Source organism: Rhamphochromis longiceps, linkage group LG6 (assembly GCF_057381845.1).
Source record: "Rhamphochromis longiceps isolate RC_006_pf linkage group LG6, R_longiceps_female_GT1.1, whole genome shotgun sequence".
Taxonomy (NCBI): Eukaryota; Metazoa; Chordata; class Actinopteri; order Cichliformes; family Cichlidae; genus Rhamphochromis; species Rhamphochromis longiceps.
In genome coordinates this window covers 8728952-9010102 of record NC_140562.1, presented here as the reverse complement: position 1 = coordinate 9010102, position 281151 = coordinate 8728952, and the positions used below count along the sequence as shown (strand labels likewise).

Here is a 281151-nt window from a genome sequence, read left to right as displayed (position 1 = left end):
TGCTTGTGTATTTAAGTCTTCAGTCTTCGTCTGTTTGTTCTTTTGTTTGTTTCTTCTTATGTTTGTGTACTTCGTTGTTAGTTTGTTTTTCCAAAAAAAGCTGCTGCTTTCAGTCAAGTTTTTGTCTTGGAGTCCTGTGTTTGGATCCAACCCCTGCCTGCCACACAGCTCAACATGACACCAAAAGCTAAGGCCCAGTCTACAACAGGACAATGATCTCAAGCACAGCAGCAAATCAACAGAACAGGCAAAAAAAGGAACGAATAAAGCTGTTGCAATGGACGAGTCAAAGTCCAAACCTCGAGGGGCCTTAATTCCCCCACAGTAATGTGACAGACTGATAAAGTCTGATTACTTTTGGTATTTTTTGTCATCCATTGTTGTTTTTATTTCCATGTAGAAACTACAATTAATAAAATAATAAGCAATAATAGCAGTGTTTCAAAATCGGCCCACGCTGAAAGCTGTTGAACCAACTTTTGTTAGCACCTTTTAGCCCGTGAGGTCTGTCATCATCACTGCTGATCATTACTCTAACGCTCACCCAAAACAAACAAACTAAAAAGGTTGTTTGTTTTGTAATAGACTAAACACTGAAACTTGGGTGTGTTGTTGTTCTTTTGCTGTGATGTTCTGTTTTGCTGTTTGATCCCATTATTTTCACTGAAAAGCACATAGTGATAGTGCAGACAATGGGCTTGTTTTAAGGCAGCAGTTTAGGGAGTAATCGTTATTATTTCAGGAATCAGGGAACTAGCTAACACAGAGTCAAGGTGCATGATATGGGCTTCTGCTTGCTCAACAGTCCTGAGTATTCTTTATATTTTTCATTTCATTACAGAAGGTTCAATATTGTCTTGCTGAAATATGTAAGGCCTCACCTGCAAATGACATCATCCGGATTGGAGAAAATCTTGCTCTACAACTTGTTTAAGTCTTTTAGCATTCATCTCCAGGTGTGTATGCTGTGAATTCCAGTCATTTCCAGACATGAATGCATTCCCATAGTATCAGAGATGGTCCCTCTCTGCTTGCAGAGTATCCATGTTTTCCAAACAAAAGGAATTTTAAATTTCAATGTGTCAGACCACAGAACAGTTTTACAATTTAGCTCAGTCTTTTTGGAATCACTGGGTTTCTGGCTTCTTGGAGCTTTGGGTGGCATTTGTGAATAGCACAACGAACTGTGTCCACAGAGAGTCATTTCTGGATATTTTCCTGACTTCCATGACAGAACCATGTCCATTTTTAAAGCAGTGCTGTCTTATGACCTGGAGATCACAGCCAATTAATACTGATTTTCAGTCTTTTCCTTTGCACAGAGATCTCTTGAGATTTCTCTGAATCTTCTGGTAATATGAGATATTCAAAGTGTTTGCAGTTTTACACATTTTTACATGAATATTGTTTTTGAATTGTTCCTCGATTTGTTAATGTGTTTTTTCCTTCTTCTTTTTTGTTGTTCTTTTACTTATTGGTGAATCTCGACCCATTTTGACTTCTGAGAAACTCTTCCTGTCTGAGATGCTCGTTTTATACCCAGTGATGTTGCTGAGGATAAAGTCATTATTTAAACCTCGATGAAGGTTGAAAAGGATGCTTGGACTTGCTGAGCGCAACATATGTAATGTAAACTCCACAGTGAAATCAACGAGGCTATTATTAGAAAGTTGCGTCAGGGCAAGGTGGCGAGCCCCCCCCCCCCCCCCCCCCCCGCCCCTCTGTATGTGTGTGTGTGCTGGCGAACATCATTGTCAGCACCGCAGTCAGCGGAGCGCTGGTGGTCCCTCCTTCTTCCACATGGACCGGAACCGCGCGGCACGTGACCCGGAGACCGTGGACTGAGAGAGCTTCTCACACCGCATCATGGCTGCATCCAATGCGGCCGCGCGATACCGAGCCGTCTCCCTGCTCTGCTACGGGGCTCCGCTCTCCCTGAGCCGGCTGCTTCTGCTCCTCTGCGCCTGCTCGCTGCTGCCAGCCCCGGCGCTCGGGTTGCTCGGCTTTCGACCAGAGGAGACCGGGGCGGAGCTGTCCGTGGAGGACGGGGTGCTGAAAGCCACCGAGGGGACTCGCTTCATACTTCGGGTCTACTATTCCACCTCCTCGCAGAAGCTCAATCGTGCTCGTGCCAACAATGCCGCGCCCTGGATCGCCTTCATCGAAGAGCCAACTCCCGGTAGAGAGGGGCAAGTTCACCCGAAGCGAAACATGTGCATGGACAAGAACGCCAGCACCTCCGACATCGAGGTTTTGGGCTCTTTCAAGTCTGCTTCCAGTCAGAACTCGGTGCTGGTGGAGCTGCTGGCCAAAGACCTGCGGAGAGGGGAGAAGATTAAATATTATTCCATGTGCGCCTTTGACGGATCCAAATGGGAACACTACCGGACTAAAGATTTTTGGGTGGCCGTGAAGGAGCGCTCAGCAGTGCCGGAGCTCTGGCTGCAAGTGCTGGTCTCCGTCCTCCTGCTCGGGCTGTCAGCTCTGTTCAGCGGGCTGAACTTGAGCCTCCTGGCGCTCGATCCAGTGGAGCTACAGGTCCTCCAGAACAGCGGCACCGACACGGAACAGAACTACGCGCGGAAAATCGAGTCTGTGCGTCGGCATGGTAACTACGTCCTGTGCACTCTACTGCTGGGGAACGCGATCATCAACGCCTCGCTCGCCGTGTGGATGTGCCAGATCCTGGGCATGACCTGGCTCTCCACGGTCATTTGCGCCTTCGGGATCTTCTTCATCGGGGAGATTCTTCCACACTCGGTCGCATCGCGCCACGGCCTGGCCATCGCATCCAAAACCATCTGGGTGACACGGCTGCTCATGGTTCTCTCCTTCCCCATCTCATACCCCATCAGCAAGCTGCTGGACCTCATCTTAAACCAGGAGATCTCCAACTTCTACACCAGAGAGAAACTCTTGGAAATGTTGCGAGTCACCGACCCGTACCACGACTTGGTAAAAGAAGAGCTCAACATCATACAGGGAGCACTAGAACTGCGCACCAAAACTGTTGAGGACGTCCTGACTCCGCTGACCGACTGCTACATGCTGGCCTCGGACGCGGTGCTGGACTTCAATACCATGTCCGAGATCATGCAGAGCGGATACACGAGGATTCCGGTATTTGAGAACGAGAGATCCAATATCGTGGACATTCTGTTTGTGAAGGACCTGGCGTTTGTGGACCCGGACGACTGCACCCCCCTGAAGACCATCACCCAGTTCTACAAACACCCGTTGCACTGCGTCTTTAACGACACTAAACTGGACGCCATGCTGGAGGAGTTCAAGAAAGGTGAGAAGGGTGTTAGAAGGGAGTGGGTGTGGCATGTTAGCAGGTTGCTGGTGCTTCAAGTTTATAACTTAAGCTGTAACAGACTCTGTAAGTAACCTGGGTGAGAAAAGCAGGTGAGAGGTGGCAAAAACAAACAAACAAACAAACAAACAAACAAACAAACAAACAAACAAACAAACAAACAAACAAACAAACAAACAAACAACAAAAAAACCCCAACAACCCCGAAACATTCCTGTTGTGTACTTGAACTTGATTTATCTTTGCACTCATGAGTCCTGTTTTTAACAAGAAAGTTTTTTCTGCAGTTCATCATACTTGTGATGCTTTGCAGATGTTTTCCGGCGCTTTGAAGTGCTACAGTTGAGAAAGGGAGCAGGAAGGACTCAATGTCTCACTGCGGCACTTGTGGCATTCACACAGGGAAATCAAACCCTCTAATAAACTGGTATTTAATGTATGAACTTGAGACGGCAACTTGTGTACTGACACATAATTTGTTTTCTGCCACCTTTAAATTCGAGAATGATATGGGCCCTGGAAGTTGCAGCTGAGACAGCTGACCTATCTTTTAGCAGCAGTGCTTAACCCTCTTTCATCTCCAGATGGAATGCAAATATGCACTGTTGCAATCTGAAGCTGAAAAGGAGCTGTTCTTTTCCCCCTTTTTGTGTTTTTGCAGTGTGCACAGCTTCCCCTGCAGATTCGAAGCAGTCTTCCACCCTGCATGCAGGCAGCAGGCTGTTCCATCTTACTCTAGTTTTAAATGGGTGGGGTTCGAATTGGCCAATCACAGACCTTGCTGCTTATCACCGCCTTCCTGCATTCTCAGGGACCCTGCAAAGTCAGCACTTTTTTCTGCTGTGTTTGTGGTGAGGAGAGGAAGATAAATAGAGGACACCTTGGCCCAGGCAGACTCTGTTTGCGGGAGACGTTTGTATTTCTGTCTGTTTTGGCACAAAACAGCGAAAAGCTTTCACTGCCAAATGTCACAGAGGGGTTTCTATTTATTCTGAACATCTTTTTAAGCGTGTTGTAGTGAAATGCTTTTGGAAACATTTTATAAGCTTGGTAATGGTAGAATTTTCCAGAAATGTAAGCTGTTTGACTCTTTAGCTTTAAGCACAAAAAGTTTGTCTTGTCTTACACATCCTGTAACAGACAAGCAAGACCTGTGTGTGGATTTAAAATGAGCTGCATATATTTGGATTATGTAGTAGCTTGTACTGTATGAAGCCAGATGCCATCAGAGCTGCAGGATGAACACAAATATAGTTCTTGTGTCGCTCTGCAACAAAGGGATCTGGATGAGATAATCTACACAGTCAGAGGATTATAAACAAGGTCTGTCCTTGGTGTGTGTGTGTGTGTGTCTCCCTGTGCCTCCTTGTCTCTGTGTAGGCACTGCAGCAGAAAAACTCAGGCCCTTTTATTCATTTCAGTGAGACTCCTGCAGTAGCTGGTGCTCACAAAGAGAGCTGCAGGAAACACACAGCTGCAGGGTGATCTATGGCACCGTGTAAAAGTCTTAAGGCACCCTTCATTTCTTTAAAACTTTCTAGGAAATGGGAACAAATAATAGTAATAAAAGCAATAGTCAATGATCACCTTTATTCTTTAACACAGCCTGAACTCTCTTAGGCAGATGTTCTTCTCATTTCTTTAAGTAGTCTTCAGGGTCTGCCTTTTGCTCTGTCCTCTGTTAAAATGATCCCAAACTGCTTCAATAATATTGAGGTTTTACTATCCAGGCATGCTTATACTGCATTGGCGGTGTGTTTGGGATCATTTTTGTGCTGAAATACGAAGCTGTTGGGATTCAGACACTTTCCAGATGGTATTTCACAGCGGGTCAAAATCATCATGTGCTTTGTCTTTATTCATAATTCCATCAGTTGTGAATTGCAAACACCACTGGCTGAAAAGCAACTGCAAAACATGTTTTACCGATGGCTGTAGACACGCATTGTTGCACCTCTCTCCTGTCTTCCTTCTTGCATATTGATGATGGTTCACATTTGGATTCATCACTCCAGAAGACCAGATTTCTGCTCATTTTCAGTTCTCGTGTGATTTGTTAGATCTCTCCTGTTAAATCTTTCCAAAAAAAAATTCTTATAGACATGACTCTCATATACTGTTCATCAACTGTCGATAGATTTCTAGGCCTTCTTCTTCTTTTGTAGGTTTCCTCGGATTCTTTAAGGACACACTGCACAATATGTGAGGAGATGAGATATGACGTGTTTGGCTAATAACTCTTTGGGAATCAACTTGTTGATTTAAATATACTATTTTATGCCTGTTAAACTGTGCTATTTTTGGCATTTTTATTGATCCCATTAAAACATGAAAATGATGTGTTTTTGTGGCAGGTTGGTAGTAACAAAGTGTCTAAAGGTACAACTCAAAACTGGTTCTTTATTAATTGATTTGTTCTGTGTAGACACCACCCTGGTTCATCCTTGGAAAAAACAAAAACATCCCTCTGAAAACGGTTAGGTACAAAGACTGAACTGGAAATGAGTGGAAAAAATCCCAAATAAAAACTTTAAAAGATCTTTTAGAAAGCCTGAAGAATTATCGCTTTAAAAATGACAAGAAAGTCTGACTGCTTGGAAGCAAAATACTAAGAAATAAGCAGTGCCTCAAGTCTTTTTGCACAGTACTGTATAATGCATCAGTGGTTGCTCGACATATGCCTGCTGGCTTTGTGGGCTGATTTGAGCCAGAGCTCTTTCAATCATCAAGAAAAAGGAACATAAAACTAAAGAAATGAAATTCTGAGGAATAACTACAAATAAAGGGCTGATTATCTTTTATGCAAACACAGTTTTGCACTTTAGCCTTAAAGCATGATCATACCATATTTATTTGCATAGCATTTAGATGATTAAACAGAGCAGTCTGCAGGCCACAGGCATATTTGTTCAGCAATAAGCACAAAGCAATAAGGACAGTGTTGAAATCTGGTGTAGAAAACCTTTTGTACAATTTTCTTGCTTATGTGCCGCCTTGTCGTCATGCAGATGGTATCATATGTAGAGCAGGATTTCATAAGAGCCAGATTTATGTTGGCTTTTTTGAGTATTATGTATTCTTTTAAAAAAGAAGTAAAAGGCACAGTTTTAGTAGTTTTAGTACCAAAATATACTTAAAGTATCTAATATGCTTGCAGTGACCATTTTCAGAGGTATATACATTATATCATTGGGTAATTCTAATGTTTTAGCAGGAGATGCCATCCCTCGTAAAGCTCTAGATACACACTCACGGTTACTTTTGTGTTTTCAGTTGTGAGGAGTAGTAGAAGTACTGAAGTTACCAAAGATGAATATGAGCGGAGCTAGAGCCTGGTCGCAAAAGATGTTGACATTAAACCTCAGCTCTGGCTGAAAGGTCAGTTTACATCCAACCTTTTCTTTCGAGTGCATTTAAAACATTGTAATTATTGCTAAAATTACACTTCAGACCTAAATTCTGACTATAACAGGGAAAATAGTTAACCAGTGTTTAATGAGAGAGAGCGCATTAGCTGCAGTGCAGAACTGCAGCACATTAGCTGCAGTGCAGAACAGAGTAACAGGAGGGCTGGTTAGCAGAGGTGATAATTGATTGAAAGTAAGTAAAACATTGATGTGACTGCATCTGAAGGCAGGTCAGAGCTGCAGCAGAGAGTCTGCTGGTCTGGTGAGACTGCACAGGGATTCTTTGGCCGGAATGCTAAGCAGTGTGTCTGGCACAAATGAAAGCAGCCAAGTAACACATTTCCTGTTGTGTACAACGGCAGCACCAGTACAGGGGACCTTTAGTTTGCCAGGCATAGGGTTCTTTAAACAGGTGGGAAGCTGAATAAGAGCCCTGCACAGAAAGCTTGATCAAAGTGGGTTTAACAGAGAACTGAAACTAGGAAAGGAGTTTTGTCAGTGAAAGTCAGATTTCATTACTACCACCAAAAACACTACAGTATGAGTTTTCACTGATGGACATGCAGTGAAAAAAAAGAAGAAGTGAATGTTAGTTTAGGTCAGCTTTATCTAATGACAGGCATCAAGTTATGCTGTCCTTCTAGTGTAAATTCTTCATCCCTTTACACTATTTTTTCTTTTTCTGAATCCTCTCCCTTCTCTCAGTTCCCCTCAGTATGCAGTCTCCAAGGAGGGAGAGTATAAAATATTCAGTGTGCTGTATTTCTAGTTTGTCTCTCCGCCATCTGTTCTTTCTCATGTCCACTTCTTACATTTCAGTCCATAATCTGTTTAAGAGACATTTTAGAATGACGCATTTTCAAATAGGAACTATTTTCTTTATATGATTTCTTAGTTTTGCATATTTGTCATACTTGCCTGTTTTCAGATCATCAAACAAATTGTAATATTTTAGTAAATACAAAATGTCATTTTTAAATTATCATTTCATATATCAAGGGAAGAAGTTATTCAAAGCTACCTGGCCCTATGTGAAAAGTAATTGCCAACTGTATCTGGAAAGGGTTACAGAGAAGTTTCTAAAGCTGTGGGACTACAGTGAACTATGCATAAATGGAGAAAATCTGGAACAGTGGCTGGCCTACCAACACTACTCTAAGAGCACATCGAGAACTCAGAGAACTCAAAAGAACACTCGCCTCAGTTAAGATCAGTGCTTACGATTCAACAGTGAGAACGTGAGTGAACAAAAATGGCATCCGTGGGAGAGAAAACCACTGTCGACCAAGAGAAAACAGAGGCTCATCTTAGATTGGCTAAAAAAACATCTTGACGCCCTCCAAGTCTTTTGGGAGAATATTTTATGGACTGACGAGACAAAAGCAGAACTTGGTGAAAGGCTTACATCCTGTTACATCGATTATAAAACTAGTTCAGTGCTTCATAAAAAGAACTTCATACCAAAGGTCAAGCATGGCGGTGGTAGGTAGCCTGGGACTTTGTTGCTGGATGACTTGCTGTAATTGATGGAATCATGAATTCTGCTGTCCTAATGGAAAATGTCCGGACATCAGTTAGTGAGTTGAAGCTCAAGAGGTCTTGAGTTATGTGGCAGGACGATCATGTGAAACACAATAGCAAGGTCCAGCTATATAATTCTTTCCTTTCTCTGCTTTTTGCTTTGTTTTTTTAAAGTAAGCTATATTTAAAAACAGCATAATAAAACTGGACATTTCTTTGGTGATTTGAAAGATTTGATGGTGACAAAGATCCAAAAACAGCTACAAAATCAGGAAGAGGATAAATATTTATTCACAGCGCTGTAATGCTCCAACCATAAACTGTGCAGAGAGACGAGTACATCTTTCTGTGAAGAGAGGCTCATGTTATTGATATGGCTGAACTGTAACATTAGCTAGCAGCACAGGGTTTCTGTTTTGTTTTTTTGGATTGAAAATGTAGTTAAACAGAAAGAAAATAGTGCCTACATAAATCTGTTCAGCCACATCTGTGGATTTAAAAAAAATAACAGAGTAATGGTTTCAGGAAAGCGCCTTAGATGTTTAATAAATGCATATTTTTGGCAATTTGATCCTCTCAAGGGGAGTGCCTTTTTGTTAGGCAGACATCTCTACAGCCAATATCTCCAAACGGGGGAAATCTAACATAAATAACGCTAGGAGCCAGATGTAAAACTTGTAATTTTGACCTTATGTTGAACTTCCCCATAAGTGGCTTGGGAAGAAAGGCAAGTTACATGAGGACATTTCACCTGTCATCCATGAGGCTTCTTCAGATCTGAAGAATTGAACCTTATGAATGCTATGCATCGTTTCTTGTGTCTTGGTTTTGCTGTAGTCAGTCCCTCTTTACAGGAATGAAACCTGTAGGATGAGCTCAGTTCAGACATGTCAGCTGCCATAAGAAGACATAGTTTAAAACAGCTGGTGCAAGGAGACATTGTTTCCAGGAGTTGAAGGTTTAAAGGAATCCTAAACTTTTGATAAGATTAGTTTGTCTAAAAAAAGTTGCAAGGCTATAGACAATAAATAAATAAATAATAAATAAATTAGTAAAGTATGTTTAAAAAATGTTTTGTTTAAAATGTACTTAATTATCACATACACTTCTACCACTACTATTACAACTAAAACCCAACAACTAATAATAATAATAACAATAACAATAATAATAGGAGGAAGAAAAGGAAAGACAAAAGAAGAACACAATAATCGCAGGTCAACTGTGTTTCTGTTCTATTGTCAATAAATTATTGTTTTATCTTTTATGATGCTTTATATGGTATAAAGATGCTTTATATGTCTATATTTTGACTTATGTAGACCAGTTAAAGCTACTTTAGTTTGCCCTGAGACCTTACGGAGGAAGCTAACCCAACGCCATCTCCCCAAGTGAAATGAAGGCAGCCATTTTCTTTCGTTCTTTTTTTTATTCACCAGGATGGCAGTTGAGCTTTGTTTTGAGGCTGGCCTGAAATAACACTTTGCTCGTTTTTAATGATATGATTGATGCCTTTACAATATAGCTGTTAAAAGTCAAGAATAAAAATGTTAAATTCCAAAACACTTGCTTTGAATAAATGAAAGATGTAATTGTGCAAGGAAAGACACTGAGACATAGTTGCCGTCTTTAAAAAACAGAATACTGTGAGAGAACGCACTGCACATGAGCCTCTCTCAGTCCACTTTGGATGTACGCCTGACCTATTTATCTACAAGAAACACTGCCAGAATCCAGAATCGTGTGCATTTGTGTTAGTCTGTGTTTGTGCATCAGTGTGTGCGAGGTAGTATTTGGCAGGCAAAGAGTGTAAGAGCAGAGAGCGAGGAAGTTCATTTGAAGCCAGGCTGCTGAGAATAGGAGGGGCTACAAACAAGGGCTCACTCTTTACTCTGTGAACTCGCTCTTCCATTATGTTTCCTACACATCTCAAACAAAATAAGATCAAAAGACAATCCTGTCAGCCTGACTAAGCACTTCATCATTTTGTTTTGTTTTTCTCCTTTGTAAAATATGCTCCCAAACAAGATTTTCATCCAGCAGTGCATGGATTATTAATTATGCCATTTATCTTTGGGAACGCCACAAGATGCTACCTCCAAAAGCGCACACTCATCAACCTGGAAGTAAACACAGCAGGAGCATGCAGACTTTCATATGATGGATTGTGTTTTTGCATCCAGAGCGCCCTTTGTATTAAATCCCATCTGCTGTTACACCCACTCCATTCAGCTCCCGCTGGCGCTCCACTTACTGAACATCAGACAGCACAGCTCCACTCAGTCATTATGCCTCATACTGTGCAGTGGAAAGGGAAGGAGCATTACTTAAATCTAATCCAGAGGCTAAATATGAAATCTAATCATCTTATTTGACACACCAACACTTTACAGGATAACTGTATTCCAAGTCTCACATCTCAAGAATCAAAAGGTCTACTGTTAGTAAGTCAAGTTAAACAAATTCAATCATCATTTTATAAAATTGTTTCCAGCAATCGATTGCCTCAATTTTAAGGGTCTGTACTAGGGTAGCTTTGCATGACTTATACTTCAAAATAATCCTTGTTTATCTTATACTGAGTCTTTGTGCAGCCCATAATTCCCTTCACTGTGGGTTTTTAGGAGCTTCCCCTCTCCTTCTGACTTTACTTTGTTCTGATTGCCTGTTCCTCGTAAACATTACAGAGTTAATCGGCAGGTGGGCGAGGCTTCTGTGCTTAGAGCCAGAGAAGTGTGAATGAGATGACCATATTACGAAGTTGTGTTTGTTTGTTTGTGACATCATCGTATCGTAATTTTTTAAAAAGACTGACGTCAGCATGTTGCAATAAAAAGAAAATGTAATAAAAACAAAGCAAAGTTGTAAGTTGTTGCCCTTGAGGGGGAAGTGCTCTTTAATGTTCTGTTGGTTCTCTGTTTGTTCATTATTGTGTATTCTTGTTTGTCACATTTGACTTCACTGACTTCTAGTTCTGTGTTTCCCTTTTTTTCTAGTTATTTTCATGAACTTTCTGCCTTAGGTTTATTTTGTTATATTCTATTGTTATTTTCTTTCCCTTGTGCCCTGCTGTGTAAAGTTTATATGTTTGAGTCTGTTGTCAACTGATTGTGTATTTCCTCTTTTACTTTGGTAGTCTTTTGTCACCGGTGCTTTACATTGAGTTCTACTTCCCTTGTCTTGTTGTTCATGATTTGTTTCTGCTGTGTTTCCCACCTGCTTTTTCAAGCCTCAGTACCTTTGGTATTTATTGTCTCAGTCTCCCCTTGCCTTTGTCGAGTTGTCCCACATTGCTGTGTGTACCCCAGTGTAGTAATTCCTCATAACTCTTGGATTTTATTTTTTGTTTTTAGACTGTGCTTTTTTTGACTGCTCCAGCATTAAATGCATATGTTAAATTCCACCTGTGTTCTGCATGTGGGTCCACTAACAATCATCACACTCCACACAGTTTACTGTGACAACCAGTCATGGATCTTACTGGAGAACATCCATATAAAAAATGAAACACTGGGGATAGAAGCTACTATCACTCTGATACTCATCTTCATACAAGGTTGTTAAATAATAGTTCAGTCAAAGGTAATGACTTTGCACGCTGCTGTTGAAATTTCTTTTCCATTAGTGATATTTGTGAAGCTGTGTAAAAGTTAAACAGGACCATATTGCATATTGTTTTAAATATTAAAAAAGGTTATATTTACAGCTGGGTAATCTGAATGGATTTCCTTGTATTTATACATACTGCAAATGGCTTTGAGTGAAAAGTGACACTGATTCGAGACTCACTGTGCATGCAGGGAAGTCCCACCTCGCCATCGTGCAGCGTGTTAACAACGAGGGTGAGGGTGACCCTTTCTACGAGGTGATGGGCATCGTGACCCTGGAGGATGTCATTGAGGAAATCATCAAGTCAGAGATCTTGGATGAGACAGATCTCTACAGTATGTGTGCAAACACACGTGCATAAGCTCAAATGTACGTACGTGGTCAAAATACATGGAAATGTAAGAGTTAATCAGGCTGTTTTTATGTGTCTAAGCTGATAATCGCACAAAGCGTCGTGTTTCTCATCATGAGCGAAAGCAGCAGGACTTCTCCATCTTCAAACTGTCAGAAAATGAGATGAAAGTGAAGATTTCCCCCCAGCTTCTCCTGGCAACACATCGTTTCCTCTCCACAGGTAGCAGCCAATCAAATCGCCTCTCTGTCTGTCAGAGCGCTTACATTTCTGCATAATATGCAACAAGAACATCAGTGTTTTAGCAACTGTAACAAGAATATTTGCAGCGTTTGTCTTCACCCAATCCTGTATCTTTTTGCTTTTTTTCAGAAGTGGAGCCCTTCAAACCAACACACATCTCAGAGAAGATCTTATTGAGGCTCATCAAACACCCCAGTGTGGTTCAAGAACTCAAGTTTGATGAGAAGAACAAACGAGCCTCTCAGCATTTCCTGTTCCAGCGCAACAAACCAGTGGACTATTTCATCCTAGTGCTACAGGTACCTGTAAGAATTTGACCTTCCGCCATGGCAGTAATTAGCTATGGCTATGATATCCTGTGTGCCAGTCAGTCAGATCACGTTATATTTCTCCAATATTATTTTGCAGGGTCGAGTTGAAGTAGAGTTTGGTAAGGAGGCACTGAAGTTCGAGAATGGAGCGTTCTCTTATTTCGGGGTCCCGGCCATCATGCCAGCAGGTACAAAAGACTTTCCCAAACATCATTGAACTTACAAATATATTAGACCACCACCGAATGTAAGGTTTATACCACAGCAGTCTTAGATTAACATTATTGTTAATTTGCAACATCGTTTTTTTATGTTTCTATAATGGTTAATACGCTAGTATGCCCACGCTCTTTAATGCTAAAACATAGTTATTGTCTATTAAACTTACTATTTTAGAAAAAGCAGAAATAAAATAGTAAAGCACTTTTTTATTATCATGCCAAATTGGACTTACTTACCCTCATAATAACATAAAATCGTGGGTATAAAATATGAATTCAGTCAAATCAATTTAATCATTTTTCATTTTTAAGTTTCTAAAACATTTGTCTTGTTTGGTTTGTTTTTTGTATCACAGGTGATTTAATAAACTTGTTAAGCACTGTGTGTGGCCTGATTATTAACCTTTAGTATCTGCTGTCAAAATGATAGAAGCAAAAATCAACACAAATTCACAGAAAAACTAAAAATGAGTTTATAAACCAACGAGCATGAAGCCAGAACTCCACATACTCTGAAACAGCTTCACCATTTATAAATATAAATACTGCAAATTCATCATGACACACCAAAAAAAGAGTATACAGAAGATGTAAAACCTCCACCCTAGACTGTAACGCACTTTCTATCAGATATAAACAAATGAGTCGCCAGATATCAAACCTTTCCTTGATCAGTGAGAGGATTTTAAAATCAAAGCAAATTTGAAAGATTTAGTTCTAGTTGAAACTCTAAAAATCTCGGCATGTTTTTAAGTAGTTTGCTGATGAATGTTTTTTTAAAGCAACAAGAAGACTGATAATAAGAAAATTTGTATTTTATTGTATTTGTCTGCTTTGAAGAGTATAGTGATAATTCACAGTTTATTCATTAAAGATTATGATAGAATGCTTTCAGTTGTGCAGTTATATATGCTTGTTAGGCACATAAAGTTAAAGGCACAGATTTTTGTTTCATTGTAATTGAATAAAAACATACACCGTGTTCCAAATTATTATGCAAATTGTGTCATAAAGATTAAATAAGTTGTTTTTCAATTAAACCCATGGATGGAATTGTGTCTCAGGGCTCTTTGGATGACTGAAATCAGTCTCGGACACCTGTGATCATTAGTTTGCCAGGTGAGCCCAATTAAAGGAAAAACTACTAAAGAAGGATGTTCCACATTATTAAGCAGACCATCATTTTCAAGCGATATAGGAAGGAAAAATGATCTCTCTGCTGCTGAAACGTGTGCAATAGTTGAATGCCTTGGACACGTAATGAAAACCTTTGATATTTCACGAAAACTTAAGTGTGATCACCATAATTTTAAGAGATGTATGGCTGACTCACAGCACACACAGGTTCGTGCAGATAAAGGCACAATGATGAAGGTTTCTGCCAGACAAATACATGAGATTAAGTGAGCAGCTGCTAAAAGGCCAAAGCAAAGCAGCCTCTGGAGCCCTGCGAACATCAAGGTGTAGGATCCTCCAGAGACTCGCAGTTGTGCATAAACTTTCTATTCGGCCACCCCTAACCAATTCTGACAAGCAGAAATGCCTGCAGTGGGCCCAGAACTACAAGAAGACTAATTTTCAAATAGTCATGTTCCCTGATGAGTGCATTGCAACCCTGGATGGTCCAGATGGATGCAGTGGTGGATGGTTGGTGGACAGCCACCATGTCTCAACAAGGCTGCAACGTCAGCAAGAAGGTGGTGGAGTCATGTTTTGAGCCGGAATCACGGGGAGAGAGCTGGTTGGCCTCTTTAGAGTCCTTGAAGGTGTGAAAATGATCCCTGCAAAGTATGTGGAGTTTCTGACTGACCACTTCCTTCCATGGTAAAAAGAGAAGAACTGTGCCTTCTGCAACAAAACCATCTTCATGCAAGACAATGAACCATCTCCTGCAAGGAATACCTCGGCATCATTGGCTGCTATCGGCATAAAAGGAGAGAAACTCATGGTGTGACCTCCATCCTCCCCTGACCTCAATCCTATTGAGAACCTTTGAAGCATCCTCAAGCAAAAAAAAATATGAGGGTGGAAGGCAGTTCAGATCCAAACAGCAGCTCTGCGAGGCTATTCTGACATCCTGCAAAGACAAAGTAGAAACTTTCTGAAAATTCACAAGTTCCATGGATGCAAGAATTGTAAAACTGCTATCAAATAAGGGCTCCAATGTTAATATGTAACTTGACCTGATGTTTTTGATTGAAATAGCTTTTGATTTCAGTAAAATTGATCTACTAATGCTGCAAATTCAACAAATGACCATTTTCACTTCTCTACAACCTATAAAATGTTTTGAAACTCTGTGTGCGTAATAATTTGGAACAGTGCATTTTAACTTTTTTATTTTTGAAAAACATACTGTTTTTATTGGCAGTTTTGTTGAGTAACATTTGAATTATACTCTAATGGTTGATGACTCGAAAATTATGCTGACTGTCACTTGACCAACTATTTAGAAAAATTAGAGAAAGATATAATTTGCATAATAATTTGGAACGCGATGTATTTAAATATTAGGTTAAATGTAAAATGTGAGATCTGCCATTTGCATGTGTCCCTTAGTGACTCCACCATGAAGCAAACACTGTGTAGTGAATGAACACTAGTTCCCTAAACATGCATAATATACTGCTTGAGTGAAATTGTGCAAACACATAGTGTATTTGTGAAAATGCTCTGAAACTCTTCAAAAATCTTCAGTTGTAGCATTTAAATGCTCTGAGTGGCAGCATTTAAATATTTAAATATTATTGTAAGATTTGTGTGGTAAGGAGTCTAACAGTATTAAATATTAGATATAACAGGGCGTAATGTGAACACTTCTGAGTTTTTTAACTGCCATGCAGCTGCAGCGACATCCCTGAGATCTTTCGTGATTTGACTGACACTCCTCTACCATTTTTCTGTCCTTGTTAAAAGATACATGTTTGATATCATATCCTCCTTTGCAGTCCACAGATCGCCCTCTCGTAGCAGCGGTTTGGACCGCTCTGAGTCGATGCTCTATGGGGGAAGTATGAGCCAGCTGAATGGAGGGGGGAATGTCTACCTGCCAGACTACTCTGTAAGGCAGCTCACTCACCTTCAGCTCATCAAGGTAAAACCTGAAACTCACATGGTGTCTGAAAGCGTTCTTTTCATTTGGAAAGACGACATGCTTTACAATGCACATGTACTCTGACTTGAATGGAGAGGGAGACGGTATAACCATGACTGAAAAAAGTTCATTACATTTATTAACTTTTTGCTGAGACTAAATATGAGGCTACATGTTGGAATTTTCTTACTTCATTTAATTTGGGGATTTTGTTGAAGGACCATTATCGGCACCAAACCAGAGACTGAACTTCATAACGGGATTATTTTATAAAATTACAGAATTACTGAAATGTCTGAATGCTTATTGTAGATCTACCATAATACATAAGTAAATAAAAACTGTGCTGCCAGCATCTGTGTTCCATCTCATTCATAATATAACATTAGATTAATACATTCTGGTATGATGGGCTCTTACATCACATTGGTCAAGGAACAAATATTTAGTTTTTTGGTTTGTTCTTAGGCTTATGTGACTGCTCTGAGTTTGCTGAAGAACTGTATTAATGAAGAGCATGTTTGGAGGAAGTCTGACATTCCTAAAATCTTTTGCTCATAGATCCTTGGAAGAAATATTTCCCTGACTGAAATTCGGACTGAAAAAACTCTGGTCACTTAGGCGTCAGCTATCAGAACAAAATGAAATCAGATAAAAGACAGACGGGGGAAAGTGTAACACAAGATTGCCCACAATCTTGTGTTATTATTGTAGGGTCTACCTTACAATATAAAGCGCCTTGAGGCGTCTGTTTTTGTGATTTGGCGCTTTATAAATAAAATTGAATTGAATTGAAAAAAAAAACCCAAAATTAAATCCACCCCCACAGTATACAACAAATGTTACTGGGATAGACTCAGATATATTAAAATCCCTGTTATGGTAAACTACAAACTGAGTTCTGATCAATATGAAGAAACTAAGGAAAAATATTAGGATCAGTCCTTCAGAGGACCATGCAAAGTCACAGTGTAACTAATGACGGGAGAATTCTCTTCATTTCCATCTTTTTGTTCTTTACATATCTCAATCATCACAATCATCCAGTCGCCTTCAACCTTGGCAGTACAGTGCTATTACAGTGTACACACACACTCACAGCCATATTTGTTTGGATATCAAATATCAGATGCAGAACATTCACTGACATTATTGTATAACCAAATCACTTACTCCTAAATTTAACATCACCACTGAGTGCTAAAGCGAGCTTGTCCTTAAAGCTTCAGTTTTTTTAAACAGTAACTTAATGATTGCCTTTCCTGGCAGTGGTTAGAGGGCATCGGTGTCTGAGTGGACGAGGTACTAGTGATGAAATTCAGTTTTCTCAGACGACTTCTCGCAGTGTTGAAAGAAAGCTATACTGTGACAATGGTGCAACACAAAAGGCCTGAGGATCATTAACGATGACACAAATGATCTTGAGACAATGAATATTTAATGAGATCTCTCGAACTAAGCAGCACACGTTACCGTCCTCATTAACATTGTCCTTGATTTCATCTCACTTGTAGCAAAAGACAAAAAGAAAGTTGACCATGACAAGTAAAGACAAGTCTGATATGATGGGCGTTACATCACACTGAATAAGGAAAAAACATTTAGTCAAAAATGGACAAAAATAAGAGATTTTTACACTATTAATTATTAGATATAACAGGGTGTAATAAAATCGAATTACACAAAAACTTTTAGAAAAGAATAGGTTCACGTTCAACTCTTAATAATACCCATAATCCTCTGCTTCTATGTATCAGATCACCCGGAGTCACTACCAGAATGCAGTAACAGCTACCCGGATGGACAGCTCCCCTCAGACCCCTGATGCTGACACCCGTCTGACAGAAAGCAACTCCCCGACCCCCGGGCCTCCAGCACCAGAGCCCACCACCACCACACTGATGCCCCCAGACCACACTACTGCCACCCTTATGCCCCCACCCAGGGAGCCAAGTCGGCCCAGTTCAGCCCGAACCCGGGGACAGCAGTCCAGTGTGCCGCACAGCACCTCCCTGCTGAATGAGAAGAACCGCATTGTCCGTAAGTATCCTCGACTCCAGAGACATGGCGTCATACCGTGACAACAGGGATGACTTGAAGCAGGTTTCATGTCACAGTGATGTCAGTAAGAGATTATTTGAGCCATCAGAGGTAGAAAGCCATGCCACTCCTGCAAATGAGTTTTTTCCTAAATCGATAAGGGTGTAATATTCAGTATGACTGGAATTGAATACCCTGAGCTCCCTAAAACAGCATGTTTAAAAACGAGTGAGTGAGAGATAAAACCACAGAGTGAAATGATAGAGACAATATTAATGACATGAGCTGTGTGGGTTTCTTCGTTTTTTCTACTTGAGAAAAAGTTTAAGTGTAGGGTCGGCCCTGAGAGCTGTGTAAGTATTAATTTCCTTAAGTAATTAATTTCTGGTTTTTGGATTAAAATTAAACATTAGATGGCAAATCAAAGTTTAAAGGATTTCTGGTTAGATGAGGTAAAACATTAAGGTAAACATGTACTGACCACATTTACTATTCCATTTCTAATTTTTAATGTCATTATTATTCAAGTAAACGCTTCTTTTGACTTATTATTTAATGTATGTTGACATGTCGCGACAAATGCTTTTGACACAGAGTCTCTACAGTCTTGGTTGAAGACTGCAGCTCGACCAAAATGAACTTTCTGCCTTTGAAATGGTCAGTTTGAAGGCTGGGACCAGATCTGCAGTCACTCACAGTCAGTTGCCATCTTCAAAGTGATTTTAGTGCATCGAGACAGCAATAAAACAACAATAGGACGTCATCAGTCTGCTATCAGTTTGAGATTGAATGGGTTGACAGTTACATGCAAGCTAGTATAGTGATAGTATAACTGAGATAAATTGGTGAAAAGTACCGATGTGCTGCATTCTTCAATCACAGAAATTCATATTAAACGACTTGAACATTAAACTAACTACTTACGTTCAGAGGCTACCCACCTGGTAGGTCAGCAACAGAAATTCTGTTGCTGCAAGACAACAATTTAACTGCAAAATGACACAGGTGCTCTGCAGCGGTTTACAGGAATATAACCACATCACAACCAACTGAGTTGAGTGTCCTACTGCAAACAGATGCCTTGGTGCATGCTGACTTAGACAGATTGAAGCCTGTTGGAAATCTGTCTGCATTTATAAATTAGCCTACCTTTGCCAAATTGCCTGAGGCCGATTGCTGTCAGTGCAGCTCAGACCACAGCAGTTTGTGGCGTTGCACGCTGAACTTCTGGGCACTGAAGTTGTGACTGCATCTACTTTAAATTTGCTCCAAATGTGAAAACATTCAATGCAAACATCAGCCACTGATTTTTTTCCTCTAGTGTGACTGAGCCATTAAGAAGTCATGTTAAAACCAATATTAGGATAGTTAACATAAGCTTTTTTTAGAATTGGTAATATATAGTGCTTTTCTACTTTACCTGAGCACTCAAAGCACTTTATACATCTTGGCTCGTTCACCCATTCATACACGTGCTTTTTCTCTGCCTTTTCTACATAAGTGCTTTCACATACACTCATAGTCCGATGGATGCATCAGAGACATGGTGTTAGTATCTTGCCCAAGGAGTAGATGGTACCTACCTGTAGTGATAGAGCCGCCAATGGACTCTAGTCAATGGAGTCCATTGGAGGGTCAGGACATTGTTCCACATGTAGGACAAAGTTAACCCACTGCAGACCTACTGTCATTGCTGGAAATATTCAGTTTGGCTGAAGTATTTCCCTGGAAACTACTTCAAATACTTCAAAAAGCTTTAGGATCAGTGAATCCTAAAGTCTGTAGGATTCACTCACTTGCTAACTGGTGACCTTTATCAACTCTACTAGCATATAGCAAACAGGAAATTGGAGAGACTTTGTACCAGGAAACTGAAAGGTTAGAGCCATTGTCACCTACTATCTAATCTAGAGTTTCAGTGAGTGGTTGCTATTTTATTTTCATTCATAATTATTATACTAAACAATTATGTTGTATAGTTTATTGTTCAACATTTGGTATATTAAATTATCTACTCTGTAAAGTTATCCAGTTTTTTAAAAATGCGATTTCCTCAGAGTCTAACATGGGATTCAAACATTTCAAAACCCAAAACCAAGAAAAACATGCTATTTCTGCTAAAAACAGTTTTATTCACTAATCAGTAAAAGATTTCACATCTTTTAAATGTCCAGTAAATCCAGTAAAAAATCCAGTAAAACAAACTACATCATGTGTTTTTTGATGTACATGTTTCTGTGGATGTGTCTGCTGCAGGTAGCAAGTCTGATGGCCAGAAGAGTCCGAGTGATTCGGTGTTTCTGAGGATGGATGAGATCCCCTACATCAGAGAGGACAGATGTGAGCCTGGTTAGTCTAACGGTTTATGTTAAAAAATAAACGCTTCCACACAAAATATAGACACGGGTACAGAGAGGAAGTCACGTCCATGTCTTTAACGGTGACAGCAGACATGAAACCTATACAACACTAAAATATTCCAAAAGAACACACTCGTCACACTACACATCATCACGGAAAATCTTTTTCTGCATTAATGCATGTAAGGCAGGTTTACCACCAGCTTATCCTTGAAAAAAGCTTGAAATCTCCAAACACAAACATAATATAACAGATAGTTTTAGCACATGGCTCTCAAACTTAGCACAGAGTCACACAGGACTTTAGTCTGTCCTCTAGCAGAGACCAAAGCTATTTATCACTGACAGGTCATAATCTCTCTCTCTCTCTTTCTCTCTGTCTCTCCCTCTCAGACATGGCCTCTGTTCCCATAGAAACGGACACATCCCCTTTCATCAGCAGCCTGTCGCTGAGTGGTTCAGAGGACACACTGGGCAAGAAACTGCTGCTCAAACTAAGTCAGTCACACACAAGCCACCTATTCACCAACCCTTTCTATTCATTTCACTCACTTCCTACTTGGATTTGATTCACATGCAAACTCAAACACACACACACACACACACACACACACACACACACACACACACACACACACACACGCGCGCGCTCACACACACACACACACACACACACACACACACACACACACACACACACACACACACACACACTTAAACATACATTAGTGTTTTGGACTTGCCTGCTCTGTATTCTCGTGCTGTTTCTGGACGATGATTCCAGCGCTTTGTGTCAGATCGATGTGTAGGAGGCTGCTGCTGCTGCTGCTGCTGCTGAATTTGAAAAACAAATCTTCATGAAAGTAAAACTATACACAAACAACGACATATGACATTTGAGTTTTGTTGATTTGGGTATTTCTATGCAAATCGTTTACTTCTCTTCATTTCAAACTGAAATGAAAACCTCAAAGAAATAAAGCTTTGTGCACGCAGGATTAAAAGCGTTGCAGAAATTAGAGACAATAGAAAGTCAAAGATAATCAACAACTTTAGGTGAATATTTAAAGTGAATACAGGTGAAAAATCACTGTTAATGAGAAGTGAATCAGTCCTGAGATAAACCTTTCTCAACTTCAAGGCAACCGATTGAGGCGATTTCCAATGAGATCACAGGATACGGGTAATTGACATGACACAGGGCAGTAAATACATTAGATTGTTACCTAAGTAACTGGAGCCTGGAACTCACCATTCAAAGCAATACACCATGAGCAGATTGCTGCCTGTGTGGATACAGCTTAACAAATGCTTACAGAAGCCTGTAAAGGACGTTTAAAGTGAAACTGAGTGAAACTGAAAGATTGATTGATTGAGTAAAATAGAACTAAATGTAATGCTCCACATATGTATGCTTAATATGAGTGAAAACTACAATCTCCATCTGGTGTATAAAACAAATTTGACTGATTTTTATTCCAGTTTGCAAAGAATTGATGCTTTTGGTTTCCACTGATTGTTTAGATCAAAGTGTTTCCTTCTTTTTGTTGAGAAAATTACTTTTTGGTTCATAGAAACCTGTTACTTTATGATACTTCATCCTCAAGCGCAATGATGTGTTTTTATCTTTTTACGAGAAACTAAAAACAATTTTAAAAACCCAAAAGAAAAGAAAAGAATTTTATTTTAAACAACAACAACAAAAGCCTCAGCCATGTTGATTTATCAGAAAGTCTGGACATAGACAGGCGATTGATAAACAGAAACATTTCAATGTGTTTCTAGTAAAAATTACACATTAAATTAAGATCCAAAGCCTTACAATGCTAGTAACTGGCAATAATATGTGACCTTAGTTAGAAGCCAAAATAAATGCTGTCTATAAATTTAAATCTAACAACAGTATGGTAGTTTCTAGTAGGTGTATGACAGGTACACCGGTCCTTCTGCATTTAACTGTTAATGTGTTTTGTTTCCTCAGGCCACAAGAAGAGGAAAAAATCTCGTGAAGGGGAAAAAACACCAGAGGACATTTCAGAGCAGCCGCTGGTGAAAACCTAGCAGAGTGTGTGTGAAACAGCCCAGAATACACTCCATCATGTGATGGTTCTTTAAGCTGTTTGTAAAGACAAATGTGGCTGCTGAATTACAGCTCTCAGAGTTTTATCTGAAAACACACTCCAAAAGCCCGCACTGTTGGAGACCGTAAAGTGGGCCAGTTTCCAAGAATGCACAGAACCTGTGGGTGGAAGACACCATCCTAACAAAAAGCGGGGGTGCAGCTTTAGCAACATGCACCAAACCCTTCGCTCTTTGATTCACTGTATCAAAGAACACAAGCTTCAGCTCTATGCCATGGCTTCTCATCTCCAGGTTCTTGTGTGGATGCACATGTGTAAAGAAAAGACTGTGAATGTAAAAGATTTATAGAAAAATAGGGGTTTTTTTTACTCACGTAAGACCACTTCTTCAATGGAGCTAAAGACACTGATGTTGCTCGGGAAACAGAGGGAAGACACCAAAGATGTTGCTGTTTTGTACGTACTGCTCCAAATGCACAAGTGAAATTATAGTAAAGGTTCTTTTAGAGGCAGCCTGATTAGCACCCTTTAAATAATAATTAGAGTTTCAGCCTACAGTGCAGAAATACTATCTATTTGCATTCTATTTGTTAACACCTGCATTTTATATACTGCATATGAAATATGCACGCATTTTCCACCAGTTGCTCACAAAATGTGGTCACACTGAGAAATAGTGAAATAGCATACAGCGATTCCTGATGGTATGGAGGCCTAGAAGTGCCAACAGAAAGAAAGAAAGAAAGAAATGAAAACATCAGTGCCCAGCATTGCTGATGCTTGTGTGGTGTAGGCTATTACAGCAGTGAATTCACATCCATAGGGATGAATGCCATGTACGAATATAATGTAAACCTTTCGATGTGCCCACGTGTTTCTACCCATGCGGTGAATCGATTCAGTAGATGAAGACAAATATATGGTTATGATAATATATTTTTCAACTGCATGTGGGTATTACGATTGGAGCTCTAAACCTCCTGTTCATTTTATTCATCACTGAGTCTGAGAATCATTTAAGTGTCTGTAAAACGTGGGCTGGAGACAAATCTCCTGTTGAATGTCGAACACAAAGTCATTCCCTGTCTTGCTGAAAGCGATTAGCTTAGCTTGGCCTAAATCCTGGAGTCTGGCGCAATTTGCTTTAAGCGGCTAAAATCAGCGTTTTGTTGTGGTAACAATAAAACATCCCATGCAGAGGTGTTAGCAAAGGGCTAGTGAGCATTTAGTTGGTAGACACTACGGCCAAAAAATGGCCACCATGATGTCATCTATTTGTTAGAGAAGTCTCATTGTTGGGGGTTATGCGGGTTTCATGGATGCCATGTTTTAAACTCATGGCTCAGAACATCAGGAAAGTGTTATTTTGGAAATAATCCAGCATTGAAATATTGTTCTGCTCTGATATTTGCTACATGTGCTGCAGGCAGTGCTGAGTGTATGAGAAACTGTGGCTGCTGAGCCACAGAGCCAAAGAGGATGTAATGATTATATAACTCTCCTTAAACGTTGTTAGCGGAGGTGGTGGTGCGGTCTTTAAAAGGCTCTGTTTGTTTTTCTTTTTCCTTCATGTATCCACCTACAGTTCATACGACAGCAGTGCTGAAAACTCCCAGTGCCAGTTTGTGGATGACATCATCGCTTGAAATCATGCTCCTTCTCGGTTTTGATTGTTGAGACATGTCGCTTTTTTGATCACTTTTGTGAAGTATAATATCCTGCCACTCTTATTGTGTAGGAAAAAGATTCAGTAATAATGTCTGAAGGCCCAAATCATTCAGGTTTTTGGTGATCTGTGAAGAGCTGCCTCTGAACCTGCGCTTTCTGTTTGTCTGCATGGTACAGCAGGGATGGGATGGGAGGGTGTGGCACTGTCACTGAGGTTCAGGATCAGATTTGTGCCACTGCAGCATAGACCTGGAGCAGGAGGAGGAGGAGCAGAAGGAGGAGGAAGAAATGTGAAAAGAAGGAAAATGCACTTAAAGGCCTAAAATTTGACTCGCCGATACAGTTTTGTTTCCTGACTGAAGCCACTTTGCTGCATTACTTTGTAAAATGTTATCGTGCTGCGTCATCTGCACTTAAAAACTCTACTTGCATAATTGGTTGGAGGGGAGGATTAAAGACCTTGATTTGTTTAAAGTGAATTTTGAAAGACAGTCAACAAATTAGTGAGAAGCATTAGCATCAAACAGCCTCGCCCAGCAGTACAAACACATATTTAGGAACTAGTGGGAGGGGTGCTTTTCAACTCTGCTCATTGGTTAATGTAACAGGAGGCCAGGCAGAGAGAAACATCCCTCCTGAGTACAATACATGAAACCTGCTGAATCATTTTGCTGCATTGGGGCACCAGCCTCAGCCAATCAGCAGTCAAATCCAGACAATAACAGATTCTGCTGCAGGACGTTGTTGATTTGTTAGGTCGGTTCATGCTTCCTGCTGTACATCTATTTGAGCTTCGGAGATCAGGATGCGCTCATAACATGTCTGAGATCAGTTCTGTATATTCACTATTTCTGCTATGAGACAAGGTAATGTCAGCTGATGAGTGCAAATTTGTTTTCAGCTGTTTTCACTGTACTTTCTAACAGAAGGAGCCGAGCTGCAGACATGTACAGACAGCATTTCCTTGGAAATATGAGAGTTTAGTACTTGTAAAATAGAAAAGCAACTATGTGATGTTTTTTGTATCAGAATATACAAAAATACACAGTTCCACAAAATACTGAATTTTAACAGTCTGATGTGTTTATTTTATATTAAAGACAAATCTGGTGATGATATATTATGGTTTATTTTTCTTTCTTTAAACATTTCCCACAAGACCAAACCAACCAACATGATCTTATTGACAAGTGTCGTTGGTGCATTATTATTATTATTATTATTATTATTATGAAGCTATATTATTATTACAGTTACAATTACATAATGCAATTATATATTGTATTATGAAATACAATGAAACATTAAGTTTTTGTATCGGTATCAGATCAATATCGTTGACACCACCCTTGGTATCGCACATCACTACCGCCAACATCTCCACACTTTCTACACAATGTACGGTGTTAAACTGCTGATTATATCATATCTGGATGTCTGTTTTTGCCTTTAAATATGAAGATATTTTAAATCCACTGTCTCACAAGATGATAGATATGGGAAAAAACAAAACACATACACAGAGTTCATAATTTAATTTAGTGTGAACGCCATTACAAACACCAGTTAACATGTGATTGCGGCATAGAACAGGTTCTGAGGTGTGATCAGTGGCTTCTTACAGCGGCTTTGTGTAACAACATAAGGGCACTGCAGGGTGGAAACAAAGTAACAGAGAGAGGAAAAAGGTGACTTTTGTTCAATGATGGCACAGAAGGCGATTTTGTTGACTTAGTGGCTAAACAAATTATCTTCTGCCGTATGTCTAAAGCAAGGCAACACAGCATCAGGCATGTGCTTTACCTTTGAGATGATGATGACCGTTGAACTTTAACACAACAAAATAAAATCAAGATTACAGTACCAGCTTTTATATTCTAATGGCTAAAAACAGGAAAGTGATTTGTTGTGGTCTCAGTGCTTATAAATGAAATGGCAGGACTAACAGTAATTACATCTATTTACACGACTTTTCCTGTGCTGCAGTTTGTTCAGTACTACTGTTGTGTAGGAAGCATAATTTCATCGCAAATCTTCCCAGTCCACATTCTGGTGTCCAGTTTGAGTGGAATGATTTGGACTGCACAGAAGCTTGCGGCAACAATTCAAACATATGATGGGGTTGTCACGTCTGCGTGTTCGATCATACCTGGCTCTTCCAAAAACCACTGTACCTCCCATAAAATGACGCTGTCATGTGAGAACAAAAACACATCCTTCCTCCCGTTGGTTCAACTGCAAATTGTGAGGACGCAGTTTGACCAATAGGAGGAGAGGATAAGCAAAGAGAGGGGCACAGACTCGATGAAACGTCCTGTGGCGTACAGGAGGCAGGAAGTGGACGAGCACAAATGGCCTTTACTGGACTTTGGTGACGGCCTCGTGGATGGACTGAGCGACGTAGTCGATATTCTTGCTGGTCAGGCCGCACATGTTGATGCGGCCGCTAGCCATCAGGTACACGTGCTTCTCTTTGATCATGTACTCCACCTGTTTGGCTGTAGCACAAATTGCAACAGAGTGAGTGAACTTCATAAATGATGTGAAGATAAAGTGAGCCAAGACCGCTTGTTTCAAACAGAATATGAACTGAGGGGCTGCACAGAAGCCAAGTATAAGACATATAAAGATACTTTAACTGTGAAGAGCAGAGTCCAAGAACAGAAATATCAAGTTTAATACGTCTCCTTTAAGCATGTGTTGGGTATCTTGCAGGTCCCTCCACCACTGTGACACTTATCTCTGATAATCCCAGTATGTTAAAAGCAGGATGTGCTTCTACATTAGTGCGTGTATGTGTGTTTTCACTCACGAGTTAGGCCGGTGAAGCTGAACATGCCAATCTGCTGAGTGATGTGGTCCCAGGTCCCCGGGGTGCCCAGAGCTTGCAGCTTGGCCTTCAGCTGATCCCTCATCAACAGAACTCTGTCTGCCATGGTCTTCACATTACCCTTCCTAAAGTGGGGAGGCGGGATGGAGACAAGTGGGGATATTTAAAAAAGGACATAAGACAGGAAATGAGAGTAAAAGTCAGCTGACAAAGACTATGAACCTCTAAAAGTAATAGCACATGAGAGAAAGGCCAAGTGTTTCCAAAATTTCAAAACCATGCTAGCATGCACATTTGGTAACAAGCATCCATGTGCATGCACCGACGAGGAAGGTAAGTTATTAATATTAATTGAATAATCAGGTAAAAGATGAAGGGTTAGCAGGAGCTAGTATGCTAATATTAAAGCGCTGACTGATGGAGCGTACCATTCTTCAAACAGCTCAGGGCTGTTGAGGGTCTTGCTGACAATGCGTGCTCCCTGAGAAGGTGGGTTGGACCAGGTCGTCCTGACAATCTTCTCCATCTGGGACAGAACGCGGGTTAGGTTCTCGTTGTCCTTGGAAACCACAGTCAGGTTCCCCACTCTCTCATCTGTAAGTAGAGACAGACAAAATATGGCTTCACATAAAACTAATCGAGGGTAAGTAGAGGTATAAACAGTATAAACTTATTTTTGGCTAAAACACACAAGACTGTATGCATGAATGTACGTGGACCATGAGTACTCACTGTACAGGCCAAAGTTTTTGGAGAAGGACTGAGCTATAAAAAGCTCAAAGCCCTCGGAGACAAAGAAGCGGATGGCCCAGGCGTCTTTTTCCAGAGAGCCTGAGGCGAAGCCCTGGTAGGCGGAGTCAAAGAACACATACAGCTTCCTCCTCTGGAGAAGGAAAAGACGAAATACATACATTAAAATTCAGTTCATTTCTTTTTTTAATTACACATTAAAGCAATTTTACAAAAGAAGAAGATATTCATGGTGAGTTAGACACCACCAAGGCCATCAGATGATGGTAAAATAATGTCTTTGTACCTTCATCACTTCTGCAATCTGCTTCCATTCCTCCTGGGTCGGGTCGGTGCCAGTGGGGTTGTGTGCGCAGGCATGGAGGACAAAGATGGAGTACTCTGGAGCTTTCTGCTCAGAGAAGACAAATAATGAGTAAAAATATTCAAAATAAATGAATAAAAATGCTCCCAAAGAGTCTTCTTGTTTTCATATCACTGTCTGTTGGGTTCTTGTAACTAAACAGGAGTCATCGTTCCATCCTCACCTCTAAATCATCCAGGAACCCAGTGAGGTCCAGGCCCCTCTGGGCAGCATCCCAGTAGTGGTAGGGGCGGATATCTTTGAAGCCAGCATCAGCAAATACACCGTTGTGGTTCTCTGGAAGAAGAAACGTTCAGCAGGTATTTACCACTTAAATCTGCTCTGATACCCACTGAGACGTTCACTTCATTATCGAAAAACAGTCAAACTTTCTCAACTACAATTTCCTGCATCCTAAAACTTTTCACTAACCCCAGGTGGGTGCCGAGACGTAGACGGGCGTGGCTGCGTTGTTGACGCCGTTGTACCACCGCCGCAGGAACTCTGCCCCAATCCTCAGTGCACCTGTCCCACCCAGAGCCTGGACTCCTCCAACCTGTGACAGGAAGCGGGCAGTGGGAAACGCAATCAGAGAAATATACGTATGATATTAAATACATGTTGCTTTTCACAGTTCGGCCAGAGAATTTTGTGATAAGGCTGCGGGTCATGCCTGCTTCTGAACACTGCTGTTAATATGCACCAACTTAATACACCAAGACTTGTTGGTCTTTCAGACCTTGCCTTCACAGGTTTTCCTGCCCTTATTGTCTTGTTTTTCACTTTTTTCCCTGTTCTACCTAAACTGTTGCAGTGGTAAATGCTCATATTTAATATAAATAAAGTTTTAAATAATGAGGTTGCAGGGACGTGTGCGCACAAGAATTCCCTGTGAGTCAAAATCTCAGGCTTCAGATTGCTTGTTCAACTCTTCCTTGACCTCATGTAGATGAGAGGCCATCTCCTTCACACAGCTATGGTCGTAAGCACAACAGCTCCACCCACCTACTGTTCAAACTTTGCAAGGGGCAGCCAATCAGAAGAAATCTGCCTTAAAAGGAGGGGAAATAAAGGTGCTTGGGTGTGAAAGACGATAAACTGAGGGGTTCAGTGTATTCAGAACTAATACACCACCACTACTGGAGTCTGAGAAATAAAAACATGGAGCTTTAAATTAGGGTTTCTAAGGATGTTTAAAAGAGATTAAAGACGCAGGCAAACCTGATCAGCTGATACTCATCCAGTTATGTCCATTAATCAATGGAAAGCTGAGGTACAGATTAAAATTGAAAGAACTTTTAATCAATGTAAAATGTGCTTTTATTTCCTTTTTATTTCACTGCAAAAATAAACAACATTTATTACATTTGCTCCAACTGATCAAAAACCTCCATGTGTCAATGTGCATGTCCCACCCTGTTCTCCTTGATGGCAGGGCTATCGTCTCCCAGGGCGACCTTTGAGGCAGCGGAGCGGAACTCTGGCAGACCGAGGATGGGCAGGTACTCGTGGTTCAGGCTCTCGTCCTCCACGATGAGCCGCTCCACCTTTTTCACCACCGGCAGCACCCAGGGCTGGCAGTCATCAGTACGGTAAGCTGGAGGGGACACAAAGCAAAGCAAATGTTAATCCAGAAGGCACAGGTATTGCTTCTTAGGGACAGGTTGTGTAGACTATTACTCGTGCCTGCACTTCACAAAAAAGCTTTTTTATGCTTAGTATGACGTTGATAGATATTTACAGCTGATATACTACATAACTAAATACAAACACTTTGTTTCTGCTGCTTGTGTCACTGTGTATAGCGCCATATCACCGAGTATTACAAAATTCTAGATAATACTTCAAAGATAAAAATGGTAATAACACAGCACTGCAGTCTGCAAATAGTAAAGTGAATAGAAGAAAATGCGCACAGGAAAGAATAAACTGCCATTTAACTTCATATGATGCCATATAAACTTTGAAGGTCACCGGCAAACGTGTGTAGCACATATCTGACTCCTTAGGAACTTGTGCTCCCTCATACTGGTCTGGAGCATGAGCAGAGCAGGATCACATATCAGGGTTTGGCAGCGGCGGTACACAGTCACTCAGGGTCCAAAGGCGAGCACACTTAAAAGGTCAAACATGCTTATGGTGGCTTTGGGGTATGCAAAATAATTCTGTGTGTGGCCAGTACAAAATCTGAATAGAGCCCAATCTGACATCACTTTACCTGAGACGCAGATCAAGTGGCAAACAGGCCTGGAGAAATCTGGAACCCAGAAAACTCTTCCTGTTGCTTTTGTGGACTCGCTTTCAACATAATTTAACATATTAGGGTTCGATCCTGGTCGTTGTGTCCTTGGGCAAGACACTGTACCCTACCGCCTTCTGGTGTTGGCCAGAGGGGCCGATGGCGCGATATGGCAGCCTCGCTTCTGTCAGTCTGCCCCAGGGCAGCTGTAGCTACAACCGTAGCTTGCCTCCACCAGTGTGTGAATGTGAGAGTGAATGAATAGTGGCATTGTAAAGCGCTTTGGGTGCCTTGAAAAGCGCTATATAAATCCAATCCATTATTATTAACTGATCCATTTTCACACAGAGAGAGACACTAAATTATAGAGTTAATATAAAACTACTGGAATGGTTTCTCCAGGCCAAACTGGTTTTATGCGCTCAAGTTTGTTTTGGCAACGACCGGAAAAAGTGCAACTACTGTCTCAGTCCACGATGAATCATCAGAGAAAGTGAATCTTAATAATCCTGTAGGGACCACTTTGATCGTTAAAGCATATTCTGCCCATTAGCTTTTATTCATATTTTGCATTCTGACTCTTGCCATAAAGTGTACATGCAGGTTGTGCACATGAAAAGGTGACAAACTGCTAGCTCTACATTACATCCTAAAGGCAGAATATGTTAATAGATTTAACAGCGGCTACATCAGAGGTTTGCCTTATTCTGGCTGACCTGAAGTAACTAAGTATTAGTTCACTTTAGCCAGAAGCATTGGGCTAGGAGGAGGATAGACTAGGCTCATACGAGATGACACATCTGGCACATTGGGGTTAATGTTGAAACTGTTGGGATACAAGTGTCAACCTGTTAACCTATTACAGATGACTAAAGATTTCCTGCTGGTTTATTACAGTTTAGCATAAATAGTCAGAATGAGGATAAAATAACATTAAAGAGATATTCTACAGTGCACGTTAAGTAAGGGACACAAACCAAACTAGCACAAAACCTTCCAAATGACACACGGCTTTAGCATTCATTCTAAAAACTGAACACATTTTCTTACAAAACTTTCCTAACCAACCAAGCAAACTAATGACAGTTTCAAGGACTTACCAATTATGTATCACATAATGATTGACAACGTCGCAACAAACACGACTCGTAAGATTACATATTAAAAAACAGTAAACTACTTTGATGGTACTACGTAAGAAAACTTCAGCCTGTAAGTTCCTGCTTTGACAGGATGTCAGTGTGTAAGTGGAGATTGATGAGTTCAAGGACAGATGGACAAGTAAAACAAGTCACAGCCATGCTATGCGTTTTAACATCATGATTTTAAAGTCTTTAAATGAGAAGTGTTTTGTGGTACGACATGAAGCCCTACTTCCTGGAATTGTCAATTCTTTCAGTGAGAGGTGTAACATTTGCACTAACAATGAAAAAATCCGAGCAATTTACTTGTCAACATGAGAAGAAGCTAATGCTAGCTTTGCCGCTAGCAGCTTGCAGCGAAGGTCATATATCAAACGCTGCTTACGTGTGCGAACATGATATCACCGCCATAGCCCGAATGTACCAAACAATGTAAGCTACAAAAAGACAGGAAACACAGCTGATGCGATGTGTTTATGCTTTACAGTGCCACTACAAGAGAGAGCAAGCCAACCTAGCTTTAGCATTAGCTGACATCTAGCATCTCTTACCTCCGACGCCCAGATTCACCTTCTGTGGATGGGTGTCCTCTCTGAAGTCAGCGGTCAGTTTGAACACGGCTACCGGGGGAGCCTGGGGGACGTCGCTAAACAGGGACATGGCTCGGGATGAAATAGACGATGATCCCGGTGTTGTGCAAGAGGAGCAAATGAGGAATGGGTGTTTCTAGAGACTAACCGGGTTCACAGGTTCACCTTCACTCAAACTGGACCAGGACGCAAGAAATAGGCATCAGATCAGCTACCAATAGGAAGGGGCAGAAAACTGACGCAGCCTGTCAAGTAGCCAATGAGAGCGGAGAAATATCTTGTAGAAAAAACTACAATTATACCATAAGAAAGAAGATAATAAACCTGTGACGAGTGATAATAAGTCTATAGTCTTTGTAGTCTAAATAAGACCATCTCACTGGACATATTCGTGCCACAGGGATTTGTCCCATTTTAAAAGTAATCTATAAATAGATAAATGATGTGACATAATTCATACGCATAGTTACCGACAACTGGACGCTGTGCAGTCTTGCTGCATTAATTCAGACCACCAGAATGAACTTAGCTTATCTTTAGGGTCAATGCTGTGTGCCTTATATGCACATTTTTAGCTGTCGTGAATGACATTATTGAGAATATTATAACTATTCTTCTTCCGTAGTTACATCCAACCTATATAAACTCATGTATGTTTTTCATAAACAATTCGTGATAAGAGTAAGTGCTTCAGATAATCAGACTTTCTTATCAAACCATCTTCGAAATTGAAGTCTGATAGTGCGTTGATGTAGGATCTGCAATCTACCACAAGGGGTCAGTGTTGCTCTGCAGAGAAATATGCAGAGTTAGTGGCGTCTCATTGTTGTTGTAGTTTAAGTTAAACTTGGGCTAAACATCAGTTTGGACCTGTGATTTCACAGCAGTAAAAACTATACCAACACACAACACTGGAATGGTTTGGCCAAAGCATGTTTCCTTCTTCTTCTTTTTTACCCCTTTTTTGAGTCTGTAGCTTTTTTTGATTATTAAGGGAACCTCCAGTCATTTGTCAAGAGTAAATGAGTACAAATTAAAATGTAAAATCTGTCAAATTACAACAGTTAGGATTTTAATTAATGGTAGCAAATAAAATCCTTTATTGCATTTATTTTTCCACTTTACTTGTCTTACGTCATAGAGCATTAAGTATCTTTTTGGCAGTTTTCTTAAAGTAAATAAATAATTTGTCCATCTCACTTTTAAGGAGTTTGTACTGGACTATTTAGCAGTACAAGTAGTCCTGCAAAAATATACAGAATATTTTTAAGTTTTTGTTACACTCTTATCAATATAGAATAACTTAACTGATAAGTGTTTGAATTTATTTTTCACTCTTTAAATTTGTTTAGATAAATAATTAGAATGATGAATTCATATCCTTTTTAATTAACTGATAACATAATTGTTAGTCTCTTATACAGTGATAGAGATGGTCTAGTGGGAGCAACTTTTACCACCTTTATATACTGTTGTGTAGTTTAATCTATATCACTGTTTCAAATATCATACACTGATGTGTCTTCAGGTATAGGAAGTCTCAAGTTACTTTAGCTGTCATTAAAAAGTGTAACATCTGCTTGTAAATTATAATAAAAAGTATTAGGTTAAAAAAAAATCATGCATTGAAAATGTTCAAGTCTCACTTCAAAATTTTTACTTCCGACTTGCGTAGTAAGTGTCCATCACAACACACTTAAAGCATAGATCATTACACACAGAGACACGGCCTCTCCTCATAAACTTTTTGTAAACATCCAGGTGTGTTTTTCTTTTCTCTTCTTCCTACCTCTTCCCTTCACTCTCTCGTGTTTCTTCTCTCAGTCTCTCCTGTTAGGTCTGAAGTGTCTGATGAATAGCCTCGGTTTCACTCCTGTATAGCCTCCACTTGCAGGCCTCCTGCAGCTAAAGTAGCATGTTTTTGTGTCAGTCAAGTGTGTGACTTGCTGATGAATTTACACACACACACACACACACACACACACACACACACACACACACACACACACACACACACACACACACACACACACACACAAATAATGATAAGAATTGAACTCTAATTTAAAGTTTTAGCAAAATCTAAACTAAGAAACAAACTCTCTTTTTCAGGTCAAAAACTTAAAATCGATTTTTCTTTTTTTTTTTCTTTTTCTTTTAGATGGACATCGGGTCACATCACATGTTTGCACACACATGCACACACACACAGACACTGCTGCTCCTCTCTCGTCCTGTCATTACCAGACATGATGAGGCCTCCTCCTCTCCTCCATTTTTTTCTTTTTCTCTCTGCTTCTCCATAAAGCACTCCACTGAACCATCAACGGGGTAAAATTTCAAAGGGCCGAGGGGCTAATGCTCCTGGATGAAGCTGACTGAGTCAATTTGTCGACATGATGGACGTTTTGTGGCCTCAGCTCCTGCTTTCCTGCTTGGCTGCAGGGCCCACAGAGGCTTTTTAGGTAGGTTTAAAAAGGAAGGAAAAAAAGAAAGAGTAAGATGTCTTACTGAGAGGCAGAGGGGACAACCCACTGGATGAAACCTTAATTTGACAAGTCAGAATGTGAAGCAGGTTCACAATAGCTAAATGTACACACACACTTGGTTGTTAGAGTCAATCTAAAACCATTTTGCACATTGATTAACAACCCATAGCTATTTATAATTTACAACTTTGATGTATCTTTCCCTTTCAATCTTCAACAACTGGTCAGCAAAATAAAAATAAAAAATGCTATTTCAGTAAAAGAAAAAGTGCAAAAGTTTAGCATTTTAAATTCCACTGAAATCAAACAGGCTACAGAAACATTAGCAGCATGCTAACACCCTCACAACTCAGCATTTGGTCTTTGTTGTTTGCTTGCAATTTTTATTTATTAGTCATTTTCACCCGATGAGGACCCTGTGTGGAAAGTTGAGCGTCAAGTAATTACTATTGAATCTGATGGGAAGGGGAATGCCAAGCAGTACTAGAGTAGTTTTTTTATACTTAGTGAATTGTGGTCATGAAAATGAAAACTATATATTTCAGATATGTCATGAAAATAAACAATCAACTCTGAATAAGGGTTGAAATGGCAAAAAAACCCTCTGTAAGATCAGCTTGATCGTCTTTACTGGAACTAAGTCAAACTGCGCGATCCTTCTATCTATCATCAATTAAACAATGAATACAAATTTCTCTAACTATCAAGTACTACTTTTACACGAGAGGAAAGAAACAGTTAGAGGGTGGAGGCCTGGTGTCTCAGAAATGACAAGAAAAATCACTTTTAAATCATTTTAAATCATTGATTTAACATTGAACTGATTTTAATTGTGGGCAGAGCACTCGCATCCATAAACATGCATTAGGAGAACAACATGGCAGCTGCACTGAACATTATCATTATATTTACAAGGACATCCTGGGAAAGACAAAAGAAAAACTCACAAGAACTCACTTATCAAGGTAGCTTGGACACACACACACACACACACACACACACACACACACACACACACACACACACACACACACACACACACACACACACACACACACACACACACACACACATTACAGTTTTTTCTGATTGCTTAAGCACATTTTTTGTAACTATTGGCTAATTTTGCAAAACTCTTCACACAAATAAGAAAACCTGTCACCCAATAATCAAAACATTGTAGTTCTCTTGTAAAAGCAAACACAGCTAGATTAACTCTTCACACCTTCGTAAAAATGGTGTTTCCGTATCAAACAGTACACACAAGCCATCATCTACTAAGCACACAATGCGCCAACTGCACACTGATGGTATGAATACAAAACACATCTGGCCTTTGCTTTCTCTGTGCACAAGGTAGGCTATGTCAGTTTGAGCTCATACTTCTGTCATAGATCCATAAGCATAGAGGGATCCAAACTTCAAGTACTGGTGTTTATTCAAACACATCAAAACAAACACAAGTGTTTATTTCCAAGTATAGGATTATTTGCAATCACCATAATGACTATATGGGTTACTTGGTCTGCAGTGAACATGCTTCCTCTGCCCCCAGCATCTGGTCATCTAGCAATTCTGTAAAGTAACAATTTCAGCATTTTTACATCAATGGTATTGGTGTGTTTCTCATTGGCATATGGCAGTGCTACAAATCTTTGTGCGAAGTGACTGTACTAACCGATTCTCATTTCAAGATGTCCTTATGGTACTTGCTACAGTGTAGCGGCTCGAGTTAGGCTGGACCCGTTGGCCAGCTACCCTCAGGGTCATTCCACGGTTGATTACATGGTCCACTATTGTAGCTCTGATGTCATCAGCAATTCTATTTCTTACTCTTCCTACCCTTCCTCTCCCCCCTCCTCATCTTCCTCTCCCCCCTCCTCGTCTTCCTCTTGCTCCTCCTTGTCCTTGTCGTCCTCTTCATCCTACTTCTTCACCTCCACGTCCTCTTCCTCGGCCTCCTCTACTTCTCACTCTTTCTGCTCCCTCCATTGTACTCCGCACACACAGCTTACCTGTATTATAGTGCTTAGGCTGATTGCAAAGTGAACTAATTATCTAAAGAAGTTTTCACATGTGAAAGTGTGCCAGACAGTTGGCAAATTAGTGTTAATGATAGCCATACATGTGTATGCTTTTGCTAGGAGTGTGTTGGAAATTTGGTAATTGAGTGTTGTGCAGTGAATTGTGCCTACAGTTTTGCAAAGTGTGTGTTACAAAATTGCAAACTGAGTGCAAAGCAGTTTTTGTGCTTTTAGTTTTGCAAACTCAGTGAGTGGTTTTGCTATAAGTCTGAATAGTTTTAGAGATTGTGCTACAGGAATCACAGTTAGGGTTTAAGCATTCAGAAAAAACTGTAATATGATGAGCCCACAGCTTCAGCTTTTCTGGGAAAGCTTTGCACGAGGTTTAGGGTTAGTGTTGGAGCGTTTATGGGAATTTTGGATCACATATGTGAGGTCAGACGCTGGTGGACAGGAAGACCTGGCTCACAGTCTGAATTCTGTCAGGTTGAGGTCTGGACTCTGTGTAGGCTAATCAAATTCTTCCACACCAAACTCATTCATCCATGTCTTTATGGACCTTGCTTGGTGCACCGGTTCCCCACCATGTTGGAACAAAAAGGGGCCATCTCCAAACTGTTCCCAAAAAGCTGAGAGCCTGAAATCATCCAAAATGGTTTTGGTATGTTGAAGCCTTAAACGTTCCTTCCAGTGGATCTGGAGCCCAACTCCTGAGTAACAACCTCACATAATTCCTGCTGCACCAAACTTTACACTTGGCACAGTGCAGTCAGACCAGTACCATTCTCCTGGCAACCACCAAACCCAGACTCATCCATCAGATTGCCAGATATTTGTCAGAGAGCAGGCTTCCTGTGTCCAGTGTGTTCTGGAGTCCAGTTACAGCATGCTTTACATCACTGCATCCGACACTATGTATCGTGCTTGGTGATATAAGGCGTGGATACTGCTTGGCCACCGAAACTCATCCTGTGAATTCTCATTGTACACATGTAAGATTATCTGAAGGCTACATGAAGTTTGGAGCTCTGTAGCTATTGGCTCTGCACACTGCTCTGCATCCGCTGACCCTACACTGTGATTTTCTGTGGCCTACCACTTCACGGTTGAGTTTCTGTCATTCCCAATTGCTTCCACTTTATTATAATACCACTAACAGCTGACTGTGGAATATTTAGTAGCGGGGAAATTTCATGTTTGGAATGGTTGCACAGCTGGCATCACAGTAAGACGCCGGAATTCTCTGATCTCCTGAGTTCAACTAATTCTTTCATAAATGCTTGCTGACCTTGGCGCTTTATTTTATACACCTGTCGCCATGGAAGTGATTGGAACACCTGAATGATTTGGGATGCTGACTGAATACTTTTGGAAATACTGTGTATGTGTGAATAGCAGTTTTTATAGCTACTTTGGTGGGAGCTCGGATATTTGTTACAGTGGATATGTGATGATGATGAATCATGTTTTAAAACTACATTCTAAAACTGCAAACAGCTTAAAACCTAGATCCATACTAACCAGGAAAAGGTAATAATAAAATTCAGCCAAACGAGACCTGTTAGATTATGTGATTTTCCCAGCCAGAAAAGCTGCTACATTTGGATTTTCTCACTCAGTACCTGTTACAGTTTTTTACAGACGCTAGGACACATTTCTCAATACTTAGGTCACGTTTGCAAAACTCTTCACACAGTGAGCACAACAGAAGTCTATGTGGGCTAAACTGAGGACCAGTTATCATTGTTTTGGCACAAAATGCATTCAATGACTACATCTCTCAAATTTCATGAATTATCTTCTCACTCAGACACAACAACTGCCAAAAATCTTTGTACGGACAGGACATTTTGCATGTGCTTACATACTGTTTTCAAAACTGTTAAACTTATGGCCAAAACAATAACACAATGCAAAACTTGAAAAGACAGCAAAATCCAACAGCAATATTTTATTGAAACATATTTTAAATCTAAAAATGCAGTTTAACCAGCCACAGCTTATTCTCATTGTAGATGAACATCTACACAGGTGTTACTCCTCCAATTTTTCAACTCCTTCAATTCTGGCAGCCAGAAGATTCTTTCCTAGGTGTGTTGCCCTAGATGACATAAGATGTGATGTGGATGAGAACCTGTGGCCAAATGGAGAAGACCGAGTAGAATAGCATTACTATTGTATGTGTATCAGTGGATGGTGTGTATACAAATTCTTGTATTTTGGGATTACTTAGTGCAAAAAAATAAAAATACATAAACAAATATTAACAAATTCTGCATGATGTCTGATTCATTCCAGTAACATATATTGAAATTATAAACAGAGATGTGTCCTTGTTTTACACAAGAAAACACTGTGTAATGCTACATGTTGTTAGTGTTTTTTAGGTCATTGTTTTGTGGGTGACAAAGTGTGTTTGTCGGCTGTCAACCTTTGCTAGTGTTCTGGAAGAATGAGGTTATTTGAGACCTGAATGAAGTGTTTTGGTAGTTGTAGTGCATTTTGAATGTGAAATGAACTGCTTTGCCAAGCTGACGGTCAGTTAGGAGGATTGTGTGAAGAGTTTTGCAAAAGTAACCTAAGTATTGGGAAATGTGTCCTAGCGGCTGTAAAAAACTGTAAATCGTATCAAGGCCAACATAACAGCACTGGACTGTGCTGTGTGTGTATTTAACAGCCTGGGCAAAGCACCTGTACAGTCACTGTCAGGCTGTAGCTCTCCAACACACACCATCAGCCTCAGATGTTCTCATTCATGTGTGTTTCATGTGGGGAATGGGGAAAATCCCCCCACTCTCTTTCTCTCTCTCTCTCTCTCTCTCTCTCTCTGTGTGTGTGTGTGTGTGTGTGTGTGTGTGTGTGTGTGTGTGTGTGTGTGTGTGTGTGTGTGTGTGTGTGTGTGTGTGTGTGTGATAATGTTAAAGAGATTTCTAATGTAACCTTTCATGTGTTCAACCACTGTACAACTTTTTTAGAGTTGTTCATCAGGGAGGTCTGGGAGAAGGGAGACAGTGGGTGGGAGGTAGATCATTGTCAGGTTAGTAATTATCAGATTTGCTGAGGCCCCAGCAGAAGCAGGACTTGCACACACACACACCTACACCACCCCCGGGCCAGCCCAGGCGAGGCTGAGAGAGGAGAGCCATCAGTGGGAGAAGCTGATAGGTCGACCCCCCGGGGAAGACGATAGCCAGCGCTTCTCTGACAGCTGCTTAGTGTTAAGTTCTGCCTGCTCATGTTCGGAAACACACACTCAACCCAACTCTGACACAAAGACGCACACACACGCATCACACACACACACACACACACACACACACACACACACACACACACACACACACACAATGCACAGGAAAGCATTTACACATGTGGGTATATGATTAACTAATGAACTTTACGTGAGCAGAATCCATAGGTAACGATGCACAAAGGATTCAGAGCACACTGTGTTTGCTAGCACTCTGTCGTCTTTCCCTCATGTCGTTTGCCAGATTGTGCCGCGGGTACTTGAAGGCCATCAGAAGCAACAGGGAGCAAAGCAAATAGCTGGCCTGGTTTTAAAGACAAAATCCACCCTTTGCTATAGCCCTTGCCTGGAGTTTCCAGGACTTTCCATGCATTGTTAAAGAAATCACTCTGAAGATGAGCCTACTGATATTTACAGTTTTTTACAGACGCTAGGACACATTTCTCAATACTTAGGTTACTTTTGCAAAACTCTTCACACAATCCTCCTAACTGACCGTCAGCTTGGCAAAGCAGTTCATTTCACATTCAAAATGCACTACAACTACCAAAACACTTCATTCAGGTCTCAAATAACCTCATTCTTCCAGAACACTAGCAAAGGTTGACAGCTGACAAACACACTTTGTCACCCACAAAACAATGACCTAAAAAACACTAACAACATGTAGCATTACACAGTGTTTTCTTGTGTAAAACAAGGACACATCTCTGTTTATAATTTCAATATATGTTACTGGAATGAATCAGACATCATGCAGAATTCGTTAATATTTGTTTATGTATTTTTATTTTTTTGCACTAAGTAATCCCAAAATACAAGAATTTGTATACACACCATCCACTGATACACATACAATAGTAGGGCTGAACGATTATGGAAAATAATCTAATTGCGATTTTTTTGCCCCAATATTGCGATTGCGATGCGATATGCGATTATTTTTTAAGGTCTTTGTCTTCTGTATTATTAAACAAAGACAAGCAATACATCATATAGTATGGCCAATACTATATTACATTAATTTTAAACTGTTCTTTCCTGGAAGACAGACCTCTGTTATGATGACATGAGGTGATGCATGAATTGATGACTGACATTTTTATTTAACTTCTTCAATCACAACAGTATATTTGAACATACACAATAGTTTATTTTTAGCTTACAAACATCTGAGCATAAAGTGCTGACAAGGAACCCTGGTGTAAACATTAAAATGAAAGTCAGTACAATGTGCAGATTGCAGAAATATACATAAAAAAAAATCAGTGGCTTTACCACACTCAGTTTTTCGACATCTGTGAACTACTAGACAGTCATTCAATTAAAAAATAATATTAAATAAATAAAACTAATAAATAAAAAATACACACATCTTACTGATCTCTGCAGTCAGTAACATTACACATAAAGTGCAAACATAATAGCAATTGTATAAACACACACACAAACACGCCTTTAAAGTTTAAAGGCGTGAAATTGGACGGTCTAGCCTTCTGATTAGCTAATCAGAAGGCTAGTTCTGATTAGCGTCACCGCTGTCTCGGTGGAGTTTAATAAACTCGGCCGTCTGCTTCTTGCTATCTAAAATATAACCAGACACTGGTGTAAATTCTCGACTGTCTCATACTTCTGTTTAATAAGTTTTCTGTTTGACGTTTAGTCAGCTGTGTGAAAACCAAGGAGGAACCCACCCGGGGGATTAATAAAGTTTTATTTTATCTAATCTAATAACTTTAATCTCAGCCAAACCGATTTACTCACGAACAAACAAAACACTGAAAAAAGCCCAACAATAACATTTTTAGGTTGTCTAAGTGACTTATATATTACGTTTAACCCGAGCAGCGAAACTCCGCGGTGATCTGAAAATGATGTGCCGGGAGTTGTGCCGTTCTCGGCCGCATCAGTAACCCTCGAGCTCCCGGCTAGCTGTCGAGCTGGTGGGTAGCAGACGCCTCTGAAAACGTCGAAGCACTTTTGCAAATATGGGATATCTTGATAAACCGAGCAGATATTTGATGTTTACACAACTACTTTCTCGCCTGAAAATATGTTAAAAGTTTATTTTGTGACCCAGAAAGATTAGTATGAGTAATTTTAAAACTTAGTAGCGGCCGCCATTGCTGGAAACTGGAGTTTGGCTGGGCCGCGCTATGAATTCTGGGATATGGTAGTAATTTGGACAGCCTTATAATCGCAGTATAATCGCAGCCTTTGCGGTTAGAAAATTGCACTTGATCATGTCGCGATATTATCGCAAATGCGATATATCGTTCAGCCCTATACAATAGTAATGCTAATCTACTCGGTCTTCTCCATTTGGCCACAGGTTCTCATCCACATCACATCTTATGTCATCTAGGGCAACACACCTAGGAAAGAATCTTCTGGCTGCCAGAATTGAAGGAGTTGAACAATTGGAGGAGTAACACCTGTGTAGATGTTCATCTACAATGAGAATAAGCTGTGGCTGGTTAAACTGCATTTTTAGATTTAAAATATGTTTCAATAAAATATTGCTGTTGGATTTTGCTGTCTTTTCAAGTTTTGCATTGTGTTATTGTTTTGGCCATAAGTTTAACAGTTTTGAAAACAGTATGTAAGCACATGCAAAATGTCCTGTCCGTACAAAGATTTTTGGCAGTTGTTGTGTCTGAGTGAGAAGATAATTCATGAAATTTGAGAGATGTAGTCATTGAATGCATTTTGTGCCAAAACAATGATAACTGGTCCTCAGTTTAGCCCACATAGACTTCTGTTGTGCTCACTGTGTGAGGAGTTTTGCAAACGTGACCTAAGTATTGAGAAATGTGTCCTAGCGTCTGTAAAAAACTGTAACAAGTGAATCTGCAACTGGCATTTTTTTTGTTTTTGTTTATTGCTTTAGTGCAAGAGCTATAAGAACCCTCGGTCCACTTTGTCTGCTTTGCAGAAAAAACATCAATCAAAGTTCAAGCTCATAAGTACTGCGCAGCACTTTTCTGTGACTTATGTTAACAGAGTTTCAAAAAAGTTGCCATAATAAACCTAATAATATGTAAAATATATAAAAATAATATATAAAGCTAATTTAATGTTGTTATAATATTTCTTTATGAGACAAAAACAAATGTTTGCAATCGAGTGCACTGCATTAAATTAAAAGGTAATGATTCACTCGACTTCATATTTGCAGTTAAGTTTACTTTAGTTCAGTTCAGTAAACAGAAATAAACCCATGTGAGCTCACTTTTACCTCAGTTTAACTCAAGTTATAATCAGAAGTTTCACTTTGTCCAGCTGAGACTCTTTATTACACATCCCTTTTCTCTCAGTCTTAATTTCATGCAAGCTTTTTCATTTCTTCACTGCACTAAGAGCACAAACCAGAAGCATCAGCAACGTGTCGAAAATTCTACAACAAGTCCTGCTGAAGGTGCACAACAAACAGCACCTTTCTGACACGTGTAGGAAACATTGCCGCTCCTGTTTCTGAGGATACCCTGTCAGCCTCTCCGGGGGCCTCGTGTGTTGCTGGAAGCGTCTTTGGTCGTCACCTCCTGTACTGTTTCTGTGTGTCTGTGGTTTGCCATTGACTGTTAATGGAGTGCGGTTTGTCGGTGAACTATAGGTCTCATTTCCTCCTCTGTCAAACTTGTGCGCACAACAACTTGTCAACACAGTAATTTACACTGTGTGTGTGTGTGTGTGTGTGTGTGTGTACTGTATGTCTGAGTACAAGAACACCAAGGCCAGTACTCACTCCCTGCTTTCGTGTCTGTGTTGAGTCTGGCTGATCTCTGACAGGAAGTGATCCGTGTCTGTGTACACATCAACAAACAGGACCTGGGTCTGCAAGGAGAAGAAGGAGGAGAAGGTGGTGTTGGAGGTGGTGGACAAAGTCAGGGGTCAAAGTGGGAGGAGACTGTTGACTGACGGCCTTTACTTGGAGCATGTCTGCTGTTTGTTTGACTAGAGGCCGGTCCTGTCATCAGGCTTCAGGCTGATAGTGAAGAGGAGACAAGACAGAGATGGGTTTTTGGGTGGATGGAGGAGGGGGTGATCCTGCTTAAGTTTTTTTTTTAAAGGGGGTGGGGGGTCTTGTTCAGTGATTGGCTGACAGCTTGAAACTTCAGTCAGGCAAGGACACTTTGGTCAGAGAAATGTCTTCTTTGTAGGTTTTTCCTTTCTTTTTAGTTTTTATCAGAGAGGAACCTTCTCCTATTCTCATTTCCTAAAATGATGACCTGCTGCTTTTTCCCTGAGTCTCTCTCTACGTCTCCATTTTTCTAGCACTGCAACTTTAAAGTTACAAACAAATGGAAAAATACAGTAATTTAACAAGAAGTGCTCCAAACCTCTGTCAAGGCAGTGCACTCCCACTTTATTAATTTTAACGCAATAGCGTTGTATTTTTTCCTCTGTAGTCATTTTGTTTTCTTATTTTTAAACATACTTTAATCAATTTGTAGTGCAGTTAAACTAAGTGCAAAGGCCACATGTGTAGTATCCAGTAAAAAAACAATCTGTTTAAATGTTTTGTAAGAAATATGAAGGTTTTTGGATCATTTGTTCAAATTGTTTTGTATTTAAACATTTAGAACCTGTTTCTGTAATGCATGTAACAAAGTCATACTACAATTATGTGATATTTAGAATCATTGCCTTTATCCCTATATAATGTCAGTACAAAGAATAGCAATAAGAAACACAGTTTCAATATCTCTGTATACCATTATTATCACTTTGACCTTTAGATCAGTCTGTTGATGTTGAAGGAGAGGTCAGAGGTCAGATGTGACCTCTGACATAATTTAACATTTATATTCTGCATTTTTATACAGTACTTTTATATGTTGATAATATACACACCACACTTGTAAGTACCGCAGTTTTTAAGTTATAAAACTTTTTGTCCGTTTCTGACCAATAAATCATGAAGCTGACCTTGGATGTCAGCCAGATTTTAATGGATAATTACTCCAATGACTGCACTCTACACCCCTACAAAGTTTTATCAGGAAAAAAAAAATCCAGCTATCATGTTTACAGACTCAAACATCACCGAATGGAACAAATGAGGAAAAAGACATTGCGAGTTTAACAGCTTCACCACATCAGTTCCTCATTTGGCTTCATGGTTAAGACTCCTCTTACTCAGACTTTTTCTGGCAGCAGGTTTCAGTGGTTTTAGCTTTACATCAACAGCAAAGTGCTGACGGTTCAGTCATCTTATCTGTGTGTGTGCGACCAAACAAAATGCCAGTTGTTCGCTGAACATAAAGTCCTGGTATGCAGATGCAGGCGCGTATCCCTGAACTGTCCGGCGGTCGGTGTCGGGCCTCGGCTGACTGACGGCCTCATTGTTGCTTTGCCGGCCGGCTGCTGTCAAGGTTACTGAGCTGCAAGATGGCTGAAGTCTGGGAACAGTCAGCTCCTATTTTGGGGTCTTCAGGGCCACTTTCTTAGAGGCAAGGCCTTGCATAGCAGCTGATGGGAAATGGATAAAGTGTGTGTGTGTGTGTGTGTGTGTGTGTGTGTGTGTGTGTGTGTGTGTGTGTGTGTGTGTGTGTGTGTGTGTGTGTGTGTGTGTGTGTGTGCTTTTAAACTTCAGTAAAAGCACCAGTCATCTCCACCTCTTTGTAGTGCAGCAGGATTCTGCAGCAAAAAAAGTATGAAAATGAGGATGTTTATAGACATGAACTATTACATTATTTCCACTAGTCGTTATCTTTATTAGCACAGCTTAGGAAAACCATCTTACTTCTCATGTTAGTGTTATAGGTCCTCTTCTCCTCCACTCCAACACTTCAAAAATACAATTCAACAAGTCTTTAGAAATAAAAATATATTATTATACTTTCTAATGGGAAAAGAAAGAAACAACAAAAATAAAATGTGATGAAATTTAGCCACTAAATAAATTACAAAAAGCACCAAGATTAAAAAACAAAATGCAAATGTGTCAAATCGAGTTTTGTGTCTTTTCTTTCAGGTCTTGTTTCAAGATCTTCAGTCTCCTTTTTTGCATGAGCTGATTCTTTGGATGACATATCACATTTTGGTCATTTTGAATGTGAATTTGTCACAGTGCAAGCTTTTTTGTTTCTGTGTTTTTCTGGTTTTAAAATTTAGTGGCAAGTTTTTGGATTGGTTGTATTTTTAGTCTACTTTAACATAACTTGTCCAGTTCTTTTTGCTTTTTTTTTCATTTTAAAAGGATCAAATGTGATTGAATATTTGAGAATATAAAAGTGTATGAACACCGTGAATGTGAATATGAATGACGTGCTGTAAGAAACTGAAGAACCGTGTATGATCTGTGATGCTGTTAGACTTGGTGAGATCAACGGAAATCTTCAAACTTGAAAAACAAGTTGTGAGGATGAAAGAGGAAGACTGCACTGATATCTAGTATTTTCTTGAAAATGCCCTGCTGGTGTCAGCTTACCACAGGAATCGTGAATATCCTCTGTGCAGCGCTCGCTGATATGTCCGCTATGTTTGTGTTTTTGTGTTTATGGCCCAGAATTCCTTTACGCATTTTAATGCGTAGCTCAGTGTTCCTAAACAATATTGGGAAAAGCATTTCTTTACCAAAACCCCGGCGCTCAGGTCCAAAAGCTTGACTCTGGAAACATTTTATTTACAGCGTTGGCGTGTGATGGAGGAGCCACGCCGTCTATCCCAATAACAGATTGTCATTTTGATGGCGACGCCACACGGACAGAACGCAACAGCCTGAATTCATCCCACTGAAATACTGTTTACTTCCTGGAAGGTCACAAGGCCACATCAGAGCGCTAGGACATGTGCACACTTATGAAGACGGTCATGGGAAATCGTTACATTTTCTATATGAATATTCATCACAGTGTTTGAGTCAAATGCTCATTTATCTCTTTAAATAATAAAGAGCCAAAGCTCCTAATGTTATTAAGCAGGTTTGTAAAATAGCCTGAAAAGGAAATGTCAGTTATCTATCATCACTGGGTGTCTCAGCTCATTATTCTGTGTATTTCAGCGTTCAGCAGTGAGGATACATGGAACTTTTTAAAGTGCCACTGCAGGATGATGAATCATAAACCTCGTGGGGTCTAAAGATAGATTTGTGTAAACGTGCAGTCATTAGAACATGCAGATGTACACTTATACACAACAAGACAACTTCCTCTCACATGAATTATAGTCACTCCACAATAGCTCCAATAATAGTTTCCCATCTCTGCACTGGTGACAACGGTGACCCCTCACTGACCTTTCAGTTCTGGTTGGGGGGCGGCGGCGGGGGGATGCACCACAAACTTCTGGTTTCATTCATACCATTGAGGCAGTGAATAGACAGCTCTAAGAAGGTTTAAAACCGGAGCAGACGGTGTTTGTCCAGGGCTGATGTTGCAGGGCGCCACCTGTTTGAGAAGCTGAGGAGAGAGAGTGATTTATGTCTGACCAATCCGGAGAAACATGTTAACACTGGAAAGATGCTGGTGCAATGGATATACAAGTACGGCCTTATACTGACATGATATAATTCTTTTCTCTTTTTTGTTTTTTCAATGTGCGCAAAAAAGTTTCCACGTAGACAGAGTCCGACACGGGAGGGAAACACGTGTTTAACACATTATTATTAACACCAATAACTGGTTTTATACTCTGAAGATACTGGTCACAGAAGGAGCTTATGGCTCTGTAAATCAACACCAGAAGAATTCTTTTGTTCTAAAATGGTCCACTCATGCCTCGTTTGCAGCGATGTGATTCAATTCAATTCAGTTTTATTTATACAGCGCCAAATCACAACAACAGTCGCCTCAAGGCGCTCTCTATTGTAAGGTAGACCCTACAACAATACATACAGAGAAAAGCCCAACAATCAGATGACCCCCTATGAGCAAGCACTTGGTGACAGTGGGAAGGAAAAACTCCCTTTTAACAGGAACAACCAGGCTCAGGGAGGGGCGGGGCCATCTGCTGTGACCAGTTGGAGTGAGAGAAGGAAGACAGGATAAAGACATGCTGTGGAAGAGAGACAGAGATTAATAACAGGTATGATTCAATGCAGAGAGGTCTGTTAATACACAGTGAGTGAGAAAGGTGACTGAAAAGGAAAAACTGGGAGTCTTTTCCCTTTCCTGGGAATCCCCCAGCAGCCTATGCCTATTGAAGCATAACTAAGGGAGGATTCAGGGTCACCTGGTCCAGCCCTAACTATATGCTTTAGCAAAAAGGAAAGTTTTAAGACTAATCTTAAAAGTAGAGATAATGTCTGTCTCCCAAATCCAAACTGGAAACTGGTTCCACCGAAGAGGGGCCTGAAAACTCTAGTCTCTCTAATGAAGACACTAAAGCAGAACTGGCTCCACACCAGTAACACTGGCAGCACAGCTTAAAAAAGAGTACTATGCAAATCATTTGGTGCCACCATAAGCCATTCCTTGCTTTCTGATTTGTGTGTTTTTATTGTTAAAAGTATTAAAAGGTTGTTGCCACTGATAAGTTGTACCAAATTTAGCTCAAAGCCATTTCTTGTGTTAAATAAACACGCTCCATATATGCTCAGAGGCATATTATTTCATGCGCCCAATTCATATTAATGGGTGAATGCAATAAAGTCCAAGTTACCGCAAACTACATCCTCCAAAAATCAGACAGTTTGACCTTTGTGATGGCTGGGATCGTTGCATGAATGCTGTGTTAGGCTGTGTTAGCTTTAGATAGTGTTACCTCATAATCAAATGAATGTCTAAATACTTTCATACTGTCAGCACATTGTAGGCTTACATTCATCACGATGAGAAAAGGAAGCACGCACATAGCTCAATTATGAAATCATACATGAGTGTCAAGCTAAATGGCTCCAGGACACCAAATAATAACAGACATTCTGGAGCATGCCACAAATCACTGGTGTTTATGGTTTCATGTCCCAAAACAGCCGAGAGAAGGCCCAGATTTTGTAGCTGCTTTGCTGCTTATGAGAATAAGTCGGTAAGTAGAATGTGGAGCTCGGTTTGTTTCTGTATATCTAATGTGGATTCTCCATTCAAATCTCCTCTGACAGAAGAGGGTGAATCCGGGATTAAAGACTAAAGTAACACAGATAAATGCCTGTGTGGAATAATTAGTATATCCAAAGCTTGGTACAACTTGGGAAGGGAAGCTGGATTCACCACAAACAGCCTAATCTGAAACCACAAGTGGAAATCACCCCGTCTGCACTTTAATTATATCAGTGAATCTCCTTCATCCAGGGTTCTCCTCTTCTTCCCCTGCTTCAGTACGGCTCGCATGACTTGTGTGTGCATAAACAAATTCATCATTTCAAATTCATAATGTGCACAAAATACACTCTGAGTCACCTTTCTATGACACATACTGTAATTAACCCTAATTTGCCACTATCACTATGAAATTAAACCATTTGTGCATCTCGTAGCAAAAGGCTATAATCATATATGCTGTTATATTTTGAGCCTTTTCAAACAGGTTAATTAGCCGCATGTTTACTCAACAAATAATGATGCTCATGGGGAGTATTCAAATAACATCAATCCCTTAATTAGGTTGTATTTGTCGGAGAGCCAACGTGAAGTCTGAATAATTCATGCATTTATTGCATATTTGCCTAGTGTACTCTTTAGCTGTGATGCCTCATATTAGAAGGCATTATTGTTGTTTAATTAAATCATTGTTAGTCAGATTTCATTCACAGTGAGTGTAATCGTGAGGAAGAGAGCCAATGACAGGTCTTAATTTTTCAGAAGCTTTGGAAAAGGATCAGAGGAAGAGGAAAAATGAGCACTTTTGTAAAATTATTTTAAGAGGTAAGCCCCTGTTCTTTATGATATTAATCATTACCATTCATATACTAAATGGTAGTCAAAACCCTAAAACATAGCAAACATGATTCTTTTAAATGCTGGCTCCAAGGCTACAGTCTTGTCAAAGGAGTTAAAACAGCTTCACATGACAGACCGATTTTTTTTTTAACCAAAATGCAATATGCTTTATGTATAATTCTGTACAAAGACAATAACCTTTTTTAATTAAAATTTCTGGGGAAAAAAAGAAAAGTTACCTATTTCCATCACTGTTACCCACAACAAAGGTACAGAAACTGGTGCAAGGCCACATTAAGATACAACAAACTGGCAAAAATTCCAAATGCAGCTTAAACATATCAGAATTATGAATGATCATATTATTTATACACGTCTTAATAATAACGAAACTCACACTGCAGCATGAACGTTGAATAAAAATAAAACATTTATTAAAGCTATTAATACTTTGATGCCTTTGTAAAATTTCTCAATGAAAATTGAACAAAAGCAAATTGAAAAAAATGAAGAAAACATGTGCTGCTTGCAGTTTTGATGGTCGTGACCTTGCACCTCATAAAGTGTGTGAAACTCAACGTGGAGGAAGAAATAAAATTCCGTTCTTGATCTCAAGAGCAGCAGAGCAAACATAGCGACTACCATCAACACTACAGCCTTCCTGCTTCAAAACACCTGCTGGCTGTGGGTGTCTGGTTGGTCCTGTGGGAGACTTGCGGTTTCCCACATCCTGCGACAGCTGAGCTCTCAGGTACTTAAGCTCTGTCCAGGAGAGCACTTAAGTGTCGCTGTGTTTTTCTCAGTGATTTCTTTTTTTTTTTCTGCAGACTCAGTAAAGAAATGATCAGAAGGAATCCCCGAGAGTGTCTGACTCATTTCATTTTGCGCTGTAGGATTCCCTGATAGAGGTGAGTTCATATATAATGTTGTTTGGTATTTACTCGCTCAGAGAGTCGGCAGCAGCAGGGTGTAGGAACTGTGAGGGGTTCGGTATTTTGGTCAAGGACACTACAGCAGGGTGGAGGCCTCAAGCAGCTGAAGGACAGTCTCCGGCTGCGCAGTGTCAGACAGGAAGCTGGGGATTCTGACTTATAGGTGGATGGTTTTCCTTTAATTAATTAATTAAATACACACAAAAAAAGTTGTTTCAGCAATTTTGCTGTAATTGCTGTGCTTTGCATTGCATCTGCCGTGAATGCATGATTGCAGGCAGTCTAAGCAGACAAACAATGCATGGGGGGAAATATACACAGCCTCACTGAAAAGATGCACAGAACCAAAAACATCCTCATTCACTGGAAGCAAGATATTATCCCGATACAATGGGTCCATTGTTTCTTAAAAGTTTCTGCAGGAATGACTAAATATTTCTTGGCTTGCTTTAAAATTATTTGAATTTAAGGTGTTTTTTTCTAAAATTTCTTACAATATACCTTAAAAAAAAACATTGATGTTTTATATGTCTTCACAGAAACGTTTAAATTTGCTGTTTACCTGCAAACAGTTTGGACCAGCTGAGGCAACAGAACAAGTTAAAAGGCAGTAAATCCTGTGGAGGAGGTCGGGGTGGATGGATAGGCACACAAATGCTCTTACACCCTAATGATTGGTGTTGGGTTCTTTTTTAAAGGTGATAAGGATGATCTAACCCCGATTGTTTAATTTCCCGAATTACAAAAGAAAAGGAAGCTGCACTGACATTGTGTCTCTATGCAATACGGTCCATTCAGGAAACTACAGTACAGCCAGGTGTGTGTGTCTGTGTAATACACCCATACAAATAAAACAAGCAAATAACACAAGGCTTAAAAAGAGTAAATCATGACAAATGGTTGATGTCATGGCGACCATGCAAGTCCATAATTACTTTTGGAAATGCCAATAAAATATAATTAATGGGTAAGTGACTGATTCTTTTGAGCAGTCAAAATGTTACTTGAGTAGACTTGGTGCACAGACTCAGTACTCACTAATTCAGTTGCTATGCTGACCGAAGGCTTTTCTGCACATAAACAAATGTTTGACATTTGTGCAATTTTAAGTAATTAAACTAGTTTTGTTGTTATTGCTACAAGATCAGCAGGGAATCCTCTCTGTGCCAGCAGTGTAGTTTAAAAAGACATCAGAAAGTGCTTCAGCCGATCTCAAGCAGGGATATCAGTCTGTTACATATTTGACTGCTTTCACACTGCAGGTCTATGACACAGACCAGGACTGCTGCTGTTGTGCATGGTGAAGTGGCAGAGAGAAAGAAATGTAACTCCGGGCACTACATACCGTCAGATCAGAGCATCTGAACATGGCCGACACTTCCTGACATTCCTGCCGCAGCTCAGATGCAGCGAGAAAGAACCCTGTCATGTTTCTAGCGTCTGTTGTCCAACACACACGAGCAGAGAGGACAGGTCTGTACATGATGCAAGCACCGCTGCATTGCTGAGGTGTGTGTGAGTGTGTCATTCTTTCTCTGTCTGGCCAAGGACTATTTCAGGGTGTGGACAAAGAACTTGAATTGGAAAATGGGTTCTTGTATTTCACACATTGTGCGATGTAGGTGTTCACACAGTGACATTATGGGGACCGCCTTCCTTTTGGGCGGCAAAAAGCAGGTTTTCCTCATGTAGATCACTCAGTACAGATATATGACAAAGACCTGACTTGAGCTAATTTCAGGAAATTAATGTAAATCAGTGTGATAACCTCAGAAGTGATAAAAACACAACTTCAACACAACACAACCTGAAGGGCCTCACAAAGGCAGAAACACGGGAAGTGTGTGTACAGTAGCAGACACTTTATCTCTGCTATGATTAGACCTGCACAATCATTCCACAGATATATTAGCCGCTTAATCCAGCGCAGGTCAACGAGGTCAGACACAACCCGGTGCTAGATGAAGGCGTGTGCACACATATACAACACAGTGTGTAAATACTTGCACACACGAAGCACAGCATAGAGATGTGAGACGAAGTAAAAAACATGATGAGGTGTTGTATTAAGATGCTGGGGAAGCCATGTGCAACCAGGATGCTCCAGTGCTCCTTGGCAAAAACTCTCTGAGCACTAACACAGGATTGAACACCACTTTTTCCTCATTTGGTGGTCTGATCGTGGTGATGGAGGACTGCTGTTGGGCTAAAATCACCTGTAAGAGCTCAACTTGGTTCAGATCTGGTGGCTGTGAATGTAAATAAACATGAAATACATTTGAGTTGTTTGTAGCATAACTGGAATTCATGTGGGTAGATCAGATATTATAGTTATATTTGAACAGCTAAACATCACCATTTGAAATTTTATTTAATAAAATTATCTCTAAATCTATATGCAAACTGTACTTTCAGGTGTAATATAATCACTTAACAATAACAGTCAATAAATATGCAAATTTAAACTTGATCTATGTTGTGCTAAGTGTTATTATATTAAAAATAATACCACTATCAGTACCATGCTACGAATCAGTGTGTAACGAAGCTTCTATATTACATACTGAACCAATGTTCAAAATATTTATTACGGCTCTTTATGTGCACAGAATGTCATGCGTGCCAATTTGGGGATCTGTATGTGTGTATTTGTATGCAGTGCAATGGAGTCCTCTGTCTTTAACACATAAATAAAAGAAGATATGTGAGTAACCCTTTATAATAATTAATATTAATAAACTGTAAATTCATAGTTATCTTATCATTAACAAGCAATTCCATAATAGGTCAAGATGTCATTGTTATTAATGTTATAATTTATTACTTTATTCTGACTTCCTTTGTAAATGATATACGCCCATGACTATGTGGACAATTACACTTTTTTGCCATTTTAAATTTGTACACCAACACTGGATTTTAAATGTGATCATGGTGTGACTGAAGTTTTCAGCTTTGATTCAGGGGGTTTAACAAGTATTACAATAAGCATTTAGGAATTACAGTCATTTGTATCCTCAGTATCTCATTTTCAGAGGCTCAAAAGTGGAATATTATCATAATTTTAATTCTAATGATTGTATGTGGAGTTAATGCTATTCCATTATCTTATATTATGTTATTGTTAAGAGTTATTGCATGAATGAGCTACATGGAAAGTCTTTAAGTGGAGGCTGAACTGTAACCTTTAACTCGCTTAAGAATACTTAGGTGACACGTAACCGATAATTGGACCCAGTTGTTTAAAAGAAACTATAGTGTTAATCGCTCACAGTCAACCTGAAACACACACACACACACACACACACACACACACACACACACACACACACACACACACACACACACACACACACACACACACACACACACACACTGATGAAGTGTCACATGAATGACATCATTACACATCTATACAGCTAATGACATGTCCAGCAAACTCATTAGCTGATTCACTGGACTGGGTTACAGCATCAAGTTCACTTCAGGCGAAACACAAGCCCACAACATCTGATACACACACAAGTGACACACATGCAGTTTGAATGCAGATATAATACACACACACACACACATACACGCACACGCATAACTTTCATCGTGAGAGATGCAGGAAAGATGCAGAGTGAAGAGTTCTGGCTGAACCTGTTCATTCACTTCCTATCACCATGGTTACAGGTGTTTTAAGGGGGAAAGAGCTCATTTTCGTTCTTGTTTGATTATTTAGACATGTTCGGATATTTTCCAAAGGTTCTGACATGCACTCATAATCTCAGTATAACTGCGCTGAACGACAGCTGTTTCTGTTTTAGACAATATGGGAAAATTTGCAGCGGCAAACCTGAGGATGAAGGAAGCCACAGATCAAAAAACAAAAACGGAAGTGAAACTGGGAAAATTGACCACAGCAGAGAAACCCAATGAGAATATCGGGATCAAATATTGCACTCCTTCAAAATATTAACTCACTTTCTGGTGAATTATTTTTTAATAATTCTTTGTTCTTAATTCATTGTTTAGTAAGGTTAAACAAGTATCCTTAAACCTTGCGCTGAGCTTAATCAGCAGCACATTTTCAAATATATTTTAAAAATTCAGCTTTATATATGAAACATCACTCTTGATCAATCAATTCCTTTTTAAGACGGTATGTTTCATCATTTTTAGCGGGCCTTTATTTTCTATTTTTTGTGACTTACAGGAGTTTTGTTTGCTAGAAGAGTTGCTGTATATGTGTGTAGATGAATGTAAATAAAGACCCTGCTGATGTTTCTGCAGTCCTGTGGAAGTGAAAGTGAAAGTCAGGCAGGAAGCTTCGCTGGGAAACAGCGGTAAACATCCTCCTCCCCTCCACCCTGCTGTCATGCTGGGGGAGTAAGGATGACAAACTTCCTAGCAGTAGCGGTACAGGAGGCCCTTGACCCCCCCTATTTGGTTCGGACCCTTCCCAGCTGTTCGCCTGGCCCCGGAGCCCACGGTGATCGAAGTGATCTATTGCCGGTGTCCGTCCGGCCAGAAGCGGGTAGTCCTGTCGGAGTGCAACGCTCCGGAGGCCCGTGTTTAGCCTGGTCCAGGAAACAGGCCCTTCCTCCGCCTAAACAGGGAGGGACGCTTGGGGACCATCAACGGGACGCTGTGGGGAACGAGGCTCCCCGTCTTCCAGCGGAGGTGGGGTAACTGGCAGGTCAACGAGGACGCGCGAGACATGCGCACGCTCTGCTCTGCCCTGAGCGCGCGTAATCCAAACCCGTGCGTAAAAACGAAATAATTTTTTTAAATCAGACTCATGACAGATGTTATTTGTATTCTAGATATTTAACAAAAAGGGTCAAAGAACAATGATTTTTTTTAACACTTTTACTTTAGACTTCATGTCACAAAGACAACATTTGAGAACCGGGTCTCGTGTTTATCTTAAATGTACAAATCAAACGTCCTCCACAGACGCTTCACTTCAGCCTAGTTGAGAAGTTGCAGGGAATCTTTCTGTCTTCGTTCAGAGTTAATTCATCAGGGATGACAGAGGTCGTGTGAGTGGGAACTTTCTCTGCGTGGTCGGAAGAAGTGAGTCCCTGCAGGGCAGCCGAGCAGTTTTGGAGGGGCCCTGAAACCGGTGCAGGCCCCCTCTCAATACCACAGAAAACACTCCTTCTACTTCTTTTGGATGGCAAATCGTCGGCATAATATTAAAAGCTTGAGCAGGGAGAAGACTCCTGTCCATGTCTTTGAAGCTGGAAAAGGGGAAAGCAGAACAGCTGATGCCACTTTGATAAGTTTAAAGGGTTTCGTTCCAGTGCGTCACAGTTAAGCTTCAGCAGCACGTGTTTAGATTTTTTTTTTTTACAGGAGAAACAAAGAAAGAACCTTTTAGTGTCTAACATCCCCGTTGGACTTTTAAAAACAAAATCTCTTCTCTTGAGACGAGCTCATGTTTCATAAAAATGCTCCCAGATAAAATTATGCTGATTCAAACATTTTCAGAAAACATAGTAAGTCTCGGTCAAAACAAGAAAAAAAAATCATGTTTCAAAGGAGCTTCAATTCACTGAATGCGGCCAATTTGGTGAATCGGGAAATACTTGAAACACTTAATTTGTTTGTGCTTAAAAAGTGACATTTTAAAAGTATCCTTTGCCTCCTTCTTTATGTTTTGCCTATTTGAAATTTACTTCTGTTTTATTTCGCTAAAAAGAATGCAAATACCGATTTTTACATCCAGAAAAAAGCCATATAAGTCTCAATGTTTCGGTTTCTGGTGTCCATAGAAGCATCACTCTGACACTTGGATACAGGGGCTCGGATCGGCCTGACAGAGCTCAGCCGGGCGGTGATTGATGGCCGAGACCCTCGGCAGGTTGTAAAGCAGCCAGGTTGGATGCTGTTTAGGAGATAGAGAGCAGATAAAGAAGACGCTCAGCGAGAGAAAAAGGGTGAAGGGCTCTAATGGGGGAATCCGGACTGTCTGCGCCGTGATGGAGTGGTCTGTCTCTCTCCTGGAGGCACTAATGCCCTCCAGTTTATACACAGACACACAGACTTCTCACGGGAGACGGGAAGACTCATCACATTGCCCGCGTTTATCTGGACAAATTATTCATCATAAAAATGCTTCTCTCCTCGAAAGCTCAGACAAAATGAATCCCCGCTGTGTGATAACACTAAAGAGGCTCTAAACGCTCGTTCGTTCTTCGGCAGGCGTACCTCTGCGTGGTTTTCTCATTAAATTAGACCAACAAGCCCCGCTGGAAATTTCTACTTAAGCAACGAAACAACACGGCAATAAATCAGAGCACCGTGGCTGTAACGACTTGTTTCCTCTGCAGTAATAACAATGGAAGTGGAGGCTTAGGAGTCGATATACTGGGCGGCGGGTCTCCCTCCCTGCATCCAGCTCAAGTTTATTCCTCCTCCATCGCGCCACAATATGAGAAACAAAATAACAAAACATACATCTATCACTATGGAAGACATCGCCTCCTCTCTGCTGTCGCGTTTATATACAAATCCCCCGCTATTAATGTTTGCAGGGTGGAGATAATTTACTTTATTTGCATGGTTAAAGACGAGAGAAAAAACGCTTTGCTGTTGTTTTATTTCCCACATAAATCAGGAATTCCTCTGCCGGTAAAAGTCGGTCGTTTGTCAGCCGGGTCTGGCGTGCTGGGTGACAGAAAACGAGAAACAGAAGTCCCATTAGGTAAACCATTCAACGCCGCAATTTATACAGCAGGCCGGGCGGGTTCATAAACACAGCCGGTTGCGTCATGCTGCGTGTTTGCGGTTGTGTATGAGAGATATAGAGGTCTGTCCCGCACTTTTAACGACTCCGAATCAGGGCCAAACACATCAGCAGAGAGGAGGCCTGACATCTGAAGATACAATCATGTGAGGAAAAAAGTGTGCGCTTTTCTTTATCATTACTTCTGTTTATTATTATTATTTGTTTTTGTTTTATGGGTTACCCGCAAACGTCGGACAGCCCTCAGGAGAAAAAGTCCTGAAAAGCCCGAACTTTTAAGCCGCCATGTTTCTACGTCTTTCTGCTAAATCCCGGCGTTGTTTTGGAAATCAAATTGTGTGTGTGTGTGTGTGTGTGTGTGTGTGTGTGTGTGTGTGTGTGTGTGTGTGTGTGTGTGTGTGTGTGTGTGTGTGTGTGTGTGTGTGTGTGGCCGCTGGTCCTGTCCTGAAGGGCGGAGGTAGACGTTACGGATCACTGAGATAGCGTCTTCCAACTCTGCCTAATGGAGCTATTACTGGCTGCAGGCCTCTGTTATCTAAACACACGCACGCACACGCGAGCACGCGCATGCACTCTCAGCTTTTAAGCTACAGGCTCCAAGACGCGCGAACTTTTACGCACGACGTCCAGTCTGCAAAGATTTACACTTGTTTCTGTCTGTTTACTTTTGATTACTTTTGTACGAGCTTATAACAAAATGAAGATCCTGTTCCTGTTGTTTTAGCCCTTAATCGAGCTGTCTGGATAGGACATCCCCAAAAGTTTAATGACGTTTACAGAGTGATCTTATAATGTAAGAAACAATGTAAAGGTGACATTTTAACAGGTGAGGACAATCGAGATTTATTAAGATCTAATATTCAAATTTCTGTAAGACCATAAAGCATTAAAAAGTATCACAATTATGATTTTTCTGTTTTTACACATATTTCATTAAGTTTCGTCATTTTCGCTGATTTTGTTGATCCACCCAAATAAAGGACGACTTTTCTTCACGCTGCCAAACTGAACAAAACATGTGATGCGGACGAGAAATGCATTTTTTTAGCTGAATGTATTCTTACTGCGTCATTTCACGAAAAGAAAGAAAACAAAGAAAAAACGGTTTTAAACCAAGACCCATTTCCGAAACTGGAAACGAATAAAACACAGCAAAGCCAAAAGATTCGCTGGTAAATATCTTGTAAACAAAAAAATAACAATAAAATTTTTAAGAACATGTTTATTATTACTCGGTTCGTTTGTCAAGTTATTATTTATTTGAACTGATTGTGCAATTGTGATTTTCGGTTTAAATCTTTTTGCACTTGAAAATTGTAGAAATTTGTACTCTGTTCTATTCAGTTCTATTTCATCTCTGTAAATTTCTACACACTCTCAGTCTGAGGCGCACGTTACCTCCAAAACAAAGGTAACGAGGCTGCCATATCGCGCCCCTCTGGCCAACACCGGTAGGCGGCAGGTGAAGTGTCTTTCCCAAGGACTCAACGACCGAGACTGTCCGAACCGGCAACCTTCCGGTTACAAGACGAGCTGCCAACTCTTTGAGCCACGATCTAGTCCGCATAACACTGAATCGAAGAAATGATACGACTTCAGAGTCGTGTTTATAGTATACAGCTGTCCGTGTGTGTGTGTGTGTGTGTGTGTGTGTGTGTGTGTGTGTGTGTGTGTGTGTGTGTGTGTGTGTGTGTGTGTGTGTGTGTGTGTGTGTGTGTGTGTGTGTGTGTGTGTCAGTTATTGCCCTTTAACTGCCTAATAAAGTTTGTTTCTGGAGCTGACTGACCCTCCTTCATCATCACATTTAACCTTCTGACAACTATCTGAGCTGTCCTTTACATCCAAACACACACATTGCACGCACACACGCGCTCGCTCTCTATCACGCACATACACACAGCACACAAATGCATGGCAATGAAGCGGTGATTATCTCCCTCACTTCTCTCTCTCTCCATCCAACCATCCAGAGCCGCCTGGCGCCTCTGCAGGGCCGCAAACAGACAGAAGACAAGAGGTGTAGCATTTCCTATTGTTACATTCATAATACAGAGGGGTGGGGGTGGGGGGGGGGGGGGGGTGGGGGAAGAAATTTCACTAAATTCACTAACGTCCCAGTTGTAAAGTTATGGCTTCAAACAAAAAAGGAAAGAAAAAAAAACAAACAAACCCAAATTCCCTGAAGTGACTATGAGTTCTGTAACAATATTAAATAAAATAGGCTTATGACTGAAAAATATAAGTTAAACTTTGACCTTGGTGCTAGAATGATAAAAACAATTTAAAAAAAATCATGATCATCATCAGATTTTGTGGATATTCTGCTGTTTGTTTTCCAAAATGTCACCCTGAAAATGTTCAAATTTAAGTATTTAGTTTCTAGTATCTAATCATACTTAGAACATAATTGCAGGAGAACAGGGACGTAACAAGTTACAATTTTCAAGGAAACGCAAAGCAAAATATGTTGTTAGTAGCTTTGTAAGTGGTGGTAGCTGACAGGGTATTTTAAAAGAAAGGAGACACAAATTGCCTTATAAGTATAATTTGTACAAGTAGCGTAAAAGACTGTGACCAAGTGCATGAGCTCTTGGAGCAGAGATCGAGAAGGATCTAGTAACAAAATGACCAAGTAGTCCATCAGTATCTTCAAAGAAAACATGATTTTGTTTTTTTCAGTAAACGGAGGCAAAGTGATACATTCGAGTAATTTAACCCATCAAACTTCTGATAAGCTTCACTCACCCACATTCTAACTGACTTATCTCTGTTTGTGTGAAAGATAAAAGTCCAATCAGAAGCTCCCGGAAAGGTCACAGTCTCCCTTCCACGTCTGTCAGCACCACAAACACAACAGCCTCCTCCCTCCAGATGGACATGATACAGTAAAATGAGTTGCTGCTGTTTGTAGAGCTGAACTCGCGGCGTTCCTCCAGCTTTACTGCAAAACCTCAGAGGACATGTAGGATCCCTAAAATTCACACACACCCACACGCACAGTGAAGAATTCCCAACACTTGCACAGCTTCTGACAAGAACGTTTAACGTGTTTAAGTGGGCAGATGGTGTGCAGCAGCTAGTATCCTAAAAACAGCTACTTGGCAAAACAACAAGCTCAAAGAGTCGAAAAAGCTCATGCCTCTCTGTGATCTCCACGGTGCAGATGTAGATTCATTTGAATAAGAGCAACATTTCAATCAGACTGTTTTTATGCTCAGGGGCATGAAATTGTTTTTAAAAAGTAAAGGATATTCATTTTATGTTGGGTGGGAACTGGTAACAGCCATGAAACTGTGGCACTATACACTGAATGTGATGGATATTTGGATTATGAGCGATTGAATATGTAGCCTGTTTGCTTCATTAGATTCTTCTTTCTTTAGTGTGGTTCCACAGAGTCAGCTTCAAGTTTTAAATCTAAAATGAGATCATGCATAGTTCACGGTTAAAGAATTCCTCACTCTGAAGACCCTTTGAGAACACCAAGAGCACCACATTCTCAAAATGCTTGCCCTCCCAACCAAAACCAAATGTCCCGAGTCGCTTAACTTGAACAAGTTTTATTTTCTTTCCAATAGCTACTTTAGAGCTCTGGCTACACTGAAACCGAGTGCTCAGCCTGGCGTCTTTGGATTTAATGCTTATTTAAAGTAAATGGAGGCGGCCGCGTGCCAGTCTAAACACCATCCTGCTTTGTTTGGCCCTTTTTTATGAGGACGCGCTCGATGATGACATAGAGTGAAATAGAGAAAGTTGCCGATGTGTCTACACGGACATTCACACATACATCTGTCTGTTTCTAGCTCCATAGATAGAGCTGCACCGCAGGATATTTACTATCTGCTGGGTTACACACAGGCAGCACAGGTCTGTGTGTGGCCATAAACAAGATCATTGTTAGTTTAGTTTAGTTTGGTGTTACATTTACCTTATTCACCTTATGAAATTATGACAATGTGCACAGCAGCAGGTATATTTCACATAATAAAATAAACTGCAATACAGCAACGTTTTTCTTTTTTTTACATCTCAGACAAATTTGCAAATTTTGATCCTAATACTTAAATAAATAAATACTTACATTGCTGTAAGAGAGAAATAGTGAAAACATATGTTTGGGGCCCCCGCGGGGACCATAAGGCTCATCGATGGAGTCCTCTCAGATCTTGATTGTGCAGTTTTTGATATGTTACACTTTGTTCTGTAAAGACTCATAGAAAGCTTAATAAAAGTCTACAAATGCATTCTGAATTGTTGTAAAGTACATATGAAAAACAGGATTGTGTTATTCAGTGTCTTTGCAGAAGGAAGACAACAGAAACTGAAGGGAAACTTTGCTCCTGGGACATTTGTTTATGTCCCTTTCTCTCAGTGTGTTTTGCCCACACGGGATAATAAAAAACTGAGAGATAAATGTTAGAGTTTAGAAAAAAGCTTTTCTAATAAATTTGCTCTTGATTGCAACACTTATCGGAAATATCGGAGTGGTTGTGTTGGCATGTGCAACTTCTTTTCATATAGTTTACCAAATTTAAATCCCATTTCACATATAAAGCAAGTTAATACATAGACAAAAATTACTGTATGTCTACAGGAGTGAACCATTCATTTTCCCCAAGAGGGCCACACTAGAGGTAAGGTCAAAAATAAAAGTGAGTTCAACCCTCTGCAGCAGTCCCAGTCACTCATGTGGCCCTTTGGGAAAATTAATTGCCCACTTTTTGTGTACATGGATGATCAGAAGTGTCCACACAACACAAACACACAGACATGTGAGCCCGAAATTATTTTTTTTTATTTTTTTTATTTTTGTGTTTAGTCATCAATTTGTGATGTCTGAGTTTAGACTTTGTCCTTATGATGTATCGTAATAGTCCAGTAAAAGGACATATATTATTGTCTTCACCAAATTAATTTTATTTCCCAGACTGTAAGAACCAACAGTGAAAGCTCCACTTCACCAGGACACAGTGTTCAACTGTGTGATTACATTTTGGACCGACAGATTGTCCCAGGCGTACTCCAAACTTCCACGTTACTGATTCCAAAGAAGAATAAGCTTTCCCATTAGAATGAACTACAAACAACCTTTTTCTGTGGTATTCACTGTGAATACCACAGTGAATACCACTGTGTGTGTGCATGAAACAACACATGCAGCTGAAAACTGTCTTAAAAAGTTACTTGAATAAAATGAGTCACGTAGATATTTTGAATCCTTTGAAACTATAATTTTTGATGCTGCACGTTGGCAGGTTCAATAAAGAAGCATTGCCACTGATTTAGTAATTCTAATATCGCAGCTGTTTGTGAAGAGTCCAGCTACCAGGCGCCGTCCACCTGCCATGTGTCCAGAGAGGAAAAACTCGCAGGAGGACCAGAGGGAGAGGGGTGAATGAGGCGAGGGGTCCCACTGCAAAACGGAAAGGGGAGCTGATAGGAGCAGATTAGGCCGGGCTAAAAACGTCAGTCAGTTTTCTTGGAGGAATTTTAATTGCCCCGGGGAGGCTGCTTATCGGCCCAGAGCGGTTATTAATACAACAGCAGCGATAAAGAGGACAGAGGGACACCGAGCAGAGCTGCTGGAAGACGAGGCTGCAGAGGCGCAGAGAGACCGGGCATCACAACAGTCTGCTGAGAGTTCTGAGAGTGAACAGAAATTATAGCAGCTCCGTGTTGTGCAGTAAACAGCGGGGATCTGCGCCTCAGTGGAGCTGCAGTGAGTGGCAGGTTTAAAGCGCCATCAGACACTTTTATTGCTCTGCTGTTACATGAAACGGGGAAGTTTTCTGGAGTATTTTACGCACGTCCCTGATGTGCAGTCCAGCTTCTCTAAAAAAAAACAGAGTAAAGGTTTGAAAATCTGGAGCTTTGTGAGACGGAAGCGAGCGGCCTTTACTGAACGCAGTCAATGTCTCAAAGAATAAAAACAGTACACGTTTGTACATATTGACCATTATGTGTTCCATCATATATATATTTTATTTCTGGCTGCTGTTTTTGACCACTTTTAAGCCAAAAAAAAGCCAATTTTAAAGCCACCTTTGTTCCACATTTTGGCTGTGAAAATGTCTCCTGGCGCTAAAAATTGTCGTTTATTATTTTGGGTAATGATTTTCAGAGAAACTTCTACTATTAGTCAACTCAGTTACACTTCATCTACAAGGCAGGAACTCTTAACCTGACCTTGACGTATCACCGCCGACACGAACTGTTAGCCTCTGAAAAGAGCACACGGATTGGCACAAAAACCAAGGGCCACACAAAACTACAAGGACCCCGGGGGTATAACCAGTGTAAAATAACAATAATAATTTAAAAATAACTCTGTACATTAGATTCAAATATAATAATAAACGTATAGGGCCAGCTATTTGCAGGGCTGTTTCTGTGCTTCTTGGAGCTAAATGAGTGCGTAAAAAGTGGGGAAACTAATTTAAGTACAATCTAAGGAGCTTGGAAAAACAAAGCGTCTGGACTTCTTTAAGTTTCTTGACTACGTTTCATCTCTCATCCGAGAAGCCTCTTCAGCTCTATAGAGCAATTGGTGGAAAGTACCAGATTTTAAGTCCTGTTGGGACTGTCCCCAAGATGTACAGAAACATGAAGGAACCGGGCAGTGGACGAGTATTGTCAGTACAATTCTTAGTTCACCGCGTTCAAAATACATAACCAGTCCGTGCAAACGCGTCACCTATGCCCCTCCCTCCTCTCTCTCTAATTCCCAAACGTTTCTCTTCCAGCCTTCACGGACTTTCCATTTCACACACACCCCTCCCCCTGATACCAGAAGAGGCAGAGGTGCTCCTTCCCCTCCCCGGTCCAAACTTCACTCACAAAGCCCGATATTATATCTGTCAGGCAAGACATTTGCATGGACAAACCCCGGACTAATACCCGTGTTTTCGTGCGATTTATGGCGATGAGGGATTTCAGAGGCTTAACGCACCTCCGATTGCCAAACAAGGGGCTTTTACGCTCAATTATTTGCTAGAGAAAAAAGTGGGAAAAGGCGAAGGGGAGTGCATGTTACTCGGAGGGCTTCATTTCCTCGATGCTGCAGAGCAGGAGCTGGATGACATGATGCTGCAGAGCCCGCTCACCTCCACGCCGTTTTCTGTCAAGGATATCCTGAAGCTGGAGCAGCAGCAACAACAACAGCAACAGCAGCAGTCCGGAACCCTGGAGCTCACGCACCGAATCCATACCCAGCAGCACTTGTCCCGCTCTCCTCCCCAGCAGCAGCAGCATTTCCAAACCGCGCCGTCCTGCATGCTCGCCGGAGCCCGGGACAGCCCTTCCTTCTCGGACGGAGAAGACAACCTGGCTTACCTCAGCGCGCTTGCAGTGCGGGAGGAAGAACGGGGGGACACCAGCCTATCTCCGGACATGTACGTGCATCCCGGCTTGCAGGGAGCCAAGTTGGAGGCCGCCGAGCTGGAGGAGCAGGAAAGCAGTGAGTACAAACTCGAGCTGCTGTTGTAAAAACTGCACGAAAAGGCAAAAGACGCGCGTAAAAGTATTTTAAAAAATTTCAACAGGCCTTTTAAAAAAAAAAAGAAATATTCACAGTATAAAGGACGAAAGAGCAAAGCGGATTAAACCTTTAATATGTCAAATTTTCAGTGCCCGCAGAATGCTTTACATGTTTACCACAAACTCAGTGACCTGTAACCCAACCAAACAGCAAATAGTAAAAATGCCTCTAATGTTAACATCAACTTTCACACAGCACTTTCTTTGTAACTGATCTGGTCACAGTTGTATGGCTCATTATCAAATTTAATACCAAGAGACTTTAAATTTAGTGTGAGCCACGTGAGAAAACATAACATAGTTTGTGAAATGTTCTAAATAATATACGCGTGACCTTAAAGATGACACCCGGTGGAAAAATCAAAAGATAATACGTGCAAAAAATACTTAATAAAATACGTGGAACATAATTTGGGTTAGGGGCCTCTTGTCTCTGCCCGGCTCTTCCGTCTGCACACACGCCGGGCATTATTCCAATAAAGAGCTTCCAAATGGTGGAAGTCAGAAGCCCTGAGACGAATCCAGTAAAGTCTGGAGATGTCAAACACTTTCTAGTGGTTCAGTCGCTTGCCTGTTATTTGGAGTCTGTTATGCTGTCTGGACCATAAACCGACAATTAGTTTAAAGAGGCTTGTAAAAGAAGTGACACCGACAAGTAGCGCTAATAAACACAGGCGGACACGGCGACTTCGGCTCCTCTCTACAGAGTTCACACAATTATTCATCAGACATAAACTGTTGACAGAATTAGCAGGTAGGTGACTTGCATCCTTCTAAGTTCAGAAGTGTTAAAAATAAATGAATAAATAAACCAACTATAATTAGTCCATTCCGGCGTTGCGTGTTTTATCTTTGAATTGTGCGCCCTGGCTAAAAGCTTGAGCTGCAGTGGAGTGTTGTCTCTGCGGTGACAGGTTCTCGTGAAGCTGACAGGTACTGACGGGCCTGTGGCTTCAGTTCAATACTTTATTGAGTGAGGATTAAAACAAATGCCACAATTGGGAGACATGATTACCGTGTTTTCTTAAAGAGATATTAACTTCATACTTCTGTGAATTTCCCAACCTGCCCAGAAAACTGCGGGCTGGTGTCCCGGGAGGAAGCAGCCGAGGGCGGGCAGGGCGACACGGAGAGGCCGGTGCAGAAGCAGAGGAGCCGGCGGAGACCCAGAGTGCTTTTCTCCCAGGCGCAGGTCTTCGAGCTGGAGAGGCGCTTCAAGCAGCAGCGCTACCTGTCCGCCCCGGAGCGAGAGCACCTGGCGACCACCCTCAAACTCACTTCTAACCAGGTGAAGATCTGGTTTCAGAACCGCCGCTACAAGTGCAAACGGCAGCGGCAAGACAAGTCTCTGGAAGCGACGGGGCAGCATCATCCTCCGCCGCCGAGGCGCGTGGCCGTGCCGGTGCTGGTTCGGGATGGGAAGCCATGTCTGGGAGGAGCGCAGAGCTATGCCGCCGCGGCTACTGCTCCGTACGGATCCAATCCGTACGGCTATAACGGATACCCGGCCTACACGTACAACAGCCCGGCGTATAACACCAACTACAGCTGCACCTACACCAGTATCCCCGCCCTTCCTCCCTCCGGCACCCCCAACGCCTTCATGAACATGAACTTGGGAAACGTGAGCGGCCTCGGCAGCTCCCCACAGGCTCAAACACACCAAGGGACAGCGGTCACATCTTGTCAGGGCTCGCTGCAGGGGATCAGGGCCTGGTAGCCTCACCATAACAGAACCAGTATCTTTTTTTAAAACGGAGTTTTTCAACCCACATTCTTTCCTTTAGAAGTGTGTATTAACCTGGTCAAAATACAGCCAGAATACAGTATTGCTTATAACGGATGCGCGTTTGGATTCACTTTTCCGGATATTTGGAGAATTATAGAAAAAATTAGTTTCCGTAATTTGCTGGTTGTCGAATTTCTGAACAGAACTGGCTTGGGTGAATTTTTTTTCTGTGGTCCAATATTTGTTGGTGCTCTAGTTCGGCACTGAAGCACAGAGGGGAAGTTACGCACAAGTTTGCGCATTTCTCCTTAATTGAACTGAAAAAGACTGTTTTTTAACGATTGTTTTTGTCGTTTATATTTTTAGGTTATGGAGAGACTGAACTGCTTTAAAATGTTTTTTTTGTTCAACAGAGAATTGTTTTAGTCTATTTCACATCTATACAAATAAACCCAAGAGATTAAAGAAAGTGCGTTTTGATTCTGTATCCGCACAGAAGCATAATAATCTTATTGTATGTGCTAAATTTGAGAAAGAACGATTATTATAATACCAAAATACATCACAGAGAAGAAAATGAAATCCTATCTTCCCCTAAATTTGCAAAGAAATATTGTTGATTGTATATATTTGCCTCCATACGGTGTAACAGTGAATCAGATGGTGAATATTAGTGAATCTGATTCGTGGTGGCAGATTTTGCTCATAAACACAGGTCCTGGTAGAAGCTAGGACACAGGAACTCTTTGTCCCGGTGCAAGGCGACGTGAAAGGAGGAAGTTATTCTCCATTTGAGGTCCTTAAAAGGACGCGATTAAGCACCTAAAATACCCGAAGAGCGAGCTGCAGCCGGGCTAGGGAGCGAGAATAATGGCTCTTATTGGATTGTCGGACAAAAGGTGTGTGGTAGGCAGAGCTTGGCACTCAGCAAAGACAAAAGCGCACAGGGGCCGTGAGATTGACGTCCTAATATTCCCATTTGAGCGACAGGCAGCGGGTTATTCTGCGCGGAGAAGGGGACATGGAGGAAAAATGTGGTCACTTTTGTTCCCCTTCAGGAGGCTTTTTTTGTTCGCGGAGAAAGGCTCTCCGAGATCCCCAGCCGTGAGGCTTCGGGGGCAGCCGGGCTCGAGGTGATGGCAGCGGGGAGGCGTTTGTGTGAAAGAAGAGGGTATTATTGCTACAAGTTTCACCATTTATCCCGAGGAGGAAAATGGACTGGAGAATTTTAAGGGGGTGAGCCCGGTGAGGCTGCAGTGCAGCCTATTATTTCAGTATGAGGGTGTTATTTCAGCTCATTCTCACAGGTAACAGTCCAAACTCAGAAAGAAAAATCTTCTGAATACATATATTTATGGATCTATTAACACAAGTAATTATACAATATCACAGAAAGAAATCACATTCAATAGATTTCAGAAGACCTTTGCACATTAGTGAAAGAAAAGTTGACACATGGATATTTTAATATTTTTCGCGCAGGCCAAGGATCCAAGGTTCTTATTTCGAAGGGTACAAAATCAGAATATTTCCCTGGAATGGTCCGTTGTTGATTCAACTATGAAATAAAGCTACAAAAGTATTTTTTATTTTATTTTATTGTTTTATTGTTTTATTTTCGATTGGTCAGAGTTTAGTCCAGTGTCAAAAAAGGTTACTGACTTAAAATGAATGGACAGCAGTTTGGGAATATTTTCCAACCCAAATTTCTCATATTTGATAATCAGTTGTTTCTTCCTACGTAGTAAATGTAAAAATTCTAAAACACAATACAAATAAAGCGGAAAATACTCAAATAGCGAAGATGCCCCCTAAGATTCCGAAAAGTTTTGTAGATTCATTTCAGTTCACCAATTTCTGATATTTTATAAGAACAACTATAAGCTGATATTCAGAGGTGTACCAAAATAACAACATTGACAGTTTGGCTGGTTGGTGATTTGGTGAGAAGAATTCCTTTTCGCTGGCTCTTAATCGAGCGTTACGCACAAGTGAGGACCAAAAACAGGCACTGGGCATAATTTGAGGACCAAGCTCGTCTCAAACCTGTGTTTTGTCGTTTATGGGACGAAAAATCTGTCCAGCTATTTGCTAAAATAATTCTTAAGAAGATAAATGATGAGGGAAGTTGTGAGAAAATTAGGGAGGGAAAGCATCAATTGCTGTTTTTCCCCTGCGAGTAATTGTTCCTCCGGCCTGAGAACAATTGTTTCCCAAACCCATTCTTGTGTAATTACACCCACACACTCGTGTCCTAATGGGAGACCGTAGCCAACATTGAGAGCAAACACCGGGAGCTACGTTTACTAGAGCGTCTCACACCGAAACCTCACTTGTGCGTTACTGTGTGAAATAATAATAATAATAATAATGGATTGGATTTATATAGCGCTTTTCAAGGCACCCAAAGCGCTTTACAATACCACTATTCATTCACTCTCACATTCATACACTGGTGGAGGCAAGCTACAGTTGTAGCCACAGCTGCCCTGGGGCACGGGTTCAGTGAGTCAGTAATATCTAAATTTCGAAATAAGTTGAGCGTACTTTATGTCCGCGCGCGCGCGCGCGCACACACACACACACACACACACACACACACACACACACACACACACACACACACACTGCGTCACTGAATTTAATTAAAATCTGTATAACTGTCCTAAAGTAACTGCTGCGTTAATAAGAACAGACACAGCCAATATCAGTATAATTATCGTTGTTGGTGATCGGTGCGTCTCTCACGCTTCTTCCCTGCTAGACTGTCCGGCTTTGTGCTCAGATTGAGATCTGTCCGTCTAAGCTGTTAACCAGCCCATCTCCTGTTTGGGACAAAACAACATTAGAGGCCACCAGAGCGGCCTTAATGCCTTCTCCCGTACTAATGGGGATTAATTGAGAGGTAAACACAGAAAGCTGATAAGCTCTGCGCCCTGAAGTGCTGCCGGCCCGCAGGACAGAGACTGATGGAGGCAAATAAAAGGGAGACAGAGAGGCGTCTAGCAGGTAAACACAACTATCTGCAAGGTCACGAGGAAGTGAATAAACAACAACAACAACAGTAATAATAATAATAATAATAATAATAATAATAATAATAATAATAATAATAATAATAATAATAATAATAATAATAACTTGGGGAAAAACACAACAGAATAAATAAGAGCACTCAAATGATAAAAATCTTAAAAACATTCATTTATTCAGCTTTAACTATTAATAGAATAAAATAAAACGAAAACATTTCCGTTATTTGTCTATTATAGAAATATTTTTATATGAAAATAGAAAGTAGTATGTCTGGTAGTACAACTGGTTAACTAAGGTTATTTCATACTACTGCGTTAACTAAGTGTTCCAGGTCTTACCCTGGGCCTGACAAACCAATGCGCATTCTGGTTTCTCACTTAAGAGTCGATCTAATGTTACAAACTACAAAATCAAATTTTAAGACTCGATGTTTTTATTATTGAAAGTATTGGTACCGAAACGGTTTGTTTTATTCTTGTTGTTTTGGTTCCACTTCAGCAGAATTTAATTGAACACAGTTATGTATCTGCCAATAGCAGCTATTTGTCACATTTTTTCAGTAAAGCGCTACGCTTTCAATAATGACTTAGACATATCCGTGTCTACATATCTGTAGACATATTTGTAATTGCTAAATAAAAAAAACAAAAAACAAATCTGGCTACATAGTGCCCATTAAATATTGGCGCCTTACCTCAAATTAATATAGTAATATTACGGTAAAAAATACATAAATAAAACCTTTCTGTAACATAAACTAACATAAAACTTCCACATTAATTTTTTTCTTTAGAAAAGTTTTGGCTGTATTACAAATTTAAAAAATATATAAAAGTATAAAAGTAATAGTTTTAGCATCGTTATTACACACAGTGTTGGATTACTAATTAACTTTAGGAGCTGTGTTGTTGTAGCTAAGCTGAACTGCTGTACACTGCTGGACAGTTTAATGTATAAAAATATAAAATGCTTTACATAATAAAAATATGGTTTATAAAATTGTAATCTCCCAGATAAAAAACTACTTATCACTAAAACATTTTAGTGGCTTGTAAATTTAATCAAATTTTACCGCTAATAATGATAATACGCTGCAGTATCCAGGAGCTATTTTTAGCTGTACCAATGTGAACCGATTTTTTCAGCTTCTAATGCATCAGTGGTGGTAACTGACAGTAAAATGAGCCATTTCAACACACACACACACACACACACACACACACACACTTGTGTCACAGTTGTTTTTTAATTTGGCCCATATATTTGCTTACTGATTTGTTTACAGCACACAGTTAGCTGCAGCTGCTCTGACTCTGGCTGAGCAAACACACCAGTCATCAGTGTGTTTGCAACACACCCTGCATGTGTTAATATGTTTGATTTTTCAACTCTGATTTGTAGAGTCTCTCTGAGTTATTTTTTTTCTGCCAAGGTCTGAGTTTGGAGAACTTTCAAACCTAAATAACAACGATACGTCTGCATGACTTGATTTAATGCTTTAATCTAACCTCTCACAGCAGTTACAATAAGGTATAATTGGTTTTACAGCTCTACTAAGGACACTGGCCAAACACGAACTGAAGATTAAACATCTTTTGCGTGCCCTAAAGATATACTCAGACATGCTGACACTCTGTGGGAGTAAATCCACACTCGAGACAGTGGTGAATCATTACCAACAACTTTATGAGTATCAACATTTGGAATCTGCACTCTGAAGAGAAACAAGTCTGCTTCATCATGAACAAAAGGGTTTTTAAAGTATCACTAGAACCTCAAGAAAACTATACCTTCATTTGTCCTCTTTGTTTTGTTGTCTTTTACTGAGTTCTAGAAAAGCAGCTCAAATATGAGGCATTTATTTCACCTGTCCCTTTACTTCATATCTCTCCATCCTGTGGGCATGCAGTGCATCGCAGGAGTGTGCAAAGTGATGTTTGTGTCACATTAACAGGGTTTTGCACTACAAGTAAGCTGACAGTGTGACACAAAGCTGCGGCTTCCTCTAAAGCTGCTCATTTTATACAAGTTTCAGATTTTGGGAGCTGGTCTTAAACGTGTCTAAGCTAGTCTCTGTGGGAATAAAACAAAACATGAGTTCATCTGTCACGCTGATATAAAGAAATCTATGAAAGAGCATGGGATAATTAGAGCCCCCACCCCCAACATTTTTATAACCCCAGTAGATAAACTGCTGTGCAGTAGATGTAGATGTGCCCTATTGTGGAAATGCTTTCACCCTTTTGTTTAATTGCTGTATAAAGTTTAGAGAGAGAGAGAAGGAGAAATTTATGCTCTCCCTTCTAGAAAAAATACATGTTGCTAAAGGCGACACACAATATATGAAAACATTTTCTATGAGATCATTCATGGCTGTGCCATTATCAGTTTGGGGAGTACTTCTTGGCGTGCTCTCTGTTTCTGTCACAACACCCACATGTTGTTGTAGAGGCTGCTGTCCATGCTGGGCTGCTGCTTCCACTCATACAGCTCTTACTATTGGTCATCAAAGAGCAACACTCCTCCCATTAGCAGACCGCTCAGGCTGCAGCGCCGAGCACTGACAGGCCCAGACAGGCCACATGAACATTTAAGCTTATAGGTCTACTCAGGTACTCAGGAGTGCAGCCATAAGCTCGCTGTGTACAGTAATATTATTACAGTTACTGTGCCTGCTACTCCTACTACAGTGTAGTAGTGATGCAGTGAATAAAATTACCACTGCTGCTATTGCTGCATTGTCGCTACTGCTCAAGCTTGTATAACAGCTGCCCCAGGGTCCTGGGGCAAAGATGAGCCCCCCCCGATTTCTCTGGCTCTCTCAAATAATGACTCAGACTTTGTGTCTGCAACAGTAGAAGTGACTCAAGCACCCATCCTTCATTAAGGGATCTCTGCCCAAATTGAGTCTTGTGTTACAAAGCAGGATTGACTGGGGTGGGGGGGGGGGGCGTAAACCTCAAAGTTTATCAGAAAATCAGATTTCATGAGTCAGGAAATTTATCACAGCTGTATGCATTTTTTTAAACACAGAGCCTACAGAGGAAAAATGACTCACTTGCATTTGAAACTATTCTTTCATATTCCAGTTGATGGCTTTATTATTCAAATCTGAGACGTATGGGTTAGAGAGTTGTGTCAGTCTTGTCTAGAACAGATTACACGATGCGCTAAGTTAGTTTAAAGGTAAAGGTAAGGTAAATGAAGTTTAAATAAACTTTATTTTGTTCAAATTGCCCATGTTTACACATCAAAATGGTGCAAAAGAGATGCACAAGTTGTCAGCTTTCCTGAGTGCAGGGGTGCCGAATTCATTTTCCAAAGGGTCACACTGAGAAATAAGAATCATATCAAATGGTTTACTGACATGTTTTCATTTAGTCAAAATTGGATGTTTCATATAGTTTGATCCACATGACGCCTTCTACCAGTCATTTAGCTTTTATAGTATTCAGTAAAATCACATATTTTTATTATAGTTCTATGAGTAGACTTACCTGCAGCTACAGGGAGGGTGTGATACACAGTGATGTCTAAGCAAAGTCGCAATTTTGTTCTTGCTCATATTTCTACAAGTCTTACAGATCCAGAAATGTAATGATAGGTTTACTCCGATATTTGGAAATAACAACTTTCTTCCTGGTAGGGCGGATGCAGGTTTTAAATTTTGGTTCGATCAAGGTATAAGAAAAGTGTCTGATATATTTAGGAATAATACTCTTATGTCTTTCGAACAACTTAGAAGTACTTTTTCTATTCCTGTCAAACATTTTTTTTAATTTCTTCAATTAAGAAATTTTATCTTAACCACACAAGGTAACAGCTTAGAAATCCCCACCTACTCCTCTCTAGAGAACACAGTTATAAAGCATCTAAATGGGAGAGGCCAAGCTTCTGCATTGAACAAATTATTTATGGAAAATTCCAAAGAATCAACACAGTCTATTTTAGAGGCTTGGAGGAATGATTTGCAAATGAACATATCTGATGATGAGTGGTATAAATCATGCTCCTTGGCCCAGAGTCAGACAATTAATGTGCTACTTCAATATAAATGGTTAACAAGACAACATATTACTCCGTCAAAAATGCATCATTTTAACTCAAACATCCCAGACACCTGTATTAAGTGTGGAGTGGACAGGGGCACTTTATTTCACTGTATATGGGAGTGTCCACATGTGAAAATCTTTTGGGAAAAGGTAATAAATCTGTTGAGTCAAATCATTGGTGATGTGATTCCACTTCATCCTAAAATATGTATTTTAAATATATACCCGAATAATTTTGTACCTGCTGCAAACAATAGAGCTCTGTTAACGATTGGACTTTTGGAAGCCAAGCGCTGTATTGCTATGTGTTGGAAAAATCAAAAAATATGTGGATTATCTCAATGGCTTAATGGACTGACATCTATACTATCTATGGAGAAAATAACTTATACATTAAGGAATAAACTGGACAAGTTTTGGGCGCTATGGTCTAAATACTACAACTTTCTGGAGAGCTGCAACGTATACACTGTGGACTTAACAGCCTGAAACTCTAACTTGATTTGTATATCTGTCCTTCCCTTTTGTTATGGTTTGCTTTGTTTTTGTTTCTATTATTATGTTGTTTCTGTTGTTGTTGTGGTTTTGTTTGTATTTATTTATTTTATTTTACTTTTACTTTATTATTTTTCATTTATTATTTTATTTATTTAATTTTAATATATATATATATATATATTTTTTTTTTTTTTTTTTTTTTTTTTTTTTTTGCTCACGGTGCATCATGTAAAACCGGTTAAAACCAATAAATAAATGTTTAAAAAAAAAAGAAGAAATGCAATGAGCTTAATGACCTCTGATTGTGTAGTTTACTTGTACAAAATTGGAACAAAAAAATTCAGCCAGTACATCATCCATTTCTTAAGTAGGTTTCTGTAGATGGTCACATTTAATGTGTGAAATCCTTTAAAATTGAAATGGAAAATCATTTTTTAAAAGCACAATGTAAGTTGTTGTTTTTTTTAACAGATCTTTTTAATGAATTTACTTTTTAATGTGCAGCATCTTCAAATGAGTGCATATTACTTTCAGATGAGTTTATTTTTTGTGAGAATCATGGCGTTACTTTCAGTGAGAGCATGAAAATACTTGCTCACTAATAAGAATATAATGACATATCACAACACGCTGACAGCCCAGAAACATCCTTCTCATTCCTGTTGTAGTGGTTCCTTCACCTGTGGACTCTTCATGGTGCAGATGTAAAGTTGCAGTACGTCAGCGGCTAGCTGTAGAAGAAGAGCAAATATAAACATAATTTTCTTCTTTATTTCCCTTTTTGTTGGTGAGATCTTTTCAAATGCACAGCTTCTTTACAATTTGTCACTAAATGGGTCAGTTAGCTGTAACGCCAAGTCTATCATGTTTTTTGATGCTTGACTTTTGAGATCTCTATTTCAAAAAGGCTGTAGCAAAAATGACACCAATTAAAACTCATATATGCAAATTGATTTAATTTTTTAAAGAAAATCTCCAGTTTGAAAAAAAATTGCATTTTTGGCAATTATTTCATGGTTTGGGGTTAATGTGCAATTGTTCTATAAATAAAAAGGTAAATAAAATAAAAACATTAATGTGCCACATAGATGTATGAATGAAGACAGAAAAAGGAGGACAGGAGAAGATGATGAGTAATTATTTTAAAGTTAAGGACGGCTTAGCAAGTGGCATTTTAAATCCTACTGTCATATAAATCATTTTAAAGTTTTTAAATCTTTTTTTTACCTATACATGACGTGTTCCTGAACAATGTTTTTGTAAAATATCCTGCAAAAAAAAAGTAAAACCCAAAAACATATTCTTATTCAAACTTTGCTTGTAAAGTCAGTCTGTTGCTCAGTCAGTCTGTTGGCCTCATCTCTGTAGTCCGACTCAAGGGGGGATGAGTCGGACTACAGAGATGAGGTCAACAGACTGACTGAGTGGTGTTCAGTTAACAACCTCCAACTGAACACCACGAAAACTAAAGAACTTATCTTGGACTTCAGGAAGGGCAGAGCAGACCCGGCCCCACTTTACATTCACGGGAGCTGTGTGGAGAGGGTACACTCCATGAGGTTTCTGGGCGTGCAGATCTCTGATGACCTCTCCTGGACTGCAAATACCACGGTGGTGGTTAAAAAGGCCCAGCAGCGTCTCCACTTTCTGAGAGTGCTCAGGAGGAACAACCTGGAGGAGAGGCTGCTGGTGACATTTTACAGAGCCACCATAGAGAACATCCTAACGTACGGCATAACAACATGGTATGCAGGGTGCTCAGCTGCAGACAGGAAAGTACTGCAGAGGGTCATCAACACAGCCCAGAAGATCACTGGCTGCTCTCTGCCCAGCCTGGAGGTCACTGCAAACTCTCGGTACCTCAGCAGAGCTGGCAATATCATCAAGGACCACTCTCACCCCAGCAACCAACTGTTTGAACTATTATGGTCAGGCCGATGGTACGGTCACATAAAACCAGGACAAACAGATTCAGGGATAGCTTCTTTCCCAGAGCTATCACCGTAGTAAATAAGCACAAAAACAATTGAACCTATTCCATACCGTCACTGTCATTATATTATGCTGCTATTCATACTGTCATTATATTAATGCTGCTATCCTGTATATATTGTACATAATATTGTTTGAGTACTTACAATTGTTTTTTTGTACTTTTTATATTTTACATTTATATTTATTATTGAAACTTGCACCAAGGGAGTGGCACTCCAATTTCGTTGTACTCTGTACAATGACAATAAAGGCTATTCTATTCTATTCTATTCTATTCTATTCTAAATAGATGATATCAATTTCCATTTAAGATGATGACACTCATTAGATTCACTCAGTATTTTACTTTTTTATACTTTATACTTTGCTTTATACTGTCAAGAAGTTGCAGCAAGTGAAACATCGGCTCATATTTTGTTTAATTCAGTTGGCTCAACCAACAAAGAGCTGTTAATATTGCAGTACCAGGACAGGTCAGCTGATCACAATCTTACAAATCAAATTATTATGTGACTTATTTCTAAATAATTCTTTTGCTACACCCATTTTACACCAGTCCAGTCCTCTGCCATGAAAGTGGCTACTCATAAAAAATAAACTTGCATCTGAAGTAGTTGCTTGTCTCTCTTGCATTCAGTCATTTTCTCAAACCTGTACCTGTCTATGACTTATCTTTACTGATGTGTGGATTAAAGTCTGCTAGCCTGTTTAATCTGTCTCTGTGCTGACGACAGGCAGTCCAAAACTTAATTAAATCATAAAGTTCATGAAGTTGGATTGATTGTCTATAGACCTCCAAGACAGGATTCTATCAAGGCACAGATCCGGGGAAGGGTATAGAACTATTTCACTGAAAGTCCCAACGAGCAAAGTGGGATCCATCCAGGCCAGACAGAAGCCACTCCTCAGTAAAAGGCACATTACATCCTGCATATAATTTCCAAAAGGCATCTGAAGGATTATGAAAAAAAATTCTCTGGTCTGATGAAATAAAGATTGAACTCTTTTGCCTGAATGCCAAGCACCATGTTTGGAGGAAAACCACTGCTTATCAACTGGCCAATACCATCCCTACAGTGAAGCATGGTGGTGGCAGCATCATGCTGTGGGAATGTTTTTCAGCAGCAGGAACTGGGAAACCACTAAGGGCTCGGGTAAAGAGGACTGGACAGACATCCTCAGTGATAACTTGCCCCAGAGTGCCAGGCCCAGCCAGAACCCAGACTTGAAGCTGATTGAATATCTCTGGAGGCATGTGAAAATACTCCTCATCCAATCTGAGGGAGCCTGAGAGGTTCTGCAAAGAGGAATGAGAGAATCTGCCCAAAAATAGGTCTTCAAAGGAGCTTCAACAAAGTACGAGCAAAGGATGTGAAAACCTACATGAGATATTTTTGTTTTTTATTTTTAATAAATTTACAAGAAATTCCAGCAAATGTTTTTCCCTTTGTCATTATGGAATACTCTGTGTAGCCCTTTGAGGTGAAAAATGAATTGAATCCATTTCAGCATAAGCGTGTATCATGACAAAATGGAACCAGTGAAGCACTGTGAATACAGCCTGATTCTGACACGTTACACTGAAGTCTAATCATAAGACTGCAGATAATTTATTGTTTGATGGAAGAGTTGTGAGGTAAGTAGCATCCATCCAGGGTCGCAGGAGACTGAAACCTGTCTCAGCACCTACCTCCTGGAATTTTGCCAATCCGTCGCACAAGGAAAGTCCTGGTTTTGCAGGATAACTTTCCTGGTTCAAGTTTTGGCTCTGCTTTTTTTGGCTCATATTTTTTGGCACTACGGCTGCATCACTGGATTGGCTCTATTAAAGCTCAGAGGGCTGCACTTTTTCACACTAGGCTGTGACATTTCACAGCAAAATTAGTTCATGTTAGTGTGATGAAAATGATCAGTTCACTCGTAGGGGTGAAGTAATTCTGCACTAATCTTTCATGTCAAGTTCAAATTGGGCAAACTTAAACACATGAATTTAAACTGTAGAACAACAGTAAGTTATCTTGACAGCACTGACCTATGAGGTAAAGCTGGAGAGTTCAGAATGGGGAAAGAGGTTATTAGCTTTTTTGCAGTATTTACTTTTATTTTCTATATGTGAAAAACAGTTTACAGAAAGCGCTGAGACAGAAGTCCCGTACAAAAGATAACAATCTACAAGAGCTTTTTCCATTTTGGAGTTCTTTTTCATTAAAGGTCCACACTGTAGGGCTAAAGTTAACCAACGTTCAAGAGAAAAACAAGCAAGAAAAAAATTACATAGATTACATAGAGAATGTACTGAAAACGTATGATGTTGCAGCAAAACTATGCTTTTATTAAAACAACTGCTGAATAGCACAAGAGACTCCTGTGTGCTCATCTTGCAGCCTGTGGGAGTTCATCTTTAAAATGAGCTATCCACCAATTGAATAGATGACACCTACAAGCTCTAGTGAATAAGTGCTCTTGGGAGACTGCACAGTGTCTTCTCAGTCTGTCAGTTCATGTAATGCTTACTGACGTCAGTGTAATAGATTTTGCAATGTGGATGTTTGCAAATGTCTTTTTAACTGGTTTCCCGTGTCCTGGGGTGGGAGACGGGATGAAGGCCAGCCAAGAGAACGGCTTTGGCTCGTCCATCAGCCCGAGATATCTAAATATTTATGCTGTGATCCACATTTATCCATTCACTGGTGCAGCTTTCTGGGTCTAAAACGTTATGTTTCTGGGAAGATACACGAGTATACGGTGTTTATCCAATGCAACCCACTGAGATTTATCCTAAACTGTCAGGGTTTACAATAACACACATAAATTGTGGTGTGTGTGTGTGTGTGTGTGTGTGTGTGTGTGTGTGTGTGTGTGTGTGTGTGTGTGTGTGTGTGTGTGTGTGTGTGTGTGTGTGTGTGTGTGTGTGTGTCACTAAAAATCATTAGAATCATTAATTCCAGTTCTGCACCAGCTGGGAAAATCAGGACAGGAAAAGAGAATGAAGTAATACGTCAACATCAGCTGATGTCCAGGTGTTGCTGATAAAACTCAACCTGATGTCTTTAAAAATTTTAATTACAAGTACATGATGATGCTTAAATGCTGCACAGTAGTTTACCTTTGTACAAAGTGCGTGCAAAATCAAAAAAGATAAGCCAGTGGGGAGATTAAGTGTTAAAATTAAGTAATCCCAGTCAAGGCACTTTTAACATACAAAACCTTTCAGCATGCTGTTGGTTTTTGGTTGTTTTGTGTGTTTGTTTGTTTTTTAATAATTTGAATTTAAATGCAGGTTTAAAGTCTTGGCAAATAAATGCATTCTTTGCACTTACATTTTTTTTGCGCTACCTCCTGAGTTACAGCCACTCTGCATAATTGCATTTTCAACCTAAAATCCCAGTGGGAATAATTACAATGAGCCTACATCATCACACTGTTCAATGATGACAGGTGCCATTCTCATCATGGTTAAGCCATCAAAATCTGCAGATCTCATACTAAGCGGGTCTCTTACGTTGTCCCTCCACCTCTTGCTGCTCCATGGAAGGAGACACGGTGCAGGTTCACACAGCTGAAGTGTGTTTTATTAAGTGTGTGAATGTGTGTGTGAATGGGTGGATGACTGGATATGTAAAGCGCTTTGGGGTCCTTAGGGACTAGTAAAGCGCTATATAAATACAGGCCATTTACCATTTACCATATTAAAAAGAAAAGGAAAATCAAATCCAGTCCTTGATTGGTAAATCAAGAGGTAGAGCAATAAGCTGAGGGTGCTATTACAGCTGGTCAGAGGAGAAAAAAAAAGCCTCAGCTGTTAAAACTAAACAAAACTGTCATGTTCATGTTTGCAAAACGTAAAAATATTATTTCAATTTACTTAAAAGATTTCTGTTTTCATTTGAATCTACACTGTAAACACCAAAGGCTTCTGAACATCTGTTGTTTGTGTTGAATCCGTTTAGTTTTATTATGTCTGGGAAGCTGCAGTTACTTTGTTCATTCATATTGTTTATACTGGTAAACTATCGGTATAGTCTACCAGTCTTACACTCCTCATCGCTGTAATTTCTATCATCATCACTGAGGTTGTAATATTTGCTGCTGAGATCCACACAAAACAGTACATAAAAGAAGTAAAGAAAGAAAGAAATGGAGAAGGTATTTTATCGCATACACACAGGTCACACTTCAGGGTTTCTTTAAAGCTGTGAAAAATCATTCAGTTTGGCTTGACTTTCATTTTGCTTGACGACAGGTTGACAACACAACATGCAATCATAATTGTAAGTCTGGAACACACAGCATAATTGTATTAACGAGCCACTTCATTAAGTACACCTGTTCAACTGCACGTTAATGCAAATGTCAGTAACGTGCGCTAATCCAATGCGGATATGGTCATGTGGATATGGTCAAGACACCCTGCTGACATTCCAGTGTTGAGTCAACAGGACGGCAACAGTAACTCAAATAACAGCTTGTTGCAACCAAGCTATGCAGAAGAGCATCTTTGAATGCACAACACATCCAGCCTTAAAGCAGCAGAAGACCACACTCTGCATATGCCATACCTGTCAGCCAACAGCAGGAAACTGAACCTACAGTTCACACAGGTTTACTAAAACTGGACAGCAGAATATTGGCCTGGTCTGATGAGCCTCAATTTCTGCTGCGACAGTCATATGGCATAATTAACATGAAAGCATTGATCCATTCTGGATCCAGCAGTTCAGGCTGGTGTGGGTAATGTAATGATGTGGGGTTTTATTTTTGCACACTTTCAGCCAATTGAGCATTGTTTAAACACAACAGCCTACCTAAGTATAGATCAAGTCGCCCCTATCTGGTGTGTACCCATCTTCTGATGGCTGCTTCCAGCAGGATAATGCACCATTATCTCAAACTGGTTCATTGAACGCAACAATGAGTTCACTGTACTCATAAGGCCTCCACAGTCACCAGATCTCAATCATGGATGTGCAACTAATAAATCTGCACCAAAATTCCTGACGAGTGTTTCCGAAGCTTTGTTGAATCTGTGCCACAAAGTATCAAGTTGTGAAACCAAAAAGGAGGTCCAACTCAGTGCTAGCAAGGTGTACCTAATAAAGTGGTTGGCGATTGGATTGTGTGTTTTCTTGAACTAACAGAAGTCATGCAAACACACAACCCAGACTGTGAAATCAATCTTGTATAACAGATCTTCTTTGTTTTAATATTTGCGTGTAGCATGATCCAGGCAGGAGGGGGAAGTTGCAATAATGATGAAAAAGAAGTGGGCACTTATACAGCGCTTTCTCCAAATCTGTGTTACAAAGTGCTTCACAGGAACAGCACTATATTAGAAACCAAGGCTAATGAGAAAGAAAAGAAAAAAAATGTTCACTTATCTTTTAAAAATGGACCAAATATGCTAAATTGCCAGTTTTCAGAGTGGATGTTGCATATGAAGGCAAACATATCTGTGAACTTATATTTATCATCCTCAGTGGGTTTTAGGGAGTGTTCTTCTGCACACTTCCAGGTGTAAAACAGGTGCAGAGCAGCCCCCACACTGCCAAAAGAATTATGATTAATACTGTTTATATCAATTGCTACAGTTGTGTGAAGTGTGCCATTGTCTCTGTTTGTATGACCTGCAGGCGGAGCGTCACCGATGGAGAGATTAGAAGCTCATCCCACATTTACACATCACTGTCACATCGTTTATCAAGCGAGAGAAAGAGTGTGTTGTTAGACCAAATCTCTCCTCCGTCTGTCCTTTTTCACCCAAATACACTCACACATGGGTGACTGGTTGAGGGATTTGCAGAATGTGAGCTGGGTTTAAGCCACCTCGTTTGTCTTTTCATCTACGCACACGCCTGATGTTGACCTTGGCTCTGACCAGACCTGCTGCCGTGTGCCCGGAGTGACCTCACTTGCCAAGACCTTCCTGTCCAACTTAACAGATCCCCTTACATCTCACGGCAATGATGCCGAAAAAGAACAATGGAGGGAGAAAAGGGATGGTAGGGGGTAAAGCGAGATGAGAGACATGAAGAGACAACATTTTAGCTTGTAGGCCACAGGGAATGACAACAAACATGGGGGCTGGAGTGAAACGGGATCTGCGCAGGGAAGGTGGAGGAGCTGCTTTCTGTCAGTCAGCTTAATCTGGACCACCTCCTGCAGTAAAAAGGTTCATTACTCAAAGTGAAGAGGACGTCCTATGTGTGTTTCATGTATTCCAGAATGATGATTTATGCCATTTCTTTGTTGGCCCTTCATTATTTCTTATTAACAAAATTTCCTGCAAGCCAAAGATCATGAAGATGGTTTCAGAATGTTCATTTTACTTATTTTTAAGCATTCACAACAAACATTAGCAGAAAACAGGTAAATAAAAGATGCAGACCACATTTTCCATCGATTTTGTTCTAATTTATGTGCACAATAACAAATTAAGTTGGGTTTTTTTCTGTTTTATTGCAAATGTACATCCAGCATACTAACAATATATTGCCACACCTCCTTTGTAGAAGTTGTGCTATAGAAATGATGAGTTGAGATGAGAAACCCTTTATGTATCCCTTATTTGCTCAACGTGAAGTTTTGTTTTCATGAATCACTTCCACTATCATGCTACTCCCCACACTCCCCTCTCCCAAACATCACTTAGTGTAGTTTAATATCCAGATTCTCACAGCTCTGATATCTCTCACAATCCCATTTCAAATGATGTTCAGTCAAATAAAAGTGATTCTGAAAACATCAAATGTTCTCTCACTCTTACTTAAACATTTTTAATCTTATAATTGAGAAGCTAACAGGTCCAAATTAGCATCCAGACTCCTACCATAGAGCCATCTGATGGAAAATGTGAACAGCCCAGTTGGACACACAGACCTCTGTGCTCCAAAATATGTAGATTCTATTCAGATTTAATGATACAATTACAGATGAGCAATGTCATGTGACCTAATGAACCCATCTTAACAACTTCATATAAATGGTAAATGGCCTGTATTTGTATAGCGCTTTACTAGTCCCTAAGGACCCCAAAGCGCTTTACACATTCAGTCATCCACCCATTCACACACACATTCACACACATATTCACACACACATTCACACACTGGTGATGGCAAGCTACATATAGTAGTTTGTTACGTAAGGTTTCATTTTCCATGGGCTGAAGGACTGCTGGCTTCTCTGCTTAGACTCCTGCCCCCATGCCCTGAACCCAGATAAACCACACTAAACAAATGGACGGATGAATGGATGGATGATGTTCCCACAATCTGTTCCACTATTGCATTACTTCTCAAACTTGGAACATGTTTTTTTTTCATTCACCAAACCTCTCCAGTGGTTTAGCGTCATACAAATATTTTTTTTTATCTTTTTAAAACTTTGAATGGGTAATCCATGCTTTTATGCTTTTATTACATCCCAGCTGGACTATTGCAACTCCTTATATGTTGGAGTTAACCAGACCTGCCTTGCAAGACTGCAGTTGGTCGAAAATGCTGCAGCTTCTGAAAAGATGTGAACATATTTCCCCCATGCTTGCCCGTCTTCACTGGCTCCCTGTTCACTTCAAAATTGATTTAAAAAGGTTATTGTTGACTTACAAAGCCCTGAATGGACAGGCTCCTGGGTATTTAGCCTTATGCGCCCTCTAGATCTCTTAGATCAAATTATCTTTTGCTTTTAGCCATACCAAGGTCGAGGCTGGTTCACAGAGGCAATCGAGCGTTTGGGGTCGTAGTGCCTAAACTGTGGGATAATCTACCCTCACATCAGACAGGCTCCTACTGTCAATCTTTTTAAATCTTATCTTAAAACACCTTTTTTTTCTCACTGGCTTTTAATACAGTAGGAGCGTTATTTGGTATTTGATGTTTGTTACTAATATTATAAGTTACTTTACTAGTTATTTTGTATTTTTGTACAGCACTTTGGGCAACTTTGCTGTTATAATTAAATGTGTTATATAAATAAATAATAAATAATAAATGATAAATGATACAACTTTGATTTCAAAGAGGCTGGGACACTGTTAAAAGCATATAGTGCAGTGATTTGACAGACATTTAAATCCTGTGTATAACTAAAAATAGCACAGAGACAACAGATCATATGATAAACACAGAGGAGACCATTGCTTTGAAAGTGCTGTGTCTTCCTTGATGCTATCAGTTGATCAAAAACACGGAGATTCTTTTATCAGTTCGCAGGTCTTTACTACAGAGCCACACTGTTGGATTATGTGCAGAATGCATTTGCCGTTATTTTCCTGTAATAAACAAGAGCTTCTGTGGTGAAGATGTCCTCTGGCTGCCAGCTTGTGTATTTGAGGTGATGACACCATCACACATTACCTATGCCATGCTTATTAACCCACAACTCAAAACAACTTTTACATTTTAAGCTTGTATGTTCAAGAATTCCCACAAATAACATTTCTGTTAAACCAGTCCAAATATGTGCACCTCGTGCCTCCATCTATAAAACACCTAAGCAGCTGAAATGCAAGATTTACTTTCCATGGATTTCGCTTAGCTTTGTGTCCTGATGTCAAGCCAGATGGTCCCACTTCTCTTTAACCCATGGAGACTTGACAATGAAGATTTCCAGAAGAAAAATGAATAAGAATTCTGATTTTGATTTGTGAGACCACAGAAAAGATTTCCACTTTACCACAGTCCATCATAGACGGGCTCTGACGAGCCAAAGCAGCCTCTGGATCTTGTCCATATATGGTTTTTCTTCACATGGTTGCAGGGCCTTAACTTGGCGCACCAAAATGTCAAGCAGCTAAAAATCCTGCATCGAGCAAGACTTGGAAAACAGTTTGCTTTTGAATCTCCAGCTTTTTCTCAAAGAACTCAGAAACCAGCCAAATGAATTTCACATTGTAAAGCACATTTCAGGGAGTTTTGTGGTTTTTGTTTTTCCGTATTATCAACATGAATGTTTTTACACTGTAAGCAAAAGGAGAGAAAAAAAACATACCTCATGTTATAATACAGACTTATGATTACTGAGAGAGATAACAGTGTGTGGAGGTGGAAGAGCCAGTAGGATCACACCTCGAATTACTGAACTTCTGGTACCATTCCCTCGTGAGCATGAGTTGAACAGTATTGTACTGCAGAAAGTAGTGTGCTGCTACAAAACTGGTGAGAAAAAGGCAATTAACAATGGAAGAGAGACAGACCATCACAACACTTAAAAATAGGTGGTAGGTGTTTCCTACAGAGAAATAAGTCTGTTTCCTTTACCATCAAAAGACTCTCAGAAACTGGGCAAACTGACAGGAAGAGGTCTGGCAGGCACAAACCACTATCAAGCACAGCTTAATAGTGGTCGTAGTAAACAAGTCTGTTTCAGCTGTGAAGAGAAGACTTCGAGCTGCATGTTTGGCAGCAAGAAAGCCATTGCTAAGATGTCAGAATAAGACAAAGAGGCTTGCCTGGGCCATGAAACACCGACACTGGACTACTGAAGACTAGAAAAAGGTCATATGGACTGATGAATGTGTGTTGAGTAGGCGAAAGAATGGTTCCACAGTGGGTGGCATCAACTGTCAACCATGGAGGAGGAAGTGTGATGGTCTGTGGCTGTTTTGCTGGATCCAGGGTTGGTGACTTGTACAGAGTGAGAGGGCCCCCTGAACCAAAACAGCTACCAGAGCATTCTGCAGCACCATGGTATACCCTCTAGTATGTGCCACAGTCCTCATACCTAAACCCCATCGAGCTAGTTTAGGATTAACTGGACAAAAGAGTGAAAGCAAAGCAACCTACAGGTGCCGCATGCTTATGGGAACTTCTGCAACAGATATGGGAAGAACTTTATGAACATTTCATTTCTATTGTCGAAAGAATGCCACGGGTGTGTTCAGCCGTTATATTTGCCAAAGGTGGCTACTTTGATGAGTCAAAGGTTTAGAATACATCTTGGTCTAAGAAATTGATTCCATCATTTCTTTTCAACTGCAATTGCTTATTTGTGCAATGAGACATTAAACTGTATAATTTTCAATAGAAAAACTGGAAAAATTGGGGTGTTATAAAAGTTTGGACCAGTAGAGAGTGTGTGCGTGTATCAGTCAATACCAAAAGAGGGTATCTCTATCGATGAATAGTCTCCAGACTGTGCACATACTGAAGCGGAGTGTCGATGTTGTAATGTGAGGGTGAGGAAAAATAAGACCAGCAGACACATTGATAGCCTCAGCGCTTGGCGAGCCAGCACCAAGAGAAGTCCCTGCTTCTGCGAGGAGCTGCCTTAGCGAGTTTATTTACAAGTCACAAAATACAGGCGACTCTTTCAAAGTGCGCACAAGCGTTCCACATTAGTGTTGCTATTTGACAAACCATCAGTTCATCCCCTCTACTGCTCAGTCTTTGGTTTCCCAACTTTGAAACGTGAGGATCAGTCCCACAATCACACTCAAAATACTCTTTACCTATTTATTTTGTTCCACAGATACATAAGGTGTCGCTGCTCTTAAAATAATACAGTTTGGTTTTTCCCCTATCATCCAGGTGAGGATTTTGTGCACTACAAAAACTTGCATTTTTACAGCACAGTTGACAAAACTCACAGTTCAAATTTATATCATTCAGCATAGAAGTCAGCCTCATATTTGGAGCTTTAACAATCTATTTATGCATGTTAGTAAAAAAATTTTTTTTAGATTTATGGCTTCAAAAACATTAAATCTATATCTGTTATACAGTGATCTCTGTAGTAGTTGTGCGTGGCTGTATAGCGGCTAACTGTAGGCGTGTATTTAAATAGTTGCCTCGGTTTCTCTTTATTTTCCAAAGTTGCTTTTCTGCACTAAATATGACAACAACTTTTAAGTTTTTCAAGTGCTGGAAAAACAGAAGAAAAATAAATCATGACTGCAGTGATATAAAAACTGTTACCTTATTTGTACAGCTTCTACTAAAGATATGGTTTTCTGCACATCCACGTGTGATAATGAGGGCAAAAAAAGGTTTAAAAATCCAGAAGCCCGGTCTCATGGCTGCAACAGAAAAAGCACTTTTCTAGAGCAAAGACATGAAGTGACACGATGACCCTGGCAAAGGAAATAAAAAGTCCAATAAATTCATACTTTTTTCCTCCTCAAACTGTTTTTCCAATTAAAGGACAACAGCTGTGCTAAGATCAAATAAACTCAGTCACAACTGACCTCCAAAACAATGTAGTTTACACGCGCGCACACACACACGTTCCACTCAAGCGCTAAATCTTCAATCCAAACCCAATTCTGTTTTCCAAAACAGAAACAACAATCTGTGTGTCACACACGTGACAGAGAGGGTTAGGTAAAATAAAGGTGATCCCACACTAAAGTCACTTATTTTGAGCCAAGCATTACTGTACATTTGACAGTACTGATTCAGTAACCCAACACTGTGCAAAAAGAGGACATCACAACATTGCACAACACTTCCTTCAAAGGAACTCTGTGGACATGAACCAGAACAAAGTTTTGATCCGGAGGAATCAAATGTCTGCATCTGATGAAGAGGCGGCCTGACCTGGCCTCAAAACACTGCTCTGCCGGATGTCCCTCAAAGTTATTCAAGGCTGTGAGCTACGAAGCTCAAGTTCTTGTTTTAAAAGTGTCATCTAATCTCCAATTGTCCTCAAGTTTTTAGGATGGCAATTAAACACTGCACCCCCCTGTGGTCAGAGGGTGCAATGGCAGTAACGCTTTTAACCATCCCCCCCCAACATGTGCAGTCAGGAGATGTGTCTTAACTAAGCCACAGTGCAGCTCTTAAGTAACTTAACCTGCTGAGATTTAAGGCCATTCTAGCATCTTCCCATCAGTGTGGGACTTTTTACCCTTTCTGGGGTATTTATAAAATGTTACAATCAAAACCAAGTTCATTAGGAGTATAAACACCCTCAAACTAAAGCTCAAAGCCATCACTTCAACCTGAGTCTTTTTTTTCCCCCAAACATACATAAGAGTCAGGGGGGTTGGGGGGTCCTTAACGGGTGGGACCAATCCAGACTTAACTTCAGTGTGTTAGCAGTGCTTCCCACACACTGATGGTGACTCGTTCAAGGGTTTATTTATTCATTTATTCTCTGGTCATTTGAGAGAACAGCACCTTAGCCAATTTACCAGTGGTCCCTCTCACTTATTTAGAAAGTTGATTTTCTGATAACTATGCCATTGTGCTGGTTATCAATATCATTAAGCTACTTCTTAAAGGATGAACACAAATTTACAGTTTCTGGAGTTTTGCAGCTGTCGGCTCCAGAGACCCATCGGGATTGAGGCGGAGTCTCATTGGCGATGCAGCTGATTGCACCAAAGTTTATGGTGTCATGAGTTAGTGGGCAAAAAAATATCTGTAGAGGTGTTAATAATTTGTTAAACAAAGGGTACATGGAACTCTCTAGCAGTAGACGCTCTCTGCCACAACTAGAAACAACATCTGTGGGAAACACTGCTCAGCCACAACAAATGATTTCCTTTCTGGATGCCCATGTTGAGAGTTTGTTGGGTCAAACACTAATAAAAGTAAAAAAAACAACAACAAAAAAAAACTCAAAGAAAATTGGAACCAGAACCTGTTATTTCAGGGCAATCTTCTTGCAGATGGACATCTGCCAACCCTCTATAATGAGAGGCTACTTTTGTTGGTTGTAAATGTAGTCACCCGCTTTGAATTAGAACAGATATCATAATTGATATCAGTAAACAAGATGATAACTGACTTTCTGCTCAAAGAATCAGAAAGAATTTTTTAACCTTCAGATGTTCAGAAATCACCACCCATAACAGTGATTGCTACGGTGCAAAAAACCTCTGAAATGCTAATACCCAGTCGTGTTTCCAGGCGTTTATTTGTCTCCATCCCGATCTCCATGCAACCTTCTCTCATGCTGCCGTTTAGTGAGGATGTATTTGAAGAACTCGTAGACAGACCAGCTGATGGCAGTAGAGGGCATCTGGTAGATGACCCGGGCTTGGACGCCTTTAAAAAAGGCTGGAAAGCCTCCCATCCTGTACACCGTCCGAAAAGCCTCGCCCAGGCCAGAGATTTGGCGGCTGCCAGAGGCCGACGCAACCGCTCCAGCTCCCGTCGCTGCCTCTGCCTGGATCACGTGAATGGCCCGAGTCTCCTGCGTGTTGAGAAGGGTCTTGCAGACATCGAGGGGGGTAGTGGCAGCAGCAGCCAGGGCTCCAGCAAGAGCACCGGAAACAACGTGGGAGGAAGGGTTGTACTGTCTGTGGGGGTTGAGAAGCTCCTGCAGGTACTCATAGGTCATGAAGTGGAGCACCTGGAAGGGCACGTTCATCGTGAGCTGGGTGGTGTAGCTGCGGTAGAAAGCAGCTGGGCCCTCGTGTCTCAGCAGAGAACTCACACAGTCCACCACGCCACGATAAGGTGAGTTAAACATCTGCATTCGCTGCTTCACAACTAAAAGAAAAAGACAGGACACAGCTTCCTCAATCACATTCAATAACACCTGATCAAGCACGTGTTTTCTATGATCTAATGACCATTTCTTATCAATCCCTCCAATCATATTCACACAGAATTAATTGTTCACACAGAACAAAATGTTAGCCTTCTCAAGTAAACGCATAACTCCGTGTGACTGTCATCATCAGACTGGTCTGTTGTAAAAAGCTCTTTTATTGTCTGCAGCTTGAGCCTGTAGCTCCACCAAGTGTCCTAATCACAGAAACACCACGTGGTCTATAATGACCTGAAGTAGGCGGAGGTTCTTTAAGTAGGTCAACACCAAGTCTTTACTGTGCAGAATACATCACATGTGACTGCGTGCACATCAGCTGAGCTGACATAAGCAAAGAGATGGAGGAGGAGAGTTTACCTTCAGCTGGGTTCATGATGGCATCGTGCAGCACTGTGGCCATGCAGCCCGCCACTCCTGCACAACAGACAAAAAAAAAAAAAAAGTTTTAACCACAAGATGTCACTGACTCTCCAAATATTTTGAACACATTACAAGGAGTGTGTTAAAAACGTTAGCATAACTGGCTCTAGTTTAATTTAAAAAAAATTAATTTAATCAATCAAACAATCAAACTGACAATAATAAACAGTCACAGAGTCAAGTGTAACTTCCTTCTACCAAATTCTACTGAATTCATTTCCTGTTTCTTTATTCTTCTGTTCTTTAAAATAAAGAAAGAAAAAAGAAAACACAATCAAACTTCTGCACCATTGATTATAAGTCAAAATTTGCTGACTGGGAAACATCTTACCATTGGCAAAGTGGCTGTTGGTGCCAGGATGTATAGCGTCACTGAGCGAGAACTTTATCTTCTCATAGCACGCGAAGTAGAGAGCATGGGCAGGCCCCGCCCCCACTGCCAGTACATTCACGCCTCTGATCGGCCTCCACACGCCCTCAGTCTGTACAATCTGCCGCAGGGCATCCATCACGTTCCTGTAGCGTGCGCCCGGCTCTGGGTGCAAGCTCTGCATGCGAGTCTAAGGTAATGGGGAGGAAAAAAAATTTGAAAAGAATAAATAAATAAATAATGTTGCAATCTGTATCCCACCTTTTAACGTTCTGGGTGGGAATAATAAGTATTTTTAAAATAAATACAAACTTTTATTTAAGCCCACTCAATTTTATAAACACTTGGAATTGGATATTGTGATATTTCTTGTTCAAAGTTAACAGGCGTACTTTTGCATTCTTGCAGAAAAGATGCAGAAGAACAAAGAGAACAAACAACAAACAAGGAAAAAAATAAAAATGGAGGAAGTGTTACAGGGCCCCTTTCTGTCAGCATAACCATTATAAACACTTATCCCTCTGTCAGGGAAACCTGAACAGCTAACAGGACATTTGGCGCAGTAGGCAAGCACTCATGTAAATGATAAATTTTAGGTTCGTCTATTCTGTTTGTGGTTCTTACTATGTTGGGTATTTGATGCTGCAGTTCCTGATGCAACACAAAGTTACTTTAATCTTTAGAAGAGGCTCTTGCGTTTTGAAAACTGCAGCTTTTTAAAATGACGACAGTATAGGAAGCCTGTCATAAACAACAAAACCCACAACTCCTAATATAGTAAAGGATTGAGACAAATGATGTTGGATGACAAAGATGGCGCGGTTTCACTTCTGTGTCCAAATATCATGCAGTATATGTCATTTTAACAGCCTTTTCACTGGAAATCATCCAATGTTTATGGAAGTACATATCACTGTAGAAAATGTAACTAGATCTGAGTTCAATCAGTGTTTTTGCCCATGAATGAGTACTACTGTTCACTGGTGGACAATAAATGAATCTGACCACCTAAGTAACAGACAGGGATGTGCGTGACAAGTCGACCAATCATCGCTATTGTCACTAGTCAGCATCACATATACTAGTTGTTTTTACTTCACACCCAATGCTGGTAAATAGTTGTGTAATAGTTGTGTCCTACTGTTATGCAGCCATCTGCCACCAGAGGGAGTGTTGTTGTTGAGAAACACTATAAATCCCTCAATCTCGGCCTGATCTTTTGTTAATGCTATCATTGAAAGTTTAATTAAAAGGCGAAAGAATAAGACTGTGGATATGTGCTTTCGCTGTAAGGCGAACTAGGCTTTCTCTTAGCGATAGTGTGAGGAGTTCAGTCATTTGGGAGGGGCTCAGAGTGTAGCCGCTGCACTGCCACACCAAAAGGAGGCAACTGAGGTGGGGTAAGGTGTTCCGACTGGGCCTTTCTTACTGGGACTAGGCCCCAGGGTAGACCTGAGACTTGCTGCCCATGCCTAGTAACAGATTGCCAAAGCAATGAGCAATATTTTCAGCCCCATAACATGTCACAATCCTAAGTTTTTCCAGCTGCTTTACAGAAGAGCAGAGAGCACATCTTCCTCTTGGCAAAATGTTCACATGGACATTCCCGGTTTGTGCTTCTGGGAAACGATAACGCACACAGAATGTGCTCATCCATCCACAATGTGAGCGGTGCATTCAAGACTGTTGTAGAACGTCCACGTCCTCAGCACTGAGCAGCAAACAACAGCAGCAGCTGGTAGTGAAAAAAATGACAACAGTTCACCGGTTTATGTATTCAGCCTTACTTCACTGTATACCACTAACTCACTAGTGTCATATTTGCCCTGCAAAAGAGCAAATGCCACCTCTGCTATCAAAGCAATCATCTCTGACGGCCTGATGTAGCAACCTGGCAGCTGTTGCTAGGTTGCTACATTACCCTAAAAAACATTAAAATCTACCAACTAGATAGACAGGGTAGCTTTGTGCAAACAGTCAAAGGGCAAGGTCAATTGTAGATACTGAAGAAACTACAGCAGTGCTTCCTTTTAAAGTCTGATTAAATGGATCAGAGGTTTGTAACATTTTGCAACATATTTCACCATTTTTTCAAAAGGTTTTTTTAATGGTTCACCCAGGAAAAAGTCTGCATTTGTTTTTTCCCTAGCTTAAAATAGACGTTTATGTATGAAAAAGCTCAAACTATGTGTTGATTGAGTAAATAAAACTCGCTTACAAAAAAAAAAAAAAATTCCTGATATTATTTTGGTGAAAGAAACTTCTTTCACCAAAACAGTTTAGTAAGATAATGCTTTCTGCCTGCCTTCAAGCAATGAAGAAACAGACACTGAATTTAGTGAGAAGAATAGACTGAAGCATAACGATCAGTACTACATAAAGATGCTGGCCAGCTACGTATGATGGCAGCAGGAAACAGGTTGTGAAAAAACAAACCTTAGCAGTAAAAGGAAGTTGTCTTTAAAAGTTTACTGTAAAGAAAATCCAAAGTTCCTTCAGACAAAAGATATTCAACCACAAAGTTTTGTAATCCACTTCCTTCTACTTCAGCTTTGTTGCTGGAAGAGCGACACAGTCTTGAGACACATAAGGCCAGGAAAGGCTTACGAAATTCTCAACTTAAAGTCTTCTTTATAAATTAAAACACCCGAAGCACATGTAGCTGACATCCTACCAGGAATGACATTAGGTCTGAATGTTAATTGCTCTATGTTTTTGTTAAAGGCTTTCTAAAAATGAGGAAGTGATCAACATCATTTTTTACCAAATGTTGCTCAGTTAAAATGACCTGCACAGGACTTGTCACTGCAGCAGATTGCACATTTACATCCTTGTTAATAAGAATTTGGAATAACCACAAATCTGCAAGTCAAAACATTTTCAACAAACATCTGCTGATCATGGTGTGATTCTGATGAAAGGTCCTGCAAGGGAAAGCTTGAGCTTGTTTTCACCAAATCTTCAACTTGGAATTTATAGTGAATAAGCCTTTTGTTTGATTTACCACCGCTATAAGAAACCACAGAATTACTGCTTCTTTATCTCCTGATACAAAAAGGAAATAACAGGCCGCATACTGAGCACTAAGCTTACAAAGGAAGACACTGTCTTGATTGCTGAAATGCTTTTTGACTGCTAAGATTTGACTAGTCAGTTCCTCCTCTAATCCTTAAATCTACTCAACTTTTCTAGCTAAAGCATGGGACAAGCAGCTGTTCACAGTTGGCACAGACATTTATATCATAGGAAGACATGGTTAGAAAATCCTAAACCATCCAGTTATTCTGAGAAAGAAGCCTGTGCACAGGGCCACACCCTCTTCTGCCAAGGAGTGCTTCATTTAACTAGTGTGTCATTGACTTTTGCTCCAGTGACTAATGACCCAAATGAGTTACTCAGTTACTACAGCCAACTCTTCACCGTGGTTTTTTGACAGTTTTTTGACAGTTTCTGCAAAGTGTTTTCCCAAAGTAAAGCAAAGAGTGATGTTGTCTAAAGGTAGCTCCAACAATGCAAATGAATGAAAGCAACAACTGTCCCCAGTATCGCTTCCGTTTAGTCCTCTACGGTTACGTCTTTGATATCAGACTTTGACCATATGTGAACTCCAAAGTTAATTCTAAAATCTCGCCTGTTGGATTTTCTTCGGGATTACTTTTACGATACTAACCATTTACTTAAAACGTAGCACAATTGAAGGCTTTGGACAAAGCAACACAAAATGTCCATGGAGTTAATGGGTTAAGTGATAACTTTCTTTAAGTGTATCGGGACCCGTGGGAAAGTAGTGCTGTGTAGCAAGGTGTAAATTTACGAGTCCACTTGAAATTGAAAAAAGAAAACACACCAAAAATGCACATTTCAAACCCTGTGCGATAAAGGATGCATGTTAGGGACAAACTTTAACAATCTGGGACAAACTGAGGTGCCGGTTACCACACTAACGGCACCTCAGTGAGCTACTATCAAGCCTAACACATCAGTTATCTCTCCAAATTAAAGCTAGGTAAAGGTAAACATACACACTAACATTAAGCTTCCCACTGCGTCCGCCTGAGAATCCTGAGTTTTATAATTTTAGGTTTAGGTAACGTAGCTGATTTAACTGACCTCTGTTAGCAAGGTTACCCCCTGTTAGCTTGTAAGCTAGCGTTAATCGAGCTCAGGCTTGTAAAGAGGCCTGCGTCAGATTCGGCTTTATACAACCAGTTGCTACCCTCAATGCTGCAAAAACAGAGCACGACAAACTTTAAAACTCGTAGCCTATTATATTCCATCGCTCTTATACCTTGACACAGTCGACGGGATACATAACGCAGTGCTCCATGATTCCAGCAACGGCACCTGCCAACATGTGTGTGCTGGTGGATACTCCTTGAGGCAGTCCTTCATAGTCTATTTCTGTCTCGACAGAAGTCAAGGTCTCCAGAGTAGACCGATGTGACACCGAGACAAAGTCCTGTTCCCCCGCCATTCTGGATGAGACATGAAATCCTCCCGATGTTCCCAGCAGTCTGCCGCCCAACCATCGAATCTCTGCCCTGGCTGCAGGGCCAGTGACCCGGCTATCGACGCCCGCTGCTTCCACCGACGTTCGCCGGGACATGAAACCATCCGCTTCCATTCAGGTAAGTGACTTTAGTCCTACTGATATGGACAAATCCGGCGGTTGCCTGTTGGCGCGTTCTTCCCGGCAGCTTATGAATGCAGGCCGGGGATAGAAAGTGCGCGGCAGCCAGCTGCAGAGAGACCGGGAACCAGGAGGAAGGATGGGTTGGTTGTGAGTGTTGCACGCCAACAAATGAATTTGATTCGCTAGACTAGCTGTCAATCATAGACAGTTCGCTCCAATTAGCCAGTTTGGGCTGGGCGGGTAGGTAAAGTGGGTGGAGTTTAAATCTCGTCTTTTGTAACTTCTTTTTATCACGCGTATGGGCCTGCTGGAACAGGACGTCCCAGATTACGCATCAACGTAGACTTGAACGAAACACATCTACACTTAAAGTTAGGGCATTTGTGGGATTTCTTTTATTTTTCTTTAATACTGATATGTTTACTTCAGCAAAAGGGTATATTGTTTTTTTACATGACAAAATCATATGTCATATGGACTTTTTGATCTGGAGAAAACACAACTTACTGATTTTTCAAGATAAAATAAACAGTCTTTGATTAAAAAAAAGTCTATAAAATGTTATAGACATATTATTATTGTTATTAATATTGCTAGTGTATGATCGTACATACACACTCTACGATAGTCTGATGTATTTTTAATATTATGATTTTAGTTGTTGTAATAAAAATAATTCCCATATGTCGGAAAAATAAAATATTTCCCATTCCACCGCATTGCATAGTTCTGATTATTCCTACAGGCTTGAATGCAGCAAGCCTTCGCCTTTCGTGTTTGATGACGTAGCCAACCGGCTAACCGGAAATTTCGGTCATTTCCTCTCCGTCTCCTCGTCGTGTTCTCTAAACTAATAATTTACGGTGATGCGGCGAGAGAATAAGGGGTCGTATTGTCTTATCTGTCGAACTACAAACAAGTATTATTAATGTCTGTTACTGCCATGGTGGAGAAGAGGCTTCTGTAGGTACGTTTATAAGAGCGAGTGATAGCATACGGGTGCTGTGATGGTTATCAGTTGTTCGTAAACGTATCCGGTTTGTAATTGAACAGTTATTAACAATGATAGCTACATTTGTAGCCAATAAATAAATACAGCATATAATGTATTTTTCCCTCTGTTATTTGGTTTGGGTTACAGTTATTGTGTTTTATGTAACGGTTTTAGCTTATATAACTGAGAGGTAGGCTAGTTACACTGACCCGTGGAAAAAAAGAGAGATTATACTAAAATGGTCCTCTTCTATTTAACGACAGCGTCTAACAAGTGCAGCACGGGATTTAAAAACATATCACAGATTTGAAGCACAATATGCTTATTGTTCTGGCAGGCAGGCTAGAGTAATTTGTTTGTTTGCAAGTGTTACAAATAAATTCGATTTTTTGAGGTTGTAGCAAGTAAAATTAAGGCCTTACGAAGACAAACAGTGTTAGTTAGGTCTGCCAGTGTACAGGCTGCCAGCTGACTAGAGTAAAGTATTTATTGTGTTGTAAAGTTTTTATTTTATTTTTATTTTTACGTGCATTTAGACAACAGGGCATTAACATTAAGTCCGCTGAGCCTCTTTCCCCCCCTCCCCCTTCTTACTCCCTTCCAGCAGAAAAAAAAAATTCAGTTGACAACATCATAATCAGCCTGCAGCCGCCATGAGGTGACGACTGTGACATTTTGTACTTTTGCTGATGTGGACACATGGCAAGGTAATAAACCGATAACAGTTTCTGCTGTCAGAGTATTCCTGAGAAGCCGTTATGCTTGGCACGCTAACAAATGTTTTTCCATGGCTGTGGGAAACACAGGTGTTACTACTTATGTTACTGTGGGCTCAGCACTTAACACAACAGAGCCTATAATTAATTAATTAACTTAAACTTGTATTTACCTACTGTTTCATGTCAGAATGGCTGCTGTTGTATATAACAGTATCTGCTGTGTCTTCGTCTTCCACAGGATTACTTTGTCCTGCCTGCCAGCCTCCTGGTACTGCAGCGTGTCCCTGCTGTCTCTGGGCTGTGCCCCAAGACAGAGGCTTCTGCTCCTGCTGCTGCTGCTCATCACCTCTGCCTTCTTCCTTCTGGAAACCTACCAAAGGCAGCTATGGGGCACCCAGCGACGGTCTGGGACCCAAATTAACAAGTGAGTGGACGGAAATGAAACAAATAAACTCATTTCATTTGAGCCGTACACAGAGGCTGACAGAGTGGCCTCTTGCAAATCTGGAAGCCTTTTGGTAACGTGTTTTCCTCTTATATGCTACTTTGGGCTCACTTTAATAGATTTTTGTCTTCCTGTGTTAGTTTGTCTTGTTAGAAAATGCAATTTCAAAACTCTAGTCCCAAAACCTTTTCCAGTCAGTGTTGTAGAAGCTAAGCTAAACGAAGCATGGCTCTAAGGAAATAGGAGGGTGAAACAGCATGCCAAAACATGCCATAAATTTAGGTGCATTTCATAATCAGCCACCATTAATCTGAGCAATGAAGTCTAGAGAATTTCTTAAGTGCCGTCATGTCGATCATATTCTCTTTGAGCTCAAATAATGCAGGCCCTCCTCTCTTTCAAGTGTGCTCGAGTGGAAAGCTCATGGTAAACAGATAACCAGCTTTGAGAGCACTGTTGAAAGGACTCAGTGTGTGGGACTGACTGCAGGTGTTCTCCTCAGTAAACAAGGGAAAGATACTAAATAAGGAGATCATTTGGAAAAATGTAAATGCACTCTGCGGTTTCTTTGTATGAATGTGTAGAACATTTGTTTCAAGCGGATTTAAAGGAAGAAGCATGTCTGTGGATATTATTTAAGCTCTTGACACCTTTGTGCTTTCTTTGGTACATAAGTGCAGTTTTCTGAGTATATTCTTCATCTCCTAATGTTTCTGTTTGCTCTCCTTCAGATACCTCTCCCTCACTGAGTCTATGGAGGCTACTGACATCCTCAACCCTTCACTGAATTATGGCATCGTGGTGGACTGTGGCAGCAGTGGCTCCAGGATCTTTGTGTATTACTGGCCACCCCATAACGGGAACCCCCACACCCTACTGGACATCAGACAAATGAGGGACCGCAGCCGCAACACTGTCGTCAAGAAGATCAAGCCTGGTGAGTAAGCAAAGCTCACTCGGAGTTTGTACAGAGTGTGAAAGCTTGCTGAGAACGCACATGAGCAAATGTTAGACTGGTTTTATGAATAGATCCTCTGCGACTTCCCAGGCAGTATGGTGTACAGTGGTTAGAACTTCAAAGCCACAATGTTTCTAGTTCAGGTCTACTGATTGGCTGGGGCCTTTCTTTACGTATCAAAGTTTTAAGACATGGATTTTAGGTCAAGTGGAAGTTCCTAGCTGGCCTTGGATGCGGGGTAGATGAAGTGCTTAGAGCATATAGAATTAAACACTGTATGAATGTGTGGTTAAAGTCCTTTGTCTGGATTTGAAAAGTCATGTCTGTCCATTTTTATCGTCCTTCATCCTCCTACATATTCCTCACATCCTACTGTCTGCACTCTTGTGTATCCTCCTCTCTCTCTCCCTTTTTTCTTGTAGTATAGACGTCCTTTCTTATTATCTGCTGTGGTAGAATAACATGTGAGTTATTGACCAGTTTTGTGAGCCACTGATAATTTTATGAATGTTTTTTTTTTCAGATGGAAATTAGTTTGCAAAAGTTTGACTGCAAAAGGCTTTTTATAAGAACTGAACAGTTTCTGTGTATTAAAATGCTAAATGGCTTTTAATTTGAAACATATACAGGAAATGTTACATTTGTATAAATGGTGTACCCGTAACAGAACAGGAGCAGATCAGAGTACTAAATTTCTCTTTATACTCAGTCAGAAATGGTAAATGGCCTGCATTTGTATAGCGCTTTACTCAGTCCCTAAGGACCCCAAAGCGCTTTACACTACATTCAGTCATTCACACACACACACGGCAATGGCAAGCTACATTGTAGCCACAGCTGCCTTGGGGCGCACTAACAGAGGCGAGGCTGCCGGACACTGGCGCCACCGGGCCCTCTGAGTATCTGCATGATATTTGGCATGCAGGAGGCAGCCTGGAATCGAACCACTGACCTGATTAGTGGCTGACCTGCTCTGCCACCTGAGCTACAGCCACCCCAGAAAGATTTAGGAAAGGCTATGCTCAGCAGTCGAGGTAAATCAAAGTCGGATGGCATAAGATGAATCACAGTGTTCACGTAAATGAATGAGCAATTAGAAGAAACATTGTTTCTAGGTTTGCTTAACTGTAACTGTTTAAGCCTTATGTACAGACCAGAAACAAAGTGGCAAAGACTGATTGTTTATTTGTTTTGTTTTGTTTTTGGTGCCAGACGGTGCCAGTGAGACAGAAGATGATGGCGACAGCGAGATCATTTCTTATTCACTGTTTGCCCTTTGGCTCACGGCCAGAAAAGTGAAAGTCAGAGCATGTGAATCTGGAAAGAACATGATGGAAAACAGAAAGTAGGAAAAAGATAAACAGATTTGGCTTCAGTTGTTTTCCCATGCAAAGTGAACTTGGTGGTGTTACACTTAATTCTATTTTATGTATGTGACTAGACACTGCCGTATAAGTCACTTCTAATTGAAAGATCCCAAAATTAAAATGATAGGACCATTTAATATTCGTACATGTATATTTTCTTTATCTCTTTTTCATTATGTCGTTCTCCTCCTCTTCATTTGTCTCATCCATCACTTTTCTGTCTTCCCTCATTTCCACCTCATCCTCTTCCTCCTCACCTCAGGCCTCATCTCCTGAACTAAAATCAAAGCTCTAACACACAGATCTGTGCATTAATGCTTATACATGCTTATCCATGGCTGATATTATCACAATTACTTAATGTCAGCAGATTAGATATGTGACCCTCCCGACTTGTATCCGACTCCTTCCACAAATGTTCACAGCCTCCTCCAGAACAAATAGACACCTGGCATGTTGAGTAACAATAGGATTATGCACTAAATTGGGAGGGGTAAAACAATCTACTAGATTTTACACACTGTACCTTTTAATAATTAGTCACATCAGTGGTGAGGAGCTTTCAGTCCCTGCGACTTTGTTTTATCTCTGCCACAGCAGGCAGATTAGATCGAATGCTGCAGTTAAAGGAAACCTGACCCTTTGAATGCCGGGACATCGTTGTGTGACAACCATTCTAATCATTTTCCTTTTAAGGCTTTTATGATTGATGTGTGGTATGTAAGGTTATAATGCTGATGTCTTAGCTTTGTCTAGTTCAGTGATCTGCATCAAATACTTCCAGATTTTTCATATCATTCAGCATTTATTCCTACCAAAACACACTGATATATTTTAGATCATGTCATGTAAAGTGTTTGTGTGAAACCTCAACTATACCTATATATTAGTCATTTATTAGTCATTTTATGACCCAAATTCACCCTGTTCAACTTCATCTTATCTTGACAGCATTAGATTTTCTTTCTGTTCCATTATGGGCGACGTATTAGCTTTCTGCATTAGCTAGCTCTAATTTTATAACTAGCTAAAAATTCTGAATTTTGTATTTTATACCTGATTGTACTGTGTGTGTGTGTGTATTCTCTCAGGAATCTCTACTCTGGCAACCACACCAACGCAGGCCAGTGACTACCTCCACCCTCTCCTCAGCTTTGCTGCTGCTCATGTCCCAAAGAACAAACATAAAGAGACTCCACTCTACATCCTCTGTACTGCTGGCATGCGGCTGCTGCATGAGAGGTAAACAGAACACCACGCAACAGCATCAGTTTTTAATCTAATGGTATTTTAAGGGAGACCTGGTATGGTTGTTTCCAGCTCCCACTGTGAACCATTTGACTCTACTCTAGTAAAGCTGATATGGTCTCCCTCACCTTTCTTCTGATTGGCTGTCCCTGGTAAATGAAGGGTTTGCAGCTTTCCTCACTTGTTCTGTATTTCTATATTGTGAACAAAACCTCCCGTTTTATGCTGTACTTCTCTGCATGTAGGCAGCAAGCAGACATTATAGAGGATCTTGTCACCGATGTCCCCCTGGAGTTTGATTTCCTCTTTTCCCGTTCACATGTTGAGGTCATCTCTGGGAAACAGGAAGGTGAGCTGACAGTCTTGTTTACCCTGCTGATAGTGGCACTCTTTAAATCTGACACTTCTAACTGCTGCCTGCTTGTTTCTGTCTCCTCACTGTGAAACGACATGTTCCTGTGACCTCGTAGGAGTGTATGCATGGATTGGCATTAACTTTGTCTTGGGCCGCTTCGACCATCCTGATGAGGGTGAGTGTGACGGAGGCATGATGTTTACCAAACTCACACTAATGTTTGTTTCACGTGTGTTTTATGCAAAATTGTTATTTTTTGGGGGGGTGGAATTTTTTTAATATTTAAAAAAAAAAAATTTTTAGAGGACGCCACAGTCGAAGTGACGACAAGTTCTCAGAACCAGCAGCCAATCAGCAGACGGCGCACAGTGGGCATCATGGATATGGGTGGCGCTTCGCTTCAGATCGCCTATGAGGTGCCCAGCGCCATCACCTTCAACTCACCTCAAGAAGTAAGGAAATACACTGAGTACTGACCTGTCCTGCCTGTGATGTAGCCTGGAAGGCTGCTCCTGTCTGCATTAGCGTAACACGCCTGTGGTTTTCAGGAGGAGGCAGGGAAGAGCTTCCTCGCAGAGTTTAATCTGGGCTGTGATGTCGAGCACACGCAACACGTGTACCGAGTGTATGTCACCACGTTCCTGGGCTTTGGAGGAAACATGGCCAGGCAGCGCTACGAGGACCAGCTCTTTAACAGCACCTTCACCAAGAACAGGTTAGTCACATGTGTTTTTTATGCTTGAAGCACACTGTGAGATACCTGCAAATATCTACATTTTGCATTACAGCTGCATAACTGATATGTGTCTCATTTTTCCTTTAGACAGAGCTACACTGTAAAACTGATATTTACAGGCAGTTGTTATTATTCTATAGCCAATATATTATAACATTCACTTTACTTCTAATTAGTGTGAATGTAGATTAAACATTCACAGCATTATAATCCAAATCTTTGTTATTATTTTTCATTATTATTATCCTGTATTGTGTAGGTTTTTCACCAGCTATCACCTTCAACTTAGAAAAACCATTCAACCACCGTTATATTGCTCTTCTTTTCTACATGTCTGCTTGTATTTTTCTCATTTCTAACTTTTATATTTTTTGAAATATTCAACTTTATTCAACAAAATCTATAATGTATTTCAATGGAGAGAAGTGTTTAAACCCTCTTTTAAGTTGCCCCTCTTTTAACTCTAACTGCTTCCATATACGTTCACCTACAGACACCTTTCAGACTTTAAAACGAAGCCAAGACATGAAACTATTGAGCTTGTATTTATCTTTTCAATATTTTTTATAGTTTTTCTTCAGTTCCACTTTTCATGCTTTTTTTCACCCGTTTCAGAGTTTATGATGAGTGTCTGTGGGATCGGTTAGAGTGGGGTAGAGTGGGACAAGTCCAAAAATGAATCACATTTTTTTGTCTTTCAACTGCTGCTGTGTTGACAGTTTTCCCTCTACAGCCATTGTTTTACCCATAGCCATTATTGTCCTCCTTCATCAGTGTTATTATCATTAAGGTTCTCCTATAAATGCCTCCTCCATCCAACTCTTCCATAGAGAACAATGTTAAACAGCTCCCATATTTACTCTAAAAGTAAGCTGAAGCAAACAAAAATCAACACCTGTTTCCCAGGTGTGTTACCATAAGAGATCAGCTTCTAGACGGTGTCTTTTCCTCTCATGCCTTTCGTATTACTCTTACCCAAAGTCAAGCTGGCACTTATCACAGCTGTTTTCTCTATTTGCTTCTTTCCAGGTTTTGCTGAACCTTGTAAAAATACTGTCTGCCTTTAACTTGGTTTAATCTCAGAAACTAGAAAAACAGCACCATCTCCCTGCACACAATCACACATCCTCTCTAAAATCCAATCTGGAGCATGTGATGTGAAACATAGTGCACATACATTCAGGACTGTGAATCTTTTGTGTATAAAATGATATGAATAATTAATGATCTTGATTTGACAATGTTGATTCAGACTTTTAAACATCCTATAACTGATCAAGTATTTAATTCTGATTCACTGATTTATCTAATTGCAGACACTTATCTTTCTAAACCTCACATTCTTTCAGTGTAGCTAAGTGAAGGAAGTAGATTTAATTTTTTTTTTCCATGTTATTGTCCAGATATCTAACCACACAGACGGGTCTGAGTAAGGACAAACCGTACCTGGACTCCTGCCTGCCCGTCGGACTGACTGAAACAATAGTCCGGGACAATCGCACGCTGCACCTGAGGGGTCAGGGTGACTGGACCAAGTGTCAGGAGGCAGTGCGACCCTTCCTGGGTCTCCATAATGGCACTATGTCACCAAGAGGTGTCTATCAGGTATGGACCTTTATGATAGCAAGGTTTTGTTTATGGTATTGATCGCTGCTCAGTCTTTCCTTGATTCTTTATAAAGTAGAGATGCAAAGAAAAATTGGCATCTAATATTTTTGCAGGCTCCCATCAACTTCAGCAACAGTGAGTTCTATGGTTTCTCTGAGTTTTACTACTGTATGGAGGACGTGCTCAGGATAGGAGGACAGTACAACAGTGAGAAATACTCCAAAGCTTCTATGGTAACAGACAAACAAAACCAGTCCTTCCATTAGACAAATATATTAGATAAAAGATTTTAACATTCTGTGTTTGTTCAGTGAAAGTTCAGTTTCATGTTTCGGTTTATTTAACAGGACTACTGCTCTACCCAGTGGTCGACACTGAAACAGCGTCTGGAAAACCACCTTTACTCCAAACAGGCAGACGACAGCAGACTGAAGTAAGTTCAGTTTTCTGGCTGTATTCATGCTATTCTAAATTGTCCGTGGAAACACCTGCACACAAACGACACACACAAATAAATGTGGCATCTTTTGAGAATTTTCCAGTTCTGTGTGAGAGTTTTTTCATAGCAAAGAGCAGAACCTGAGATGTGAAGTGTGTAATTATCACAATCGCCAATTCACTTTTATTAGGCCACATGAGGAGGAACTCTTCAGTTACTCCCCAACTACTTCACTGACCATATGTAGAAAATGGACAAAGTTACGTCAGCCGTTGGTTTGTGGTTTATTTTTGTCATCAAACCAAATTTCTAGAACTGGACATGTTTGTGGCTAAAATCTTCACATGTTTAAGATACACACATATTTATTCAGTCTAGCAAACTGCAGTTAATTGCAGATCATATTGTGTGTTGTAAATGAGGATACTTCTTTTCTCCTGCTTTCCACATATAAACAAATCTCTCTGAACTTGATTTTCAGCCCATAAACTCTTGGTAAGTAAGGCTGACCCAATTCTTCTACCAATGCACAACAGTGGATTATTTCAGTAACACCAGGAGCCACAGGCACATCCAAGCATTTCGAGGACAGTAAACAAAAAAAACAGAACAAATATTTCCTAATTGCTCACTTCTCAGTTCTTTACGTCACTAACTATAAATTATGCATAAATTCTGTATAAATACACAAACAAACTCAAATTTTACACGCGAGTCTTTATGATGTGACATCGCTAACATGAAAAAAGGAGAAAAAGCAACTCTTACCGTCATGTACCAGCTGAAATGTTCACCCCAGAAACTGATATAGCTTTGCAGTTAAGTGCAGGTTGATGTAACAGCCTGCTGCCATCGTTTTGCCACTTTCAGTCGTAGAGTTTCACCCACAGCTTTGTTTGTCTCAGTGGGAAATGGCAAATGAAGGCTAATGATGTCAGCTACATCACTCTTCAGACTGTGTTTTGATTCTTGAAAGAATGATATACTGCTGGTGGCAAAGTTGTGAAAGTTATTCCCTTTCTTGCCTGCAGGTGGTGCACATTTGCATGACTCTATCTGCAGCTGTAAATCTAAATGGCTGCTTTGTTTTCCCTGCCCTCAGATGTCACTTTCATCCTCCTCTGACCCATTATTGTGCTGTTTTTACCCCAGGTATCAGTGCTTCAAGTCAGCCTGGGTGTATGAAGTGTTACACTCTGGTTTCCGTTTCCCCACCAACTACCTGAACCTGAAAACAGCCCAGCTGGTTTATGACAAAGAGGTCCAGTGGACTTTGGGGGCCATCCTGTACAAAACCCGCTTCCTGCCTCTCAGGTAACTGTCAGATATGTCACACTTTAACTCTACACTAACTTACGCTGGTATGTACTTTCATTGATTTGCTCCTGTTATCCCTGCACTGAGTTACCTTTTAACTTGTAGGTTTGTTTGGGGAAAAAACACAAGATGTGTCACAGGAATGTGCTCGCTATGAAAAACACGGCTTACGTCTTTATCTTTTCACAGTCTGAAATCAGCTATAGAGCGATTCAGTTCATTTTTATTCATGAAGCACTAAACCAGAACAACTGTCACCTGACACCTTGAGGGGTTTTAGACTCTAAAGTAAAGACGCTAAAGTAATAGAGAAAAAACCCAGCAATCACTTGGAGCAACCACTTGGTGACAGTGGGAAGGAAAAACTCCCTTTTAACAGGAAGAAACCTCCAGTAGGTCCAGGCTGAGACAGGAGCAGCTAACTGCTTTGACTGGTGGGGGACAAAAGACACGCTGTGCAAGAGAGCCACAAATTAATAATAACAAGCACAGTGCATCATATAAACAGAGTTCGTTTACCTGAAAAGATTTTTAAAACATCCTCTTTACATCCGTGAAATGAAACAGTTACAGAAAGTTATAACTTGACTAAACCTGCCCCCCAAAAATAATACACCAGCTAAACAGAATGCTGCTCCTGCTGCTCTGCTCATTAGCAAGGATTTGTTTTGGATTAAACATGTGCTTCCTCTGCCCCGCTTGTTTCTCCAGGGACCTGCAGCAGGAAGCACTGCGGCAGAACCACCCCAGCTGGCTGCGCTCTTCATTCGTCTACAACCACCACCTGTTCTCACTCTGCATCCTGGTGGTGGTGCTGGCCATCCTGCTCTACATCCTGCGCCTGCGGAGGATTCACCAGCGGGAGCAGCGGCAGGCCGAGGTCCTGAACCTCCTCTGGGTGGAAGAGGGAGAGGCTCTCCTCCCCTGAGAAATATGTCTGGGACGGGAGGCTCCACACTAATCGCATACAGTCTTATATGTGCCTCACTGTGTGTGAAAAATGTGAGTATGGAGGACAGTTGAGGAAGGGAGAAATTACTCAGTGGAAAAGCGTGTGATTTGGTAGATTATGATGTAAGAGGAGACCAGACAAAAACATCGCAACATGGAGACAGTTTAATGAGCCCCGAAATCAAACACCTCTGTATATCCTTTGATCGTACAGAGCTCACCTCAGACTGGAGAGACAGACTCTGGGCTCACTTTCTTCTCTTCACGACCACTTTGGATGAAAAGAATCACCCCAGGTTTACAGGATCAAACCACTCCTTTTTTCGGGGGGGGGGGGGGCTACCCATTCCTTCGAATATCTTATTTCTAGGTTACAGGCAGTGTGGATGGTTAACATGGATGTGGTGTCATTGTTAATGTTTCCACTGCTGACTGAGGAGAAAACACGAGAGGATAGAGATTATTTTGCAATATGGGCTCACTGGAGGGGAAAAGTCACCTAAAAGGACAGCAGAGGGAGTGGTCATTCGTTATCATCTAATTGTTTTGTCTTTTGTTTTATCATATTGAAAGTCAAAGCGGTTGCGCAAAAATTCAGTTCTTAAAGGGGACCTTAACATTTTTCCCACCTATGTATTGTTACAGTGGTTGGTGGTCGTATGAAATAAAAGTGTCAAGTAATGAGGTCAGTCACTGGGCAATAATCTCTGTGGGTAAAAGCTCAGGCTTCAGACTGATTTAAACACTCAGTTTGACATTGTTTTTTCTACCCTTGGCTCTGGATGATGTCAGTGACAGGGGATAGCCCAAATATGGGCATCTCAGGCACATTACACTCACTGTGAGCACAGAAGCCCCCGCTGGCTTAAAGGGAAGGTTGCAAGAGCGAAAGCAGTTCACTTTAGATAGAAGATGAACTGGGGGGCTACACTGAGGCCCAGTATAAGTTAGATAAGGATTATATTTAGGCGTGAATGATACAGAGCTACTCTGGTACAGTCAAAGGATAAAAATGAGCATATTGGGTCCATATGAAACAAACCCAGGCAGCCTGAGCTCTTTAATGCGAGCAGAGCTGAGAGTAGGCAGAGGCTGAATGAGTGCCAGATGTTTATATGGACCACCCATCACGAGACAGGTTGTGTACATATATGACTGGATGGTATATGATGCATGTGCTTATAGAGCGACTTCCGTTTTAACGCGAATCCTATTTACATGCTGTTTACATCTCCAAATATCACACAAACACAACATTATGCCACAACATGCCAAACATTACTCACCTGTGTCAGTGGCTGCTGCAGATGAGAAATACCAGGAAAAATCTGCCACTTTTGCATACAGGTTTTTGTATCCTACATGACCTGTGCTTTCCCCCGCCATCATTTCTGTAGCCCAGTGTTACCTGCCCTTTATCTGTGAAATGACATCTGTAACAAACCCTAAGCTGCTTCATACCTGAGAACTTATTTTTTGTTTCAGCCCTCGTGCCCAGCTCAATTGCTCACTTCTCCAAAACTGGCATTTCATTATAAGTTAGTGCAAGTTGATTTAAAGCTTGTTGTCACCATTCCTCCATGATCAAGGATCGGCTTTCACCCACAGCTCCGTTCGTCTCGATGGGAAGATTTCCTTCAAAGCAATCCTGCAGACTGATGATGTCAGCTGCATCACTTTGGCCTCAGACCATGGTTTGATACTTGAATTCCACTGCTGTCCTGCCAATACCCCCGTCCAACCAAATTTTAATCAGAGGGTAGGCAGGGCCAAGAAGCTTTTTAGCTGAAATAAGCAAGGAGGCTTAATCAGAGTCTGGACAGAGGCACTGAAAGCAGAAGAAGAACCTGCAGGCCTGATTTAAGCAGATGCTGTCTGATTTTTGAATGCAATAACTCAGAGAAAGGGGGAGGGACACTTCCTGTGCCTCAGGCTTAGATGGATACTGGGACATGAACGAAAGTACAGAACAGCTCTCAGTCTGTGTTTCGAATATCAAGATGAACTACTTTAAAGCCATTTTTAGGAGTAGAGCCTAATGCAGACAAAGAGGTGTATTCCATTCTGTGTCTACTGTATTGTATAGCTGTAAATTGAAATCACTGTTTTGTTTTGTTTTTCTTTTTGAGTGACATGTTCTGACAAACTGATGGAGCTGTGCAGCAAACCATGAAGATAGAAATATGTGTTTGAGCCACACCTGGTGACATTTCCTGAGAAGTCATATAAATCATAGATCCTACAGTGGATTGTTTTTAAATGTTCAAATGTATGGCTCAGAGTTTCTCACAGCGATTTCTGTCAGTGGGACGGGGCATGATTCATCCAGCTGAACGATGATGACTCCATTGTTTTCAAAGAAAACTGTCCTTTTGTAAGCTGTAAGTGGTGCTAATGTGAATGTTTTGTTGTTTAGACAAGCGGAGCCGTTTGAGAGCTTTGCGTCATTTCAGAACGTTAAATATGTTCTCTTGTTTTCTCCGTTCTGCTGCTCCTCGTATAGATGAGTTCTGACTTGTCTTCATCAAATCGTCAGTGTTCATTTGTAACGTTTCTCCCATGTGTATGCAACAAATACTTTCACTCTTATATTCTTAATCAATGAGACTTGAGTGCCAACAGGTCCATTTTGTTTCATTCCAGTTCTTATGTTAAAAAACTGCAAACCTCTTTCTGATCCATCCTGATGAGAATTTTTAAGATTTCTGCTGCTTCTGTGATATTTTGACTCCTGACGGAGGACCAGTCATTGACTGTCTTTCCAGAGCTGGGCATTGTGCAATCTTGAACAGTAATTCACTGAAGAGGAGACTTGATTTCAATGTTTTTAATTGTGGTACTTTTAATGTAAATGTGAACCGAATCAATCCCAATAAATGGTTCTTTGTAATTCAAGTGATTTGACTCTTGATAGCACACCTCACGCAATGCACAGAACTAACTGCAGACATGAAATGATGTTAGCTGTGTTCAAGCAAAGCAGCAACTGCTGGATATGAAAATCCAACATCCAAGTGCCAAAATAGCCACGGGATCATTTTGGGCAGCCAATGGCTGACTGAAAAAGTGAGTCCGTCCAATCACTTCCCCTAGAGACCCATGTTAAAATCAAAGACTGTATACAAATAATGGCAATAGCCACGTTCATTCACTCACTGTTTCTGGACTCTGCATATGAGGGTTCAGTGTAATCATGCTGGAACTGTAGAAAAGTAGTGACACAATCAGACACTCATCTCCACAGTGACACTGATTAGCAACTTTTCCTATGATCACCCACCCCCTTTAAATTGTTTTGGGGTTTGTTTGGTTTTTTTTACATTAGCTGGTTTGAGTCACTGAAACAGACTTTTGTGCTTTCTAATGCGGGAACTTTTAGTGGCTGTTTTGTTATTGTTTGACAAATAATAAAGTTTGCTGTGTGATTAAATATACTAGCAGACTATTTAAGAGGACTAACTTTTCAGTATATGAAATTATATTTAGCAGGATGTCTGTGCACTATCCAGCTAAGCTTAAAGCTGGAGTCAAGGCTTCAAAATCTATAAACAAAAACACACAGTTATATAGTTCATTGTGGTCAAATTATGACATTTTCCCATCAAATCATATCAGGTCATTTCTGGTATTAAATGTAAGTTTTTTAGGAAAAGAAATATTGGAACTGAAACTATCACAATTCATAATAAGTTGCTGTGGATTTTTCATTTTTGTTAGTCTGAGGTAATAAACCAACAGATCATCCATCCATCCATCCATTCGCTTCCGCAGATCATATGTAGATGATATAAATGTAAGCAAATAAATGGTGCCATTTAATGGATCTTTTCAGAGAAGGTTTGATACAGTTAATTAAACTTTCCTACCTCACTTCTAGTAACATTTATTCAGAAACTCTTTTATATCACTATATTTTCATCTATGGACATGCCAATAAGCTTCAGCTAAAGTGCAACTAAAAAAATCTGACAAGCTTCAGTGACTGTGCATGTGTGAGGAGATCAGAAGGTTAGCAGGGTTTGAAGATTTCTTTAGGGCATTTTTTCATCTTTAATGCATTAACTTACATAAGTTTTCATACAGAGTGATGGGAGTGTGAATGGATTTGAGAAAGACTGCTCTTCACTTTGCCTGTTCTGGACAGTGGTATTTGGATACTACAATCACCACAAGTACATAATTTTTATTGTATAAAATGACCAAATGTGATACCAAATGGCATTTATAATCAGAAAGATAGTTCATTTAAAAAATCTGAAAAAATGAAACCAACAAAGTAGTGACAAATTCTGCAGGTCTTCAAACTGGCCTTTGTGACAGGCCATCTGAAAAGTTTGTGCTTAAAAACTCCTTTATTACGTTAGCTAACGTAATAAAGGATAAAGGATTTCTTTGCATCATCAGATGGGGAAAGAACATCAAGGTCTAATATGTTCAATTTGATAATACAGACAAAACAGGGACCCAATCCTTGGGGAGGACCGATTTTTGACGCAGCGTGTTTTAGGGTTTGAAAGCCACAGAGACGCGGTGGCGTTTAGAGAAAGCGCAGGGCAGGGATAGCTCAGTAGGTAGAGTGGTTGCTTACCTTCCCATGATCGGAAAGGCGGGGGTTCGAATCCACTGAACAGCTACCCTGAGGTACCCTTGAGCAAGGTACCGTCCCTGCTCAGTGGCTGCCCACTGCTTCACTGAGTGAATAAGTCAAATACAAAGAGAGTAATTTCCCCACGCGGATCAATAAAGTATACATTATTATTATTATTAGATGCATACGGGATCACTGAGGGTTTTCGCTTAGGCAGCAGTTGTCCTTCTCTCCTGGATCGGCTGGAGCTTTCCTTAGGAGCCTTCCCAGCTTTGACAAATGTCCAGCTGGGATAACCACATTTACTCAGGGCCTTCTTGATGTGATGTTCTTCCTGGCCGCTGTGTCTGTGGGGTTGGTGTTCACTCTGTGTTGTAGCGTCCTGATGACAACCAGTTTATGCTCCGGTGGACGATGAGAGTGAAACCTTAAATACTGATCCATATGCATAGGTTTAAACATCTACTTTAAATATCCCCCATTACTGATGGAAATGTTACAGTCTAAGAAGGCTAACCTGCCATTTTTCATATCCTCCCTGGTGAATTTGATGTGTTGGTCCACCGAATTAATGCGATCCATGAATTGTGGTACATCCTGACACAAAGGTGTCTGAACCAATGACTTAGTGCTGTTCCAGGGTATGATAACAGAGTTCTCTTTTCCACTTCTTTCATGTCCACATTGGTCACAATGGTGAACCCATGGCACACGCGGGTTAGTGCACCATGACAACCCATGGTGCACTAACCCGCATGTGCCATGGGTCAGTATTACATGACCTTTGTATGTGAAATAGGTGGAATTAAGACACAGTTCCAAGAGCAAACACACTTGGTCTGTGGTGAGAGTGGTCCTGTTGCTGAGGTTGGGGTCATCCTGTAATCTCTTATGAACAACCTCCACTGCTTCAGTGACTGGAACATAAGTGAAGAGAGATGTAACATCGTATGAGACCATGGTTTCATCTGCCTCCATAGGACATCTCTCACCTTCTCAACAAAATCCAAAGTGTTCTGGATGTGGTGTTCAGAGCTGCCTACCAACGGGTTGAAGATCGAAGCCAGAGACTTTGAGATGTTATAGGTGACCGAGTTGATCATACAGACAATTGGTGTTAAAGTTACACCCTGTTTATGTGGTGAATGATACACTGTTAACCTTTGCTGTATTTTTCATTATTATGTGATTTGAATGGTTCATCATACTGTTTGTGTATTTTTACTCTTTCAGTGGTTGGTTGCAATAGTGCATTACATTTTAACTCTTTCACTGCCAACCATTTCCAGATTTTCCTCCAACCTATGCCATTTGTCAGTATGATACCAGTGAAAGTATTATGGTTTTGACTTTTTAGGGGACTTGCCTGTGTGTAAGGTTCAAGAATTCTGATCATCTAATCTGCTGCATGCAGTTGTATGCACATGCACAGCTGCTGCAAATGTGTGCTTGCCACTGCGTTGCCAAAGGCGAACTTCAGTCAGTGGAGAATATTGTAATAATTTGGCGGAGGCTTCTCAGTCGAGCAGTAACTGAATTGCTCATTTACTGAACGTGCAACATGTACAGAACTCTTCTGGGAACTAGTCAACCCAACTTAGTGAAACACACACTGAATGCATGCTGGCCCCGCCCACCTCTACCAACCACCACTCCATATCCTGACTGACATGACCTGTGATCCAGTGATTGACAGGAGAGGAAAGACAGGCCAACTTTGTTAACTCTTCGTTATGATATTCTCGAGAGGACAAAAGATTTTGCACCTGTTATTGTTGGACCTCTGTGTGGAAACTGCAAACGGGACGTCATAAGGTAATGCAAAGGACTCTCCTACCTAACATACTCGTTTATTAATTTTTAAGAGCATGTATATTTTTTGTGTGTGGGGGGGAGGGGGGGCTTAAAATCGGTGTTAGCTTGGTCGAAATAGCACATTAGCTGAATTATTCTGGAAAAAATAGGTTGTGTGTGTTTTTTTCTTTTCTTATTTAAATATATATTTAGATATATATTTTCCACGGGGAGGGGCGAAGAACACAGGCGCAACGACAGTCTTTGTCTTTTTCCCGCCGAGTGTGGTGCATTGTCCTCCTGCGCTTCTGTTCTATGACTATTGAGAAGCTGGCCATGCTAACAGTGGGACATTTAGCTTCAGCTAAAGCAGCAGGTAAAAATACACATTTAATGAGAATAAAGAAAGACAACTTTTTTTTGGAAATTTAGAGACTGCTAAAACAATCTTATCCAGTTTTGAGCTTGCTCATGTAGGTTAGCCTGCTTTATTTAATTTTGTGTGAGCTGCAGTACACAACATTAAAAAGTTAATATAACATTAGGTTGGTGGCGCGAGGAACTCCAACCTAAGTTTAATATTTATTATTTTTTTAAGTGGGAAGGGGAGCATGTTTTTTTTCCTTTAATACAACGTCTTCCAGGGTCTTTTTCATAGGAAAACCATGTAACGTCTGTGTTAGGTTGGTCAAAAGAGCAATTAGTTGAATTATTCTTGAAAAGATGGGTTGTGTGTTTTTTTTTCTTTTATTTACTTATGTAAATATATTTTTCAAGGGTTAAATAAATGCAAAATTAAATTAACAATTGTCTCTCTGTCTTTTCCCGCCCAGTGTGGTGCATTGCTGTCCTCCTGCCCTTGCTGGCTGCGCTGACAGTGTGATGTAGCCTCAGTGTTTGTGTTTTAAAGGCTTTTTCCACCAAGATGTCTGTTGAGAGAGAGATGACCTTACCCATCACACCAAGGGTAATAGCGCTTGGTAAGTAAATACTTTCAATCCTCTTGTAATATTTTTGTAAAAAATCTATGTAATTATTGTGGTATTTGTACCCACAACAACTTACTTAACAGGGGTTTGTCTGTTTTATATTGTATAAAAATAGAATACACACAGTTTGCTGCTGTTTCTCTTATTATACACAATGACCAACAGGAAAAAACAGCCTAACATTTCAGCACAGGCCAAAATGCCAAAACATTAGGCAGTTTTTTCCTGTAATTGATCATAATTTTCATTACATAATAAATAATAAGAGAAACAGCAGCAAACCGTGTGGATTCTATTTTTTTACAGTGTGAGGCCTGCTATCCAGCATTCTTGTGGAAACCTTATTTGTAAGGGTGAGCACATTGTCTTATTGGACTCTTGTCTGTTTTTAGGGAATAATTTCATGTCTGCAAGCCGCTGGATGATCAGTTTGGAGGGCAAGGTATTTTATGAGCCTGAGCAGATGCATGACTTTGCCAGCACCCTTGCTGTCTTCTTTGCGTCATACTACGTTTTCAACCTTGAGTATCAGGAGTCAGCGTCCATCACACTGGAGATGATACAGAGGTAAATACTTTACACCATTAAAGCTTACACCATTTAAGAATGAAATATATGTGATAGCTTGACTACAGTTGCAGAAACATATAGGTGATTGCTGTAATGTATGTTTTAATTTTGAAATTAAAGCAGCCCTTTTTCCGTTAAAAGGTTCTTTGTGAGGATCAATCGAGACATGGGAACAAAATGCCCTGCAAAACTTGGTACAAGCCGCAAGACAGGTCGTGTCGTAAAGAGGAAGGTTACAAGCATCAGCCCTCGGATCACCACCTTCCTCCAGCGGCTCTCTGAGTTTGAATGGAGAACTTCCAACTAGGTAAGAATACAGAGATGATAATATCTTTTACATAGCTGATAATTATATACATACTGTACACACATCCATACAACAGTATGAATGATCTCAGACAGATGTGAACAAGTGAATAACCTGAGCAAACATGAATATTGATGATGTGTCTTTGACAGGTGGTGATAAAGACTACGCTGAACCCGACCATCCTGGTAACGGAAATCTAAATCCCATGTCACATTCTATTTCCTGGGACCCACTGATAATTATTACATTTTTTAAATGATTTTTGTTTTACAATTGTAATAGTTTATTTAATGTTCATGCTGGTGGGTTTGTCCTGTTTTTAGTGGAATGAAAAACTGTTTTCCTTAAAAAAATCAGACACAGAAAGGTGAAGGACTGTGTAGTTTTCATGTACGCTTCTATTTATTTTGGTTATTGACATTGTTTTTATTCAGTTGAAAAATGTTTTTCTTGTTAAAAAAATATCAACAATAAATGTTGGTTTAATTCACTATTCTGAGACTACTTTATTGAATTATATTGTTTTTTGTAAATGTTCTTATATTGAATATGAATGTTAATATTATTTTATATGCTGTAAAACACAATTACAGTCTAAACGGGCGACCGTGGCTCAGGGGGTTGGGAATCGCATCTGTAACCGGAAGGTCGCCGGTTCAATCCCTGGGCTCTCTGTCCTGGTCGTTGTGTCCCTGGGCAGGACACTTTACCCTACTTGCCTACTGTTGTTGGCCAGAGGGGCCGATGGCGCGATATGGCAGCCTCGCTTCTGTCAGTCTGCCCCAGGGCAGCTGTGGCTACAACCGTAGCTTGCCTCCAACAGTATGTGAGAGTGAATGAATAGTGGCATTGTAAAGCGCTTTGGGTGCCTTGAAAAGCGCTATATAAATCCAATCCATTATTATTATTATTATTATTATTATTAAACAAATTATACTGTACACAATTACAGTGTTATACCATAAACCACATTTGCAGTACAGTGATACTATAAAACTTAATCACGGTAAGTCTTTCTAACTGTAAACCACGTTTACAGTAAAGCTGTTATACTGTAATATATGTTTACAGTAAAGTGGTTGAACTTTAAAACATCACAACAGTAAAGATACTGTAGATCAGTAATTACAGTAACTTACTGGCAATAGTGTTGCCAGTAAGTTGCTGTAAAAATACAATAAAATGTCTAACAGTGTACCACTGATCTTTGATCCGTGGTTGTTGATCAATGATAATGACAATTTGCATACTACTTAACTTATTTTTACTTTATTGACCTATATAAGACTCTTCACAGGATAAAAACCACAAAGTGCTTCACAATAATATAAAACAGATATTAATGATCAAGAAACTGCCCTCACAGCCCATTGTTCGTCTGAGACATTCCCTTTCTCTTCGAAGAGAGAGCAAAGTCACTCAATGATTGACCGAACGTTTCTCCTACTGAAACTGCTACATCCAGATCCCATTTTTGGGATTTCCTTACCTGGATCATTGAGCATGCATCGAGACATCTCTGAAATAGTTGTGGTGAAAGTTGCCTCTATGCTATGGCCAACAGAGGGTCTGGTAAAAACTGGTAACTTTAAATTTGGGGGTGGGGGATTTAGGATTATAAAAGGGACATTTTAAGACACTGTCAGCTGATATGCTTTGGATCAGTATCATTTTCTGTTACTTAAGTAAATTTTTTTGGTGAATTTTGTTTAGGTTTGCATCCAAATTTTCTGTCTGGAAGTATTCCAGTTGCTTTTTTCCTCCACACAATCTTTCTATGTAGGCTGATTTGGACTCATCCAAAAGCTGTTGGTTCTGGGCATCTTCTTCTGCAAATTGAATGGCTTTTTAAAAAAACGTATAAAAACTGTTCCCAGTGTATCGCTCTCCCTTGCTGATTCTATCTCTAACGTTTTGATTGCAGGCATATACCTCAGTATTTCTGCTCATCTCTGAGGCGTTGGTTTTATCTAACAGAAATGTGAGCCAGACTACTGTTAGTCTTTCTGTTTCTAACTGTCTGCTTCACGATATCATGTTTCCTAAACATTTGTTTTCAGTATGATATCATGTAAAAACCCACATTAATAACTGCCACTCTAACCCTGTGAGGCCTGCTGGGGGAGCTGTTGAGTATTTGTGAACCTTTCAGGATCCCTAAAGGGAAACGCAAATCCTGACTCCTGCCACTCAGAGAAATGAAGAGAAACAATAAAGAGCACATTAATCGAAAACACTGTCTCTGTCACACTAAGAAGGGGTAAAAACAGCAAAAGTTACAAAAGTTAGCACAGATACAGTTTTACATTAAATACAGGAAATATCACCACATGCTTCATTTCTAACCTGATATATTGCAAAACATAAAAAGAACAAACTCGTGTTTTATTTTAAAAATATACTTTAATACAACAGCTGCATATAAATATTAAAATATACATTATACAGGTGTACAGTACACTCACACAAAACAAAAACAAAAAATATTAGGCTTCTATTTGTACGGCACTTCTTGTATTTTTTTTCTTTTTTTGATTATTATTAAGGATTACGTACTGACTTACATAAAGATGAGTTAATGTGTTAACAGGTCCAAAGTATTACTGTAGTATTGTGATTACTGGATTACTGAGAGACAGACAGGGGGGTGTGGGAGGGGGAGAGAAAGGGAAGAGGAGACAGGGTTGCTGTACAGTATATGACATGGCATTGTGGAATGTTTGCTAGTCTCTTAGTTTTCCTTTCCTCCCATCTTTCAGTGTGTTTTCAGACAGATTAAAGAACCAGCAGGGATGTGATTGTTCACTCTTTATTCTCTCCACAGGATTTTTCTCTAGAATACTAAAGTACTATTTCATTTCTAATGAGACATGTTTTTCTGTTTTTGTTTTTTTAAACTGCTCACATCCACAACTGGCCTTTGGTTTCGACTCATCATCAATCTGGACAGAAACGACTGACTCGGTTTTGGTTAAAGCCACGAGGTGTGTCTCAGCTGCCACCGGCTGTGCCATCAACACATGTGCAGCACGTTGTTAACGTATCGGATGCTACAACCATGCAGGTTTTCAAAACCCACTAGTAGTACGAAATGCTCTGTGAGAATGAATATGAATGTCTGCATTTTTGGTCACTGCATACGTTACTGTCCTGCCAAAACATCAGCTGTATTTCCCCTGAAAAGTACAAAAGAATAACTTTTTTAACAGAAATGAAAGTGTCCTTTGGACTTTTCTATTAAACACCAGCTTCTGTGGCTGAAGAACAAAGGCACCACAGACGTGTCTAACTGCCACTTCCCATAGACTCCCATGTTAAAATGCCCAACTTCTGTCATGAACATGATTACAGCCTGGTACAATATATAGTTTTGGTCTTTACAGCTAATTTCCCACTTTACGGCAACTACAATTCACCCATTTGGATTTCTGGCCATGGCCAGTTTGACTGACAGGTGCAGACACAGGCAGCTCTAGGCAATGACTGTTTCCTAAAGCAGAAGCTGTTTAACTGTGTCTGTCTGCATAAACGGGGTTCACCAACTCCAAACACACTCCTTTGGTGTCCTCCAAGATCCTGACAGCACATCGGCAGAAGTGGATGATGTACGTGTCTAAGATCCAAAAACTACAGCATGAAAAGCACAGTGACACGTTCTCTTGCTTTTAACATTTGGTTTCCCTTCAGCTCATTGGAAGCCTAACTTTTGTTTTCCACAGCTGGCTGACGAACCAACACCAGCACAAGCAAGAGAAGCTCCCAGTTGTACCAGACTGTACACGTCCTCCACCTGGAAACGGAGCTCAGTGTAGGGAGATGATTCTTTCTCAGACTGCCAGCGGACAGCGATCGCACTGCTTCTGCTGGACATATGAATCCTGCTAAGCCTCAGCTTGAACTGCATGTCCCGGCTTTAAAGGTGGTGCCTTTGAGGATTTTTTAACGGAATTATCTGACAAACAATGTGACTTTCTAACTTGTGTGGACTTTCAACAAGTCTGTGTTTGAGTTTTGATGACTGCAATCTGAATATTTTATCACTTATACCTAATTAACAGTATTCTCTTTGTGGGTACTGTAACCAAACGGTTTCTTGATATAGTCTGCTGGCCTCAGCTGACAGTACAGTGCTTTCACTCTCTAGCCTAAATACAGCTCCAAAAAGAACAACAGAGCTGCTGCCAAAATGTTAATGGCGAGAGTTCAAATTCCACTCTGATAACGACATATAAAAGATTAGCAAATTAGTTAAGATGACATTGCAACCGCTGCTTTAACACAAGACCAAAGCCTCACACATAACCTCATAAGGTACGATTTAACCTTTAGCAACAGTATTTCCCAAAGCACCAAGCAGTTCCTCTAAAGCCTTGAAGTTGTGGTATCTTGCTGTCTGAATAAAATGTTCAATAATTTATCATTAAGTTTGCAAGCAATCTAGGTTTGGCAGAACATGGTGTGCACAAGTAGGACCTTGTTAATCATACAAAGTCAGAGTCCTTAAACAACCACTGCCAGATGTTCTAAAAACAGATGTTCCGCTCTCTGATTTAAATGCAATGATAACACATGAGGCACCGACTGGCAAAGCCTCATCTAGCTCCTTCCACTTCAATTTAATTGATGGAGAAAAGTAATATGGACCTGCAGGTTGAAACTGACACTTGGACCCCATCTGGCTCCTTCCAGATGGAAGTTTCCAGGTCAGCAATAAAGGAAGCGGGGCATCGAGACGCAGGCCACCAGGGCGATTGAAAGATATCAGAGTGTGGCAGAGGGTGGAGGTGACGGTGTGGATTAGAAGGGTTCGGATAAACTACTCAGGGTCCCTGACTAAGTGCCGCTTCCCTGGCCTCCTCTGCCTTTGAAACTGGAGAAGCCAGAGTGTTTCCAACAATGAGAGCAGTGGAGCAGAGCGGGGACGGGCACTTGGAGGTCAGCAGCGTCCCACCGGTGTAGTCTTACTGATGAGTCTATTCAGCCCAGCGGGTCCACAGGGCCTGAATGCCTGGTCCAAAAAGCCACTGCAGCCATGTGTAAGCTTAGGAAGGTCAACCACTTCTAATTGTTCTCACCCTAACACTGCTGCTTCAAGGATTTAAGCTACACTTTACAAGCATGGCACACACAGAGGTTAAAACTTCTTCCTCAGGCAGCTATAAAAACGTCAGAGTGTAAAAAAAGAAAACAATCGGTTAATCTCGTGATTTTAAACAGTTACTGAAGATAACAGACAAACGTACAATGAAATAAAATCCTGTTCACAGCAGCCAGAAAAAGGGACGGTCTGGTCATCTCGGTTGTGAAATCACTTTATGACCAGAATTACTGTTAATTCATTTTCTCATGTTTTGGTTGCAGTTCAAAATTCCACTGGAAGTCTTTCAAAAGCAGAGCATCTCCACACAGCACAGCTGTGTATGAGATACAGAGCTTTTACTGTTTTATTAGCCCACAGAGGGGTTTTTGTTGTTGTTCTAATAAGTACCTGCCTCAGTTATATTGCATCTTTTCGTATCCATACTTCCGTGCCAGCATTTAATGCACCTCTAACGTTTAAAATGTCAACAGTCAACGATACTGCTTTGAAACGTGAAACTTAGTCTGCTGAGATAAATGGATGAAAAGATTAAAACCTCCCTGTAACGTTTTCAGTGGGAATTTCCACACTGGTAGCAATCATTAACAGCCTCAGATGTGTGTCCTCTCTGTATACCACATATGCAGAAGCTCCTTACTTTCAACTGTCACCATTCCCTAAACTGCTGAGCACTCAACGTCTTCCCCCTTTCTCCAGAACTTTCTCAGAAAAAGCCCACGTGCACATGAGCAACAGGCAAGTTTCACAATTGTTTACTTCTCTCTGCGTCTGGCAGATGGTGACACCCGACGAGGAAGCCAGTCAGATAAGAATCGTCCAGTTTCTGCAGAGTCATTGTCTATATTAGGTCGGATGTGGACAAAATTGTAAGCCGAGACTGTTTGTTCTGGGCTGTTTGTTAAACCCCAGCAGATCCGCGGCTGAGCCTGGGCCGGGCTCGCCCTGTTCTGACCGTGAAAAAGTGAACAGTGACCACACGACTGACATCTTTGGGTCAGTTCACTTTTCTCTCTCTCCTCCTTCCAGGTGCACACAAACAGAAACACTACAGAGGAACTGAATCAGGAATGTGAGAAACAGAAACAAGTGGCCTTGCCAAGACCGGCCACTCCCTATTAAAGCTTTACAGTTAAAGGGATATTCCACAATACAACAAGCTACAGCATCAGTTAAGGCCCTTAGATGAGCGCACCGCTTGTGTAAAACCGGCTGTTTTTCTGTTTGGATCAGAGGCAGGAATTCACCGTGTTACAACTGTTTGCAGTTTTTGGCATATAGATGAATGTACACAGCAGATGGTGCGCTGTGTTACGTAACAGCGATCTGAACGAAGGAAAATATCTGTACAAACTTGTGTAGTCTTTAAACACAAAGACCTCATCCTCCTCCTCTGACGTGACAGATGGGTGTGAGAGCGTTTTAAAGCTCGGCGATCTGCACAGTTGTTTCTCTGCTCTTTCCTCATGTTTTCTGTTGTTGTTGCACGAGCTGCTGCCAGCGCACGATCCCGTGACTCTGCTGGCAGCATCAGCAGCTTCCCAGCCCCCCGGGAGAAAGTGTGAGTTTTGGGGGGGGGTTATGGGTGTAGAAGTGCACACCATTAGCTACACTCAGTGACCTTCCCCGAGATCACGCGTCTCTTCACGGATGATCACATGAAAGCCTGAGCGGGTTTCTGTGGTAACGTTGAGGACGCCTCATTGACATTAGAGCTGAATCGGGTATCTTTTCATTCTCAGACCGTCTTTGGCACCAGAGCCTCGACGCTCTGTTCCCCAGCAAGGAAGGCCATTCCAGCTGAGCAACAGGAATCCTCTGTTTACAGTACAGCTTTATACAACCATGAGCAACATTTCCCAGAACAGAGCAGAAAACTAAAAGCAGGAGCGACGCTAAGCTGCCCCTCACTCTTCTAAAAAAAATGACAACAAGCAAGACATCCACGACGTGAAGAGTTTAAGTTGAACCGCTCCGTTCCTGAATGAGACAGGAAATGTCTTGTTTTTCCAATTTTTTTTCCATAGAAAGGGGGCAGTGTGTAGAACAGCAGCTTTGGAATGCAGCCCAGATGGGAGCTTGTCAAGGTTAAAAAACAAAAGGGAATTGCTCCGAGAACAGCCGCTCCCCTATGTATATTTCCCAGATATGATGTTCACAGAAACCAGTGCCCACTATTGTTTCCACAAATAGATTTCAACATATACGTGAAAACAATGTAGGTTTCCATGTATAGACTTAATTTAAAAGGAAAACATTCTGCTTCACCTTTTTTTTTTGGTGACCCCAGATGAGCCTGCATTTTTTTCCTTCTTCTTCTTCTAAGTAAAGTCAAGTGATGCCAAGCTTGGCGCAGCAGTCACGAGTTAAGTTTTACCTTGTAATAGGTTTTAATAACACAGGTCCCTGTGGCTTTAAGCTCCAGGCACTTGAGAAAGGCGTCATTATGCAAACAAACCGCCTATTACAACAGTACGTCCTTGCAGGCCAAAACCCAGTCAGCAGTTACTGCCTCATGCCTCCAAATGTGTTTGCATGACTTTTCTGTCATCATATAGTAGCACCATACTGAAACAAGCCCAAACCAGCAGTTGGTCGCAAAGCGCTTGGTGCCCTCAAGTCTCTCAATCAATATCTGTCTTTAGAAAAAGGTGCCAAGAGTCTTTTTTTTCCTCTCTCTTTTGGAGGATTTGAAGCCCTCTTCAAAGGTGCTTTGTTGCTCTTACCACAGTGCAATTCAAAGGTCTTAATTAATTTTTTTAGCGTCCAACAACATTTACAGAGTGTGGACAGGTTGGTCTCCAGCTTTAGCAGAGACCACAGAAAAATAAAGAAAAACAGAAAATAAAAAGGCAGATTTTTCTCTCTCAAAACTCTCAAGACTGACGCCCACTTTGTGGGCTGTGGCATCATCAAATAACAACAAAATCAAATCAACAAAAACAAATTATTTGCTTTCTAGCTCTACAAGTGTGTGTGTGTGTTTTTTTTTCTCTATTTGTCATTGCAAGTCAGGAAATTGCGCTACATAATCAGGTCAGGGGGTTGAGGAGAGGGCTTGGGGCAGGCATCGAGGACACTTCCCTTTTTTGGGGTAAAAAATAAATCCACCACAGATCAGCTAAAGGAGCACCAGGCTGCAGAGCTAGACGGCCAACCAATCGACAAGGCGTTTGGTCAAGTCCCGTCTGCCACACCACGGCCTCTCGGGTCCGTGACGGTAGTGCATTTACGTGAAAAGGATCTAAGTCTATCAGGTGATGCCCATCTTTGAATGATGCATGCAGGTAAATAGGACAAGAATTAAAAGTGTATCAGTCACTTCACCCCTCTCTCAGCAGGACAGGATGGTGTGTTAATGGCTGGCAGCATCTGAAGTGGTGAGAGGTGTCAGAGTAGTTCAGCAGTATCACTTATCTTTGGTCAGTTTAAATTAAGGTGCAGTTTGTTTTCTTTTTTTTTCTTTTGATCTCTGCTTACATTTTGATGGGGTGACGGGGGTGTCAGAGAGGGATGGGTGACTATTAAAGCTCCGAGGACTTTTCAATCAGTTACCATTGACTGGTCTGGCATTGGGTCTCATTTCAGATGCTGGTGCAATTCAAATGGTATGTAGAGCTTCTATAGAAGCCCAGCCAAACAAAAAACAACAACAAAAAAAAACCCCAAACCAAAACAAACACACCCTCTTCTTTGTTTCCCGTGCCTGGGCTCCTCCCACTTCCTTATTTTTAGAACTTCCTCTTATCCTCAAATGCCCCCTCGCCCTCGGCTCACTAACGGCCCCCTGACAACAACTACGACCATCTACAAAACAGTGCAATGTCTATTCATAGGCACAATGGGGTACAAATACAGCACAGAGAGGGAGAGAGGAACACTATACACGCTCATACAGTATGTTACACGCACACACTTATGCACGCACACAGAGAACACAGAATACAGAGACATCAGCAGCAGCAGCAGCAGCAGCAGCAGCTCTGGCCTGTTGGTGGTTGTGGTGCAGCCTGCAGAGACAGAGCGGTGAAGACGGCTGCTGTTTGGAGGACCAACAGGAGAGGACCAGGAGCAAGGTAGCAATTTACTATCGCTTTGTTTAGGCTACTCCTTCCTCTTCTTCCTCACCTCCTCTTGGTTCCCAGCCTCTCCACTTTGCCGTCTCTTTGCTTAAATGTGTACGACGTGAGAGCAGAAGAGGTGTAGAGGAGCTTGGTCTCGACAAGTTGGTGGTGCTGGGAGGGCGGGGTTGGAAGAAGAGGGTACGGAGAGAAAAGGGACTGCTGTTTTGGGGTTTTACCCCGATGCCTCATCCCCGTCCTGTGGGGGCTCTTTGCGTTGGTTCTGACCGCCTGCGCTGGCTGCCAAAATCCTCTGCACAAAGTCTTTGGTCCGCCCAGCAACTAAGGGACCTGAGGTAGCCATGGAGATAAATTAGGAGGTGCGATGGAAAGAAAAGGACAAGTCGCAAGCAAAATCAAACCTGTTTTTATAGCACGAAATATCCAAACTGCTTATTACATATCTGTAATGTTAGTCTGTTTCTCACCACTCGACTCTCTGAGGATGTCTTCGAGCCGTTGGGTCATCCCTCGTTCGTCCGTGTCCTCCTCCTCGCTGCTCTCCACTCGCCGCCTGATCACTTCCTTAATCCGTAGCAGAGCTCCCAACAGGTTTTCTATGCAGCAAAAAGAGGAAAAAACAGCAGTGTGAGTCAGGAAAGCGTTTCCAGGGGTCGAATTCTGTTTCTGAAAGTCGAGGGAGAATAACTGATATCATTCAGGGCTGTGGAGTTCCACAGAATCCAAAGGCGTGCATTTTTAGTCGCCTACATGAGACAAATTACAGTGTTTAGTGCAGGGCTGTCAAACATACTGACCTTCTGTTTGCAAGGGATGGCTAATCGGGACTAAATTGGCTCAAAGAGAGAGCAGCTGAAACAGCTTGTTTTAGAGATAGGGTGAATTGAAGGGGCTACAGAAAGGCTGTGAGATAAATAAGAACTATTTTGAACTGCCAATCATGCAAAGCTGCTCTCGCAGAACTCCCCTCAGCGGTACGAAGCAGATGTTTATTTTCAGAAAGCAGAAGAGAAAGCAGAGAGAAAAAGAAAGGGAAAGTAAACATCAAGCTGAAACTAAAGGAGTGAAAGTGGTGCCCAAAAGGTCAGATGAGTGAGTTTGTGACTCAACCCTCGATCTTCAACTCCTAACTGTCCAAGTGGAGCTGCTCAGTGGCTAACAGATACTGACTAGTAATATGAAGCATCTGGAGTCAAGAAACACGCTTTTTGTTAAAGGAATCCTTCTTGGGTCTGTGAGATAATAGCAGATGGGTTGCTACAACATGTGGCACAGAGAAGCAGCTGGTTGGGCCCACGGGAAAGCAGAAAATGTAGGGTTGAAATTGGCTTGGAAAATGTACGTTTAATAAAAAGTATTTTCTTATTATTAATATTATACTTGGAGAGGTTTGCGGATGGTAAGCAGCAAGCCCAGCCAGTGGGTGGGCATGTGATTAATAGAAGAGGTAATCTTAGTTTTTAATTTAAAAATAAATGGATTGTTTTACATCTATAATTAGCAAAAGTGGTTTAAGAGTGAATTATTATATTAACATTATAATGGTATATTTATGTAAGCCCCGCTTCTTTCCAGTGTTTGAAAATTTTCCCCAAACATCTGTGTTTTTGTTTGCTTATAAAACAGAAACGGTTTAGTTTAGCTCAGATAGTAGTGCTGTGAATCATCGGCACCTCCTATGCTAGTGGCTCCTCCCCTGTCAGGTCATGTGACCCAGTGGTGCCATGACACCCCTTCTGTCTGTGTACATTATTCTCGCCTTGATGTGATTTGTCCAGGGCTCATATCAGCAGGGAGTGCGTGTGTGGGCGAAGGACCACAGTGGGTCTGACCAGCTGCTCCCCAAGTCTCTGTAACACACACACACACACACACACACACACACACACACACACACACACACACACACACACACACACGCACACATTCACACAAAGCAAGTCCGGAGGCTTCACACAGCACTGGCATGGTACCAAAGTGCTCTTTGTTTGAAGTTTCCTGTTGAATCTGCGGCTAAGTATGCAAAAGTGTGTTTTGTATAGATGCAAACAGCAGCGATATAAAGCGAGTGAATGGAAGAGAAAAACAAATGACACAGGAGCAGAGGAGGAAAAACGGAAGGAAGGAAATCTGTGAGGTTAAGTTCTGTATTTGGGCCAGTCAGAAGGCAAAAAATCACAAAAGCAGAAGCCACAACTAAAATCTTTGCGAGCAAATGCTGGGCCAAAATCAGGAAAGACTGAAACGTTCAGAGAAAATCAAGGAGAAATGGACAAAGAAAGTTGATGCTAGTGAGGTTGGAATTCACAGAGATCGATAGAAAACCAGACGAGGAGCACGAAGAGTAGGACGAGGAGGAGGAGGAGTAGGTGGGCAGAACTGGGCTGATAGATTTGGCAGAGTCGAGGTGTTGATTATCAGGAGCGAGGTGAAGTCGCACTTCCAAGGGTTTCCCTGCTCCTCGTGGTCTTGTTACTATCAGTTCTCTGCATTAACCTGTTTTCTTAAACAGAGCATCTTCAGTGTTATTTGAAAAGATGGTTTCTCACTAATTTAGCTTGATTTAAATTTCATTAGTAAGGAAAATGTCCACCTTGCCACGCTGCAGCCTCTGATGTGGTTTTACTCTCATTAACTGACGCTGGGTATAATAAATTAACTCATTCAATCATCTATCAATTTAAATTGTAAGGCTCTTCCATCTCATATATAGTGTTACAACAGTCTGTCCCACAGAGCCAGTTCTCCCACTTCTTTCCTCTACTAAAGTCAACTCACGTGAAGTGAAAAAAGACTCACAATGTTTAGAAGCTTTGTACATACAAAACTGCTTCACCCGTTTAACGGCTCAACAATTCAAAGATCTGATCAACCAATCACCTGGCAGGAATTCAGAGCATTTAAGCATGTCGACATGATCAAGACGAACTCCTAAACTGCAAACCGAGCAAGGGACGGAAAATTGATTTATGTGTCTTTGAACTAAACATAGCTGTGGTGCGAGACAAACTTGTCTCAGAAACTGCTCATCTACTTAGATTTTCACACACAACTGATAGAGGAGGCCAAGATTATCTTCTATTTGATAGAAAAGGTTAAGGAAGAGAAGCAAGACTAGTGCAAGCTGATGAGGAAGCAACACTAACTCAAACAAATAAATAAATACTTGACTTGACTTGACTTGAACAGTAGAAGAAGATTTCTGAACACACACGTTGAAGCAGTTAGGACTAGGTGTGGGACCACACACTGTATATAAAAGATGGACACACCCATGTGACACCACTCACTGGTTTTGTGGAAACCTCCAGGATAGAGTTTTGGTTTTTAATGAATGCAGCAGTTTAATTAATTAGCAGCTGATTTGCATTTTCTTGCTCTCCTCCATTTAACTTCACTTTACTCTAATTTATTTGAACACCGTCACTACTGGGAGAAGCCAAAAGGTTGATGGGAACTGACTAAATGTTTAGACTATAATGCTGATATTTGGTGCTGCTGTATAGGTGACTGTATCACAAGAAAAAGCAGATATCATTATCGTTAGCCACCCACAGCAAGAAGGGTCACCCATTTGAAAAAGAGAGAAATATAAAAATAAACATAAAATAAAAATCTAGATGCAATCATTTATAAGAAGAGCATGTATAGAGTTTAATGACTATTTTGACTATATGTTCAGGGAAAAGTCAGAAGTGTCAGGCATCTGAAACCCCCTGCTAAAGAATACCCAGTGATTTCCTGAGTACTGACCATATTCCTGATTGAGCCCCCACAGCTTGATCTTGTTGGCTTCGTGCTGGGCCTTCTTTTTCAGCCGGCAGGCCCTGAAAACAGAGGAAAATAAAACACTGTCATTCTTTAGACTTTGTGCGAGCATTCCCATTCTCCACATGACCCCGTTACTGAGTCAGCTGGCTCACGCTGACCGTATTTCCAAACCATGAGGAAGATTGAAAACCTCTTTAACCCCTCTGAAGGACCATTTGACACCACAAAAGGGCAAATCCAGTTCTGGTTTGAGAGTGTTGGAAAAAAGGGATCTGAGAATAAAACAATCAATGCGTGTCAAATATTAATGCCTCTCATGGGGACTATTTTCTGCAATGTGGAGAGAATTTCTCTTTTCATACAGCTATGAGTGAGCTAAATGAAACTTAGGGAAAGAAAATACTTGCAGGTCAGTAGCGCTGGATAGAATATTTCCTCAGTGTTTCTCCACATGTTGACTTGAGCCTTGCCAGGTTTTTCTTTTTTGTACCACAGTCCCTGATGGTTTGAGGAGGATGTGGACGACAGTACAAAAATTTAAATGTTCCTAATCACTGCGGGGATGGGACTTAACCAAGTACTGAGCAGGTTCCAATATGCACCACAGGTTTTTACATTTGGAAATGTGATTATAGAGATATAGAGTTTCTGTTCTTAATGCAAATCCAAAAATAGTCCTTGAGAGATCTTGCTGTTTATTGTGATGGATTACCTACAGCTGCAAATTGATTTAAGTAATGTACTGAATGAAAATCAGTCGCTGCCTGAAGGTAGGAAAAGTGTTCACCAAGTTGAAAGCTTCTGGTTCATGCATGTGTTTGGAAAAGGGCTGCAAATGGTTGTGTTTAAGAAACCTGGAAGTGTATGCCAACCTGTGGCCAGCCACAATAGGGTGTTGTGGACAATGCATCAGGCAGGAAATCTACAATCTGATGATATCTGATGACGGTTGGCAATTCTCTGCACTGAATTTATGCATCCTGTGAAACATGATTATTAACCTTCTTAACATGAGTACTGAGCAGCATTTGTAATGTCAAAGATTGCCAAAGTTGCAAAGATTGCAAGATTTACTTTGCTTCTGTGGGTAAATCTACAGACTGTGTCAAATCCAAAGTAGTTCTTGGACTTCAGCCTGAAATTCTGCTGCTAAAAAAGTGGACCACATCAGTCCAGCTCTGAGGTCCTTACACTGGCTGCCTGTCCGTCAGAGGATAGCCTTTAAAGTTCTGATGCTGGCCTATAAAGCTCTGAATGGTTTAGGACCAAAATACATCAATGACCTCCTGACCCAGTATGAACCATCCAGATCCCTCAGGTCATCTGGATCCGGTCTTTTATCAGTTCCCAGAGTCAGAACCAGACACGGAGAAGCTGCATTCAGCTTTTATGCTCCTTATATCTGGAACAAACTCCCAGAAAGCCTCAGATCAGCTGAAACACTCAGTTTATTTGAATCCAGGTTGAAGACTCACCTGTTCTCAGCTGCATTTGAATAAAGCACCAAATCCACACTTTAAGCTTAAATTTCAAAACTTACATTTAACTACTGATTTTATCTACTGTTCTGATTTTATCTGTTTTGATTTTATATACTGTTGTTTGTTTGTTTGTTAATTAGTTAGTTAGTTTATTTGCTTGTTTTATTCAATTTTAAATCATGCTTTTTATTTGTTCTTGTTTCTAATGTCTCTGTAAAGCACTTTGAATCACCTTGTTGTTGAATTGTGCTATACAAATAAACTTTCCTTGCCTTGCCTTGCTATTATTTCTGGTGTCACCAAGTCCTATATTCCTGAACACAGCCGAACTTAAGCTAATTCATATAAACTTGATGGCCAAAGGTTCAAACTTCACATTAGCTTGCAAGCTAGGTGAAACAAATTATTATAACAGGAAATGCATAGCAAAACCCCCCCAAAACCTCTTAACAGTGTATGATGGAGGTTGTCCTGTCCCTGCTTCCAACGATCCAATTACATACTGAAGTTTAAAAAGGAGTATTTCCTTCCCACCTTCCCCAAGTCCGTGCATGCTCATGGGGGGGGGGTGTCTTTGAGTTGGCTGTCGTGATTCGGTGTTATACAAATAAAACTGCATTCAACTCAATTAAATTCACTCACATTCAATTGTGTAGTGGCAAGCAAATACAGTTACAGTATAATAATAAGATAGTAGCAGAAAAGATGATGGTAAGTTCTAGTATGATTTTATTTTTAGCTTTCTCTATCTACAACATGACTTAGCTTAATGTTTGCTCAGTGCTCTGGTGGAATGAGCCAGAGCTTTTCTTTTGCTCGTGTTCATACAACACCTACCACTCACCTTTTTTTTGGTGTGAATATTTGTGTATTTTTCTAGTCTGTAAAAATGCTATTTATATCTTATTTTTTGGCAAAGATGGCAACAATGTTTAAGTTTTCATTTATTTTGCTGTTATTTAATCCAATTTAACCGGTGATCCTATAGATGCACTTCATATGCCCAAAACACCACTAAAATAGACGTTACACCTTTTTCTTTTTTTACATGTATTTAGATAAGAGCTTGAAACAAGCAGCCAGATTTACTATTCAGAACAGTGGAGAGGCTTCTGGAGGGACTTTGATAAAATACAAATAAAATTATTTAAAAAGAAAGAAAGAAAAAAAAAGCAGTGATATAGGTCTATTATGAAGAAGTTAGCTATAAAGCTTCTTTTTGTTGGTTCATTACTTGAAAGAGCTCACTTCAGCGGATGTATGGATTTGTGTCTCCTCTGGTTTCTAACTGGTCAAAATCACTACACCATGAAACCACTGAAGAAGCTAAACAATACTTTCCCAAATGATGGTGTATTCCTGCTGAGTCTAGTTAGTAAGTTAGCATCCGGGACAGTTATCATTGCTAAGCGTGTTGGCTGGAATGTTGTGCCAAACTGGGCGAGGGCTAAGAACCAGCCCAGTGTTTTTCCTTTGTGCCGCCTGAATGCCCCAGGCAGGTTATTTCAGACATGAGCAGGGAAAAGAATGAGAAGGAAGGTCTGAAGGCGGTCAGGCTAATCCAACTACTAACCCCAACCTGGACTCACGCAGCCACAGCTATGACAGAGTAAAAGAAGTGAATCTTCACATGAGATTCCTGCATACTAAACAAAAACATGTACTCGGTGACTTCGCAGTCACACTTCCTCTGACGTTAAATTTCCCTCACTCCCCTCCCCTTCAGTCTCTTTTTCAGCTTTATTTCTGTAAGTCCTTGCCAAACTTTCTATTAGATGACATGTTTGCGTCGTGTTTAATGTATGTTTTGAATTACAAGATATTCCCAGGCTCCTGCAATAATGTCCTGAATTCTGAAATCTCCCCCTCCCTCCCTGCAAAGATGAACTTTATATGACCCATCTTTCCCTCTACTCCTCGTCTGCCTCTTCAATCCTGCCTGATTTCCTTGTATTCAGCTTTTCATCCTGCTCCCCTCCATCTCCCCGCCTCTCTTGTTTTTTCCTCTGCTTCCCTCCGTCCTTCCTTCACTTATTCTGTCAAGATAATATCCAAGGTAAGTTTGTTACAAAGAAACAGGCAATGCAAAAATACACTGAAGACCAAGCTTTTCGACCTTCAGTGTTGTGTGTGTGTGTTATTCTGAGGGACATATTTTAAGTAAATTAAATCCCGTTTGAAATTTTACAAATGGTAGTTTCTTTTAAGGCTTGCTGATCTGCAGAGTTCAACGACATGACGGCATCATCAAAGGAAAAATTCAAATCAGCAAAAACACGACCCATTTCCCAAGATCCTTTTATTTTCCATCACATGAATGTAACTGATGGTCTAAAATCCACACAGATATCACGTCTCCATGTGTCCTTCACCGTCCATGTCCTCCACCACCCGAATTTAGAAGGTCAACTATTAAATGCTGCACATATTTGAAAACCAATCTTGACAGGGCTAAAGACTGCAGATACTAGACCACAGAGCCCCGCAGGCTTCTCTTTTCTGCCAACAAATTACAAAAGCTGAAACCCTCTAAAAATTCCCACTCAGGCCTCATAAATCAATACAGAGCATTTCCAGAGGATGTAGGAGGGCAGTAAAGAGCATGCTGTACCTGGAGGCCAGCTTGTTCTTCTCCTTGCGTGAACGGGCTCGGGCCACAGCGGGCAGGTCGTTGACCGGACCCATGCCATCGATCGCTGCGTTGAGCTTCTGCAGCTGCTCCCCGATGTTGTGGAGCTTCTGAGGGTTCGGCGTCAGGTCGCTGGCATCTGTTTTCCGGGCTTTGCGTCGCCCCTTTTTGCCTGAATTAACGACAACAAAATGAACTCCATACGTGTCCGGTCAGGTAAAAACAGTGCAGCTCTACCAAACCTGGCCTTAAAATGTCAGGATGCCAAATCTCCCAGTGGTACAAGGCAAGGCATCTATTTGTTTTAATATCTGCTTTCATTTGGAGGTATTATGGTTTGCAGCTCTATATTTTTAGTACTGGACTCTTCTAGAGCAGCTTTGCATGATTAAAGTTTGAAATAAACATTAGGCACCCAAGGCACTTTGCTAAATTGCTATTTAAACCAACTTTCTACTAATTGCTAGCCCCTTAAAATAGAAGATTTGCAAATGGTGTGGGTGGATCATCTGAGCTTGCTACAAGAGCTATTGTTTCCCCCCTGAAATGACTACATTAGAGGTATATGACATGATACAGAACTATCATAGAGATGTCACATAGAAATTACTGTACAATGAATGACATGATTTAAAATAAGCATCCACCCCAATAGTTTGATAGATTTACGGAGTATTTACACAACACGTGAACTGTTATCAGTGCTGACTCTTGTTTGAGTGGTTTGACTGGACTAAGTTTAAAGGACTGCCATTCTGGTTTGTACAGCACGACACGGGCTGCAGCACTGCAGCAAAGCTATTGTTGAGCCTGACGTGAGATTCGCGTACGATGGGAATGTTGAAAAATCCACATTTTGACATGCAAGTTGTATGTAGGGCACATGCCTGAGGGTGCAGGTCTGATCTGTGTCACGGGAGAAAAAGGAAATGGGACGATCCCAACTGCAGCGTGCACGTTGGGTTAATGACTCCTGCTGCTAAACCTTCAATCCAGCCCTTTGATTAGGGTTTAACTTATCAATCTGACAATTATCTTTTTTAATAATTAGGTCATCGGCACTCCAAAAATGTCTTCCCCAGAGAAACAACCAGTTTCACTTAATAATCTAGTAACTTTTCTGACTTTTTTATTTATTTATTTTTTGTATGAAACAATCAGCATTAAATAGCATTCACTAGCATCACGCAGTAATGCTGTATTCTCACCCTCTCGGCGGTACAGCGTGCTGGGAAGAGTGCTGGAGCTCCAGGACAGAGACCAGTGGACGTCACCGCCAAGTTTCTTCTTTGTGGCTGACTCCCGAGCACGTCTGTACTCCCAGAAACAGCGACGCTTCGACGGTCGCTCGCCCAGCTGCCTGGCTGGCTCTGCTTCCACCTCTAGAAGGACAAATATGCAAAGACTTAGGCACTCATGTGGGAAAAACCTTGCAGTTCTTCAAGCAACTTGCTTGCCTGTTAAAACAACAAACAAACTAAGTGACAGAGAATAGACACAAGAACAAAATATTTGATGAAAAGAATCAGTGAGTAAGGAAAGCAGCCAAGAAGAAAGTGTTTCATAAAACTTATATCTCCAGAAAGATCGGAAGCCATCTTGTCGGTTTCTTGAATTCCCCCTGGTGCTGCATCCAAACAGACATGTGAGTGGGTGGAAATTATTTCCTATAATCCTTTTTGTCCTGACAAGGCTTCCCTGTCAGCTCTGTATAAAATGCAAGTTTCTCTTTTGCTCTGTTTCTTTTTATCTTGTGACATCTTATCTTCTGGCTGGATACCATTGCACTAAATTACATGTAAGTACAAATACAAGTGGCACAACTGCTGAACCATCAAAAAGAGTTTATTTAAACACTGACAGGGTCATGATAATACAGCTTATATTTTCTAGAATAGTGGGTATCATTACTTTGAAGCACAGCAGAAATACTCCGGAGTAATCGTTTTGGTTCCTGCATTTTCATAAATGTTTGTAATTTTTATCACTTAGAATTTTAACAGTACAAGGATAGAAGGGAGGAAGCACTGATTACTGTTCAGCTGCTCATTAATGTAAATATCTAATTAGCCAGACATCGTCAAGACGAGATGTTGAAGTTCAAACCGATGAAGAAAAGTGTCTTTGCGTGTAATGGTTGTGGGTGCCAGGTGGACTGGTCTGAGTATTTCACAATCATCTCTAAAGTTTACAGAGAATGGTTAGACAAACAGAAATGATCCAGTTAGCAACAGTTCACTGGACCAAAATGCTTTGTTGATCCAAGAGGTCAGAGGAGAATGATGTGACTGCTTTGAGTTGATAGGAAGACAAGAGTAAGTTAAATAATCACTTGTTACAACCAAGATATCCAGAAGAGCATCTCTGAAAACACAACAGGCCAAACCTGGAAGCGGACAGACTACGGCAGCAGAAGATCACACGTGTCAACAACAGAAAACTGAAAAATCGTTGCCTGGTCTGATGAGTCCCGATTTCTGTTGTACCATTCAGATTCGTAGGGTCAGAACTTGGCATAAACAGCATGAAAGCATGGACCCATGTTGCTTTGTGTCAGCGGTTCAGGTCAGTGGTGCTGTGGGGGATATTTTCCTGGCACACTTCAGACCTCTGAGCACCAACCGATCATCCTTAAACACCACAGCCCACCCGAGTATTGCTCCTGACAACTTTTAATGGCTGCTTTCAGTAGGATAAGGTGCAATGTCGCTCAAATCATCTCAAACTGGTTTCTTGAATGTGACAATGAGTTCACTGTACTCAAATGGCCTCCAGATGCCAGTCAATCCAGTAGAGCACCTTTGGGACATGGTGAAACGGGAGAAATCTGAAGCAACTGTGTGACAGTGTGTCATGTCAATAGGGAGCAAAATCTCTGAGGAATGTAGAATCTGTGCCAGGCAGAAGGCAGGGAAAGGGAAACCTGTTAGGGTTACGTGCACCTAATAAATTGGCAAGTGAGTGTATGAGCTTTAGTTCATCTCAAACGTGATAATCAGGCTCTTTGTTGGGAAAAGGTGCACACTTTCACACCGCTCTGGTGAGCTACAACTAGGGAAAATATTTAAGAACAGCACAGTTCTCGCTCATTCCTGCAGCTCTCTCTGCGCAGCAGCTGTATCCCCACAGAGCCTGAGCACTGAGCGCTAAGTGCCAGACCTACTGTTGCTTCTACCGTTCTCTCTCAGCGATGCATCAACATTTAACCTGTGCGTTGTGTCAGATGATGTCCGAATAATGACATTAGACAACCCTTTCATTGCGGTTCTTTGTTCAAGGTAATTACAGGTTGCGTGTATTTTTTCCCCACAGCAGCAGTAATAATCATGCTTCAGTTCACCTCACTGTTGAAAACACTGTTACTTTGTCATAAGATTTAGGGGTTAGCAGTTAGATAAAATAATCTGCTGGAGCTTGAGCTCAGAGTGAGGCATACTTACTCAACACCATTCAGCACAACCCAGGCAGAGCGTGCGCTTTGTGTGAGAGCAATTGTGTTGCTTCTGACTCTCTGAGTGATCACAGAACAGCTGCAGTGTTTAACTTATGAATATGAAACTGCAGTGATAAAATACCCTCTACTCAATTCAATCGTTCAGGATGCCAGAAATGTAAAGCGTCATAGAAACCTACAGCTACAACACCGGCTCCACAAGCCATAGTTCACATTAGAAAATATTTTCATGGCTCTTCAGAATGGCTGGAAGAATCTGATAAAAATAGCAATGAGAAAATTAAATCTTCATTATTTTTTAAGCATACAAATAACATTTATTGAACGTAATCTGGTTAAAATGTTGCAACAGAATCGCTTGACGAGATAATCCAAATCCAGCATTGATGCTCCAGGCCACACTGCTCCGGAGGAAAGTGAATCTTGGAGGTGGACAACGCTGACAGCCACATATGCAATATTTATTAGAAGAGAAATACCCAGCAAGTGAAATGACGAATGCAACCCAATCATAACTGACAGCTATTCGTGTTTATGTTTGGTCGCTATGAGATCATGCTGTGAGCTCCAATCCAAAAAACACATGCTGTATGTCCTCATGACAAAGCCACCAGCACGTATGCCGTTTCACACAAAGACGTCATAGAAGATTAGCCTCAGGCATGCAGACCCACGAATAATGGCGTCATAAATAATACAGCGTGCAAAGCTCCACCAGCAGGAGGAGAGAAGAAGCTCTTCTTCGAACCCGCTGCACAGACGTCCAAAACAGAAAGAAGACGCTGTCACAGTGAACACAGTCGTTTCTGCTGTGATTAAATCAGATTTGAACTTGATAACTGTGAAGTCCTGCCCTTGCTTTTATTCATGAGTGGACAGTCCACACATACACACACACACACACACACACACACACACACACACACACACACACACACACACACACACACACACACACACACACACACACACACACACAGACACAGACAGCTTATGTAACATCATGGTGTCTGGTCCTGTCTGCAGATAACGCCATTGTCTGCGCTCCCCCTTCAACTCGATCTTTTGCTCCATGGTTTTCTGTTTCTCAGCCTTTTGTCTGGTTTCCTAAACTCACTCAACCATCATCAATTTTAGCGAGTACACATCACATTTTTACAATCCGTCATTTATACCGTTGCTATCGCTGTGGGCTAATGGTAATAAAAGCTCAACAGGACAAACACACACAAACACACACCACAGGAACAAAGGACCAACAATTGTGTCTTGCGACAGCTGAAACACGAGCTGGACCTCGCTCTTTGAGAGCGAGCCACCGACCTCTCTATTACCTTGCAACGAGAAGCCTAAGATTTGTTTATCTAACGCAAAGCCGATTAGAGGCAGAAAAGGCCTGGGAAAAGATGCTAATCTGAATGGAAGTCAGTTTACATAGGTGTTATCAACATACATGCTTATGTTTCATGGCTTGTAGTTTGGGAATAACAACTCATCTCACATTAAAGGGTTCTGATGATGTTCTGTGCTCTCAGCAAACAGTGACTTCATCTGTTTATTACTGAGGGATTAGGCCACTACAATGTACCTAATTGTTACACTACAACATTTTACTACTGCCTAGAAACCTCCAGTTTAGTCCTGTTAGTTTGAATGTTAGTTATCACAAAACAAAGTCTTTCAACTCTAAACCTCTGCATCCTTTGCTTCCCTGTAATGTCAATGTAACCTGATCTTTTACCTGTTAACACAAAAACCTTTAGCAAGCTATCTGTAAATTTCTCCAGAGCAGCAACACGTCATAGACAAGTGTTCAGAAGCCAAAGACAAAGAAATGCGAATCAGAGCACACTTTCTATCAGCCTTTATGTAGCAAGCCATGACTCAGGCAACAACTGACTGCTTGTTGTGGCCAATCCAAGAATTCATTTTTTGCACTGTTTTTGCACATACAATCCATGAATGAGCCCAACAATTTTTCATCTGTTTAGTTTTGAAAATCCAATTGATGGTATTTAGTGTCTGGATTGTAAGCAGGATTTTAAAAGTCATGGCACCAGATCTTTTTGTGCAGTAGCAAGAATGAAAAAAAAAATCACAGCTGTGTTTATCGCTGAAAGTGATCAGAATTGCGATATAGCAATTTCCTATTGAAAATATCACCGAGGTCTCAGTGGTAACTGCTGCCCTAAAACTCACACTGACATGTTGCAAATATGGGAGGGAGGATTCATATTGTGCTGACCTAATAAGACCTCCATGCTTTTTTCAAATTTCCTCCAGAATAAACATCCCCACATCTACATAAGAGATACTCAGTTGAGTTCTGAAATACAATGAAAGCTCCTTTTTTTATGAGCAAACCAGAGTGACATTTAAAAAGCTGACTTTCTTTCACTTTCATCTAATCAAAACAGTCAGCAGGAGAGTAAATAACAGCCTTACAGCATCAAGTCAATAAACAGTGATGATATTGAAGCTGTTCTAAAATTTTTCACAGTGATTCTACTCAGTTTTATGCAGCAGAAATTAAACTCAACAACACTGCATCCATTTCAGTCATAGTCATGCAGCAAACTGGTGGCAGTATGTATTTTAACAACATATAGCTTGTATTGATATAAAGACCCCAATACTTAAGTTCCAGAAGTGAAAAACCATATTCATATTCTCCATAGGGATGCTGATTAACAGCTTGTACCGCTGACTTACCTAGTGATATTGACCTAGTGATAGTTTTTTTCTAAAAAGAATATAAAAAGAATAAAAATAAAATATAAAAATATTAATATTAATATAAAAATATGAAAAGAAAAAAAGAATTTCATTCATGATGTTGCAGAAAATAACTACTCTACCCACAACCCTACCTTGAAGCAGTGACGTCTCTGACTGGTGGAGGTTACGGTTGCCATAGAAATGTGTCAAGATTAAGGATGAAACTTCAGAAATCTTAAAAGTGAAGACAGTCAGGAACCAAGCACTGTAACATAACTAGGCCATACAGACCTTTCCTGCATTGGCCCTGGGGGCATGTAAGACTCCTCCCACATGCATGGGTTAACTGGTGAGCCTAAATTGGCAGTAGGTGTGAGTGTAAGTGTGAATAATAGTCTCTCTCTCTCTCTATGTCGGCTACATTGGTGACCCGTCCAGGGTGTACTCACCGACAGCCGGTATAGCGTTCAGCCCAACTACGATCCTGAATCAATGAAGCTGAAGAAAATGGAGGGGTGGATGGATATTGTACAATACTGGAATAATGAAAAGGAGTAAATCTGGGAAGGCTGGAAGTCATTCAATGCAGACTCTGGGAATTGTATGGCATTGTTGCATCAGTAGCTCCTTTGTTGTTAAAAGTATCTATGTACACTATCTTGTACCTTTACCTTTAAAAAAGGAATTGTCTGAAATGTCAATAGAAAAAATGAAAGGGCAATTCACTTCATGAATTCATGGGAGACCTTCCAAAAGTGGGTGGGCACCTTTGTGCTCTACAGCACCAGTGTACTCTTCATATTAACACAGCATGGAAGAAGCTAACACCAACCAGCAGCAGTTCAGGTGCTTTTAATGTCAGGCTTGTTAGTTTGTGGTTTAAGTGCAAATTTCATTTCATAACTTTTCTTAACTTAATTGGATAATCCAAATTGTCACTAGGTGTGAATGTGCGAATGAATGTGAGTGCGAATGGTTGTCTGTCCCTGTGTGTTGGTCCTGCGACAGACTGGCGACCTGTCCAGGGTGTACCCCGCCTCTCGCCCTATGACAGCTGGGATAGGCTCCAGCGCCCCCCTCGACCCTGAAAAGGATAAGCGGAAGCGAATGGATGGATGGATGGAACTTTTCTTAACTTATTTAAAGCTGAGTGAAAAGCTGATGACTTTCCCTGCTGGCTTCACTCTATCTCTCTCTTATTTTGGGTTCAACTCTTGCAGGTAAACTTTCATTGCATTTACAAAAATTAAACAGATTGTGCTCAAACTGAATATTTTGTTCACATCACCTATCTATTGTGTGTTTGTGTCTGTGAGAGAGGGTGTGAGAGAGAGGGTGTGCATGTGCACTGAAGAAGAGAAAGTGCAGAAAAGACAGTAAAGTCACACTGAGCTAAGATTAGATTTTTTTACTACCCATTTTACTATCTTACTGTACACACATCTACTTTATCTAGCTGTATGCATTTATGTGGCACACTTTCTATACACAGGTAGGAAATCTATGTTAAAAAAAAGGAAGTTGTAAATGAGTGAGGGTGAAAGTAAACAGATGACAGGCTTGCTAGCCGGCTCTGTTCTGCATTACTTTGATGTTTAAAAAAACAGAGCAGTTGTATGTCAGCTTTGTCAGAATAAAGTGGAATATATCCAAGCAACCAAAGCTACATATAACCATATTTTGTATCATGATGTGGACAGTAGCATGGAAGAAAGTCAGGCTACTGCTGATAACACTGCTAAAATTAGCCAAACTAATCTGACGTAGTGTGTGTTTGCAACACCACACAGAGCGCAAACACATATTTCAAAGTGCCACACATTTCAACAACATTTGATTAAGGAGGAATGTGATTACAAATTTCATACAGCTCCTATAATAACAACAAAATATTTGTTAGGCCAATATTTAATTCCATCCTCTTAAAGCGAGCTCAGTGTAAACGTTGTTGTCAGAATGAACAACTAGCAAATAATTTGCTTTAATAATTAATTAAATTAATAATAATTAATAATTACAATTATTAATAATTAATAATATGCTTGAACATCCCCAGAAACATTACAGTGTCCTCACAAACTAATTCAAATCAGTTTCAAAATATTATCTGTCTGTAATGTAACACTTCAACATTCTGTCCCAAACAAATAGCTTTCATATAGTAATAATTAATAAGACAAAAACTGACACTGAAACTAATGAAAGCTAAACCAAACACAACAACAATAACAGTAAACTCATGCCAGAGTTTAACTGAAACTAGAATTGAAAATTTAAAAAAAAAATACTGAAAATATTTAATTAGAAAGCTCACATCTATGATAACTCTGGTACTCAGTACTGGCACCCAAAGGTGCTATGACCAGGAGACTTCAATCCGCCATAGAAAACAAATGTTTCTTTAGCAGTAATTACAAAAAGTCCTGGTCATTGAAACACGTTGTAGGAATGCTTTTTAGCACACAAACTGTGCATCCTGAAGACAACAGCAACAAATCCATTACTATGAAACAATGTCAAATTTCACAGAACCCGTGTGACAGCTTCAAAGTTCTTCTTTTGTCATTTAGAGTCTGAAAAGCAAAGACTATTTCTACTATTTGTATTACATAAAACACAGAAGCAAAAAATCTGTAATAGTTTGGTATCTTTACAGTTAAGCAATTACCAAAATAGTTGTAGAATTAACTGATCAAGTCTGCTTTTGAGTCGTACTATGTACCTTTGATATTTGTGAATGAGAGATAAGTGGGCTGTAAAGAAATAATGAGGCAAGAAAAATGGTTTTTAATGAGCCACCAGCTGAATGCTGCAGTCTGTAGCTGGCATGTTTATGTTGCTTTTGAAGCTGCTTAGAAATCCCGTTCTTCTGTAATGGTTGTTTAACAATCTGTACCAACTTTCATACCCTATTTAACGTGCTCAGCTAAACCCCCACCCCATCCCAGAAACAAAGCAGCGCGCCTGTTACAGATGGTATTTCAATACCCAAAGACACTTCAGCCCTCAAAGCCATTTTATAACAGTAACACTGTAGTCACTGAAGCAGTGTGATGTCTGGGAATTACACCCGCAAAATTTGGTATCACATGTGCCTGTGCTCAGCCAACCAAGTCAGACGAGACGGTTTGAGGTCTCGTCTGGACTGGAGGCAGAACAAAATGGATTGTGTGTGGGCAGACAGGCTGCTGGCCGCGCTGTGATGAGCCGAGATGTCCTCGCCATCACACACACACACGCACACACACTGAAGCCAGAACTCACCACATTCAGTTTCCGAGGAGCTCGAAATTTCAGCTTCCACCACTGTCTCCTCCATTCCTTCCTCTCCCTCTTCCTCCTCTTCTTCCTCGTCTTCGTCCTGCTCCTCATCCTCATCCTCCAACTTCAGTTCGGTCTCGGCCTGGCTGTCCTCCCTATCCTGCTCTTCCTGCTGATTCTCCACCACCTGCACCTCCTCTGTCTGGGAGTTGTGAGCAGGTCCTGCCCCCAGCTCCCCTCCCTGGCTCAGGGAGTAGTTGTGCTCCTCACTGCAGTGCTCCAGAGCCAGTCCTACTGCAGCTGCTGCTGCTTCCTCTTCCTCTTGGGCCACCTGATACACCTCCACCGTCCGCTCCCTTGACACCCCCTCATCCTGTCCACCTTCAGTCACTCTTCCTGAAACGCACAGCTCTGTTGTCCGGGCAACAGAGATACACCCTTCCTCCTCCTCTTCCTCCTTCCCTGAAGCAGTTTTCTGGACTTCCGGGGTGCCAGGAGGGACTGCGTGTCTGTTCCTCCTCCTCTCCTCCTCCTCATCCTCTTCCTCCTGCTCTTCCCGACTCCTCCCCCAGCAGCCCATCAGCACAGCCTCCTCGGAGCAGGGCAGCAGCTCCCCTCCGACCCCGAGGCCCAGTTTGGTGTAACGAGCCATCTCATCCAGCGCGGACACATCCCAGCGCTCTGGGTGCAGGTCTTCACCAAAGCCTCCGTCGTCCACCAGGTCGCTTAGCAACTCAAAGGGCCGTTTCCTTGGCAATGCTGGGGAGCCCAGCATAAGGAGCACACTCTAAAAGGGGGACAGAGATAAATGACACTTAAACATATGATTTGTGACAAAAAAATAAACAAACTTTTAAATCATTCAGTATTTTAAAGATTATTTTGGTGTAAAATGACAGCATTTACTAGCATTTTAAATTGTGAATCTACTTCTGCTACTAAAACAGGTCAGACTGAGTTGTGTGGGGGGAAAAAAAACCTTAATCAAAATTACCCACCCTCCCCCAGTGCCGTAATCCTGTCAGGATTATTTCACACCTGGCCCACATACACTGACTGTTGATAACTGAGATGCCACGTGAAGAATTTGGTCTTGTTTTCATGTGAGGCATGATGTTTAAACATTGCTGAATAAATAAATAAACTGTATTTGCGATGTGTATATATATACAAAAAGATTGAGAGTGGTAGAGGATTAATGGCTTTTCAAGCAGAAACCAAAAACAGAATACAAACAACAGTCTCGTGTCCCAATTACATTTCCCACTCTGCCATAGCCTGACCACCTGACCTTCTGCCACTGCGGTTACTGCTGCTGAGCTCTCATTATATTCCTAATAGAGGCATGATAGGACATTAAAGAGAAGAGACATGCAGCAGCTTAATGCATCAATGCACACACAGACAGAGGAGGAGGATTATGTGACAGCACTGAAGCGGAAGGATGACTTCATCGCTGTATGTAACCTAATAATATAGGCTTTATCATAAAAGCACAGTTTACCTGGGCATCTGTTTAATGATAAGTCTTTCCAGACTTCTTCCCATGCTCTTATAAAAGCACGTGTTTAAATACAGCTGAGAAATAGCTCTAATGTGCGGTGTAGTGAAAGCTGTAATGGTTAAAGATCAAGTGGATTGGAAATGGTTCACGATCCAATCATCATCAAGCCTGTGGCCCGTTTTTATTTTCCTGAAGAAAATAAACACAAAACTATAGTACAGATTGAACAATAAATGTAGAGATGCAAGCAAAAAAAAATCTACATTACAAATAAAAAACAGGTCATATTTTGTTGTCCTTAAAGACAAACACATTTTTTCCCAGAGATTAAGAATTGATTATTGGCAGGTTGGCAAATTTATAACTGAGCATTATAATCAGCTGCTGCTCCTGCAAGTCTTTCACTTTATAGACAAATAGGCTGGTGATCACAGTGCTTATTCTGTTCTGCAGCCTCAGTGAGCTGAGCATCGCTACACATGAACCAGGTTTCCTCCTCCTGTAGTATCACCAGGTGCAGATGCTGGATCTGGATCTGACATCAGGGTGAAATCCTCTCTGGGGAAGCAGCTGAACTGTGACTGTACTGACAGCCAGCAAGCTAGCCAATAAGATATACTTTCAAAGTAAGAGCACGGTATTGTCCACTAATAGATCAATCACTAATGACATCATTTAAATTGCTACAATGACTCACCAACTCAAATTAGGCAGCTATTAATATATCTGTGTGTACTATACAGTGTCTACCCGAGGTCACACTATAAGCTGCGTGAGCTTTGGCTCTGTCCATGTTGTGCTGTCTTACCTGGTCGTACTCTGTCCTGCCTCCCTGTGGCGACATGGCCAGAGGGTAGGGGCTCATCAGACCCCTGTGCCCCCCATAGGCCTCGCCAAATGCAGGCTCCATCCCATTCATACCCGGCTGGAAAGGAGGTAAAACACACAGACACAGAGTAAATCCAACACCGAAGCAAGGAGTAGGATAATTCAGAGGTGATGGGTGAGAGCCACTGTAGCTTTCCTACTTTACCTGAGGCATGCCCAAGGCAGGAGGTTGTCAGGTCGCAGTCCCAACGTGAGTGTGAGTGAGTTTAGCAGCGAAAAACTCAACTGAGTTCTGGTCTGAGCATTGAGATGTCACCAGCAGAGACAAAAGAGGGAAAGAAGAGTTCATCACAAAGATAGAAGTGAAGGTAGATAAAAGGAGACAAAGAGAAATGGAAGAAAGTACTTACCTAAGATTGAGAGGTGAGTAGGCCAAGTGGGTGAGCTCTTTTCACATGTCGCAGCTCTGCAGCTCTCGATTTCTCAGCCTGAAGGAGAAAACAATAAAAAAGGGAGCAAATCAATGTGACAATGAAATCTTGGGATGCAATACATAATATGAACACAAAAATGTTACAGTGTTACATAAGCCTTATATTGTTTTGTTGGCTTCGTGCAGTACAAGTTGTCTGTTTGCTGCTACTGATTTCAGTTTGTTTGATCGGCACAAAAGGAGGAGACGACAGCGGTACAGATGATACAATGCAGGTTTTAAATGTGTCCTTTTAATAACAGATCCACAGTGCCGCTCTTAGATGAATGGGCTTCTTTGACAGAAAACATTTCACAAGGGCAATCTGTGAAATTCACTTTCGTTTGTTTATTGTGGTGGTTTTTTTTTTTATATATTTTGTATTTGTAAAGCAAAACATTAATGAGTTCAGAGCTCTTTATTTGTCTGTTCTACAGCGGCAGCTATTGTTACTTACATTAGTTGGTTAGCTTTCTATTAATACATCCATTCATTCAACATGAAAAAAAAACATGCTGGTGCTGCAAAAATGTAGGACATATCACTTCCTGAGAAACCTCTGCTAACAACGAGTGTTTAAAACAGCAAATGCAAAAGCTTTCATGCACCAGATAAAGGTTGAATTCTGTTGTGTGACAAAGCATTCATGTGATTCACTGGCATTTGTTATTTATACTGTTATGTGCATTAAAGGAGAACTTTGATGTTCATTTGTTAAACATTACATGACCAGTGTGGGATGAGGATCAATGAGCTGGAAAGGAGAAGAGTTTGGATAGATCATCTAAAGATTAGCACTAGTTAAGTTTGAACTGTCAATAAAACACAGCTTCCATGCTTTGTATGCTATGGAATCAAAAGGCTAAAGTATGCAGGGCAGGAGGAAGTCAATATCCTCAAGGCTAAATATTAGCTCTTGTCCAGCTAAGTGAAAAATGTGCAAAGCAAGCTAGTTAAGCTTAGCTGACAAGTTGAATTGAGCTGTGTTAGCTTGTATCATGACTGCCAAGGTCATGAGCAAACAAACAAAAAAAGAAAGAAGTCAGTCCATCTCTGTCTGCTCTCTTTACTGCCCAACTGATTCACTCCTTCTTTTATTAATATAAATCTTTAAAAATAAGTTTTTGTTTTATTTTTACATTTTAAAAACATCACAAGTAACCTTACTTAAAACCCTAAATAATGTTTCAGCATTATATTATTGAAGTGGTCACATACTTTGACAAACTGCCATTTTTTCAAGTCAGATCAGGTGAAAAGTACAAAGTTGATATGCATCCAGTTCTTCCAGTTTCAGTACCTTACAGATACCGTGGCCAGCTATCTGCACACACTGCATGTAGACTGGCTATCACAAAAGAAAGTCGACATGAAACAATAATAAATGCATTGATGACAAAACGCTCTGCAACTTTGAGTGCAATAAAAGCTTCCCAAGAGGAAGAGACAGAGAGCCTGACAGGGATAGCATCATAATCAGAACTTTCAGTCATGCCAACTAACTTGAGAACAACCGCTCCAAACATACAGTACTGTGCAAAAGTCTTGAGCCACCCTTTATTTTTTTACATTTAGCTAGAAAAAAGGGAAATTAGCAGTGCAAACACATGGAAATGCAGTAGATAAGGCAAAAACTGGAGTTTGTACAATTCTAACTAGCTTAAAGTTAATACTTGGTATGACCATGTTTATTTTTCAACACAGCCTGAAATCTTAGGCAAGGTTTCTTGTCATTCCTTTAAGTAGTCTTCAGAATTTCTCGGAGCAGAATAGTTTCCCAGCTTCCAGTAGGCAGGCTTTGCTTCCTGCCTATTGTTACGTCTCTGTCACCATGACCCCACATTCTTTCAATAACGCCTGGCTCTGAGGAGGCCAATCCAAAACTGTTGTATTCCAATGTGTTTTTTTCTATCCAGGTATTCTTTCACTGAATGGGCAGCCTATTTTCCATTGCCAATAAGATACTTTCCAGATTTCAAGGTGGCTCAAAATCTGTTTGTGTTTTCTTGTATTTATAATTCCACCAATTATGACAAGATCCCCAACACCACTGGTTGATATGCAAGTCCCAAAACACGACAGAGCCTCCAATGTGTTCTACAGGTGGCTGCAGAGACTTACTGTTGTACCTCTCTCCTAACCACTTCTGTACATATTGATAGTGATCTGAACCAAAAATTTAAAGTTTGAAATTCACTTTATAAGACCTGTTGCCACTGATTTTCAGTCGAGTTCTTGGGTAATTTGGCATGCTTCAGTGTTTTCTCTCTGTCAAGACAACCTCCCTTCCACTGAGACTTCTGATGAGGTTTTGGTAAACATCGATGGTTTATCAGAAAGACCAGATGCATCTCTCCTGTGTCAGGTCTTTGCTGGATTTTCTCGTATTTCTTAAGGACATGACTTTCAGTTTATCTGCTGCAGATAGTTTTTACACCTGCCAGATCTTTTGTCTGGCACCAAACTGTCTGTTATGTGTAAACAGAACATTGGTTTATCCCTTGAGTCAGATGCCTTTTTATGTTTGAATGATTCACACAGGTACAAGAACTGAAAATTAGTATAAAAAAAACAAACAAACCTGTAGCTCAAGACCTCTTTAAAAAATAAAGTGTGGCTTCTTGCAAGAAAAATATAAAGAAATGAGGGGTGAGTCAAGACTTTTAGACAGTAATGCACAAGCAAAATTATTACCGATGCTAATGCGAAATACTACAAAGTTCTAACCCTCTGCTGATAATTTCATTCACACTATGTTACATCTCCTGCTAACAACTGGCCCACCGACACTGACGGATGGTGTGTTAAACACAGAATTAAACAACTGACCTCACAGATCTGCACGTTGTCACTGATAAAAGGCGTAGCTTTTTGAGTAAAGACTGGACCGATATCTGAATACAGTATCGCAGGAATTATAAAGTCAAAAGTCAACATTGACCTATTTGTAGCCCCATGAAGCATGTGTCGTGTACTTGTCTGTTTGAAGGGGCTTAGAATAGAAAGGGAAGAGAGGCAAGAGGTGCAGGACAGGCGGGTGGAAAATTCACAGATTTCAACCAATTCCACATTGAACAGGAAGAAATGGTGCATTTGTCGGTGACCATTTTCAGCCACGAACAGATGCAGAACAGATTGCACGCCAGATTAAAAAAAAGCTACAAAAAACCCTCTGCAGTGTGTTAATAATGTTGAAGCTACATGTCACAGTGCAACACTGTGACTCACTGATGTGTTTTAATTGTTTATGAGCAACAGTGGTGCAGACGAACACACACAGTAAATCGCTTTTCATCGGACTATCTTACTGGTCCACTGAAGAACTGCTTCTTTAGCTCCGCCTCATACGGGTAAACTTGAGCATTGACGTTGCTTTCAGCTGCTCCATTCATTAATGTTTGTGTAACCAAAACTCTGATTCTCCCTTAAAGGAGAAGGGAGGAGGCCACACTGCAGGCGCCGAATACACCCGGCTCTTTTCAGATGGCAACATGATGAAATACCGAGCAACATAACACCCACACACACACACACACGCCGCAGGAACAATGCAGACCTACTGTTCAGTACCTGTGGAAAAGTCGAAGAAAGCAGCTCACACAGACCCTGGTTCAGTGTTTGAGAACAATGCCATAATACGTTCTCTGTGGATTGACCTCAGGCACACAAGAATGAGGAAATGAGGATTGGCTGGGCGGTTATGACACTGCCTTGGCACGCCAAATGGAAAACTGGTATTTGGCACATGAGACAAGCCAGCTACCAACATACTGTGTACACAAACACTTATCAGACACAAACAGGCCTCTGAAGCTGATAACCAACGGGTGGAATAAATATAATAATCCAGGCTTCATACAAATGAAGAAAAGATACACATTATTTATCATAAAGTTTACAGCACAAAGAGCGGGACCGTTTGAAACGCGAAGCTCTGGGAGTTTGCACTAAGGGTTAAAGCTATGTAGATTATTATGGAAGCAGTTCACTTGTACCAACAATAAAGTTGTTTGAGTGCCAGCTTTGAATATTTCTGTACTTACCAGAGCAAAAAAAAGCTTTTGAATACGATAAATCAAAATGGCATTTAGTAGGCTACCACGCCACTTTCCCCTCTGTTGCCAGATGCGACATTGGTGCTGATATATCCTGCAAACAGGAGCGAAGCGCACATGCAAATGTGTCCATGGTGTACTATTTACCATTTCTTTTAATCTTGTTTATATGAACACAGCGCTCCTCTAGCTATTTGCTGCCTCTACAGGGGAAATTTGCACAATGAAACAGATACACCAAACAGACTTGTATTTATATTTGTTCATACCATGGCTGATATAGGTGGCTTCATGCAATAACAGCTGAGAAATCCTTTTGTGCACATTGGTTAAATATAGGGCACAGTCCAAAGGGCTCTTTGCTCATAAACACACTCACAGAGTTCACAGCAAGGCAGCGGGGAAACAAAAAAGTCAACAGTAACCAATAACCATAGGCTTTACATTCAGCCAACGATGCATTTAGCGCTTTGTAAACAAGACTCTGCAAGCAAAGTGGATGCCTGCACAACTGTGGCTTATGTAACAACACTGGACGCACACTGACAAAGTAAATATATATGCTAACACTCACAATGCGGTAAGAAAATGGTTCATGTAGTGCAGGTGGTGCATGACGAAATTTACTTTTCCTTGTTATGGAGGCCCCCCACCAGCCATCCCCCGCCACAGAGGACCTTTCGATGCCTTCAGAACTTACAGTAATTGCAGCCATTTCTAACCCCATGTACACTTAGAGCTGACTTTTCTATTAGTCTATTACAAATGCACTGGAGCAATTATCCGGTGAACACTGTGTGGGCACAGAAAAATGCAAAATAAAACTGAACCCATATCCTTGCAACAGCTTGTTATGTAACACAGGGCAGAGTATTCAAAAGAATCTGTGTCACGCCATAATGTACCCTTCCAAAACAAATCTACAGTACATTCAAAAGCTGCAAACAGTTGCACTATTATTGATTCATCTGGCATTTGTTTTCTCAATTGTTGTGTGTGAAAATAATCATAAAAAAGGCACGTAACTTATTTACAATTTCCTACATTCCAAACTGACACATTGTTTCACCCAAGCTACAATAAAGAATGCAGATCCAGTCTATTTACTGTCATTCAAATGACGTGCTGGAAAAAGGACGTACTTCTTGCTTCAAACTAAAAAAGAAAAAGAAAACAACATTAAAATTCAAAATGAGTTCTTGGTTATTTTCAGCTGATGAACTAGGTGACCAATCCATGAATTGTTTCAGCCCCACTGTATTCCAACACGGGCAGTTTTAAAAACGGTTTGCCTGTGGTGGGGTTTTTATTTGGGTAAAGAGCATCGCCATGACACCAGAGTTACAGCTCCCCTGTTTGCAAGAATGAAAGTAAGTGTGGGGGGTGAGCTTCACTATCAGAGGGTTAATGAGGCTCTGGACAGAAATCTGAGGGCTTTCCAATTTACTCTCTCAGAAATCGTCCTTTCAATGCCATTGTCGAACGAAACTGGCTGCTGTGAAAGCGAGACTGCAGCAGAGGGAGCTCAATGAACAGTAGTGTTTTATGTATTTCGTAATGTCCAAACTGAAATAAAATGACACTTATGTCTTAGTTTTTCTCAGAAAGCATGCTAGCATCTCGCAAATGCATGTTAGAGGAGTCTGCCCTGACGATGCCTGTTTCCAATAGATAACTAAAACAGATCAGGAGCATAGCTCAACCACAACTGATACTTTCATATGCCTATAAGAAGCAGCAGCTTATGGTGGTTGAAAGTGAATGCTACCAGGTGGCCACTGCTAATTTCTCTCCTGCAGATGGTTGACCCCCTCTGAGCCTGTTCTTCTGGAGGTCTCTTCCTGTTAAAAGGGAGCTCTTCCTTCCCAATGTCACCAAACGCTGTTCACATCTGGTTGTTGGTCCTTATTCTCTAGCATTATATGGTCTTTAGCTTACAATGTCAAGAGACTTAAGGTGACAGTTGTGGTGAATTGATACTATATAAATAAAAATGCAACTGAAATGAATGGCTTCATGCCTGGAATCAAAACAGCAGATGTTACTGTAAAGTGGCTCTTGGAGCTTTGAGGTCCCAAATACTTACAGAAAGGTGTTTTAAAAGAGAAACCTGGAAAACAGAGAGAGGAAAAAACTAAACTAAGATTACCAAAATAAAAAAAATAAAAAAAAGTCAAAATTTCAGTTTTTTGCCTTCTGCCTTCTGCCTTCTGTAGAGCTCCAGTAGTTGTGAACTATCTCACCACATGAAACTCAAAGTCCAGAGAGTGAGAGTTCTTGAGTATTCAGAAGTTCATTAATGAAACACTGCAATGGAACAACTAGACATAACTGCTTAAACTGGCCCCTAACCTAACTGAAAGTATAACAGGAAGGACTACATGTCCATGGTGTGGCAGCTGTCCTCATGACAGTCTGCAAGCAAGGATATAAGTATAGCACCTGCCTAAGGAGTGCCAGCTATTTCTCTTATGATTATTATTATTTTTGAAGTTTCAAACAGTCATGTGATAATTTATGGTATTTTTTTTTCCATATACTACCACACTTTCTCCATAAAAACTTGTTTTGCACTTTCAGAATTAACGTAGTATAGTGCTAGCTGGGTATAACGCACAAATGTGGGAGTGGAAGCAAGTCATTCTGACACTGGACCACGAGGCAGAATTAAAGCAGTCTGACCAGACACTGAACCTTTTGCAGCTGGAGGCCTCTTCAGAAATAATCAGGGGAAAAAAACTCCAGGCTGATGGCAAATTGCACGAATGAATGGAGGTTACGCACGAGGGACAGAGACTGAAAGTGAGAAAAAAGTAAATTCAGAAGGAGCCCAGTGAGAGGCTGTGATAGCAGAGAGTGTGGCCGAAAACAGCGAGGAGGAGGCGGGAGAGCGGGGAGGAGAGACGATCTGGCTGTCAGTCTGTCTGGGAAGCCAATTTGCCAAATTAAAGCTCCAAAAATCTAGGCGGCGGACAAAGGTCGGTCTGCCTGGGAAAAATCTTTCGCATCTCCAGCAATAAAATTAAAACATGTTAATAACTGCAAAGAAAAAAAATACAAGAACAAACACCCAAAACGACCTGGATGCGCCCCCGCCTCTCCGTGTCCTTGGAGCTCCGTTTCCCGTAACGATGGAGAGCAAAAGTGGCCCCCTTCTGCCGCCCCTCGCCTGTCTTCCCCGTCCATCCAGTGCGCGTCCGCAATATTCCCGAATAAATCTTTTAATCACTGACCCGGTCGGTGGAATCGAACTGACGGGGCACAACGGTGCTGTGTCCCCGCACAGCTGGATACAACAACAGCAGCAGCACATAAAGAGCCAGAGCACGAAGGGAAGGTGCCATGGTGGCAGCCAGCAGCGTGTCCCGCATGGCACAGCGAGCTGGAGAGCCGCGCTCCCACATCCAGCCTTTCTCTTTCACACCTCACATTCACATTTTATGCATTTTTAGTTTACTTTTTTAAAACTGCAATATAACGCAGAAATAAATATTCCTACCTAAATCAGCCACCACGCTTCGCGGAGTATCCAGCCGAGACAACAGGGATCCTTTCAGCGCACAGACAATAAAAATGGGGCGCAGCTGGCAGTGCCACCGGATGTCCAATATTAATTGTTAATACGGCCGATTTGAGAGCCTGTGGACGGGCTCCGGCGCTTTAACGGCCCCAGCTGCGGTCAGGTGGCCACTCTCTGTCCACACCGACTCGGACTTTCGTTACATTAAAGTTGAATAAATCTCAGAACAACTTTGGCTTCTGTAGGTCCACCTGCAGGTGCTGCTGCCGATTGATGGTGGCTGTTACAGGCCGAGGCAAGTTATGCCCGTCATTAAATGTAGGCTTTGTCGGCGAGCAACTGTAAAGTTTGAGCCATTACAAAGAATAAACACCGGGAGCAAAAGCTGCCTGGCCGCGCATATAGGAAACATAAACAAAACGGTATAAATGCGTTATGTAGCGTGAAATGGGGTAGTAAAAGTGTAATTTGGTACATATATATATATATATATATATATATATATATATATATATATATATATATATATATATATATATATATATACATATATATATATACGCTAACTTGTTACGTATATCGCACGTGGAAAGCATATATTTCCAGATGTTTTTGTGAACGCGGTGCATTTATTATTCCAAATTCAAAAGTATAGTTCTTTATCGTGCAGCTACAGTGTGTAAATCCGTGTGAAAGTAGCCATTTTTATCACAGAAGACCGTTAAAAGCCGTCATATTTTTTTCTATATGTGCTTTAAATATTTTGTCAGTTAATTATCGGTCGTAAAACTTTACGTAAATGCTTATGTATTTGTCCAAAGGCACAAAGCTGCGAGACGGGCTTTACCTTAACGCGTGTCCTCGGATGTCCCCTCCGAGTTAATGCTCCTCCGGACCGGGGTAAAATGTCGGCCTCGGCCTCTCCAGATGATATTACTCTGCACCATCCACGGAGGGGGGAGAAGAGGCTCACGCATGGACAGCAGCAGTGACCGCTCAGCCCAGAAATCCCGTTCAAGCTACAGCCACATGCAGGAAGTTAGTTCACGGCAGTATCGAGCTGGCCTATATGGCGGATAAACGGGACAGAAGATGGTTGTAGGACTGTTAAACACCCCCTTCTCCACCACCACCACCCCGTCCTCCTCCTCCTCCTGTCTCTCCCTCCCCTTCATTGGTGCAGAAACCTAACGTTTTGGAGATGAGAGGGTGGGAAAACAGAAGCACTCATCTCTCCTCTGAAGCTAATTCCGTCGTTAATAAACTTTTACGAGCTCGTACAGCAGACCCCCCTCTGTGTTTGACTTGGTGCCGTCCGCGGGACTCACAAAATAACACTGGGGGACACTTTTGGAGCCGGCTCCGCGGGTTAGAACCACTTTTACGGGCTCAGAATGAAATATAAACACAAGCAGAGAGATAGAGGGCGTGGATCCGCGCGTGCAGTGTGTGTCCTGTTTGCTGTCACTGAGTAACAGCGCTGTTGTTGCTGTTGGCTACGCTGTGGTTAGCTACTAGGTTCAGGGTTCAGCGAGCCATACAAGTAGTGAAAAAGAGACTGACCTGATCGAAATGGGAAGTGTGTCAGCTGTAAAAAAACAAACAAACAAAAAAAAAAACAGTTGCAGTTCTCATCGGCGGGTTGGGGGGCACTTGAGTTTACGAATAATCCCGAAGAGCGAGTGTCAGAGCTAAAAGATTGGGCTGCACTTCTGGGATTGCCTTTCAAAATAAAAGTCGCGCTGAAGAATAAGATATGAAACGTACGTTATTAATTTAGGGTTATATTAAAGACATACTTTTTATAATGCAACATTTTAAATAATACCTATTTGTATTAAATCAATTAAAAACGGGGTACATACACGTTTTATAACTATTTTCCCCTTAATATCCCTTCATATCTGTTGTGTTCAAGGATTGTATTTGTTAGGTCTATAGCTTATCTATAGCTAGGTCTATAGCTGTTATCCTCTCCCATTACATACCTCGGAATAACACAAAGTGAAGTTCTTTCACACATAAAATACAATTTTAAAAGCATGCATTCTACCGTGATTCCCCTGGGGACATGTTCACTGTAACAAAATGTAAGATATGAAAAGAAATGTACAATTCTTTTTTAAAGAATATCCATACAAACCGTAAGGCCAAAAACATGATTCCTGATTTGGATAGAAAATAGAATTATTATAAGTTATATATGTTAAGTTGTTTTCTCATGACAAACAAGCCAGATACCAGGTAAAAGCTAAAAGAGTTCATTCTAACCTCAAGACATTTCATCACGAGTTTGAAAATGTATCATATGATAGCAGTGATTTTGTGTCCAGGGTCCCGTGAGATCAGACTTTTATTATGAAAGACAGATCAGCCGGTTTTGCGCTCGTTCACTTTTTATAACTTGACCCATGAGTGAAAACGGATACAGTTTGATCTACGACACGGTGTCGTCATAGGGGTGTGGTCATACGACCCGTCTTTAAGGACACCGGGAGGATTCACGCTACGAACCCACTGACCTCAGCGGGGCTCTGGGGCGACTTCAGAGCAGAACCCCGCTGGGACCACTTCACCTACATACCCCCATGTCAAACAGAGGAGCAGACGTCTTTACTGTTACTGAACAGCCATGATGCAAGTCTTTTTCTAACCCATGTAAAGCAATAAAAGTACCATATAATTCCAGTTCTTTATATTCGCATTAACAACCAGTTAAATAGAGACAGGCCAGTTTGTGAATATAGATACAACTGAGGTAGAATAATCGAACTTGACAGAACGTGTTCAGTAAACATAAGACGATAAGCTGTAACATTAATATTCATCATGGTCAATAACAACATTCATTTATTTTGTAATCAGATCAAACATTTTGCACAATAATAAAGAACGATTTCTTAACATGTAAGAAACGTATGCAGTAGATTTCTATCAAAAATATTTTCTTTGAACTACAAACAGAGGCAACAGATATTTTTAACTCTGTAAATATGTGCAAGCTAGAAACTGTGTTCCTGTGCTAATTTGATACACTTAGCAAACATTTAGTCAATTCAGCAGAAGAAGAGCATTAATAAATTTTGAAATGTTTGAAAACTAAAAGATTGTTTGATTACTATGGATATACAACCACCACTTTCCAAAAACAAAAACAATGGTTTGTAACATGCAGATTCATGGAGCAATGGTTTGCAGGTTGTTTAAAATAATAGCTCCAAGCAGCACATGTGGTATGGAGAACTTGAATGCGTGTGACCATTAATGCTTCATGATAGGCATGTATGATGCATCTATACATGCATATACATGAACAAAATATGCTGCTGTTGAGATAACATCTTTCAACTCATCTGCAGGTCGTTGCAGTCTGCGTTTGTTTATTTTACACACGGTATTCCAGCCTCCTAGGAAACTGGGGTGTATAGAGCAGCTATTGATAAGCCAGGTTTACCGTAGAAATTCTTACTTTTGTAGTCTGCACATGATTACACATTGTATTCATTTAATAACTGCATTTAATTCAACATTATACTTACAGTCATGGTTTATTTTTTATGTCATATTGATAAATTATGTTTATATTATATCAGTTACATATAGCAGTGACATAGCAAAAGCTGGCTGCTGCCTTATATTACAGAGACAGCCATACAGTTCAGGCAGCGATATTTAGGTCAGATATAGCTGCTTGTGTAAAGATAGTTAATTCTTAATGTACTCTCAGAGGAAAGTAGGTTGTCATGGTGCATGAGCGCATTACACCACATTTTATGAATATTACCGAGGATAAGCTGCGTGGTGTTTGTGATTATCTGTGTCTGCCAGTTGAAGCCCATATGTGTTGCCCTCTCAACTATAGATAGATAGATAGATAGATAGATAGATAGATAGATAGATAGATAGATAGATAGATAGATACACACTTAAAGAACAATATTAACCTTTTCAACCAAAATACCACTGGGAAGTAAAACCCACCTTATTAGTCAATCATTTACCAAAAACACGCCTGTGTTTTCAAAAGATTGTGTAGATTTAAAGGATTGTTTACTCATTAATTTATGTCCATGGTGAAATTGCAGTTCTGCCCCACCATTAATTTAATTTCAGCTGAGAAATATAAATTAATATTTTCAATTTTATATTGCAATGAAATATGAGTAATAGTCACAGCCGAGCACAGCAATCTGAACTGCCCCTCCAGGTACATTGCTACTTAGTAGTCCCTCAATAATAAGTATTAATATTTATACACATGCGAAATGAGATTTTCTTCTTTTTTCTGAACTCTGAATGTTTCTTTTCTGCTGCCACTCTGTTACACATTCTAAGCTACATTTCAAAATATTAAGGTTGTAATCCTGTTTTTTCTTAGTATTTATACATGACTGCATTCTACTTAGTATGGTTCTGTTTCAATTGATACATCTCGATGTGTCATAAAGTTCATTTATTAAATGTCTACCTATCACCTACCTTTTTTGTTACTCTGATAAAGAAATTTTGATTTATAGACACAGTGAAATAATAACAATGTAAAAAGTATATCATTATACAAACACAATAAGGTGTAAAATTCACAATGTATGATATCAGCCTTTAGCTCACTGCTGTCTCCATGGCTCTGTATTTCAACAACAACACCAATACTGGTTTAATAATTAATATAAAAAATTTTTTTTGGTGATTGCATTCAACACACATTATTGTTTTGACAATGAACTACTATTTCTTCTCAAAGATTGCTATGTTTAAAGTACAGAGCCCATAACTGAGTGTGTTATTTGCTGTTGCCAGCACTGGCTATCTTGTTTCATTAGCAACGTACAGCTATGATTCAGTGTCACCCCAAGCTGGATTTGAGTTTTAGCTAGCAAAAAACAGGGTTCAGACAAAGCATAAGCTTGAGACACCTGACTTCTGGAATGTGTTTTGGTAACCAAATCTTAACACTAAATATTTATATACTTAAATAAATGAATTTATGTATTTTACTTATGTCTGCAGGGTTTTCAACCATGCCTCCGGAAAAGATGGCAATCTCCAGCTGGCTAATGCTTTAGTGCCAAAAAACCTGCAGCTTCTTAACTGGCCACTGGTTGTTTGCTTCAAAACAAGTAAATCTCTATAGACTTCCATAAACTTTACAGCAGAAATCAAATATGTTTACAACCTAGCACAAAAAGGTTTTAGTTCTCTGCAGTCTTAATTTACCCGTTCTTGACGTCTGTCTAGGCGACAATAAAGTTATCTTAAGAGGCGTGGTTTCTTGGAGCCAGCCTTCTAGCCGGTTGCTGTGCTTCAACTTAGCTAAATAAAATGTTTGGCAGTGTTTTTATTGAATTGGTGAATTTCTTTCCTTTGTATTTTTCTATACAGCATTGGAAATTTGTGTTACTAATTAGGAGCTATTTGTGTTTGTGCCTCGAAACCAAAGTTGCTTGCATTAGCTGTTGTTTTCATTGGTGAATCCAAAATCTGAGATGGTGGTAGCCAAATTTGATAAAGGTGGCTTCAAAGTGAAGGAGGCCTTTTAACCAGATTCACAAACCACCTCCACTGGCTTCTTTTGACATGCAGCAGCTGTGGCTGTATTCACCCAGATTTCATAACCACAGGAGAGGGTTGGGAGGTTAATGGACTGGTAAATTCAAAACTTTGTCTTTTAGCCGAGCTCTCTCTTCACTACCACAGACTGGTATGTGCATTTCTGTTGACACTACACCAATCTGCTGGTCCAACTCATACTTCACCTTCTCATCACTTCTAAATGAGTTCAAGATATTTTAACTCTTTTTCCTCTGTTCTGTATCTCAGAAGGAGCAGAAGGAGGAGATTTTCAGTGGAGAACCCTGACCTCTCACCCCAGTTGTTTCATGCTTGGCTGCAGATCACTGCAGTGCATGCTGATGGGAACTCTCTGATGAAGCCAATAGAACCACATCTTCTGCAAACTGAAGAAATGCTTGACTGAGCTTCAAAAAGCAGATGCCCTCCTCAGCCTGGCTACACTTTGAGATTCTGTCCATAAACGTCAAAAACAGGATCAGAGACAAGCGGTAACTCAACATCCATTAAAAACACGGTGTACTTTATACCAAGGATGCAGACACAGCTCTCACCCTCACTCCATTCTTGTCAGCTTTCTCTGTGCCTATAAAGCACCAGTAGACTGGATGGTCAGATTCTCTTCTATTCCCTTCAGAAGTTCTGCAAGGGTGAAGATCTGGGCAACTGTTTTAGAACCAGGCTGGAATCTGCATTGCTTGTCCTAAATCTGAGGTCCCACCATTAGCTGGGGCCTCCGTTCCAGCACCCTAAAAGAAATTTTGCCGGGAGCCTGAGTACGATAACTGGAGCACTCACTCAGGATCTCCTTTTTGAAAATTGCAATCACCACTCCAGTCTGCCACTCCACAGGCACAATGCCAGATTACAACCTAACATTAAAGAGGTGTGTCAACTGAAACATTCCCATAATGTCTAGAGGCTTTAGCATCTCAGGGCAAATCTCATCCGAACCTGGTGCTTCCTGTCATAGCTCTTCTCATCTACCCTGTCAGTGACTTCTGCCAGTTGAGGCCAATATGGCCCTCCTCCATCTCTTCAGGCTCCTTTTAACATTTCTCCTAAAAAGACATTAATTGATGAGTTCTCTAGTTCAACAGCTCTTCAGTTTTCTTTGTTTGTTTTTTAGCAATGCACTTTCTTTTGATAGATTTGGGTGAGTGTCTATAAATCATGCATGCTTATCTTACTGCTCTGTTGTGACAATCTTGCATGAGGGAGTCAACCTTGTCCTTGATTACCAAGGTAACCTAAACTAGCTCAGCCCCACAGCATAGACCTCTGTCTCTTTTAGAGATAGTGGAAAATATCAACAGAGATGCTGCAAAAAGGTCAACACCAGGAAGGTTCAATGATATTTTTATTCTTAGCGCAAATACACAGCGATACAGTAGATCTACAATTCTGCTACAACTTCCCATCAGTGTTCTGGGTATTCACAGAAGTTTTTTTTAAAAAGTCACCATTTAAAAATCAATCAGTCTGTGTTTCTTATCATGTACCATCAATAAGACTAAAACTCTATAAGAGAAAAGGATAAGTTTAATTTGCAAAACATTGAGTAAAACATTCAGTACTTACTTGGCATATGATCTCACTTGAAATATGATTAAAATCACATTCCTAACAATGTGCAAATCCAAAAAAAACCTGACTGTATGGGCATGGACATGGAATTTCTTTGGTTAGTGCTAGTTTGGGATGGGACTTTTGTATCCTTTGAATGCTTGGTTAGATTATGACGTGGCAAATTTAGAAGCTGGGGCATCACTTTGGGCTCTTTGTATTTAGGAATCATTCGTGAACAGTTTTGCATGGGGGTGTGGCTTAGTGTGCAACAAAGTGTAGTCAGTTTAACGATTTCTTTAACTTTGCCTGTCAGTGTTTGTATGTTTGACCAGTCAGTTCATGCCTGTATATTCTCGGTGTGTCTGCAAATGTTTCTTCCACAACTGAAAGCCAACGCTCAGATGGAACATAAATAACTTGAAGAGTGCGATTGTATCCTATGAGACATAGTTCTTTATTAAGTATTTCACATACAGTGCCACTCACATACAAGCATTTACTTCACAGTAATACAAGGTTACATACAGGGTCCCAAATCCATAAACAATCCGATTTGTGATTTATTGAATGTTTGTTACCATGGTGACTCTTAACACACTTAAAAAAAAAAAAATCTATCCTCGTCTATGCTGCCAGGAACATTTAACAAATGAACAGTAGCCAGTTATCAAAAATGAAAAGGAAAAAAAGTCACGAGAAAAAGAAATGAAATTGAAAATTTGAATGTTTTTTTTTAGCATTCATACTCTGCACATTTTACACGGGTTATCTGACGTCCCAGCGGTTCCCTCCTTTAGGTCGATTAGCTTGGATATGGGAGAATAATGACATTTGGTGTCCAGTGACGGACTGACTCTGCAAGCAAACTGTGGTTTGTTTTATGATGAGTGGGATTGATACTGTAATGTAATGGCTTTGTTTCCTATGGTAATCCTAACCAAAGGAAACAAACCCAAAACAAAACTGTACGGTCAGAACGTCTAACAGAATTCAGATGTCAGGACAAAACCAGAGACATTTTCAGCTTTTCTTCACATGCAGTCAACTGCCACAAAGACAAAACAGTGCCAAAGTTACAAGACATGGTTGTTTTGACAAAAGACTGCATATAAAAGATGGAGGCGGTTTAGGTCTGAAAGTAAAGCCAGTGTAGAAATGCCTTGAACCTGCATTCTTTCATCTTGTAAGTTTATGGTGTCAATTAGTAGTTTCAAGCTTTTAAAAAAAAATACAGCATGTTCACCTTGCAAATTATAGTCCAATTTAGAGTAAAATAGATGAAAAGGCTGAGTAAGCTGCACAGCATGGACACCTTTTCACTGGCTAGGTGTTATTTTTTTGATTATTTAAAAAGAAGTGTATGGGCTCAGTCACTCATCTCGGGTCACACGAATAAAAAATGTGTTTATTCAGTAATGTGTCGAATCGTGTTTTAAAATGGAAAGAAGATCACTGGCTAACGATTTTATGCCATCCGTTTGTTTTGCAACCAGGACATCTGGAGGCATCAAATTGGGACTTGAAAAACCACTGGGTGATGTCACACATGCTGCTGACAGTTGAAATGCTCCGTTTGAGGCTTGTACACTGGTCTTCACATCCATGTGGGTGACGTTATGGTGGTTTCATCTATGTTTTATATATATATTCCAGTCTATGGTTTACCAGCACTAACAGACTACTTTGACCCTTAACTTGTGACCCTAACGAACACCTTCTTGAGGAGTTTCTAGTCTCAGTTTGAAAATTTGAAGTATTATTTAAAATGGTAAATGGTAAATGGCCTGCATTTGTATAGCGCTTTTATAGTCCCTAAGGACCCCAAAGCGCTTCACACTACATTCAGTCATTCACCCATTCACACACACATTCACACACTGGCGATGGCAAGCTATATTTAATACAACATGGTGTTCACTTTTTGTAAATACAGTCCTTTGTAAAGAAAAAAAGCCACTAAAGAAAAATATGAGGCCGCAGTTTTCCTCGGTTTCTCAGTCATTTCTGCCCGTGCTCATCACGTCCAGTTTCAAAAAACAAAGACGATGACCTGCTTCAAAAGCAGGTGTTCACGAACCAATGCGCGCCGCCGCCGTGGGCACGCCCGTCTTTTACGTGCAGTTAAAAGTCACCAAAACTTTGTCGAATAAATGAGCTACTTGGGAGTCCATGTGATGTTTGTTTACACACTCTGGTTTACTTGCAGAGAAACTAAATACCAACTACAACAAACTTTACTGGTGAGCAAAGGCTACTTTGAGAGTGTAATCAAGTGTAATTGCACTCCAGTGACACGGGGCTCTGCATGTGTAAACTGCTGTAATGCACACATTGTTACACATCCGATTTTAGACTCACACCACCACCACCACAACTACAGAAAAAGGCAAGGGGGGGGGGGGAAAGACAGAACACAATTTGGTCTTTCTAAAAAGTAGCTGTATTTTGATTTGGATTCTTTTTGGCTGAAGCAAAGCGGTTTCATAGAAGAGGACAGGGAGGGCGAGTTCCAGGGAGGAGGGAAGGACGGGCGCTCAAGGTTTGGAGAGGGGAGGTGTAATTGTGGCAGTGGCTGGTAAGGTGCAATGAACTAATTTTGGGGGGTGTTTTATTGTGTACATGCTTTTTTTCTGTGTGCAATTATAAGGGCAGGGACTGCAGATGAAATAAGATAAATAACCAATAACTGCAATGATAAGACTTCTTATATTAAAATAAATTCAGAGCACTTGTCATTATTTCCCCAAACAAGAATTAGTGATGCATGCACGGGGATTGTTCGCCTTTGAATTAGAAAAAAACTCATATTCAGCCTATCAGAGGTTACAATGCTGCAGGTTTCTTCACATCTTATTTTAATAACGCACTTTTTCATCGCTTTGTTTTCTAAAAGCTCTCGAGAGTCTGAGTTTATTTGCTAAAGTTAAAATGAGGAATGCAGTGAAAGCGTTGTTTGAAGGTACATTTTAAAAATAGCAGATGTTAACACCCAATCTATCTGCAGCTTTGCTCCAAAAACACGTCCCTACAGTACAACCTACAGTGCATCTGTACACAGGCAGGCGAGAATTGGGCAGGATTTCATCAAAAGGGGTCAAGTGAAGAGGGGCTGAATTGGGCGATGAGATCACCATGGCAACGAGGACCTCCGTGGTGCGGAGCACGAGGGAATGTGGGAGGGAGTTTCACGCTGAAGTGCCCCCAAAGTGGAAGGAATCGCTCTCTGCTTATTTTTTTTTCTCATTTTTTTTTACGTGCTTTCAGGAGATTCTCGTGGCCGCGGTCCAAGCGCCCACATTAATGAACTCTTCACACGCTCGCACACGCGCTCACACTCACACCCCATTACATCACGGGTAACAACACTTATATAACAGGACCTCGCGGACACTGAGGTGATTACACCGGGCTTACATCAGTGTCAGCAAGCCAAAATAAATACACACAGAAATCCATGTTCCTCGCTGACGATGGCAGCAACGCAAAAAGAAAATATGTACACGGAACTAAACTAAAGGATTGCACATTTCAAGTGGGGGGGTTGGGGGGGGTGGTTACGCTTCACTTTCCTCATCTTGGTTTGTTCTGTAGTCACAGGATGAATTCAGCTTTTTTTTTTTTTTTTAACTCTTATTATTCTTAAGATTCCTCAAGGTTACAAAAAACAAGGTGGCAAAACAAAATGAATCCACCCATTCTGCAGGCTGCTCGGGTGTTTGAGGACATGCCGAAACTAAAGGCGAGCAAACCAGAGGACAGGAAAGATGAGAGGCATCACATCGAACAGCCCTGCAACAGAAAGGAAAGCAAACATTTCAGCACAATCACAAATATGTCATCTTAAGGCGTGAATCGAACCAGCCTGTTTGTTGTAGCCAACAATACCCCCACCCCGAACAGCCTCTTTCAAATATTGTCAGCGCTGCGTGACCAAAAGCATCAGGGGACTCGTGTGGCAAACATGTCCTCTGAAAATTCATAAAAGTGCCCTTATTTTCTATTTCACCCGGCTCACATTTCCGTGGAGTTGATAAATATTCACGCCTGAATGCCACCTCTGTCCCCAGGGGCTGTTTAGTAGTGAGCTTTTTTCCTCTTCTTCCCCCCACTGTGCTCTAAATTTGAAAAACTGAGCTTTTTTCCCTCTTTTCTTTTTTTAATTTGCGAAGAACAAATGAAGGCGCAGGAACTGATGGTACTGAGTGGCAGAAAAGGAAATACAGAAAAACGAAACAGCTCTCAGGTTTCTTCTCAATAATTTGTTTGCCTATGGCAACGGCTTGGTTTTTTTCTTTGAAACATAAAATGATTCCACACAGCTATGAAATAACCATTCATTTAAACTCTTAAAGGTCCACATATACGACACATGCACATGGTGATATGTAGCAAAAGGTCTCTACATAAAAACCTGTGTATTTCTTACCCCGTAATTCATCCAATTCATTGATTTGATTACACTTAAAGTCTTTTTTCCACAGTAAACATTTATGAACAGCCACTGTTTTTACTCAGTAATGGTCATTTTATGACAAAAAAAAAAAAAAAATCAGCAGTGAGCTTTTGTTTTGAAGGGTGATGTTCAGTGTGTGGGTGTACTTAAAAAGATCTGTGATTCTGCAGCGACTGTACAGACTGTATTTAATTTTTACCAGGGATGGGCATTTCAAGCATAATTACAGTCGCTTATCATATCCGAGCAGTCCTCAACTGCCACCTTCTGGTAACAACAGGACATTACATACAACCAGGTGACACCCCCCAAAAAATTATGAGGAAAAGAAACAGTTATATAAACAATTTGAGATTTTACATAAATAAAAGTGACCTATTAAGCTCATTTCCAGTTCCACACTTATTCCTGGACTGTACTACACCCAGCATGCATGTTTGTGCACCACCGTGCTGCCTTTGGATAACGCATGGAATCATCTAGACTAGCTTTGCATGATTATGCTCAAAATAATCCTTATATATCTTATACTAGGCTGTGGGGGCAGCCTCTTAAAAAAGCCACCTTAAGTAGTCTTTAGACTGAACGTCTGTCTGGCAGAGATTACTATTATTATGTTAAATGGTCAGATATTCTAATAAGATGCTCTGTTTTATGTACAGGTAATCTCATTATAGATAACTAAATAAATGTATTTTTTAAGTAGTTATTTGTAGCTGTTTATAGTGGAGACAGGAAAATGGTGCTAATGCCAATTTCTTGTGTTGGACTGACATTCAGTGAGCCAGTTACCCACTTTGCTTAGATTCTGTCATCATATCATGGACATGTCACCTGAAATCTACTTAACAGATTTTATAATTAAGTTTAATTTCCACTACTGAGCCATTTAACGGTAACAATGATCAATTCGGTGGACAACTAATTTAGAATTCATCCAATGTGCACAATTTTCAACAGGCTTGCGCTTACCTATACTCTTTTAGACCGGTCTGTTGTCCACCTCGTATCAGATCGTACCTTAAGGTCCAAATTAGTCACCTCAGCCGCACAAGAATCCGGGTCAGTGGCAACAAGTATTAAATCCCGGTTCTTTTGTATTCTTTACGGCCAAAAAGACACAGCTCAGAAGTGGTCCTTTTACTTTAAAAATGATCTTTATTTTACATATCCGGGATATGGAGACCTGAACACAAAACACACAACCCAAGGTCTGAAGCACAAACGGAAGCCTAAGTATTTATATACTTGTTCTCCACGTCACACCACACTTTAAGTTTCGATCCAACAGCCTAGTTGGTTTCACTTTCTAGCTGCAAAAGCACGCTCTGCAAAAGCATGTAATTTCCTGTCAGCACTTTTGGCACAGAGTGTACTCAGAGTTGGGCCTTTCTTATAAAGCAATATAATCAGCATATAAACATTTAAGATGATAAATTTAAACCTCAGCATTGCCTCTGAGGTCCTGCTCAGGCAAACTTACCCTGTTTACTCCCAGAAGTAGCGCAGGTACCATATAGTTTCATTCTTGAGCTGAGGACCAAACAGAGGGTTGGTCTGGGCCAGAATGGCTATCAACCAACTAGAAAGAGAAAGTGAGAGAGAGCAGATAAATGACAAAGCACCATCAGTGTGGTGAAAGAACATGGGTGCATTTATCATGGTTGTAACCAGGTCACGGTACCATTCGATCGTATGAGCTGGAAAAAAAAATCTGATTCCAATTGAAGCAACTTTTAAAAAAATGATTCTGTTTAGGGCTGTTCGATATGACGATATATATCGGATGACGATATAAAAACGCTATCGTTTGTTTCGTGGTGTCGCAAAATAAACTGTTTACGGCAATATTTTTTCATCGTTTTGATGGTCACTGTAGTGGCTATATTAATTTCTTAAAGTTCTCTCTTTCTCTTATATTTAATATAACCACACTACAGACGGACAAGCACCTGTTTTTATGCGTTGTCGTTAGCAACAACGACAGTAAAACCTTCGCATGTCCGCTTGTTTATTTTCCACATAAACCTTTCACAATAAAGCTCAAGATCCTGTTGAGACTTCAAAATAAACTGAATCACGTGAAAGATTATGCCGAGTATTTACGGATGAGAAGCAAGACAGAGTCATCAGGTGCTAAAAAATAAACATTAGACTCAAACGTTAGAACAGGCTTTTCCTCGCAGCACGCCGTGTAATAAATACTCACAAAGAAAACGGCGGCCGTTACAACTTATGTCTAAAAATGCATCGTTTCACGCATCTGTTAAAACACTCGTTTCCAGGTACACGACGCCCAGCTGGAAACACTTCACGCGAGTCGAGCTGCCCGAGATTCACAGAATTTACAGAAAATGTTAAATTTTTGTGATTTATATCTTTATCGGACGATAGAATTCTTATATTGGGATATGAGATTTTGGTCATATCGCACAGCCCTAATTCTGTTATAAAACGTTATCAGTTATTTATGCCAATCATTACTAACAAGAAAAACAAGGAATTCAATACCATCATAATTTCTATCTTTTTAAAATACAAAACTGACATGAGAGAGAGGAGTGCGACCTTCATCCCTCTTTACTGGACTTTAAGTCAGACGCTCTTCTGGGAACTTATTATAGAGTCAATTTAGAAAAAGTGATTAATAGCAGATTAAGAGTCAGGCACAGCAACTTAAGCAGGACGCTTATTTGTAAAGGTGAAGAAAAAGGAGTGGTGAGGGTCTAAGAATCAGTCTCTCTGAGTGGTCTTGACTGAGACGACAAAATTACTTTTTATCTTTATGAAAGCAAAAGGACACTTCAGAAGATGTGGACAAAGAATCGAGGCAACGACTGACTGTTAAAAGAAGGATGTAGAACTGCCCCACATAATAATAGTAATAATGAAAAACAGAAGAAAGATGAAATTCCAATCTGGCTCCTCTAAATGTCAATGTGTTAGAAACCCTCCAACACAGTTTGCATCAGTGTCAGCTTACACAAACACTTTCTGTTATTATCTCAGGGCTTCAGTAAAAATACCAAAAATAAGAAAAAGAAAACAGATTGGCTGTAGTGTTCTATTTGTAGCCAGTATCTACTGCTGAAGTTCTGCCAGAGGCAGAAAACTGGGTCATAAATTAGCCGAAGCCAACTGTAGACACTTGTAGAAAGCAGTCTGTAGCCTGAGCGAAGGAAGAGTTTATCCAATGCAGAGAAACATGAAATGGAAAAGAAGGTCTCCTCGTTTGTTCACAGCACTTTTAATAAACTGGTTAAAACCTTTTCTGCTTTTATTTTTCTTCCTGTAAGCCAATCTGTGCATGTTTTTAAACGCTCTTCGTAAATAAGCTTGTTATTATTTTTGGGAAAAGAACAGCAGACACTCACGACACACAGCGAGATTTGTGGAACAGATCTGTACGGCTGATCCAGGTACATCATTTCCAGGCTAAAACTGTGCAAACAGTGTATGTTTACAGTACGAATGCTGTTGTTGGTGGAGGTTTATCCTGAGGGTGCCCAGCTCCCTCTAGTGGTAGAATGATAATCTTATTTATGCACATCCCACCTCTTCTTGCATCCCCATTTTTTAATCCCCCTTAAAACGGCGACTGCTTTCAAACTGAACATTTCTGATGATAGACCAGAGGACCAGAGCCCTCCTACACATTTGCAGGTCCCCCACAGAGCCATAGCCAAACGAGTGCACGGTACTGGTGTTCCCTGAAAATGAATGCTGATTGCCATGTCACTTTGTGTATATGCCAAACTGCTGTTTGTTTTATAAAGCATTTCAGTCGGGACCACTATGCTGAGAAGAATATTGTTACTGTCGTGGTCGTTTTCATCTGCTGTAATTTACTTTAGCTGCGCAGCTCTCCTCTGGGACCTCTTTTGACCATTCCATGTGATTACACACAAAGCTGGAGGCAGTGATAGAAGAAGCAGGACTTAACCGCAGTACAGAGCAGATATCAGAGACAACAAACACATTGATGAAATATGAATGCAAATATTAAAACACACAGACTGCAAACAAACACAAACTATGAATTCTTTTTATTTCATGCTGAGGTGGATGAAGATGTTTTGATTACGAGCTGCCATCAACATAATCTGCTGATTTTTCCACACTGATTCATTGGGGAGGCTGCGGGTTGCAAAGCAGTTTGCAGCTGTGCACCAACTGTAGGCTACATGAGCTTAAACAGCAAACCCTTTATGAGATTTATCAAGGATAACAACTGAGCCATTACTGATACTTCCTGCCACTGAGATCCTTCAGTCTTTGTTACCTGTCTGGGTTCATTCCTGTGTTTCAGTAGTCTTATTAGTATGCTGGTATTTTAAATGTAGATATGGACAAATTACAGACACATAAGGCCAAATGAAAGATTTGAGTCAGCCCCACTAGGTGCATACACATATATATGCATCTACAACACTGGGACACTTTAGAGTTCATATCTTTTTCAGTTTGACCTTCGTTGTGCTATCAGACGAGAACAAGCCTGGTTAGTTTTCTCATCTTTCGGATTTCTGTCTCAACCAAACCCCAATTTGTGCTCTCTCTCGCTCTCTTATTGCACTTGGGAAAAACAAAAACAAAATAAAACTCGTGTCAGCAGGAATCAGCTGGCTGATGGCGTTGCTGTGACTCAGCTCGTCAGGTGGCAGATGTTTTACAGGGTTTGTTATCAGTGTGTAACTTGACTTCTAGGGCCTCCAGCACACACGGGATGTTGTTAACCCAATGCAGAAGTATCCTCCTTGTAAAATGTAAAACAGATGTCCCATTGGGCATAATTAATGCTTTTGAGAGAAAGAAAGGCAGAGAGCATCCATTTTCCTTGATTTCCCTCGCCTCCCATGAAAGCAGCATGGAGCTGTTAGCTGATAGAAATAACGAGTTAAAAGTTGGATTTTAGTTGATTCAGTTGAGTAAAAGTGTTTTTATTGGTGAGAGTTGATCCACAAGGTTTACAAAGCGTCTTATTTTCCTTGACATCAAACAGCACGTCTATCCTTACTGCACAAGGCGACCACTTCCAAACTTGGCTCGCCTTTCTACACAACTTAACTGGTTCTATCTGGGTCTCATCTCCATTTTCACCTTGTTTATTGAAAAAAAGTGTCAATACATTTCATCAGAGTTTTTGTCCTCATGCATTATCATCTTGTTTTTGTAGAAGAAAACTATGACGAACATTATTGCTTAATTAACAACCTATTCATCACTGTTGCTTTTTAAAACGTAGCTGTAGATCTTCTCGCTTCATGTGTATCAGCACGCACGAGTTTCCACCACATGACCTGCTGCAGGTTCTGACTACAGTGACTCTCCAGCACAGAGCAGATTTTAAAGAGTAGAGCAAGAGTTACGTGTGCAGCTGCAGTCCCAGATGTTGGAGTGTGGGTGACTGTGGGAGTGAGATCATCAGTGGGCAAGCAGCTGAATGACACTGAGGACTGGCTCAATATCAGCCTGGCAAGAGTTCAACGGGCACACAAACAACACACAGGAAGGGCCAGACCTCAATGGTAAGCAGTGACTGAACTTTCAAAATAAGAGCAAGGGGACTGCCTGCTAGTGTTGTTCTGTCAGATAAATTGTAAAAAAAAATCCTAACGTGAGTCACCAAATATATTTCCACAGCAGTCAACATTCCTGGGCAGGTCACTGACCTGGTCTGTGTGTGAGGAAACACTGATGTTTATTTTCATACTTCATATGTTGGTCACTAAAATGCTACAGCCACAAAAAACATTTTATTTACAGTAAAAAAAAATTTAAAAATAAAAAAATAAATAACATGGTTTCATATTCTTATGAAACCAATGGTAACTTATGTCATGTATTTGGCAAAAATTTACCCTTGGAGATAGAGCCAGGTAAAAAGACCCTGTCCCCTCTGTGCCTCTAAAAATTCTCAATTTGCTAGTAAGCCTGTGGCAAATACAAATCAAATCAAAATACATTTATATAGCACATATTAAAACAACAGTGTTGACCATAGTGCTTCACAGTCAGTAAAAACATGAGACAATTAAAACAAACAATAAAACAGGACAACAAACAATAGGTAACAACACAATAAGCTAAAACAGCCAACTAGTTAGAATCAAAGGCCGAAGTAAAAAGATACGTTTTAAGACGTGATTTAAAAGACTGGATAGACTCTGCAGTACGAATATGAACACGGAGGTTATTCCAGAGTCTGGGTGCCACGGTTGCAAAGACCCGGTCACCTCTCGACTTCATTCGAAACCTAGGTTGTGCTAGGAGCCTGTGATTGGATGATCTAAGTGCTCTGTTGGGATTGTATAAGAGGAGTAGTTCTGAGAGATAGGTGGGCGCTAAATTATTCAGAATTTTAAAAGTGAACAAAAGAATTTTAAAATCTATGCGATATTTAACAGGGAGCCAATGTAATTTGGCTAAAATTGGAGTTATGCATTCATAGATTCTCGTACCTGTTAAAAGACGCGCAGCTGCATTTTGAATTAACTGAAGCCGGTAAAGAGAAGAGTGTTGGAGGCCCGAGTAGAGGGAGTTACAGTAGTCCAATCTGGATGTGATAAATGTGTGGATAAGCTTTTCAAGATCCTTTAAAGGAAGGAATGGCTTTGCTTTAGATATGTGACGCAACTGGCAAAAGCTGTTTTTTACCACAGTGGACACCTGTTTCTCAAGTTTAAAAGAGCCATCCAGGAACACTCCAAGGTTCCTTACAGTGAGCGAGAGATGGCTAGCGAGAGGGCCTAGGGCATCAGCTAACTGGTCTAGCGGAGTGTGACTACCAAAGACTATGATTTCGGTCTTATTCTCGTTCAATGTAAGAAAATTATGTGATAACCAAATTTTAGCTTCATGCAAACAGTTGAACATCAGACCCTTTATTAGTTACACCTCACTAACAATCTCTATCTTTCGCTCTCCAAATCTCAAAGGTGCTCTATTGGATTAATATCTGGTGACTGTGGAGGCCTTTGGAGTTCAGTCAACTCACTGCCATGTTCAAGAGTTTGAGACGATTTGAGCTCCAGCGTGTAGCAGAAGCCATTTCCCCAAATCATTACACGACAGCTAACTTGAACTGGGGACACAAGGCATGGTGGATCCATGCTTTCATGTTCTTTATGCCAAATTCTGACCAGCCCAACCAAAGGCTGCAACAGAATCTAAGACTCATTAGACCAGACATTGTTTTTACAGTCTTCCTTTGAAAATGTTTTGTGAGTTTGTGCTAAATAAAAGAGCAGGAGTGGTAACGGTGTGGTCTTCTGCTGCTGTAATCCATCGGCTTGAAGCTTCAAAGTGTTGTATGCTAAGAGATGCTTCTGCACACCTCAGTTGTAACAAGTGGTTATTTGAGTTACTGTCGCCTTCCTATCAGCTCAAAGCAGTCTGGCCATTCTCCTCTCATCTCTGGCATCAACAAGGCATTTTAGCCCAGGTTACTGCAGCTCACTGGATCACCATTGCTTGGCACCAACAGCCATTCCCCATTCAAAGTCATATTTCAATCACCTTTCTTATCTATTCTAATGATCAGTTTGAGCTTCAGCAAGGAGTCTACATACCTAAATTCTTTAAGTCGCTCGAATGTGATTGGATAATTAGATCCCTGCATTAATGAGCCCTTGAGCAGGTGTACTTAACAAAGTGGCCAACATGCAAAATGACAACAGCTACATACCAAAGAAGAGTAAGCAAGTAGGTACTTACAACAAGTAGCAACAGATCGCTGTAAGGATCAGACTGGTGACAATCACACTGTCAGAGAGAGCAGAGGAGTCAGAGTCACACGTGCCCACTTTTACTATTATAACATTCATAAGCAAACATTATTAAAATTAGATCCCGAGTCACATACTGAGCAATACTGGACATTAATGCACAAACGATAGAAATATTGTAATCACACAGTTTTTCAAGGAGACTGGCCCTGACTCCACGACTTACAATCTTCCCCGTACTCTGCTTTTCACAAATAAAACCATCAGAATGACTTTTGTCCAAACGAGCCGACTCGACCTTTGAAATTACTGGTAGTGTGTGTGTGTGTGTGTGTGTGTGTGTGTGTGTGTGTGTGTGTGTGTGTGTGTGTGTGTGTGTGTTTGGATGGAGGGATAGCTGAATGACTGTTTCGTGGATGACGCTGGGCCTCCATCACCAGAAGAGGATCAGGAGCACGCTCGCGCGCGTCGCATATGTCTAAAGATTCTTTCCGACCGACACAGCGAAAACACTAACAGCAAGGAAAATACAATTATAGTTACAAAGTATAATAATAACACTGTCAAATGAAAGGGAACGCAAAATGATGTCGTTAATTGTATCCAATTAAAAGCAGTTACACCACCTACCCCCGATTGGGTCCTTTGGGCACTAAAAACGGAGCTACGACCCCCACCAACGCCCATAACGTGGTGAAGCAGATCATCGGCAGGGCGAGAGAATGATAGACCATGGCTTCAGTCCGCAGGACCCCGCAGATGTACAAAAAAATCTCTGCTTGTCCTTTTGAAGATAAAGATGCTTCAATGGCCGCTGAGCCAGTCTGTCGCTTCTGTTAGGGACCCGCCCAAATCAGTCGCTGCTGTCGATGATTGGTTGAAAGCTCTGCTAAAGCGACGTTTTATTGGTTCAGCCTGCTGTCTTTCAGCATTACAGAACGGGGGGATTGGACGGATGTATATGCCAGCAGATTAGAGGCAAGTGCAGACCCCCTCACCATCACCACATCACACACCATGCTTTCAGCAGAAATCTATATATTTAATTAATTAATTAAACCATAACCAAATATAAAAATTTCTAATAAGTTAAGTTTCCATATTTGTTTTTCTGCTACAGCTTCTTATTGTATACTTCCTTTTAGTAAATGGTACTGGTATTCTAAACATCCAAATATCATGTCACATTTGACCTCTGACCTCACTGTTACATTTCACATCTGCTCAAGTAAACCCTCAAATACATTGTTTTTTTTACAAACTGAACTGGAATGACTGACTGTTCACTTTATAATTTCAAATAAAGTTTGGAAAAAAAACATTGTTTTTACTGGGCTTCAAACAGCTTAAACTTCATTTAAAAAGAAGAAAGAAAACCAAATGAGTACATATTTAAATTTGCTGTCTTATAAGCAAAATTTGGTGCTTATGATACAGTAGAAAATGTGTTGAGAGGCATTTGATGTGAATCACTATGTCATTTGTATATGCTCCTTTCATATCCCCTGTTGATGGCTTTACTACAGGATTTAATATTTTTAATCTTCAATTAATCTTCAGCTGAAGTGAATACATGTAAAAAAAAGGATAGTTTATTCAGAATTAAACCCTCATAGGGAATTATAGTTAAATGCTGGAACAGTTAACAGAATGAAATAAATGAATCTAAAATGCAAGTAAAACAAAATTATTGACAAAACATTAAATAAAACCCACAAAAAAATAATTGTAGTTGTACAATTTATTGATCTTTAAATATTATATTGTTTTCTATTCTTTTCAACGTGTAAATCTCGCAGTTTGATGTCAAGCCTTTAGGAAAATTATGAAAAGACCGACGTTAACGCTTCCGCGGTTTTATTTTGATGGGTGTGGAAAGGAAGCCGTTTTTCCTATTTTATTGTTGAAAGCAATAACCGGAAAAGTGTTTTGCTGTAATCCAGTTAACTTGATGACCGTACAATCGGAGGCGGATCAGCGGGGAATGTTTCATATGAGCCGGTACTGGCACCGGCGAGCTGTCGGCGCTTAATGAAGGGTGGAAGTGTGTGACTGTGTACAGAGGGACAGCTGGGATTTAATGCCGAGTGAGGCCCGCTAATGTGTGGACGGTAAAAGCTGATGAAGTTCACCAGAGATATCTGCCGGCTGCTAGGCTTAAGAGGCGGTGAGTAATACTGCCAGCCAGCCGTTACCAACTTTCGGCTCTTCGGTGAAACAAAGTGGTGACACTGGTTGGTTGCTCTGTGGACTTTCTGTTTTTATTGAATACTGTATCTCAGAGCCCCTATTGTCCAGGCTTCAGTAGCACTCACAATTAATAACTTTCGGAAATAGTCTGTATATGTGTTAGAAAAATATGCCAGAAAGATGTATAAAACATAAAGAGTCAAACAGACTATTCAGAGATTCAGTAGCTGTACTGTTATCCGTCACCTGCTAACATATAATGATGTTGGTGGCATTTTCCGAGTTTCTATAGTTGCTACATTGTTACATTTACATATGAATGAAGTGTGGCCTTTTTGAGTGTTATAAGACCAAACTGTGTTTTTAGGTTAATAGAAGTTGGACTCAGGTGGAGAGTGGGCGTTTTAGTCACTCCTGCCTGTAATTTTAATTGTTCTTCGTGTTTGTGTAAGTGACCTGATTTTACAGTGAGTTCTGACTTGAGTGAGAGCCCAGAGCTCACCAAAGTAACATTTCTGGGGAGAAATGAGGGCTCTTTGGAATTGTTATCAGTGTTTATGTATAATACACATACCTTGGAGACAATCACAAACCAACCACAGTAATAGTAACTGGCCATCTATACCTTTATTGTATTTGAAGAAGGTTATTGCCAGAGCTGCCACCTGTTTCACTTTACTTTAATCCGAGTTCAGCTTCATGCACTATATGTATTTACACAATCCTATTAATGTCCCATTGAGTATCAGGTATGACATTACTGATTTATAATACTAGTAATATTTTTACACATTCACACACACCCACACACACACACACACACACCCACCCACCCACCCACCCACCCACACACACACACACACACACACACACACACACACACACACACACACACACACACACACACATCATTGTTATTGCCAGTTGATTATTGTTAGCTATGTGTGACTAATAGGCCAGTAGCAGCCAACAGTAATCCATGGCTTTTATAGGAATCATTCAGATTACTAAAGTGCTGTGAGGTTTTGGAGATTGGTTTTGTGGCATTTTGCCTTTTTTAAAAACACTATAAATAAAGGATAAAGAAAGATTGCTCTGGAACATGGTTTTATTGGCAGATATCCTGAGTTGAGGTATCAAATTACCAACAGGGTTGGTGCATCACTAATTTATAACAGTGTCTGTTGTGAACAAAGCACATATATGAGCATCCAAGTTATTATTACTACTGAGTAATAATAATCTGAGTTTTTTGTAGTCTGTCTCACTCATATAGATCTGCTATGTAGTGTGTAAACAGAGCATACAAATGACATTGACCGAAGACCCTTTAGTTCCAAAGGCTATTCACACTTTTAATCAACTGTTTAACTAAAGTTAAAGAGTGAACACTACAAGGTAAATAGTTCACTACAGCAGCTTGCTGTTTTTAAAGCTGAACATTATTTTAAAAGTCATTTATAAAGTCTGCATTTATACTGATGGGTGCCACACAGTTCATATTTAAGACCTTTATGGCTTCAAAATTGTACTTTTGGTCTTCTGTTATGATGATTTCCATTTCTGTTTGCAAATGAATTAGATCTTAGGTGCCCTGTTTGGGCGTTTACTATGTTTAGACTCAGCTGGAAAAGGATTATAAGCACAACCAAAAATATTTGACTGACAAATGAGCTGCACGCCAGCCCCACAAGAATGTACAGGAACTGGTCTGACCACCACTGTAACCTTTAAGTTTATGGTCAGCCATGACCGGTAATAACGTCATCCATGTAATGAAGACTTAATAAAAGTGTCTACACTCCAAATATGGGGCATTCAAGCCAGCAGCAGGAGACAGAAAATAAAAGTTGAATTTTACTGAAAGCAGTAAAATGTACTTTAATTTTGTTTGCATACAAACAAATTTGGTGCCCTCCGCAAAGAAGTTTTGGGCTTTCCTCAGTGGGAAAATCACCATGAAAGGACTTTTAATGAGAAGACTTTTAAACAATTTTTAAAATTAGGGATTCAATTAATTCAGCACCATATACATTTTTAAAAATCAAATTACTAGAAATAACAGGAAAACTTGTTTGTGAACATCAGGAGAACAAAATCACTCATACAATACAGACGTACAGATGTATGACAATAAACAGGACTTTTATGTGCCTGGGGTTCAGTGCTGTGCTCTATGGTGGGGTGCACAGGGGCATCAAATACTAAAAGACTAAAGAAAGTGATTTATAAGTCAGTGAGGTTATGTATTGGTTTGGAGCTTGAATCTCCGTCACACATGCCTCATCTCACGCAGAAGCAGGTTCAGCAAACCACTCATTCCACTGCAATGTACCAAAGAGCACTACAAGAAATACCTCCTTCCTTTGTACTTTTATTTTTCAATTTTTTCAGTTAAATTTTTCCCTAACCACCAAAGGTACATGTTGAGACAGAATTTTATGAATGAAAATGAAACCTGAAACTAAATCCAAACGGAAATTCCTTATGTATGACATGGCCTTTAACTATGTCAATGTAGTTGGTTGCTAGTTGACATTCCAGGCTCTGTTTGCATAGTTTACTTGCTAAATTTAGCTGTGAGCCTGCCCACTTAGTGCCACAGTTTTCTAATTTTGCTCAGTTTCCGTGCTATTCAGTGTTGGGCAATCGCTGAAAGTGTCTATCCATATGGATGCCCTTTGTTTTTTTAAAACAAATTTCTCTTTTAATCCCATGAGGAGACGACTTCATCAGTGATGACCCCAACCTTACCATAAATCAGGAGTTTGACAGTCGCTTGGATGTGCTTCTGAGTGTATGCTGCTTCAGCCTCCATCTTAGTTCTTGCTACTATGTGGTGGATAGTCTCCGGGTTAGTTTTGCACTTGGAATATAATGTGTGGGTGAATAATTTTGGAAATATAGTGTTTCTATATAAAGTACAGATGTAAAAGCACTGTTGTGTTTATATTGAAATAAAAACATGTTGTCACTGCAGTCAATGAAAAGTTGTGACAAATTATTATGATCTCAATGTTGAACTGTGTTGGCTGTAATCGTGCAGCCCTTCCTAATCGTCCACATAGGATGCAGACTGCTGTGATGTGGAAACCACACCCTGTGGAACATTAATGACTTTCAAGTGATGAAAATGCAAAGAAAAATAGGCAGGTATTGAACTCAGCTTGTTTTTAGTTTCACTGAGCGTATCCTGGGATCCTGTTGATATACGATGGCGTGGCGTATATGTTAGCGACACACCACGTGTGACGAGCACCCACATGGATGCCCTTTACGGTGGATACACCAGTATCGAATGATAATGATAGAAAGACTTGAGAGACCCACTTCTTAGAACATCAGTAGTCATGGTGATCAGTTTGAGTGGGATCATCTACAGGTAACCTGCCAGATCCATGATTAAATATCTGTGTGTAATATCCCATATAGAAAAGAAATAGAAAAAACTTTGCATAAGATGTGGCCTACTTCATATAGTGAATCATATAAGGCTTACATGATTTACTCATGAAAGTGGCCACTTTCTCATTACTTTCATATATTGTTTTAGGAAGTATCCAAAACATACAAGTTTCATTTATATAATTTTTCAAGGGATCTTATATCTGTTTTAATTCTTGTATGCTTTTCATACAAGTTTCACACAAGACAGATACAAACTTTATAAGATTTAGATCTTTTCCATATGGGATAATATGCACTCAGCTCATGTACATTTAAAACTGATGATACACTTTAAATTCATCATGTTCCTTCAACAAAGTAATAAAAAGTCGACAGGAATCTGAAGCATTACTAGACCCAACATCCTTCATCACACTGTGTCTTCTTTCAAGTTCTGACCTTTGCTGTCTGTATCATGACTTTGGCAGCTGAAGATATTTAATTTTCTGGTTAAACAAACGCCTACACCATTAACACGGTCCTCTTCCTGCCATCTATAACCTCTAGACATAAATTAGGTTTATTTCGTATTTCGTATCAGTACTACCATGTTCATCATTCCTCGTGTCCTTGGACTGTGTTGCTTGGGAACGTCATTCCCCTGACTTTTCAGTGCTTATGTTATTTCACATCTTAAAGAAGAATTGTACGTCTCGGTACTTTAAACACAATTTGAAATCAGCATCTTCTTACTACTCTTACGAAAAACAGTTCCAAGTATGAATTGCGTTTCACTTTCTAGTTCCAGTTAAAGAGCTGCTTTTCCTAAATAGCTGCATAAGAAACAAGCATTTAAACATTTAAAAAAAAGAAATGTTATTGAGGTGACTGAGCAGCTCATTCTCTTAAATCTCTTAAAGGTCCCAATGGGTTTTCTTTTAATCGCTTGGTAAATTTTCAGGAACTAAAAGATGTTACACTTCAAGTTAAGAGTCACAGATTTTGGCATTAAATCAGAGTAAAGCTTTCAAGCACAACCTCCCCCGGTTCCAAAATACACAGAGAACAGAAGAAGTTAAAGTTACAGCAGCTTTTGTATCATAAAGGGCAGCTTTATTCCTTGTCAAGCACATTTGGCCCTGTGGTTTCAATCATGATAATCATTTTACAAACACATTTTTAAATAGGACAGGAATGGAATTGAAAAACAACCAGTCACAGACAGTGACGGCTTCATTATGATTACCGCCCTATCAGTAATCATAATGAACTACTTACTGGAATTAAGTAACACATAAAAACCCTAGTCACAGACAGTGACTGGTTGTGACTGGAGTGGACGTCCCAGCAAATTCACCCCAAGATCAGACCATGCAATCCTCACAGAAATCCTAGCGCTACATCTCAGACGCAACAGACCTCAGTCAGCATGAAAGTACAATTCGAACACGACGGATAAAGAAAGGCTTGTTTGGAGGGGAACAAACACAAAACCTCTAGAAGACTAAGACTTGGCTGTGGACATAATGCACAGCACCATGTTTGGTGAAAACTAAACATGGCATAGAAATAAGACAGGAATATATACACCCCCCCCAATACAAATATGATTAAGAAGACCATGAATTCATTTTTTGTCCTATCAGGAATTATAGTGATCTACTTACTGCAATGAAGCAACACATAAAGACACACATGAGTCAGAGCGATAGCATGTCCTGCATGCGTCTTTCAGTCTTGTATTTGTTTACAAAACTGGGTGCGTCTGTGTGTGATTAGCCTCGGCACTAATTAGCCAAAGGATTTAGCTGCTAAAATAGGGGGAACTACCCGTTTTGAATTTAATGTCACAGCTATAATACAGAGGCTGGATAAGAAACTTGTTACCTAAATGTAAACATGTAAAATTATTTTCTTTTTAAGTTGATTACGGTTCAAATTTGGAAAATGGAAGCAAGTTCCTCTGCTCTGTAAATGGTGTGAGGAATCAGCGCCACATATTTTATCACACAGACCTCACTTGGTTATGAAACAATCAGTTAATTGTTGACTTTCTTTTGAGCCTCTGAAATTGAAGGACTGCTCATAAAAGTGGCTGTAACTGGAAGCTGGAAGTCTACAGTCTTACTACTGCTTCTGTAAAATTAGCTTTGGTAGTTTATAGAGGCAAAAATAAAATTAAAAAAAAGAAGTGCCATTGTCCAAAGGTTATGGACCTATGTGTATCAGAGCTTCCAAGCATGAAAGAATTTGTGTCAAAATTCAAGATGATGTATTGATGAAGGTAGGCAGGTATTCACAAACATAATCTAAGTAAAGTTTAATTTTAGTGGTTGCTGGGATATAAAATCACTATCTTTTAGAAATTGCATAAGATGATTTCTGATTTTCTTCCTAAAACAAGAAAAGAATAAAGTAAAAAAAAAAATTCCTCTGGAAGCTAGGGAGTGTCCACACAGCAGGTTGGCAATCAGAAGCCATAGAAAGTCAGTGACATTCAGTGACTTTGAGTCACAGCAAGTGACATAACTGTGGGCATTGTGAAGCGGGCGGGTTAACCGGAATTAAACTTCTCCCAACTTTGAGGTGAGTGATTGAAACTAACAATGAGAGCAAAGAATGCTACTGTTTGAGATTTGAGGGAATAGGTTTAAACCAGAGCCCTTGAGTAGCTTTTTAGTTGTTTTTTTAAGTTCTTGCCTTTTAAAATACATCTCAAACCTTTATACTGGTATAATGCTATGGCGCGGCTAGCATATGTTACTAACATTCTGAACTATTGCGAGGATGATGGAGTCTCGCAATAGTTCAGCATCACACGTGGTGATGGCACGACTCTCCTATTCAATGCTCTGGGTTTAATGCATTATAAGGTTGCTTAGGCAACTGGAGGGATTGGTCTACTAGTGTCCAGTAACTACCAAGCAAAAAGCAAGAAGAGAATCACTCGCTGTGTGGACAACTCTTTAGACTTTTACCACCATCTTTGCTATTGTGGGGTTCCTCCGTAGATTTAAAGTGTCATTGGAATCATATTTATGTCATACCACGTGTCTGTGAGTAAAAACATAATCCGAGCAAATGACCTTATTTCACCGGTGCAATTAGGTTAGTTATGCCTCTCTCTCTTGAAATGTGTCTAATATTTTTTATTTTTCACCAAAATAGTTTGCAGTTGATTATTAAAAAACATTGAGCTCAGTTCTTATGCTTTGTTAGCATACTTTACTGGTAAACAGCCTTGGAAGACCTGCAGATGAATTTGAACACTGTCATTTATGGAAAAAAACGCACAAAGATATAATTGGATTAAATGCGAGGACCTTGGTAGCTTACCACTTCAGTGAAATGTGCGCAAAGACTACTTTCTCTGTTTCGTTTATCTGTATGTCTGAGTCAGAAGCCTCTCTGTTCTGCTGTACTGCTTGTCTTTAGAGCAAGGTCAGGGTTTATTTATCACCCTTAAACTCTTCCAGCAGTCCAGGGGATAGAATTGCTTCACTTTCCTGGAAACTTTTTTTTTAACCATGAAACAGTTAGAGAAGATATTGAGGTTTCTGTTGCAGTCAGCATAAAATAGTAAATAGCTTTGGGAGAACAGCATGTATGTTTGAAAGATAACCTCAGATTGCTAGTGGTGCATGACTGTGTTGTTGTGTAACGTCACTTTGGGGCCACCATTTGAATAATAACCGATTTGAGAATATATTTATCTTTGAAAGAACAAAGATAACATTTTTCTGTTTTCATGTGAATGTAACACAACGTCCTAATTTAAACATCATTAAAACAATTATTTTATGACATCACTCGAAGGAATTAGTGGATTTACATAGATTTCTTTGAATTGCAGTAAAAAGTTTACGTTTTTCACTTGTTAATAAACTGCAGAAGAATCTTTACACCAATCATATTCTTGTCGTTCTTTACTGCAAATAACAACTGCAGTGTAGACTCAACCTGCTGCCCTGTTTCAGTTCTGGAGGACTTACTAAAGCAGTACACACTCTTGTTAACATTTTGGAGATTGCACACAAGCTCATGCATGTAGCACATAACTTAATGTTGCCTTTCATACCTGATCTGAAAGCTCCCATGGTGCTTAATCTGCTGAGTAAATATTACAAACCTAGGCTGAATAGAGAGCAGTCATAACTCGCTGAATCATCCTGATATCCTGTCCTCCTGTCATGGTCCCTGTGCCTCACCAGCTGATCCAGCTCATTATGGGCTCCCGCCCCTGGCCCACGCACCTGCTGCCTATCGGGATGATCACAAGGCCGATTTAAGACAGCAGCACTGTGTCACTCGTCGCTGGATCGTTGAGCTATCAGCGTCAGTCGCTCAGTAGTTTGTGAATCAGAATCTGTGAGTTCTTTCCGTCTGTTCGCCTCTAACTAAAGTTTCTGTGTACAGACCTTTCCCGGACCTTTCCCTGCCTGCCTATCATCCCGTGGACGAGTGAGTGGATTTGTGTTTCCCCAGTGTGGGGAGTGAAGAGAGAGAGCCTTTGGAGGGCGTCGGATTCCCGTCTTTCCCCTCACATACCCCGGAACCCTGGACCCCCCTCCCCTCCCTCCAGCACGTTGTAAATAGCATCACCTGGTGTCGTTGTGTAAATAAATTTGTAAACTCTGTAAAGAGTCCCGGTCTGCGCCTGAGTCCGTTAACTAAAACCTGACACCTCCCATAGGAGCCCAGCATGAGTAGAGGTCTCTTTTTTTCCTCTTGGACTTTCCCATTGTAGTGTACATTTCAGTGTTTCTTTCGTAACGCTACCGATCTCCGACCTGTATCCCCATGTGATGTCTGTGTTGTGTGTGTAAGGTCGGGGGGGTCCCATTTCACTGCAGGGCAATCTGCATGTGGCGAATAAAGCCTTGATTGATTGACATGCTTGTTCATCACAGTGGAATCTTGTAGTCACCCTTAAGAAATTTCATCACATGCAGCAGTAATATTAACATTTAATTTAAATGCAAACTAACATGTCTGATTTGTATTCTGAATTATGTTGGTGGCTTAGGTTTACTAATATAAATGCCCATAGGTGGGAATGTGAGTGCGGATGGTTGTCTGTCTCTATGTGTGACCTGTCCAAGGGGTACCCTGCCTCTCGCCTGATGGTAAGCTGGGATGGGCGCCAGCCCCCTTGCAACTCTGGTAAGGATAAGCAGGAGAAAATGGTGGATTTTTAGGATATTCGTTTCCTGTTGCGTTAATTGAATTTGCATCTTCTGACCTGATGCTTCCAGTGGTCTTTTCCCATGCTCCCAGATTAATTTAAAGACAATTCTAGATGCATTTCCAAATATCTGGTGCAGATTGTGACAAATAATCCGAATGTATCACACACCTGTATAATCTCGTTCAATAAATGAATGTGTTTTCTCGAGCAAATTTAAGAACAAACTTGAGACAAAGACTCATGGCAAAATAACCTTAGAAATCACCATCATGGTGTTTAATCCATTAAGATTCTCTCCAAGGTACTGCAGCCACGTTCAGTAGTTTGTGAGTCTCTTTGGCTTCACCTTTGTCTTCAGTAACTTAAAATCCTGCTCTTTCAGGATGAGATCAGGTGATTGACTTGTCCCTTGAGGACTATTCAATTTCTTTGCTCTGAGCATGCTTTGGGTCATTATTATTTGGTTTGGAGTTAGAGCAGGGCAATATGACCAAAAATGTTTATCATTATACATTTATACATTTGAAACACATTACATTTGCAATAAGGATATAACTGACAATATAATCGACACTTTACAACTCCACAACTTTATTGGTGCAAAAAGAAAAAAAAAGTCATCAATGTATTTTCACTTAAATAAGCAGCTATTTTATGTGCATTAAAGTTATATAAAAATGTAACAGTGCAAATCCTTGCTGACAGTTTAACCAAAAGGCATTTCCAGTGGAAATTGGCCGACATATCCTCAGCATAAGCATGTATAATATCCACAAAACGTAAAAAGAGGTTATACACACAATACGGTAATACTATGTTGAAGCGCAGTACGTATCACTTTGCAAGGCTCCTGCCTACAATAGCAGTAATGCTCCGACAATCCATCAAGCGGTGCGGCTTCATAGCTTAGCAGTCGTACTAAAACATTTGACAGATTTTCGAGTGCTGTCACCGTGTACATAAAATCGATTTGAGGTCAGTAAACACAACCAGAATTCAAACATAAGGCACACGGGATGATAAGGGGCTCTGTCGACTTTCAGAAAAATCAAAGGATTGATTTTAAGTGTGCCGTATTTTCCAAAAAAACTGTAATAACGACAGCCCGCTAGCACGCTCTACCAAAAATAGTGCTTAGTTGTGTATCTGACGGACAAAAGCTAAACCAGTTCCACACCACTGAAGTTGCAGCATTTGTTTTCCGCCATGTGCGTATGAAAACAAAGGCACTGCCACTTCTGCTGGCAGCCACATCATCAATAAACACTAGCGTCGTTCCACTGGCAGCCATTTCATGAATATTTTGCCCATGTTTGACAGATAATGTAATGCGATTGTGATCGTGATTCTGTTTCTTGCCATACTTTTCTCTTCTCATCATTCTGGTTCAAGTTCATGTTTGTTTCATCTGTCCAAAGAAGTTTTTCTTCCAGAACTCTGCAGGCTCTTCCAGTCTAATCTGGTCTTTATGGTTTTGAGTGTAACCCACTCTGTTTGGATTCATAAAGGAATCTATTGATTGTAGACCCTGACAACAATATGCCTCCTTCATCAAGAGTGTGAGAGTGTTGACTTGACTAGATATTTTGAAGGACCTTTTTTAAACCAAGGAAATAATTCTGCCATCATCCATATATCCACAGTGCTTTGGCCATTTCAAAAAAATTTTTTTTTTTTATATCTCTGGAACCCTTGAAAAGAAAATCTAAATCTTTTAGTAAGTCAATTTAGTTTGATATAAAATGATAAAAGAATAGACCTCACCTAGCCACGAAACCTCCTCTTATTGAATTGTCCTTTTACTTTTGAACCTTTGAGTCTATGTTGATTATGCATACAAAAAAAGTCTAATAGTCCACATTGTCATAGCCCTGGCTGTATTTCAATCCCATGTTTCTTTTGTCATGAAGTTGGATGGAGTTAAATGTGCCAGTTAAATGAATGACTTCATGAAGCCTCTTAATCACAGTCAGTGCAAAAAGAAGCTAGTAAATGATTAGGATGCACATGTTGTAACATGTAACTATCTAGCTTACTTAGTAGCGTAACTAGCAAATCCTCCAGGAGAACTTGTTTTCTCATCATATTGACAGAAATAAAAATCGGGACTTGCATATTGCGCTTTGTTCTGCAGCACTCGGCATTATTCATATTACGTCTTATTACTGGGGCATTTCATTCACTTGCAAGATGAGAATCTCTATCAGAGCAGTATGCTAGTGTCTGCATGTGATTTTTAACTCAAGTTCAGCACAAAAAAGGGATGAAGACGCCACTGTTTTGCATTAATTGTGCTTTACATGCAAGTTATTTACTTTGAGTACAACTCTCTAGAAGAAGAATCGAATACATGAGCAAAATCAAAGCAAGAATCTGAAAAAAGTGTCTGCTTTTGCATGTACACAGTTTAAGCACTTCAGACAACTGCGTATAAATGCCTCATCAAAACATCCAGCTTCATTCAGTTTCATCATAAAATGGTCATTCACATTTCATTTGTGTAGTCAAATATTTTAAGAATGAATATAAATGGAAACTATGCTGGCTACATTAAACCGGTGGCATTAGAAGGCTGTGTGTCATCAAAGAAAAAGACGGTTCTGACACTAAAATCATCAGACAATAAGCTCCCCTGAAACATGATCATATTAATCAGTTGTTGTCCGCATATCTTTGGATTACTGTATTCTTAGTAAATCTGATAAAGACAGTATGAAATGAAACACCACAGATATCACCTGATTTGATGACATATAAAATGCAACCTTGCATATGTATTGAAATCTGTTCATGCCAGCTGATCTTCCACTACTAACACATGAATTTAAAGCATGGAGGGCAGCCCTACCCAAAAAACCCCACAATGCATACTGTAAAATAGCTCTCTATAGGCTGTCTTCATGTAAGTGGTATTTATGTTGTGGTGATGTTGTTTCAAACTGTAATTTGACATTGGCTAAATGTGGATGATAATTCAAAACAAGCCTGTTGCACCCGTGTAAACATCTTCCCTCTTTCCTGTTCTTTTCATACCTTTGCATGTCTTTGGTGCCACTGAGTCAGGTGGTGCCATTTCGGAAAGGTAAAACGATTCAGTGTCTTACTGTTTCTGATGAAAAAGTCTGCTCTGCTTAGCACCAGTTGCAGCAATGTTGTTTTTGAGGGGTAAAAATGTTCGCATGACACCATAAAGTATATTCTTTCCTTCCCCCTCTTTGCCTTCATATTTGGGAGTATAGGAGACTTTGTTGTGTGTGTGTGGCAATCTGTACCAATGTACGTTTAGCGCCAGAGATTTCCCACTCATTCCCACATTTCCGACTCAATTTCTTATCAAGCAATGCAAATGGACAGGTAGTATGAGATAATTCTGGTTTCCTTCTGCTACGTGGTCTTGGTTTTTCACAACGATAACTGAAAAGGTTTGCTTCATATCAGGAAGACATAGCTGAGGTAAAGATGTGGCTACATGCCAGGAGTGTGCAAATGTATCATCAGCCTTAGCCTCAAGACTTAAAAATTTACCACCTTGAGAGCTCAGATAGCTTGATGTTGTTTTTGCGCAGCAGGCTGATAACACAAGACATTTTATGAAATGGACTTATTCTCCAGGGTGCTCTCCGACTGAACTTCTGACTTCTTTTTGCTCCGAGGGCAGCAGAACAAATTGTTCAGAGCGCAGCTTGCATGGAAGCTCAGCAACAGAAAACTGCTCTCATTACTGACTCACAAAAGGATTCTTAATCCAATCCAATCCAACTTTATTTATATAGCACTTTTAAAAACAACAAAGTTGACCAAAGTGCTTTCCAATAATAAAACAGAGATAGCAGTTAAAACCATACTTTAAGCATACAATGAAATCAATAAACAAAACAAATATATAATTGAAAAAGAAGATAAAAAAAAATCAACATGAGTAGAATAAACAATAAGATATACAATGAATAAGATTAACAAAGTAAAAAGATTAAGAATGACCAAAAACTGACTACAAACTGGCTCTGATAACACTCCTAGAAGGCCTTTGAAAAAAAGTGTGTTTTTAAAAGTGATTTAAACATTTTAATGATTTTATGCCTGCTCTTTCTCTGCAAGTCTATCAGTTTGCACTTACAAAATGATGACCAACACAAAACACACTGGAAAAATTTCCCTTTTACATTCTGTATGTGGCCAGCAGGAGGAGAATCTGTTTCAAATCTGTTTCATTTGATCTCTTCTGTTGTTCATAACATAGCAGACCAAATCTTGAATGGCTGAAAAATAAACTCACACAAGAATTAAAATGACCAGTGGCTCCTTTAATTGGCATCTCACCCAACTTCTGGTCTAAATAGAAAAGTCTGATGAATGTTTAAATATGTTTACCAGACAAAGTTTGCATATTACATGGTTTATTCAAACTGGCAACCTATTAAGGAAATACTTTAGAGAGAAAAAATTCAACAAGTTACTAACTATCTATGACTACTCAACATATTGATTTTTCAGGAAGTAAAAAAATTGCAGGCAGTTTTATTAACCTCTAACTACTACATGATTCACTGTCTTGCAAATATAGTCATTAACAAGTGTGATAAAGGTGGAGGTTCCCTTGTAACCCTTGAAACCTTTAAATCTCAGTGGCATGTCAAATATTCTATAAAAAGTAAATATAGTCACTTGAAATGCACAGGCTGCTCTGGACCTCCCTGCTTCTAGTTTAAGCGCGAGGTCACTGATCTGTGAAACGGTTGGGTGTGACATTTTTTCGACCATCCCAGTTCTGGCATCCCGTCTGAGTTTTTAATAATTGATTGATTGGTAAATGTGTCTTGTTTGAATTTGAAAAGTTTAACTTACTGGGTAATGTTCAGCTGAAAATTAAACAAGAGCAAGAGTGAAATATTTCTAGAATGCTTCTAGCTGTTTGAGCACTATTTCTGTCCAGAGGGTCTCAGATGTGTCAGGCATTTTTCAGGCATGATGATCTCCTCGTGTGGCCCACAAGCGTTTCCCTCACCACAGCCTCCACTCACCTGTTGAAAGTTAAAAAAGGAGGGACGCTCTAAGAAACTAAGAGTCTACAAATGCACAGGACACACTGGAGAAAAGCTCTCTGGTATTGGAGCTCTCTTCCTGGACTTAAGTGCTCCTGGTATAATTGCTAAGTAGAGTCAGCTGCAGCTGGCAATACCCAATGGACTCTATGTGCTCCTCCATTGGTAATCCATAAGGAGTTATGGACAGCCCGTCTACCTACAAAAAGTGGCTGTTGTCAAATAAAGACAGTAGCCCTCCAGCCTGTGGGATACTCTTACATGTGCAGCTGCTGGTCCTTTCCAGGCGTGGAAACGTTAGTAACCTATAAAGAGTTGAAGTGAAACGAGGTGTTAAAAACAGTGAAAAATGCCCACTGCAGCCACTGTCTGTGCTTTTCATAGTGTATTTTATTTTTAATCATTGAGTTTCTTTCACATCTGTCAGCATTGTCAACTAGTCAGCCTTCAGCATACACAAAGTTGAGCTACGTGCTGAGGACTGCATGGGAGAAGGTGTGTTGGTTGAAAACCCCTCTGTGTAGGCAAATGTTTATGCAAACAGACACAACTGTGGTGCCATGTAATAAACATTAGTCAGGGAAGGGAAAGTAATACATGCCAACATAGGAAAAACCATGCTAGGACCTACTAGGTCTGTCACAGTCATGAAAAAACAAAAAGGAACACAGAAAGGTAGAGAAGTAGTCACACTCAAAATGTTCTTTTGTTCTGTGCACTTTAACACAATAACATTAAAAAGAAAAACAGAAGCACAATGATGGGATAAAGCGCTGCTGCACTGAAGGATCTGAAACAGTTATCCACACTTTTTTGGCAGGACTACTGCAGCTCCTTGTATTTTAGTTCGACTAATTCCAATCTCTGTTGTTTGCAGCTGCTTGATTGTAATTTCACTCCTGTTTTAGCTCAGCTGAACTGGCTACCTGTGGGGTTCTAAAGATTTTACATTTTTGTTATGTGCTTTTAAACACCGCCCTGTATTAACTCCTTAATACACATCTGTGAATGTGAGAGTGAATGAATAGTGGCATTGTAAAGCGCTTTGGGTGCCTTGAAAAGCGCTATATAAATCCAATCCATTATTATTAATATTATTATTATCTTTTAACTCCCTATTTTGCCTCCAGGTCACTGAGGCACTCATCATCCTAACAAGTTCTCGCAGTTCCCTCTTCTCACCTAAAGACTCAAAGCCATCAGGCCTCTGCTATTATTGGCCTTAAGCTCTGGAATAATCTTCCCATCCAACATAAGAACCTGTTCAACAACTGACGGTTTTAAATCAGACATTATTAACTGCTTCTGGTCCAGTCTGAGGTCCCTCGTGTTCTGGTCAAGCTTGCTGTTTGGCTGTTTTTTTTTTTTTTACCATTGTTTTTAGCATTGTTGGAATTTAGTCGTTATTCTTGTCATGGTGGCTGTTTTCCATGAGTTCTGTGTTTTCTCATTGTTTTTACCACTGTTAGTTATTTACCACTGTTAGTTGTAATTCTATTCTTGGAGACTTGGATTGTAAGTAAGTAAGGCTGTAAAGTGCAGTGGAATCCCGACTTACGAAATTAATTCGTTCCCGAGTGTCTTTCGTAAGTCAAAAATTCTCGTAAGTCGAATCACCCATGGCACCTTTTGAGTGAGGCGATGCTGAACGATAGGCTATAGGCTAATTGCTAACTAGAACAACAATACGTTGTTCAAGGGGTTGTCACATGATTCGGAAGGCATTGTGGGCATTGTAGGCTCAGCCAATCAGAGCCAGCGGATTTCGTTACACGGGCATTTTGCCGTAACATGGGCAGAAATATTGCCGTTCAGTGCCTTCGTAACTTGAATTTTTCTTTAAATGGGGTATTCGTAAGTCGGAGTTCCACTGTACTTTGCAATAGTTTCTGGTTGACAAGTTGGCATCTTCAATGCAAACTACAGAAGACTATGGCAAACTGTCACAAAGCAATCTGAAGGAGATTTTTGTTGCAGATCTGTATACCACTTCATCTTACAGCAACCATTCACTAGTGGTTGGTAATACACGTTTTCCCTAGTGGTCACCAGGTGGTCACTTACCATCTAAAGGGTTTAAACTGCCAACAAATCAATGGTTGGTTGGAAAATACACATTTCTCCGTAGTGAGTGTTGGTTGTAAGGTGGTCACCAATCAGTCTCTAGACCTGCGTAACCAGAGCCTAAGTTGTTAAATTATCTGATCCTGTCAATGGAGATGGCTTTATTACCATCTAACTCAGGGGTGGGCCAGTGTCCTGCAGGTTTTAGATGTGTCCTTGTTCCAACACAGCTCATGTAAACGGCTAAATTTCCTCTTTGGCATGTCTTGAAGTTCTCCAAAGACCTGGTAATGAACTAATCATTTGATTCAGGTGTGTTGACCCAGGGTGATATCTAAAACATGCAGGACACCGACCCTTGAGGCCTGGAGTTCCCCAACTCCTTACATAAAACTGCTTTGTTTACATTTTGCATGTTGCATTTTGTAACAAGTTGCATTTCTGATTTCAATATTTTTTAACCATATTAAAATTTCAATTGAATCGTGTAGAGCGCAGAGTTAGTTGTGATTATATTTTGGCTTTAATCATGAGACAAACATCTCGAGGGGGGAAAAGAAAAGAATCAATGAAAAGACTGATGCCACAAATAGAGTGTAGAATCACCTGCATCTGTGCCTTTTACACAAACAACAAAGTAGCTTCAGTTGCACGTAAGCTGGAAGCACTACATGAAGGAAAATTGTCTTGTGGTCTTGAATGATGTAGATGCACCCACTGACGTTATCAGGAGAAACAGGCAGATTTATTTGCATGTTTTTCAGTTTAAACAAATATCTAACTTGGCACTGATATATTTGTTGTACTTTGAGTTTTACATAGCGTCTGTTTGACCCAAACAGCAAACTGACATCTTAGTTTTGACCTTTCCGTGATCCTGTGTTGTGCTTTTTCTTTCACGCTTTAAGAATAGAGATGTACAGTGGCCTGTATTTAAATAAGTTAATAGCAGTTGTGTTTATTGTAGCTGCCCAGAAGGCTGAAAAAGAAGGGGAAACATGAGACCAGATAAGGTGACACATTTATGTGTTTCCTCCTTTCCTTTCCTTCTGTAAGAAGCTGCCACACGATCACCTGCATGGTTTTGCAAGGGAAATTGGCCAGTCAGAGATCTGAATTGAGCACGTGCTCTCGTACTCTACAGACAAACAGAAAATATAGTCAAATGCCCGTCATTAGAGGCCCAGTTAAACTGATAGCAAAGTGGCTGTTTGTGTTTTCGCGTCATGCCTTTTGTGTCCTGTCACTTTGCAGGAAAACGGCTCAGTGCAATGAGAATATTCCTGTTTGTTTGTGTCTAGACGGTTCTGGACAGGAGGAGATGGAGGCTCAGAATGGACCCCATGACCCATCACACAGGAGGAAGGATCAGAAGTCATCACAGGTACACTGAGCGATTATAAACTATGCGTCATCATTTGGTCAGCTTGTGTTTAAAGCCAGTCATGGAATGAATGTGTGTGTGTTTGCTCCTGTTTGTGGAGCAGGCCATGATGCACAATGAAGAAGATTTGGATGATGAGGAAAGAACAAGAAGGAGAGCTGAAAGAAGGAGGGCCAAAAGGAAAGTAAGTAAGAAAAAGTCACAACAGCACTGTACAAAGTCTTGAACCACCACTAGGAAAATGTGAAGTAGGTACAGCAATTTATTTAAACGTGTAAACATGAATGGTATTAATGTACAAGCCAAAGCCAAAAGCAGAGTTTGTACACTTTCTCGTAAAAGTAGTCTTCCTGCATAGGCTTCTTGAAGGGCATTTAAAGCTGCCATTCTCCATTAAAATTATCCCACACTGCTTCAATAAAGTTGAGGTCTGGGATCTGGGGAAATCCATGGCTGATAGTGTTTCATTGTGTGTTCGTGTATGCTTTTACTGCAATGGGATTGTTTTTAGGATAATTTTCATGCTGAAATGTGAAGCTGTTGGTAATCAGATGCCTTCCAGATAGCACTGCACGGTGGATCAAAATCTTCGTGTACTTTTCTGTATTCACAATTCCAGTAATTTTGACTTCCAAACAAGGACGGAGCCTCTGCTTTGTGTTACAGGTTGGCTGTAGACACTCATTGTTGTACTTCTTTCCTGTCCGCCTCTGCTTATTGATGATGTGAAAGTTAAGTTAAAATGATCAGATTCAAGGAGTGGATAAGTGGAAAAGCAGCCAACCTTCAAAAAGCCTGGAGAACTAGTGCCAAAAAAACCCCACTTTAAAAACGACACGAGTGTCTGGCTGCTTGGAAGCGAAGTGTAAAGAACAGAGTGGTGGCTCAGGTCTACACAGTACTATTACGATACCTACAGCTTATATAGTATGTTGTCAGTGTTAAAAGCTGTTTTCTAACTGAAATGACTGCATCTGCTACATTATCATACAGCTTAGCACTACTCACATTCCCTGCTGCTCCACCTGTTCACACACATTGTTAAAATGCATTAACCAACCTCTTTCCTCATTTTATGATACATTCTAATACACGTGTGCTTCTCCACCTCTGTTTACTCATGTTTCATGTCATCATCTATCATCCAATAGCCATCATGTCCTTGCTCTTAATTTCAGAGGCAGAAAGAACGGAGGAAACTAGAGCGAAAGGAGAGGATGGAGGATGCTTCAGAGCAGGTGCGGTGCTAATATTCACATTTGTCTTTCTTTCTTTCTCTTTTCTTTCTTTTCACTGCAATCATCAGACCACATCACCTGATGCCTCATACCCTTTCACACACTTAGCTGGGAAACTATCTGAGTTGCCTTATCCTGCCCACACTTGCTGTGCTTCTGCAAGCCACTTTGCAGTCCACCTTCACTCCACGTTATGCAGTATCTGATTCATGTAATAAGTCTTTTTTCTGCTTGGTGTCTTTGTGTTGTTCTACTGCAGGCAGCAAATATATGTTACCACAGGTGGAACTGTCATCTTTTTACAATGGTGGTTTAATGACAACACTTACTATTATACAGTATTATATATGTTCTTAAACTATATACAAAATTACAGACAATAGAAATCTGTTGTGTAGAAATCACAGCTCTTACCTTTGTCTGTAGGTTGCACACAAAACCATTTACTCTGCTACAGCCCCATTCAGTGTCCTTTGCTCTGAGGTCAGCTAGGCTGTGTTTTATTGTAAATTTAAAGACAGGTATCAGTTCTCACAGGTATCTGCATCTTACTTATTTTTTATAATAAGTACAAAAGTCATAAGTCTGTATTTTTATGTACAGTCTGTGATTTAGATTGTAATTGCTCAACATTTATTTTTAAAGGCTTTATTATAACAACATTTTGCTCTTCTGTTATAATGTAGGCTCTTATAAAATGCATAAGAGAAAACAATCACATCACCACTTGTTTTCTTCTTTATTGGGTTTACTGGCTGCTTTAATCTAACACATAAAATGCTCACTTTCTGTGAAATACAACACAAAAGAGAGAGACTGCCTAATACGGAGTGAAGACAAATTCTTCTTGCAAATCCAGTTCATCAAAAGCTCAAGGTTTCGAGTTGTTCTACTCCCACACTGAAGAAGGCCTAGCTTATCCAGTCACTTTATATAATGATTTTATAGTTATTCCACAGTGATGCTTTTATTTTGTAACAGGAAGAGGAAGCAGCTGGAGAAGTGTCAGATACTGACAGTGATGAGGAGATGAAAGAAGAAGAGCGATGGACTGCCGTTCATTCCAGAGCCAGATGCAATCCTGAATCAGTGGCTGCCGTCACAACGGAGAGCAAGACGAACCGCCAGCTGTCCCACTGGATGTCAGATGAGGTGGGTTGAAGCAAGGTAGCCGTACTTAATGTTTTATCCCGTCCATTTGGTGGGAAATAAATAATAAAACAGAACATATTTCATCCAGCGAAGCAAAAGAGAAACTCAACGGTTTAACAGACCTGCAAGGTGTTCTGGAAGTACGACACATGAGGCTTATCATAGAAAACACTGATTTCTACTCTGTAATAACCTGCTCCAAACATGCTTGGTATGACTTGCACTTGGTATGACGGTGCACCGTCATGCACATACACTGTTCAAAAAGCTTAAAGCAGTGGCAGTGGCAGATCTCAATGCATTTTAAACATCTATCCTGACATGGACTGGGTGTTGTGTTAGGACCCAAAGGAGGCCACATAACCTGATGGAAATAAAAATGATCAACCTACAGAGGGCTGAATTCAAAGACACCCAAAAGTCAAAGATTTTGCTGAAATTGCATTGCTGCAACTCATTTAATAGTTTGATTGGGCATGCTTGTATGCATGCCTAACAATATGCTCCAAGTGAATCAATGGATGGTGTCCTGGGGGAACTCTATGAGGTCCAGGGTATCACTGACCTCGTGGATAGTCTGAGGTGCAACCTGGAGCCGTCAGATGGAACGAAACATGATCTCTCAGAGCTATTCTATTAGATTTCAGTCAGGCGAGTCTGAGGGTGAGTCAGTGGTATCACATTTCCTTCATCCTCCAGGAACTGCCTGCATGCTCTTGCCATACCAGGAGGACCCAGGACCTACAGCACCAGTGTAGGGTGTTGACACTGGATCCAAGAATTTTATCCCAATCCATAATGGAAGTCAGGTTGCTGTTGCCTAGCCTGTAGAGGTCTGGGTGTCGGTCCATAGATGTGCCATTTTAGACAACCACTGCTGAACAATGCTACAGGCAGCGACCTGTTCCTATCTGTGAAAAGCACAGGGCGCCAGTGGTGGAGATGTCAATTGTGGTATTCTATGGTAAATGCTAATTGGCCCCATGGTGCAGGGCACTGAGCACAGGGCCAGGGCGGGGGGATGTTGGGCGCTAAATGAAGTTTGTTTCTAAATATTTGGTCAGAGACATTCACGCAGTAACCTGCTGGAGGTCATTTTGTAGCTCTGGCAGTGATCATTCTGTCCCTCCTCGCACAAAGGAGCAGATAGCGGTCCTGCTGATGGGTTAAGGACCTTCTATGGTCCTGTCCTGCTTTCCTAGAGTAACTGCTTGTCTCCTGGAATCTCCTCCGTGTTCTTGAGACTGTGCTGGGAGACAGCAGACCTTCATTATCTGTGCAACCTCTGTAGGATCCAAGTATCACCTCATGACACTGACTCTAACCAAATGCACAATTAATGAAAAAGGTCAGAAAAGATGAGGAGGGAGAAAACCTCAGTGTCCATGGTGTCCCACACCATTCCTGTTTCACGGGTTGTCTCATTGTTGTCCCTTTAGTGCAGCTGTTGTTATTTTCATGAACATCAAAGCAGCTGACTTGATGTTGTACTCTGATTAAAAATCTTTCCCTTAATAATTTTAAGCAATACGGGTCTTAGACTGTGAAACACTTGTACACAACACCTGTATTCCTATTATCATAAAATTAAACCTGCACTGACTTTTATGTGTTTCAGAACTATTTGAACACACACAAAGACACGACTCAGAGTCTTAGAAAGTATTTGCATTTCTATGAATAGGTAAGCTCTGATTTATGGATAAACTGTGACTTAGGCAACTGATGTGAGAACTAAGAGATCTGTGCACAAACACAGTAAAACCTCTAAAAAATACTAAAGCTACTGCGCCGTGTTTTGGATTCAGCGCCTCCAGTTCTGGATCATAAAGGATCATAAAGATCAGCCAGTCTGATTTATGTATTTTTAGCTCGGAGCAGGTCAGAGCAGATTGACATCTTCAGTTTTTGTCACTCTATAATACTGAAGGTTTTGTGTTACTTCCTGTGGTTCAGGAGCCTGAGTGGGATATCAGCAGTGCATTTGTGGCCAACGCTGCCAACAACATTAAACTGAAAGGCCTGATGAACAGAGCAAAGCAAATCTCCAGAGAGAACAAGGAAAATGAGGCCAGGAGCAGCCAGGTACTCTCTCTCTGTCTCTCTCACTCACACACACACACACACACACACACACACACACACACACACACACACACACACACACACACACACACACACACACACACACACACACGCAAGGTCCAGTGATCTAGCCCAGAGATGAGCTTATATGATCCATCCTCTTTCATGTACGGCTGGCTAAATGTATTTTGAGTTAGAAACCAGTGACGTGACTGCAGTGACAGAACTTTCTGTGGTGATTTCAGGAGGAGAACACAGAAGAAATGAGGAGGATGGGGGAGTCCCTGACATGTGAGTCTGCTCATGTGTTCTTCTTCAGCTCTATCCTGCAGCCAATGTTCCCTCTAATTTTTCATGTGTCTGAGCGAACACACAAACTCCCTGAGCGGACACTTGGACCACTGTGAGCCACAGCAGACGTGTGCACTGTGGTCACACCAGCATCGAATCCATCCAAGTTACATGGTTTATTAAAATAATCACATTACAGCATTTACATTTATGTTACACTACTTTTACTTAACTGCTTTAGCCCACTTACAATGAAAATTAAAAAAAAAAATCTTGTTCATGACCTGTGTAGCATGTTAACACAACTGGAAGTAAAAATAACTTGAACTCCAATTTTGAAAACACAACTTTCTTTTTTCTTTTTTTTCTTCTTCTTCTTCTTTTTTTTTTTAATTTTTTATAAAGCTCTGACTTGTATTATGAGTCTGTGGTCTGGGAGAGAGTCCTGTAACTCTGTCTGCAAAATACAGCATATAATGACCAATGTTGGGCAATTAATTATATAGTTACTTCTTCAAAAAAGTTACTGAGTTTTGCAAACAAAGTTTTTTGCAGCTGTTTACCTAAAAATGCAGCCAAGGCGTTTTTTTAAATAAACATTTCAAATTATTTACAGAACAATCAGCTGTTCTGCATCAAATTTGATGCCACACAAATTATTTGTGCCACTCCAAAAAGTAATTTCTGTCCACTATGAGATGAAGGAGAACAACAGCCTGATACCTGCAGGCCTGACAGCAGGAGATGTATCACTGCTGTAACACCTGTAACATTCAGCAGTCGCCTCGTTGTTCTGACACACACAATAAAACTACTGACTACACTACACACTAACTACACAAGATATGGGCTAAACGTCGCAAATCTCTCACATCTCAAACACCGCCGTCACTCCTAAAACTTCCCCCTTCTTAAACCACTAAATGCCATGTTGCCATATTATTTTTGATTGGTCGACACATGGTACATTTTTTGACCAATAGGAAAGGCTGGGTTCCATCTGTCCTGCTCACATCTCCAATGGTTGTACACGTTGTCATTAACGTGGCTTCACTCCACATCAGCCACGCCGTTTTGCTCGCTAAAACACCGGTGTCGGCACATAAGGACGCTGTCATAGCCTGTCAACGACGTTGATTAGCTGCGTATATACGAATGTGAATCGCGTGATTGGCTGGACTATGGGATAAGGTGGCAGCGTTCTGATCCCATACGGGAGCAGCCAGTCACTGACTAACACTGCAAAACAGATTGTTAATGTATTTACTTTAATTTCAATTCAGGTTAGATTTTTTTTGTGCACAAAACAGATTTTTTGTGCGCAGAGACCGTGCCAGCAGTGCGCAATTGCGCACGCGCGCCCCTTAGAGGGAACATTGCTGCAGCCTTGCAATAATTTCAGTGCACAAGATGCCATCGGTCCATTTTTAGATTTAAGCCCAGTCAAATTCCAAATTTTGGACCAAATTTGCAAAATATTTAGTCATTCCCCAAAAAAGGAAGAAATATTTCTTCTCTCTAAAAGATGGTGTCTATTTCAGGAGCGTTGATCGGTATTCGATTATGTAACTCATGAATAATATGTGCTTATATATACTCATTGGCCTTTTAATTATGCACGTCTTGTAAATTTTATGTTTAGGAAGCAGCTACGTTTTCAGTTTTTTAAAATATTGTCAACAAAAGTGATCAGTCTACTTTGTTTATTACTGAGTCTGTAATAATGGCAACAGTTGTAATGATAATAATATTAATAATGATAAACAAAAAGGAAAATGCTAATCATAAATTGTTGCTGCTGGATTGTTTGCCTGTAGGAAAGCGAGTTGCTGTTTATGAAAGTCAGACGGTTGCAGCAGCACAGAGAACTGAAAACAGACATTGCTACATTGGATGGTTTGGCCTAGCCAAAAACATACCTAATAAAGTGACCAGATAGTGCGTAATAAGTAAGAATTAAGACAAAAAAATGAATGTGTCACCCCTACTCTACGCATAAAAGTGTGTGTGACCTTCTCCAGTGCAGGGCATTAAGATGTTCGAGCAAGCCCAGTACACAGAGGCGGTGGACATGTTCACAGAAGCCATCTTCTGCGACCCCAAAGATCACAGGTGAGCTGACCTGTGAACCCAGACTCCAGCTCAGACTTCAGCCTTTTTCACATCCACTTTGGTTGAGTAAAGTCTCCTGCTGCCTGTGTGTTCGTGTCTCTTCTTGTGCCTCAGGTTATATGGAAATCGGTCGTACTGTCACTGGTTTCTGGAGCGGTACTCCTCAGCTCTGAGTGATGCTCGAAGGTCCATCCAGCTGGCTCCCGACTGGCCGAAGGGATACTTTCGTAAGGGCTGTGCTCTGGTGGGGTTAAAGGTCAGTGAGTTCTATATAACAAATAATACATTTCAATGCCAAGCAACTGTGTCTTTATTTTTATATGTTTCTGCATAAAAGATGCTACAACACTCTATCATTTTATTTCCTCCACTCCTTCTTTCACTAACTGCTGTTGCGTGTCTGTGTAAATGACAGCGGTACAGTGAAGCAGAGAAGGCCCTGGAGAAGGTGCTGGAGTTGGATCAGAATTGTAAGGAAGCATCCAAAAAACTCTTTAACTGTCGGGTCCTTCAGCTCATGGTGAGGAACGTCACGAGTGACTTCAGGGTTCTGGGGTATAACAGCTGCCTGGAAGATATTTTAAAAACTTAAATTTACAAAAACATTTCACATTCTTTAAAAAAGTATAAAACATCCTAAATTCTTGGGAACACCAGTTACTGTTGGTGCTTAGAAATGCAGACAAACCAAAGTGAGCTGTTTACTGCTGGTGTCCAACAGGACGATGGGACACGACTGAGAGAAAAAGCTCAACTCAGCTGTACATTTCCTTAAACTCCACCAGATTCCTTCATTTATTCACACAGTTTTAGATGTGTATCTGTTGTAGTTTACGTTTGAATTTCATCGAATGTGAGATTAGACATTGAACTTAGATGACTTAGAAAATAGATAAAAGCTTATTATTGTTATAAGCCAATATTCTGTAAGAATTCTTTTTTGCTGAAAATGAGCAATAAAAAGTCAATTCTGTGTTTATTAAATCAAACTGTCATTAGGACAAATCAAAAAGTCATGTTCATTTGTGGGGATTTTAACATAGATCTACTAAATCCAAACAAGCAGAGAGCGACAGAGGAATTTATTAATACAATGTATAGCTTGGGACTTTTTCCAGTGATCACTAAGCCCAGCAGGATTACAGCACAGTCGGCAACCCTAATAGACAATATATTTACTAATGAAATAGAAAATAGAACCATAAGTGGTCTCCTAATTAATGACATCAGTGATCATCTACCTGTTTTTATAGTGTATAACAGCAATTACAGGAAGGTTAAACAGCAAAACACAATAAAATACAAACGAGTGAGAACAGAAGAGTCAATAAACGCATTCAAAAGTGATTTACTCAAGCAAGAATGGGAGATGCTGTATAAGGAAAAAAATATTGATAAAGCTTATGAGATTTTTTTAGGAAAATTTAAACTGTTATATAATAGTCATTGCCCAGTAAAGAAATATAGTAAAAAACAAAAATATGCAGAGTGCCCATGGATTACAAAAGGATTGCAAAATGCATGTAAGAAGAAAAATACCTTATACGGAGAATTTATATTGAACAGAAGTACAGAAGCTGAAAATAAATACAAGAAATATAAAAATAAATTAACGAGTATTTTAAGGTCACGTAAAAAGGAATACTATGAAAAATTACTGATTATGAATAAAAATAATATTAAAGGGATCTGGAAAACATTAAATACCATCATCAAAAAGGGCTCGGGGCAGGCAGACTATCCTTCGTATTTGTATTTCGCAAATAATGATAGAAATATTACTAATATGAGAGATGTGGTAAATGAGTTCAATAAATTCTTTGTAAGTGTTGGGCCAGACTTGGCTGAAACAATTCCTGATATAACAGATTCTGTAGAGAAAGAAACTAGACTCATTGACCGCAATCCTCATTCAATGTTCTTAACGGTGGTGGAAGAAATGGAAATCATTGATATTGTTGGGAAATCACAAACAAAAAACTCTACAGACTCTGACGACATTGATATGGAAATCGTTAAGAGAGTGATAGAGGGCATTTCCAAACCCTTAACACACATTTGCAATTTGTCCTTACAACTGGTACATTCCCAAAACAAATGAAAACAGCTAAAGTAACACCACTGTTTAAAAATGGTGACAGACACCAATTCACAAATTATAGGCCTGTCTCTCTACTTTCTCAGTTTTCAAAAATACTGGAAAAAGTCTTTAGTAATAGACTTGACAAATTTATAGATAAACACAAAATAATAATGGATAGTCAGTATGGTTTCAGATCAAATAGATCAACATCATTGGCATTAATGGAACTGATCGAAAATATCACCAACAATATAGATAAAAGACAATGTATAGTTAGTGTATTCATTGACCTAAAAAAAGCTTTTGACACAATTAATCATGACATATTACTTGATAAACTGGAGTACTATGGCATTAGAGGAGTGGTGTTAGAATGGGTAAAGAGTTATTTGAGAGACAGGCAGCAATTTGTGAAAATTGGGGAATATCAATCAGAGTGTATGGACATTGTTTGTGGAGTTCCGCAGGGGTCAGTATTGGGACCAAAGCTGTTTATCCTCTATATCAATGATATATGCAGAACATCAGATATACTACAGTTTATTCTATTTGCAGATGATACAAATATTTTTTGTACTGGAGAGAACTTACAGCAGCTTTTGGAAATTGTCACACAAGAAATGATTAAACTGAAAACATGGTTTGATAGAAATAAGCTATCATTAAATTTGGAAAAAACTACATTTATGTTATTCGGAAATTGTAAAAAAGATGCAGGAGCAAAATTATTAGTAAACAATGTTGAAATAGAGCAAGTTTCAGATACAAAATTTCTGGGTGTGATAATAGATAACAAAATCTGCTGGAAACCTCACATAAAGCATATACAAGCCAAACTGTCAAGAAGCATCTCCGTACTAAGTAAAGTTAAATATTTTTTGCCTTCCAAATCACTCCGGGTACTTTATTGTTCACTTATATTGCCATATTTGGAATACTGTGTGGAAATTTGGGGAAACACATATAAAACTGCACTTCAACCAATATGTAAAATTTAAAAAAAAGCAATCAGGATGATTAATAAAGCAGGATTTAGAGACCATACTAACATCATGTTTTTGAAATTAAAAATACTGACGTTTATGGATCTTATAAAATATAAAACTGCAAAAATTATGTACAAGGCCAGATACAATATGTTACCAGGAAATATACAGAGGATGTTCTATGACAGAGAAGGAGACTATGAATTGAGGGGGAAATTGAATCTAAGGATTCTTAAAGCACGGTCAAAGGTTAAAACCTTTTGTGTCACTATTTATGGGGTAAAACTGTGGAATAGTTTTACTATAGATCTACAGCAATGCTCAGGAATTAGTAGGTTCATGAAAATACTTCGAAAACTGATTTTGGAAGAATATGATACCGATAAAGATGATCACCCATTGTATGTATAAAAATATCAAATTATATCCAAATTATATCAATCACGGTAGCCAAGTTTATATAGGTTCTCCTCGTGTATCGTGTGGAGTATGTGATGATGGGAATTAGGTGAATTATGTGGGATCAATAAGATGTTGAGCAGGGGTAGGAATTAATAAGTATGTTCATACTTCTTCCTACTCCTTTTCAGACCAAACATTGTTACATTATGTCAGACGATTTTGTTTTATTTCATTATATATTTTTTGTTTATCTGAACACATACGTGTGTGTGTGTATATCTACATATATATTCGTATCTGTAAATGAAAATATATGTAGTGTGTATATATTGTTTTTTGTTTTATATGTCTGAAACAAATAAAGATACAATACAATACAATACAAAACTCGAGCTGATGTTGCTTTCCAAGTGATGACAGTAAAATGTTTCTATTGTCTGACATAAATGATTTTTAACTTTGTTTTTGCAGGAGATGGGTTTCGATGAGGCGCAGAGCAAAGAGCTTCTACAAAAGTTCACCACTGTTCAGGCAGTCGTCAACCAATTTGAAGCCAGAAGTAAGAACTGCCTGCAATGTCACCTTTGTCCACCATGAGGCAGCACTGTTGCATAATGACAGTATTTTGTAATAAAACCAAAATTTAAGCAAGTTTAAGGAGTTTGTTTGTTTAAATCGTTTTGTGACAAAGTATTTCGTTTTTCTCTCTCGTAGCTCTGAAGCTCTTTTCTCAGCAGGACCAGAGTGGGTAGGTTATTACCTCACCCATCTATCACACATTCAGAAACCCAGAGCACCTTTCAGGGAAATCTTTGTTGTGATTTGAATGGAATGAAACACAACAAGTTTCTTTTATTTCCTTCATAGAAAGAGACATGTAGATACAAGTGAGAAAATAGTTCTGCATCTTTGTCATCTGTTAACACTGAACAATAACCACACTTTCCCTTCTGTGTGGTCGCCACACTCGTTTCCTTCGCTTCTCTGTTTTTTCCTCCTGTCTTTCAGAAACTGTCGCTCTCTGTGGGTTGGAAACGTTACACAGGAAGTTACAGAGAAGGACCTCTGTGATCTCTTCAAAATGTAAAGACTGTGTGTGTGTGTGTGTGTCTGTGTGTGTCTATGAAGACATTAAAGCTTTAAAGAGTTTCCAGCAGTGATAGTTTATTAATAGTATTAACCTTTTCTGTGTGTGTTCAGCTTCGGTGAGATTGAAAGCATCAGAGTTCTTCATGAACGCTTCTGTGCCTTTGTCAACTTCAAGAACGCCAACATGGCTGCCAAAGCCCTGGACAAGCTGCAGGTGTGTGACGGGCCTAGAAACCGTCTTCATCATTGGGACTGTCTGTGTCTCGTTACGCTGATTGATACTTCTGAGTGTCAAAAAACTGAATATTGTCATGAAAATTTGTCTTAAAAAAGTTTAACTGCACTGTGTCCTTCTGTCCAGGGGGTGGAGCTCGGGGGCAACAAGCTGGTGATGAGGTACCCAGATCGCTGGATCCACAGGACTGTGTCCTCCATGCAAAGAAGCAGCAGCAGCTTGGCCTCCAACACTGCAGGAACTCAGCCAAGTTCAGCTGCCTCTGGGTACAGAGCGACTCATTAATGTGTATCTGTGGGCTTTCCAGAGGGAGGGTCCCTTACAGTGTGACACAAACAAAATCACCGTAGAATAGTTTTCAGTAGTAGCTGAGAGATGTTACTTTTCTTATTGATCTCTTATCGGATCTCCTCTGCTTCTGTCCACACAGGTCCCGATGGCGGGCACCTTTAAATGGAGATGAGTGCTTTTACTGGCGGACCACAGGCTGTTTCTATGGCGACAAGTGCCGCTTCAAACACATACCAGACCAGCAAGGTCGAGACAAGAAGTCTTGGCAACCATGATGTCCCTTATCTTTTCAGCTCCTGCCCGCAAGGCACATCAAAGTCCACTTGGGAACACTGACAACTGAATGTTTGTGAAGAAACCTGAGACATGGATCACATGTGATAACCAAAGTCAGAAGATGTGACTCTGAAATAATGAAGGATGTTATGCAGACCCTGATCCGGGGAAGAATAAATCCATTTTAAAGAAAATCTTGTAGCAGAGACAGTCCTCAGTGGAAATGTATTTTTCAAGGCTTCACTTGGATTTCAGAAACAGGAGCTCCTGGTTTGTGTACAGACGCATGTCGCAGAGATTTATGGTCCAAATGTTTGGTTGAACCATGTTGGAAACACTTTAGTCCGACACTGGGACAGATTTTAAAAAGAAGTTATTTTCATATCAGTAAAATTAGATTTTGCATATAAAATGTATAAATATTTGCATAAAACAATAAAAACTGATATGAGACCTTTTATTTTCCCTTACTGTTTGTTGTTTTAGTTTCCAGCTGCTTGCATTTGTTCTTCAGAGAAATTCTCAGGTTTGGGAGTGATGGTTTGATCTTCGCTCTGTGTTATTAAAACAGAAGACAGAGATACAGACGCTCTCATTATGTGTGTTCATGCGTATTAAACTCTTATTTTTCAGTAATGTGAGGCAGAAGAAAGCAATCCCATTGTGAGCTATTTGATTTATTGTTGAGGAGTCCACCAACCACAATCTAAACAGAAGTGGGTTTTCGTTTGTTTGTGTTGTCCGAGACCACATCCTCCTGAACAAGTGCTCTATATGTCACGGCTCAACGGCACGAGGGAACAGGGATGGACACAGGCGCAGAAACCAACCCGGAAGCGAGGTGACAGAAAACAAATGATTTATTTCCGCCCACAGGAAAACAAAGGTGAAACACAAAGCGACGCCACCACACTAGTGGCGCGTAGGATTCGTCTGTGATAATGAGGGCGACCTAGACACCTCTAGGAGACGGCTGAACAGCGGGGACAGCGGGGAGGTAGAAACAGGACTAGGTAGGGGCCGGGGCACTGGAACAAGAGGAGATCACGATCAGAGGGATCCAGCAGACAACCAATAATCCTCCGCAGTTGAATTGAATTGCCTTACTTGGTTTCAGATGGAGGGGACAGGTGGAGCGGAAAACCCGGAAGCGGTCGAGGCGTGGGGAGGCAGGCAGGTGAGCAGTGGGCCGGCAGGCCACGTGTGAGCAGCTGGCGGCCCAGGTCCAGGAGGACGGGAGCGAGGGGAACAAGATCTCCACTCCGGGTGCTATCGCTGAGGACAAGAAAAGACAGGTCAGTCATCACACGGCGTTAAGACAAGGCTTAGGATGCTCCACTGAACTAACATGGGAATAGCAGATACTCAGGCGATGAGTGGTTGAGAGCGCAGGTCTGATATACCGCTGGCACGATTGCTCACAGGTGGTCAGCCAGGGAGGGGCAACCGGACTCCGCCTAAAGGAGGAGGAGCCGCTGTCTGAGACCTGCAGGTGCCCAACCAGACCATGACACTATATGTTAGCTAATTGAGTTTGCCCGGGGCAGAGTGTGCCTGCAGATGGGTTTGAATAGAGATGAAAGGAGCAGCTATGGGTTTATCAGCACCATGAGTGGATCGTTCAGTTTTCCTCCTCTCTGTCAGGTTCTTGGTATTCTGTCAGACTTGTTACTAAATTGTTTTTACTTCCGTGTACAAAATGTATAAGCTATTTTATTGCTTTCTTAATTAATGCACCTCACCCTGCAAACCGAACCTGCAATTTCATTGGACTTTGTGTTAAAGCTTCCCTTCCACTAATGTAGGTTGTTGACATTCTGTTTTATGGCTTTGTTCTGCTTGGCTCTACAGCCGTCTTTTACTTTTGATTTAGTTTGGTGACATTTTTCCTCATTTTATTGTATTTTCTTGGCTGCCGGCTATACAAGCATGTTCTTATCAACCCAAAGCACTCTGCTTCTTTTTCAGTTTCAAAAAGACACGTCTCCACTTTCTCTTCCAGCTTTTAGTTTAGGAACCAACTCGTCCTTTGCCAGTATAATCCCTGTTTATGAACATGCTACATCTTCCTGTTTTTTGTGGTTGCTGTCCTTGCTAAATAGTAAATAGACTGGTTATTATAGTGCACTTTTCTACTCTATCAGACCACTCAAAATGCTTCATACAATTTGCTTCGTTCACATTTGTTCAGACAAGCACTTTTTTTTCAAAGCGTAAGTGCCTTCTATTCATACACATTTATACTCTGAAGGAAGTGTAAGGATATTTGGCATGCAGACTGAGAGCAGCCAGGCACCAAACCACCAACCTTCTGATGTAGATGACCCGCTCTGCATCCTGAGCTACTTTCATTTGATGACACTGTCATCTGAGCAGCTTTTCGCTATACAAATACAGGCCATTTTTACCATAACAGTGTTTTGTGAAAGGTCCAAATAAAACCAGCTGTATTCATATCTGTATAATGTATTCATTTTCATTTCAGTCAGAATCAGAGTCATTAAAAGAATAAGTAAATCTCGGGTGGACAATGACACGTGTAAATGATAATGGTCACGAGCAGCTTCATTAGTAATTAATCCTTTGAGACTGCTAAATGATGGCTTCATATTAAATACACATAATGACACCTACAGCACATCCATGCTGTCTTTCATCGGTGGCAGAGGAAGAAACCAGAGCTGTGTAGGTGATCATTTCTGGCTGAAATATATCTGCAACACTGCAGGACATCGTTATGAACACAAGAGGACACTCACACACTTCAGCAAAGGAGAGTGAGCGCATTTGTGTGTGTGTGTGTGTGTGTGTGTTTAGCTCACAGTCACTGAACTGAACTGTAAAAATAACATTTTCAAGATCAGAAGAAATCATTGGTGTGAAGATTAATCTTAGATTTCAGGCAAGTATTAGTTACATCTAATGAGTGCAGAGGCTGTACTGATGTGTATCTGTCTTGATACACATGTTGCTCTGTGTAATGTTAGAAAATAAGCAGTGACAGCTGTAATGCCTTAGTAATGAGCCCACTGTGATCCTTATTACTTAAGAGTCTTTACCTTACAGTACAAAGGTCATTGAGGGGACCTTTGATTTGGTGCTTTCTAAATAAACTTGAACTGAGTTAAACTGAATCCAAAGCATTTAAAAGAATGAACAGTTCACAGGCACCAGGTGAAAATTTAAAGGAAAACGCTCCGGTATTGTGTTTCACTTTTCTTTATAGAGTCCTTGCTGAGTCAGCACATACCTGACTTAGTCTTTTGTGTTATGTGTCACCTGTTAATAAACTAATCTACACACGCTGTGGATTTCATCAGGAGGTCCCAGTGCCCTTTGCAGATCATAAGTCCGTCATCGAGCAGGTTCTTAACTGATGAGAGGTACGAACACAGTTTTGAAGAAGAACACTGATGTGGCTCTCAGACCTGCACGGAGCACAGGAACACCCACACACACCCACTGATCTTTTTGGTCCTGTTGACTGTCAGGCATGTATTTTGTTTTCCTCTTTCTCTCTCAGGTGGCGAGTCTGGCTGGCTTTGTGGTTGCTCCACCTGCAAGTGAAGCCCTCGTGTTAACAGGCTCCAGCTGCCACACCAGTTACCACTTTTTTATTAACCACAGTATTCAGGGGCTGGTTTGAGCTGCAATGTTCTGTATCTGCTGGTTTCATTTTCTGATCCTGTGCTCTGGTTTGCCCCTGGTGAAAAGGTTTATGTAATCTTTGTGGCAAAAGAGAACTGTTGAGCGATTTTAGATGTTGTGGTTGCATCTTAACCGTGCAGTCCTCTAACCGAGGTAGCAGTTTAAACAGAATCAGGATTCATAACAAAGGTTTTGAATATAACTTTTGTGTGATTAAGAACTCAAAACCCCACTGCATTATTTACTCCTTTGCTGGATACTGAATCTTTTAGAAGAGTCATTTAACAGCTTTTTGGAGGCACTGCATTTGTTGGACTTGTTGGATTCAAAACATTGCTAGAGCTTTAGAAAACAATCATCTTCTACCACAGTCTCCTTGATTTTATAAAGACTTTGCACTAAAGTAACACACTGCAGCAGTGTAGGGTAATGACACTGGGTCCAGGGATTTCATCCTGAAACTTGGCAGTCAGGGTGCTGCTGCCTGTCTCCTGTAACCTTGTGCATGCTTGTGAGACACAGCAAACCTTCTTTCCCACCACATCAATATTTAAACTGCACATCAATATGTGAGATGGCAAGTATTGACGTGGCATCTTAATCTAAACTTCCTACAGAGAAATAACAAGATAACAACACATAACTCACTCTTGATTATAATAACTAAGAATTCAAGGCAGAAAGCAAGGCACATGGCTGTGGGGCTGTGACAGAGCTGGCAGAAGATCCTTAAATATTGTCTGAGTCTAGTCTCTAGTTTATGCAATCCCCAATTTCCCATCAGCTTTGCTGCATCAATTTTAACTTTGCTGGGCACTTAGTGATTCTTTCTGTTTTGTTTCCTTTTTGCATCAGGGTATTGTTTACCCTCACTTTTACCAGCCACACTACACACAGAAGTGGGGGTAACAAAACATCCCTACTTAAACTTGTTTTAAGGGTTTGTGAAAATTGGGGAATATCAATCAGAGTGTATGGACATTGTTTGTGGAGTTCCGCAGGGGTCAGTATTGGGACCAAAGCTGTTTATCCTCTATATCAATGATATATGCAGAACATCAGATATACTACAGTTTATTCTATTTGCAGATGATACAAATATTTTTTGTACTGGAGAGAACTTACAGCAGCTTTTGGAAATTGTCACACAAGAAATGATTAAACTGAAAACATGGTTTGATAGAAATAAGCTATCATTAAATTTGGAAAAAACTACATTTATGTTATTCGGAAATTGTAAAAAAGATGCAGGAGCAAAATTATTAGTAAACAATGTTGAAATAGAGCAAGTTTCAGATACAAAATTTCTGGGTGTGATAATAGATAACAAAATCTGCTGGAAACCTCACATAAAGCATATACAAGCCAAACTGTCAAGAAGCATCTCCGTACTAAGTAAAGTTAAATATTTTTTGCCTTCCAAATCACTCCGGGTACTTTATTGTTCACTTATATTGCCATATTTGGAATACTGTGTGGAAATTTGGGGAAACACATATAAAACTGCACTTCAACCAATATGTAAAATTTAAAAAAAAGCAATCAGGATGATTAATAAAGCAGGATTTAGAGACCATACTAACATCATGTTTTTGAAATTAAAAATACTGACGTTTATGGATCTTATAAAATATAAAACTGCAAAAATTATGTACAAGGCCAGATACAATATGTTACCAGGAAATATACCGAGGATGTTCTATGACAGAGAAGGAGACTATGAATTGAGGGGGAAATTGAATCTAAGGATTCTTAAAGCACGGTCAAAGGTTAAAACCTTTTGTGTCACTATTTATGGGGTAAAACTGTGGAATAGTTTTACTATAGATCTACAGCAATGCTCAGGAATTAGTAGGTTCATGAAAATACTTCGAAAACTGATTTTGGAAGAATATGATACCGATAAAGATGATCACCCATTGTATGTATAAAAATATCAAATTATATCCAAATTATATCAATCACGGTAGCCAAGTTTATATAGGTTCTCCTCGTGTATCGTGTGGAGTATGTGATGATGGGAATTAGGTGAATTATGTGGGATCAATAAGATGTTGAGCAGGGGTAGGAATTAATAAGTATGTTCATACTTCTTCCTACTCCTTTTCAGACCAAACATTGTTACATTATGTCAGACGATTTTGTTTTATTTCATTATATATTTTTTGTTTATCTGAACACATACGTGTGTGTGTGTATATCTACATATATATTCGTATCTGTAAATGAAAATATATGTAGTGTGTATATATTGTTTTTTGTTTTATATGTCTGAAACAAATAAAGATACAATACAATACAATACAAAACTCGAGCTGATGTTGCTTTCCAAGTGATGACAGTAAAATGTTTCTATTGTCTGACATAAATGATTTTTAACTTTGTTTTTGCAGGAGATGGGTTTCGATGAGGCGCAGAGCAAAGAGCTTCTACAAAAGTTCACCACTGTTCAGGCAGTCGTCAACCAATTTGAAGCCAGAAGTAAGAACTGCCTGCAATGTCACCTTTGTCCACCATGAGGCAGCACTGTTGCATAATGACAGTATTTTGTAATAAAACCAAAATTTAAGCAAGTTTAAGGAGTTTGTTTGTTTAAATCGTTTTGTGACAAAGTATTTCGTTTTTCTCTCTCGTAGCTCTGAAGCTCTTTTCTCAGCAGGACCAGAGTGGGTAGGTTATTACCTCACCCATCTATCACACATTCAGAAACCCAGAGCACCTTTCAGGGAAATCTTTGTTGTGATTTGAATGGAATGAAACACAACAAGTTTCTTTTATTTCCTTCATAGAAAGAGACATGTAGATACAAGTGAGAAAATAGTTCTGCATCTTTGTCATCTGTTAACACTGAACAATAACCACACTTTCCCTTCTGTGTGGTCGCCACACTCGTTTCCTTCGCTTCTCTGTTTTTTCCTCCTGTCTTTCAGAAACTGTCGCTCTCTGTGGGTTGGAAACGTTACACAGGAAGTTACAGAGAAGGACCTCTGTGATCTCTTCAAAATGTAAAGACTGTGTGTGTGTGTGTGTGTCTGTGTGTGTCTATGAAGACATTAAAGCTTTAAAGAGTTTCCAGCAGTGATAGTTTATTAATAGTATTAACCTTTTCTGTGTGTGTTCAGCTTCGGTGAGATTGAAAGCATCAGAGTTCTTCATGAACGCTTCTGTGCCTTTGTCAACTTCAAGAACGCCAACATGGCTGCCAAAGCCCTGGACAAGCTGCAGGTGTGTGACGGGCCTAGAAACCGTCTTCATCATTGGGACTGTCTGTGTCTCGTTACGCTGATTGATACTTCTGAGTGTCAAAAAACTGAATATTGTCATGAAAATTTGTCTTAAAAAAGTTTAACTGCACTGTGTCCTTCTGTCCAGGGGGTGGAGCTCGGGGGCAACAAGCTGGTGATGAGGTACCCAGATCGCTGGATCCACAGGACTGTGTCCTCCATGCAAAGAAGCAGCAGCAGCTTGGCCTCCAACACTGCAGGAACTCAGCCAAGTTCAGCTGCCTCTGGGTACAGAGCGACTCATTAATGTGTATCTGTGGGCTTTCCAGAGGGAGGGTCCCTTACAGTGTGACACAAACAAAATCACCGTAGAATAGTTTTCAGTAGTAGCTGAGAGATGTTACTTTTCTTATTGATCTCTTATCGGATCTCCTCTGCTTCTGTCCACACAGGTCCCGATGGCGGGCACCTTTAAATGGAGATGAGTGCTTTTACTGGCGGACCACAGGCTGTTTCTATGGCGACAAGTGCCGCTTCAAACACATACCAGACCAGCAAGGTCGAGACAAGAAGTCTTGGCAACCATGATGTCCCTTATCTTTTCAGCTCCTGCCCGCAAGGCACATCAAAGTCCACTTGGGAACACTGACAACTGAATGTTTGTGAAGAAACCTGAGACATGGATCACATGTGATAACCAAAGTCAGAAGATGTGACTCTGAAATAATGAAGGATGTTATGCAGACCCTGATCCGGGGAAGAATAAATCCATTTTAAAGAAAATCTTGTAGCAGAGACAGTCCTCAGTGGAAATGTATTTTTCAAGGCTTCACTTGGATTTCAGAAACAGGAGCTCCTGGTTTGTGTACAGACGCATGTCGCAGAGATTTATGGTCCAAATGTTTGGTTGAACCATGTTGGAAACACTTTAGTCCGACACTGGGACAGATTTTAAAAAGAAGTTATTTTCATATCAGTAAAATTAGATTTTGCATATAAAATGTATAAATATTTGCATAAAACAATAAAAACTGATATGAGACCTTTTATTTTCCCTTACTGTTTGTTGTTTTAGTTTCCAGCTGCTTGCATTTGTTCTTCAGAGAAATTCTCAGGTTTGGGAGTGATGGTTTGATCTTCGCTCTGTGTTATTAAAACAGAAGACAGAGATACAGACGCTCTCATTATGTGTGTTCATGCGTATTAAACTCTTATTTTTCAGTAATGTGAGGCAGAAGAAAGCAATCCCATTGTGAGCTATTTGATTTATTGTTGAGGAGTCCACCAACCACAATCTAAACAGAAGTGGGTTTTCGTTTGTTTGTGTTGTCCGAGACCACATCCTCCTGAACAAGTGCTCTATATGTCACGGCTCAACGGCACGAGGGAACAGGGATGGACACAGGCGCAGAAACCAACCCGGAAGCGAGGTGACAGAAAACAAATGATTTATTTCCGCCCACAGGAAAACAAAGGTGAAACACAAAGCGACGCCACCACACTAGTGGCGCGTAGGATTCGTCTGTGATAATGAGGGCGACCTAGACACCTCTAGGAGACGGCTGAACAGCGGGGACAGCGGGGAGGTAGAAACAGGACTAGGTAGGGGCCGGGGCACTGGAACAAGAGGAGATCACGATCAGAGGGATCCAGCAGACAACCAATAATCCTCCGCAGTTGAATTGAATTGCCTTACTTGGTTTCAGATGGAGGGGACAGGTGGAGCGGAAAACCCGGAAGCGGTCGAGGCGTGGGGAGGCAGGCAGGTGAGCAGTGGGCCGGCAGGCCACGTGTGAGCAGCTGGCGGCCCAGGTCCAGGAGGACGGGAGCGAGGGGAACAAGATCTCCACTCCGGGTGCTATCGCTGAGGACAAGAAAAGACAGGTCAGTCATCACACGGCGTTAAGACAAGGCTTAGGATGCTCCACTGAACTAACATGGGAATAGCAGATACTCAGGCGATGAGTGGTTGAGAGCGCAGGTCTGATATACCGCTGGCACGATTGCTCACAGGTGGTCAGCCAGGGAGGGGCAACCGGACTCCGCCTAAAGGAGGAGGAGCCGCTGTCTGAGACCTGCAGGTGCCCAACCAGACCATGACACTATATGTTAGCTAATTGAGTTTGCCCGGGGCAGAGTGTGCCTGCAGATGGGTTTGAATAGAGATGAAAGGAGCAGCTATGGGTTTATCAGCACCATGAGTGGATCGTTCAGTTTTCCTCCTCTCTGTCAGGTTCTTGGTATTCTGTCAGACTTGTTACTAAATTGTTTTTACTTCCGTGTACAAAATGTATAAGCTATTTTATTGCTTTCTTAATTAATGCACCTCACCCTGCAAACCGAACCTGCAATTTCATTGGACTTTGTGTTAAAGCTTCCCTTCCACTAATGTAGGTTGTTGACATTCTGTTTTATGGCTTTGTTCTGCTTGGCTCTACAGCCGTCTTTTACTTTTGATTTAGTTTGGTGACATTTTTCCTCATTTTATTGTATTTTCTTGGCTGCCGGCTATACAAGCATGTTCTTATCAACCCAAAGCACTCTGCTTCTTTTTCAGTTTCAAAAAGACACGTCTCCACTTTCTCTTCCAGCTTTTAGTTTAGGAACCAACTCGTCCTTTGCCAGTATAATCCCTGTTTATGAACATGCTACATCTTCCTGTTTTTTGTGGTTGCTGTCCTTGCTAAATAGTAAATAGACTGGTTATTATAGTGCACTTTTCTACTCTATCAGACCACTCAAAATGCTTCATACAATTTGCTTCGTTCACATTTGTTCAGACAAGCACTTTTTTTTCAAAGCGTAAGTGCCTTCTATTCATACACATTTATACTCTGAAGGAAGTGTAAGGATATTTGGCATGCAGACTGAGAGCAGCCAGGCACCAAACCACCAACCTTCTGATGTAGATGACCCGCTCTGCATCCTGAGCTACTTTCATTTGATGACACTGTCATCTGAGCAGCTTTTCGCTATACAAATACAGGCCATTTTTACCATAACAGTGTTTTGTGAAAGGTCCAAATAAAACCAGCTGTATTCATATCTGTATAATGTATTCATTTTCATTTCAGTCAGAATCAGAGTCATTAAAAGAATAAGTAAATCTCGGGTGGACAATGACACGTGTAAATGATAATGGTCACGAGCAGCTTCATTAGTAATTAATCCTTTGAGACTGCTAAATGATGGCTTCATATTAAATACACATAATGACACCTACAGCACATCCATGCTGTCTTTCATCGGTGGCAGAGGAAGAAACCAGAGCTGTGTAGGTGATCATTTCTGGCTGAAATATATCTGCAACACTGCAGGACATCGTTATGAACACAAGAGGACACTCACACACTTCAGCAAAGGAGAGTGAGCGCATTTGTGTGTGTGTGTGTGTGTGTGTGTTTAGCTCACAGTCACTGAACTGAACTGTAAAAATAACATTTTCAAGATCAGAAGAAATCATTGGTGTGAAGATTAATCTTAGATTTCAGGCAAGTATTAGTTACATCTAATGAGTGCAGAGGCTGTACTGATGTGTATCTGTCTTGATACACATGTTGCTCTGTGTAATGTTAGAAAATAAGCAGTGACAGCTGTAATGCCTTAGTAATGAGCCCACTGTGATCCTTATTACTTAAGAGTCTTTACCTTACAGTACAAAGGTCATTGAGGGGACCTTTGATTTGGTGCTTTCTAAATAAACTTGAACTGAGTTAAACTGAATCCAAAGCATTTAAAAGAATGAACAGTTCACAGGCACCAGGTGAAAATTTAAAGGAAAACGCTCCGGTATTGTGTTTCACTTTTCTTTATAGAGTCCTTGCTGAGTCAGCACATACCTGACTTAGTCTTTTGTGTTATGTGTCACCTGTTAATAAACTAATCTACACACGCTGTGGATTTCATCAGGAGGTCCCAGTGCCCTTTGCAGATCATAAGTCCGTCATCGAGCAGGTTCTTAACTGATGAGAGGTACGAACACAGTTTTGAAGAAGAACACTGATGTGGCTCTCAGACCTGCACGGAGCACAGGAACACCCACACACACCCACTGATCTTTTTGGTCCTGTTGACTGTCAGGCATGTATTTTGTTTTCCTCTTTCTCTCTCAGGTGGCGAGTCTGGCTGGCTTTGTGGTTGCTCCACCTGCAAGTGAAGCCCTCGTGTTAACAGGCTCCAGCTGCCACACCAGTTACCACTTTTTTATTAACCACAGTATTCAGGGGCTGGTTTGAGCTGCAATGTTCTGTATCTGCTGGTTTCATTTTCTGATCCTGTGCTCTGGTTTGCCCCTGGTGAAAAGGTTTATGTAATCTTTGTGGCAAAAGAGAACTGTTGAGCGATTTTAGATGTTGTGGTTGCATCTTAACCGTGCAGTCCTCTAACCGAGGTAGCAGTTTAAACAGAATCAGGATTCATAACAAAGGTTTTGAATATAACTTTTGTGTGATTAAGAACTCAAAACCCCACTGCATTATTTACTCCTTTGCTGGATACTGAATCTTTTAGAAGAGTCATTTAACAGCTTTTTGGAGGCACTGCATTTGTTGGACTTGTTGGATTCAAAACATTGCTAGAGCTTTAGAAAACAATCATCTTCTACCACAGTCTCCTTGATTTTATAAAGACTTTGCACTAAAGTAACACACTGCAGCAGTGTAGGGTAATGACACTGGGTCCAGGGATTTCATCCTGAAACTTGGCAGTCAGGGTGCTGCTGCCTGTCTCCTGTAACCTTGTGCATGCTTGTGAGACACAGCAAACCTTCTTTCCCACCACATCAATATTTAAACTGCACATCAATATGTGAGATGGCAAGTATTGACGTGGCATCTTAATCTAAACTTCCTACAGAGAAATAACAAGATAACAACACATAACTCACTCTTGATTATAATAACTAAGAATTCAAGGCAGAAAGCAAGGCACATGGCTGTGGGGCTGTGACAGAGCTGGCAGAAGATCCTTAAATATTGTCTGAGTCTAGTCTCTAGTTTATGCAATCCCCAATTTCCCATCAGCTTTGCTGCATCAATTTTAACTTTGCTGGGCACTTAGTGATTCTTTCTGTTTTGTTTCCTTTTTGCATCAGGGTATTGTTTACCCTCACTTTTACCAGCCACACTACACACAGAAGTGGGGGTAACAAAACATCCCTACTTAAACTTGTTTTAAGGGTTAGCCTAGCTTGCCAAAGAACATTTTTTAGTCATTTAAAACTCTATCAGTATATTAGCTATACCTAGCATACTTTTTAGCCGTCCTACTACTGAACTGTTAGGATTCCACTCAGCAGTTATTATCTTCCTTCTGGACAAAAAACAGCTCTAGAGAGATTTAAACTGAACTTGAACCCATGAAACATGAAACATCTATTCATGGCCCAGTTTTCAAAATGATCATTAATAAAGTCAGGCCTGAAGTTTTCAAAAAAGACTCGTGTTAAAATGTTTTCTATTGTCCTCAGCAGTTGTATCAGAGGCAGTCCTTTTTTTCTTAAGGTGATATTTTAAGAACATAAAGCTGCATGCAAAGTGTTGTGAGAGAATCACTTCTTTATTTAAGCGCGGGGGTTTACAGGTTTAAAGTCTGTTCATGCATGTTAAGCATGTACAGAGGAAGGAAGACAGCCAGATAACTCTGTTACATTTTCCAACCACAGAGAGCACGGTCTTCAGAGACAGCATCTTCAACACTGGCAGAAATTGTGGCTGGTTTACAACATGTTACATGTTGTGTGATCTACCTGCTGATGGGATTTATGAGACGAGAGGAGCAGCCATGAGTTCAACTGCAGCAGCAACTGGATTGGTTCTCTTCCTTCTCTCGCTGCCAGGTAATTCTGTAATAGTAAGTCAGTCTTGAGGTAGATCACAACTGAACTGTTTTTGATTGGTTTTTACACCACACCATCTGCAGCACATAGCTGTTAAAGGTTTGCATTTCCAATACTGCAACTGAATACAGATTGTAGAAAAGTTTTTTTTATTTATTGTCTCCACTGCATTTAATGGACAAATACAATTTTCAGGCTGCTTTAACTTGGGTTGAAGTTTCTTAACAGAAACTAACAGATAAACAGAAAGTGAATTCCCAGCCATTTTCTTTTCTTTTCTTTTCTTTTCTTTTCTTTGTTTTTTGCACAAACACATAGTTCCTGGTTCCTAAACATGTTTTGTAAATTATATTGTGAGATAAATTCTAGGCACACAGCGAAATTTGTATGTCACCTGAATAATTTACTACACTATATAATGGCCCTTTCATGCCACTGCAATTTATTTTACATAGACAACATTTGACAACATTTTGTCATATTTCTGTAATGGATGTATTATGCAAATTGTTATATTTGTAATAACAAACCCACAGATACCATTATTATTATCTTGTTTTTGATTTACTGATTTACTGTTTTGAGTTTAATTCCACCGTCAGGCCGGGGTCTTTCTGTGTGGAGTTTGCATGTTCTCCCCGTGTTTGCGTGGGTTCTCTCCGGGTACTCTGGCTGCCTTCCACAGTCCAAAGACATGCAGTTAGTGGGGATAGGTTAATTGGAAACACTAAATTGCCCATAGGGTGAATGCGGGAGAATGTGAGTGAATGGTTATCTCTGTCTATGTGACACTTCAAACAGCTACCCATATCAAAGGTCATATGACAATAAAAACAGCTACTCATGTGCTTTAAAAGGATTTGAGGATTTTCACTCTTCGTTAGTTTGTGAGTTCACTTTGAGGTTTTACGTGAATTAAAACTTCTTATCTGGGTAATAATTAATGTCATGTTCTGTCATTAAATTTGTTTTAAAATGTTTTAATTGTAATTTTTCAGGTACACAGGGTCAACGGTGCAACAAAGTGAATTACAGTAAAAGAAAAATCTGTGCATTCAAAGGCTCATCAGTGGACATTTCATGTACTTACAACAGTTATGAAAGTTCAATCCAATCAAAGTCCTGGTTCCGTTCTGGTCGTGGATCTGAGGATCTCACAGAAGACTCCCAGTATAAAGATCGTGTTGAGGTGACTGAAAGAGAGAGAGGACTCTCCACTCTGAGAATCAGAGACCTGACAGAGAGTGATTCAGCCGAGTATCACTTCAAATTCAAAACACAAGACTTTGAATGGAAGAGTAGTTTACCTGGAACAACTCTGACTGTCACAGGTACTGATCAACACACACTGATGGATATTTAATCAGCTTAATATTCTATCTGTATGTTCTACTGTGCTTTTAAACTACAGTTTAAACTTTTAAAAGCGTTTCACGTATAAACATTAAGAGAAATATTACTTTGTTAAAAATGTATTTTAGAACTTATGAATTTGACTGTCTCCTTCAGTGTGAGAGTGACTGACATCTTATTTATTGTTTCTTATCCACTGGTCAAGATGTTCAGGTCAGAGGGTTCAATGGACGACAGTTGGATTGTGTCACCAGATGTGATCCTTATGTTTCATCTTATGTCTGGTACAAAAATGGACAACAAGTGATTGGAGCCAGCTCTTCTTCTTATGACGTGCCACGTGCCACTTCAAACAGCTACCCATATCAAAGGTCATATGACTATAAAAACAGCTACTCATGTGCTTTAAAAGGATTTGAAGACTTTCACTCTCCGTTAGTTTGTAAGTTTTCTTTGAGATATTACCTGAATTAAAACTTTTAATCAATCAAAAGGTTAAAATAATTAATGTCAGGGGTTTGTCAATAAATATGTTTTTTTAAAAAATTATATTTTTTTTATTCATTCTAATTTTCTCAGGTTCATATGGTCGATGGTGCAACAGAGTGAATTATAGTAACAGAAGAATCTGTGCAGTCAAAGGATCATCGGTGGACATTTCTTGTACTTACAACAGTTATGAAAGTCCAATCCAATCAAAATCCTGGCTCCGTTCTGGTCGTGGATCTGAGGACCTCACAGAAGACTCCCAGTATGCAGGTCGTGTTGAGGTGACTGAAACAGAGAGAGGACGCTCCACTCTGAGAATCAGAGACCTGACAGAGAGTGATTCAGCCGAGTATCACTTCAAATTCAAAACACAAGACTTTGAATGGAAGAGTAGTTTACCTGGAACAACTCTGACTGTCACAGGTACTGATCAACACACAGTGACTCATAATTTCATTCAGTTGAATTTTACAAACTGAATCTTGTGTTGTTAATTATTTACTTGTTGGTGTCTTTGTGGTTTGACTATTTAACAATGTGAATACTTTAATTTCACACAGCTCTGCAGGTGAAGGTGAGCAGAATAATACCAGTCCATGAGTGTCAGACTGAGGCAGAGCTGAAGTGTGAAAGCAGCTGCAGTCCAGCTGGTCGTCTTTCTTTCATCTGGTTCAAGAACGGACAGAAAAACACAAAACAGCAAACTTCTACTTATACAGACTGCTTTTATCCTGGAGACAACATCTCCTGTGCTTTCACAGGATATGAGGATTACCACTCTCCACCAGTGTGTGAGTTCACTTCATGATTCAGTCACAGACTTTTATCATTCTGACAGATTATAAATAACTTCAAAGTGACGATAGTTCGAGTCAGGTTCACAAAATTGAAACCTTCATTCAGTTTTGTGTGTGTTCGTGATCAGAGGACAGGATATATCAGCTCCTTTCACTGCCCAGCTGTAGGCTACTGCATAGTGAAGATATCATATACTCTAATGAAAGACGGCCGTACGCCGAACGATTTTTGAGCAGGAAATCTGCTTCATGTAAGGAAACAAGGAGCTCTTCCTTTGGAAGTTTGGAAAGATCGTTCATCGTTCTCTCACTGCCAGGCCTATTTCATGTGACTTTTTTTTTCTTCATAATTCAGGAACATGATGATTCTGCAGTCACAATATGGATATCAATGTTAAACGTGTGATAAATAAGAGTTAACTAAACTTGAACTAATTACCCATTTCAAACCAAACTGTCACAGTTCTGGGTCATTTTGACCCAGCATTTTCTGTTTCTTATATTTTGATGTTTTTCTAGACCAGGGGTAGGCAACCTTTCTGATGACGAGTGCCATTTAAAATTTCCTCAGAAGTCAGTGTGCCATATGATTGCATTAGCAATAAATTGAATAACGCGCTATATGAACAGTTACACAATATATAGAACCACTTTCTAGAATTATATTTGTTTGCAGATGTTGGCAGCTGTCAGCGAATAGTTATCAGCTATTTTGAAACAAAAAAAAGACACTTTTTATCCATAACAAGAACTCCATAACAGCAAATGAACTGTACAACAGAAAATACAAATGTTATTTATGGTCTCCTCACAACGATGATAAGAAAAATAAACTAAGCCAATATAGCATGTCTGTTAATACAAAGACACACATGTTAATGTGATCTCTGGTCTCCCACTCAGAGACAGACACAGGTCTCTGAGTGCCCATTCAGATGGCTACCTGAGGACACTCTTCATGTGAGAGAAAATCTGCTCACACAGATATTTAGAGCCAAGTACTGTCAATAAGGCCTCTGCAATGTTCTGAAGACAGTTAAACTTGTCAGGTAGTGATGTCCAGCAGGTGAAAATGCAGCTCCATGAACACACACAGCTGTGGATTCCAGCTGCTTCGATGTCGCATTAACTGGTATTAACTCAGCCAGTTAATGCGAGACAAATCCAGCTGCTCATTAAAGATCTCTGGTTTGATCAGAAAATAAAACATTGGTCCATACACCTGAAAGTCCCAATTTGCAGTGTGCACCGAGGTGCGGCCATTTATTTTTTGATGCACCTTCTCAGATTAATTCCCTGGGTGTCGTGCCCAGGGCTGGACTGGGACAAAAAATCAGCGCGGGCATTTTGACTAAAGACCTGCCCACCAGGTATTAAAGCCATAAAGCCTTTGAATGAAAACAAACGCTGTTGTGACAGTGATGTACACTGTCTTGTTGGTATATGTATGATTTCTATACATTTTACATCAGATAACACCTTTGGTTGTAAGATTCAGATAATTATTTAATAACAGCCAGACATTTTAAATGAGAATAAGAAAGTACATCTTTGTGCCCCCCTTTCCCTGTTAATGCCCTACCTGCCCCCCCTGGCAAAACTTTGCTAGACCCGCCCCTGCACAGTTACCAGCTGTCAGCTACTTAGAAACAGATCCTGGTGTTATTTCTCAGAAACAGTTCATAACTTCCCTTCAACTCATTCATGTCACCTAAAAGGTAAACCTGTTTCTCCATCAGCTGTTCATCTCTGATGATTCAGTAAGGACATCTCCTGATTTCATGTTTCCCTCTCGCCACATATCCAAACCGATATCATGACCAGCAGCTTTTACAGCTGTGGCTCCAGCAAACATCAGCTGATACTAGAAAGTAATCCATCCATCCGCTTCCGCTTATCCTTTTCAGGGTCGCGGGGGGTGCTGGAGCCTATCCCAGCTGTCATAGGGCAAGAGGCGGGGTACACCCTGGACAGGTCGCCAGTCTGTCGCAGGGCTAACACAAAGGGACAGACAACCATTCGCACATTCACACCTAGTGGCAATTTGGATTATCCAGTTAACCTATCCCCACAAGCTGCATGTCTTTGGACAGTGGGAGGAAGCCGGAGTACCGGAGAGAACCCACGCAAACACGGGGAGAACATGCAAACTCCACACAGAAAGACCCCGGCCTGATGGTGGAATTGAACTCAGGACCTTCTTGCTGTGCGGCAACAGTGCTAACCACCTTGCCACCGTGCTGCCCACTAGAAAGTAATATTAAATAAATTCTAACAACAGCTGATCAAGCTTAAATGTGCTGCTGTTGTTTAGTGCGACATCCGGCGGTTTCTTCTTTCTGGTGCAAAGTGGCGATAAACAAACAAGAGAGAAAAGCCGATCAGCTGATCATTGATCAGTTTCATGATTAAAGTAGCAACAGGTGAGGGAGGGGGAAAGAATGAGGCAGCTGTGCAGCGTAACGACACAGAATAACTCCAGCTTTGTCCCATACTTCAGCTAGAATGTAAAAAAAACCACACAAACTGCATCCCTTCTCAGCTCAACACGAAACACAAATATTGTCTCTGAATGCGGGAGGATTCCGTCTTTTTACGGGACAGTTGGCAACTCTACTAACTAACCTTATAAATAAAATAAAGTTCACTATCAGTAACATCATAGCACCCACCCAGCTGTATAGAAAATCCATCATGCTAGCTAGTATGCAGTACGAGTTATTGTAACTGACTGTAGAAAGTCAGCACAACGAAAATAAACTCCACCTAAACTTGGTTTATATCTGACCCAGACAGACTGCAGGTCATAACTTCTTACCTGAAGTTCAGTTCAAACTCGGACCAGCGGCCACCTTGGGTCTCTCCTCCTCCTGCCTCCCCTTTCCCTCATCCACCTGTTGGCTTCCACCACTTGCTAATGTTACTGAATCTGTGGAAGCTCCACCACAGCCACCACCAAACAACTGAGTTATTTTTTACACACCGGCCAGCATCTGGCCAATCCACCACCTTTCATTGTTTATACCGTTACAATAAAAAATTTAAAAAAATAATCTGGCCACCCAGCAAATGCCCGATGGCCAGTCCAGCTATGGTCGTGCCATCAGTTAACCCTTCGCGTGCCAACTATGGCACGCGTGCCTAGGGTTGCAGACCCCTGTTCTAGATTATATTTATGTTCTAAATCATAATCTAGCCCTGCAAGGGACATGGGAGAAAAAAAATTACGATGAACTTTTGCGAGATCTCGCAAAACTAACTCGGGATCTCGCAAAAGTTTTGCAAAAGTTGAATTCCAACAATGGCGGCAGCTACTTAGTTGTACTATTACTCTTTCTGGGTCACAAAATAAACTTTTAAGATATTTTGAGGTGTGAATGTAGCTGTTTAAACGTCAAATATCTGCTCGGTTTACAAGACATCACATATTTGCAAAAGTGCTCTGACGTTTTTGGAGATGTCTGACACCCACCATCTCGAAGCTAACGGGAGGTTGAGACCTACTACAGCCGGGGGGAACACCGCTCTCCCGGCACATCGTGCTTCGAACTCCCGGTCGGCTTCGAGCAGGCGGTCTCCGAAATGTTTTCACTTTTGCGAGATCCCGAGTTTGTTTTGCGAGATCTCGCAAAAGTCCGTCTTAATTTTTTTTTCTCCCATGTCCCTTGCGGGGCTCCGTAATGTTATGATTCTCAAGATATGCTTTTTTGCTTATTATTATTCTAGGTTTCAGTTTGGTTCTGGTTATAAGTTTAGTTTGATGTTAATTCTTCTTTTAGTCTCTGTCGTCTTTGGGTTCCCTGTGTTATATTCTTTCAGTCTGCCTCAGTGTCAGGTCTGTGTCTTTGTAAATTGTTCTGTGTTTCCTGTTATATATTGATAGTCCCAGTCTGATGTCATAATGTTCAGTTTTACTTCTCCCCTGTCTCGTTAGTCTAATTTCTCCCAGCTGTGTCTCCCTCCTGTTTCCCATTCCCTGATTACTCCCCAGTGTATATAAGCCCTGTGTTTGCCGGTAACGGAACACACACTCTTTGTTGCGTTGTTAATGTCTGCTTACCCTCAGTTTACGCTGTGTGTTCCGTTACCTGTTTTGCCTGCCTGTTAGTTTATTTTTTCCTCAGTATAGTTAGTCTTCTGTTCAGTCTGCAAGCTGCAATAAAGCTGTTTGAGTTTACCTTTGCGTCAGTGAGTCCTGCATTTTGGGTCCTTCCTCTCTGCCTGCCTGCACACAGCCATGACAGAAACAATCAATTCTAAAAGCTGAGAAAATCATTTTTGTGCCTAATCCAGCCAACCTGAATTATAGCCTTATCATATCATCATTAAATTTGTTTTTGGAAGGCATGCTTAATTAATTCAGAAGATACCGTTACCAATGTAATGAGCATTCCGGTACTCGTACCTGTGTGGCAATTTTGAACAAGAGATAAGCAGCAGTGCTCTGACTACACAGAGGGTTAGTTGCAGATGTAAAGTCTGTCCTGTGAATTGTGAGAGTGGTAAGACTGAGAAACTCAATTGATCTATACAAAACACGTTTATATGCTGAAGATAACAGATTCAGAAAATGACTGATAATTAAATTGCTTTATTTATTGTGTTTGTTAAAATCTAATCAAATCTAATCAATCTTTATATTCTCTCTCCTAGATGCTCCAAAATTTGCTTCAGTACTGGTGCTGAATAACTCTCATGAGATAGTGGAGGGTAGCTCTGTGAATCTGACCTGCAGCAGTGATGCTAACCCAGCAGCTAATTACACCTGGTACAAGGACAAAAAAACAATCAGTACAAAACAAGAGCTCATCTTCAGATCCATCCAGTCTTCTGACTCTGGAGAGTATAATTGTACCGCTAAGAATGAGCTGGGTCAAAGACCATCTGAAGTCATCTCTATCAATGTGAAATGTGAGTGAAGACAGTTATCTTTGCATAATTAATAGTTTTAACAGCAATTTTTTTTTACAACCAAACAAGGCCACACTTTACAAACCCCGATACAGTCATAGAGTCAGAGTAAATGCTGCAGGTCTAAAACCTTTATCAGTATTCAGTTATAGAAAAGGTTTAATATGTCACAAATTTTAGGTCAAACAGGAACAGGAATACATGTTTTTTAGTATATTTTCTATTTCTCCTCCAGATGCTCCAAAGCTTGCCTCTGTGTCAGTGAGTCCCTCTGCTGAGATAGTGGAGGGCAGTTCAGTCACTCTGACCTGCAGCAGTGATGCTAACCCAGCAGCTAATTACACCTGGTACAAGGAGAACAAATTATTGCTTCATGGACCAGTGGGAAGGTACCATTTCTCCTCCATCAGCTCTGAGCACAGCGGGAACTACTCGTGCAAAGCTGAGAATCTGTATGGACCAGCACAGTCCGTAACTCTATACATAGATGTTGAGTGTAAGTATTTCAGTGAACAGCTCAGAAAACATGTCTGGTTGCAAATAATTGCGCTATTAAGTACTCACTAGCACTAGATGAGGCTAAAAAAAAGACCAGAATTTTTGGTCATACTTTTTTCAAAATTATATGCTAACTGACAAATGACTTGTGATTGAGTCTTTGCAGTAAGTAAATGGTTTTATAGTCGGACTCTCCTCCCTCCTTTTTCACGTCATGCCCGTCTTTTATACTATCTATGATGCAAACATGCTAAACTATAATTATAGGTATGATAAGGTTCTGGGATTGAATCTTCTTGCCAGCTGTGTGGAGTTTACATGTTCTCCCTGTGTGGGTTCTCTCCTGGTGCTCTGGCTTCCTCCCACAGTCCAAGGACATGCATATGAGGTTAATCAGTAATTCTAATCTGGCAGTAGCGGTCAATATGAATGTTTGTCTCTTTCTCTGTTAGTGTGCTTTAATGCTCACCATTTATAGTCTGTCACTGTGCCCCTGTGTGAACAGGATAAACTGGATTAAGACTGGCATTACAGTACATCCAGAAAGTATTTTCCGTGCTTTACTTGTTCCATATTTCGTCATATTACAGCCTTATTCTAAATGGTTAGCAAATGTTTTCACTTTGTCATTATGGTGTATTGTGTGTAGAACTTTAAGGCTGTAACATTACAAAAATGTGGAACTGGAAGTTAAGCGTGGTGAACACTTTTCTGAATGTACTGTACATGCAAAGAGTTTACAACCATGTGTTTTATGTAATCTATATATTCTGACTCTGCATTATTGGGTTTCTAAAAATGTCAAAAAATAAATAAATACTGATTAACCTAAACAAAACAAGGCTTTCAAATATTGACGACTGGTCTCCAATATGCTGCAGATCCTCCGAGGCTTCCCTCTGTGTCAGTGAGTCCCTCTGCTGAGATAGTGGAGGGCAGTTCAGTGACTCTGACCTGTAGCAGTGATGCTAACCCAGCAGCTAGTTACACCTGGTACAAGGAGAATGAAGACTCAGCAAAAGCATCAGGCCAGAACTTCACCATCACTGACTTCAGACCCGAACACATTGGGAGTTATTACTGTGTTGCACAGAACACAAGAGGACATCATAACTCCACCTTACAGCTGATTGTTACAGCAAGTAAGTGACTAAATTTATAAATTTGCCCATTTATCTCTGCATCATTTCATCATTTCAGAAATAAATAAATAAAAATTGACCTGAACATTGATACATGTAGAAATATTACACTAGGATCTAAGTGTGTGCGTGATTCATCAACTAGACAGTTAAACATCATTGTCTTTGCTAGGCAGTTCCAAAAATACTAGTTATATTGTTCTTACTTTATTAATGTAAAACAGCATTTACCAGTTCAAAGATGTTACAGATGGCTAACTCCCCATTTCTCTCTTTTTTGTTGAAGTTGTAATCACGCAAAATAGATGACAGTGCCTATAGTACTTTGACATTGAGAAAATAAGATCAGATCAGGAATAAATAGATACAGCATTACCCAAATATAATACTTTGCAAAAAATAGAAAAATGTAGACTACCAGTCAAAAGTTTTTAGATCATCCCAGTCTTTCCAAAATGTATTTTAAACCTAAGCCATGTTTAGCAAATATAACAGCTGAACACGCCTGTGGCATTCTTTCTACAATAGAAATCAAACATTGTTCAGAGAGTTCTTACCATATCTGTTGCAGAAATTCACATAAACATGCAGCACCTGTAGGTTGCTTTGCTTTCACTCTTCTGTCCAGTTCATCCCAAACTAGCTCGATGGGGTTTAGGTCTGAGGACTGTGCTGGCCACTTCATGGTTTCAAGCTTACGACCTTGTTCTTTTTTCTTGAGGTAGTTCTGGAATAGCTTGGACTACATTTTGGGTCATTATCTTTCTGTAGGATGAACCCCTGACCAACTAGGCACATACTAGAGGGTATTGCATGGATAAGCAGAATGCTGTCGTAGGCGTTTTGGTTCAGGGCGACTCTGTACAAGTCACCGATCCTGGATCCAGCAAAACAGCCCCAGACCATCACACGTCCTCCTCCATGGTTGACAGTTGATGCCACCCACTGTGGAGCTATCCTTCCTCCTACTCGACAACGTACCAGCTGTCAGAATAAAAGCCACTTTAGCAGGAATTAGATGCAAAACCACAGTCCATGAGTCATAAACTAGAAGGTTTTGGTCTGATATGCTTTATGTTCATTCTTAACCCTAGAACACTATCGCTATAAATAGTAACACGATCACTAATGCCGGGTGATTTATACCCGGTATAATATAACCAATGAACAGTAATCAAATATATCAAAATATGACAACACATGACAAATTAGAGTGGTCTTCTTTTACTTTCAACTGTGCCATGTCTAACAAAATGAAAAATAAAACTCCTAAAACAAAATAATGACTCTGGAAAGCTGGTCTTTGGTCCACCCATTCCTGGGACATTTGAGACTTCCCTGGTGATGGCACAGGCTCCTCGACACGCAAACAGCTGCAGGAGTGAGAAATCATGTAAATGTATTTTCACCCAGCGATAGTGTTCTAGGGTTAATAGACCCAAAATCCTGTAATCCAGTTACTAATCCAGAGTTTGTTTCCCAGGTTTAGTGAAATCAGCTGCAATTGCATCGATGACTATTTTCTTTTTGGCTATCGTAATCCTCTCTGCAGTCATATTCATAAGGTGAGCAGATCAGTTTTTAAAATGAACTACAATTAGTTCTTCACTCTTGTCATCCAAAGATTCCTGAAATTCCAATGCTCATTGTTCAATGTTCGTTCTCTGTTCTGTATAGAAAAACGAGGCCCTTAAAAGTCATTTTCTCCAAAGACAGGACAAACAGCATCGCACAGGTAAGGAAGAAAGGGTGATTAAATGGTCATCACACATAAGATAAATACAAAACTAATGTGAAAGAGCTGTACTGTAGGAGTATCTCTGGTTATGGCTGCACACAGTTGTCCCAACTGAGGATTGGTTCTAAGTTTACTATTGATCTACATCCTTCCCTGACATATGATCACAAGTGATCACAATTGTGGATACAAGCAATTGGAAATGAGCTTCCTCCGAAGGGTGGCTGACCTTTCCCTCAATGATAGGGTGAGAACTTTGGCCATCCAGGAGGGGCTCAGAGTGGAGCTGTGCTGCTCCTCGATATAGAAAGGAACCGGTTGAGGTGGTTCGAGCATCTGACAAGGATGAATCTTGGTGCCTCTTGGGTGAGGTGTTTTAGGCATGTCCCACCGGGAAGAGGCCCTGGGGCAGACCCAGGATGTACTGGAGAAATTATATCTTTCTGCTGGCCTGGGAATGCCTTGGTGTTTCTCAGGATAAGCTGGAGAAGGTGACTGGGGAGAGGGAGGTCTGGGCTTCTCGATCTGACCCTGGATAAGCAGAAGAAGATGGATGGATGGATGGACGGACGGGCGGACGGATGGATATGGGCTCAAAGTGTGGTCATAAATATTTTGTACTTGTAAATCAGGATTTGTATGTGTAAAAAGAATTTGTGTGTGCGTAAAAAAGATTTTTATGTGGACTTAGCCAAAAAAATACATGTGAAACTCTGCAAGTTACAAGTACGAATTTTGACCCTATTTTTATTCCTTTCATCTGATTGGTCAATGTCATGTCAATCACAAATTTAACTATCAAATCAGAGAACAGATAGGTTTGGCTGTCGGAGGGGGCTTTTTAGTTCAAAAAAGCCCCCTCCGACAGCCAAACCTATCTGCAGTTCAGCAGGTCCTTGAAGGGTAATACAGTTTGAAGCTGGAGGATCTCTATGTAAATATCGATAGAAGCTAGGTCCCCTAACTTTCAGCAGCTGTTGAAAGGATAAAGTTGTGGTATATCAGTGGTTAGAAATACCATTATTACTTTAGGATTAGTTTAACACAAAGTCAGGGCTGACCCGGGACCATTGCTGTGAGCCACAGTGCGCAGCATAAAGGTCCTTTCACATCGGACGCAGGATGTGCTGCTAATGCTAACTGCTAACTAAAAGCCAAGGATCCAGAATTTGTTGCGCTGGCTGCTGAATTCTGTGGGTTTTTACAGCAGCTCTACCTGTACTAGATGCACCTGCTCCTTGTCGTTTCTATCTCGGACTTTGTGTTGTCTACAAGAGTTTCAATAAAAACATGTATGCTAATTCATAACGAAGAAAGCTTTGTAACTATCCCCACTAGTGAAGACTGTCATTTCCAAAACACTGTGTCCTTCTGTTATTTTCCTTCAGGTGGTCATTCTCACTCACTTAGTTTTTGCCGTCACCATCTTTTGCTGGGGATACTTACCTCTCCAAAAACAGATACAGTCCACTCATGGTGGACCCTATGATGTCCAACCCTGTTTCTGTGGGATTCATTTGAGTATTAAGTATTCTTATTGCTGAAAATTTTTTCTTCAGAAAAGTGCATCTCCAGAACATGATGGCCCTTCAGCTCCACCAGCAGAGCAGCAGGACGACCTTTGCTACGCCAGTGTCAGTTTCTCAAAGAGCCAAGAAGATCCTCTCTACTCCAACATTATGCCCACTAAACCCAAAGGACAAAATGAAGAAGATGAGGAAGAGGGAGGGGGAGATGTGGAATACTCTCTTGTCAAGTTTATTAATGGAGCCCAAGGGTGAGCCTCTTTATTTGTCCACAATGTTGAAAAATGTTTATTGCTTTGATTGTTGTTCCTATGACTTTTTTTCCTTAATTAATGCTCATAATATTGTGAGATTCTTATTATAAAATCTTCATAATTCAGTATTTTTATCATTACAGATTAAGAGGTGAACAGGCTGTGGAAGATTCATCTGCACTGTACAGCACAGTCAGGAAAATCTACCATTGAGTCTGTAAGGATGTGTTTGTATTTATTAAAGAGTGTTGAGCGTTTTTGGTTAATGGTCTTTTGGAAAACTGGGAATGAAGAAGAAATTTTCCATGACAGCTAGGCTTTAATTTGTTTGATATGTATAGTGTAGAGCATTTTAAATGTATTCACATTTGTGCATGAATGTGGTTTCAACACAGATTTGTTTGTATGCACTGTTTGTGAATGACTCACTCTCCTGATCAGTGTATGTCCACATGTACACTCTTGCTTCCTTCATTTTCTAATGCGATCATTCAAATGCATTATAGCTCCGTCTCCATGCACTGATGACTGTTTTATGTATCTATCAACTCAAAGAGATTTTTTATTTACCGTGGCTTCGTTTATTTTTTAAGAACGTGACTTATTTACCAATGCTTTCACTCTCATAATAACCTGACTGGAATGCACTGATATATATTATTTAATGAAAAAAAAAACTTTAATAAATATTTCTTAAGGGCTTAAGGATTTTTTTCATGGGTTTAATTGTTTGTAAGTGAGGGGACATGTTTTTATATTTCATATTTTAATATGCAGTGGTATTCATTCATTAAATAGATTTAATAAACACACATACCCACACACCTCTGACTGCACTGTAGGTGGGTATTTTACAGTTGGGCAGATGTGAAGGAGCAGGGTCAAGTTTCTCAGTAGATGGCAAATAATAATTTGTGCATCCTTTATATCTCATATCAGTGTTGCTCCAGCTGTTTGGTTGCTTAGCTCTGTCCACAAGATTTAGACAGCCTGTCCATCCATGTGTCCATCTGTCCTTCAGCATCTTGACAACTGCTGACCAGATCCACAGTTTGAGGTAGTTTGGGTGAGTGGATCTGTCGTTGTGTCATGTCATGGGTTCCTGGTTTCTCTTTGTCCCATGTCTTCTGTCTTCTTTATCTCTGTCACTGTGGTTACTGTTAGATTGTCTGTGTTAATTGTCTTTCAGTAGTTTCTATTTTTGGTTGAAGGTTTGGTTTCTAATGTGTCTTATTCTAGAATTAGAAGTGACTGTTTGCCTGTAACTGTTTTTACTTGCGCCCCGTTCCCAGCTGTGTCTTGTTTTTCAGCCCATCTTCTGTATACATAATACACAGGCAGGTTTGTTTCAGTATCTTTAGTTACGCCCCTTTCATTGCTTTAACCTATCAAAGCCCAATTATAATCTAAAACTCAGTCAGTCAGTTTAGGGGAAGTCTGTAAATTGAAAGAGTAAAAATAACCGCTAGTGTCCACAGAGCTAGCCTCAGTAAACCACAGTGTTAGCCACCAGCCTGGTTGGTTAAACTGTTCCATGTTTCAGATTTTATGCTTTCTCTGTGCTTCATGACCATTCTTGGTTTCTGATATGCTGAACAGCACAAGAAAATTAAGAAATAAGAAGTTATATAATTAATGAAACTGAAAATAAGTGTTGCAGTGGTAAAATGCAGCTGCCTGATCACCAGACCAGTGAAATGCATTTATTTTTATTGCCTTCTCAGCATTTTGACCGTGTTATGTGCAGTTAGTGCAGTAGAACTTTACACAACAGACTGCAAGACAGACAAGAAGTGACAGTGCATGTCTTTAAAGAATAAATAAAAATCCGAGACCAATCAAATTTTAATGCCTGTACTAAACCGACCCCACATATACCACAATAAAGTGAAAGCAGAGCAACATGATGCTGGACCTCCAAAACATCTGCTGATGTTTATCATATATATATATATATATATATATATGTATATATATATATATATATATATATATATATATATATGTTAAATGATTGAATGATCATCAAACACTACTGTAAATAATAATTTTATTGCAATTAATTCTCTTCTAACAAATGGTGTCATGGATGGGGGGAGTACATGTTTCAGACTGCCCCACCCAGCCTATAGTGTATTGAAGATTTCATGCACAGTTTCCATTTCATGTTGGGAATATACAGATATTCAAATATTAAGCTTATTTCATACCATAAAGAGGAAGGAAACCAGCACAGACAACTGATTTGTGGTTTCCATACTTTCAAAAAAGTCACAAGTTTTGTTTAAGATTGCGTGAGCTGTGCTATTTATTACTTTAGATAAGTGATTGTTGATGCACAGATCTGATGAACCCTTTAGTCTAACAGTGGCTAACAGTACCTGTCTGTGTCTGGTACTGTACATTTATGTCAGGTAACGACCCTCATTTACTGGATCACCACTATCGATACCCTCTGCAAGTCGTTCCCTTTGAAACGTAATTCTTTGTGGCACACATTCAACAACATGTGGAAACATTCCTCAGAGATTTTGCTCCATATCAACATGACGGCATCACACAGTTAGTGAAGATTTGTTGGCTGCACAGCCCTCGCGTAAATCTCCCGTTCTACCACATCCCAAAGGTGCTGTGTGTAGAGGCCATATGAATACAGTGCACACTGTCATGTTCAAGAAACCCGTTCAAGATGATTTGAGCTTTCTGACATGGTGTGTTATTCTGCTGGTGTCATGGTCTGGGTGAGTGCTGGCGTAATTATCTGTTTTGCTGCCTCCACCTCTGGGTGGAGTCGCCGTGCTCTGGCACGCCTCCTCACCTGTGAGCAATTTTGCTGCCAGCATTTAAGACCACCGCTCACCCCTACTCGCCGCCAAGTGTTCAGCTAACCATAGTTACTGATGGTCACCACAGTCTTAGTCTAAAGAGGTGTTTTTCACAGAAAGCCACTGATGCTATGTTTATCTCTGTAGACTTCCAGCCGACTGCTGCGCTCAATCCCGAACAATACTCACCCTCATCCTGTTGCTGGTTTAATCGTGGCTGTTCAGTTTCTCGCATCTGCAGTTTATTCTACTCACCTGGCTGCTCTCCAGTCGTCGTCACAGCGCCCTACGGATTACCCGCTCTGGAATCTGGCTGCTCATTCGGACCTTTTGACCTCTCCCCTTTCGTCAGCTGTAAGACTGAGATGACTCAACTTTGATTCTCCTCTTCTGGACTTCAGGGCTTTGTCATTAAATCTCCTCTTTTCTTTGCAGTGTTCGGAGACTCCCAGTTGCATTTCCCGATGCCCTTCCCCCTAGCCTTGAACCTAAGTCTACTAAATGAATTAACGTTCCTCATGTTTAACATGTTTGTGCTTAGTTCTAGTCATAGTTTGTCGTTTATGTCATAGATCTAGAACAGCGGTCCCCAACCCCCGGGCCTCGGACCGGTACCGGTCCGTGAGTCGTTTGGTACAGGGCCGCGAGAGTTGAGGCTCAGGTGTGAAATGTATAGTTTTCAGGGTTTTTATTGGTTTTCAGCCTTATTTTGTTATCATTTTTATCATTAACTTGGTTTTCCTGGGTCTTTTCACGTGTGTTATGAATAAATTTTCTTTTTTTCGGTACTGGTACTAGTTCGAAAGGAGCCAGCTGAGGTGGTTCGGGCATCTGACAAGGATGCCCCCTGGGCGCCTCCTGGGTGAGGTGTTCCAGGCATGTCCCACCGGGAGGAGGCCCCGGGGCAGACCCAGGACACGCTGGAGAGATTATATCTCTCGGCTGGCCTGGGAACGCCTTGGTGTTCCCCCGGATAAGCTGGATGAGGTGGCTGGGGAGAGGGAGGTCTGGGCCTCTTTGCTTAGGCTGCTGCCCCCGCGACCCGGCCTTGGATAAAGCGGATGAAGATGGATGGATGGATGGATGGTACTAGTTTTATTTTGTTGTATTTATCCGCGACACCTTAAAGGCCGGTCCGTGAAAATATTGTCGGGCATAAACCGGTCCGTGGCGCAAAAAAGGTTGGAGACCGCTGATCTAGAAAACCTTAATTCATAGGTTATAGTCCTCATTTCTGGTTATCCCTACCAGTTCTTAGTTTATAGTTCATATTCTTGATCTCTTGGCTATAAAGTCTTAAAAGTAAACCATGTTATCTTGTGCTTCCATGTGAGTTTTGCTCTGAGTCAGTCTGTTTGGTGCGGCCTCGGCTGTGACAGCTGGAAGCAGTCATCAGAAAATAGTCATACAGGGATGAACGTGGTCAACAACAATTTTCATGCAACACTGCTCAAATGGCACTAAGTTACCCATAGTGTTATCGGAAAATATCCCCCAAACTACTACACCACCAGCCTGAGCTGCCAATACACATCAGCATGGATCCATGATGCTTTCATGCTGTTTACACCAAATTCTGAACCTTCCACCTGAATGTTACACCAGAATTTGACTCATCAGATCAGACGATGTTTCTCCAATCTTCTGTCCAGTTGTGAGCCATTTAATTTTTAGCCTGTACATGTGTATGAGAACCTTGTTAGTTCAGACTGTAGTTTACTTTGTGTGCATAAAATAAAATGATGGCACATTATCAAGACGCTGAAGAGTTTCACTTCAACATTTCGTCTGTTGTTTCACACTTCAGTGAACACAGTGAGGAAAACAGCCACACCTTTCTAATCATTAATATTCAGGTTTTACCCTTAAAATGCCTGAAAATTTCAGCGAGGTGTCACAAATTTGTTGTCATTTGGTGCCAAGTCTTGGCACTGTTGGCTCCTCAGTCATTATCAGTGTATGACACATTTAGTGTCACGTGTTGTTGGATTTGTGCCTTCATTAGACACATCAAATCTCATTTTAAATGGGGAGAAGTGCTCTTTTTGGTGATCAGTACTTCTGCAGTATATCCGTTCCATGCTGCTCTGATGGTTGACTTCTGAACATTACACAATGAAAAAACATGCAAGGTTAATGGTGCCTGTGTCAGCCCAGGACACTCTTGCAAAAGAATGTTTTAATCTCAGCAGTTTCACTTCCTGTTTATTAAAAAAACATTTAAAAAAAGTTCAGAAATCCTTTGTTTGCTCTGCTCCACTGTGACTTCCCAGACCGTTATTGACATCAAGCGGGGAGGCATTAGAGTTGGGTACTTAAAATATTCAAGAACTTTCCACTTTCCAGAATTTAACAGTGTGTCCATTCTGTTTGAATCTGATTTCAGTTTGTGATGTGCTTTTTGTTGCAGTTGTAAAGGTCTAAATGACTAATCAGACACTTACTCTTCAGCATGATGTGGAGATGGGGAGGAGACAGGAAGTGACATGAAAGGCAAAAAGATAGAAGAGCACTAAGAATTAAAGCAACGCTCCCCAACCTTTTTTTGCACCACGGACCGGTTTATGTCCGACAATATTTTCACGGACCAGCCTTTAAGGTGTCGCGGATAAATACAACAAAATAAAACCGGTACCAGTACCAAAAAAAGAAGATTTATTCATAACACACGGGAAAAGACCCAGGGAAACCGAGGTAATGGTAAAAACAATAAAAAAAAATGATAAAAAACAAAAATAACCCTGAAAACCATAAATTTCACACCCAAGCCTCAACTCTCGCGGCCCGGTACTGGTCTGTGGCCCGGGGGTTGGGGACCGCTGATTTAAAGCATATGGAACAAAGGCTGACTGGCTGACAGATGATGGGTAGGAAAAGGTTTAATGACAGAATTCAGTTTGACAGTATGGGAAAATAGGGTTGATGTAAAGTGTTATGTGAAGCGTGTACGGCGAGCAGAGAATGGACTGTGAAAAAATTCCTGGAAGCATGTAATGTTTTTAGTTTCAGTGTAAAATCATCTGGAAACGCAACATTTCCACTTATTTTTTTGTAATTCAACATGTTTTACGTGTGATATAAAATCTCTGTTGGAGGAGTACATTTTATATGGGCAGCTTTTTAAACTAACTACCTTACTAAACACACCGTAAACTGAGAGTCACATCTCTACAAGAATATCCGCATTTTAATTTGGTGATTTAGAAAATGTCTAAATGTTGTCATACTTCACTCTAATCTGTTAATTAATCTGTTTTACACTGCTGGAAACACGAAACACACCAAGGATTCCTGTAAGGAGAGTAAACTTCAATGTTGCAAATAATTAACTGGAATGAAAATGCTTATTGTTTGCACTAAATCACCAGATTTATCTTGTTTTTTTTCACAATAGTGTTGGATTTTACTGATATATTTTGTATGATTTTTAGAGATTTTTATTTGCTAGCATCTCTGGAGTAGGTGGCACTCACAGGGATCATTTTCTGTGGAAGAAGAGTCATATGATCTGTGAAACGCCCCTTTGGCATTGGTCATGTGAACACACAGGGGAAACCCTCATATAACTTAGCCAGTTGAGAACCAGCTTCATGTGACAGTTTATCCCATTCGCCAATGTTAGGGTAAGTGAATCTAGATGACAGAAACATATCCTGGGTACACTGGACCTCCTTTGCAGTATAGAGCTCAGACAGAAACAACTGACTTCCAACAGAGACACTGATCAGAGGACAAGGAGACAGACTGGGGCTGCTTTCCAAAAGTACTTCCCATCTTATCTCCTATTTCTAACTTCTTTGCCTTTAGTTTAAGAAAAAGTGGGCAAAAGTGTTTTTGGACGTTGCTTATTGTTTAGATTTTCATGTGTGTTTCCATTGTATTTGCCTAGTTGTAGGTGCTGATTGTTTTATCATTGTCTTTCTTTGATCTTGTGTGTCTTGAATATTTTGACCCCAGTGTTTCAAGTTTTTCATTATTTTCATGGATTAGTGGTAACTGATGATACTCTCAGTTTTGTCTTTAGGTTTTAAAGTTAAAAGTCCTGTTTTTCGCATGTGTCTTGTGTAGCCTTTGTATCTGTGTTGTGTTCTCATTAAGTGTTTGCATTTGACATTCAGTTTTACTTCCCCTAGCTGTGTTCACTTCCTCTGAGTTGTGTGAATTTATAACTTCAGTTCTATTTATTGCCACATCATATTGTTGCCCACAGATGTTTCCTGTTGTTATCCCTGGGATGTCTTCTGTTGTCTTGGATTTAGTTTTCATCTGCCTTTTGATAAAAGTTTATTCTTATTTGATTCCTAGATGTGCGTGAGTCTGAGTGATTCTGGATTTGGGTCCTTATTCACCATAACCTTGACATCAGCTTTATTAAAGAGGCAAATCAAAAAATGGTGTTGATCTAAAAGTGGCATGATAAAAGACTATTGTATAATCATTCAATAAAATAGTTTAAATCGTTAGGTATAATATGTTATTATACATGAAGCCCAGAAAATAATGTAATGTACATAGTATGGTGACATTTATATGGCTATATGTGCTTAGGCCAGATGTGTGCACTCTGATACTGATACACGTGCTAATATGAAGGTAATTAGGGGTGAATTTGTTCACCTAGTATTCTATTGTCAAATTTCTTTTCAGAGCCAGATATACATTTTCAAAAACATGTCAAAACCACCCTGTGCACATGTCTGGGCACACTGTATCCTCTTTGGGTATATGTAAAATAGTGTACAGATGCTCAGTGACTGATATTTAGGTTCCTCTTATGTGAAAAATACTGACTGTTTGTACAGAAGTTGGCAGTAATGTACAACTGTTTGTGGGACAAGAGGCAGTAGAAGAGTGTTTCTCTCTCTATCTCTCTCACTTTCTACCTCTTGCATTGTTTGTTGATTTAATGGTTAGGAGGAGGCGCTGGTTTCTCGATTAATTTGGCTGAGATGGGCATCTGGCTACCAGCAGTTGTCTCAATGCACTTAATATTATAGGAAAGAACTGAGAGTGAAGTGTTCTAGTGGAGTGATAGTGGTACTATAAAATATATATATTGGAAAGCTGGGTATACAAGTCTGCAGCAGTCCAGGAGTTGGGTTGACTGTCTTTGATTAAGTTCCACAGAATAATTGTTTCCATCAGAGTGCTTGCTAGGCTTAATACAAATTCAGTGCAGCCATACTTGAACTTATTCCTGTTAGTATACAGTGTGTGTGACTATGAGCATGGTTTTCTGGAAAACATTCAATTCTATAGTTAGTAGAGTCATAGATAACTAGGAAAACAATCACAACACATCATCTACTCAACACATGTCCACAAGGGGTCACTGTAGACCACAGATTGGATAAATAGCACATGTCTTACAAGTTGCTAATCAAGCTAGCAACAGTTAAACTAAACTAGACCTTCCCAAAGTGTGGGGCCCGCCCACACTTTAAAACCTGAAGATAGTCAGATTAACAGTAACAGTATTTTGTCTCTATCTGCCATTCTGCAATTCATCTCATGTAAACAATAACGTGGCGCACAGCGTGACGAGAAAAAAGGCACATACACTGTGAAACTCTGTATTCCTCGTCCACATGTAAACGCAAAAAAGGAGTTTTATAAAATCTCCGTTTTCGGTGATTGGCAACGCCGTTTATGGACGAAACAGCTGCGTTTTCAAAAATACCCGTGTAGGTGCGGACGTAGCGTAAAAGAGTTAGTAGTGTATTTCCTTACTACCTGTAATTTATTGCAGTTTACTTGTATTTGCTTAATTGCTTACTAAATGTTTGAGGTGTGAAATAAACCGCAATGGAGCAAAATATGGGTGTGTGTGGTTGGAGGATGCGTTTGTGCGTGTGTGCGTGCACGCGCAAGAAGGGGGGGCGAATATTTTTCTTGTAAAACAAAGGGGGGCTTAGCAAAAAAAGTTTGGGAACCACTAAACTAAACAATAGAAAAGTCCTTTATTCCTAATAACGCTAGATGTAATCATGGCGGGAGATTATGGCCACTGCTATTAACTTGGTGCTAAATGTTTGGCGACTGTGGCTCAGGGGGTTGGGAAGCATATCTGTAACCGGAAGGTCGCAGGTTCGATCCCTGGGCTCTCTGTCCTGGTCGTTGTGTCCTTGGGCAAGACACTTTACCCTACCGCCTACTGGTGTTGGCCAGAGGGGCCGATGGCGTGATATGGCAGCCTCGCCTCTGTCAATCTGCCCCAGTGCAGCTGTGGCTACAACCGTAGCTGCCTCCACCAGTGTGTGAATGCGAGAATGAATGAATAGTGGCATTGTAAAGCGCTTTGGGTGCCTTGAAAAGCGCTATATAAATCCTATCCATTATTATTTCTATCAACATGGTATAAAAGTACTGAGGCATAATTTTAACATGCACAAACAATTAGAAGCAGTATCCTGCCAGTTAACTGCCAAAAGAAATAACGCTTACAGGTTCATTGACGCACAACTGTGGTTCTCTGCAGCAGCTCCTTTAGTGCTGAGCACATGACTGCTGATGCACTTATTTACTTGCTTGATTCTTGACATTTTTGGATGAATTACAGTAGTCCAGCCTAGAAGTAATAAATGCATTTACTAGTTTTTCAGTGTCACTCTGAGACGGGATGTTTCTAATTTTAGAAATATTGGGCAATAGAAGATAGCAGTCATACAATAGGTTTAATACGTGCATTGAAACTTAACCTGGTCAAAAACGGTTTTGTCATCACTACCCGAGTCACCTGTTCTTTTTATCCAGGAGACATTGTGTGTTAAAGATTTGCTCTCAGCCCTCTCAAAAGAGAGCTTCACACTCACTTTGCAAAGAAAACCTACATTAAAACTTAATGTACATGAGAGAAAATCTATTTATGATCCTGGTAATAAACTGGCCCGGAACCGTACGATTTTAAAACTGATTAAAAATATTCCATATTTGTATTTTAAGAAGCTATTCTGCATGTAAACCACTGTATAACAACCACTTCTTCATTTCAGTGTGGGAGTTTAGAGACTCTCATCTGTTTATGCATGTTGACCATGTCCAGTTGAAGGAAGACAGTCTAATATTTCTTTTATATTTTCTAACCACAGAAGACCCTGTTATCAAAGACTACATCCTCAACAACTGATGGAGACTAACTGGAAAACAGTATGTGTCATGTTGATGTGATTTAAGAAGCGAGAGAAGAAGCGATGAGTTTAAGTGCAGCAGCGAGTGGATTGGTCCTCTTCCTTCTCTCTCTAACAGGTTTATGTGTACCTGGTTTTCACACATTCAGTATCTGCAGGAGTTACTTTTTAATGTAAAATTACAATACATAAGGGATTTATTTTTGTAGACCCAGTACACTCTTAGAAGGGATGTGTTAAAATTGACACATCATGTGTTAAATTTTAACACATGTGCTGCATCAGATTAGGGACAACACATGATGTGTCAGTTTTAACACAATTAATGTGTCTGCTCCTTTAACACATCTTCTGTGTTAAAAAATGTAAACACAAAGATGTGTTATTTTGACACAAAGATGTGTTAAAATGTGTACATTTCAATTTTTTTTTAAAAAGGAGAAAAAAGATGGGTATATATTATACACTTATTGAATTCCATTTTTTATTTGGCATATTATAAATCATTACAAACTGAATGAACAACAACTGTCAGAATCTTTTCAATTAAAATGTTTTAAATTCAATTTTAGCCAAAGCTATATCACAATTTTTACTTTACAAAATCAAACAAAATTCATATCTGACTAGCTTTCTATCTCTCTAGATCATTAAAATGTCAAAAAAAATTGAAAAAAGGGCAATCATATATATGATTGCCCTTTTTTCAATTTTTCAATTTTTTCAATATATATATATAATGTTCTGATATAATCCAGACAATACATGAATTAAAATTTTTAAAGGTAACAATTGTCATCTTCAACAAATTGTCAACATTTAACAAATGTGCAGTTGCATGCAAACAGAAAAACATACATTTTGGCGAATATAGCATCCAGGTTATACAATTTTGTACCTTGGGTTTAAATACAAAAATCAAAAATTTCAGCCAATCAGTTCATATTGTCTGACCTTTCCACTGCACAGGCATAAAAATGGTCAGTCCTGATAAGCAGTGTATTTGACAAAGATGCCAAATGAGGTTTCTCACCTCTGTGAACAGAGACTCTCTACATTTTGGACAGGTGAACATTTTACTTGCATCCTTTAATCTGTGCAATCAGCTCCAGTACTTTGGTTTTCCTTTGGGTGGACAGCGGCAGGTCATAGACAAACTCAAAGAAGGTGAAGACGGAGCCAAGTGGTGCTGGATAGGACAAGTTACATACCCAGTACAGTTTGAAAAGCTTATCCACAGCACACGTCAGGCCATCATTCAGAGAAATGGTTACTCTGTCATTCTTAGCAACAATGATGTACTGCCTGGTTGCCCTCTTTAGATCACCGATGCATATCAGCTGGGGTTGGTGTGTTGTGGATGATGCTTCAGGATCACTGCAAAGCGATGCAATACTTGTTCCAGGCTTGGAGATGGGGGAAGATAAAGATAGTATTCAGTGAGGTGTAGACAAATGCTTTCCTCAGGTAAATACTAGGGGTGCAACGATATTCGTATCGATATTGAACCGTTCGATACAGTGCTTTCGGTTCGGTACGCATATGTATCGAACAATACAACATTTGTAATTTATTTTATCAATTTTCCTTCTGACGATGCTGTCTGTGTTGAGCGCTCAGTGAATCTGTGTTCGACTACTCCGCCTAGGCTGCACTGTCGAGCGCAGATCCACTGAGCGCTCAACACAGACAGCATAGTCAGAAGGAAGAGCGCAGGGCAAGCTAGTGAGACAGAAGTTAAGCTCTCCTTGCAAGATGGACCTCCCCCACTCTCATTCAGATCTGGCGTTTGGAATTATTTTGGTTTTCATGTGACGTATGACCCTGAAGGTAAGCGAGTCATGGACTAAAGTAAAACAGTATGTTGGATGTGCCATGCAATGCTCAATTACATTGGTGGGAGCTAGTGTGTTAGCGCAGTTAGCTCGTTAACGTGTTGGCCGTCTAGCCCCATGCACGGAGCGATAGGCGGTAGCTCGTTAACGGAGATTTGCCGTGTTGTGGCGTTAAGGTCATTTCAACGAGATTAACCTGAAAGCACTAGTGGGAACACAACGAATATGACTGCACATTTACGCCGACATCATCCTAGTGCAAAGACAAGTGGAAGCAGACAAAAAAAGCAAGCATGCTACTAACTTTAGCCGAGTCATTTAGACAGCTGTTAGCACATGATTCTCCTTATGCTGCTGAGAATATAGCCCAGAAGAAGCGGATAGTATAGCTTTTATTTTGGAAAGAGCCATTTCTCTGTAATAAACTCTCTTTTCCAAAGATGAGTGATTCCTCAATCAGATACAGGGCTTGCAATATCGCTAGCCCGACGTCCCGGAGCTAGCGATTTTTTCAGTCGGGCTACCAAAATCTATCTCTTCCCTGCCCGTCGGGCTATTGTAGGAAAAATATATGTCAATGCTTTTGCATTCTTTCGGAAATGTAGCTGGGTAATTATGTCATTGGCATCGGTGAGCCACTGTCAATATGTGACATATTGAAGTCGCGTTTGAATTTGCGCTTGTTTTTTTGCTTTCACTTTGCAATCGTGCGAACTGTGTATAGAGAGCGACAGTACTGATCTGTGAGTGATGATAATTTGTGCACCAATTCCTCTGACATCGTCTTATTAATCGTTAGCTTACTATGCAAACATGACAAGTGAAATCTCCCGCAGCAAGCTTAAACATGTGAGAGGTTGATCGCGCAGAGAATCGCTGAGTTTTTGTGAGTGAGTGTGTAAAAGCATTTCAGTTCTGCTGAGCCAAATAAGACAGGTCAAGGTGAAGAAGTGACAGCCAAAGAAAAGCTTACCACAAAACGGAGAAGTTATGGCTCCTGAGGAAGAAAGGACAGAGGTATATGGGTAACAGCTGAGCAATTTTAACTGAGAAAAAAAGCTCTAATAAATAATTAGATAAAGGTTAAACGATACACAGTAAGTGGGAACAAGTGCAATTTACAGTATGTAGTGGAATTTACATTATTAAAATGCTAAATTTACTTACAAATCCTTCCCCCTGTCCTGCCACTTAAGGGTGGAAAAGTGGTGAGGATGCTTTTTGCTACAGTTAGCTTCTCTGCACTAAGAGGGTAACTGGAAAACAAAGGTAAACTTTTTTACTTCTGTGCACTTCAACATTTTTAAAGGAAAACATTCATTGCAAAATTTTAACAAAGTACAGTAAAGTGCGATACTTACTAACCACACCTCTCCACCAAATCCCCAATGCAAGTCTTCACAAGGAGCCTCCTCGATGGCACCGACAGGTTTCATACTCCTTAAGAATCTGTGGGGCTTTCCTGAGTGACTTCAGGGGTTGACTTTGTTCTTCTGGGGTAATGGTAGACTGTGTAAAGGCAACACCAGACACTTTACCTCTCTGCAATAATCTTCAAAGTCATGACAGCAAATTTCCACAGAGCATAAAAGCACGAGTTTACTCAAAAAGCTGCAGCAGAAGAAGGCGGTTTCTTAACTACGTGATTATAACGCAATGACTAAAAGAAATTCTGAATAATAAATAAATTGATTTTATCTTCTAGTTGCTACTTGGTGAATAAATCTGATCCTGACTAATAGTGATGTCTGATGTCTGTGGCACTGCTGACAATAAGAATTTTTTTTTTTTTTTACAAATTTCTTTCTCATCTATAAAAGTGGTTACAAGGACTTTGACAGATTCTAAGTTGTCATATGTGTGCTGAAAAAATGAAACACATGGCTAAATAAGTAAGATAATTTGCATAGTCAAGTTGCTGTTGTTTGGTTTTTTAAATAACACTGACTATTACTTCCTCAGAAGTTCTGCATAAAAAAGAAACTATATCAGAGCATGTTTCCAGCAATAAGCCTTAAAAAAGAATGTGCACATACTTTAGTTAATCATACTAGATGCAAAAACTGCTTTAACTGCTTGAAAAAATAATTATCTCCTCAATATGAGGTATATTTCATGTTAAAGTTACTCAGTCTTTATTCCTATTCTCTGCTAGTAAACGAATGGTCGCGGTGATAACTACATTTGCTATATTCAGAGCTAACGACAATATTGTCATTTTACTCAACACTGCTACGGTTAGGTGCTGACTCTGGCGTTGCTCATAGACAACATAATGCCTGTCGGAGCCGCTAGCCAACTACCACACTGGTTCTAAGAGCAATTTCTGAATACTCTAATACATAAATAAAGTAAATAGATAAATACATGAATAAAGTAATTCATAAAAATACTACCAAAACACATTAACTCTAATGGAGTATGGCACGAAATCCAAGAACTAATAATAAAATTAAGAGTAGGATATGTTAGCAAGACTGTTACATTAAGGTTAGCTAGGTATAGTTAAGCAGTAATTAACTTAAACTCTAAACTCCTATATTTTATATAAATTCACATTCTTCCAGAAACCCGGCATATTTTCAGTACATTAAGATAAACTGGTAAATGATACTTACTGTAAGGTCTGACAACATACTAGGCGACGTAACCTCCATCTTTGTCTCCTTTGTCTCATTGGCGCGAAAGATAGCGCCCCCTTCCCGCCGCCGGTATGTCATGTTGCTGGGCAGAATTTGTTTCAATTTTAAGCATGTGTGTTCTTACTCATTTCATTTTCTACTTTTGCTTCAATTGTATTCACATGTTACGGTCAAAATTAAGCCTGTTCTTTGTGGATACTTATGCTTATAGTATAGCCATGGCCATTAATTGGTATGCTATACATATTGAGAAATAAAAAATTAATCCTCTTTCAGAATTTTAGTACACCATACACCTTGGTCCACATTACATTATAAAATGTTTTATTTGTTGAAAGTAATGAGGAAAGGATTAAGGAAAACAAACAATAACTAAACATTTTATTTATTCAGTTAATATAGTTATAATACATTGTTAATCTACAATTTATTTCACTAAACACAGGGCTAGCATCAAATTACTGAGCTGCTAATTTTAGGTCCTGTTGTTAGATTCTGAAAATAACACACAAAATGTGTTAAACTGTGCAACACATCAAGTGTGTTAAGCGTTTTACACATTTTTTCAATGTTTACACATTTTCTTACACATGTTATGTTAAAATTTACACAAAATGTGTTAATAGTGTAACAACACATTTTTTGTGTCATTTTTTAACACATCCTTTCTAAGAGTGTACATCTTTCTCTATATCTCTATATACATCTATATATCTACATCTATCGGTAGATATAAATAGGTTGTACCTAACTGGACAATTTCTATAATAATTTAATATGTGGAAAGCTGATCTTTAACTATTAATGTTCTGAAGACAGACATTTCAGACATTTGGCTGAGAACAACAGTTGTTAAATATTTTGTAAAACAGAAATGAAGCACAACTTCATTTTTTCTATTGTGATGAAGTGCGCTTGGTCCGAATGTCAGAATCCGAATTTCTCTCTGCATGTAGTTCAACTACAAGTAAAACTGTTTACTGTTGCTGTAATGAGTCTGACTGTGTTCTGTGTTACAGTGGTACAGAGTCAGAATGATTATGCAGTGACTTACACTTCTACTCAGATCTGTGCTGTAAAAGGATCAACAGTGGTCATAGGCTGCTCCTTCAAACACCCTTCAAGAGTAAATGTGTTAAAAAGAGTTTGGTTCACTAAAGGGAACAATTATAATCCTGAAGATCTGAAAACAGACCCAGCGTATGCAGGTCGAGTGTCGTACAGTTCTCACTGGAAGAGCTGCACTCTGACAATCAGAGACCTGAGAGAGAGCGACTCAGCTGTGTACAAGTTCAGGTTTGAAACAGACCGGAAAAATTTTACTGTTTTACCTGGAGTCACTCTGACTGTCACAGGTAACATTTTTAATTACACATCAGTCAGAAATTGTTATGAACATGACTGTGTGTGTTTGGATATGGATAATAGATGTCTAAGTTTCTGCTCTGATTTTATTTCTTCACATATTCAGCTCTTCAGGTACACGTGGACACATCATCATATTCCAACTGGGCAACACTGACTTGTCAGAGTAGTTGTCGACTAAATTATCGTACCTCCTACATCTGGTACAAAAATGGACACAAGATTTCTAGTAGAAACCAGTATCGGTATTCAGCCAATCTGAATCCTTCAGATAGCTACTCCTGTGCTGTAAGAGGTCATGAAGATTTCTCCTCTCCTTCAGTGTGTGAGTTTATTTCAGTTACATAAAACCATCTCATAGAGTCATTACATACATCTGAATAAAAACAGTCAAACTCACAGTAACTACTTTCTAAATCTGACTTCAATATCATTTTATGTTTCAGGTGTCCAAGATGATTCATGCAACAGAGTGAATTACAGCAACAGAAGAATCTGTGCAGTCAAAGGATTATCAGTGGACATTTCTTGTACTTACAACAGTTATGAAAGTCCAATCCAATCAAAGTCCTGGTTCCGTTCTGGTCGTGGATCTGAGGACCTCACAGAAGACTCCCAGTATGCAGGTCGTGTTCAGGTGACTGAAAGAGAGAGAGGACGCTCCACTCTGAGAATCAGAGACCTGACAGAGAGTGATTCAGCCGAGTATCACTTCAAATTCAAAACACAAAGCTTTGAATGGAAGAGTAGTTTACCTGGAACAACTCTGACTGTCACAGGTACTGATGAATACACACAGAATATTTCATTCAGCTCAGTTGTTCAGTTGTGGTAATGGGTGTATTTATTGTTTTGAGTATTTAATGTCTTGTGTCTGCTGTGTTGTCATATTCAGCTCTGCAGGTGAAGGTGAGCAGAATAATATCAGTCCATGAGTCTCAGACTGAGGCAGAGCTGAAGTGTGAAAGCAGCTGCAGTCCAGCTGGTCGTCTTTCTTTTGTCTGGTTCAAAAACAATCAGTTTATGGTTGAACAAAGTTCTTATCAAGATCTGTTCAATCCTGGAGACATCATCTCCTGTGCTTTCAAAGGACATGAAGATTATCGCTCAGATCATGTGTGTAAGTTTACTTCACTGTGTTATGTGGTCATCATGAACAATTTTGTGTTTTCAGATCTTCAGCTTTCTTTTTTCACCAAAATGTTGTTTAAGATGTGCAGTGGAATTCAAAATACTATAATGTATTTTAAATTCTTTGAGTGTTTTACTGTACAACCAGTTTAAAGGTGAGTGGAGCCAGGTTCATGAATCTGAGTCAGATACTGAGGTAAAGTCCAAAATAACAGTCTTTGTGCTGAAGAGTGGTTTGATCCTGATCAGAGAACATGAAAGATCAGTTCCTATCATCACCTGTAGACTGCCGTGTGGCGACGGAAGCAAATAATTTAATGAAAGACAGCAGTACCCTGAACAACATGTGTAAGATTTAACAAGAATATCTACTTAAAGACTTACCTTAGAGATGTAATAAGCAGAGATGTGTGAATTGTGAAGAACAGGTGTACATCAGCTGTTTCTGACTGTCTACAAAGGTCTGTCCATGAAAAGAAGCATGAACTTAATATAATGAGGATAACAGATCTGAGCAGTAATTAAAAGCTTGTCAGTCCCCACAACTGAGGGTGTGACGGACTGAAAAGATACTGAGGGAAATGTGTTGACAACAGCTTTAGATAAGAAATAGAAATAATTTGAACAGTAAGGATAAAAGTCTATGTCAGGTTGGCCACCATAGGCGAAACGCGGGACTCAGATGGTTTCCGTTTTTCATTCAATGATACAGCTCATCACTCTTATAAATATTGGCTCTTGACAAGATCATTAAAGGCAGGTGTGTGAAGCCAAGAAGCAGGAACTCTCCTTAAAGTCTGACACTGCACAAAGAATCAACTCCAGGAGTGGAGGGATAAGTAGACATCACAGGTCAGACCAGTGAGGACACAGGGAGCATGATGCTATCTAAAGTGTGCGTGTTAGTCCCCATAGGGAAATAGTTCCTCTGCATTTAACCCATTCACCCAGTGAAGCAGTGGGCAGCCACCAGTGCAGCGCCCGGGGAGCAGTGTGTAGGGACGGTACCTTGCTCAGGGGTACCTCAGGGTAGCCGTTCAGTGGAGTCGAACCCCCGACCTTCCGATCATGAGGCCACCACTCTACCTACTGAGCTACCCCTGCCCCCTATGAAAAATAGACAGTATATTATGATCAAATGTGATCTCTTATTAATCATCTAATCTTAATATTCTCTGTTCTAGATGCTCCAATGCTTCCCTCTGTGTCAGTGAGTCCCTCTGGTGAAATAGTGGAGGGCGGTTCAGTCACCTATAGCAGTGTTGCTAACCCAACAGCTAATTACACCTGGTACAAGGAGGATGAAGACTCAGAAAAAGCATCAGGACACAACTTCACCATCACTGACTTCAGACCTGAACACAGTGGGAGTTTTGTTACTGTGAACTGAGTGTGCAAAGCAGTAATCAAAGCAAAGGGTGGCAATTTTGAGGAATCTATAACATGAACATGTTTTGAGTTATTTCACACTTTTCGTTTACTACATAATTCCATATGTGTTCGTTCATAGTTTTGATTCTTTCAGTGAGAATCTACAATTAAATAGTCATGAAAAGAAAGAAAAAACATTAAATGAGAAGGTGTCTCCAAACTTTTGACTGGTAGTGTATATTCTAACCAGTGCAAAGAAAATATAAAATGTTTAACTTTCTGCAGTTGTGTTAAGAGAGTAAACTTAGTGACAGCAGTTACTGATGATACCCAATGACAAATAGCATGACCCTATAAATCTAATCTCTCGACTAAGACATATCTCCTTTGTGCTTTTCTCAATTTATAGGAAAATCTGTAATAATATTGAATATCATCAGATTGACTCTGGTGGTCCTGATGCTGATTGCTCTCTTCGTGTTGGGTCTGTGGATGAGGTAACACATTTCTTTTTAAAAAGAAAGAAAAACAGTAACAACAGTGTCATAATTGCTCTTTTATGTCCATCTTAAAACCTTCAGTTTTAAAGTCATGAATTCTTTTTAGTTTAATACCGTTTTCTTTTTGTTGGATTAAATCCAGAAAGAAGACACATGTGGCCTTAGAAACTGGACCAAATGAATCTGTAAATGTCATCAAAGTAAGAGGTTCTACTGATACAACATGTGTTATGATAGATGTATGATAGTTTCTATTGCACTAGAATAGAAAAATAAGTGATCCAAAAATAAATGTAAATAAAATTAGGTAGGATAATGTGAAGTTCTTTAAGTATTACTAAAGTATTTAGTTTTGAATGTTATCAAAAACATACAGAAAGCTCTCTCGCTCTCTCTCCATCAGGTAAACACTCGTGCTGATTATGAGAACGTCTCAGCCTCACAGGGCGTCACTGCAGACGACACTGAAGAGCAGGAAGAGCTGCAGTGAAGTCCAGTCATGTTAGAGACTTGCGTATAAAAGAAACAGACTGAAACTCATGTTGTTTAGATGGTGTTTAATCAGACGTTAGAATGATGACAGAAAGAGAAAAGTTAAGGAGCACGGTCTCTGCCTCTGTGGAGGATGTTTTCATGGACTGTGCTGTTTGGCTGAGGATCAAATGCAGTATTCATAGATGAGGCTAAACTTAAACATCAGCTTTATTTCTGAAACTTCCTGAAAACTTTTTAATTTAAATTTTTTGATTTAGTGAAATTATTTAATATCCTGAACTAGTTTTGGTGTGAAGCACTGTAACTCAGCAGTTTCCACACTGCTTGGTGGTAAAATATGAACACGTGTTGATTCCTGCTTTATTTTTCCATTCAGATAAATACTGCTGACGTATACTGCTGGTGTTTTCATTCCTGAGAATAATTATGTAAAGGGATGAGCTGACTGAGAAATTGTTTGTGGTCTGTCTTTGGTATTAATGTAAATACATTTTATTATTTGTCAAGTAGCCAAGACAAATGTTTCCATCTTGCATGAGCCTTGTTTAGGAAGAGCTAAAGGAACAACAGCTAAAGGACACACAGACCTCCTCCTTCCCCAAGAGCACCTGGCTGCAGCCACTGTGGAGCTCCACAGCAAGCGGAAACACGTGACCTTGACCAAACCCTTCTCCTCTTCCCAGCCACCTCCTTCAGTGTATCCATCTGTCGTTCTGTCCAGTGGGAAATGGCCAAAACACCTGACCCATGAGGCATCCTTGTCAGATGCCTAAAGTACCTAAACTGCCTCCTTTCAAGGTGGAGGAGCAGCGGCTCTACTCGGAGCCTCTCTCGGAGGAATAAATTCATCACTGTATCTCTAAAGGAGAGGCCAGCCACCCGTCAATGAGTACTCTGCTGTTAAATTTAACAGATGCAGCACAGCCCTCAGTTCAGGAGCATCTCACATAGAAATATTACAAATTCTTTTTGACATTTTCTGATTTTCTTATAACATGTGTCTGTGTATTAATGGCAATGATATCATCTCCTCTCTTTTTCTGTCTACAAAAATAAAAAGTTCATAATTCATCTGCACTGCACTCCAAAGTCAACAAAACCTGGCTCATATTATTACTTGAATCTGCCGTACTGTCATGCTGTGCATATCCTACAGTCTACTGTTTACAAATCTACTCACTTCTCTTGCTGAGGAGAATAAACTTGGACCACCACCACCTGCAGGTGTGGAGGATAATGCACCAAGACCTCCTGTGTTGTATCTCAGCGTGGCACTGCAGATAAGAAATCATTACAGTGAGTATTTAAACCTGCCCAGTGAATCACAGGTATCGCACAAAACTCAGTCATATAGATCTGCAGAACAAAAACAAAACACCCTGCTGACCTGTCCATTTTTGATTATATATTTGCAGCCTGGATTCACTCGAATGTGGAAAGAGAATTTATCCCAACATTGAAAGAGCAAAGAAGAACTGCAGCCAACAAAGTTTTCTAAAAGCTTTCCTAATCAATCAATCAATCAATCAATCAATCAATCAATCAATCAATCAATCAATCAAGAAAACCACGCACGTATTAAATAGGATATGCCTGTCTTCAAAAGTCAGCAAAAGATGACTGACAAAAGATGCATTGCACATGTAATGCACATGTCATGCAGTGACCACTATTGGCCAAAGCAGACAAAGCAACCTCATTAGTTAACTCAATTACTTTTTTATTTATTTATTTTTACTTACTAGCTCAATCGAGACTCAATAACTCATTTACAAGGGAGACCCGCTTCAGACAAACATGTTACAATTACAACAATAAAATAACAAGAAATTAAAAATTGTCACAGTCATATCAAAACCAGGAGCACGTTCCCAGTGATGATGTCACCAGGTCGGTTGTACGTCTTTTTTAAGTCTGCAAGTGAAATCAATTAAGAGAGGATTTCCTTAGAGGAGAGAAGTTAAGACGATTCTATGAAGGGAATAGTCAAATAGTCCATACATATTATTTTATTTATTTGTTTTTGTTATGAAATTATTAACTTTATCACCATAAAATACTGTTTGCTTCACAAGGCACTTATAAACGTGTTTGTTTCCTAGCATTAGTTTTGTTTGTTTCTGACACCAAAGAATATAATTCAGTCAGCCTCTGACCCCGCCTCCCCCTCCTTATTTCATGATTTGGTTTGGTCCATGTGCACGCGTTCTTAGCGATACAGAGATAGCGCTGCAGTAGGATGTCTCTGTTATCAGTAAAGTCTGAGTTTCGAAAAAGAAAAAAGAGACAGGCAGAAATTAACTTGATGGACTTTCCTAGTTTTAGTCAGCTTGCTTCATTTCTGACAGAAAATAATGTGTTTGTTGTTTTAGCCAACTTGTAATTGGAGGCAGAACCTTTGTACATAAGCAGGTGAGTTCTTTTATGCCAAAATGTGTCTAATCACCTCTTGGGAGCCCGTTAGGAATTTTTATCATCATAGCCTACATAAAGAGAGAAGTACTGTTACAGGTGATCAGAGTTTTCAGTGAGCTAAATCAGATTAAAACCTTTGCTTTATAGGTCTCAGGACAGACATATTAGTTTGCTATACTTTGCTTGAAAGCTGATATTCAAAGGATTATTCACATTTGCCAATATGTAGTATTATAAATACAAATGTTCAAGCAGTAAAAAATACTTAAAATACTAGAATTTTAGAAAATATTAAAATGTAAAAAGTGGTTTCTACATATCTCATCAGTCTTGCACAACATTATAAAATCTATTTATATTATCTATTTAATCTATTTATGAGAATATTGATCCAGGTCTGCGCAGTGTTATATTTTCAGAGCCGGCATGGTTTACAGTATTAATGTGGTGGGGCCTAAAGTTTTATATATATTTATTTTTGCATGGGACACCAAATCTGTGCTTACACCACTGCAGCCAAACCAGCATTTCGTGCTCTATATGTAGCAATTACATACCAAAGACCATAATAGGTTGGTGTGTAGTATAAAATATGACATATTATACCAAGACTGGAAAAACTTGAAATGTACCACATTTAAAACCAGGAAGTTACAAAAAATTCAACTGTTTAACACTGATCGGTATCAGTGCCTGATCGACAAAGCACGGGTAGATATGACTACATATTTCCATTAATATGGTGCTTAGCTATTTTACTCTGGCATGCAAGACCCGTTTTGCTGCAACCCAGTCTGTGTTAAATGGTTGTTAATAATTAAGAACAAATAAACCAACATTACCTGACAAAAACAGAAAAGCTGTTGTTATGAAAGGTCAGCAAGTAAGATCTTAGGTGCCCCGTTTCACAATTATATTGCTTCATTAAGGTTTATAAAAAAAATAAATTACTTTGAAACTGTGGGCTGGTCAAGGAAAAGCAAGATCCTCTTTGGACCAAGATTATATTTAGGCACTAGTTACACACACATGGGTTTGAATAAAGGCTGACTGCCAGCATCTGTTTAACTGGTTAGATTCTGTACTGTAGGCTACAGTCAGCCACGCAAAGATGATACTACTTATTGTAATTCATTTTTTTCTATAGAAAAATATAAAACGAAACTTGTCTCAGTTTAGAACAAAAAGAGTTTTAAATACCACAAGGAGTAATTTGAAGCTTAAACAGGAGGACAACCACCAACATCACCGGATTAAAGCACTGATACAACTGTGAGGAGTGTGACTGATTTACTCAAGAATTTTACTGTAATTCTATCTCATACCACTTTTAGCTTTTATGTCACTGTATTTTGGATGAAAATACTGTACTCATTCCAGATTATTTGAAAGCTTTAGCTGCCTGTTATTTACAGATAATGGCATCATTATCAGTCAGGCTATTCAGCAATATATAAGTACTGTTAAATCACCGAGTTCTTTAGATTCCTCAGAGGCATCCGATGGAAGACAAAACACTGCCGCGGATCTCAAAATGGTGGTGTGCCCCTACCAGTTTTATTGCAGGGCGTTCCACTCTAGTCTAAACAAAGGTGTTTCACAGGCATTCAGTAGTTGTATTGCACAGCATACTCATAGGTTATTGTGTATTGGATGCAAAAACATCTTTTCTCAGCCCTGGCGAGGCTGTGTCCTTGCCAAAACCAGAAAACAGTTCCCTGTTATGTCAATTTTGCAGCCAAGCGTAGGCGAGTCTCTCCTGCACACTAACGTGTGAGAGAGTCTCCTATATTCTATCACCAAAGGACACATAGTCTAATGCCTTTATTTTTCAGGGCTGTGTCCACTTAATACTATACTGTATAACTTTATAACACTTATTAGTAAAAAGCATAGCATTATTGAGGCACTGCAAATTATTCCAAACAGTCCCAACAATCCCAACAATACGCAAAACATGAAAAGGATAAATTATATAATACTTATTTAATACTGTATATAATAAAAAATGGTGTTCTATACGAGTGCTATATGAGTATAGTAAATGTATTTTGATTACAAAAGATGCATTAATAAGTCTAAATGTTTTTTTATACTTTGGAAAGTAATTATCTAATACAAAATTATAAAAGTCTTGTTCAGCCCCATTTGTCACATAATAAATCTGTAATAGAACAGGGCTTGTTTCTAATGTCTCTGTAAAGCACTTTGAATCACCTTGTTGTTGAATTGTGCTATACAAATAAACTTGCCTTGCCTTGCCTTGCCTTGCCTTGAAAAATCACACCCCATTCTTACTTACATTCTTTCTTTGCCATTTTTCTGGAAAAGATATGGGTTAAAAATTAAAAAAGGAAACTAAATAACGGTAATTTGTACTTTAAAAACAAGACAATCCTTGAAAACCTGGGTCACCTTTGCAAAACCAGCATGCAGTTATATGCATAATGGGTTGCATACAGTTGTACACTCAGAAATGTAGCCACATGTATGATAGTGCAAAAATATCTGTCTTAGATGACATAGTGTAAAAAACAGGATTGAATTTGCATTTCCTTTCCAGTTTTTGAATTAGATCATGATTTTAAAACTACTGTAGGTACACAAGCTGAAGTCTGACAAATCTGCCCATATGCTCCAAAATCAGCATCTTCAGTTATCCTGCCAAGATGCCAAAATGTGGTTGTATATATGTGGTTGTACATTAAACTTTTTGTTTTGGTGTTAAATAGAACCCTTCTTAGACTTGAAGTATTTGAATCCTTCAGGCCTCCCACTGTATATATTTATTTTGACATCCATGGTATCTTGTAATATTAGAAATGTGATACTAGTTTCAATGTAAACACTCTGGACATGAGACAAGTCGGGACAACTGGAAATTCAAATTGCTTTCATGAAGTACATTGTCATTGGACTCTTAGAGGTGATTACAGGAGACCTTTACAGTAAATCTGTTCATGGTGTTGTTAACACATTTTGCGGTAATTGTAGGAGCAAAGAGTGATTGAAATACAGTGCCTTAAAAAGTTTTCATACTCCTTGAACTTTTACAAATGTTTTCAACTTATAACCAAAAACTTGGTTTTTGTTTTTTTTTTATTGAGATTTTGTGTGAAAGACCAACACAAAGTAGCACATAAATGTGAAGTGGTATGACATTGTCTTGCTGGAGGGTGAATCTTCCTCCCAGCCTCCGGCAGGTTTTCTTCCAGGATTGCCCAGTATTTAGCCCCATCCATCTTCCCATCAACTCTGACCAGCTTCCCTGTTGAATTTCTCCTCCAGACTAACCATGAGCCTCTCTGACCAGTGCCGTCCTTGCTCGGTCTGTCAGTTTAGGTGGACGGCCATGTCTTGGTAGGTTTGCAGTTGTAGCGTACTTTTTCCATTTTTGGATGATGGATTGAACAGTACTCCTTCAGATATTCAAAGCTTGATTCCACTGGATTTTATTAAAGGGGTATCAGAGTTCAGGAGGATGAATATAAATACATGCCACACTTTTCAGATTTCTATTAACATAAAATTTTGAAAACTATGTATAATTTTCATACCAGTTCACAATTATGTGCTACTTTGTGTTGGTTTGTCACAGAAAATCTCAATAACAACATTGAAGTTTTTGGTTGTAAGGTGACAAAATGTTAAAGTTGAAGGGGTATAAATACTTTTTCAAGGCACTGTATGCCAAATTTGTCTGTTAAGAAGTTAATCTTACATGTAAACCACTGTATAAGGAGCACTTCTTCACTTCATTAGGGTTCGAGTGGAGGTTTACCAGATTTCATCTGTTTACGCATGTTGAGCATGTACTGCGGAAGGAAGACAGTCTAATATCACTTTTATATTTTCCAACCACAGAAGACGCTGCCATCAAAGACTACATCCTCAGTGTCTGATGAAGACTAGCTGGCACACAGTATTTGTCATGTTGGTGTGAATTAAGAAATGAGAGGAGCAGCTATGAGTTTAAGTGCAGCAGCCAGTGGATTTGTTCTCTTCCTTCTCTCACTAACAGGTATTGTGTACCCTTATATTTGATTTATATCTGCAGTTACACCCCGACACCAGAGCTCTTTCTGGCTGTCACACATCCACCATCTGCAGGAATTACATATACATGTTTGCATTTGTTTTCTACTTACATTTTTAATGTTTTTAAATAGGTATTTAGCAAATAAATACAGATGTTGTGCAGTGTTGGGTGTAATGCCTTACTAAGTAACGCGATACTGTAATTAAATTACTTTTCCACTGAAAAAGTAGAGTAACTAATTACTGTTCATTTTTAGGTATTTTAATTACTTACAATGTACTTGCGTTACATTGTAAAATAATTAAACTCGCTGAATATCATTATTTAATTTCAATAATTTATCTTCTAAACGTAAAAGTAAACTCTGCCGCTTTAACATCGCTGTAGTGCAGGTGCACGTCATTTCGCGGCTGAAGCGAGTGGCTGTTCTTTGAAATATTCCCGTCTCTTCACTTTTCTGAAACAAGCAGACAAGAATATTACAGTGATATGTAAGCTATGTCCTGGGGAGAAAAAACTATCGGCTGCTGTTAATAGCACATCTACTGAAGCGCCTGACACGAAGACGAACACTTCTGAGCGATCCTTGTTCATCATCCATGGATAACACCGCGGCAACTCCTGCTAAGCAGGAAAACGTGATTTTACTTCAGCAGCACAGAAAGTGTCTGAAGGTGAGCTTAAAAAAATGATTGCAGGCTACATTGTGGAAGAGATGCTACCGCTGCGTACTGTAGAGTCTCCGTCTTTAAAAAAAAGTATTTATTATTTAAAGAGTTTAATTTCTATTGTTTGCCCACTCAAGGTTTATAGCGATTTTAAGAAGTATTTAGTTAAATTACTTATTTAATGATTAAGTTACTTTTCTGACACAGTAATTAGATAAGTATTTTAAATGCAATATTGACTAACTAATTAGTAATTAGTAATTAATTACTTTTTAAAAGTAACTTACCCAACACTGATGCTGTGTGATGTGTACAAACACCGCAGATATTATATATACATGCGTTTAGAAAAACACAGAGTGGTTTCCACTTTTCACGTTCTCAGTAACTTCACCATGACACTTAACATTATAAAGCTACAGTATGTCTGTATGGCAGCACGGTGGCACGGTGGTTAGCACTGTTGCCTCACAGCAAGAAGGTCCTGAGTTCAATTCCAACTACAGGCCGGGGTCTTTCTGTGTGGAGTTTGCATGTTCTCCCCGTGTTTGCGTGGGTTCCCTCCGGGTACTCCGGCTTCCTCCCACCGTCCAAAGACATGCACTTAGTGGGGATAGGTTAATTGGATAATCCAAATTGTCACTAGGTGTGAATGTGCGAATGGAAGTGAGTGCGAATGGTTGTCTGTCCCTGTATGTTGGCCCTGCGACAGACTGGCGACCTGTCCCGGGTGTACCCCGCCTCTCGCCCTATGACAGCTGGGATAGGCTCCAGCGCCCCCCGCGACCCTGAAAAAGGATAAGCGGAAGCGAATGGAGATGGAGATGTCTGTATTATACAGGATAAGTAGAAGTAACAGCTGATGCATTAACTGTTATAATTTACTTTCTATAATATGTATTTAAGTATAGTAATAAATTTTTAAAAATACTGTACTTACTTTCTTTCTACTATATATATCGTTGAATTACAGAGAGAAAAATTCTGACACTAATACAAATTGTGTCATAAAAAAAAAACAATTTTCTGTTATACTTTGTTGTCAAGTAGTATAAATAGATCATTTAGATAATTTAAAATGTGTAAAACTCAACTGTATCTATTTATATTCTAAGATATTCGTTTCACACATTTGGCTGAGAAAAACAGTTGTTAAATATTTTTTATAATAGAAATGAAGCACATACTTCATTTTTTCCATTTTGTGAATTTCTCCCTATATGCAGTGGGTAACATAAGTATTGAACACGACACCAATAACTAAATATATTTCTAAAGGTGCTATTGACATGAAATTCTCACCAGGTGTTGGTAACAACCGATCCAATCCAAACATGCAAAGAAATCAAACCGTAGGTGTTCATAAATTATGTGTAATAATGAGAAATGACTCAGGGAAAAAGTATTAAACATGCTTACTGACATATTTAATTCCTCAAACACAATTCTCACGATTTTAGTTTGAATAACACAATATCGGTTTATTAAATCCTGAATTGACTTTTAAATATAAATGTATTTTGCCTGAAATGCTAGAATCTCGGGTTAAAGCTCACAAGACTATTTCAACAACCAGGGCTGTGCAGAGAGGTTTAAAGGGGTGGGTGCTCAAAGTTAAAAAGGGGCACATTGAACCAGGCCGAATAACAACAACACACATTCATCAAGAATCTAATATGGGCAACAAGGCAAAGCAAACGTAGCCGATGCTTTACCTGATGGGTACAATGTTGCTGTTAAGGGGTTGCTGTGGATAGTGCTGGAGGGCAGGGCTGTGTTGATCTGAGACTGTAGACATTAAAAAGTCCATAGGAGAGATGGCTGATTAAATGTCATGAGATAATAACAAAATGCAAAGATTGGTGACAGCGCTTGGAACCATAAGGCAACAAAAAACTGTGAAAAATAATTTAGGCTCTGCCTGTGATTCACTCTTTGCTTCTCTTCTTCCTTCCATCCCATCATTTCATATATCACTCTCCACTTGCTGTCTATCTGAGAACAAGGCACAACTTGCTATTGCAATAAACTATAATCTAATTATCCACACTTAACAACTCCAGCACTTAATCTAAAATAAAATGATGACAGAAAAATGTTATAGCACTGCCTTTAGTAGCCTCACACAGTTCCTACTGTTTCCTCCTCATGTCCTTACCAGGGGCCTGTTCTTCGTACCTCGCTAAGTAAGTTAGCTGGATTAGATTGTTGACGATTTCGCGTGATCCTGGATCAGTCGGTTCCCCGAAGCTCATCCGGGACTTGCTGTCATAGCAACAGAGCCGTAAGCGTAAACCTGCTCGGGAGCAGGTTTACTTTATGTAAACAGGATTAGATCGCGGCCACGCAGGTATGTCCGCTTCATTTATACGAAAGCAACAGCGATATTCCACCACTGTTTCACCATAAATAAATAACATCAATGTAACTAAAGATAATGCAGCACTTGATCCTTTTATTGATGTCACACAGATACATACAGGTCATTTCCTAAAAAAGGGAAATGTACTATTAACATTCTATTACATGTATGTGATTATTACAGATGTAATTCATATTTCAGAGTAGTAATTGTAAATTACTTCATGTAATCAAGATGAGAGACCACGGCTATAAAAGCGAAGGTGGATTTGGGAAGCCTGTCGCAGCCATGTCCTGTCCGTATACGCGACCAACCCATTGCGGAAGGTGCAAGATTGATAAGGAGAGTCCTCAGAATTCAGCGTATATTGCGGGACAGACAGGATCCTTTAGCTCAGCGCGACAGTGTGCTCATTGAGAGATATCGATATTCCCGTGAGGGTATTATTTACTTAACCAACTTGTTGACGAGGGGGTGCAGGACCACCACCTGTCTTTTTTTTTGCTCTGCCCTTTTCTTGGTTGCTGTTATGAACAAACTAACAGAGTATTACAGGCCAGTATTACCTTGCCAAGAGACGAAAAGCAATCTAAGAGATAAATATTACCATTCTGTAGAATACTCCTGTATTCCACTTTTACTTGTTCCCATGTTCTTGTGGGTCCTGTTGTGGCTCTAATGTGAAAGGGGATATAATATAACATATTATAATATAATATAATGCCATATGATATTGGACAATATAGTGTCATATGATAGATCTACCCTACCGCCTACTGGTGTTGGCCAGAGGGGCCGATGGCGCGATATGGCAGCCTGGCTACAACCGTAGATGCCTCCACCAGTGTGTGAATGTGGGAGTGAATGAATAGTGGTATCGTACAGCGCTTTGGGTGCCTTGGAAAGCGCTATATAAACCCAATCCATTATTATTATTATTATTAAATTACCTACGAGTTTGATTTGTCAGCAACTTTCTGCCAGCCCCTCTCTCCTTGCTTTTGCAGCCTTTGCAGTGTTCTCTTGCGTTTTAATTAAACTCTGAAACTCCTGAAATCCCTCACTCATGAGTTCTTGCTCTGCTGCCGGAAAATACCGTGCACGCCCCTTCGACATTTTCGCCGACCAATCAGCGGGTTGCCGATCAATGTTTCTACTATCGATGCGTAGCCCCTTTTACGACACCCAGTGATGTCACATTACTGCGTCCAGCTGTACTAATCGTCAACAGCAGGTGTGTTCGGGGAACCGGATTAGCGAGCTCACGGTTAGCGCGATGGTTTGGTCTTGGATGTGTCATTTGATCTTGGATGTAGTAAGCGACGTACGAAGAACAGGCCCCTGGAATGTCTGGACAATGTTATATCATGAGTACCGTATTTCCCGGACTACAAAGCGCACCTGAATATTAGCCGCACAAGCTAAAATCAGGGGAAAATCCAGTTTTGTACATATATTAGCTGCACCTGACTAAAAGCCGCAGGTGTTTCAATGTTGACTTATCATATGTAAGAGAATATGCACAAAGGGAATTGTCAGGAAAGAGACGGCTGTTTGGAGACACACCCCTTTTATTAATATTTTGAAAAACAAGTTATGGGTACATATTTGCATAACTTTTTAGGGTATATGTACAAGTAGCTGTAATTACAAGTATGAAACATGTACTGTGCTTCATAAATGAGTAACAAATGTAGTGTATAACAATAACCTACAGCACACCAGAAAAATAGATTCAGACTACCTTTTAGGCTCAGGTGCAGCGACACGGCTTTAACAAGAAGAAAAGTCAGTCATTCACCATCTTTCTCTTCTTCCTGCGCACTAAAACCACCAAAGTCCTCTCCTCCAGTGTCGGAAACGAACAGGCTCAGGATGGCTTCGTCATCCACTCTCCGCTTCTTTCCTTCGTTGTCACTTTCAAAACCAAACAAATCCTCGTTGTCAGTGTCAGAGTCGAACACCCTCAGAAGGGCCGTGGCGGTGTCCTCCTCTCCATCATGCAGCAGTCCAGCCCTTCGAAATCCGTTGGTGATCGTGGATGCTTTCACACTTTTCCACGCTGTCAGATTCCACCGGTGGAGTTGAGCTTAACTTGCTTTTCGCAAGTTTATCGCCGCTCATCATCCACGCCTCCTGCTGAACGCGTAGCGCTACTTTGAAGTTTGTTTTTCGCGGTACTTCGTACGGCACTACGTTGCCTGGTGGACGGACATGTGACCAACATACCACTCTTGAACCCCGATCCTTCCGCCAGGCAAGGTAGAGTCGTACAACAGCGAAACCAACAAAACAAATCCTCTTACGATATGACAAAAATCATGGAAAATCCATAGAAAAGCCGCACCTGACTAAAAGCCGCAGGGTTCACAGCTTGTGCAAAAAGTAGCGGCTTATAGCCCGACAATTACGGTAATATTTTTTTAAAAATTCCATCTAAATAAAACACATACATGCACGCACACACAGTGACATTTTAGACCTTCTTCAGAATACTGTATATACTATGGGCATCACAGTGCTGATCCAGAATCCTTACATTATTATTTATTACTAGAGCTACAATAATAAAGCAATGAGGGGAAAAAAGTAATAAATATGAAATAATGTATTTATGATGATTCCATTTGTTTCACTATCCACTCTGTGCAGGGGCAAAGCTTATTACATTTTTAAACTGTAGAGATACAATCATTTTACTGCTGTAAAATCCAAATTTTGTCTTATTTAAAATATAAATCTAATATAATTTGCTTCTTAATGTATGTTCTTTAAAATACAGCGTGTGTTTTTAATATATTATAATTATAATAATGCATAATTATGTGGACATGCATATTAGATCGTTTTTTAGTGAAATATAATCCCTCCAGAAAGGCAGGAAAAGCCCTGTAACTTGCTTTAAAACTAAATATGTTTCTAAATACTTTAAAACTAAATATGTTCCCTAAAACGGTGACAGAGCTACAGACCCATGACAGCCTTACACAGGTAGCCAGCAGCTATGACCAGCACTACTTGTGCAGTTAATAAAAGGACAGGTAATGTTTGTCGCGCTGTTGCAAACACAGCACGCTCATTTGTTTCAGTTCGTCAGTTGCAACAAGACAGCTTACCAACGTGTACGTAATAAGCTAATACTCCTGGGTGCTATACACTACAGTGTACGCTGTACACCTACTTACTGGTTTTGTCGCATCAGTCTGTGTCTCTGAGTTAACTTGTGTTTCTCCTACAGCTCCGGACCGGAAAAAATGCGCGTGCTCTTTGTGAGCTCGTTCCCGGCTCGTAACCAGTGCGTTCTGCCGTCAAGGGCGACCATTGGTTAAATGTGATCATGTGACTGATACAAGCCAGATCCTTTTATTTAGCAAAACTGTGATTAATAGTTAAATATTATTGTTGAGGGGCACAGACAAGACTCCGCACGCACACAAACATTAAAAAAAAATAATTTTTTTTTAAAAAAGTTGCCTCAACAAAAGGGCACCTTGGGCACCCATCAGGAAAGGGGCGGGTGCTCAAGCCCCTCTAGCCCCCCCCCTCTGCACGTGCCTGTCAACAACCACCAAAGAGTTAAAACACCAAACTTTTAAAAAGCAGGTAAACGGATTCCACAGAAAGATGTAAACACAGAGCGCAGATCGGTCACTCGACAGTATGTACCTGTGCATGTTTTTGGGTGCTGAAAGCCGATATCATACAGATTCTGAAGCTGCAGGTTTTGTCACACCAAAATTCACTGAACCAGCAGCAAAAGAAGATCCAAACTACGTATCACATTTGAAGAACATCGTCATGAATTCCCTCTTTCTTTGGCTGTTTTGTTCCCACCACGATAAAAATCCTACGCCATGCACAGCTCTCTCTCTCAGTGTACTTAAAGACCAGTTTCCCATCTCAAATATCAGCTTTCTGCATTATTCGCTTGCTTATAACACATCAGTCTACCCTTCTTTCCAGCGCTGTCGGACACTGTTTTTTGTTTTTGTTTGTTTTTTGTTTTCTTCAAAAATGACCTTTGACAGGAAAGCCTAATTTCTGCTGTTCAATACTGAAGAAATTTAAACTGTTTAAAATGATGCCAAATTGCAAAATGCATTGCTGTGTCTCTAATAAAACCTCTGTAACTTTGCTCTGCTTCACTTCAGCAGCATCAGGTAATGTTCATATGTTGGTTCATGGTTTTCTTCATTTTTAGATCCACTGTATTTAAGGTTATGTGCTATAAAGCCATAATCTGGAGAAAGCCAGGTCAGGAAAATCTCCTTCATATTTTTCACATTTTTCTGTTTTATCCTCAGTTACTTTGACTGCATCACTGCTGTGATGCTTGCACCTTCTTGTGTGGTGTTGGTTCAGCAGGCATTACACACACACAGGTAGGAACAGAGGATCACCAGAGATAACTCCTTTTTTATTATCTTTTCTTCTTGCCAAATACCACAACAACAATATACTTACTAGTGCCATCTAGCACTTCTAGTAAATGTATCTACAGAACAAATGCAATAGTATGTGGACACAATATCTTCGCCCTTTGAACAAGGATTTCTTATGTGAAACTGACTTCATTATTCTGATCTATGTCACCTAATGCGCGTTTTAACATATTTCATATCACTCAGTAACATTCACTTTCCCATGACAAAGTCTTGAGTCCAGCAAGGTGGATTCCTCATCCTGGTGGGCCTAAGCCTACTATCAGACTCAGAGTTAGATGCTAGATCAGTTTCTGGTTTATGACAGTCCATTGTTGTGTCAGAATCAGTACCTGTGTTCAGCTCTGACAGAGCCGATAATTGTGAGGAGTTCCAGGTCCCTCCATCATCCAGAAAATACACGTTTGGTCCTTTCCTTGTCATGACAGTCCTTGGTTTAGAACACTTTAACTCGCCTTTCTCTACCTTCCATGGCTTCCTAACCTGTACCTTGTCACCAGGCTGAAAGTTGAACGGTTTGGCGTGTCTGCGAGCAACATGTATTCTTTCATTTTCAGTTGCTTATTCTTAACTCTTTCGCACATGGTATGCATCTCTGTCTGGGGAACAGGCATATCCATTACCTGTAACTTTGTTCTCATTTGTCATCCATAGAGCAGTTCTGAAGGGGAAACTCCAGTTGTTGAATGAAGGGTTGCTCTGTAGTCCATCAAGTAAGTTCTCAGGAACGACTTCCAGGGTTGTCCTTGAATCTCTCAACTTCCCCATTAGCTCTTGGGTAATACACTGAGGATCTCAGATGTTGGATTCCCTTGCTTTTGAGAAAGTCAGCGAACTCAGCATAGAGAAATTGAGAGCCACTGTCACTTATCAGTGTCTTTGGATTCCCTTCACAAGAGAAAACTACAGAAAGGACATGAATGATAGTAGCTGCATCAGCTCGGGAAACAAAAAAAGCTACTTCAGGCCACTTACGGAAGTAGTCTACCAATGTGATAGCAAATCTACAGTCAGAAGGGGCTATTCCAAAAGGGCCTATGATGTCCTCAGACACCTTTTCCCAAGCAGTAGCTGGTAGAGGAATGGGTTGAAGTCATCATGGGTGACAGTTGACTTGTCATTCTGTTGCACAGTTCTTTATCAGTCTCTATCTGACAATCCATTTTGGGCCACCAGTGCAATTCCCTCAGGCATTGTTTGGTACGTACAATGCCTTGGTGAGCTATATCAGTGAGTTTTTTCTGCAACTACTCAGGCACTAGCAATCGATGTGTACCTCTGACAATGCACTCATTCATGACCGCAAGTTCATGGCGGACTGGGAAGTACGGCTGTAAGTCAGGTTCCAGTGACGTCTTCCTTGCACGCCAGCCTTTCTGTATCTGCACACACTATATAAGAATCAGTCCATTTACATGGAGCTTTGTGAACACTGGACAGGCTTTGTACTCTGACTGGAAGTCATCCTCAGACACAGCACTCAGATCAGTGAGGATGGCTGCAACTGACTCCACATCCTCTGCACATGCCATGTCTGTCTCGGGAAGTGGGAGCCTAGAAAGACAGTCAGCAACATGGTTCAATGACCCAGTTCTATATTCCACTTCATAGTCAAACTCCAACAGGCGAGCTGACCATCTGGCTATGCGTAGACCAGCTCTGTTATTGCCCTTAATAGTCAGCAGTGCTGTAAGCGCTTAGTGATCTGTTCGTAGGATGAATTTTCTGCCCCAGAGCCAGGGGTTCCTTCTCGACAATTGAGTATTTCCTCTGTATCAGACAGGCTGCGAGATGCAAATGCAACAGTCGGTTCTGCATCATTACTATCAAGTTGAGTTTAAACAGCACCTACGCCTTAATCTGAGGCATCTGTCGAGACTATGGTTGGCTTACTGGGGTCGAACATCACCAGAGCAGGGCTGTGCACAATTAACCGCTCGACTTGATCAAACGCAGCTTGAGCTGCTTTGTTCAAGTGGAATGAACAGTCTTTACGCAGAAGAGCTCTCATAGGTTCAACAAAAGTCACGGAATTTGGCACAAATTTGCTGTACCATGCACCCAAGCCAAGAAATTAGTGCAGGGTTGCAGGATCAGTAGGGGGTTGAGCATGCAGAATAGTGATATGAGAATTGTTGATTCTGCGTAACACAGCACGCAGGTGGGCCTCATGTTCAGTTTCTGAAGCTCCATATGTGATGACATCATCAAGATAGCATTGCACCCCTTTTTGGCCACGTAGGATTTGTGTCATCATCTTTTGGAACACTGCAGGTGCCGAACTCAACCCGTAGGGGACTCTGCAGTACTGCTACAGTCCTTTATGTGTAATGAAAGCAGTGAGCCCTCTACTCTCTTCATGTAGTTTCAGCTGATGGTAGGCAGATTTAAGATCCAGGGTGGAGAACATGACAGCCCCACGCAGCTCAGACAGTATGTCCTCAATCAGAGGCGAGGGATGACTGTCAACGGCCACCGCTTTGTTAGGTTCTCACAAATCAACGCGCATGCGTATGCCACCAGTCTTCTTTCTAGTGACTACAATCAGGGAGACCCATTCAGAAGCTATTTTCTCTATGATGCCATGTTCCTCAAGGTTCTTGAGTTCTGTGTCTACTAGTAGCTTAACAGTACATGCATGTGCAGTATTTGGTACAGTAACAGTGCACATCAGTTTAGCCGGATCACCACTGACACAATTGTCAACATTTAAAACACACATTTCAGGCACAGTCACTTCATTAACAGGCGTATGGGAAGATTTACACACTCTCGAAAAATTTCAGATTTTCCCACATGTATTACATTTGCAGTCTTTTGCGGGGCAGGATTTATCATTGGCTTTGTGGTCAGCTGAACGACAACGGTAGCACGTCTGAGCTGTATCCGGTTTTTTTAGCTGCTTTGTGTTTTGGCTTGCGCATCTTCTTTTATACTTGAAAACTGGCAACAGGCTTTGTTTCACTAACAGCAATGGCCTTTGCATAAGCTATTGCAGCCTCTGTACGCCTAGCAATTTCCAAAGCTCTATCGAGCGTCAAATCCTCCTCCATTAGCAGTTTTTCACGTATATGAGCATTATTTGTCTTCTCTTCAAGTTGATCCCGCAATATTTCATTCTCCATAGCTCCAAACTTACATTGTATCACGAGCTCATGCAGTGCTGCAACGTAGTGATCTGTAGACTCACCAACAGCTTGGGCTCGTTGCATGAAGCAGTATCTCTCGGTGACAACATTGACTTTAGGATGAAAGTGTGGTGTACCACTGGAGGGCTCTACTCACACCCAGTTCTCAGGAAGTGTTGTTGCTATGTTTTGGAGGGAAAAGTGTTCAGTTGTGTGGTGATGAGTAATAAATGAGGAGTGTTAATCGAGAGCTCTCGTGCCGTCTGTGTTTACCTCCACATTGATGACCCGTGACTCGAACATGCTGCGGTCCGATGGTGGCACCGACTCCGCTCTGGATGCATCAGCAGCCGCCAGCCCTCTGCCTCCGGCTGCAGCTGCGTTTGCTGTGCCGCTCGAGCTGCCGGACTTTTGGCTTCACGATCCCCCGTCGTGGTTCGTGCACGTGGAGGCTCAGTTCGCCCTTTGTGGCATCTCGGCTGACGACACGAAATATCACCAGGTGGTGGCCTCTCTCGACCCGCTAGCCACCCGTCATGCGTTGACTCTCCTCCGGGACCCACCCGCCCGAGGGAAGTACGCCGCCCTTAAGGAGCTGCTTCTTCAGCGCTATGCCCTCTCCGACGCAGAGCGACCCGAGAAGCTCCTCTCAGAGCGAGCCGAGAAGCCCCTCTCAGGCCTGGGTGGCGGTACGGCTCTTGAACTGATGGAGCGCATGCTGTCCTTTCTCGGTCCAGACGAAGGGGGATTCCTGTTCGCCCACATCTTCCTCCGACAGCTGCCGGCGGCCGTGAGAGCCGGCCTCGCCAACTCTCCGCTTCTGGGCACGAAGGATTATCGCTCCCTGGCTGAGGACGCGGATCGTATTCTCTTGGCTACCCGCACTTTCCACGATCACGACCTAGTTCCAGCCTCGCCGGCGGCGCCTTCCACTTCCCCGCTGACCTGCCCTAACGTGTCCGCTCCTTCGCTGACGGCAATGATCGCGGCACAGCGACACCGCGGACGGGACCTCTGTTTCTACCATCTGCATTTTGGCCCCAGAGCGCGCCGCTGCTTGCAGCCTTGTGCTTTTCCGACCCTGGGACACGGGCCTCGACAGCGTGCTGTAGCGGCCGCAACCGCTGGTGACAAAGAAAAACTGCTCTTCATAGAAGACTCGTGCTCCGGGAGACGTTTCCTGGTCGACTCTGGCTCCCAGAAGAGCCTCCTTTCCCCGTCCGGCGCCGACAGTTTAGCAGCGGGCTGCGGACCACAGCTTATTGCGGCTAATGGCTCTCCCATCGCAACGTTCGGGGAAAGGTTCGTGACTGTTTGTTTTCATGGTCGGGATTTCTAATGGACCTTTGTTGTTGCTGCTAGCTCTGTATCTATTTTGGGCGCTGATTTTCTTTGTGCCCACGGACTGCTGGTCGATGTCGCTAACAGACGCTTAATCGATGCCCAGTCTTTTTCTTCAGTACCCTGTTTCACTTGCGCCATCGGGCCCCTGAATCGGGCTAATTTGGTGACTTCGGGGAATCTTTTTCAGCGTTTGCTCTTGGAGTTCCCTTCACTGACTGTTCCTAATTTCTCGAACACGGCAACGAAGCACGGGGTTGAACATTATATTCCAACGGTCGGTCCCCCGGTGTTTGCACGTGCACGGCGCCTCGACCCCGCGAAACTCTCCGTCGCTCAGGAAGAGTTTGCCGCTATGGAGCGCCTCAGCATTCTGCAGCGCTCGAATAGTGCCTGGGCCTCTCATGGTGCCCAAGTCCGACAGTCGGTGGCGGCCGTGTGGGGATTTTCGCCGTTTGAATAATGTCACGGAGAACGACCGTTACCCCATTCCCCACATACAGGATTTTTCCGCCCACCTCGCTGGCACCTCGATTTTTTCTAAAATTGACTTGGTGCGGGGGTATCATCAGGTTCCCGTGCGCGCCGAAGACGTCCCCAAAACTGCCGTTATTACCCCTTTCGGCCTGTTTGAATCTTTGCGCATGCCATTCGGCCTGAAAGGCGCCGCCCAGACTTTTCAGCAGTTGATGGACTCTGTCTTGCACGGGCTGCCTTTCGTCTTCGTGTACCTTGACGATATATTGGTGGCCAGCTGTTCTGACAGCTGGTTTTGCGTCAGGTTTTCCAGCGCCATTTCCGAGTTCACAACTGACATTCAGCACGTGGCTGGTAAGTCCCGCGCACTGGTTTCTCCCGTTTATGTTGGCATAGACTTTGACGCTATGGCCGCTGACCAACGGGCGGACCCGGACGTCCTTGCCCTTCGGTCTGAGTAAACGGGCCTTGTACTGGAGGACAGCCCCGTGTGGAACGGCGGACCTAGCCTGCTTTGTGACGTTTCCACCAGCTGACCACGCCCTGTAGTTCCGCTTTCGTGGCGTCATCGCGTTTTCGACTCCGTACACGCCCTCTCTCATTCGGGCGTCCGGGCCTCAGTCAAGCTGGTCAGCTCTAGGTTTGTTTGGCCAGGCCTTCGTAAATCGGTGAAAGACTGGGCAGCAGCGTGCATCCCATGCCAACGCGCTAAGATCCATAGGCACACACAGGCGCCCCTCGAATCCTTCCTCGTTCCAGGGAGGCGTTTTGATCATGTGCATGTGGATCTGGTTGGTCCCCTGCTGCAGTCACAAGGTTTTACGCACCTTTTGACTGTGGTGGACCGCACAACCCGCTGGCCTGAGGCAGTGCCTCTGGCGTCAATACAGCAGCAGCAGTGGCCAGGGCATTTTTGTCAACGTGGGTTTCGCGTTTCGGTCCCCCCGCCGACATCACCTCAGACAGGGGCCCCCAGTTCGTTTCCGAGCTTTGGTCTGCCATGGCTGACGGCCTGGGCGTCAAGGTCCACCGAACCACTGCGTACCACCCGCAGGCCAATGGGCTGTGTGAGCGTTTCCACCGGTCGCTTAAGGCCGCGTTCCGTGCTTCTCTCACAGATGGCAACTGGGTTGCCATCTGTGAGACCGCCTTCCATGGGTTTTACTGGGGTTGCGCTGCGCGGTTAAAGAAGACCTCGGGGTTTCCCCGGCTGAACTTGTCCTCGGTCAGCCCCTCCGGGTCCCCGGGGAATTCTTGCCCGAGAGCCCACCCCGGTGCTTCGCTTCCTCTGTGCTGTCTCTCCGTCCCCCGAGAGACTCGTTTTCTCTTCCTGGCCCAGTGCACCATTGTCTGCCCGACACCTTTGTTCCGAGGTCGTTGGACTCTTCGCAGTTTGTTTTCGTCAGGCATGACGCTCATAGGCCTCTGCTGCATCCACTGTCTGACGGCCCCTTTAGGGTTATTCAACCGGGCCGGAAGCATTTCCTTTTGGACTTTGGGGGTCGTCAGGAGACTGTTTCTATTGACAGACTTAAACCGGTACATGTGCTGCGGGGTGATCAGTTGGTGCCGGCTCAGGCCCCCCGCCTTCCACTGGACTGGATAACCCTGCTTCTTCCTCTGGGAGCACCCCCCACCTGGCGGGGCCCGAGCTATCTTCAGCTTCTCCTGGCCGCCCATGCCAGCCTGGTCCTCAGGCTCGTTTCCCCTCAGCCAGCTCTCCACCTCCCCGGTTCAGCCGTTCTGGACGTTTGATTAAAGCAAGGGTTCTGGACTAGGGGATGACCCTAGTCCAGAACCTCCAGTGGTTCACCATGTGTGGTGAACCACTGGAGGGCTCCACTCACACCCAGTTCTCAGGAAGTGTTGTTGCTATGTTTTGGAGGGAAAAGTGTTCAGTTGTGTGGTGATGAGTAATAAACGAGGAGCGTTAATCGAGAGCTCTCGTGTCGTCTGTGTTTACCTCCACAAAAGTACATTTCCAAAGCCTTTACGGAGTGAGTGGTAAGGCACTATAGATTTGTTGTCCCTCCTCCAAGCAGTGAATGAGCAGGGCCCTCTTTCTCTCCGTAGCAAAGTCATTACCCCCGATCGCAAGCAAGTAGTTATCGAACAACTGTTTCCACGCAGCAAATTGAATTTTCGGTTCGCCTGGAAAATCCAGGAACACAGCCCGGGGTTGCAAAGAGAGCAGAGCCATAACTTCATCCCATCCTCGTCGCCACTTGTTGTGTGGTGTTTGTTCAGCAGGCATTACACACACATGCAGGTAGGAACAGAGGATCACCGGAGAGAATTCCTTTTTTATTATCTTTTCTTCTTCCCAAATACCACAACAACAACATACTCACTAGCGTCCTCTAGTAAATGCATCTACAGAACAAATGCAATAGTATGTGGATACAACACACCTCTGATGAAGTCTCACAATTGTCAGCTTTGTTTTTATACATAGACATAAAAATATGGATATATATACTGATAAATGATCAGAATTATAATATTTCTGACCGTCTGAGTCAAAACAGAATAAAATCGAACTTGTGAATCAGAATCAAATTGTTTATAGAAAAAATCGTTTATAGAAATTGAAATCGATACCCAGCCCTGATCACAGCTTCAAGAGGCCTCCTGTATGGAGAAACTAGTCACATGCATTGCTCAAGTGTAATTTGGGCCCATTTTTCCACACAAACATTCTTCAGATCCTGATGACTCTGTGGGCTCCTTCTACGAACTCTGAACTTTAGTTCTTTCAGCAGATTTTATTTTGGGTTCAGGTCAGGTGATCTTCATTTCATCCTCATCATCCTGATAGATAGCAGCAGATTTTCATCAACACTGTTTCAGTACAAGTTTCCATTCATCCTTCCTTCAATTGTATGAAGTGTGCCAGTGATGTATGCTGAAAAACAGCCCCACACCATGATGATCTCACCTCCAAACTTCACTGTTGGTATGGCGCTTTTGGGTTGATATGCAGTGCCCTTTGACCTCATAACATTGTTTGTATTATGGTATCAAAAGAGTTCAATTTTGGTCTCATCTGATCAGACTATATTCTCTGAGTATTTCACAGGCTTGTCTAAATGTTGTTCAGCAGACTTTAAATTCAACATGCCTTTTCTTCTGCAATTGAGTCTTGCGTGGTGAGCGTTCATACAGGCAATGGTGGTTGAGCAGGGAGGATCTGATCATTGCCGGTTTGTAGTAAAATGATGTTCTTTCCACTTCCACACTATGGCCCCACCAGTGCTCACTGGAGCCGTCAGTAGTTTAGAAAATTTCTGTGACCAATGCTATCACAATGATTTTAAACAATAAGGTTGTGAAAGCCCCATGAGAGCTTATTGCCTTCACACTTCATGAGATGTTTCTGGTGTGACACCTTTTTATAGGCCAGTTGAGATTAATTTGCACTTAATGGCAGGATTGTTTCCTAATTTCTGACAACTTTCAGCTGGTGGCATGATTTTCCATGCCTTTTTTGCAGCTCCAATATTTTAAGTGTTCAATACGTTTTCCCTGTTTCATTTCCCATTATTACACATAACTTGATTTATGGGCATCTATGGTTTGATTTCTTTGCATGTGTGGATTGGATGGTTTGTTACTGACATCTGGTGAGAATTTCATGTAAATAGCACCTTTAGAAATATATTATACTTAGAAATTTGGTTTTGTTTTCCATACTTATTTTACCTGCTTTAATTGCTCGACTTCAGATAGGACTGTTGTTTGTTATCATTAATCTGACTGCATTCTGATGTGTTCTGTGTTACAGTGGTACAGAGTCAGAATGATTATGCAGTGACTTACACTTCTACTCAGATCTGTGCTGTAAAAGGATCAACAGTGGACATAGGCTGCTCCTTCAAACACCCTTCAAGAGTAATTGTGTTAAAAAAAGTTTGGTTCACTAAAGGGAATAATTATAACCCGTATGATCTGAAAACAGACCCAGCATATGCAGGTCGACTTTCATACAGCTCTCATTGGAAGAGCTGCACTCTGACAATCAGAGACCTGAGAGAGAGCGACTCAGCTGTGTACAAGTTCAGGTTTGAAACAGACTGGGAAGATTTTACTGTTTTACCTGGAGTCACTCTGAATGTCACAGGTAACTTTTTTTTTTACACATCAGTCAGAAATTGTTATGAACATGACTGTGTGTGTTTGGATATGGATAATAGATGTCTATGTTTCTGCTTTGATTTTATTTCTTCACATAATCAGCCATTCAGGTACACGTGGACACATCATCATATTCTGACTCAGCAACACTGACTTGTCAGAGCAGTTGTCGACTACATGATCGTCCCTCCTACATCTGGTACAAAAATGGACAGAAAATTTCTACTCAGTCAGACCAGAAATGGTATCCAGACAATCTGAATCCTTCAGATAGCTACTCCTGTGCTGTAAGAGGTCATGAAGATTTCCCATCTCCTTCAGTGTGTGAGTTTAGTAACATAAAACAATCTTGTAGAGTCACTACATACAATTGAATAAAAACAGTCAAACTCACTATCACTGCTTACTTTAATCTGACCTCAAAATCATTTTATGTTTCAGGTGTCCAAGGTGATTCATGCAACAGAGTGAATTACAGTAGCAGAAGAATCTGTGCAGTCAAAGGCTCATCAGTGGACATTTCTTCTACTTACAACAGTTATGAAAGTCCAATCCAATCAAAGTCCTGGTTCCGTTCTGGTCGTGGATCTGAGGACCTCACAGAAGACTCCCAGTATGCAGGTCGTGTTGAGGTGATTGAAACAGAGAGAGGACGCTCCACTCTGAGAATCAGAGACCTGACAGAGAGTGATTCAGCCGAGTATCACTTCAAATTCAAAGCACAAAGATTTGAATGGAGGAGTAGTTTACCTGGAACAACTCTGACTGTCACAGGTACTGATCAACACACACTGATGGATATTTAATCAGCTTAATATTCTATCTGTATGTTCTACTGTGCTTTTAAACTACAGTTTAAACTTTTAAAAGCGTTTCACGTATAAACATTAAGAGAAATATTACTTTGTTAAAAATGTATTTTAGAACTTATGAATTTGACTGTCTCCTTCAGTGTGAGAGTGACTGACATCTTATTTATTGTTTCTTATCCACTGGTCAAGATGTTCAGGTCAGAGGGTTCAATGGACGACAGTTGGATTGTGTCACCAGATGTGATCCTTATGTTTCATCTTATGTCTGGTACAAAAATGGACAACAAGTGATTGGAGCCAGCTCTTCTTCTTATGACGTGCCACGTGACACTTCAAACAGCTACCCATATCAAAGGTCATATGACTATAAAAACAGCTACTCATGTGCTTTAAAAGGATTTGAAGACTTTCACTCTCCGTTAGTTTGTAAGTTTTCTTTGAGATATTACCTGAATTAAAACTTTTAATCAATCAAAAGGTTAAAATAATTAATGTCAGGGGTTTGTCAATAAATATGTTTTTTAAAAAAATTATATTTTTTTTATTCATTCTAATTTTCTCAGGTTCATATGGTCGATGGTGCAACAGAGTGAATTATAGTAACAGAAGAATCTGTGCAGTCAAAGGATCATCGGTGGACATTTCTTGTACTTACAACAGTTATGAAAGTCCAATCCAATCAAAATCCTGGCTCCGTTCTGGTCGTGGATCTGAGGACCTCACAGAAGACTCCCAGTATGCAGGTCGTGTTGAGGTGACTGAAACAGAGAGAGGACGCTCCACTCTGAGAATCAGAGACCTGACAGAGAGTGATTCAGCCGAGTATCACTTCAAATTCAAAACACAAGACTTTGAATGGAAGAGTAGTTTACCTGGAACAACTCTGACTTTCACAGGTACTGATCAACACACACTGATTATTTCATTCAGCTCAGTTTTTCTGTTGTGTTGATGGTTGTATTTATTGTTTTTAGTATTTAATGTCTTGTGTCTGCTGTGTTGTCATATTCAGCTCTGCAGGTGAAGGTGAGCAGAATAATATCAGTCCATGAGTCTCAGACTGAGGCAGAGCTGAAGTGTGAAAGCAGCTGCAGTCCAGCCGGTCGTCTTTCTTTCGTCTGGTTCAAAAACAAGCAGCTTATGGTTGAACGAAGTTCTTATCAAGATCTGTTCAATCCTGGAGACATCATCTCCTGTGCTTTCAAAGGACATGAAGATTATCGCTCAGATCCTGTGTGTAAGTTTACTTTACTGTGATAAACATGGTGAATAATTTTTATAATTTTGGCTTTTTTGTTAACCAAAATATTAGATATTAAGTACAATTCACAATACTATTCAACCATCTAATTTCTGCAAGTGTTTTGCTGTACAGTTTAAAGGCGAGCAGAGTCAGGTTCAGGAATCAGAGGCAGGTACTCAAAGTCCAAAATAACAGTCTTTGTGCTGAAGACTTGTTTGATCCTGATAAGAGAACATGAAAGATCGTTTCCTATCATTTCCTACCTGTGGACTGGCATGTGGTGATGAAAGCAAATAAGACAACAGTACCTTGAACAATATATGTGTATGGTTTAAGAGGTATATTGTTGGGTTGGCGCTTCAGCAAACCCGCTAGTTCAGAGACTCATTACTCATGACGAAAGCAAGACAATGATGGAACCGGGTTTTACTTGCTAGCAACGGAAGGCTGGACGGAACCCAAGATCTTGGAGCTGAACGCTCCTCACCTTTTTCCTAGCCAACTTCAAATATACAGCCTTTCTTGTGTACATGACTTCCTGCCACACAATATATGCTTACAGCTGTTTAACCACATTCCCTAGTTATCTAAAGGTCATCTCCCCACACTTAACTTTAATGGTTCACCATATGCAAGCATAGGCAAGCCCCTATATGGCCGGGGATGGACATCCCTCACAAGATAAGGAACCCAGAATCTCACATGGAATGTGCCTGCAGTTAGACAGCTACAGCTAATTACCTTCCCCAGATGTGTAGGGGAGGACCAGACGAATATCTAACCATGCAGTTTAAGGCACGGTTTACAAATTTAAGTACAACAATGACAACATTTAACAATTTACTCTGACAAATATCTACTTAAGGAAATCACGCCACCCAATCACGCCCACTGAGCATTGAAGTCTCTCAGTAGGAAAATAGAGTCCCCAGGAGGAGCACCCTCCAGCACCCCACCCAGGGACTCCTAGAAGGCTGGGTGCTCTGAAATGCTACTTGGCGCATAAGCGCAGATGACAGTCAGGAAAGGTTCCCAGACCCAAAGGCACACAATGCACCCAACCCCAACAGTGCTTCCTGTGGGTGTGGGCCTGCAGGAGGATGGGCCCATGTCCCTTTTTTGGGCTGTGCCCAGCCAGGCCCATGGACTAAGGCACGGCCACGAGACGCTTGCCCTCGGTCCTGGCTCCAGGGTGGGGCCCATGGTAACCATGTCCTGGGCAGGGTGTACTGTTCCCTTGGTGTTCTACTCACAGGGGTCTGAATACAAAATGTATTCAAATTAATTTCTAAAGCCAACTCATGAAAATTAATAATCTAATGTTAATATTCTCTGTTTTAGACATTCCAGAGGTTCCCTCTGTGACAGTGAGTCCCTCTGGTGAGATAGTGGAGGGCAGTTTAGTGACTCTGGCCTGCACTGGTGATGCTAATCCAATGGCTAAATACACCTGGTACAAGGAACAAAAACAGATCAGCCAAGAAAAGCAAATCAACTTCAGGTCCATCCAGTCTTCTGATTCTGGAGAGTATTACTGTACCGCTGAGAAAGAGCTGGGCAAATGGCCAATGATTGAATACATCTCCATCAAAGTAAATTGTGAGTCAAGTATATATATATATATATATATATATATATATATATATATATATATATATATATATATATATATATAATCTCAGATTCAGAAAAGAGGCATCATGACATTGAAACTCTAGGATTTGAAAATCTGTTGTATCATGAATGGATATTTAAAGTTTAAGAAAATTATTTTATAAAATTTCTTCACATTTGTTAGCTAGAGCACCAAATTTGAATTTCAGTTTACTGCATGTATTTGGCATAAATTTTTCCACATTTCTTACAGATCCTCCAAAGCTTCCCTTTGTGTCAGTGAGTCCCTCTGCTGAGATAGTGGAGGGCAGTTCAGTGACTCTGACCTGTAGCAGTGATGCTATCCCAGCAGCTAATTACACCTGGTACAAAGACAAAAAACTGATGAGTAGAAAACAGCAGTTAACCTTCAGCTCCATCCAGTCTTCTGACTCTGGAGAGTATTGCTGTACTGCTGAGAATGAGCTGGGCAAAAACTCATCTGAAGTCATCTCTATCAATGTGAAATGTGAGGGAAGACAGACTTTTCTTATATTGACATTAAAATGCTATGATTGTATAATCGACTCTATCAAGTGTGGATAATCAAAATTATAGAAAGATTTTGTGCCACTTGTAGACAATTTTTAGGTTGAGCACCAAAGATGAATACATATTTGCTGCATTTTTATTATTATAATTTCTTCCACAGCATCACATTGTCTTACGGTTACAGAACAGTTTATCTAGTTTATTCTGGCATTCTTGAACTACCAGTCTCAGTTAGGTAAGATAAATAAAATACCTCTTCACTGCGTTAGGGTTAGCCGTCATCATGTCCTCAAGCTTTGCAGTTGGCTCAAGTGTTTTCTGCCAAAGACGTTTTTAACAGTAATGCTCTTCATGGTCATCATCATGAACAATATACTCACCTCATACTCACTTTTTTTTGTGAGACCCTATATTATTATATCACACCCAAAAGACCACTGAGAGAGACATTCATACAGGAAGTGCAGAATTATTAGGCAAATGAGTATTTTGTCCACATCATCCTCTTCATGCATGTTGTCTTACTCCAAGCTGTATAGGCTTGAAAGCCTACTACCAATTAAGCATATTAGGTGATGTGCATCTCTGTAATGAGAAGGGATGTGGTCTAATGACATCAACACCCTATATCAGGTGTGCATAATTATTAGGCAATGTCCTTTCCTTTGGCAAAATGGGTCAAAAGAAGGACTTGACAGGCTCAGAAAAGTCAAAAATAGTGAGATATCTTGCAGAGGGATGCAGCAGTCTCAAAATTGCAAAGCTTCTGAAGCGTGATCATCGAACAATCAAGCGTTTCATTCAAAATAGTCAACAGGGTCGCGAGAAGCGTGTGGAAAAACCAAGGCGCAAAATAACTGCCCATGAACTGAGAAAAGTCAAGCGTGCAGCTGCCAAGATGCCACTTGCCACCAGTTTGGCCATATTTCAGAGCTGCAACATCACTGGAGTGCCCAAAAGCACAAGGTGTGCAATACTCAGAGACATGGCCAAGGTAAGAAAGGCTGAAAGACGACCACCACTGAACAAGACACACAAGCTGAAACGTCAAGACTGGGCCAAGAAATATCTCAAGACCGGTTTTTCTAAGGTTTTATGGATTGATGAAATGAGAGTGAGTCTTGATGGGCCAGATGGATGGGCCCGTGGCTGGATTGGTAAAGGGCAGAGAGCTCCAGTCCGACTCAGACGCCAGCAAGGTGGAGGTGGAGTACTGGTTTGGGCTGGTATCATCAAAGATGAGCTTGTGGGGCCTTTTCGGGTTGAGGATGGAGTCAAGCTCAACTCCCAGTCCTACTGCCAGTTTCTGGAAGACACCTTTTTCAAGCAGTGGTACAGGAAGAAGTCTGCATCCTTCAAGAAAAACATGATTTTCATGCAGGACAATGCTCCATCACACGCATCCAAGTACTCCACAGCGTGGCTGGCAAGAAAGGGTATAAAAGAAGAGAAACTAATGACATGGCCTCCTTGTTCACCTGATCTGAACCCCATTGAGAACCTGTGGTCCATCATCAAATGTGAGATTTACAAGGAGGGAAAACAGTACACCTCTCTGAACAGTGTCTGGGAGGCTGTGGTTGCTGCTGCACGCAATGTTGATGGTGAACAGATCAAAACACTGACAGAATCCATGGATGGCAGGCTTTTGAGTGTCCTTGCAAAGAAAGGTGGCTATATTGGTCGCTGATTTGTTTTTGTTTTGTTTTTGAATGTCAGAAATGTATATTTGTGAATGTGGAGATGTTATATTGGTTTCACTGGTAAAAATAAATAATTGTAATGGGTATATATTTGTTTTTTGTTAAGTTGCCTAATAATTATGCACAGTAATAGTCACCTGCACACACAGATATCCCCCTAAAATAGCTAAAACTAAAAACAAACTAAAAACTACTTCCAAAAACATTCAGCTTTGATATTAATGAGTTTTTTGGGTTCATTGAGAACATGGTTGTTGTTCAATAATAAAATTATTCCTCAAAAATACAACTTGCCTAATAATTCTGCACTCCCTGTACATTATTATTTTTCCACGAAACACCCAAATAATGATAATGACCAACAATGAGATCAAAAGAGCATTTCACAAGTAAGTTAAAGTGTGGCATGAAATGTTTTAACTGTTCTCCAATCTGATGTTTGAAAATCTATTTCCTCTGGCTGTCATAGCCATAGTCAGTGCTGCCAGTGTTGGATATCCAACTCTGTTTTTCTTAATTAGAAATATGATTATGTCTTTAACTGTAGTGTTTTTTGTCATTTGTCATCTGTGTCTTTTTGACATTTTGTAAATACAAACTGAAAGAGAGTAAATGAAATCCTCTAAAGTACAGTGTGACATGGGCAAACTTTCAGGTTCAATGGTAATCAGTGTGTAGCAGTTACAAAAGACACTGTCATTGTCCTAAATATGTCAGAGAGAATTTAATTGATACTTGCAGCTGTGGAGCTTTTTAGATGAAATTAAGTGGGCTCCCTTTAGTCCCATTAGCTAATGCTAACCACAAGTCTTACTGTTCTGTTTTCTCTGTATTTAGTGTTGAGTCGGTTGAGGTCGAGTTCACTAAAGGTCATGGTCTGCACATTTTAACACACAAACAGTTGTTCTCCTGGCATTAGGAACAATCAACATAATAGCACAATGGATTTGTAAAATGTCCTAATGTTGGTTTTAGTATTGTTACAGTTTAGAGTTAGAATTAGATTCAGAATGAGTCGTTAATTTGAAGAGTTTGGTCGATCAGTTTGATCTTTTGTGTCCATCTCCTAATCTCTTAGTGCAGTAACAAGTTTTCAGTTTGGTCAATTTGGTTTCAATTTGGTTTCCTAGACTCATGGGAAAAAACAGCTGCAGTTGCATCCATGGCTGTTCTATTTCTGGCTATCGTAATCTCTGGAATCATATTCATTAGGTGAGCAGTTCAGTTTTAATGTTTTAATCAATGTTTTTTATTGATTTCATATAATTAATTAAAATGTTCATTCATCCTTCTGTACAGAAGAAAAAGATGCTTCAAAACAAATTCATCCAGAGAGAGGCCAGACAACAAACCAGAGGTAAGGAAGAAGAGGTCAGGTAGCAGGTATACATATATGAACCTGAAAAAGACAATTTTAATGTATATGTCGCATACTGCTGTCATACACCGCACAGTGGGAAGTTTTAAATTTGGCTGCTATAGTACAGAAGTTTGATGACTTTGTATAGTTTACATGCTTCAAACTTCATGTCCCACCCAGGTTTATGAGATCCACACTGCACAGTGCGGCTTGTAATGATTGATTTAAAATACTGCACAGTGTGTGGGTACCTTTAGTTAAGACAGTGATTAATTGTAATCAATTTTCATGTGTTGAGAAAATGACACTTTTTTGTTTAATGCTGTTGTTGGTGGAATTGCTCTTCCTTTGCTCGGGATATAAACCTCTCCAGGAATACAGATACAATGTTTGGGAGGCTGTGGCTCAGATGGCAGGGGAGGGCGGGAGGTCCAACCATGACTTTTCATCTTTTATGGTTATCTTGCATTTCAGGAAAATTCATATTATTACATGTTTGACCCTGCACCAAGGGGACGTCCAAAGCGTGACGGCCCTTCAGCTCCAGCACAGAGTAGAGCAGCAGAGGAGCACCAGGATGATCTTTGCTATTCCAGTGTAACTTTCATAAAGAAGCCAGAAGAGCACGACTACTACAACATTCTTCCCATTAAGACCAAAAGACGAAAAGAAAAGGATGAAGAAGTAACAGATGTGGACTACACTGTGGTCAGATTAAACAGCACCCAAAGGTGAGGACACTTAGTTTCTGTGGGAATGTTTCCATAATTTCTTTGTTTTGATTTTGTAAATGCATTATTTATTTAGTTTTGGTGTAACTTTGGTCTAACTTAAGAAAAGAAAACACTTAATGTTACTGATATTGTGAGTTTTATTGACATCATGTTTACCTTTACAGATTAAGAGATCAACAGGCTGCAGAGTATTCATCAGCACTGTACAGCACAGTCAGGAAAAAGTAGAGTATGAACATGAATGTGTGTCCTCAGTGTACATATTAAATGCTTTTAGGAAGATACTGCTGCTTATGGCTGTGTTTGCATTTTGATAAAGAATGATGCAATAGATATAACAAATGTGTCCTTGGACAGTGGACTATTATAAATGTTAGAGCCAGTGCCGGTCCTAGCCTGTTTGGCGCCCTGGGCGAACACTCCCTCTGCCCCCCCCCCCCCCCCCCCCCCCCCCCACACACACACACACACACACACAAAACATATTAAGGATTGTACATTAACATTGTATACAACTGTTGTATACAACTGTTGTACTGTTGTATACACACACGAAGAGAGAGAGAGAGTATGCATAGTATGCAAACGGCTACCAAACAGCCATCATAATTCGTCATACAATGAGAACAGGGCAAATCAACAATTGACAATGACTAATTAATATTAAAATCTGTAACATAATGTATTGTTTGGAGTTTAGTCTGTTACTGTTACTATTTTTACCATTTCTTCTTGGAGCAACTGTAACCCACATAATTTCCTTAGGGTTAATAAAGTATTCTGATTCTGATTGTTTCAGGATGACCTGCCATTATCCATTCACACATCTGCTTACCTGTATCTTTTGCTCGTTTCTCCTCTTCTTTTCTCTTTTTTCTAAACTGAGAACCTGATGGATTTGAAGTTTTCTTGTCCATCTTCCATTGGTTTTAATTTTGGACTCCAGCATGAGCACCCATCCCTCAACCCGAGGATCACCACAACATAATCTAACAGATCTACACCTTAGTTCACAGATTCACTTTGTCTAGGGTGCATTTCTGAGATTTCACACAACCCAGGATTCAAATCACGAATAAATAATGGGCTTGGATTTACAACATTATAAATGAAATGCGCTCTATTTGGAAGCAGCAGGTCTCCCTCCCCTTTCGACGGGTTGTGTGTGATTATTGATCCCTTTACCCCTAGTCCTAAAGTGTGTATTTATTTTCTTACTCTTCTTATATATATTGTTTGTTTACTTGCACTGCTGTAACTGGAGCCTCCTCGTCTCGTCTCTCTATGTACTGGACTGTAGCGGAGATGACAATAAAGTTTACTTTGACTTCAGCAGCAAGCAGGCGCACCGAGGGCTCTCGCGCTCACTTTTTGTGTACAGAATTTCAAAAAAAAAAACATCGGTGCAAATTATAAGTCTGTATCATGATGTCTGGTGTTTTCGTGTTTGTTGGTTTGTTTTTATTTTGTTTTATTGCGAGTTGGTTATTAGATGCTGCTTCATCCGGTCAGAGAATCCCCCGTCACCCTGTCCCCTCCTCTCTGCGCCACAAGCAGCAGGCGCACCTCGCAAACGGAGGGCGCCCTTACTCCCAGCAAATGATAGAAAACCGATCGGTGCCTATGCCATTCCCAATATGCGCTGGCTGACGTCGGGGCAGCATGAGTACGAGCATTTCTTTTTTTTTGCCGATGCCCGTGATGCCGCCCCCCACCATGATGCCGCCCTGGGCAACCGCCATTGTCGCCCGTATCTAAAACAGCTACTGGTTAGAGCTATGCATATGTGTATCACATGTAACAATCATTACTAGTTTATTAGAAGTTAATCTAGCTTGTACTGGAATATAAACTTAATACAAGAAGAAGCACTCTGAAAGCACAAACCACTCTCTGGGCAGTTTTATTTTTAAGGGAAGATTATTACATTTTGCATATGTATTTTGTATTCTTTATTATTTTTAAACTTGCTTTAAGAAGTTTGTAATGCAGGAAAAAAATGCAATGTGCAATGTGCAAGCATTTTAATATACTTGACATAATTTGAGTATAATATTTTTGGGGTTTTTTTTTAATTCGTGTGGATATTGTAAATGTGTAAACATTCACTTCATTGTTTAATACAATTTGTTAAAATCTTTGGTAATAAGCATGTGAATAAAGATTTGATTCGGTTTATTTTGTACATTCAAAATGTTTTGATGCATATGGAATGCCAGGACTGCCATAATGAATTAATTAAATACACCATTAAATAATTAATTAAAATTGGAATTAATTAATTAAATAAATAGTTATGATATATGTAATTAATTAATTATTGACACATTTAATTAATTATTTATGTATTTCACATTTTAATTAATTATTGACACATTTAATTAATTATTGACACATTTAATTAATTATTTAATGATATATTTATTTATTTCATTTTGGCAGTCCTGGCGCCTGGCTCTCATCATGAAATAATTTTATCTGTCAGCCTCACCCATCAAACTCAGGGGGCGGGGTTAACGCTGATCGAGTCAAAACCATTGCTTTGGCCTGGTGGCCATTGTTTCTAGCACACAACAACTGGCATGTGGAAGCTAACAGAACTGAGCTTTGAAAAACCCTGTTTGTGTGTCACCAAATACCGTTTTAATATTTTTTTAGCCGAGAATGTAGTGGTTTAATCTTCATGTGTCTGGTCGGTTTGTCAAGATACAGCCTCTTTGCAAAAGTGTTTCAATGATTTCGGAGACGTCTGCCCAGTCTCACGGCAAAGCGTGGGATAGACCCGCTCGCCTCGCAAGCAATCCCACCGACAAAGCGCAGGCCCCGGTACACAGCTGTAGTAACCCCCGCTGACTTCTTTTACTGAGGTTATATTTATCGGTGTTTTATTTCCTGATGTTCTTATGTGTCCTACGTGTTTCAGTCGCCAATTCTGAATTATAACTAACATTAAAAACATGTTTAAGGAGGAGAGAGAGCAAATAAATCTGTTTAACATCTGATCTTTGGGTTTTTGTTCAGTAATCAGCGTGACCTGTGTATAAACACATAAAAGAGATAACGTTGGTGTTTCTGTCATGTAGTAACTGCTGGCTTTAACTGTACAAAGGTTGTTCGACACTATGAAACACATACAGACTTCATGATGTTCGGCTAATATTTTTATTGTGAATATTAATCATGCTGACCTCGCTCTGTACACCACGCAGCGAGGTCAGCATATCCAT

The 281151-nt window shown here is 40.5% G+C and overlaps 13 protein-coding genes and 2 long non-coding RNA genes across 31 annotated transcripts; 8 read left to right on the top strand and 7 right to left on the bottom strand.

Annotated features, from left to right (window-relative positions):
- Nucleotides 1–1851: 1851 nt before the first annotated feature.
- LOC146667479 (metal transporter CNNM1-like) lies at nucleotides 1852–24375 on the top strand. Its single transcript, XM_085409167.1, has 10 exons — nucleotides 1852–3295; nucleotides 12045–12188; nucleotides 12287–12427; nucleotides 12578–12747; nucleotides 12857–12947; nucleotides 15929–16074; nucleotides 17832–18114; nucleotides 20371–20463; nucleotides 20868–20972; nucleotides 22456–24375. The coding sequence occupies exons 1-10, from the start codon at nucleotides 1867–1869 to the stop codon at nucleotides 22533–22535; spliced, it is 2682 nt and encodes an 893-aa protein (XP_085265293.1). The 5' UTR covers nucleotides 1852–1866; the 3' UTR covers nucleotides 22536–24375.
- A 909-nt stretch (nucleotides 24376–25284) lies between these two features.
- LOC146667478 (aspartate aminotransferase, cytoplasmic-like) lies at nucleotides 25285–32313 on the bottom strand. Its single transcript, XM_085409166.1, has 9 exons — nucleotides 32079–32313; nucleotides 29562–29743; nucleotides 28579–28702; nucleotides 28331–28443; nucleotides 28090–28194; nucleotides 27786–27936; nucleotides 27482–27647; nucleotides 27036–27178; nucleotides 25285–26721 (listed from the first exon to the last, which is right to left on the bottom strand). The coding sequence occupies exons 1-9, from the start codon at nucleotides 32185–32187 to the stop codon at nucleotides 26582–26584; spliced, it is 1233 nt and encodes a 410-aa protein (XP_085265292.1). The 5' UTR covers nucleotides 32188–32313; the 3' UTR covers nucleotides 25285–26581.
- A 31792-nt stretch (nucleotides 32314–64105) lies between these two features.
- On the top strand, nucleotides 64106–67106 carry LOC146667477 (homeobox protein Nkx-2.3-like). The gene is made up of 2 exons (XM_085409165.1): nucleotides 64106–64828; nucleotides 65982–67106. Exons 1-2 carry the CDS (start codon nucleotides 64399–64401, stop codon nucleotides 66626–66628), a joined length of 1077 nt encoding a protein of 358 aa, XP_085265291.1. The 5' UTR covers nucleotides 64106–64398; the 3' UTR covers nucleotides 66629–67106.
- Nucleotides 67107–86420: 19314 nt separating this feature from the next.
- Nucleotides 86421–95268, bottom strand: LOC146667476 (mitoferrin-2-like). Its single transcript, XM_085409163.1, has 4 exons — nucleotides 94794–95268; nucleotides 90467–90695; nucleotides 90073–90129; nucleotides 86421–89654 (listed from the first exon to the last, which is right to left on the bottom strand). Exons 1-4 carry the CDS (start codon nucleotides 95127–95129, stop codon nucleotides 89074–89076), a joined length of 1203 nt encoding a protein of 400 aa, XP_085265289.1. The 5' UTR covers nucleotides 95130–95268; the 3' UTR covers nucleotides 86421–89073.
- A 668-nt stretch (nucleotides 95269–95936) lies between these two features.
- On the top strand, nucleotides 95937–109170 carry LOC146667475 (ectonucleoside triphosphate diphosphohydrolase 7-like). The gene is made up of 14 exons (XM_085409162.1): nucleotides 95937–96101; nucleotides 96737–96839; nucleotides 97090–97275; nucleotides 98028–98233; nucleotides 100713–100863; nucleotides 101115–101218; nucleotides 101340–101399; nucleotides 101528–101676; nucleotides 101773–101939; nucleotides 103364–103565; nucleotides 103682–103801; nucleotides 103916–104001; nucleotides 105160–105321; nucleotides 106036–109170. Exons 2-14 carry the CDS (start codon nucleotides 96832–96834, stop codon nucleotides 106250–106252), a joined length of 1818 nt encoding a protein of 605 aa, XP_085265288.1. The 5' UTR covers nucleotides 95937–96101; nucleotides 96737–96831; the 3' UTR covers nucleotides 106253–109170.
- Nucleotides 109171–112553: 3383 nt separating this feature from the next.
- LOC146667474 (uncharacterized) lies at nucleotides 112554–114991 on the top strand. Of its 2 annotated transcripts, none has more exons than XM_085408466.1 (5): nucleotides 112554–112678; nucleotides 113491–113637; nucleotides 114039–114213; nucleotides 114358–114523; nucleotides 114676–114991. In XM_085408466.1, the coding sequence occupies exons 2-4, from the start codon at nucleotides 113583–113585 to the stop codon at nucleotides 114521–114523; spliced, it is 396 nt and encodes a 131-aa protein (XP_085264592.1). In that variant the 5' UTR covers nucleotides 112554–112678; nucleotides 113491–113582; the 3' UTR covers nucleotides 114676–114991. The 2 variants fall into 2 exon arrangements, with proteins under 2 accessions (XP_085264592.1, XP_085264591.1); XM_085408465.1 differs by lacking the exon at nucleotides 112554–112678 and adding an exon at nucleotides 112891–113033.
- A 1955-nt stretch (nucleotides 114992–116946) lies between these two features.
- On the bottom strand, nucleotides 116947–153086 carry LOC146667473 (uncharacterized). 3 transcript variants are annotated; one of them, XM_085409160.1, is made up of 11 exons: nucleotides 152963–153086; nucleotides 152247–152418; nucleotides 143763–143840; nucleotides 143558–143649; nucleotides 143333–143449; nucleotides 141024–141807; nucleotides 132796–132969; nucleotides 131570–131759; nucleotides 127460–127533; nucleotides 124174–124302; nucleotides 116947–124036 (listed from the first exon to the last, which is right to left on the bottom strand). In XM_085409160.1, the coding sequence occupies exons 4-11, from the start codon at nucleotides 143564–143566 to the stop codon at nucleotides 123921–123923; spliced, it is 1593 nt and encodes a 530-aa protein (XP_085265286.1). In that variant the 5' UTR covers nucleotides 143567–143649; nucleotides 143763–143840; nucleotides 152247–152418; nucleotides 152963–153086; the 3' UTR covers nucleotides 116947–123920. The 3 variants fall into 3 exon arrangements, with proteins under 3 accessions (XP_085265286.1, XP_085265285.1, XP_085265287.1); XM_085409159.1 differs by having other exon boundaries at nucleotides 152247–152464; nucleotides 152963–153080; XM_085409161.1 differs by lacking the exon at nucleotides 152247–152418 and having other exon boundaries at nucleotides 152963–153070.
- Nucleotides 153087–158970: 5884 nt separating this feature from the next.
- Nucleotides 158971–171553, bottom strand: atp6v0e2 (ATPase H+ transporting V0 subunit e2). Its single transcript, XM_085409158.1, has 4 exons — nucleotides 171350–171553; nucleotides 170709–170756; nucleotides 164476–164574; nucleotides 158971–162328 (listed from the first exon to the last, which is right to left on the bottom strand). The coding sequence occupies exons 1-3, from the start codon at nucleotides 171451–171453 to the stop codon at nucleotides 164481–164483; spliced, it is 246 nt and encodes an 81-aa protein (XP_085265284.1). The 5' UTR covers nucleotides 171454–171553; the 3' UTR covers nucleotides 158971–162328; nucleotides 164476–164480.
- A 1117-nt stretch (nucleotides 171554–172670) lies between these two features.
- Nucleotides 172671–202660, top strand: LOC146667471 (uncharacterized). Of its 5 annotated transcripts, none has more exons than XM_085409141.1 (18): nucleotides 172671–172886; nucleotides 180508–180631; nucleotides 180713–180757; nucleotides 189892–189974; nucleotides 190078–190158; nucleotides 191153–191212; nucleotides 192194–192364; nucleotides 194321–194449; nucleotides 194695–194740; nucleotides 196762–196852; nucleotides 196967–197108; nucleotides 197268–197372; nucleotides 200795–200882; nucleotides 201038–201071; nucleotides 201332–201406; nucleotides 201524–201626; nucleotides 201774–201913; nucleotides 202078–202660. In XM_085409141.1, the coding sequence occupies exons 4-18, from the start codon at nucleotides 189912–189914 to the stop codon at nucleotides 202211–202213; spliced, it is 1464 nt and encodes a 487-aa protein (XP_085265267.1). In that variant the 5' UTR covers nucleotides 172671–172886; nucleotides 180508–180631; nucleotides 180713–180757; nucleotides 189892–189911; the 3' UTR covers nucleotides 202214–202660. The 5 variants fall into 5 exon arrangements, with proteins under 5 accessions (XP_085265267.1, XP_085265266.1, XP_085265263.1 ...); XM_085409140.1 differs by having other exon boundaries at nucleotides 180713–180884; XM_085409137.1 differs by lacking the exon at nucleotides 180508–180631.
- LOC146667470 (uncharacterized) lies at nucleotides 197380–207528 on the bottom strand. Of its 6 annotated transcripts, none has more exons than XR_014912055.1 (5): nucleotides 203563–207528; nucleotides 203322–203489; nucleotides 202915–203242; nucleotides 202686–202768; nucleotides 202427–202564 (listed from the first exon to the last, which is right to left on the bottom strand). XR_014912055.1 is itself a non-coding variant. In XM_085409152.1 (3 exons), the coding sequence occupies exons 1-3, from the start codon at nucleotides 203516–203518 to the stop codon at nucleotides 197395–197397; spliced, it is 306 nt and encodes a 101-aa protein (XP_085265278.1). In that variant the 5' UTR covers nucleotides 203519–203556; the 3' UTR covers nucleotides 197380–197394. The 6 variants fall into 6 exon arrangements, 2 of the variants coding, with proteins under 2 accessions (XP_085265278.1, XP_085265279.1); XR_014912054.1 differs by having other exon boundaries at nucleotides 202434–202564; nucleotides 202669–202768; XR_014912056.1 differs by lacking the exon at nucleotides 202915–203242 and having other exon boundaries at nucleotides 202434–202564; nucleotides 202669–202768; nucleotides 203580–207528.
- Nucleotides 203373–210121, top strand: LOC146667469 (uncharacterized). The gene is made up of 7 exons (XM_085409149.1): nucleotides 203373–203509; nucleotides 208256–208343; nucleotides 208499–208532; nucleotides 208793–208867; nucleotides 208985–209087; nucleotides 209235–209374; nucleotides 209539–210121. Exons 2-7 carry the CDS (start codon nucleotides 208259–208261, stop codon nucleotides 209672–209674), a joined length of 573 nt encoding a protein of 190 aa, XP_085265275.1. The 5' UTR covers nucleotides 203373–203509; nucleotides 208256–208258; the 3' UTR covers nucleotides 209675–210121.
- On the bottom strand, nucleotides 209888–214284 carry LOC146667468 (uncharacterized). 5 transcript variants are annotated; one of them, XR_014912061.1, is made up of 5 exons: nucleotides 211024–214283; nucleotides 210783–210950; nucleotides 210376–210703; nucleotides 210130–210229; nucleotides 209895–210025 (listed from the first exon to the last, which is right to left on the bottom strand). It is a non-coding gene; the product is annotated as an uncharacterized LOC146667468 (long non-coding RNA). The 5 variants fall into 5 exon arrangements; XR_014912060.1 differs by having other exon boundaries at nucleotides 209888–210025; nucleotides 210147–210229; nucleotides 210376–210950; nucleotides 211024–214281; XR_014912059.1 differs by having other exon boundaries at nucleotides 210376–210950; nucleotides 211024–214284.
- LOC146667467 (uncharacterized) lies at nucleotides 210834–229522 on the top strand. Its single transcript, XM_085409123.1, has 13 exons — nucleotides 210834–210970; nucleotides 214749–214922; nucleotides 215921–216253; nucleotides 216481–216717; nucleotides 216855–217187; nucleotides 217325–217555; nucleotides 222215–222472; nucleotides 222708–222968; nucleotides 223852–224112; nucleotides 225596–225677; nucleotides 225790–225847; nucleotides 227410–227627; nucleotides 227774–229522. The coding sequence occupies exons 2-13, from the start codon at nucleotides 214817–214819 to the stop codon at nucleotides 227841–227843; spliced, it is 2448 nt and encodes an 815-aa protein (XP_085265249.1). The 5' UTR covers nucleotides 210834–210970; nucleotides 214749–214816; the 3' UTR covers nucleotides 227844–229522.
- Nucleotides 229523–237518: 7996 nt separating this feature from the next.
- Nucleotides 237519–278152, top strand: LOC146667465 (uncharacterized). The gene is made up of 11 exons (XM_085409124.1): nucleotides 237519–237700; nucleotides 243079–243414; nucleotides 243531–243753; nucleotides 269588–269913; nucleotides 270030–270251; nucleotides 273324–273581; nucleotides 273850–274104; nucleotides 276961–277042; nucleotides 277130–277187; nucleotides 277665–277921; nucleotides 278089–278152. Exons 1-11 carry the CDS (start codon nucleotides 237646–237648, stop codon nucleotides 278150–278152), a joined length of 2136 nt encoding a protein of 711 aa, XP_085265250.1. The 5' UTR covers nucleotides 237519–237645.
- On the bottom strand, nucleotides 240584–242087 carry LOC146667466 (uncharacterized). Its single transcript, XR_014912065.1, has 3 exons — nucleotides 242036–242087; nucleotides 240779–240910; nucleotides 240584–240673 (listed from the first exon to the last, which is right to left on the bottom strand). It is a non-coding gene; the product is annotated as an uncharacterized LOC146667466 (long non-coding RNA).
- Nucleotides 278153–281151: the final 2999 nt, after the last annotated feature.

Excerpts from the sequence above, each read along its gene's own strand:
- LOC146667479 (XM_085409167.1), top strand. The coding sequence starts at position 1,867 with ATGGCTGCATCCAATGCGGCCGCGCGATACCGAGCCGTCTCCCTGCTC. Across the intron at positions 16,075-17,831 it reads CTCACCTTCAGCTCATCAAG|ATCACCCGGAGTCACTACCA; the intron begins GTAAAACCTGAA and ends TCTATGTATCAG. Across the intron at positions 20,464-20,867 it reads AGAGGACAGATGTGAGCCTG|ACATGGCCTCTGTTCCCATA; the intron begins GTTAGTCTAACG and ends TCTCCCTCTCAG.
- LOC146667478 (XM_085409166.1), bottom strand. The coding sequence starts at position 32,187 with ATGTCCCTGTTTAGCGACGTCCCCCAGGCTCCCCCGGTAGCCGTGTTC. Across the intron at positions 28,444-28,578 it reads CGTCTCGGCACCCACCTGGG|AGAACCACAACGGTGTATTT; the intron begins GTTAGTGAAAAG and ends TTCTTCTTCCAG. Across the intron at positions 27,179-27,481 it reads CCTGAGCTGTTTGAAGAATG|GAAGGGTAATGTGAAGACCA; the intron begins GTACGCTCCATC and ends TCCCCACTTTAG.
- LOC146667477 (XM_085409165.1), top strand. The coding sequence starts at position 64,399 with ATGTTACTCGGAGGGCTTCATTTCCTCGATGCTGCAGAGCAGGAGCTG. Across the intron at positions 64,829-65,981 it reads GCTGGAGGAGCAGGAAAGCA|AAAACTGCGGGCTGGTGTCC; the intron begins GTGAGTACAAAC and ends CAACCTGCCCAG.
- LOC146667476 (XM_085409163.1), bottom strand. The coding sequence starts at position 95,129 with ATGGAAGCGGATGGTTTCATGTCCCGGCGAACGTCGGTGGAAGCAGCG. Across the intron at positions 90,130-90,466 it reads CAACAGCCACTTTGCCAATG|GAGTGGCGGGCTGCATGGCC; the intron begins GTAAGATGTTTC and ends TCTGTTGTGCAG. Across the intron at positions 89,655-90,072 it reads CATCATGAACCCAGCTGAAG|TTGTGAAGCAGCGAATGCAG; the intron begins GTAAACTCTCCT and ends TTTTTCTTTTAG.
- LOC146667475 (XM_085409162.1), top strand. Across the intron at positions 101,677-101,772 it reads CCTTCAACTCACCTCAAGAA|GAGGAGGCAGGGAAGAGCTT; the intron begins GTAAGGAAATAC and ends TGTGGTTTTCAG. Across the intron at positions 103,566-103,681 it reads CACCAAGAGGTGTCTATCAG|GCTCCCATCAACTTCAGCAA; the intron begins GTATGGACCTTT and ends ATATTTTTGCAG.
- LOC146667474 (XM_085408466.1), top strand. The coding sequence starts at position 113,583 with ATGTCTGTTGAGAGAGAGATGACCTTACCCATCACACCAAGGGTAATA. Across the intron at positions 113,638-114,038 it reads ACCAAGGGTAATAGCGCTTG|GGAATAATTTCATGTCTGCA; the intron begins GTAAGTAAATAC and ends GTCTGTTTTTAG. Across the intron at positions 114,214-114,357 it reads ACACTGGAGATGATACAGAG|GTTCTTTGTGAGGATCAATC; the intron begins GTAAATACTTTA and ends TTCCGTTAAAAG.
- LOC146667473 (XM_085409160.1), bottom strand. Across the intron at positions 141,808-143,332 it reads GCAGGACAGAGTACGACCAG|AGTGTGCTCCTTATGCTGGG; the intron begins GTAAGACAGCAC and ends TCCCCCTTTTAG. Across the intron at positions 127,534-131,569 it reads AAGAACAAGCTGGCCTCCAG|GGCCTGCCGGCTGAAAAAGA; the intron begins GTACAGCATGCT and ends CTCTGTTTTCAG.
- atp6v0e2 (XM_085409158.1), bottom strand. The coding sequence starts at position 171,453 with ATGGTCTATCATTCTCTCGCCCTGCCGATGATCTGCTTCACCACGTTA. Across the intron at positions 170,757-171,349 it reads CCCAAAGGACCCAATCGGGG|TGTGATTGTCACCAGTCTGA; the intron begins GTAGGTGGTGTA and ends TCTCTCTGACAG. Across the intron at positions 164,575-170,708 it reads GCGATCTGTTGCTACTTGTT|TTGGTTGATAGCCATTCTGG; the intron begins GTAAGTACCTAC and ends TTCTCTTTCTAG.
- LOC146667471 (XM_085409137.1), top strand. The coding sequence starts at position 172,841 with ATGAAGTTCACCAGAGATATCTGCCGGCTGCTAGGCTTAAGAGGCG. Across the intron at positions 197,373-200,794 it reads GTCGGGTCCTTCAGCTCATG|GAGATGGGTTTCGATGAGGC; the intron begins GTGAGGAACGTC and ends TTGTTTTTGCAG. Across the intron at positions 201,627-201,773 it reads AAGCCCTGGACAAGCTGCAG|GGGGTGGAGCTCGGGGGCAA; the intron begins GTGTGTGACGGG and ends CCTTCTGTCCAG.
- LOC146667470 (XM_085409152.1), bottom strand. The coding sequence starts at position 203,518 with ATGACTGACCTGTCTTTTCTTGTCCTCAGCGATAGCACCCGGAGTGGA. Across the intron at positions 202,769-203,321 it reads TCCCCTCCATCTGAAACCAA|AGCGAAGATCAAACCATCAC; the intron begins GTAAGGCAATTC and ends TTAATAACACAG. Across the intron at positions 197,421-202,685 it reads GGAAACTAAAACAACAAACA|GCAGCTGTTATACCCCAGAA; the intron begins GTAAGGGAAAAT and ends AATATCTTCCAG.
- LOC146667469 (XM_085409149.1), top strand. The coding sequence starts at position 208,259 with ATGGGTTTCGATGAGGCGCAGAGCAAAGAGCTTCTACAAAAGTTCACC. Across the intron at positions 208,533-208,792 it reads TCTCAGCAGGACCAGAGTGG|AAACTGTCGCTCTCTGTGGG; the intron begins GTAGGTTATTAC and ends CCTGTCTTTCAG. Across the intron at positions 209,088-209,234 it reads AAGCCCTGGACAAGCTGCAG|GGGGTGGAGCTCGGGGGCAA; the intron begins GTGTGTGACGGG and ends CCTTCTGTCCAG.
- LOC146667467 (XM_085409123.1), top strand. The coding sequence starts at position 214,817 with ATGTTGTGTGATCTACCTGCTGATGGGATTTATGAGACGAGAGGAGCA. Across the intron at positions 217,556-222,214 it reads TTACCACTCTCCACCAGTGT|ATGCTCCAAAATTTGCTTCA; the intron begins GTGAGTTCACTT and ends TCTCTCTCCTAG. Across the intron at positions 222,969-223,851 it reads TCTATACATAGATGTTGAGT|ATCCTCCGAGGCTTCCCTCT; the intron begins GTAAGTATTTCA and ends AATATGCTGCAG.
- LOC146667465 (XM_085409124.1), top strand. The coding sequence starts at position 237,646 with ATGAGTTTAAGTGCAGCAGCGAGTGGATTGGTCCTCTTCCTTCTCTCT. Across the intron at positions 269,914-270,029 it reads AGTCACTCTGAATGTCACAG|CCATTCAGGTACACGTGGAC; the intron begins GTAACTTTTTTT and ends TCACATAATCAG. Across the intron at positions 273,582-273,849 it reads CATCTCCATCAAAGTAAATT|ATCCTCCAAAGCTTCCCTTT; the intron begins GTGAGTCAAGTA and ends CATTTCTTACAG.